Raw genomic sequence first — 288,358 nt, 5'->3', positions numbered from 1 at the left:
GTCAAGGAGTTGAACTTGGACTTTTTTTTTTATGACTAATGTATAATTTTGTTGGTGCTTAAGAGAGCAGAGAGGTGGTGAATATAAAATAACAAGTTACTCATGTTTTAGAGGATAATCCAGAATATATTGTTGATGAAACTTGTGAAGGAAAATGTGTTGAAAGAAAAGACAAAGAAGCAGAAGTATCATATTACAACCCAGCAATTCCACTCCTACACAGTTACCAACAATAATGGGCACATCCATTCACAAAAGACATCTACAGGAATGTTCATAATACATGAAAGCCAAAAATGGAAGCAACCCCAAAGCTGATCAACAATAAATGAATAAATGGATTGTGGTTTCTTCATTCAAGGGAATATTATACACCAATGAGCATTAACAGACAATAACCATAACCAGCATGGCTGAATCTCACAAGCAAAATGCTGAGTAGAAGTGGCCAAATTCAAAGGAGGACATATGCTGTGATTACATCTATATGAAGTTCAAAAAATAGGCAATGTTGTCTTTGCTTTTAGAAGTCAGGAGAGTAGTTACCTTCAAGAGGGGAGAACAAGTGTCTTCTGGGATTCTGGATTTTTTTTTTTTTTCTGATCTGGAAGCTTTTTATACAAGTGTGTTCATTTAAAAAAATTTTAGAGTGAACACTTATGACTTGCATCTGTATATATTTTATACTGTGATAACATGTGCAAAAAGAAAAAAAATATCACAGGGCATATCTTTGGGGAAAGCTCTCTTTTAGAAGTGAAGTACAGAAAGATAAATTAGAAAAGAAGTCATTAGAAAAGTAGCAGAATTGCTTTATTCAATTCTACAGTTGTTAAGAGGAAGTCTTGAGAAATTGCAGGGAATTACATAAAAATGTTTAACTTGCTATGTCAAAACAAAGAAGTAATAATATCGAAAGTCAGGCAACAACTTGAAAGATACATTTACAGCAATAAGGAACTGGTTCACTCAATTATGGAGGCCAAGTTCAGCCCCAGGAGAACTGATGGCATATTCCAGTCCGAGTCTGAAGGCCCAAGAACCAGGAAGGCCGGTGGTGGTAAGTTCCAGTCTGAGTCCAAGTCCAAAGGCAGGAGAAGACTGAGGTCCCAGCCCAAAGAATTCTATCTTACTCAGCCTTTTATTCTGTTTGGGCCTTCAAGGGACTGGCTGAGGCTCACCCACACACTGGTGGGGGGGGCAATCTGTTTTACTCTCTCTACTGATTCAATCTCATCCAGAAGCACCCTCACAGACATACCCAGAAGTAATGTTTAACCAAATACCTGGGCACTCCATGGCCCAGTCAAGCCGACAACTATGACTAAATATAAATGAGCAAAAGGCATGGATGGAGGATATGAATAGTTGATAATGGCAGAAGCCATCACAAGTCCCACAAAATATACTCATATACACTATCATTTATTTTAGTTCATCACAATTTAGAGGTTTTCATGTAATAACCAATGAAGTTTCTAGAGGAACATGTAAAAAACACTAAATGAAAATGAGCTTTAGGAAACTGAACTCACTTGGTCAAAGCTTTTACCTCTCTGTGCCATAACTCTACTGGATTGCAAGGCGTTTAAGCCAAGGGCTGTGTCTTTTGCATTTCTGCATCTCAGCACCTAATGCAATCCCTGAGCTCATGAATAAGCCCCTCATAACACAGTTACGTTGTAAGTTCGGTGGGCTCGGTGCGTTATGGTCCAGTGGGCTCACCGTCATGCCAGGCTTCCCTAGAGGGGAGATGCACAACTGTCACTGGAAATGGCTGCATTGATTCCTCTGGAAAAGTCAGAGATGACTTTTGACACGTCAGTAAACTCACTGCTCATTGGCCCCTTCCTAACCAGGTCTTCTGACGTGCAAATTTGTCTTAGAGTCTACGGATGATCTAAATCTCATTAAAACTTAGATAGAAAATGTTATGCCTTTAGCTGAAAATCCCTAGTTCATTTTAAGACTCAGAGTTGTTACAGATAAGACAGAATATATCATTTTCATAGAATAACAGGTAGATATTAATATCAATAATTTAAAACTATCGCTAGGAGGAATTTCAAGAGAAAAGAAATCACAGTGGTTTGTAGGGCATTGATATACATGACATACACCTATATTTTCTAGGTATCTATGCATATCATTTGTGTGGTAATTACATTGTCTATTGCAACTAAGTGCCACAGGTATTTAGTTTGTGATACTTTTACACTTTTTCCTCTTGGGAGAACTAATTACAAACAATTTAATTAAGCTCTCTTACTCATTAATGTTCTAGTAGCTTAGCAAGTTTGGGTAAGCTCAGCAGGTTACAAAGGTTTAATTTGATCAGTTATCCTCCCATTAACTCATATACCATCAGTACTATGGTTTTTTTTTTATCCTTCTCTGCCTGGGGTACTGACAGAATTTAAAATATCATTAAAACTAAGAATTCAGGAAAGACTCTGTTAGTTGCCACCTGTCCTGATGAGGCTTGGATATCCATTTTGAATCTCTAGAATACAAGAGCAAGGATGTCAATAATGTTCTCTTCAATAAGACCAAACAAACAAAAACCATATTTTATTTTTGATTGGAGTTACAGCAATAACATATGGTTTTCATTAGCTTTGTGAGAAACATAGATTTCAGAGAAAAAAACCTGTTCTATAATTCATTAGAAGCTCAAACACTAAAAATATAAGTTTTGGCTAAAAGAGTACCAATAAGGAATATATTTAACACAGGGGCGAGGGGGAGGAACACAAATCAGGTCTTAAGCAAATATTTTTCTATTTATTCTTTCCGAGAACATTATATAGAGGCACAATTTATACTTTGATCTCAGGTATCACTAATACAGACTGCCCAGAATTGAATATATGAGCTTGTGAAGTTCCAGCTTGTTAATAGTTAATGCAGTTTTTTGGTATTATTTTTTAGCTGACTGACATTTTTTTCAGGTGTAAATGGTTAAGTAAACAAGGAGCAATTAGCTTCCTGATTTAAATAGTAAATAAGGAACAGTTCATGTTGTACCAAGCTGTTTTTCTCCAACACTCTGGCCATGAACCTTATGTTCTCTTATTAACCATGATGTTTACTAATAATTATTGGGCTCGAAATCTCCTTTCTGTACTTGGCCATACAGGAGGATGGAGGCCACGCCTTGTAATGCTGTGTTTACTTAAGGAAAAATGGTTATGAAAGGAAAGACACTTTGGGTTTATTTCTTTCTTTGTTTTCAATTCTACAAGCCTTGAAGTAACTTGGTAATTTTTTTATTTTTGAACTGGATAAATTCTATGCTCTGAGAATGTATCCAGAAATAATTACATATTCAAAGGGAATAGGATAAATTCGAAACACCTTTGTAAAATTAACGGGAAAATAGAAATACTATTCCTTTAATAACTTAATGTACAGATTAGTTAAATTCAGGCTAACAAAAATATTTCTTGAAAATTGAAAAAGGAAAAGCAAGAGCTGAGAAAGGGACAATGGGCCTCCGAAGATGAGACCCAGGACAAGTTGCAAGATTGAGCAAATCAAAATATAGAACTCTCAATTAACTTTGAATTTCAGATAAGCAAAAAAATAATATTTGGGGATCAGTTTGTCCAGTACAATATTTGGGATACTTTTATCCTGAAAAAGTAGTTATCATTTATCTGAAATTCAAATTCAACTGAGCATCCTGTATTCTATCTGGCAACCCTAGAAGCAGGGAACTTGGGTAATGGGTACAAGGTCAGGAGCTACTTTGTGGCACATCCACCCTTGGAACTTGGGTCTCATAAAATCATATTATTTCCATTCTATGGCATGTTGCTCTACATAATTCTCCTATGGACAAATATCTTTAATCAGTGGTTTTTAAAAATAAAAACATTTTGGTCTCATTTTTCAGATGTTTCACGTCCAAAGACATTTTCTATTCCATAAAATGACACTATTAAAAACCTTAATGTAAAAGCCACACTCGGCTCTCCTGATTATTCCGTAAAATGGTTATTTTAACATAGAATATCAAAATTGTTCTTCACTCTGTGGCTTTATAGCCAAGTAATTTGACCGTGTATTAAAACTTAAGGAGAATTATGAACAGGGAAATTACAAATAGGGATCGGACTTGCAACGTAAAATTTTGAACACTCACAAAGCCCATAGTTTTCCTCCTTGTTACTATTTTACCACCAAAAATGAAAGTGGAGCGTGGCTACTTACGGATGAAATGTACAGACACTGAAAAGACAATGATTTTTGCAGCTGAGAAATCTAGGTGGAAACGGGCAGCAGCTTATTTCAGTGGCTGTGATTTTATAGCCTAAAGCTGTGTTTTCTGGCAGGAAAATTCAGTGCCTGGATCAGAAGTGTGAAGACATGAGGTCCTCTGCAGGATGCTGAGAAACGAGGCTGGTGATTCCCATAGCCTTTGAGAACAGGCACTGACAGTAGCTAGTTTAAAATTAAAAAAAAAAAAAAGAAAGAAAGAAACCAAAACCAAACCAAACCAAAACAAACAAACAAAACCCCTTAAAATCCAGAGTCTAAAAACCACGCTCACACCATCTCGATGGTTTATCTGAAAGGGGAATAACAAAGGGAATGACTTGTTTCCCTCTGTGCCTCTGTGAGTTAGGGGCTGGGAGGGTGATCAGTGATGGGTGGAAGGGGCGCTGACCTATTGAATACAGTGCAATTCGGTGAGCTTCTATTTGCTAGGCTAGGCTCTCAGGCTTCCATGATCTTACCCTCTAGCAAGGAAGACAATCTGGAAACAGATGGGCTACCAAGTTTGTTCTAGTGGTGAGCATGCAAAGCGTCACGGAAATACAAAGGAGGGACCCTTTGTGGAGGGCTCAGAGGTTTCTTGCAGGTGATACTTCGTTTCCTTCCAGAGATCTATATCAAACTATTTGCAAATGATGTGTTAGGCTATCTGAGATTTGCATCACAATGATATCACAGTGAGCGAGGGAAAATGAATGAAATACGTTAGCCGTGAGTTGATATTAGGTGGAAGCTGGGTTTGAGAGCACGGAGGTTAATTATACATTCTTCCTATTTGCTATATTTGAAATTGTCCGTAATAAACAGGAAGGAAGTTATGTGTGTGTGTGTGTCTGTGGAGACTGAGATAGAGATAGAAAGACAGCGAGAGATTAAGATTATAAAACAAGGTAAAGGTGCCTGGGGAAAGTGGAACAGCTCAGAGAGAACAGCTTGTTTCAGGGCACCAATCTGCAAACGGAAGATCAGTTTTTGCTCAGTGACCCCAGGAATGTGAAGGAGGCAGAGGCACCAACAGGGAAAGCTCCCAGCATTACTTCTGGCAACTAGTGAAAGGTCTTTCAAGGCTGGAATACGGGGAGTTCAACTAGTTTACTCACCAAGTCCACCAGACCTGCCCACTCTGGCTCACCTGTAAAGCCTCTTATACCTTGATGGTCAAGTTCTCAGAGACCTACTTCCTAGGGTCTGGCAAGGGCAACTTGGACAACCACTGCCAGACAGACCAGACGAATTATCCAGACTGTCCAGAGTGTTAGAGAGGGATGCGGTCATCCTGGTCTCCCTCCGAGAAAAGTTCAGGTCCATGGGCTCTTGGGCCAACACACATTTGTTCTCTGCGGTTCTAGCACCCTTGGTTCAACATGGCCAGTACTGGTCAATCCCAGCTGTCTGCCGAGCACCAGGCTGGGTGGGCAGAGGACAACCGGCTCACTGTTCCCGTCTCTGGGGAAGTTTCAGGGTTTGTTGATTACTTCACAATCTTGCAGGGAGTGAGCAAGGGAGCCAGCAGAGAATAACCTCTCAGGAAGAGAATCGAGTGTACCTTTTTTAAACGTAGCCATTTAGTCACAAAAGCAAGCTGAGTTGGAAACCAGTCCCTCCCTGTCCTTCCTTGGCTGGGTAATCTAATTTGAATGCAAGGCAGTCTGGCAGTTGCAAATGCTAGCTGGCAATAGAAGCGCATTTTCATTGACTTCCTGGGATTCTTTGCCTCCCTCAAATATTTTGGATACAGAGAACATGGCACAGATTCTTCTGCCGGTGCTAATGATGAGAAGAGCTGCATAATGGGGAGTGAGCCTCATCCAGACCGAGAGAAGCAGGGCCGATGCACGCAGCTCGCCCGAAAGGGAGGCTGCTTCCAAGGCTGCCAGGCTGGCGACCAAGAGCCGCAGAGACTGTGACATCCAAGTGTCGCGGCTCCAGAGTCGGTGGAGTCTGCCAGTTGAACACAATCAGCAAGCGCGACTTCTCAATTGTGTTGACAGATGAGGGAGAAAAAAATCAAATAGATGTGAGAGCTCTGTTGATCCTGCTGCAGTGTTTTGCAATATTATGTCTATTGATTTGCTTTTTGTTCCTGAGTTCTTGCGTGGAGCGTGTTCTGCGTTGCCTGTCAACTCGGCAAGCCTGCTCTCACAGCTGCTTGTCAAGGGAGAATTTCTACACAAATCACCCTAACCCGTCCCCCAGGGGACATTAGGCCAAAGATACTCTGTTGTGCTTTAATGGAAAGGGGGGAAAAAAAACCTGTAGCATGTGGCTCAATTGTCTTTTTATGACAACTGGTTATGGCTTTTGAATTCTGTGACGTGGTGCAGCCCGTTGTCACTGGTTTTGTGAGTTCTTCTACCATCCGGGAAGGTAGGCCGGGTTTTTTGCAGTGGTTATTTGTTGTCATGGCTGACCCTCCTGCTAAAATGTGTTATAAATTCCCATGGCCTTGTAATACATTGCAACATCTCTCAAATTAAGATACAGCAGAGAGTCATCTTAAGGGTGTATTGTTATTTCAAAAGAATGTGACATCTCCAAGCCCACCACAATCGTTAAAGACATAGAATTGATCTTTGCTATTTTGACTTTCTCCCTCTGGCTGTACCTGCTCCATTCCTGGGAACATGCTTCCCAGAATGGAATACCGTCCCCACCTGGATCAGTCTTCTTTAGCTGGCCCACTCATCCCAGGCCATTTTAAATTCTAAAGTTTAATGTTAAAATGGACTAGTCTCAAAAAGTCTTATGTCTAATGTAAGGGAAAGAGATTCGGGATAATTCAGGACTGTGTGATAAGCGATTTATACTCAGTCCTTTGTATCACTTTGACTTTGGAGAGAGGGCCTTATCTAAAAAAATGACATTACTCAATATTCTGTGATAACCTATATGAGAAAGGAATCTGAAAAAGAATGGATATGTGTATATGTATAACTGAATCACTTTGCTGTGCACCTGAAACTAAGACAACATTGTAAATCAACTAGACCCCAATAAAATTTTAAAAAACTAAAAAATTTTTAAAATGACAATCATAGCAAGAAAGTTGAAAGCCACGGCAAGAGAGTAGGTGAAGAATTCGGGGCCCCAGGACTTGGGAGCCTCCCTCAAATCAAATGTCCTACTCAGCTTTCTTTTTCTTCTACATGTAGCTCCAGTCTTGCAATATATCAGAATTATTAAACACATCCCTACTCCCCAGCTCCGTGTTTATTAATTTGCTTTTAAGTCTTCCACGAATGGGAACAGTTGAGGAGTCTCTTGGTTCAGCATCCCTACATGTGGGCTTCAAGGAACCTTCTCTATGGAATGGGTGTCAAGCTGAGCTGAGAAGCTCCAGAAGACAAAATCACATACATCTTGGCTATTAAAAAAACAAAAAAAACTGCATTGTCAGCACGTGTTCATGTGCACAAATTTCTTCTTGGTATTACACATCGAGGCCCCTGTGTCCAGCTCATTGGCTGGTAGAGAGTTAGATGCATTTAGGGAGATGCATTACTTTTCTGCAAACAACACAGGGACCGTTAAACAGCAGGAAGACAGCTCAATTTTAAACAAAATCTACGGGCCCTGGATGAACGCCCCTCCCTCAATAACTAACTTACAACCAGGGAATTTCTTAGGCACTGGGAATTAGAAAGGCTGATTTTAAAGTTAATTACAATACATAAACATGTACTTAAAAAGATAATTATTTGACATTCTTTTGGAACCTGACTGAAAATTGCTTTCTAAGGACAGAAGCTCCTTCCAGAGGATCTCATATGACTTAGTACACGATGAAAAGGCATGTATCACACCCCAAGTGGGACTCTTTTGTAGCCACGCATCCTTTAAAAAAAAAAAAAATCAGCGTTTGCAACTCTTTATTCTATCTCCTGTTCTGTTATTTCCTCTCTCCAGAGTCTCCTGCTACCTAAAATGTCATAAATATCATTATGGGAGAGAATGTGGTCTAGTGCAGTTTTATTAAAAAGTCTCACGCTTTTTGCAGCCAAATCATCACCAACATATGCTGTTCCCAGCCTGTCCTCTGTTCCAACAGGTTCACAGGGAATAACATCAGTAGCATTGAAGCTTCACAAGTTTTCAAATGCGGTTTTATTCATTTAGACAAATATCCATTCAGCGCCCGTTATGTGCACAGGATGCTATAAATACAGGATAGGATTTTTAACAATAAATCTCTGTCCTCAAAATGCTGACCATCTAGGTGTGATTGGACATTCACAGGAAAACATTTCTAACCATGATCTAACGAAAGGCAGGCATTTCAAGGAGCTGCCATGAGACCAAGGCTGATTCCTGACAAGGAGGATGCCTCCCATCTTTCCAGGTTTGGGAGGTTGTGAAGTCTGGCCACATTTAATCCTGCCGGCACGTCTGTGATATAGGTGTTTGCATCTCTATTCTACAGAAGCAGAAACTGAAATCCAGGCAAATTAAACGGCTTGCCTAAGACTCCAAAACCGTTGAGTGACTGAGCCCAAGCCCTGTAGGGGCCACATGGGGTAATAAAAAGGCAAGAGTGTGGGGTCTGACCTGACTTAACCTTAGCCTCCGCTCTAATTCTTTCTAGCTGAGCAGTCTCTGCTGTATCTGCAAGCTGAGAATGATGAGATCTACTTCGTAGGGTTATTGTGAGGATAAAATGAGGTGCATTGTGCTTCCCCGAGTTTAAGATACCACCTACCGTAAGTGGCCTCATTATTTTGTTTCACAAAGAGAAAAATGCCAGTTAATTTCCAAATACAATCTTTCTCATTACTTAGAATTTATTATTTATTCAAAGAGCTCTTTTAGGCTTGTTTAGACATAGGTCTTTTAAAAATCAAATCTGACCTTGGTCGTACCTAAAAGGGGAAATACAAGAGAAATGAACAAGCCAAGGATTCCTAGACTTCTCATCTGATCTTTCATACCAGTTTTTGGACTCAGAGTTCTTGATGTCTCTGCTTTTTCTACAGCTTCACCCTCTGGGCTTGCACGATCGATGGTGATGCAGTGTTTCCTAAAAGAATGTTCTGTTCTTACATCTGGGATTTCTCCCAGGATGCTCTCGCTCACAGTACACGTTTTGATTTGGGGGTGTCAATCGATAGAGGTTTTCAAATACTAACCAGCACTTGCATTCCTTCTTCAAATGGTCCTTCAGTGTTTTGTTGACTGAAATGCCAAGGGGTTGGAGTTGTCCAGTCATTTTACCAAGAATAATAACTGGACAATGAGAATTATGTCATGTCTGCTGGCTGGTCAGTAGTGATGGCCAGATCCAGTAGATTGTGAGGGGTATCCTGGTTCCAGAGGCATTAAGATGTAAAAAATACTGTATCTTTTAGAATCCATGAGATACAGATCTACAACAGTACAGCACCATACGTACTCCATACTTAGTAGATGGCTTTAAAAGAATGGTTCTTTCCCCTTCTTTTCTGCATACACAATAGCTGTCAAATTGGAGGCATTGCCAAAAAAAGACTGAATGTTCAGAGGAGGAGTAAGTATCTTGAAATCGATCAAAATTGCTACATGGAAGAGAAGCCCACAGCTGGACAGAAAGGATAAGCAAAGAGATGCTGGAATTACAGTGGCACCTAGAGATTGCTTCAGTGGTACCAACCTCCTCCCCACAACTACCATCAGCCCCACTAAGTCCAGCGGGCTTGCTCTGCAAATCAACTCTAAGAAAAATTCTTCACATCCTTCTTCCAACTATATTGCCAACTCTGACTCTGGAGATTCTATTAAAATTTACAGAAATAAGAATATATATGGCAAAAATGTAGATGACATTTTGAGTTGAGGGGGTAGTCATTGGGAGAACTGAGAAATCGATTTGAATTGTAGGGTTGGGAATCAGGCTGACTTTGGTCCTTACTAAGGACCTTGGCTTCAGTCCTTAATAACTATGTGATCTTGGGAACGTTTCTTTATCTTTCTGCACCTCAGTTTCCTTTTTCATTCAATATTTACCTACTGAATGGGAGTATTACATTTAAAGAAAACATGAAATAATGTATACAAAATGTTTAAAACAGTTCTTGGTTCCTGTAAGCCCTCATCAGGATTTATCCTACAATGTAATCCTAATCAAGGTTCTAGTGGCAAGTGATGAGTCAATGCAAGACCTTAGAATCCACCTGCCTTCAAGTAGCAGCTTCAAGAAGTACTAGTTGTAGGACCTTACTTAATCTCTCTGCGCTTCAGTTTTTCTCATCTGGAAAATAGGGTTGCTCAAAGAACCTGTTTCACAGTGAGGATTAAATGGGTACATTATTTTTAATAATTTAGACATGGGATGAATTAGTAAGTGCCAAATAAATGTTAGCCATTATTATCTATCCTAGAGGTGTACACCGTTTGCAGAAGATTTCTGGAAAAGGCAGTAGCTTGACGCAATCACTTAATATTTACAACATGCCCAGAGAATTATGCAACACAGTAAAATGCCAGGCCATGCAGAGGACATTGGGACAAGTCTTCTGGGGCATTGCTTGGGAGAAGAGGGTTATGTAAATGATTACTTGCTCTACCCATGGGTCAAAGTAGCCATGAACCCTAACTAGCTTTTATAGCCAGTTTAATGAGTCTCTCCAGAGCCAAATAGAAGTGTTAGAGCTAACATTTGACTTCTAACCTGAGTTGGAATAAAATTTGCTACAGGACCTGACTTCTAAGTCCCAACAAGAGTTCTGGATGCAAGAACCCCCTCCCCACTCTCTCCATGCCCAGGGCACACATTTTCCCTACAGTAGAGAAAACAAGAAAACAGAATCTTCCCCAAAAATCTCCACTCCTCTTCTGCTCCGGGAAGCTCCTCAGATCTCCATAATACAATGTTAAACCTTTATTAGCTCTTCTAAAATTCCAAACTGATGACCAGGGAATTGTATTGCCCTCTGCTGTGGTTCAAAATTAAAATATGGCTCAGTAGAGTTGCCATGCCACCTTTACCGAAATGTTGCATGCTCAGTCATTTTCAATGAGTCATTTATTTCGTTCATCAATATTTTTTTGGCTAATCAGTGATGTGGCTCAGATGTTCTGATCCTCCAATATATTATGTTGGTGGCTCTCCAGAGTCACATTTGAATTTAAAAAAAGAAAAGAAAAAAACAGAGCAAGTCAATTCTTTCTTAATACTGTTTGTTCTCTTTTGCATTCAGTTTGATTCTTTTAGCAAGTACAAATCTAAGCATTTAATTTTACCATCTTCAACTCCCTAGGAAGATGAATGAAAATAGTATATTTCTCTAAAAAATTGTTCCAGGAGATGGAGAAAAGATAACCTTTGAGTCAAATTGTAATTTTTCTATCCGAATGGGTCTTCCCATGTGGCTGCTAACTACTTTCGTGTATGAAGCCTCCTGGAACTACTGGCCCTTTAGTCAATAACTCATTATCTTTGGCACCTTGGGCCTTTGCATGCTTGGCACCCTCAAAAGAGGCCTCCTGTCTTTCTGGAAACCTTCCAGTCCTCCTTCAAGATGCAAATAAGATGTCACCTTCTCTGCAGGATATTTTTCATCCTCACCTTCCTCTCGTCTAAGGCAGACTTAGTTTCTTCTCCCCTGGGGTTCATGGGCTTTGGGTATTTACCCCTCTGGCAGAGTACCCAGCCCATCATATCCAACTGCTGATATCCGTTTACCTCTCCTACTCAAGTGTACAAAATGGCCTGGATTACAAAGTTTCATCTTTTACTCCTGACTTTGAGAACATTCTAGACTTACCAAGGGCACTCAACAGATACATATTGAATGAATGGTTACCAAGAGCCTTCCAGGTATTATATGGAAAGATGGACAATTGTGGAATTCTCAGCAGTGTGAAGATCTACAGCATATTGAAGACATACTTATGAAAGCCAAGTGTGACAGTTATTGATTTATTACCCCTTAGCTCAAAATATACCCTTCTTTGTCTGCTGCTCTGTAATAATGGAGGTGGGATTTGTAAATATTTCTCCTCTGCCAGCTGGAAAAGCATTAAGAGTTGTCATTAAAGAGGGTGCTGGCAGGATAAGGAAAAAGGGGTTTCTCTTCCATGTTCCGGTGTGCTTGGCCCACCAGATTTTTACAGGGCACAGTTTCCCCCATACCTGGCTCCTTTTGTGGAAGGCTATTCTAGATCCCAGTTCCTGAAGCTTAATGTGACCCACAGCAGCCAGAAGCTTCCACAGAATCTCCTGTGATGGCTTCAGCATGGAGTGCTGCTGGCGAGGCAGAGACTCATGAACATCCTCTCTCACCACTTTCTTGGGTGACTTTATAGTGATTTCTGAGGCTTGGCACCAGCATGAGGATTGCTTTCCCCAGCACCTCCAGAGGACAGATTTCTAGCAAGTCCTGCCAGCGTGGCACCTCAGCTACTTCTTGTTATCCCTTGAGCTATAGCCAGGCCCCCTTCAATGAGGTCTGTATCTCAGCCCTGTTTGGGGAAGGGTCTTTCCTGCACTCTATCTCAGTCCTAGGCATAGTGGCTGCTCCTCATATGTGTTATTCCTGCATTCTTTGTTGTTTTCTTTAACTCCTACTAACTAAGCCCTTGTTACTCCAACTCGCCGTTAATTGTTCTTTATGTTACACTGTCCACGTTCAAATGACCATGTGGTTTTTGTCTCCTGGTTGGGCTTTGACCGATACATCAAGTGCCAAATAAATAAAGGTATGAAGACTTTTTTTTTTTAAATTTTGGAACTTCGGAACCAATGTCAAGGTATAGTGAAGTCTATGGATGTATCTATCTCTACATAAGATGTTTAATGTTTATTATACTAAGTTTTAAATGCTGAATTTGGAAATAGTCTCTGACCATAAGACAGGACTGGAAACTACAGAGAAAAAATATGAATTTGGACACTATCAATTTTGAATTTTTAATAATTCAAAAACTCCTTACAAAAATTTTCTTCTAATTATTGTATGTGAACAGTATGATCACATCTGCAAAGGTAAGATTTAAAAATTGCCATCCTACATTCAGATATACCCAATGTATTCTATGTGGCAGGTCCTTCATACATGCCGATAATGCTATAACTGATGGGGTGAATACAACCAAATCTTTCAGTTTATTAAAGGAGTTTCTCTAGGATCTTCTTCTAAGATACGCCTAGCCTCCCTAGCTGGATTTACTGCATTTACACGAAAGTCACATTCCTAATATTTCTAAAAATAATCCCAACCCTAGTTAAGTCAAATTAGTGGAGTATTGGCGTCTGTTACTTATGTTGCTGCAGTTGTTCTTTATGGCTTTTAGGTGGTGATTTTAAGAATATATTGAGTGATTGACATAGAAATTTTCCTGAAATAACAGATAGAAGAAAAAAAGAGTGAGGGTTAACCTACACACTATAGCCTCTTCTGGGAAATCAGAGTCACATTAGAAAACTAAATATCACTTAGATTGCATTACTGAGCTTGGGTTTCATATCTGAATCAATTAGTTGCATTAGTGAAGACATCCACCATTATTAAAGCCTGCTTAAGGATCTCATTCACTGTTAGCTGCTACTCTGAGACTTCCAGGGGAAATACCCCTGTGACTGGGAACAATTTACCCTCATCTTGGCTGGGATGATAGCATGTGTTTGTAATGGCTCATTCTCTGACTAAAGCATTATTCGTGGGCTTTTCTTCTTCATATATAATTATCTTGTCTATAAAATTTAGCATGGGCCTGCTTATTTATATGTAGTCCTCATTTTAGTCTTTGATACAGTGATAGCATGCTTTTTGTCCATTTTTATTCTCTTCACCTTTCCAAATCTTTTCCAGCTAAGTAGCACGTTTTAGGCTGCCCAGCCCAACCTAAAGTACTGTCTCTTTCTCTGATCTACTTATGCAACTTTATAATTTCTAGAATAGGAGTCAGCAAAGTTTTCTCTAAAGGTCCAGATGGTGAATATGTTAGGCTTTGAGCACTATTCAGTCTCTGTTATAACTACTCAGCCATGCTGTCATGGTGTAAATGCAGCTAGAGACAATATGTAAGACAATGAACAAGGCAGTATTCCAATAAAGTTTTATTTACAAAAGCAGGCAGCAGGTCAGATTTGGCCCATAGGCTACAGTTTGCTGATCCCTTATCTAAACAAGAGTCTTCAACGTGGGGCATAAGAAAGGCTTTCCAGAGGGTGTCTGGGCATGGATAGCTTTCAGGGAATCACTCTTCTGGTTATGAACTTCAATCACATTATCCCCTGCAGTTAATCTGCCTGAGGTCTGTGGTAGGTCAATGCTCCTTTCCTGCCTGCTCTTTAGAAATTGCTCCACTTTACCAAAGAAATGCAAATCTCATCCATTCTGAATCTTCTTACTCCACTGTGTGAAAGCCTCTGGGGCACAAAAATCATTGCAAAAGGTGTAAACACAATTGTAACATAAAACAAACGTGTTCCTTGTGGATGACTCACTCCTAAGGGACTGTCCTTTAAGATCCAAGCAAAAAGCTACTATAAGAAATCTTGAAGGATGCTGTACCTTATTTCATCAAGGTGGAAAACTCAGGGAAAGCATCGTGCCTACTCTATCATCTATCTATCTATCTATCTATCTATCTATCTATCTATCATCTATCTATCTATCACAGATATAATTAAAGATAGAATTCAGAAAAAAAAAGATAGAATTCAGAAATAAAAAGATTGCTACAGGGGACTTCCCTGGTGGCACAGTGGTTAAAAACCCACCTGCCAATGCAGGGGACACAGGTTCGAGCCCTGGTCTGGGAAGATTCCACGTGCCTTGGAGCAATAAGCCCACGTGCCACAACTGCTGAAGCCCATGTGCCTAGAGCCAGTGCTCAACAGCATAGAGAAGCCACTGCAATGAGAAGCCCACGCACCACAACGAAGAGTAGCCCCCGCTTGATGCAACTAGAGAAAGCCCACACGCAGCAATGAAGACCCAACGCAGCCAAAAATAAATAAATTAATAATAAATAAATTTTTAAAAAAAGATTGCCATGGGGACATTCATTAGCATTTTATTTGAATTAGAAAAATAAAGTCAGATTTTATTTTTCCAGCATAAAGTAAGTCTGATTGGCTGATTTTTTTGAGAATGAGGACTAACAGACTATTTGAGTGAGCTAAATCTGAAATTAAACATATATTCATAGTTCAAAATATATTGATAAAAATACATCAAAAGCACTTAGAGATTATGTAACACATTGCAAGACACATTTTTTTGGAATTATAAATATACAATAAAATTTATATATGTACATTTAAAGTGTTTAAGGGAATACAAAATTTAAAAAATTTTAGAGGATACATAAACAAAATATTTGAATTTTCTGGTGTAGAAAAACCTTTGACAATCATTCACTCCCTCATTGTGCCCACATTTTTGTCTTGAAGCTTATTGAAATCTTTTATTGTTATGTAATTTTTCCTGTGTTTTGGGTATTATCTCCTAAATGGATGAAAAGCTTATCTACACTACCATTTCCTGGACCTGTGATCTCATTTCTTTTCTTTCTTTCTTTTTTTTTTCCCCAGCCTTACCTCGCGCTTGCGGGATCTAAGTTCCTCACCAGGGATTGAACCCTGGTCACCGCAGTGAAAGCACCAGTCCTAACCAGTGGACCACCAGGGAATTCCTTGTGATCTCATTTCTTAGTTTCCATCTAGTAACAAATATCTGTAATTCGCCATCACCACCAAGATCAATGTGGTATCTGGCCTCAAACTTCACTAAAATGGATTCTAAAGTTCCTCCGTGTTCTCCTGACCCATAAATCTCTCTCTCTTCCAATTGCCCATGCAATAGAGGAGATTGGATGTTAGTGAGTGCTAGTAATGTGTACCACAAGATAGTTTCCTAATCATGGATGTGTGAAAAGTTTATTTAAAATATTCAAGTATTACTTTAAATATTCACAGAGAATGAATGATAAAAGTATTCAACAATGAGAATTGGTTAACTTCAGTTACATTGTATCCACATGATGGAATTCTATGCAGTCATTAAAAACGCTCCAGAAGAATTTTATTTAACAACATGGGAATATGTTCATGTTAAAACATTAAGTGGAAAAGAAGGCTACAAAACAGTAAGCTTAGTATAATCATAATTTAGGGAGAAAAATACAGGCAGATAAGTGTAGGAAGCTAAGCATCAATATGTCAGTAATAGTTATTTTTGAATTATGGGATTATAGGTAATTTAGTTTTTTCTTGGTCCTTTCCTATATTTTCTAAATCTTTTATAATTAATATGTATTTATTACCAGCAAAAATTATTTTGAAAAAGTGTTTTCTTTATGTGTATTTGTACGCAATACACTGTACAATATTTTACTTTTTCACTTACCTCTTGTATTCTTCATTCTTCAAACATGACTGCAGTTAAATCTTTTGTTTCTTTTTGTACCATCCTGCCTAGGGATCCCAGGGCAAAACCAGCCACATAATCAACTATCAACAGTGACTGGCAATAGAAGGATTTTTAATCCAGATTAGAAACAAAACCCCCAAAACAGCAACAATGACAAAATAAAAAATTCAAAACGTCTTGAGGAAGCTCAGACTATTCTCTATTTTCAATTTATCATAAAATATTTAAATAAACATAAGTCAGAGTCTAAGCTCGTCATTCTTCTGAAAATAACCACAACATTTTTTAAAGTTTATTTTCTCCACTCAAGTAATCTACTGCTATTCCTTGAAGTTCCAGTCTCCTTTGGAAGAATTGTGAGGCAGAGATGGGAAAGAGATATAAAAATCTCAGGCGTCAGTGTGCTTAGTTTGGGACAGATGATTTATTTCATTCTGAGATCAAGATAGATATTATAATATGGTGCAAATTAGAATGAAGATACTAAATAATTTACGCTAATGTTCTCAGTTATAAAGATAACTGCCTCACTTTGCAACTGATATAAATTAAGGGAATATATTTAAATGTATATTTTAATCAATCAAGAAGGCTCGTCTGCCAGCCGTGTCAGATGCTAATGCATGCTCTCCATGAAACGGTCTGTTTATTAACTAATTAAATGCCAACTGACTGAGTCACTGAATTCAGACACAGAAAAGGTGACAGTGTACTGTTCTGGTCATTGGGTATTGCTTCATGATACAAAGTTCTGCCTCTACCCAGCTGTGAAACTTAGTTTATTGCTAAATGACCTAGGCTGCCGTTTATGTGAGGTGTGTGATGGAATTAAGAGAAATGAGACATCAGAAGTAAGAAAACACTGCAGGAAGCAACATTAAGAAGAACTTGCATGTACATTGAGACTAACGGGTCCCTACTCTTGCTGCCCAGCTGCCTAGCACATAGTAGGTTGCTCAGTGAAGCTCTGTGAAATTGAATTGAATGAAGCTGAATGGGCTATTACGTATCCTGCTGAGCTGGAAGAAAGACTTCTTTTCAGTGTATCTTGGGGACTTGATAAAAAGCGTACCTAAATAACTGTCAGCATCAAAAGATGTAGTGTAATAAAGGAGACGGAGAAGCACAGGTACAGGTACTGAATGCCTGAGTTGAAAGCAGAACCAACAAATCAGGGTACATTAACAGCCCGGGAGCATAAAACATGAAAGAAAAGTCTTTTGAAAGGAAAGCCAGAAGAATGAGACAAACTAGAAATTCACAATCAGGACCATTTCCTTACTAATCAAAATGCATTTTTTCAGCTTTTTATTTTTTCTGTGCTGGCATTCTTCTCCCACAACATGGGCATAGAAAATAAAATCAGCCAGAAAAGTGGCAGCTTCTCCACATTGCCAACGAGTTGCTATCAAACTTACTTTTATTTTCAGGTTTCTTCTTGTTCCTAAATTTGCCTGCTTTATTTCTGAAATTAAACAGGAAAACCTGAAGATGATTCCTATTGAGTCTAGCCTGCTCAAATAATGTATTTATGAAGTGAAATTCTCCTATCCAGATTTCACCCTCAAATGAATTGCCCTTTTCATGATATGTTAATTTTTTCGCATCTTAAGGACTCACAAAACACTTAAAAAAAGACTAGTGTGCTGACTAGAATGCAATTATGTGAAATGTGGTAGTTATTGAACTTAAAGCAAATGTAAATACAATTTTGGATTGAAAGCAATTAATATCTTTTTGACCATTAATTTGAAAGCCGACTTGAAGCAGAAAACCCTAAGTGGCAGATACTCTACAGAATTCTTAATATCTATAATTTTTGAAGATTTAATTTTTGTCCTTTTATCTAGCTATGTTTGATTCTCTATACATCTTGAAAAAGCTTCCACAAAAGGATCGCACCAAATTGGGAAGCATATGCAGATTCCTTTTTCATGGAATCTGGGTGTTGGGGAACAATTTAACTGTGTTCTTATCATTTGGTCATTTGCCCCACTTTAATTACGGAGGCTGGCTTGAATAATACTCATCTCTAGGGCTTCCCTGGTGGCACAGTGGTTGAGAGTCCGCCTGCCGATGCAGGGGACACGGGTTCGTGCCCCGGTCCGGGAAGATCCCACATGCCGTGGAGTGGCTGGGTCCGTGAGCCATGGCCACTGAGCCTGCGCATCCGGAGCCTGTGCTCCGCAGCAGGAGAGGCCACAACAGTGAGAGGCCTGCGTACTGTAAAAAAAAATATATATATATTACAGTGCTTTTTTAAAAGAATTTTTATTTAGTAAGAACCATAAGAAAGAGGACAAGTGAACAATGCCTAAGACTAGTTCCTTAATTCTTCTAACCTTCAATAAATACCCACCATGAATTTGGATTTGTGTTTCTAGTAGCTTTACCTGGAGTTATTTCCTATGTGAATGACCAGGTCCTGGATTCCTGAAAGTCTAAGTGAATTACGTAATGGTCGAAATTCAGTCGGGATGCTTTGCACCCAAATTTACTTCTCTACGTAAATGGTGATAAAACTTCTCTTTCCAAACCTGTTTTTCAGCTTAGGAAAACCATGGACTTTCCAGGGGCTATTCATACTTCCTTTGTGTCTTGTTGATATCAGCAGGGATGATAATGTTTAAGTTGACCAGAAGAGGAATTCTAACAATGCATAATCAGACATGGCCAGATCAAGATCAACTACATTTTCTTTTGCAGTTCAAGGATTTCTGTGGCCAGTCACACCAGCCGGAACCACGCTAACCTTGCTTCTGGACTTGAGTCCCAGGGCATTGCCATTAGAGTTACTCAACTTTTCTTTATTCCATTCCAGCACTAAAACTGCTAATATCTCTTTGCAAGTTATAGATTGCACAAAGGATGGCCAGTTACTTCTACTGATGAAGTGCCAGCTAATAAGGAGCTGGATTCCAATGACTTTGGATGCTTTTATCTTTTTTCCATCTATCCCAAGTCCTATTTCCCAAGGATAAAATTGTGTGCAGTTGAAAAGGGGGGTTTGGTAGGAGTTAGGAAGGAAGGACCATTTTAATTTTATTTGTATGACATCAAAACTTTATGCCAAATCTATCTTATTTACTTTCCCATTTTAACCTTGTTGACTCTTTCTATTGCCCATTGAACAAGTCAGTATAACATTGTATCATTGGCGTATAGAATAAAATATTGAATAAATATTTTGGGTACCCAGAGCGGCATTAGATGCTTTATATCCAAATGTTTCCTTTTGAAAGTAATAAATATTGCCTTTCATTTTGAATTGTAGGAAGAGGGAAATATATCTAGCAGATTGTTTCTGTTTATAAAATTAAGTGCTATGTATCATAGAGCTAGTGGTGTTGAGAAAAACTGCAGCTGAAAGTTGGAAGTGGCTTAGAAATTAGATCTCTAATCTTATTTTATAGATGAAGAAACTGAGACCCAGGGAGGGCAAGTAATTTGTTAAAGGTTACCCCATCTAATTAGAGGTAGGGCAGGAATTTGGTCCTAGGTCTCCTGAGTCCTTGGCCAGTATATGTCGCCTTTGTCTCATTGCCTCTTATAATAGTTATTTGAGGATGTGTGGGATCCTTTGTTACTTTAGTCCCATGATATGAAAAAATATTCAAATGAACGAGGTCTGCTTTGAGCCGTAGTTCTTTCTATAGTTGTATTTAAGATCAGCACTTTATTTTGCCCTGAAATGAAAAGAACAAATGCACAATATTACATGCTAACATTTCTAAAGCTTCATGAATCACTGGAAATGATATAGACGCGACAACATCGATATAGTCTATGCCAATTATCGCGCCTCTCTTATGGGATAATTAGGAGATGTTCACTGAAATATGCTTTTCATTTCCATTCACTGGTAATGACCATGCACTCCTTCAGAGAAGATTTATTTTCCCTCCACCTCTGCATCTACCAAGCTAAGCACTTCTTCTGAACTCATGCAAATGAAAGGTGTATATTCGATGCAAGAGAGTGTGTGTGTTTGTGTAATTAAGACATACATATTAACTTTTTAGCTGACACAAGGAGCTACAGCTTCAACATATTGGAAATTTGCTCTGGATAGAACACATCTTCATGTCCTCTATTCTATATAAAACAAGCGATATTTACAGGAATAATTCTCTATGTAATTACACAATTATTAAAAACATAGTAGTGAAGTAGGAGCTTTTATCAAGTCATTCAAATTAGTGCTATTTCATACTAATCACTATGTACTTGAATGTGTATTGCTTGGATGTGACTGTAGGAAGCTCATTAAATAAATTTTCTTTAAAATTTAATTACTGGGAACTTCTTCAGATAATAATGATTATGGGTATAATTAGGATCTTTGTTCCTCTTTGTTGTTAGACTAAAAGGTACAAAGACTCAGAGAAAAAGATCGAAATTGCATCTCCAACACTTGGAGAAGTAGTTGTCACAGGCGTTGTAGAATATTAAAGAGCCCCATCCCGCAGTGGAGAAGCAAGATCGAAGTATGGAAATTGTAATTTGGCATTTAGTGATTTGTCTTTCATTTTCTTCCTAAATTGCCTGGGTTGTATTCGTGAACTATAAGGGAGAAACAATGAAAGCCCGTTTCCTTTACTGTCAGTCTGTACAAGATGCCAGAAATTTATAATGTCTTCACTTATAACCACTGTAGGACCCAGACCCTGTACTTTGGGAGTTCAATAAACTCACATGAGAGGTGCTGTGTGTTGCCTTCACCGTGCCAAACAAAACTAGCATATATGCTCGCTGGAGTTAATGTCTTTGATCCTTGTAATTCAGAAAGAGGCACAAACACTCTGACTAGTGAAGTTTTAAGACCCTCTTTTTAGAATGGTGATTGAACTTTTCTATGAACTGAAAGTTATAACAAAATGTTTCCTAAGATTACTTCATTTAGAAATGATAAACACTTTGATAAGAACTACTGCATATAATTTCTGGATTTAAATACTGTAACGACCTCCCAGTCAAAGACGGTCCCAAACAGTACACACACTCTCTGCTATGAAGCTCTGAGCTAAGAAATGAATTGTGACTATTTTGTCAAAGACTTCTGATGAATGTCAAAAGTAAGTATGTGTTAGTCATCTAAACCTGACACAAATTATGTTTGTAAAGTATTCAACATAAGAAGTTTGACAATAGTTTAGCTAAATAAGGGAGCCTCTTATAAGAGTGAAGAGGGAGGCTAGATTCTTGTTCCTACATTAGTGCTAAAGCACAGGATGAAGGGGGTTCTGTAGATATTAGCAAAAATAATGACTTTAGGTAGCAACCTTCTGACCTAGAGCCTCTACATCACCTGTCAGCTAGGACCTTTGTGTGTAGGCTGCTGTGCTGGGCGTCCCATAAGGCATTCCAACTCTCCTTGTCATCGGAAGTGTACAGAGGACCAAAGCGTCACCAAGCAGATCAAAGCAAATCCAGAAAAATATAATTGGCTGTGTGAGACAGAAACTAATCGATATTTGCATGGTGTCTGAGCTGCTCTTAGCCGTGAGAGTTACACAGTCTACTTAGGGTCCCTGGAATCAGGTAGGATGAATAAGAGCTATTGTTTTCAATTAGATGAGAGAGTCATATAGAGGCACAGAAGGAGGAAGGGGGAGAGGCAGCAACACCATCACTACCATCAAAACAATAACATTCACCACAACTCAAAAGTTTTGAGTTTTATCTTCCTGTCACTGAAAAAGCCATTTTTCTGTCAAGAAAGCTGGAATATCCTTGACAGGAAATAAAAGATGTGGGTGTGACTCTTTCTTCTCTTGGGCTTCTACAGGTTTCTACATTGTTTCCACAAGGATGGAAATCTTCTGTTCCATCCCAACGCTCAGTATTAAATGTAGGACTGCTGCCTTTGTTGATTAAACTCTAGGTTAGAATGTTTTTAGGCTACATTCAGCAAAGGACAGAAATCAGGGGCCCTTTTGTCAAAAAGGAAGAAATGGGATTATGGAAACGCCCACCCAGAAGTTGCTCTGTTCATTTTAATGGCCAGGATATGTGCCTGGTTTATTGATGTATCAAGGACTATGATTCTGTAACTGCCTTTCATTTCTCATACATGATCGCTTCAGCATGAAGATATGTGTAAGATATGGTCTTGATAGGCAGTTCAAGTGTGAGGTCTATGGGAGACATAAGTGACCATTTACATCTCTGGGCATCTTAAAAACATTAGGACAAGTGACACCATCATTAGTCTAAATTTTAGGGGTTACAATTTAGCATGATGAAGGTATCACCCTTCCTCACACTCAGAGAGATTCGCATACAAATAAAATGTCATTTTATTTAGATGTCTGCTGCTTGTGTTTCTTTAAATCATTAAGCAATGTTTAGGCAGATTATTAAATCTACAGTGAGATTTTTGCACCTCTAGTTCCCAGATGCGAGGTCATTTTGGATAGTTTATATGTTAATCGATGGTAGATTATCAAAATAATATTTTTGAAGCAATAGTGTTGTAAGTGGAGGAGAATGAGTGAGATGATCCCTAAAACCCCTTCTGAATCCAACATTGCTTGATTTGATAATCTTGAGTCTGCTGCCACAGATTGGCACCTCCTAGGGGCAGTAGATTATGCTGGGGGTGGCTATGTAAGAATAGTGAATAAGAGGAAATAGCTAGGACAAAGGAAGCCTTAGGCAAAAATTAAGTGAGCATCCAATGTCTAATAGATACGCCAGTAGGAAATATGTCCCTTCAGGCTTCCTTCCTTCTCTTGATTCAGATTCTCAGCACCAGTCTCCATCTCTAAGTCTGACCTTCGTGGTGAGCCCCAGACGAATACAGCCAGCTGCTTCCTGGTTGCGTCAAAGCTTCATGTCTCTAACTGAACTCATCATGGTTTTGCCCTCAAACCTTTTATTCTCCTGTTTCCAATCCTGGTTCTTATAACAGTGAACTAACAGGTTTCCCCTTCTCTAGTCTTGTTCTCATCAGATCAACCCTCCCCTCTAAGTCTGCATGATCTTCAGAGAACGAACCTGATCACGTTATTCTTCTTTTAACATTCTTCATGGATCCCTCTTGCCTCCAGAATAAAGCTTGAGCACCTTGGGATGGTATCCAAGACTCTTCATAGTCTGGTCTTCGTTGACATTTATGGGTTTTTGAATCAAGGGCACCCTCTAGAATGAGTTCCCTCTGCACAATGGAAGCTTTATAAGGTCAAGAACTTCACCTGTTTTGTCCTGATGTCGCCTGGTCCATAGAAACCACTTAATAAATATTTGTTGAATAACAAACTGAGTGGATGAATACATGAGTGTCACTCCTTACCTCATTTTTATTATCCACCAATGTCAACTGCTTTGATTTCTCGGAAGGCACCATACTGTCCACACCTTCAAATCTTTGCTCAGATGTATCCTTCTTCTTGGGCACTGACTCCGCCTTTCTTTTCCTGGCTAATAATTCTCAACTACAAGACCTAGCTCAGGAAGTGTTTTTTATGAAGCCTTCCCAGAATCTCTAAGTGAAGCTAATCCACCTTCCTTTGTGCTTTCAGAACATTGCGTGCAAACTTCTATCCAGCTCTAACTCCAAATTACCTTGAAATGCAGTATTTATAGCTCTGTCTCTCCCATTAAGCAATAAGCTCCTTAGAACCACACCTGGCACATAGTAGGTTCTCAAAAACTATTTAATGAACTGATCTGCATGAACTAAGATTTCCTCATTCATTCAGGACAATGCCAGGTGTCATTTCCTCTGGGAAACGTTTCCAATCGACCATGTGGTATATTGATCCTGTTAGAATTCCTACAATTCATCATCCCCAAACCTTCTTCCAACTTCATCACATACTGCTTTTTTGTTTGTTTTTGGTTTAACAGGTTTAATAAGGTATAATTGACATACAATAAGCTACACACATTTAAAGTGTATAATTTGATACGGTTTGACATATCTATACACCCATGAAACAACCACCACGATTACGCAAATTAACACATCATCTATAACTCCTAAATATTTCCTTGTGCTCCTTAACCTCTCTTTGTATTACCCTCCCCAAATAATCACTGATTGACTTTTTGTCACTACAGATTCATTTGTATTTTTTAGAACTTTATATAAATGGAATCATAAGTATGTACTCATTTTTTTTGTCTGCCTTATTTCACTAAGCGTAATTTGAGTCCATCCATGTTGTTGGGTTATCAGTAATTCAATCCTTTTTGCTGCTGAATAGTATTCCATTGTACAGATATACCACAGTTTGTTTAGTCATTCAACTATTGATAGACATTGGGTTGGCTATTACAAATAAAGCTACTACGAGCAGTCATATACAAGTCTTTGTATGGACGAGTTTTCATTTCTCTTGTGTAACTGCATAGGAATTGAATGGTTGAATAATATCATTGTAGGTGTACCTTTAACTTTTTAAGAAATGACCAAGTTGTTTCCAAAATGGTTGGATAATTTTATATTCATATCAGCAGTATATGCGAGTTTCAGTTCTTCCACATCTTTATTAACACTTGGGGTGGTAAGTTTTTAAAAATTTTAGCCATTAAATTAGGTGTGTAATGGTATTTCATTGTGATTTTAATCTGCATTTCCTAATGATGAATGATATCAAGTATATTTTTAATATGCTTATTTGCTACCTGTATATCTTTGGAGAAGTCAGTATAAGTGTTTTTCCCATTTTAAAAAAAGGTTGTTTGTTTTCTGATTATTGAGTTTTGAGAATTCTTTATATATTTTGGATACAAGTCTTTTAGCCAGTATATGATTTGCAAATACTTTTTCCCACTTGGTGATTTGTCTTTTCATTTTCTTAACAGTGATTTTAAGAACAGAAATTTTAAATTTTGACAAAGTCTTATTCATCAGTTTATTCTTTCATGGATCATGCTTTTGGTGTTGAATCTGAGGTATCTTTGCCCATCCCAAGGTCACAAAGACTTATTCCTATGTTTTCTTTTAAAGTTTTAAACTATTAGGTTTTACATTTAGGTCTATGATGCATTTTGAATCAATTTTTGTATTGGTATAAATCAAAGTAAGTTGTATTTTGCATCTGAAATTTCAATTGTTAGGCACCATTTTTTGAAAAGACTATCCTTTTTCCAACTAACACTTCTGCATCTTTGTTGAAATTCATTGATCCACATATCATATATGTATGAGTCTATTTCTGGACTCTACTCTCTTCCATTTTTCTATGCATTTATCTTTGTACCGGTTGCCACACTTTCTCGGTTACTATGGCTTTCTAATAAGTCTTGAAATCAGATAGTGTTAATCCTCCAATTTTGTGCTTTCTCAAAGTTATTTTGGTTACTATTTTTTTCAATGTATTGTTTTGCGTCAATGTATTGTTTTTACACTAGAACTGTAAGCTAAAAAGAGTTGGCAATGGGGCTTCCTGGTGGCGCAGTGGTTGAGAGTCCACCTGCAGATGCAGGGGACACGGGTTCGTGCCCGGGTCAGGGAAGATCCCACATGCCGCGGAGCGCCTAGGCCCGTGAGCCATGGCTGCTGAGCCTGCGCGTCCGGAGCCTGTGCTCCGCAACGGGAGAGGCCACAGCAGTGAGAGGCCCGCGTACCGCAAGAAAAAAAAAAAAAAAAAAAAGAGTTGCCAATGTTTTATTCTATCTTGACCACTCCTTTTTTTTTTGGTCTTGCAATTTTATCTGATTTGTGCTTTTTCAATAAACTTAGAAATACGGCCGTCTTTCCCAGTCTCTTTGGAACTTGTTCTTGCCATTTGCCAGAATTCTTTGAGAATTTTTGAAACGTGACAGTTTCCTCCAACTTTAGTTAATCACACAAAGCGCTCACATACTGAAAAAACAGTCATTCTATATGTCGGGAGGCGGGCTTTCCCCATAGAAGGAGAAGAAAGATCAAGAAAAAAATCCACACGTTAGTGACAATGCTGCAGAAGGTGTTTTCTTGAACTCTAGACAATGAACGCTAATGGATCATTTATGCTGTATGCTGAAGCCTTTTGAATTCACGACAAGAGAAATCATCTCTGATGATGATTTGCTCAGCCAAGTTCTCCAATCAACCAAATTACAAAAACTGAAACTTCAAGGAATGAGACCATCTTTGGAAGGACAAAAAGTCTGCTTGGCAGTTTGACTACTGAATAGCATGTGGAACAAGCTGGGCAATTTTCTAGAAAGGTACGAATGTGTACAGGGTTCATCATTCTGTGTGTTAACATTGTCTAGTCCTTTCTTTATTCTTCAATACCGCTCCCTTTGTAATACAGGGATAGTAGGTTTCTGCAATACATCCATCCCGACCCATTGGTCCAGATTCTAGTTATGGGATATGACATGTGAAGTTTTCCAGAAGCTTGCAGGTGTTAAAGTATATTTACATTGTCCTAGTCAGTCCCTCCTGCCACTGAATTGAAATCACTGTAACCAATTCAAGTGGTTTAGGAGCAGAAAATTCTCCTTCTCATTAAAACCCAAATGGAAATATAAAATCTAAAATACCAGCTTTGTTTCAGAACCAAGGTAAGGATTGGGTCTTGACTTAATTAAGCCACCCCACAGATGATGGTAAACACTTCTGAAAGGTTCTTTGAAGGGTCTATCTTGCAGATGGCTGGTAGGGTGGAAAGGCCTGTCCTGTTCTGATTCCTTTGCTCATCTATAAAATGAGTCTTCCTTGATACCACATATTGTAGGAGGTTGGAGCAATCATATCACAGATGTCATTTTATTGTGGTATGAAAAATTGCTCTATGGAATCTCCTCTTGCCCTAAACGCTTTAAATACTTTTAAAACGAGGACTTCTCATCAAAATATAAACTAAATTCTACAACATTTCCTTGTACCTAATACTAAACTATGGCCACTGAAAAATTAACCTATTTTTTTAAAAACTGTTTTTTCTTCAGTGTAAACTATCTCAGTGCTCTATTAAGAACATTTAATATCAATGGAAAAATCTATATTGAGAGGCTTGTTTGATATTGTTTGCGTTTTCTGTAATGGATAATTCATCCATTCAACAAATATTAAGTAAACACCTATTATGAGCCACTGTTTGGCCACTAGGAATGCAATAATGGACAAAACTTCATGAACAAGCATTTGTGCTCTTGTTCAAGATGGGGGAAAACTGAGGAAGTTAGAGTTAGTTTGTTGGTATTCTGGCCATGAAGCTACGGCACAGTTTTAAAGTTTTAATGGTCTGAATGACAGCAAAAGGTTTACTATTGCCTTTGTGGTTTTAAATTCTAAGCCCTGCAAGGGCAGGCTCATAAGGTTTCCCCACAACTGGACATCCAGTGTTTTACATGGTCCTTATCGTATATTAAGGTGCTCAGTAAGTATTGAACCATATGAGTAAAATTCAGAAAATATAAATATTTCCTGAGGTCATGAAATATAAGAGAAGAAGCTGAGGGTTCATAGAAGTTCAATGTTTTGGTCTTTGTAGGCTAAGCAAATGTCAGATAGTGTTTAGTTTAACCTTACAATATGCTTTTAATTTTTTAATTTGTTGGTGAAAATCTGTGACATAAAACCAACACTTGGGAAATGAGGGTCTATGTTTGAGTCCACAGTAGTAAAAGGATGACCTTTTATTCTTGAGCACCTTCCTTAATAATACATCTTTATTAAAGTACCTTTTATTATGGATGAATTTGATCATCATTATCGTTGTTGCTCAGGCTAATGGCATTTGTAAAATCCAATGGTACAAAACTCAGACCTTATTTTAGATGGTGTATTGGGAGAGAAAAAGCCAAAGCTCTTACTTGAGCATTTTTCATCTGGAGATGAATCATAGGCAGTTAACAGGAACAATTCTAATTAACTGACATAATTTAAAAACTAATAATGTTTAACATTATTGTTTTATACAATGACGTTAGCCTTAACCGTCTAGCAACACATCAAGGCCTCATTTCCATAGTCACAGAGTATATTATTTACCCTAGATTTCTCTGGTAGCCAGTTTGACAATAGTAACGGTAATATGGGTTCCTAAATTGTTTTGCCATACAGCTTCATAATTTATGCCGTTGGCAGTAATTGTAATGTCTGTATAATTTCCTTTTAATTATCAACTAATGAAATTTACATTCATTGGGGTAAAACAAATATTCACATTCAACTTCCAATCACCTGTCCATGCTTTCATTTAATTTTCTTAAGTTTGGTGCCTTTTATTTATATTTTTAATATCAAACTGTGAGAGGAATATTAACATTTATTTTCTGATTGGTGCTTAGGGAAATATTGATTATGTGGTTCTTTTCTCTTCTTTGCCTTTAAATTTCAGTGTGTGAATTTTTTAATTCAAGAAGATACATACTTCCTGGTTTTTTCACATTAAACTCCAAGGAGTTTAAGTGGAATTAATTTAGTAAACTTTAATTGCAGAATAATGTCTGCCTGTTCCCTTATCTCTTGATTTATTACAGGCATTTATTTCTACTTTGAAAAATTCTCATCAGTTTCCCAGGGAATTAATTTAGATTTCTAAAAAGAAAAAATAAATTGCATCTAAATTCAAATTAAGACGCTAATTACAATAATTATTTCATCACATTATATAGAAACTTTGTATATATGAGCATAGCAATTTTGAGGCAAAAAATATTATTTTTTCACAATCCTAATTCTAGCAACTTTGAACAGATGAGCTTCTTAGTTTAATTAGTTGTATACAAAGACACTGTCCCTCAAAAGAAGTTATGCTGAATGCCAATCAACTGCTGATTTGAAAAACTGATAATAAATCGTCTTTGTAAGTGAGCTGAGTGTCAATATGAACCCACCAAAGTGAGATGAGCTTATGACTAGTAAACTATGGGGGTCGATCATTAACAGGCATAAACAGTACACTTTGGAGCAGAGAGATCCACACTCATGGACTGTGCTTTTCCAAATGGGAAAAAACTTATTGCAAAAGTGATTATAACTTTACTGTTATTATTAAGAAGGGGAAACACTTTAGGAAGAACATTTGTTTACTCTGCACCTGGCCCGGATCATTCGGGACCATTCCCCTGTGTACCCAGTCATTGGATGGCCACAGACTCCACACCCAGTGTTTAGTTCTGTGAAACAAACTACTGGGAGAGCTGACGAAAGAGCATGTGCACCTCAGTATTGGGGGAAGGAAGATTTTAGCAGTTCTGTCTTGTTCTTTTGATTGGGGGAAAAATCAAGGATTTTTGACTCTGGTTTTGTTGAGGTGGGGAGGAATTAATTCAAATTATTTCTCCTTGTACCTACTGAGATAAATGTAGACTTGGTGCCTAAGTGTAGATAATATACATGCATTGAGAGTAGAGTTAATGGATCTGTTCTTAGGGATTTTAAAATGCTTTCACTAGACTGGGGACAAATGTATTTTAACTTAGCATACTCATGCAAGGTACCGATTATAGTAATTTTTCATTCACTTTCCTTGGAAAGCTTGCTAAAAATCAGATTTTTGGACTTGAGTTTGTTACTGACCTATGCTAAAATTTTGAAGCATGTTGTGTTAGGAAGATTGCAGGATTTGGACCTAAAATAAATAGGTCAGCTACTTACTATGTAAAGACAGTAAGAGACTTTACTTCTCTTATCATTGATCCTTGGCTTCCCATTTTGTAAAATGGAGATGGGTAATAATACCTGCTACCTCTGAATTCATATGAGAATTAAATGAGATAGTAGAGGCCAAAATGATTTATGAACTGTAGTCCTAAACAAATAAGACACTGTTACAATTATTCTCTTTTGGTCTTCAGTTAAAAATGGAACTAATTTCAATGCAACTTCCATTTTGTAGAATGTTTACATCTATTAATAGACACTCAAAGTACATATTTTCCAGAGTAAATCTATGATTTATCTTTGAGTAGTGAAGGCTATTTTATAACTATAAATTATGACCTCCTAACATAACTGTTCTCTAATTTTGGATTTTTCATATTGATAACTTTACTTCTAAAATTACACACATTTTTAGTAGTAAGTCTCTGATAGATTGTAACAGTCACATTATTAAATATTTTTCCACTCAGTTGATTTTACTAGAGGCTGAGACTACACTATGGCCATTTTTAACAGTGATGAATAAGTAGTTACGTAGTTTTGGGACTCCCTGAGGTCATCTAGGGAGTCCCAAAATAATTCTTAGGTAAATCTCCTATGGATCAGATTGGGAATTTGACTGCTTGATCCTTCAATTTAAGCAATTTCCTTCTAATTTTGATAAGCCAAAAATAATAAATTCACTTAATGTACAAAATGAACCACTACTTGTTAAAACAGAAACCTAGGCAGTGAATGTCTTGATGATCATGTGAATAATTATTTTAATGTTTAGAATGTCCATGGCAAATCGCCTTGGTCAATGTAGGTTTGTAGGATTTATATTTGGGCCCTGTATTACTTGTGCCACTTTCCTCTTATCATAAAAAGGCTTGGAATATGGTAAAAGAAAAAAACCAAACACTATTAGAATTGATGCCCCTTTTTGTTACCCATAATTTGCAATGCTCTCCAACCTGAAAAAGTCATCAGTATAAACACTATCTGTTGACTGCTTGAAAAGTGTTTAGATGACAAAGGTATACTATATTTGTATTATTTTTAATTTTTATTCAGTTTTGGAAAGCATCCTAACAAGGTAAAAACAAAAGTTACAAGGTAGCTTATAGCCAGTGTAAAATGAATGGTAGACGTAATAGGTTTACGGTAGACTTTTAGTTGGTTTGGGGCAGAAATATCAGTATTGCTTTTGTCACATCTTCAGGGACGCAGTACTTGTTGAAAACACAGGATGCCAGCCTGTGCATCCTGCTGGCACCCTTTACTAATTCTGTGACCTTGAGCAATTTATGTTCTCCGTGTCTCAGTTTATTCATCTGTAAACAAGATTAATTATAGCACCAACTTGCTAAATTAGTACTTTCTACTATCATTTTTATCTATGTTATTATCATCTATTATTTTCATCTTCCAGATGAGAAAACTGAGGAACAAGGAGAGTAAATAACTCACCTAGTAATATATCTGGGATTGAAACCAAGCTCTTAAACCCCATGCTGCTTTCCTTTTCAGTAACTCTGCATATACAAATGCACAGACAACTTCTGAAAGAAAGTGCATTTCCAATTTTAACACGGGTGGTAAATGTATCCCTAAGTTATCACTGAAACTTGAAAATCTGGAATTCATGAGTGAACTCAATAATGGAAGAAATTCCCAATTTAGTTGATAAAAACAGGTGTAATGCATGGAAATATACAACAAGTTGAATTATAATTAATGCTTTAAATGTGAGTTTAAAACAATGACAACAAAAATGTCAAAAGATAGTCTTGATAAATTGCAAATTAAGTATTCTAGCTAATAATTATTGCACTAGCCACTATTTAGAGAAATCAGGAGAAAGATACTCTTTTTCCCCCTGATTGAGGAGCACACTACAAAACCCAAGAGGTTGTTCCAGTCTCTCCTAGGTTCAGCTATGAGTAATAGAATAACCCCAAGAAAGAGTGACTTAAACAAGATAGAAGTTTATTTCTTTGTCACTTCAAGAAATCATGAAGTCTAGAGCTGGTATGGCAGGACGTTGTATTAGGGTTCATTCTCTCTTGTTCTGTCTGTGGGTTTCCTTTGCATTGATCCTTATGGTTCAAAGTGGCTGCTGGAGCTCCAGCTATTAAGCTTATATTCCAGCCGTTTGGATGGAGAAGAAGGGGAGAGGGAGAAGGATCTTCCGCTTATCTTTAAGGATGCTTCCTGGAAGCTGTACAATCAAATTCTGCCTCTATTGTACTGGCCAGAAGTTAGTTGCCTGACTCAACTGATTGCAAAAGGCTAGGAAATACAGTTGTTTTTTTCTTCTGGGTAGCTAAATGATCGGATAAAAGTATTTCTGTTACTGAGGGAGGTGGAGAAGACAATTGTCAGTTTCTGCCGTACTGCCTCATAAATCACCATTTATGGGCACCAGCTCAAATACTTTTTGACAGGCTAGTCCACACCCTGACAAGATTCAGAAATAAAAAAGTGGATGGAGACTCTGGTCATTTTCACACCCTACCATAATTTCTTTCTTGTCCTGGCTGAGTGACTAAATGGCTTGGTAAAGCTAAGTTATCATCACCATGTCTTTACTTCTCTCCAAATTGGTAAGCATCAATCACTTGCACTAGGGTTACAGATGAGAAGAGCCAATGAAATAACCCCAGATAAACTTTTTAAAGCAATATACTGTGATCCCCGGGTTTGCCAAGAAAAATGTGGAAAAATGAATTCTCCACATCGTTCTCAAAAATTGAACATGTTCCCACAGTCTTCCTGAGAAAGCTCTATATGTGCAAAAAGGAAAAGAAAAGATGTGCATGGATTTGCAAAGTATTTGCAAAGCAAATAATAATAGCACACATCATAAGCCATGCTCAGGCCTGTGTTTAAATAAGAGACTGATTATGTGAACAGACCGTGGACTGAAACAGAGTCCCAGATCTCAATTTGTAGTTGTTGTTTTTGTTTTATTGGTGTTCTACATGATCTTGAAAGATTTATTTAAGCTCTATGAATGTCGTTTTCCTCTTCTGCAAATGAGAGACCAAAATTAGTACCCTATTCCTTTCCTCTCAAGGGAGAAAGCAAATTAGTATAAAGCTGGGGCAGTTATTTGAGTTCCATAGAGAAAGGTATAAGCAATTTCTTATAAATTCCTACAGGGAAGACCATTATTATTAATCTATATATTTTTCTCTACCTAGAAAGCTCTTCCAGTCCATCTCTGCCATCTCATCTTTCAGGATGACTTCACTGATATCCCCTGGTTAAATGTAGATGTGCTTCTTCTTCCTTCTCTAACACTCATGTGGTCCCTGACCCTTGCAGGATGTATTTGTATCTGTAATGTGACTTTTATGATCCTATCATGCTTTTTCCCTATGATCTATTGGATGGTATAAGAGGTTAAGCACTCAGGCTTTGTGAGCAGAAAACAACTGGGTTCAAACTCCCAATCTACAAAGTTTACTTTGTAAACTTCAGTAATTTAACTTCCTAAGCCCCAATTTCCTCAACTGTAAAGTAGATGTAGTTAACACCTGTTTCATAGGACTGTTCGAAGAATTAATGATGGTGATGTGTGTAAGGCACCTTAATCGATCCAGCTCTAGAACAAGAGCCTGATAAATGAATGCTGTCATCATTTTAGTGAAATTATCAAAGATAGTGATTTTTTGTATTGCTGTGTCCACTGAAACTTAAATACCTGTTGGATAAGTAGTTAATGAAAATATTTATCTCTTTTTATGTACAGTGAGTGGTAATCATAAGATCATACAGTTTGCAAATGGCAGGACTGTAATTTTAATCCAGGTTGTCTGATTCCAGACTTCCTGTGAGTAGTTTTACGTCTTTCCTCCAGACCACCGAGGCTCTTATAAAGTAGCACACAGGTACCTACAAGGACTCTCAAGAGTTCTGTCTGTGGATGATTGTGGGGCTCCACTGGGAATGGCAAGTCATCTGTGATATCTCCTGAACATCTCTATGGTGCTGATGGATTTCAAACACTGGACTCTGTCACTTAAACTTGACTCAACCTTTGGCGCCTGGAACTGGAAGGTAGTGCTGGGCATCCCCAGTGCAGGGCTGTGTTTTCCCCAACACACTGGGACAACTCAGCCCTCCAGCACATGGTGCCCTGCACTGCTGCAACTCACAATTCCTGCCCTGGCCCTGGCTCTGTAAAACGCTCTCTCAATAGAGACCATGTGGCAATGCCTGCCCTGATCCCCACGATGGGGACAGACTGTTCTATCATTATTCCCCCCATGGATAGGGACCTCAAATGCAGCACTATCAATATTATTTCTCAAATATCCATGCTATTAAGGGGAGCACACATATTCACTGAAAATATTACAACTGACTTGGGTGTGCAGGAAAAATAGACTCAGAGTGATGTGATAGGGTTATGAATGCGCATTTAGAAACACGGCTACACACACATACGCACACAGACACATACATACGCACACAGCCTTATGCACATACTAGATCCCACTGTGACATCTCACTCCCTCTATTTCTGGTTTACTCTCTAGGGGGCTAGGGCAGAGGAGTTGGGGGTAAGGGCCTTGAGAGATGGAGAAATCTTTCAAGAGTTTACTAGTTGTATAATTCACATATACGTAATTAGATGGCTATTATATGTGATGAGACATGCCAGTAGAGTGAATTGAATGATATCTGCAAACACCTACCAGAATGCCTACAGACATCCCTGAGTTTGTTGGACTATAATACTCCTTGTGGTCTACAAATACTCTTTGAACATTTTATCTTCATCTGAGTAATTTCTGTCTTCACAAAGAGAAAATGGGGGAGTTGGTGCTGCCATCATTTTGCTGTTGCCCCAAACTGCTTTAGAATTCTTTTTTTTTTTTGCGGTATGCCGGCCTGTCACTGTTGTGGCCTCTCCCATTGCGGAGCACAGGCTCCGGACGCGCAGGCTCAGCGGCCATGGCTCACGGGCCTAGCCGCTCTGCTGCATGTGGGATCTTCCCGGACTGGGGCACGAACCCATGTCCCCTGCATCGGCAGGTGGACTCTCAACCACTGCGCCACCAGGGAAGCCCTAGAATTCTTTTTATTTTTTTAAATAAATAAATTTATTTATTTATTTTTGGCTTTGTTGGGTCTTCATTGCTGCACGTGGGCTTTCTCTCGTTGCGGTGAGCGGGGGCTACTCTTCGTTGCGGTGCACAGGCTTCTCATTATGGTGGCTTGTCTTGCTGCAGAGCACGGGCTCTAGGCGTGTGGGCTTCAGTAGTTGTGGCTTGTAGGCTCAGTAGTTGTGGCTCGAGGGCTCTAGAGCGCAGGTTCAGTAGTTGTGGCGCACAGGCTTAGTTGCTCCGCAGCATGTGGAATCTTCCTGGACCAGGGCTCTAACATGTGTCCCCTGCATTGGCAGGCAGATTCTTAACGACTGCGCCACCAGGGAAGTCCTAGAATTCTTTTTTGGAATAACAAAACTGGGACACAAACTTTTAATTAATCAAAGAGTGCAAGATATATTTTAGAGTTAATTTCTGAATTTTAGAGAAATTTTTCGAGATCCCTGGGAGGTAACTTTGGGAGATAAGGTGGCAGACCAGGCTGGATAGAAACATCTAAAATTAACCAGTGAGGACAAAATCATATCATTTTTCTGTGATGCTCACTAGATTACTTTGAGGTCAGTCTTCAAAGATGAGTTAGAAGAATATGCTTCTGGTGATGGCAACACCTTGGGAATGAAAGTATAGGAGCCTCCTAGAGCAGGGGTACCAGGAACCGGGCCGCACAGCAGGAGGGGAGTGGCAGGCTGGTGAGCAGAGCTTCACCTGTGGCTCCCCATCACTCACATCACCGCCTGACCCATCTCCCCCTCCCCGCCGTGGAAAAATTGTCTTCCATGAAACCGGTCCCTGGTGCCAAAAAGGTTGGGGACTGCTGTCCTAGAGTGTTTAATTTGAAGGAGATCAAACAAACCTGAATATACAAAATCTGGAGTTTGTTAAAAATTGACAGCTTTCCCTTAGGGTTGTGCTTTGTCCCGTTTAGCTCTTTTCTTTTTCAGATCAGTGGATGACTCTCTTTCCTGGGCTAGACCTAATTTCGGGACTTTTTAAAATTAGCAGCAAAGCAGAAATAGCACACCGAGAGATGGAGACCAGGGCACTTTTCTACCCTGCTGTTTTGCTCTATCTCAAGTGTGTTAAGTACCACTCTGGTTCAAGTCCTTGGCTTAAAATAATCTTTTTCCAAAAATCCAAGGCACTTAGTGGGGAAGATGATACAAGGCAAACTGCTTTAAATGGAGGTGTTTTGCTGACCTTTTTTATTACCTCCCCAAGGCAAAAATGATCAACTTTTGTGAAAGCCAATCATAAACCCGTTACCTTATATGACATGAGACTAACAGGCCCCCCTATAACTTAGCGGCAACATTACAGTTAATAAGCAAAATTTTGGTTAGGAAAGATTTCTTAAAGGAACTTTGAGATCTTTACACACCCTGCTTGTTGCAACATCTGATTTTTATCTTTGGGAAAACTACCGAATCTTTTAGTATCACTTTGTAATATACCACGATTTGTTAATTACATTTTATTTCTGTAAGAGAGGAAAGAAATCGTTAGCCATACGATGAGTGTGGGTGAGGTTTAAATCTAGAAAAGGGAAATTTGACCAAATCTCTCCCAGATTTCAGTGCTTCTCAAATTTAATGTGTGCAGGGATCACCTGAGGTTCTTGTTCAATCGGAGATTTGGATTCAGCTGGTTTGACTGCAGCCTTAGTTTTTAATTTCTAACAAGATCCCACAAGATGCCAACGCTGTTGGCCTGAGGGCTGCTCTTTGGGTAGCAAAGATCTCAGAAAATATTCCTTTCTGAGGAATTCTTATTAAAAATATATAACAAAAAATATATAACACAACCTCCCAGTTAAAACTTCGACACACGCTCTGCTGTGATTCATGACATCCTGGGATCTGGAAGCCATTAGAGGACTCAGTACAGCAATGTGCATTTCTGTGTGTATTGCGCATGGGATCAATTAGCGGTGGACTAGACCAGGTGTCGTCTGATTGGTGAACGGTCAGAGGAGTGAACCTTTGTAGTTATTTCAGGTGTGGGTGTATTCCATTTTTAAAACAATAAAGATCAGGGCTGGTGGTTTTGAGGATCCAGAAACTCAGGGGCATATGGTACCTTTGGGTGAGCACATAAATCTTCAATGTGAGAAAAAAAAGGAACTCTTGGGTCTAATTAAAAAATTTGTTAGACACAAAAACCCTGTCAGATATTTTGCTTTGATGTGAATTCTTCCGCAAAAATAAGGCCTGAGTCATGATGAAGGTCAAGGCGGTTACGAAAGCAATAGAAACCATGAAAACAAAGAACTCTCCCTAGGGAGGCCATCAGGATTTTCTCTACATTTGCTGTTATTACTTATTCTGCAATATACTGTGTTTGAGGATATGCAAGGCCTAGACCTTAGTGTCCAAATGTGCTCTTTCGTATCAGGGAAATTAATCTAACTAATTCTTGACCGTTATCTCAAGAATGGCATATACAGGCTACCATGGCTAGATACTCCGGAAGTATAGATGCAAGAAAGCGTGCTATTCGCACACTGCTGTAGAATCAGGTCAGAATGATCGTCTAAGAGTATGTTTAGAGAAGAGCAATGTCACATGTCAGTTTGTAATAAGAATAAGATATTTTAATCAATGTAGAGCTGAAAGTTATAGCAAGTTTCTACTTATACATATTTTCTAAATATGTTCAGATTGACAAAGAACTTGAGTCATGCTCTGCATATTCTCTGAAGGTTGGATCCAGTGTCCTACAAACCTCATAGACTGGCCAATTTATGTTCCATTGGAACCCCAGTCCTACGAGGTATTTTGAAAACACGAGTCCCATTTTCGCGTGTATGTTGGAAATGTTGCAGAATATATGTTCCTTATCAAGTGAAGACTCTGAGACACCCTGTGAGGTAACCATTCTTATTTACCCTTATTTCTCTCTCTGGTAAACTATTAACACCCTGCACAACACTTTTGAAAAAGGAGCTTCTGATCAAGCTTTTATATATCAGTGGTGATTTTTTTTTTTTTTTTCGGTACGCGGCCCTCTCACTGTTGTGGCCCCTCCCGTTGCAGAGCACAGGCTCCGGACGCGCAAGCTCAGTGGCCATGGCTCATGGGCCCAGCCGCTCCGCGGCATGTGGGATCTTCCCGGACCGGGGCACGAACCCGTGTCCCCTGCATCGGCAGGCGGACTCCCAACCACTGCACCACCAGGGAAGCCCAGTGGTGATTTTTATATTATCAAATATCTGTGGCTTCTGTTTATTGTTTGACTGCAGCCATATTATGTTCATTGTGTTAGAGTCCAGATAATTTTAGTGAGATGGAAAGACTCGTAGAAAGTTCTGGGAAATTCCTAGCTAATTCCATATACATACAGGGGTAATTTCTAATTTCCAGAATATGGTTATGAAACTTTGATCTCTTGTGAATATCACATTTGCTCCTTTAGATGGGAACTCTTAAGATGAAGTTCTAAAGTGAAGAGTCAGGAGACTAATATAATCCTTCCTATAAAGGTGCAATTAATATTCTTTTATTGATTGATTGACCAAAACTATCTATAGAGTAGCAATTACTATAGGCCTTGAATTTTACTGGGTGCTTTGGAAAGCACAAAGGGCAAAATTTCTGGCTTTTAAGAGTTGACAACATAATTGGAGAGATAAGACAGCCTCTCTTGAAAAGTTAAATAAAAATAAAGACCATATATATTTAAATGTCACATGCATGATACAGATATTTTCGACAATGGATATTTAGCAAAGAGGGATGTTGCATCCTCCTGGGGGATGAGACAATTTCTCATTCCTCAGAACCTACTATAGAGTTTTGTTGAGCTGCATTGGATTCTATTGGTTGGCTTGAGTAGTCGAAGAGAGCTTCAAGGAACACAGTGGACTTGAGAACTTTCTCACCTGCTGGCTATGTAAGCTCAAAAGGCTTTCCTCTATTTAAATGGTGCAAGCAGCCTCACCGCAAAAAAAGTTGGCACAAGAGCAAGCAAGAAAGTTAGAAGAAATTATGTAAGAGGATCTTCAAACTCTACTTGGTGAGGCCACAGCATTCGACAGACAAGCTTAAACCAGAGCTAGAATCCAACAAATAAATCCCTTCGTGCAGAAAGGTGGAAAAACTCACACACAGCTATTTTTTCTCTCTCCCTCAAATAAATATTACTCAGCGTCCACTTCTATAACCGTCAGTCTTGTCAATCTTAAAGCTCACCCTGTGTCCCAAAAAAGATACTATAGGTCCTACAGACCCTCATGTATCCTCCACAGATGTATCTGCCTTGCAGGATATTTTCATTTTCTCTGAAAGGTAACAGGAACATCTTTCCTTGGTTTCTGTGGATTTAAAGTTATTTTTAATTTTTACTTCTACTATGACTGTTTCTCTAACTTGGGACTCATTATACAAAAAAATCTCTGACGGGGCGAGTAAGGAAGAAGAATCATCGGGGTCCAAATGAAAAATATCTAGTCACCTATACACTGATTTAAATAATCTGTTACTTGGGGGATAATTTGTTTTTGTCAGTTTTCTTTTGTCTATTAATTATCCCCATGCAGGTGTTCAAATTCCACTGTGTCCATATATCCATGGTGATGTCTTTGACTATATTTGCTCAACTCGTTGAAAGCTAAATGGACCATACAGAAAAATCTGATGAATGGGCGAGATGGGAATGCAAGAGAGAAGAGGACCACAGTGTCAGTGGGATTGCTATGGTGCAAGGGACTTGGGGGAAAATGGTGCTTCAGGGATGAATTCCGTTGACTCCTGTACTCTTGTAGCTTCACTGTTCCCTGTGATTGGCCATGGGGTCTTTGCAAGCCATTTAACCTCTCTGAGCTTCCTTTTCGTAACGGTGAGCTTGAAACGATGCTGTTTACTAGTTTGTAACAGGCTTTGGGATCCCTGTATGCTGTCAATTCCTTGATATTAACAATAATTGCCTACAGAGTTTTCTAAACCATTTACACGAAGAATCTCTGAACTATGATGTTCAGTTACAATATGCTAATAGTCAACCAATGTGGAAGAGGATACTTTCCTACGCTGAGCTGACACACTTTGCCTGCTCAAAGCAAGGGCATTCCATTTCAGACTTGCATTTTTTTTCTGTTTCAAGCTTACAACTGTCTTGGCATTAGAGAATGAAAATCTTTTTTACGTCAGCTTTCCTCTACACTTCCATTGTCCCACTGTGCTTGGGAAACCATGCATGTATCTCCCTTCCTGAAGCAGTGGTGGAAACATTTCTGCATAGGTTGTGTGTAGCTGTGGTGAGAGACTCTCAGAATTCCTGTGAACAAAGAAAGCTTTGTGCTGAAACATAGCTTAAAGGAATGGCATGAAGCATGAGGAAATTTGCAGGAACCTACCCAAAGGAGAAATTGTAGGAACTAAATTTCAACCAAGAACAATGTAAATAAACCTAACTTGCACAGACTATATAAGCCAGAGAGACAGCAGAGAGGAACAGAAATGTCAGTGACCTGGTCCAGGTTTCTAACCTGCCTGGAAGGACATGTGGCAGATGAAAAGGGAGGTAGAGGCTGCTGGAAAGGTATTTTTGGCAAAATTTAAAATTTCTCCCCTTTGGCCAAGAAATGAGTCAACCAACAGGACTTTATGATAAAATATCAAGTGGAAAAAAATAAAGGCATAAAAGAAGCACAAATCACAGTCTCTCACCTTGAGAATCCTACAGTTTAGTTAAGCTCCTCTTTATGTTGGGAATCAGTGGATTTCACAAAAACATGCATCTTGAATGAAGAATAGGATTATTTGGAAGAGTGTCTTGCGGCAGAGTCTGAGTTTCCAGGAGTTGGAATATCATTCCCAGTTGTTCAGGTACTTGATCTAGTTTATCACTGTATTACCAGCATCTGGAAGAGTTCCTGCCATATAACATTCAATATTTGTTGAATGAATGGATTACTGAATAAAAGTGAAACTGAGCAGTGTGAGTATAGTAAATATGAATTGGGGTTCAGATGACAAGGATTCCCTTTGTCATCCATTGGAATGGGTTGAGCCATCAAAACAGCAAGTATAACAGCAAGAGAAAACATACAGGGATTTTTCTGTTTAAAGAAGTACAGGGCAGTCCAGTGCCATCGAAAACCTAGATCATTCTATGTTTCTGTTTTGCCATCCTTACCATGTAGGCTTTGTCCTCACCGCTGTCACCTCATGGTCACAAGATGGTTGCTGTTATAAGTATCACATATGTGGTTTGGGAAGGGAAAAGGGGAAAGGGGCGCTAGAACGAGGGGGAAAAGCTGAGCTTCTCCTACGGAGGTTTTGCCCTTTATGTTTGTCAGTTTCTCCTTCTCCAAGGATTCTTGCAGGCATTTTCTTGTCCAGAACCATGATAGGAGGCTATTTCTAACTGCAAGGGAGTCTGAGACCTGAAGAGTCTGACAGCTTTCAACTTTGTCTCTCACAAGGCATTACCAAGTAAAGAATCCAAGTAGATTTCTGGAGAGATAGACCATGAGGGGAGAGAGGGAGAGGTTAGGTGAAATCTCAATGTCAGATGGCTAGTCAATGGTGGGATTAGGACCCACTTCCATCTGTCTCTGAGGCTCGTACACTTAACCTTTCCTTTTCTAGCTCTGTGGTGATGTGCAGTTGTTTAACCCCTTGTAAGATTTAGTTTCCCCTTTTTATATAATGGGATAGTTATAAATTCAGAGGCTTTTAAAAAAAATTAAAAATAATGTTTATAAAATATTCAGCCATATACACACACACATACGAAATGCACACAAAACTGAATGACCGCCCTATTGACATATGAAAATCAGAGATTTTACACACCAAAACCAGGTCAGACAATCCCTTGTGTAAATGACACGGTTATTTTATTATAGTAGCAAATTGATACAGAACTTCACTGGAGTCAAGATTCATGGTAAAAGATAGTTACTTTCTCCATTATTGACAGCGTACCGTTTGTTTGCTGGTCCCCAAAGCATTAAGGTTTGGATGAGTGAGGGCCATATCAGACTTTCTGGAAACACGTCAGGCTCTCTCTGAGTCCATCCTCCTACACATAGGAGCTTTCTGCATTTGTTAGCCTGCGTCCTGCCAGGCCAGCTCATCTGGGCCAGGCGCAACCCCTCAACCTTGAAGTTACACAGTGGACTGTAGATTGCAGGGTTCTATAAAATGCAGGCATAAGCAAAGACCCCGCTTAAACTACACTTGGACTCTGCAGTGAAGTGCAACCAGTGCCCAGGACGTCACTAACCTCAGAGCCAGAAAACTAAAAACAAAACCACTTTACAAAATGCAGTGAATTTTCTGAAAAAGTAGACTGACAGCGGTTGTACAATAAGATGTGCTAGTGATTTCTTTTTAAACAGAAACCTCTGCCAGGAGAAAACTGAAAGCTAGGATTGACAGCATTACATATAATTACAGAGTAGTGAGCTGATGGGCCACCTGTGGTTCCCACTCTCCGTAGCTCACATAGACTTGCCTTCCCGCTACCAGAAAGTCTTTCTTGACTATGCACTGGTTAAATCTAAGGGAGTTTGTAAAACTGTTCAAAGAACGAGATGCTAAAAGTCCTTAGCAAGAAAATTATTAGGTAGGTATTTTTTAAAAGACATGTATACAATGTTTTTAATTTCTTTTACCTAACATAAAAAAAGATGACATTTTAGAAAATATAGGAAAGCAAAAATAAAATGGCACCCAAAAGTCTATAATTTAAACATAACCACTAATATTTTGATCTATTATTTTCTAGTCTTTTTCTTACAAATTTATTGATTAGTACTATATATATATATATATATATATATTTAGCAACTATGTTATATATTTTTAAGTGCCGGCATGACTAACATAATAAAGTGAACATTTTAACATATTATTAAATACTTTTTACCACTTGCATCAATCAACATACAGCCTAAATAAACTGACTTCTAAAGCAAGAGAACCAAACTATAGTTCCACTCGTGTTGAAGAATATTCATCATCTTTAAACCTACAAGCACTAAATATTTCATTTGATTCATTTTAAACAAATAACAATTGGTATGTCTTCAATTTTTAGAAAACATTTATTTGATTACTGCAGATTTAAAATTTTTCCATGTGCTTTTTGACCAACCATATATTATCATTTGCAAATTACCTGGTCTTTTCCTTTATATAGTTTGGTGGGAAGTGGGAACGGAAGGTTTTATTTGTTCCTTATTGGTTAGTAAGAACTATTTGTGTAAAAGAATAATAAACCTTTGTCATTTATTGTAAATATTTTTCTCGGTTCGATATTTGGCTTTCTTATGGTCATTTTCAGTCGCAGAAATGTAATATTCTCATATGTTCAAATCTCAGGGACTTGGAAAGAATTACAAATGTAAATGCATACGTAAATAAATCTTTCTAATCAGGACATTCCTAAAATAGTTTGTAAATGGGAATGGGTATATTTGTGTATGCAGGTGGCTGCTGGCTGGTGATCGTCCAGCCTCACTCCTCTGCCTCTATCAGGGTGGCCAGGTTAAAAATGCATTTGCTGCAATTGCTTTACGGAAAGGTACGGGTTAGGTGCTCTTTCTGCTGCTAAGAGGTGGATAACCTTGCGAAGAACCCAGTCAGAGAGTGAGTTACTTAAAATAAAATGGGAGGAAGACTTTTAAGAGATGGAACATCTGTGATAAACTCATTTTCTGTGTGAGCACCGATGGAGATTCCTGTCTAGGTCAGCTGAACGGCATTTCTATAGCAGTTGAAAATTCATTTCATTTCATTATCGGAACTGTTCAAGCACCACAGTTTGGATCAGGGAACAGCTTCTTAAACCTACAGGAAGCTCATTTACCCCTGCTGAGGCTCCAGCTCCCTTTCTTATGGGAAGGTAGAGGTGGCTCGCTTACAAATCCTGGCAGATACAAATATATAGATATATATCTCCCTATATATATCTTCCCTGATCATATATATATAGATATGATTTGTATTGAAGGAATGTGAACATTTCCATCTCAAGCAGCCTTAGTACTATCCTTTTTCTGTTTGATTTTGGTCTGCTTCAAGGCTACTTTCCCAACCCCTTCATCTGTTAAAAATACTGCTCTCGGGGCATTAGTAAACAGAGAAGCACAGTGGAACAAAGGACAGAGCGTCAGTTCTCTCAACAGCCAGCAATGAAGCAAGTTGGAGTATTTTTCAAACAACAAACACTGATTGAGAAAACTTTTAAAGAATCCCAGATGGCATTTACAGAATCAGAGCGAAATTAATGGAGGGGAAAAACAATCCACATTACTTGAAGCCTTTACAATGAGAGTCACAAGATTTCTACCTGTTCTTCAGTTGTGGCTCTCCAGGGCTCAAAAGCTGTAACCGAAAGTGCGTTCTTGTATCCTCCACGTCAGAGAAGGAGCCAGAAGCCAGTAGACGCTGGGAAGAGGCAGACTGAGTGACTGAGACCAGGGAAGGGGGCACGCTGGTAGAGACAGGGGCATGGTGATTGGGGTGACACACACATGCTGATGACAAAAGACATGCAGCCAGTTACAGCAATTCTGTGTCCAGAGAGTGGAGTGGCAAGGAGAGGGTGGCAGCATCCCAGGGATCAGGGAGCGGGCGCTGCAGGGGGATTCCAGACGGGTGGGCCTGGCATCAGGGTGAGAGAGTTTAGAAAGTGAGTTACGGTAAAGGAGAGTTTCTGAGGGGAACTAAGTGCAGGCCTCCATCCCTGGGTACTGGCAGGAATAAGCCATAGGCCTCCCCACCTCCTTCTGAAGGAGACCTGGAAAGGTCACTGAAGCATGGACCTGGGCTCAGGGAAACAAGGCAGATTCCCATGAGAGATGGTTCCCAAAGATGGTAGCAGCCCCACTGCTGAGCATGGACAGGGCAGCTCCTCAGAGGGGTCCACGTGAGGCCCCCCTCTGCCTGTCTGGGGTTCTGACTCCTTCTCTTCATCCTTCTAAAGATAGGATTGGTCTTCTAACTCCAGAGTGCTATGTCTGCAGGGGAGAGAGACAGACAGACAGAGAGAGACAGAGAGACAGAGAAAGGAGAGTGTCCAGCTGGGCTAAGGGCAAATACATGTAATAATAATATGGTCAAGTTCTGCTACTTTTAAGGAGTTAAAATTGAAAATTTTACTAATTTTACTAATATTTTACTAATTTCAATGCCTGGTAGTATGTGTGTGTGTGTGTTTTTAAAATTGGACTCTATGAGTGGGTCGTAGAATGATGGAGGGCAGTGCCAACGGTAAAACTGCAGCAGATGACCTTGCTTGAGTACTTACTACAGGACACACATTACGTGAAATGTTTCACAAGCATTGTTTCATTTACAGGAGCCCTTTGAGATGGGTGCTCTTTACCAGTGTAAGTGGTAGAACTTGCACACAGATTTCTCTGACTTGGAAGCTTACAGTACTAGATGCTGTAGAATATCTCCTTGGTCTGGTAATGTTTGTTACATGTAGGATCAGGCTCAGCCTGACGGATTCACTGCTGTACTGAAAGTACAGGATCACATATCTTGTCAACACAGGATATTTGATCTGAATTCCCGACCTTCAACTGATTCACCTTTTGCGCGCGTGAAATTAGTAAAATGACTACGTTAGCATTTCTTTTAATGCTCTTTCTTAAAGAGTACATTTTTAAGCACGGAAATAATGCATTTAAATGTGCTCTACAAAATGCACGTTTGTTTATAATAGACCAAGAAAATTGCGAACGCAAAAGTACAAATTGTTTTAGACATGAGCAATTTTTGTACTTAGAGTTCTTATAACAGCTTAAAATACACATTTTAGTCTATATGTGCTGAGAAATGTCTTTTTAAATGTTGACTTGTGATTTAGACATATCAAACATTCTCATTAATTGCAAATATAACTCAGTTACTCTCTATTTCTTGAATTAGAATAATACCTACCTCATTTTAATGACCAATATAGAGCAATTCACACATACGTAATTTATAAGTAGGAAGCAAGATGGAAGATAAATGTACAAAATGCTAAGTCCGTTACCTCAAAAGACAAACACCTTTATTTTATGTATTTGAACAATTCGGCTTGCTGCTAGATCTGAACAATAAAGGTGGAAATAGAGAGAAAGAAAAATAGAGAGGAAGAAAACAGAAATAGAATAATGGTGGGAGTTCGGGGAAATAATAGTTATTTAGTCACATGACGAATAAAAATGAATGATTTTTTGGCAGAAATATGTCATTAAGGTAGGGCTGTGCCTTTTTTACTCATTTATATTAGGCTTAAATGCCAGAAAAACGTAATTATTTTGCCGACTCTCATTTATTAAAATCATTTTAAAAGTGTAGTTCCCAGACACCCATCTGTCATATCAGGAAATAGGCTAATTTTCTCTTTCTTTCTTTTTCAAATACGCTAGAAAAAATTAGATAAACTAACGTAATGTAATTTGTTATATATTTTCTCCACGGTCTAAGAATAATATACTTGTTAGAAAGCTTTGAAATAAAGAAAAATAGAGGGGAAAAATCATTATTTTTAACCACCCAAAGAAAACAAATCTTAACATTTTAGTGAATTTCCTTCCTTCCAGTCTTTTTTTTTCCCCTATAACCACTTAACGGGTTTAAAGCAACATTTTTGCAAACCACTAAAATATTTAATAATTACTGATACATTCTTATTATTTTGTCCCAGATTGAAAAGAAGGAACAAAATGCTTCAGGAACCTTTAGTTCATGCGTCTTGCTCTGAGTCCCGCAGAAACGATGTTTCAGTCTACGCTGAGTTAATTTCAACCTTGCATCCCTCACTGCTTTTGATGTGTTCAACCATATGTGCCACAGAGCAGAGCCTCCATATACTGTTCCCAAGTCTCTCTCCCAAGCGCATCATAATGATGATGGAACCATGAAAGCAGCATCAATGAAGAAATCGCACCATTCAGAGTGTCAGTGTAGAATAAATCTAATGAACTTAATGTCTCAGGAGGTATCCATTGGTTCCAAAATTGGAACATAATACATGGTAAGAATTTTTTTTTCCCTGAAGACATTAGCCAGTAATAGGTCTGTTTTGATTCCATTAGCTTAAAGCGTAAGTTGCTCCCTGCACTGCTTAGTCTTTTACCAAAGATTGATGAGAAAACAGTCGACATAGTCCAAGTGAAGGGAAATGTTGATCGTTCTGTGGGAAATTCAGGTTCTGTAGGAGTGGACTTTGCATCTGACTGTGCATGTCCATGCTTACCCCACTTGAACTGCTGTGTGGCTGCTTGAATGAAGACTCAGGAGACCTTGGAAGTTCAGCTGCGACAATCAGTCACTCAGCAGGCTGACCCTTACTCTCTTGTCTCCAGTGGAAGCACAAGAGAAGTTATTCTAAATCTGAGAATGGAGATTTGATTTAATTATCACTGATGTGGCTTACAGACCTAAACATTACAGACTCAAATTACGTATGTTTGAGTATTAGCATTTGGTGCCTTCATGCATGAGGGGTCAGCTCTGTGTGAGAGGAATGATGGGAGGTTTTCTAGCTTTGGCTACTTTATCCCAGAGTCAGTGCTTTCTTCCTCAGGAAAGTAGTTCTGGTCTGATGTTTTCTATGACTTATAGTCTCGGGAAGGCGCTGTTGCCTTAATCTTTCCAAAGACTATGTAACTCAACGCAGAACATCATCCAATTGTTATTTTTGGATAGGCTGGGCGCTCTTGTGTTATCCTCACATATTTCCCAAGAGGTTGACACCTACTTTCAGCGAATCAGAGAACTGGATTTGGCAGAATTCTCTAAGATCTATTTTCTCTGCCTTAGTCGTGCTATAGTTAGTGTCAATGTTGTTGACGTGCACACACATACGTTTTTAGGAATTGTATACATCCCTGATTCATTTCTGTGTTTTATTATTGCCTTGGTATACAGAGCTATTCGGCATGAAGATGGTATTCCTTGTTCTCCTTCATCGATAACACGAAACTTTATTTTATTTATTTTTTTTTAATTATTATTATTTTTTTTTGCGGTACGCAGGCCTCTCACCGCTGTGGCCTCTCCCGTTGCGGAGCACAGGCTCCGGACGCGCAGGCTCAGCGGCCATGGCTCACGGGCTCAGCCGCTCCGCGGCACGTGGGATCTTCCCGGACCGGGGCACGAACCCGTGTCCCCTGCATTGGCAGGCGGACTCAACCACTGCGCCACCAGGGAAGCCCACGAAACTTTATTTTACTCCCTCTTCCTCATCCAGTCCCTCTCCCTTCAAGGGGATCTTTACTGTTGTCCTCAAATAAGCCAACTTCTATTTATTCCTTGATGCTGCTCTGCTCACGTCATCACTTGCTTCTACCATGGTTACTATTATTGTTTTACTTGCTAATTAGTGAACCAGGGTCATTCTTGGAGTCTCTTCCTTTGGTATTTCTCTAAGCGTTGGATTTCCTTTAGCTCCAAAATATTCTTCCCAGATTTCTTGTATTCACTTTTTGGTCTGATTAGGGAGATGGCAAACTTTTTCTGTCGAGGGCCAGATAGTAAATATTTTAGGCTTTGCTGACTATGCTGTCTCCGTAGCAACTACCCAGCTCTGCCGCTGCAGCACAAAAGCACCACAGACGATATTTAAACAAATGGCTGTAACCGTGGTCCAATAATATTTTATTTATAAAAAGAGGCAGAAGGCTGGATTTGGCCTCTGGGTCACAGTTTGCCCACCTCTGTTCTGGACTATCACCTGCCAGGTCAGACTTGCTGGTATCCTATCACGTTTTTGGCACATTAAGAATTTATAAATATTTACGGGCACAGTTATGTTCATTGTTAACCATTAAAAAGCTAATAATAATAAGAACAACAACAACATTTCTTGAACGCTTAATGTGTCCTAGGCACTGTGTTAAGCATGGTACATGAATTATCTCATTTAATTTGCTCCATGGCCTTATGAGGTCGATTCTAATATGAGTCTTATTTTAAAGATGAGGATATTGACGCACAGAGAGGTTGAGTATCTTGCTCAACATTGGTTGAAAGATATCCAAGTGGTCAACCTCCAGAGCCCACACTAGTTACCACTGTTCAGGTGATTCTAGGTGTGAGGATTATAAGCCCAATGGTACCACGGTGAAAATGGCTCGTTGAGTGTGCTTTAACCAGCTGCAACCAAAGAAATAACAACAGTGCCATTGGTGATCGCCCATTCCTCAATGATATTAAAGGTTGAGTACCGTTACCTCAGAAACCACTCTAAAGCATTTTAGCCATGGTAACTTCCTTCTTTTTCTTGCTGCCTTTTGATTATCCAAGAGAATGGAAGGGGAGATTTAACTGTTGGTGGAGAACATTTTATTCTATGATGCACTGACATCGTTGCTTATATTTCCATTCACACGATTAATGGCAGCAGCAAGTCAGACAACTTTTAGCTTTTGGCAAAAATTTGGGGCTGGAGTAGCACATCCTTAAGGGTTTATGCTGACTGAAGCCTGTAAACAGCATATCCTTACTTTGCTTCGTAGAGCGTGGGTACAAGGTGAGGGATTACCCATATTATAACTTCTGGTTATATCACTTAGTCTCTGTAATAAATGAGTGCATATTTTTTTTTAAAAAATCTTAGTCTATATAAGAAAGCTAAAAAAATCTTTCTCTTACATGAAATAGTTCGAGAGCAGCTTGTGCATGGAAATGCCCTCAGAATTTTTGTGAGAGTGTCTTTATGTAAAAATGAATAAATGAATGTTCTCTGAGCATCTATTACATAAAATATGTGTTCATTACTTAGTATGTTATAGGCACTGTTGAGGGGGGGTGAATAGTGTACCTGTCATACAATTCAAAAAACGTTAAGAGCATCAAGAAACAACGTTAAGAACAACATTAAGAAAGGAAGTTCCAACTTCCCAACAACGTTAAGAAAACCTGATTATAAAAAACCGTTCAGTGTTGAAAATCTGAAGAATAAAAACAAGAATGAGGAAAAAAATTAAAATCCTCTTTAATTGCCCAAAGAGAACCATGTACCAATTTGTGGTGTTTCCTATCTTCCTGCCCATATTCTACACGTAGATCATTTTTTAAAAGTAGATCAAAAGATCTACCTTTCCCTGTACATACTCTATCTGTAGCTCATTATTGAGATAATACAGAATATAGCTTTACTTCCTTTTTTGCCATTCAACTTTATAGAGGGTTTTTTTTCCGTATCATTAAATATCATGCAAAAGTATCTTTTAACTTATACATTGTATTCTAATTCCTCTTCACCAGGTAACAGGATTTCCTTCTCACAGTTATCTGGTACTCAGTTGGAATCCTCATCAGAATGGTTTATCTAAGAAATAAGGATGGGAATTCCCTGGCAGTCCAGTCAGTGGTTAAGACTCAGAGCTTTCACTGCCATGGCTTAGGTTCAATCCCTGGTTGGGGAGCTAAGATCCTGCAGGCCACGCAGCCAAAAAAAAAAAAAAAAAAAACAAGGAAAGTTAAGACGTTTCTATTAAAATGGTTAAAATAAAAACTTTGTGGGTTTAATGTTGGTTATCTGGAAAATTCACTTATGCCAAACTTATAATGGTAAATAAATGAGCTGTTAATGAATTCACATCATGTCTGGTCCAAAAATGTCTATCTACGTGACAGAATATAATCACTATTCCTTTAAATCAATGCAGAGTGGTAGAAGCTATTTATCAATACAGGTGCATTTTTAAATGAAAACCCAGAGAACTATAGATATATAAGCCAAACAAAAAATAAATTGACTGCTTGGCAAAATTAATTAATATGAATCATTACTGTGATTTACATATTCAAGAACTTTTATTTTCAAATTAACATTTTTAATCTTGCCACTCCTTCCCCCTTCAAAATACATACACTCACCCAACATGTACAACACATAACACATAAGACACAAGCACACACAACAAACACACACACTTGCTCACAAACACACATCCATATTCCTGGATTAGTCAACCAATTCTCCATTTTGCTGTCGAGTTTAATCATAAGATTTAGTGACAGATATTTTTCAAATCTTGTCATATCTAACTTGTAGAATCACGTACATATGGTGAATTTTGGTACAGAATCATGACCAGATTTTTTTCTAAAGCACAAATCAAAACATTTTGATCTTTCATTTAATATAAGCAATAACCCCCCTTGCTTGACCTTGTTTTATAACTTTGTAAAACATGTGATTTGGGTGGGGGGCTGTAGGGGTGAGTTTCACTGTGTCAAAAAACATCTTGAATCCCTCTGCCTTTTTTCCCCTCCTCCTCGAAGCTTCTTCAAAGTTGGAATTCAGCTCAAAATCTGAGTCTAACTAAAATTCAATTCAGTTGTTAATCCCATAAGGGGATACAATAGCTGTTACACATGCTGGCAGACTCAAAAATCTACAAATTTTTGCTTTTAATAATGTTTTCCCAGTCTCTAATTTCTTGTGTAAGAAAACATTCTCTTGGACAATTATTCCCGTAATGGCCTTGCCAGAATCAATTTCAACTTTAGCTGTCTCAGAGAGTTCAGTAGCAGTCTGAGAGCTTTTTCCTACAATTTTCATTTTGTTGCACAAGAAAACTAAGTTTCCGTTTTCAATGCCTTCTCAAATGCTCTCACATATTGTTCAACACACATAAGACATACATGTTCAGACTGTCTCCAATTTACAAATGGGTTAAGTTCTAAAAACCTTTTTATCAACCATTTAAAGCATGTTACACATCTCCCTAGAGAAACAGTGGTAGCATTAAAGGGTAGAGTCCAAGAAAAACAAAAAATAATTTAAACCATAATGCATCAGTATAAAGCACTTTCGGCAATATTTTAATGGCACGTAGCCACCAGTGATGATAAGAAATTCATTCTGAATTCCAGTAACACATACCAGAAACACATCTCTCCCCATTCGGTGGTTTCTCTGCAGGGGACAGAAGAACTGGCATGTGAGGTTAGGGTGGATTGCGTGACACAGGCGAAAATAATCCCTATGCCAATATCTTGTTAACACTCCACAGCTTCAACAGGAAACACATTTCTCCAGATAACTCACACCCCAGGCGGATCCAAACGGAGGGAAAAAAGGATAAATTTATCCAGAAGAAATGGGAGCTCTAGTCTTCAATATACTCATTGGCCTGGTGTTTGTCTATCAGATTCTTTCTTTTTTTTTTCCCTCTGAGAAGAGGGTAAATATTTTTTTTGAATACCTTGAAAATGTAATGACATTCAACCTCCACAATACTGGGGTCTCAGAAGCTACCTTCCGATCACCGTAGCATTTGGATCTAAGCATTTCATCAGCGGAAGTGACCAGCAAGCTGCCTGCAAGGAGACAGGTGAAAGCATCACTTAGTGAATACGCCACCATTGAGGGACGAAATGGCGACTTCACGTCACGGGAGCAGCTATCCACTTCCTGTACTCAGATCAGGCATCACTCGTCAATTGCCCTATTGTTTCCTGCTGAGCCTGAATGAGGTTTCAGAATCTTTTCCTATAATGCTGCCACATTTTTTCATAAAAAAATACATAAAAAGCCAATCACAGTAATCAACCATATTATCAGACCAAACAAGAAAAACCATATGATCATAATAAGAGATACATATGTAAATCTAACTCTAAATGGATCATGGACTTAAATACAAAACCCAGAACTATACAACTAGTAGAAAAAAATTATAGGAGAAAACCTCTGTGAAATTGGGGAAGGCAAAAATGTATATATATATGTCCACAAGCATGATCCATAAAGGAACAAGTTGATAAATTGGGCATCATCAAATTTTAAAACTTCTGCTCTGGGAAGACATTGTTAAGAGAATGAAAACCAAGCTAGAGCCTGTGATAAAATATTTGTATATCCGATGTTTTATAAGGGGTTTTTATCCCAAATTATATAAAGAACTCTTAAAACTTAATTATAGGAAACAAAAACCCTCAGTTAAAAAATGGGCAAAAGATTTGAACACACTTTTTACCAAATAAGACATACGACTGGAAAATAAACTCATAGAAAGATGCTGAACATCCTAAGTCATTAAGGAAATTCAAATTGAAACCGTAATAAGATACCACTACACATCAAATGGAGTGGCTAAAATGAAAACGTCTCACCATACCAAGAGTACGGGGAAACCAGACGTGACTTCCTGGTGGGAATATAAGATGGTGCAACTATTTGGTAGCTTCTTAAATAGTTAAACATACAGCCGTCATATGATTCAGCCATTTGGCTCCTAGGTATTTACCTAAGAGAAATAAAAGTGAATATCCATACCAAGCCTTGTACATGTAAAGCAGCTTTATTTACCAGGCCAAATACTGAAAACAACCAAAATGTCCATAAAAAAGTGAATGGATAAACATTCACTTATTGTGTATCCACACAGTGGAATACTAGTTAGTAACAAAAAGAAATGAACTACATGATGAACATGAAGGAATTTTAAAATGATTTTTCTGAGTGAAAGAAACAAGGCAAGGAGAGTATATAACGTACGATTCCATTTACATAAAATTCTAGAAAATGCAAACCAACCTAGAGTGACAGAAGCAGATCCGTGGTTCCCTGGGGACCATGGGGCAGGAATAAGAGAAAGAGATTACAAAAAATGACAAGGAAATTTTGGTGTTTCCCAGGTGTGTTCGTATGTCAAGATGTAGCAAGTTGTACATTTTAAATATTTGCAGCTTATTGGATATTAGTTATACCTCCATAAGGTTGTTACAATACCAAAAAAAAAAAAAATCATCAACTTTACAGAATGATTCAATCCTCTGGAGAGAATCCAACTGGATGGATAGTTCAGTTTCATGCAAGGAAAGAGTATTAGTGTTCAAGAACGGTTTCTAAACTGAGAGGAGGTTAAAGATGAACTATGGTAATCTTGTCTAACTCAGCTAACACATCGAACTATATTGATCATTTTTTAAGAAAAAATTAAAATGGGCTATTTATTGGCAATAGTGGAGAAAAAGGCAAATGTACAATGATCTATCTGAGCTTTTCCCCACTTCTGCTATCAGGGCTGAAGACACTGAGCTTCCAGGCGTCTTCAGCACAAGAATGGATGGGACTGGTGATGGCTAGCCACCTTGGACCATTCAAGGCTCTGGCTGGAAAGAAAGCATCTCTCATTTTAGGTCTTTGAAGAGAAAGCACAGCCCTCCCACTTCCAGACCCAGACTCAGCTGGTTACAATGCTCCCTTTCTGTCTCTGGTCCTACCAACCTAGGCCAGTTTTTTTTGTTTTTTTTTTTCTTGCGGTACGCGGGCCTCTCACTGTTGTGGCCCCTCCCGTTGCAGAGCACAGGCTCTGGACACGCAGGCCCAGCGGCCATGGCTTACGGGCCCAGCCGCTCCGCTGACATGTGGGATCCTCCCAGACCGGGGCACGAACCCGCGTCCCCTGCATCTGCAGGCGGACTCTCAACCACTGCGCCACCAGGGAAGCCCCTAGGCCAGTTTTAACTGCTCCTTCTTACCCATAGTCAGGGCTTAGCTCATCAGCTGACTCACTTATAGAAACGCTATATGTTCCAGTTCCTTACGCTGCATGGGGAGAAAGAATTTAAGCAGTGTGTAGAATCCCATCATTGCTACACTCAGGTCTTGCACAGAGTGATAGCTAATCGAGATTCTTAAAAAAGAAAAAATCTACAGCCTAAACTCTCTATCTACTTCTTAAGGTGACAAAATCCTAAACAAAACATTATACTATGTAACAAAGCCCCTGGAAAAATCTTCACCCACTTTTCTTTCCTAACCCATCAAAGGAAGAGAAAACAAACAGAATTTTAAGGAGTCTTCTAAACACGAAGGGGCTGTATGAGCTTGGGCCAGTCACAACTTGTTAGTCCTTGATTTTCCCTGCCATAGAAATGAAAAGATTATACAGAAAGATCTCGAAGGTCTCATTCAATTCTATGCAGACACATATGTTCCCAGGCCTTAGTGGGTTTGCAATCTGGTAGGAGTTGAAGACTAAGCATCCTGAAAAAACAGTAAGCATTACTAGAAAAAAATACAATTAGATGTTCAGTTATGCGGTACAGATTCTGAGTCTTCTAAGATTTGGGTGCGCAGTCATTTCTGAGGTTGCAGAAGCAAGTTCATGGAGAAATGGTCGTTTCATCTGGGTCTTAGACATGACTTATTAGCATTGTAATTCCAAAATCCATTGGGGCAGTGGCTAATTTCCCAGGCAGGAGCTGTGTCTTCCTAATGGTTGTACTTTTTCTCCTGAGAGCTTCTTGTCTACACCATTGGATTTAGCTCTAAATCCATTCTATCTTGTCCTGTTTACTGTGGACTCATGCATGCTAGTCCAACTCTCTTGTAAGGCTTTTGAAAGCCAGGCCTCTGCTCTACATTTCTGTATCCAGATTCATGGATTCCTTGGTTCAACACCAGAGTAAATCCTATGCTCTTGAAGTCACAACCCTTTCTAAACTCTTTTTTATAGAATTGAAATAATTTAAAGTGTGTAATAAAGACAGGCTTCAAAGGAAAAGAAATTATTAAAGAAAAAACGAGGAGCCTGCAGAGGAGTGGATGGTGATGGCAGAAACTTGTGTGGTACATACATACCACAAAAGTACATATATATGCCTATATACCCATCATTCCTTTGTGGTCATGGGCTGAAGCCTCAAGTTGTTTTGGTTATTTGGTGTATCTTGCTTGTGTTTAGCTCTACTCTCTTCTACCCTGTTTGTTGTCTTTTAAAATCCTTCCTCCACTCTATGTAAATTGGTACCCCACGCTCAGGTCATTAGAGAATTGTAGTCTAGTGATAACCGTGTCTGTATCCCTCTCCCAGACGCCAGTATGGAGCTGGGCATAGAGTGATGCTTTATAAGACGTCAGTTTCTTCATCTGTGTATTTATCCCTTATATTTAATTTTCCTTAGATAATCGGAATGTCCTCTGCTTTACTAAATTAGAGTCAAATTTCAGGGCATGGTTAATTCTGGTGTAACAATTGGCCGAGGCTAGAGGCTCCACTGAACAGGCTCCTGCCTGAACAGTATAGAAATTTGGGACATGATGGCTTAGGGGGACCTGAGCTAGACTATGGCTTATGTTTAGGCTCTGTGTAGAATATGGGTCAGGAGGGGTATAGTAGACTGAGTCAATGGTCTCATTCCTTCCTGAACTTGTGCCCTCGGCCATGTGATTTTGCAATTTTAGTCAAGAGGTGAACTCTATTCCCCTCCCCTTGAGTTTTGGCCTGACTACTTGTAACTTGCTTTGGTCAATTAAATACAGCAGAAATCACAGTGTGACAGTTCCAAGTCCAGGCCTCGGGGGCCCAGGCATGTTCACGCTTGCTCTCCTCTTGCTCCTCTGTGGTGGCCATGAGAACACACCTGGGGGAGGCTGCTGGAAGCTGTGATGTAGGAGCAGAGCCCCACCATCCCAGCCAAAGCTAAACTAAACGTAAAACCCCAAACGCATGTGTAAACCCAGTCAAGATCACCTGAACCCAGCCTGTGTTGACTGAACCTTGAAAACATGTGAGCCCCCAAAATGTTTATTGTTATCTGCCACTAAGGTTTTGAAGTTGTATGTTCTGCAGCTTTACTGTGGCGATAGATAACTGATACAGAGGGCAGCCACAGAAGTGGGGCTGGTGTCCAGTTGCAGCTCTAGTGACGGAGGAGCTGTTGGACTTTACATTCCTGACTTGTTGGCCCTGTCTGTTATTTGGAAGCAGAACTGGCCTCTTCTGGACACAGTCAGAGATGTTCTTGGGCAATTGGAGGGCACAAAAGTCCTCCAGGTGGTGATGCTGTATTTTCTGCTAAAAAGGGGGCTTCTTTTGGAGGCTCAAATGATATAAAAGAGATATGAGCGTCTTTTGTAAGAAGGACATGCCAGTTAGACTATATTTCCAGGTAACTTAGGAGAAATAGAACAAAAGGAAAACAACTAAATGTAGTACAATTCCTATCCGAGATATGGTGACATTTGGATCTATTAAAATGTCCAGAATGGGTAGACTGATCTATCCATTCATGCAACAAATATTTATTCAGCAACTTGCATATGCCAGACACGATTTTGGATATTGGAGCTACATCGGTGAACAAATCATAAAAACTTCCTCTACTTGGGGAGCTTCTGTTCTAGTGAAGGGAGAGAGAGAATAATCAATAAACATAGTAAGTAAATCATATAATATGCTGAAAGGCGAGACAGGCTATTGGAAAGAGAAAAAAAATAAAGTAAGAGGCATTGGGAGTGCCACAGGGGAGGGTGCAGGGCAGTTACAATTTAAAGGTGACACTTAAGCAAAGACTCGAGGGGAGAAAAGTGAGGTGTGTGGAGGTCTGAGGAAGAGGCTCCAGAAAGAAGGAGCTGGTGGAGTAAAGGCCCTGAAGCAGAATCTGGCCTCACGGTTAAAGCAAAGCAGGAAGCTGGTGAGGCTGAATAACAAACGGGAATGGAGGAGTAATAAGAAAGCTCAGAGAGGGAGCAGGAAACAACATGGTCTAAAACCTCGAAGACGGTTAAGAGAATTTACTTTGTACTCGGAGAGAAAATGGGAGCCCGTGGAGGGTTTTAAGCACGGAGATGGTCATAATCTGACTCAGCTGCCTGCTGGGTGAGGCTACACTGCCCTGGGGTATGGTGGAGATCAGTTAAGAGGCCATTACAGAAATCCAGGTGACATGCAGTGGCTTGACACAGTGCTGGCAGAGAATGTGGTGAGAAGGGGGCGGATTCTTGGTATATATTCAAGGTAGAGGGAAAAAGAATTTGTTGATGGATGGGATGAAGGGTATGAGAAAAAGAGAGAAGTCAAGGATGACTACAGGCTTTGAGAAACTAGAAGAATGGGGCTGCCCTTCACTGAGATGGGAAGACAGTGGGAGGAAAAGGGTTTAGAGGAGAGACTAGGATTTCTGTCTTAGACACGTTAACGGTGAGCTATTTGCTAGACATTTAAATAGAGACATCCTATAGGAGGTGAAACTAGGATATCACTTTCTGGATTCATTGGAAAAACTACATTTTCCTTTTAAAATCATACAAGCAAAACCAGAAAGCCATAAATTCCTGATTTTCTAGCAGGGTGGTGACTATTAATACCTGTTTGCTTTAGTTTCCCTTCTAAATAACTTGACCTAAACCTTTGCACACACAATTTAATTATTCCTTATCAGGATACACCCAGTTATGTTATTTCCAAATTATGAATTTTGTTTGATGATGTAAATTACCAATCAATATCACAAAAATCTCTCAAATCATCCCTTACATGATTTCCAGTGCAAACAGAGCTGAGAAAACCAGCATACCATCCAATTGCATATTTAGTGTTTTAATTTTAGATATACCTAAATTTATTTTATTCACACAAAAAAACAGTTATTAACTAAATACCAAAAGTCTGGCATTGTGCTAGATACCAGGGGGTGCAGAGATTTTTTTAATTCCTTTTTTTTTTTTTTTTTTGCAATTAGGATTCCGTATGAGGCAGAGGTGCCGGTGATGGAGGTGTTAAGGAGTCAATGAGTAGACTGAAATATTCATTATAACAGAACCAAGTGCTGTAAAGAAAAAGTTTGAACAAATTGTGTGGGTGCACTAGAGGAAAATACTGTCTCTCCATTCCACATGCAAATTCCATCCCTAGTATGCGGACAATTCCTTGACTTTTTAGTTCTTAGATTCAACCCTTCCTCCCTTCTACCCCAGCAAGAGGGGCTGGTCGAGTTCAGAAACAACAGGCAAAACTGAGTTAATTCGATCAAATATTCAGAGATTCTGGGTTACCTTCCCAGATAACAATCTTTTATCCCCTAAAAAGTGACCACTCAAGGGACTTCCATGGTGGCACAATGGTTAAGAATCCCTCTGCTAATGCGTGGGACACGGGTTTGAGTCCTAGTTTGGGAAGATCCCAGATGCCACAGAGCAACTAAGCCCGTGCGTCACAACTACTGAGGCTGCGCTCTAGAGCCTGCAAGCCACAACTACTGAGCCCTTGTGCCACAACTACTGAAACCTGTGCTCCTAGAGGCCCATGCACCGCAATGAAGAGTGCACGCTGCAACTAGAGAAAGCCCACGTGCACCAAAGACCCAATGCAGCCAAAAATAAATAAATTAATTAATTAATTAAAAAAAAAAGAAATTGGCCACTCAAGTTTGAATTCTGGAGATGCTTTGTCATGTAGGAGTAAGGAGGATGTACCTACTGCAATCCTACTCTAGTGGCACTGCCTACTCTATTTCAGCCCAGGGGACACATTACTTGAGGTCCTCTTGCTTTCTTTCTTGGAAGCCTAGAGCTACTCCAAGTATCAAGTATCGTATACACTCAACAAAAAAACATGAAGTCACCAGCCTCCCCACCCAATGCCATATTTTATAAGATGATGTCCATTCTTGATCTTTTGCACAAGATAAACTGAGGGAGTGAGTGATGTCTGTTCACTTAAGAGCCTGGACTCTGCATTCAAACCTCAGCTGCACAGCTTGGGACCAAGTGACTTGGGTGAGTCACTTAATTGTCCTATGCCATGGTTTCTTGATCTGTAAAATAGGGAGATATATACATCAGAGATATATCAATCATATAAGATTATCTAGGTAAACCTTGGCACAAAGTAGATGCTCAATAAATGTTAGGCATTTCTCATTTCCGTCTTCTGGTCTTGATACTTGATTTTACAATGCAGATGTTGATGATTCTAGAGCCTATGATGACCATGTGAAACAAGAGGGCTGTATAGGGCGGTGTGGAAGCTACCCCAAAGTCCTGGGTTTTATGATCCTAAGTATAAACACAGTATCAGGAAACTGGATTTCTAGACATATTCTGAAATGTCCGCTAGGTGGCAACATGTTGTCATATTTACTGTCCTCACTGTCTAAATTTGCAGCAAGAATCCTGAGAGACTACATTCCCCTCAACTGATAATTAAGAATTTTGTTATCTCAAACAAAAATGCGCTGGCTACATTCATCATTTGAAGAAAGGAAACGTTTCAACTAGTGGCTTCTTGTTTAAAAAATAACATTTTTTATTCACATGTTTGAATTGGTTATCCTTGTATCGTAAGAGCAATGTAATGCTAACTATTACACTCTAGGATTCGTCTATTTCCTATTCTTGGGCTCTTCTTTATTTGAATTTTGAATGTTCTAACTTGTTGGTTTCCTGACGAAGGATGAATAATTTAGGAGATGTTCATATCCATGATTCAAAAAATTTCATTGCCTGCCCTTCTTTTCATTTGCCGTGATATTAACAACTTAGAGAGACAAAGGATAAAGAAGTTTTCTCTTCTCGTGGATTTTGTGTTCTTTGATCAAAGTATTGACACAGATGAAAACAGTAAGGAACAGCACATGGGACTGACTGTGTGATAAAACAAGGGTGGCATTTTTTCACAAATATCAAAGTAATCTCTCCAAAGTGAACTTCTAATTTACGTTCTTGTGCTACTCCCTTTATAGCGTGTTTATTTGGAGAGGCATAGAAAAGGCACAAGGGAGAAGAAGTTGATGAATCTGACATGAAGCTTTGGGAAACAGCTATCAACGAGAGAACAAGGAGTAAATAAAAAAATTTGTGGATGAGGTAGAAAACATTCCTAATGATTCCAATTGACATTAAAGATTTACATCCTGAGGAAGGGTTTAGGTTTATAGGGAAAGCGCAATTATATAACAAAACCATTATAAGGAGATGAATTGGAAAATATTTGTATGATGAAACTTTGTTACTTTACATAATACATATTTGAGTACATTATTGAGAGTGCTTTGAAAGTGCCATGACACAATTGATTGCTTACTTACTTTTACTGTAAAGCATTAAATGGATGGGGAATAGTTGATATTGATGAATGAAGTTCCAGAACAAGGGCTGTCTATAGGCATTGCTTCTGAAATCCCACTGCCTAGAATAAAACAATAATATATTCTTGATCAATACACATGCTAAGCCTTTACTTTTTAATTAAAAGTCATTCATGATCAAATTATCACTTGAAAATGAACCTGTTGGCCTATTATAAAATTCTCATTCTCACACTCAGATTTTTAAGCAACATTTTAAAATTACTTTTGCTGTTATTGGTGACGGTACTGGGGCCCATAGTGGAAAAGGAGGCTTATTGATTATAATATGTATTATTGAGGAAGGGTCATCCAGCATAAACTTCCAATTATATTGAAAGTCACCTTGTGGTAATATATAAATAGTTGCAAATGTTGTATAGTAGGGTTTTATCTGTTTGTTTTGTAAAGAATGCCCTGTCAGTATCTGAACGGTTTAGAATTATTGAGAGTTGTAGGTGCTGAGCGCTGGAAACTTAGCCTTAGCAAGGAGTATATCATTGTTCCTTAAACAAATATTTACTGACTTCTTGATTTAGACCTCAGGAATTCAGTGGTGATCCAGATAGACATAGTCTCTGCCCTCACAATTACTCATAGGTTTCAATAGGAAAACAGACAATAAGTAAACATTTGTATTACATATAGCAATGATGGGAAAGCAGGCTAGTGGAAATTTGAACTAAAAGAAGAAAGTTTGCCTAGACTGCATATTGGAACTTAACTCTACTAAATCAGTGATTTGTACATGTAAAACAAAAAAAACGCACAAAACCCCATGTTATTTAATGTAACTAATTAATGATCTTTCAAATAATCAGTAGACATGTTACACTACCACTTTGTTGGTACCCTGCGATCCTTCAAGCTAGCACAGAATCTACAAAACTCTATCTGATCCCCACCTCACTGACTCACTGGATGTAACTTCCAGTGTCCATTCCATTGATAAAATCTGTGAGTGATACTCACTATCCCTGAATATGGGCAGCTGGTAAGGTATGTCTCTAGAGCCCCCAGATACTTCTGCTCACCCCAGTGAACTGTATGCTTATTAAGTATCAATTACATTTTTCCCCAGACCTGTTTATGCCAGTTTTACTCTACATTTTAGTTTTTTAATTTACTTAAATATTATGTAAACTGATAAAATAGTGTGAAAAGGAGTAGCTGTTTTTATGAAAACAAGTTGAATGCTTTGAAGGCTTAAAGACAGATTGCTAAAAAATTTTTTTGCTTTTGAAATAGGTATAGGTAAGAAGATTAACGGATTAGGAGAAACAGTAAAAATCTAGAAGGGGCGTACCCTTAGATGGCTTCATAAGTGTGTTTAAGTCTCTGCTTTTTTAAAGAAACTGAATTTGGACATTGTAGTACGTGCCCTTTTGGGTGTATGCATTTAGAATCAAGATGCTCAAAGATGACTCAACAGACATCAGCCACTTACTCAAAGACTTGGGCCCTGCCTCAAAATATTGATGAATAAAGGTACACTTACGTTTGAAGTTAAAGTGAAATGTTTAAAGTATTTACATGCCATTTTTTATGATTCTACCACTTTAACCAACTATTTGGATCCCACTGCAATTTTTTTTTTTTAACCAAAAAACTCTTTAAAGTGTAGTTAGACAGCCCCTGCTTCCATTTCTGTACCTTTCTTCCCCCTTAAACCCTTGAATCAAGTTTTCAGTGATCTTAAATGGGTCCCCTGACAGCCCAACACCAGAGCCAGGGACCTGTGCCTTTCATTTCCTTTCCATTCTCTCTCCATTCCCTGTTCATTCCACATTCAGATGCTCAGATATTGTAGAAGACTCCCAGTTAGCTCACTCCCTCCAGCCGGCACTCTACATGGATGCCAGATTAATCTTCCTAAAATACAGCTCTGTTCAGGTTACCCAAGTCCTACCTGAAAGGTCTGTGGGGCTGGGCAGGAATAGGTCTGATAAAGTGGGGTGGGCATGGGAGAGGGGGAGGGGAATGAGGATGCATGCAGGGGTTCCAGAGGCAAGTTGAATGAACCACATAGAACAAATCAGCAGAGTTCACAGAAAAAAATCCAAACTGTGGTTGAGGGAGAGCCAGGAAAACCGTGTCAAATGTGAGGGCTGAAGGGTTACACTGAAGGGGGAAACCACAAAGGGAAATAGGGTTGGAGAACTGGAATGTGGAATATATATTGAACGTGGTCTGAGTAACAAGAAGGCCTTGAAGTAAGAAGGAGTGTGGGGTTGGCTTTCTCTGAGCTACCTGATATTTGAGCTGTTGAGCAATCTCAGGTTTGGGATTGAGTTTAAGAGTTGTGATGCCTTTTTTTTTTTTTTTTTTTTTTTTTGCGGTACGCGGGCGTCTCACTGTTGTGGCCTTTCCCATTGCGGAGCACAGGCTCCGGACGCGCAGGCTCAGCGGCCATGGCTCACGGGCCCAGCCGCTCCGCGGCATGTGGGATCTTCCCGGACCGGGGCACGAACCCGTGTCCCCTGCATTGGCAGGCGGACTCTCAACCACTGCGCCACCAGGGAAGCCCTGTGATGCCTTTTTAGTTATATACCTATCCTTAGAAATTCCTTGGAAAACTATCTGTCTCCACTGCCTGCATTCTTGTCGGGATTGTTGACCAAGATTCTCTTCCTAACTTTGGCCAAATAATGAGCAATGACTCATAGAGACCAATAAGATTCTCTGTCTTGGAAATTTGAATCTTGGGTGGACAGAATTTTGGGCGTTGACTCACTCTAACAGAAGTGTCTTGGAAGGACTTCCTACTGGGTCCTGCCCCTTGAATCCTGGCCTAGTAGAGCTATCTGGGTTTCTCTTTTTCCTGAGACTTGGTTGTTCAGCTTTTCCCTTGATTCTGTGACCTCCTTCCAATTAAATAATTTAATCAGGGTCCCAATTTCTGTTGCAGGCTGCCGAAGGCACTGACATTCTTCAACTTAGAGGACTGTCCTGGCCTATGCCTATGGGGCTTTTCTGTCCAAACATTCAATGGTTCCCAAGGACCTGGCATATTAAGTGTTCATTCCTCTCCATGAAGTTTCAGGCCTCCCAAAATAAAATAATGGTCTACTTCTCAAGTTTTATTTCCTATTATTTTTCCTATTTACATTCTGCTCTCTAGTCAATAAAGTACCTGACATTAGCTTAGCCATCTGGGATAACTGTCATAATAAAGATTGACAGTGAATCACACCCCCAGGTATCCATGCCTTTGCAGAGTCCCTCCTGCATTGACACTGGACTGGTCATGTGACTGGCTTTGGCCAATGGGACATTAGTAAATGCACAGAAGCAGAGGCTTTCAAGGAAAGCCCTTGTGCATTGGGGTTTGTCCTCTTACAACATTGCTGCCACCAGGTGACAAAATCCAGTCTAGCCTTTTTGAGGGTGAAAGAGCAGGCAGTTCCAGCCCCAGCATCCTCCTGCTGAAGACTCATGAGTGAGCAACCCACAGAATCCAGTTGTGAGTTTTGATAAATGACGGTTATTTTAAACTACTAAATGTTAGGCTAGCTTGTTACAGAGCAATAGAAAACTGAGACAAAAATGTTCCCATCTCCTTAATCAGAGCCATAAGTTCATTAGATATATTTTTTTATTTTCTAAGTATTAATTTTTTATATTCCACCAACGATCCCCTTACTGCTGCTCCAGTCTCTGCCTGCTGCCTGGACATAAAGTCAAAGTCAACGTATTTTCGTTTACTTTTGTGGCAGCGTCTGCATGACCAGTTTCCATCTCTTGCAAAATTGCAAGTCATATTTTTTAATGTATTACAACATTTTAAAAATGCCACTTCTTCCATGAAGCCTTTCTTCCTGTACCAGGTGTGGTTTCTCCCTTTTTGAAACTCTCACCGTACTGGAACTTTGAACTTCTCTCATGGTACTAAGAATTTGCATCGTATTCTTTCCTGCCTTGTGTTTGTCTTCCAGGTGGCCTCCTGCGTGGCATTTACCAGATGTTAGAGCACTTGTCTCCGCACGCCCTCGGTTCTGCTTCTCAAAATGTGGTCCCCAGACCAGGAGCAATGACATCACTTGGGAGTTTGTCAGAAACGCTAAATCTCATGCCCCACCCCAGAAATACTGTATCAGAATCTGTGTTTTACCAAGATCTCTAGATAACTTGAATGCATATTAAAGTTTGAAGAGCTTTACTTTAATGCAAAAGTATGCAGCTGTGCATTAGAGTACCTTGGGGATTAAAAATTAAAAATCTATCCCAATGCTTGGGGACCACACCAGATGAATTAATTTACAGTCTGGGTTGACACCCACCATTCTAAAATAGAATTGCCAGATTTAGCAAATAAAAATACAGAAACACAGTTGCATTAGAATTTTAGAACAAAAGTAAAGATTTCTTTTAGTATAAGTCTGTCTCAAGTATTGCATGGGACATACTTACACTAAAAAATTCTTTGCTCTTGATTTGAAATTCAAATTTAATGAAGCATCGTAAATTTTCTCTGGCAGCCCTACTCTAATGTTTATTCCAGAGCAGCAAGTGATTTTCAAACATGAGAGTGCAACAGAATCACTTGGAGAGATTTATCGAGTCCTAGGCCCCCATCCTCAGAGTTTCAGATTCAGTGGATTTGGGATGAGGAAGAAGAATTTGTGTTTCTAACAAGTTTCCTGGGACAAACTGTTGATCTGGGAACCGCATTTAAGAACCATTGATCTAGCATTAGATTTGTCTGAATGGATGCCTTATGTGTATAAAAATCGGTGACTGGAAGAAAACCTCTGGGTAGATACCATGGTTTTCTTCATCAGCAATGCTGAACATGAAAAAACCTTATAATGGAGATGAGGATTATATAAAGGTCAGGTGTGTGGGTAAGAAAATCCGTTCCCTATTGGACTCTTTAAGTTCCACCAGGGTCCCTATGTGTGCCCCTCCCTCCAGGGCAATGGGAAGCTTGACTTATCTCTAAGAAGATGGCTCTAAACCAGAGCTATCCCATAGAAATATAATGTGAGCCACAGATACACTTTTTAAAATTTTAGTAGTTACATGTAAATAATTAAAAGAACATATGAAACTAATTTTAATAATAGATTTTATTTAACCCAGTATTTCCTTCATCTTAATCTGTAATCATTATCAACAATTAATAAGATCATTGACATTCTTCTTTTTCATAGTAAGTCTTTGAAATCTGGTGTATATGCTTAAATTGCATCTCAGTTACGACCAGCGGCCACATCCCAAATGCTCAATGGCCATATGTGGCTCGTGGCTGCCTTATTGAAGAGTGCTGCTTGAAGCTACTGCCTGACTCTGAACTTGGGGACACAACCTGACCTTGGACTGATCACCTGGTCCAACCACCGCATTCTTCTCTGACCACAGACTTGGGCTGGTTTCCAGGCTAGTTGTATTCTGTGATTTTTCCTTTTTCCAAATTCCTACCCTTGCCCTTCCCCTCCTCACTCCTGAGACTTTGCTTGAGAGGAAACCACATGAATGAAAATTCCAATGTCAAAAATAACTAACGGGGCTTAAAGGGACCTTGTTGCCCATCCAGTGTCACGTTAAGTGGCTGAAATGTTGCGTGAGACCATTGCTTCTTTGCTTTGGAAAGGTTTACCATTACCCAGGAGGCTTAACCAGAGTCTCAGTCCAAGAAGCCCTTGTTAATCTGGTTTTAAAATCATAAGTGCCAGAGAGACTAACATTTCCCTGGGATAGCTTGACTCCTATAGCTTTCCTGTTCAAGGAAGTTGGCTCCATATAAATAACACAAGTGAAAGAGAAGAAAAATCATGAGAAGGAGATAGGCCAAAAGTCTTAAGTTCCTGACTAAAACATAAAGAGTGTTATAACTGAGACTATTATTTATATTTTTTTCACAGATCAGTGGCATATTGATCTCATATTTGAAACTCTTTAAGTTGCAAAGTTGTCAAAGAGTTTAGTCATTTTATAGTTATAATTCGAAAAGAAATTATTTATCAAACTATTTCTCTATGAGACAGAACAGACAGATGCACAGATTTTCTGTATATTAGTTCTAGTTTCATAGCCTTGGAAGGTTCAGATAAGTTTCAGACCGAGGTTCTGTGAGATTTGGAACTTGGCTACTTTCATGGAGAAGCAAAGTGGCAGACAGCGGATTCAAAAGCTAGGATCACTGCTGTGATCTAGAATTATGTGTGAGGTCCTGAGACATGGGTTAAATTTAACTTAGATGATTAACTAGATGAATTTTCGGCTACGATTTCAGCTGTAAACAATCTGACAGGGTGATTGGCAGCCTCTCATTATAGAGGCGTAGTGATTAATTAACACAGATCTTAATTAATTTTGTAAGGCAAGGAACAGTATTTCCTCGCAGTGAAAATCAATATTTGAATACTTGGGGCCCCTTCTCTGAGTTAATTTCACTCAGATATTTAGCTCACTTTAAATTCCCAGTTCCTAGTAAATGTTATGTGCTTCCAACTATTAAGGTAATTGGGAATATTTATGATATTCTATCTCAAGCTATTTTTGGAAAGATGTGAAGTGTAAATAAATATATTTTAAAATTCTAGTTTCAATTTCAAAAGCATATTTCTATTTTTGTACTTGTCAGGATGTTAAACTACATTGCTAAAAGCAAAGAGGTATATAGAAATGGTGGGAAAATATCTCCCCTGCCCCAGCCCTGCCTTTGGTAGGAATTATCTCAGTGTTGTGCTCAGTGCACATTTAAATCATTTTGCCACTGTGAAAGGCTCGAGAATTATTTCCTTAAATATTGGAGTGAGTCTCAGGGACTCCACAGAAAGGAGATCATTCCCTTGGCACATGACTTAGCAGTAATCTCCATTCTGCAAATAAAACAGGAATGGGAGATTTTCTTCATCCTAGAAAAGTAATGTGCTGGGAGAAGCCAAAGATTGCTCAGAGGTTGGAAAGTGGAAGGGCTGAGATTCTCCCTCTAGCTGGGAAAGAGGGGCAATGCCTGCCAAGTGGCTTAAGATGAGCACTGAACTGCGAGGTGGTCACTTGGACCACGCAAAGTTGGTGTCAGAACAAATAAAGATGCTCGCTTCCCTGAGGAAGACAGCAGTGAATGTGGCATTGACCAGCGATGCAGGGCAGAGATGCAGAGGGAGATGGCACAAGAGGGGGGGGCTGGCCCTCTGGAGGAAAAGGTGCTCCAGAACATTCCTGTAGAGGGAATGTGGAACCTACTAGAAGCCCAGAAGCCCAGGAAGGACTCAGGGGTGAGGGGATGGGGATCTTCTTTTTCCTTTTGCTAAACCAAGGGCTAGAGCAAAGCTTGAGGGCTAGGAAGCGATGGTCAGGAAACAGGCTCCAGCCTGAACACTGTTGGTGGGAATGTAAAGTGATACAACTGCTGTGCAAAACAGTATGGTGAGATTCTTCAAAAAAATTAAGAATAGAATTATCATATGATACAGAAACTCCACTTCTGGACATATACTCAAAAGAATTGAAAGCAGGATTTCAAAGAGGCATTTGTAATGTTTTGTAGCAACATTATTCACAATAGTTAAAACATAGAAAGGGACCCAAATGTCCATCAGCAGATGAAAGGATAAGCAAAATGTGGTCTATCCATTGCAATGGAATATTATTCAGCCTTAAAAAAGGAAGAAATTCTGACACCTGCTACAACATGGATGACCCTTGAGGACATTATGCTGAGTGAAATAAGCCAGTCACAAAAAGACAGATACTGGGGGCTTCCCTGGTGGCGCAGTGGTTGAGAGTCCGCCTGCCGATGCAGGGGACACGGGTTCGTGCCCCGGTCCGGGAAGATCCCACATGCCGCGGAGCGGCTAGGCCCGTGAGCCATGGCCGCTGAGCCTGCGCGTCCGGAGCCTGTGCTCCGCAATGGGAGAGGCCACAGCGGTGAGAAGTAAGCGTACCGCAAAAAAAAAAAAAAAAAAAAAAAAAGACAGATACTGTATGATTCCACTTATATGAGGTACTTAGGGCAATCACAATCATAGAGACAGAAATTCGAATGGTAGTTTTCAGGGGCTGGGAGTGGGGAGAGAATGGGGTGTTGCTGTTTAATGGGTACAGAACTTCAGTTGTGCAAGTTGAAAAGAGTTCTGAAGATGGAGGGTGGTGACGTTTCTACCACAGTGTGAATGTACTCAACTGTATCCTTAAAAGCGGTTAAGATACGTAAGTTTTCTGTATGTTTTACCACAAGAAAAAAAACTTAAACAAACAAACAAAAAGAAACAGTTTCTAGGACTAACGGAACCTACTGTCACACCTAAAACCCATGATGCTGGCACTTCACGTCTGCAGGAGCAGTATTTTACTTTAGTTTGCAGGGTAGTTCTCTCCAAGCAGTATATTGGCTTGGTCAAAAAGTTAGTACATCAAATAGTAGTTATTTGGTTTAGCTACATTTTTAAGTAAATATCACTCCTTTAAGGTCTCTTTAAGGTCATAGAATGGGGAACAGTGTCTTCTTAGGACTGACATGTGGGAGTGTCTGAGTCTAACAGCCCAGGGAGAATCAGTGATGTGGGCAGGGGGAGATGAGGTACCAGAGGGAGAATTTCAGGATCATCTGTGGACACTTGGGGCCCAAATGCCTGCTTGTTACTAAAGCCATGCTCCTCCCCAGGTGTCTGTGACTGCTTCACACCATATGTACAAATCGTGTGCACACAGAGGGGACATTTATTTGCTAGTAAAGATATGCTGTGACCTTTGGCAACTCTCTGCTTTCAGGAATAAGATGCAAATTAGACTTCTTTCCAGATTTTAAACTGATTCACCTGTTTGAGCAGTCCTAAATAGCTTCCTTTATTATTTTTAATAAAATTTAAATTTCCCAGTTCGTCATCGTGATAACATACACACATAAGTTTCAATGGTTACATACTAGTCATTTTGATTCGTTAATTGGACTTGTGATCGAATCCTTCTATTTTCATGGCATCATGAAATTTACAAAGAAATCTGAGACTTCAAAGCTACGTAAATCCAGTTTTTCTCCCAATTCATTGGCTGTTTTTCCTCAGTTTTTGCTACATCCTCCTCCTATTCCTGTCATCTCAATATTTACTCTCTGTTCTCAGTTCCTTCATCCAGTTCTATATTTTTCCCATGGCTATAATAATTCATATATATTTATATCCAATTTTGAATTCCAGACTCATATATTCAACTACTTCAGCGTTATCTGTCCTCACTGGGTATCTAATGGGCATTTTAGTCATGAAAGTTTGAACAAAACACTCCATTTTCTCTAAGACTTGTTCTTTCTTCTATTACTCCAATCTCACAAATTAGTTATTCAACAAGTATTATTGAGTACGTCTTATATGCCAGACATTGCTCAAGACTCATCAGGGAACAAAAAACGGAAGGGGTAGAAAATAAGCAGCAAATAAAACACCTAAATAAATTACCTAGTGTGTCAGAGGGAAATAGGTGCTTTGTAAAAAAAGAAAAAAGAAAATTAGATTGGGGTGCAGTGGAAAGAGGCCAGCATCATTAAATAAGGTGGTGAGGGAAATGTCACCAAGAAGGTGGCATCTGAGCAAAGACTTGAAACTGGTGAGGGAGTTCAGCATTGGGAATCGGTTTAAGAGATTAGAAAAGAGACACTGGAGAGAATATCTCTTTTTAAGAGTTCTTCTATGTGTTGGTCCAAAGGCATGGAAATCTAACAGGCAGAGGAAATGGAATCAAGACAATGTTTTTCTTAAATATTTCAATTGAAGTACAAAAACACATAGAATGTGCAAAAATTCTAAGCGTAGATTGTGAATTATTTTCGTAAGGTGAACACTATCTAAACCAGAAAATATAATAATGCCAGCACCCCAGAAGCTGCCCTTGTACCCCAATCCAGGTACTAGGCACCCAAGAGTAACGATTTCATTGACTTCTGATTCCACAAATTTATTTTTCCAGTTTTTGAATTTTATATAAGTGGAATCATTTAGTGTGTACACTTTTGTGATGGGCTTCCTTCTTTCTGTCTGTGAGGTTTATTCATGCAGGAGGAGGGCATTTATTCTCACTTCTGTACAGTATTTAATTGTGTATCATATCACTCTGTGATTTGCTTTTCACTCTCTTAATGACGTGATTTGATGAAAATAATTTATTAATTTTAATGTAGCGATATTTATTAATCTTATTCTTTAGGGTGTGTGATTTTGTGTTCTGTGTAAGAAAGTTTGCCCATGCCAAAGTTATAAAGATATTCTCCTGTGTTAAATTCTAGAGCTTTGCTTACTTTGTCTTTTAAATTTCGATCTAAAATCCACCTGGATTAATTTTATGTGAGGTGTGAGGTAGAGTACAAGATTCATCACTGATTATTGTTATTAAAAAACATCTTTTCCAATTTTTTCATTTCATAAATTATGTGACTGGATATATGTGACGTGTCTCTGGACTTTCTAATCTATTCAATTTGTGTTACTGTTTATCTTTGGGCCACTTGCAAAGCTAATTACTATAGCTTTTTACCCAGTCTTGATATCTGATTGTGTAAGTCCTCCAACACAGTTCATTTTGTTCAAGTTTATCTTTACTATTTTTGGACGTTTACATTTCTGTATAAATTTATAAATAACTTGTCAACTTAAATTTAAAAATATCATTTTGATTGTGATTTCTTTAAAACTAGAAAGATCAATATGAGGACAGCTAACATCTTTCTAGTATATTTTCCACTTTACTAATTAGGTTCCCAAACTATGACCATATTATGGCTCTCCTTTTCCTACAATCTTTCTTCAGTTTGGCTTAGTCTGTTTTGTAGTTTTCTGTGTAGAGAGCTTGCATTTTTGTTTTATTTATTTTATGTTCACTGGTGCTACTGTAAATGGTATCTTTCTAAAAATCATCATTTTCTATGATGATTGTTGCTTTTATGTAGAAATAGAATTGATTGATTTTCTTCATGTATTAACCATGTATCTAGCAACATTGATGAATTCACTTCTTAGTTCTAATAGTTTATGTGTAGATTCTTGTGGGCATTCCTCATATACAATCACATTATCTGTAAATAAGGACATAATTTTTCCTTTTCAAACTTCGTATAATTTATTTCCTTTTTTTGCCTTAGTTCACTGTCTAGTATCTCCAATATGATATTGCATAAAAACTGTGATGAAAGCATCCTTACCTCATTCCTGATCTCAGATCAGATGCTTTCAATTTCTCACCAAAAGTATGACATTTTCTATAAATTTTGTGGATATTCTTTGATCAAATTAAGGAAGATTCCTTCTTAGTTTTCTATGAGTTTTGTTTGTTTTTAAATCATGAACAGGTGCTGAACTTAAATTATTTTTCTCCATTTTTTAAAATTATCAGATATTTTTCTGCTTTCTTAACGTGGAGAATTATGTTGACTGATTTTAACAATGAAGCCAATCTTGCAACCCTGGAATAAGCCCGACTTGGTTAGGGTAGAGAACACTTTTTGTACTTTGCTGGATTCAATTTGATAATATTTGTTTGAGCACTTTACATATGTGGTCATGAAGGACATTGGCTTTCATCTTCCTTTCTTGTAGTGGTCTTGTTATACTGTCGATGGTCTAGTTGTGAGCGCCAGATCAATGCCTAGCAATATCAAGGCCAGTTGATAGTACCATGCTGTCTCTTGGCTGACAGGGTCTGAATTTCTCTTTTAGTCTCCTCTTTTAGCCAAAAGTAAATAATGTTAGGCCACAGGGTACTGATGTAGGATATGTAGCTCTTTACCACTGCCATGATTTTACTGATCGGGAGCTTGTCCAGAGTGTGTTGGGTGTCGTTGAGGGAGGGTTACCGTTTCCTGCTCTTTTTGTTGCAGAATGAGTTATTCAAACCCATGATATCACAATGGCTGTGGAGTAGCATTTAGATATCTGGGAAAGATACATCAGCCAACTGCAGCCCCAGTGATTACCGAAAACAAACTGGCCATCTGTTCTTGTACTAGACTCTGAAGCAGGGGCCTAGATTATCATCCCAGCTTATGAAAACATGTCCTGAAGTTCAATTGGTCTCTTCTAGATACCTGGGTGTTCTTCTTGTCCTTACGATACAGAGGGAAGTGACATTGATTATTTCAGCTACTGCTAAGGCCGAGTGAACCATGCTCATCATGGAAAGAAAGATTATAAAAATCACAGCTTGTTAAGTCCAAAAGAATATACCCAACTGTGTACTTTGAAAGAAAATGAAAGAACACCTAGTCTTGCTAAGCGAGCAGCAGTAGTTTTAAGTAGTGATGTCTAGGGCTGACCTCCAGCTGGTCCACATTTGTTCATCTGTACCAGTTCATCATGGCCGGCAGCTTTTCTGATTGGTTGGTGCCATCGTTCAACCAGTAGGCACATATTTGGAATGTCAAGCTTGGTTATGTCATGGTTTTTGTATCCTTTATATGAAAGGAGTCTTAGAAAAAGATCTACCTGTTTAGACAGACATGTAGATACAAGTAGCCACTCGTATATTGTTCATAAATATTTGCTAAGTGTTTTACTAATGAACTCAAAGCAACCAGAGTTTCATTTCCTACAGTGACTTTTTCTTTCCTCTCCTAGCAGGAATGAACAAGAAAAATCTATTACCTGGAGCTTTTGTTTGTTACGCACAATGTGTTTCCACCTCTCTGATTTATCTCCCATAGTCTCCCATGGTCCAGCTGGACTGGTCTACTGGATAGCTCCCAAATCTGCCTGAACATTGACTTGCTTTTGTGCCTCCGCCTTTGTCTGATTTCAAAAGACTCCTCCTCTCTCCAGTATAACAAGGTACTTACACTCAAGACCCAGATCCAATCCTGCCTCCCCTTGAGTGTTTCCCTGGATTGCTCACTGAAGTCAATTTTCTCTCTTAGTCTTCTAGTACTTTTTAGCTCTCTTACTACTCAGTGATGATTTGTTTGGGACACTTTTAATTTATTATGTAATTGTATTTAGAGTTATTTTCCATGTGCATGGGTGACTTATCCACCTATAGTACAAACTCATTAAAATTTAAAATTATAAAAATTGACCCCAACACTCAGCACAGCAGGTTGCATGGAGTAGAAGGATTGTTTTCCCAAGCTGGAGAGAGACATGTAAATACTCATTTTCCCAAGCTCAGAGTTCAGTCTGCAAGACTCAGGGAGGACCCACAGAGTTTGATTTTGTCAACATCAAATGCCTTCATTGCCATGTTTGCATTCCTTTCTCCATCCAACAAGTCCCAGAAAGCCCAGGAAGACTGTAGGTATGGGGTAGGAGGAAAAGCTTAGAAAATCTGCCAACACCAGGCCCTCCTTAGGGTGGTATGGTGAGAGGGCTGTGCGAAAGGTAGTGGAAAGAAGAGAAGGGCAAGCAGAGGCATCACTAAAAAGGAGATGGGAGCATGCCTCCTTCATAATCTTGCCAAGCCTTCTTGATCTTATGCCTTTAAAAAATGAAATATTTAATAACAAAATCTAATTGATGTTTGAATTATAAAGTGATTTAGGAGCACAGGTGTGGTTGGTAGAATCATGACCTCAAAAAAATGTCCACATCCTAATCTCAGGGACTTGTAAACATGTTATCTTACTTTGTAGGTGTGATTAAGTTAAGGATCTTAAAACGGGGAGATTATCCTAAAATACCCCATTGGGCCGAATGTAGGTGAAAGAGGGAGATTCAGACTGAGAGAAAGAGATGGGGCTGGTTTTGAAGATGGAGAAAGGGACCACTAGCCAAGAAATGCAGGCAGCCTTTAGAAAAGGATGGAAAAGTCCAAGGAACAGATTGTCCCCAAGAACTTCCAGAAAGGAACACAGCCCTGTTGATACATTGATTTTAGCCCAGTGAGGACCATGTCAGACTTCTAATTTACAGAACTAGAAGATAATAAATATGTATTTTTTAAGCAATCAAGTGTGTGGTAATTTGTTACAGCAGCCAAAGAAACTGATACAATAACAAATGCAACATATCAAGCATTTTATGGGAAGACCTAAGTGGGATGCCCCATGTAAGCTGGAAAGTTCAGGGAAGGTTTCCCTGTATGCAGCAAATAAAGGGAGAAGGAATTTTCAGGGCAAAGAGGAGGGGAAAGGGCATTATAGTGTGTGGGGTCAGGATGTGTGTGGAAAAAACATGAGCAAAAAGGAACAAGGTGAGAAATGAGAGTGAGTTTGGATCACTACAAGCCATCCCACCTTGCTAGCAAGCAACATGGCAAGAGATGAAGCAGGAGGGATGGGGTGAGAGTGTGGAGAGGACTTCTCTGCCCTGGGGAGGGGCTTAGGCTTTAAACAGGGGGCCTGAGGAGGCAATGAAGTCTTTTAATGAATGGTGGTGTGTATGTGTGTATGTATGTGTAATGGGGGGTTGGAATGACATGGTAAAGATGTGCACTAAAAAATATATCTTACATATATCTTACACATAATGTATATATACATACACATACATATATACATATATGTGCACATATATGCATATATAATATATAGTATATACATACAATGTATATGTAATTCTTCCTTTTAGCAAATAACTTCCAAACAGAAATAAACAACTGTTATTTCAAATATAAACCCCAGTGGCTGTGTCACAGGGCACAGGCTCTGAATGTGGGCACCTGATTTGCAGTCAGACCCTTCTTCCCACCTGGGCAACAACGTGCACTGTGCTCCAGGAGGGGAGACTGCACGAGGCACTTTCTTCTGCCCCTAAATCCCTCCTCTTTAGTGGTCCCCCTTCACAGCGGCATTGTCAGAGGATTTATTCAGTGAGGGTGCTGATGGTGGTTTGGGGATGCTTTAGTCCCTACACGATCTCCATCGGACCAACCCAAGCTATTCCAAAAAACTACATAATACTAGTACTTTTATAAGCATATAGATAATCTTATAAAGCAGATAGGTTTGAAGCTGCTCTGCTTGGAGTGGGTGTGGAGGCCATACTGTCTTCTGCTCAGCTTTCTCCCCCTGTCCACGGCACCCTCATCAAGCCCCTAAGGATTCTTCGACCATCGTCAGTAAAGTACCACTCATTGCCCTCATTCATTCCACAGTTACTGTGCAACTACCATGTGTCTGGAGCAGCTTCAGGCAATGGAGGTACAAAAGTGAAAAAGACAAATGTCTCTCTCTCTCTCTCTCTCTCTTTCTCTTTCTCTCTCTCTTGTTAACTAATGTGCAGATGGTAACTAGTGTGATGGAGAAAAACAAATCCGGAAAGAAACTTAGAATTTTGGAGTTGGAGGAATGAACTCCAAATGGGTTAGAGCAGATAAAGTTTATCTTCAGATTCATTGATCTTAACAGGTACGCAGAGAACAAGGTCATCAGCTGAGCTTGCTGGAGAGGAGTTGTTGCTGGAAATCTGGAAGGAGAGGAGGAAACTTGAAACAGTCATGTAGGGGAATAGGAGAGAAACAGGTCTGGGGCTGTATCATATGATCACTGGGCAGCATTAAGGCCCATTTGAAGTTAATGATAATAAATTTAAAGTGAAGCCAGTTGACACCCCTCCCCCTCCCCCCAAAAAAGAAAAATAAATAATCTCAGGTAAGGTGTGAAGAAAAGAAGCTTTAGAATATTTGGCTATTTAAAATTATTTGTACATATTCTGTCATCAAAATAGCAATCAACTGCTATAACCATAAAAGAAATCCATAAATATCTATCCCTTCTTTCCCAATTTCCAACCTCTAAGACACACCACTGGCATTTTATATTTATGGGTGTTTTATAGATCCTCCTGAGCTGCATTATGTAGGTTGCCGATATTTTCTAATTCCACATTCTTGTTAATGAGTGGCTCCCCGTTGCCCTCCACACAAGATTTATTAAAATTACCCAGGGAATAGTACATTTGCAGAACTATGAAATACAGTCAGTGTTTCATACTGATTAGAACTGGTACTTTCAGTTGAAGTCTCCTCCCAGAAAAGTGCACAAAAATCTCATCTTCTCCTCCAATTTTGTCAGTTTCTTCTGGGATATAGTGGGCCTTAAATACAAAATATTTTCCCTTAACTGTTATTATTTCTAGTAACTTTGTCAAAAATACATGAAAGACAGAAAATCACTTAGCTCTGTTGTGCCAGGCACTGGGCCAGCCATCCTGTGTTTAGCAGGCAAAACTTGGACCAATGGAGTAGATTTTGTTCTCCAAGGAGAGTTAAGGAAAGGAAGAGAGGTGAGAGGCTCTCAAAAAGCAGGACAGGGCTTCCCTGGTGGCGCAGTGGTTGAGAGTCCGCCTGCCGATGCAGGGGACACGGGTTCGTGCCCCGGTCCGGGAAGATCCCACATGCTGCGGAGCGGCTGCGCCCGTGAGCCATGGCCGCCGAGCCTGCGCGTCCGGAGCCTGTGCCCCACAACGGGAGAGGCCACAACAGTGAGAGGCCCGCGTATTGAAAAAAAAAAAAAAAAAAAGCAGGACAGCCTCAAATGCTGAGCCAGACGCAAGCTCAGAAGGAGGAAATGTGATGTTTATGGGACCAACTTGCAAATGCAAACATGAGTCAGCCAAAGCAACATAACAAAGGATCCTCAACAGCTGGATTTCTTTGATGTTTAAAGTAGTAATAAACATCCATGACTATCTTTGGAACATGATTTATCTCTACATACACATATATCTATTTAATAGAACCACAAGGATTAGTTAACCAAAACTTACCTAAGAACTATCAACTTTCACTTCCCTAATTGGGTCCCAACGCACAAGTTTATCTGTTGGGAAAAAAAATTTCTTTTTTTACTTCCTATTACTGAAGTGGGAATCAGTAATTGTAGTGTTCCCAGGAAGACACTGAAAAATCCTCGGATTAGGGGGGATTTGGGCTGCAGTTCTCCAAATCTGTTACATGGGAGGGGGTAGAGCAAATCATTAGTGAGTTTTCTTGTCTCCCCAGGTCTAAAAGTTTATGAACTTTCAAAGCGATACAGGAGCCAACCTGAAAGAGTTCCAGCCAAAGCTGTAAAAATTTGAGCAACAAAATAAATAATGTAGTATTGAATTATAGCTCAAATTATAAACTAAATACGTATGAGTCCACACTGCTATAAATAAATGATTGAATAGATAAATATTGAAGAGGGAAGGAACACATCTACCTTACAGAATAAATCCAAACAATGAAGTAGATACTCCCCGCTCCAGGAGGTGGAGTTGCATTTCCCCAACCCTCCTCTCTGGAGTGTGGGCTGAATTTGGTGACACTCATCCAAAGAAAAAAGTATGGAAAGAGAAATAGCAACTGCCGGGCAGACACTACTTTAAGCGATTTAGGTCAACATCACCAGTAACAAGTCCTGTTGCTATCGTGTAGCCCCTGATAGGATGTGATAACGAGAAGGACATTTTACCTGTGTGGTCTTCCTCCCCCAAACCCATAACCACAGCCTAATCATAAGGAAAACGTCAGAAAAAAACAAATGATAGATATCCACAAAATAGCTTAGCAGAATTTTTCAAAACACTCAAAGTTAAGAAAAACAAGGGAAGACCAAGAAACTGTCACAGACAAGAGGAGATTAAAGAGACATAACACTAAATGGAGCGTTGGGTCCTGAACGTGATCCTGGAACAGAAAGATCTTAGCGGAAATCTAGTGAAATCTACGTGAAGTCTAGTTTAGGCAATAGTAACGGATCAGTGTTCATTTCTTATTTTTGACAACTGTACCATGGTGATGTAAGATGTGAATATTAGGGGACACCGGCAGAGCGGGTTTAAGCAACTCTGTACTATCTCTGCAACTTTTTTGTAAATCTAAAATTACTCCAAAATAAAAAGGCTTATTATCAACAACAAAAGCAAAAATTTATGAACCTGGAGTGCAAACAGAACCTTTTTGAAAAAGCAGCAGCAACTATTCCCCTTTACATAACTCAGTTACTGAGGGGTGTGCAGTGCTGGGAACTCGGGTGTTGGGATGCAGAGAAGGCAGCCCGGGGCCGGGCGTGCGCGTCCAGGCGCTGCGGGGGCCCAGGCTCCTCCCCGGAGCCGCTGGGGCGCCGGACTCTGCCCTGGGCGCGCCCTGCGGGGCGGAGCCACCAAGCCCGGCCTGGCCGACCCGGCCCGAGGTCCAAGCAGAGCGGAAGAGCAGCGCCTGGACGCTGCGCTCGCTGAGCGCCCTCCAAGGTAGGCGAGCCCCTGCGATCTGCGGGCAGGTCAACCCTCCCGCCCCCCAGGTGAGTGGGTGTCCAGGTGCCCTTGGAGCTGCCCCCCCCCCCCCCCAGCGCCGCCCAGTGTACCAAGGACATTTTCCTGTAAACGGATCCTTGGTAAGGAGCATATTCTCCCTGTAAACCTCTTTTCTGGGCTCGGATTCCCTGGGCGAGAAGTTTGTGCTCCTCCAGGAACAGAGTTGCCTTCCCCGAGAAAGCTTACCCCCGCCATAGCCCTGTGCACACCTGATTATTTATTTAGATTGGTGTTACGCAGTCCCTTGGTCAGGGGTCCCCGCGATTCACAGGCGGTGGAGAAAGCCCTCTGGAAAACTTGCTGTCACCTGTGAACCCCCGCGTGGCAACTTTGACGGCTTACTGTGCCCGAAATTTTTAAGAGCATAAACAAATGAACGAGTGAAGGTGGTTGTCTTACCCTCCATTCATTCGTGCTGGCTTCTGTAGCTGTAGGTGTAGCGAAAAGAGAACAGCCTACTGGCTGACAGTTTTCTACTGTCATGGGATTTTAGAGCTGAAAGTTACTCAGCCCCAGGCAATTTTGCAAAGGGGCAGTGTCATCTTACGGAAAGAACAGTACAGGACAGTGCAAAACTGGATGATGACATGGCTGTAACTTTTCAACCTTCTTCGAAAGGGAAAATAAATTTATATATACATATATATAGACACACATATATATACATATATATATGTGTGTGTGTGTGTATATATATATAAGCAGAAGAAGCCGTTAGCTCCAAATGTAGCTGAAGCTGTGTCTGTTTACCATTTTCACTATAGTTGTTTGATTTAAGAATCAAAACCTTTTTTACTTCTTGGTATATATAGACTAGATGAAGTGTCCAAAAGGGAATTACTTCTCATTTGCAATTGGGAAAATATAATCTGTCTTTTTAACCTAATGCTATTAAATATTCAGTTCTGCAGAAGTCTGGCTTTTCAGAAATATGATCTGAGCTGGAGTTTCAGGTACCCTAGCACACACAATTGGTGCTGTTGTTTCTTCCTGCTGGGCTCTCCCCCCTCGCTCTCGCCCTACACTGATAATTTGAGAGTGAAGGGCCCTGACACAGAGGAATTTGCACCTAAGCAGAGACTTCTCAACCACTTACAGAAAGAATGAAAATGGCTTACACTTCCTGTGACCTAGGCAAACTTCCCAAGGTTTTTACCTTTGTGATTTGCTAAATAAATTTAGTAACTAAACCTGCACTAACTAAAAAGAGATTTTTGAAATAAAGACAGACACTATTTCAGTTGTATTATTCACCTTTATGATTCTGAGAATTAATGACAGGCATGTTATTTGTTAGCGTATTGATTTATAATGTGCTGGACAGTGGGCTTGAGTTGTAATCCCAAATCTGGACAAAGCCGGAAGAGCTAAGCTAGATTTGGCCAAAACTGAAAAGTGAGGTGTACATTTATTTGTTTAGAATAATGGCTGTAAAAGGGAACAACTGAAGATTTCTGAAGGGAATGTCATTTAAAGTAGTGGCTTTGACTCTCTGAGACATTTACATCAAAATTAAATGGCCATTTATTGATAGAAAAGCATTTCAAAATGGCAACATGTTACTATCAATTTAATAGCATGTTTAAGTAAATTTACATTTTACTAAGTGTGAAAACAGCCACCCACTGAATTTGGAAAACAAAAGCATAGTGTGTGTATGTGTGTGTGTGTGTGTGTGTGTGTGTACACTCGGTTTTAGAAAATATTTGGTGCATCTGTGGATTTTCGGGCCTAGTCATATATTCACTGAACGAATATTTATTTTGTAGGGCACTATGTTCTTTCTAGGAGACACAGGGGGATACAGCTTTGTGTAAATAAGACACATTCCTGTCCTCATGGAATTTACACAACTTTGGACTCCTCCGGGACACCCCGAGGCCATAGATTAGGAACCACAGCAATCACCATTCATCACTTTTTGACAGTGACCAAAACTAGAAACTAGATTAGTTTCAAATCACAGACTCTTTTACACTGATTGAAATAGATTAAAAAATTGTAAAGGAACTTATACGTTATTCAAGTCAGTTTTCTCTTCTGCTTAGGCTGGGAAAGAATTTAGGGATCCTGTGTTCTGGGCTTAATATTATGAAATATTGAGATCTTAAACCTGAAATAGTTAAATATCAATTTCATGCAAATTCAATAAAAACTAAACTTGTAGTAGCAGATGCAATCATTTAGGGGGTGAAAAATTCAAATCGAGAAAATCCTATCCATCAAGTTATTTTTTTCCTGTAAATTAGAAAAACATGACTATAATTATTTTTTAACCTCAGAGGAAAAGAGTGACTTTATGTAAGGCATTCTTGCTTTTTTTTTTCATTTTGCTATTTTTAAAAACAGCTCTATTGGAGGTATAATTTACATACCATAAAATACATCCAGGTGTCCAATTCAGTGATTTTTAGTAAATTTATGGAATTGTACAACCATTATCACAATCCAATTTTAGAATATTTTCATCATCCCCATCCTTCCCAAATCTCAAGGGCCTGTTTTCAGTCACTCACCATTCTCACCCCCAGCCCCAGGCAACCACTGATCTACTTTCTGTTTCTTTAGATTTGACTTTTCTGGACACTTCATACAATGAGATCATACAATATATGGTGTTTAACATCTGACTTCTTTCACCTAGAATAATGTTTCCAAGGTGCATTCAGGTTGTGGCATGTGTCACTGGTGGTTCCTTTTTATTGCTAACTAATGTTCATTCCATTGGATGGCTATGCCACATTTTGCTTACCAGGTGATGGGCATTTCTGCAGTCACATTGAAGGGGTAAGACAGATATTTTGGTCCAGCTTCCATGGTAGCATAATTTGAAAATAACTGATAGGAGGCAAACTTGTATTTATATTTATGAAAAATATATTCCTGATATGGATTACTGATATTTACCAAATGTCATCACTGTGATCTTTCTGTGATACTCCATGAAAATAGTAAATCGTAAATCCTGTGCCAGTGGCAGGAAGCATCGGTCATTTCATATTCTAGGTTGGACTTAGAAGACGTTTAAATCTTTTTTTTTTTTTTAATGTGAGAATTTATTTTGCCTTTATTTTATTATTATTATTTTTTTTGCGGTACGCGGGCCTCTCACTGTTGTGGCCTCTCCTGTTGCGGAGCACAGGCTCCGGATGCGCAGGCTCAGCGGCCATGGCTCATGGACCCAGCCGCTCCGCGGCATGTGGGATCTTCCTGGACCGGGGCACAAACCCGTGTCCCCTGAATCAGCAGGCGGGCTTTCAACCACTGCGCCACCAGGGAAGCCCTTGCCTTTATTTTTGATAGATAATTTTGTTGGATATAAAATTCTTAGTTGACATTTTTTTCCCCTTCAGCACATGTAATGTCACTATCTCCTGACCTCCATTGTTTCTTTGAGAGGTCTGCCTTCAATTTTATTTTATTTTATTTTTTTAATTTTTTTTATTGGAGTATAGTTGCTTTACAATATTGTGTTACTTTCTACTGTACAGCAAAGTGAATCAGCTATACATATACATATATCCCCTCTTTTTTTGGGTTTCGTTCTCATTTAGGTCATCACAGAACATTGAGTAGGGTTCCCTGTGCTATACAGTAGGTTCTCATTAGTTATCTATTTTATACATAGTATCAATAGTGTATATATGTCAATCCCAATCTCCCAGTTCATCCCACCACCCCCCTTCCCCTTGGTATCCATACTGTGTCTCTATTTCTGCTTTGTAAATGAGATCGTCTATACCAATTTTTTCAGATTCCACATCTATGCGTTAATATACAATATTTGTTTTTCTCTTTCTGACTTACTTCACTTTGTATGACAGTCTCTAAGTCCATCCATGTCTCTACAAATGACCCAATTTCGTTCCTTTCTATGGCTGAGTAATATTCCATTGTATATATCTACCACATCTTTATCCATTCCTCTGTTGATGGACATCCAGGATGCTTCCATGTCCTGGCTATTGTAAATTGTGCTGCAATGAACATTTTGGTACATGACTCTTTTTGAATTATGGTTTTCTCTGGGTATATGCCCAGTAGTGAGGTTGCTGGGTCATATGGTGGTTCTATCTTTAGTTTTTTACGGGATCTCCATACTGTTCTCCATAGTGGCTGTATCAACTTACATTCCCACCAACAATGCATGAGGGTTCCCTTTTCTCTCCAGCATTTATTGTTTGTAGATTTTTTGATAATGGCCACTCTGACCGGTGTGGGGTGATACCTCATTGTAGTTTTGATTTGCATTTCTGTAATAATTAGTGACGTTGAGCATCTTTTCATGTGTTTCTTGCCCATCTGTATGGAAAGATGTTTAACTCTTGACGTTAACTTCCGTAGAGAGCCTATGTCTCCTTTGCTACGTTTTCTTCACAAATGATATGCATTTAAATTTGGGGGATTTTGATGAGTGTTTGGTCCAACAGTGATAACTGAACTACTCTTAAAGATATGAGCACTTCTTAATAACATATTTTAGTGGCACACTTAACATAAAGCATGAGTCATCTATAGCCTTAAGCCAAAAAGTAGAAGGGAGTGCATCTGGATTTACATGCTTTTCATTTTATTATTCTGTAGTTTCTATGACTGTGCTAAAGGATGAACCTGATACAGCTGTTTGTTGATTTACCAAATCAAGCACTAGTTTGAGCTCTTAAAATCTAAAAGAGAAGAAATGCCACTCCTTGTTCCTCCAGGACCTTTAGAGGAGCTAGACCAAAGTAATAAATTATTCCAGGTTCCTATTACGTGGTGGTGTTTCTTCTATGAGTAGTCTACAGAACAAATGAAATAAGAACTCTCTAACACTACAAAAACATTGGCTTTTGGTTATACGTCTCTTAGGAAGCCGGGACCTTGAACAGCAGTTCAGTCAGAGCTGTTTTCTTAATTACCCCCATTCACCCTGCTTTGTGCTAACTCTTAAGACAAATGCATTTTTAGTGGGTTACATTTGACAACTTATGCTCTAACATAGATTTCTCTAGTTGAGTGGAAACTTCTGTAAAATGTTGGCAGATTCTGTGAAACTAAAGAGAAGACACTATGTCTCTGAATGCCTGTAAGTTACTGCAAAATTGCAAGATCCTATGGGGAAAAAAAGAGCATTCAGATAACTTGAAGGTCTTTTTTATGGACAACTTGGAATGCAAGGATTTTAATTTTATGCTCCTAAAGTTTGAAAATAAGGTAGCCTAGGTTAAATAGTATAGTTTTCAGAAGCTGGATGTGCTCAATTGGAGCTCAGTTTGTCTGCTGGTAATATCAAAACAACTTGCTGAGCTCGTGGCTCATAACACTAATGTTTTGCTGATCTGTGGTTAGATGAATTAAGTCTCTGTTGGCAACGTCTCTCTCCCTCTCTTTCTCTCTCTCTCAACTTGGTAAGAATTTAAAAATTGCTATAACAAATGTATTTTTCTAGTCTTACACTGACAATGTCATTCCAATTGTCTCTTGAGAGTCAAATGTCAATTACAGGAATCCATCTTCATCCTTCTCACCTTTTGGAAATTGGAGTGGACATGCTCCCCCTGTTGTGCCTGTTCACCAACAGCAAGAAGGCTCGCTCAAGCATTGAGCTGTAAACTTCTTCTAGTTATTTTGGTGAGTTCACTCACGCATCACTAACGGTCATGTGATCTGGTATAAGGAACTTGGTTTCACCCAGAGCCAGAAGCTGCTTCTCAGCCTTGTATCTTTCTATTAGCCCCTGGACTTTGGTAGGATGCCGCACTGGGATCGGTCTGACCTCTTCCTGATATAGGAGGATGGGCAGAGGGGGCAGTGAAGCACAGGGTCCGGGCTGCTTCAGGGGGTGGTCAGTCTTAATAGACTTTGTAGTCACTGCCTCAATGGTCTATGTGTTTATGCTCTACTGTGAAGAATGAAAACATGCATCTAGACGATGATCAGAGAAGGAATGCGTAGATGAGATAAGGAGTTCTAGGTTCATGAATTAGATTTAAATCTTGTTGCAAATATCCTTGTATACTTCTTATATATTTTTATATATTTCCTCCTACTTTTCCACCTTAGTAAATAATAATGATTAACTTTCTTAAGATGTTTAAGATTTCCCTTGTTTTTGTCACAATATTGAATGTCATACTTCATGGACTATTCTTCTAGGGGCAACGGCACTAACTACCTGTCAGCAACTCAGTTACTTGCTTTTTTTTTTTTTTTTTTCGGTACTCGGGCCTCTCACTGCTGTGGCCTCTCCCGTTGCGGAGTACAGGCTCCGGACGCACAGGCTCAGCGGCCATGGCTCATGGGCCCAGCCGCTCCACGGCATGTGGGATCTTCCCGGACCGGGGCACGAACCCGTGTCCCCTGCATCGGCAGGCGGACTCTCAACCACTGTGCCACCAGGGGAGCCCCAGTTACTTGCTTTTTAACAATTCTGATTCCGTCACTTTTTTTTTTTTTTGCCATTTACACTTCTGGAGGGGTTAACAATTTGAATTAAGGAAAACAAATTCAGCTAATTGTGCCTTCCAGTTAGTTCTGGTATAATCAGTGAAGTTCCTTGGATTTTGAAATCTCCATTGCACTTTGCATTTTCTAGGGTGCTGTTGAATTACTGTTTAAAAAATAAAAGCATATAAATCCATCTTTTTTAGTGTAGAGTTCTGTAAGTTTTGACGAATGGTTACAATCATGGAACCTACATCACCTTCAAGATTTAGAACAGTTCCATTACCACTCTCCAACCCCCCAAAGTATTCCCCAATGTCTCTTTTGTAGTCAATCCCTCCCCCACTCTTAATCCCCAGTTCAGTTTTCTGGCCCTATAGCTTCAGATTTTCTAGAATGTCATATAAATGGGAGTATGGAATATGCATCCTTTTGGATTTGGCTGTTCTCAGTCAGCATAAGGCATTTGAGATTCATCTACATCGCTGTGGGTATCAGTAGGTCATTCTTTTGTGTTGATGAGTAGGATTCACCTGTTGATGAACATTTGAATTTTTTCCAGTGTTTGGCAATTATAAACATTTGTGTTTTACGGAACATAAAAATCCCCTAGGAGGGAGGTTGCTGGGTTGCACCGTCTGTGCTTAATTTTATAGGAAACTGCCTAAGTGCTGCCGTCCTGCGTGGCTGCACATTTTGCTTTCCCACCAGCAACGTACAGGAGTTTCGGCTACTCTCCATCCTCACCCACATGTTGTATCATCTGTTTTTCCCTCCTTCGCTGGATAATTTTTAAAGTGAAGTAGATGATGTTGAAGCTCAGATATCCCAAGACCAGCTTAGGAAGCTACAGATATTTTGTAAATGCCTCAGCCTTTTGCTCTTAAAATATTTAATAAAGCCACAAAAATTTTCCAAAAGGGCACCTTCCTTATAAATGTTACAAATGACTGAGATATATGTCAGTGACAACTGCTTCTCATGTTTTTTTCACTGACGAGTCATAAGTGGCTTTTAAGTGGATTGTTAACTGAGAAGGTCAAAGCAAGAGGAGTAATTGACCAATGGGGGTGGGGGGATGAGAAGAGGGGAGACAACTGGGCTTAGGTGTTGACACTTTCAAATGATGCCCTGTAAGTAAATATCTACAATAAGTTGTGAACATAAAGATAATTACTTAATATTCTCTGAATGTGTATTATGGTCAGATACGCCATAAGCACTTTTGATGCTGTATCCCATTTAGTTGTCATGTAACTCTATGAGGAAGTTAACATTTTCATCTGGATTTTTCAGTTGAGGGAACTAAAGCCTAAGGGAGTTTAAAAACTTTTCCAAGGAGGAGTTTGGGATTAACAGATACACACTACTATATATAACATAGATAATCAACAAGGACCTACTGTACAGCACAAGGAATGCTACTCAATACTCTGTCAGAACCTGTATGGAAAAAGAATCTGAAAAAGGATAGATCTATATGCATAACTGAATCACTTTGCTGTACACCTGAAACTAACACAACATTGGAAATCAACTATATTCCAATATAAAATAAACATTAAATATAAAAAAAGATGAAAAAAAAAGAACAGACATATACCGAAATAGATTAGAAGAGAATCCAGAAATTTACCCAAAAACAGTCAGTTGATTTTTGATAAAGATAAAATTTAATTCAATGTGTAAAAATTAATAATTTCAATAAATGGTGATAAAAGAATTGAAAAAAAAAAACTTTTCCAAGCCTGCTCAGCTAGTGGGGAAGTAAAATAGTCCTGTGGGCAGTACCGAGTCCGAAGCCCTCATCTTTAAGCCATGGAGTCACACTGCCTCTGTTTGTGGAATAAATCTATTGTGACAACATCTGCTTAGGCTCCTGAAGGACGCACCTGGGGGCTCATGGCAGGAGTCACCTGACTGTTACTTAGTCACTTACTTTGGAAAACCCCCGTTACTAAATGAGCTTGGACCCAAGAAACTAGGCTTGGAAGTCCATTCAGAATGCAGCAGGAGACAAAGTGGAAATTTGGAAAGAGCCCAAGCCCCGTGGGTTGGGGTCCATGACCATCACTAACGAGCTGTCTTTGCTTGACCTTGGGGAGCTCATTCTCTCATCTGTAAAATGGGAACAATAACACTTAACCGCCTCAGGTGTTCATGAGGATTATTAAAGGCAGCATACCCCAGCCTGCATGTGGTGGGCTGTCATCAGATCCCGGACCCCTCACTCTTCCCCAAATGGGAAGGGATTCATGTGATTTGCACCACTCTGCAGTTGAGCTGCTATACTGGTCATTGGGTGAAACCTTCAGCTGTTTTCAAAGTTTCAAATTATACCAGTGAACTATGAAGATAGATTTTCTCATTACAAAGACACTTGGATTTGGGGTTCAGTCTATCTGGGTTCAGGTGATAAGATTAACTTATGATCTTGAAAAACATGTCACTTTTCTGTGACTTGGTTGCCTTATACCTACATATAGACAGATATAGATATATAGGTAATAATTATAGCACAGTGTGTTGGGGTGATTAATTCTGACAATATATGGAAAATAATTTTTGGTAAATGGCACAGTGCTTTGTCAATAGTATATATTTTACATTGTGTTTGTACTAGGATTTCAATCCTTTTTTCCCCCCCAAACTAAATAGTTTTTATTTCATATCTAAGAGCTTGCTATAGCACTGGCTATGATATAAATATATTTGTGTATACAAATGAGTAGCATTTAGAAATGAATAAAAATTAATTCTACTTTAAAAATCTTAGATTATTTCTTGCAAACAGCATTGCAGTTACTTGGGCTCCATGTTAACGTGCATGCCTTTTGATATACTGTACATCATTTTCAGGTAAACTGCACAGTCACCTGAGATTTAGCCAGCTGACACTGGATGTCACCATTGTGCCGTGTAATGTCGCTGCAGAACAGGTGCTATTCAGCATTCAGTACGTGACCAGTCTCTTCAAGTGTCTGGAGATATATTAGCTTTTCTCCCCCCTCACATAACCTAATTACCCTTGTAGCACTTTTATTGTAAATTACTCTTTCAGTTTCTAATATCAAAGCTCTCTATCATAGTGACCAAGAATGATGAGACAATTGTCAATACTGTTAGCTCAGAACTGAGGAGGTGAAAACTCAGAAACTGTGCGAAAACAGGGCTCTCGGTCACTAAGCAGAGTCACTGACTCTGGCTAACCTAAGTAGGAAAGGAATTTACTGGAAGTAAATTCAGCTTCCAGAATCGATGGGAAAACTAGGTATGGAAATGGGAGAATCCAGTCCCGGTACCTCAGCAAAGATCAGTCTGTAACAAGAGGGGGATAGACTTCTTCTGGCATTGCCACTGGTCACTAGATACCACGCTGGTGTCCCTGCCGCTGGACGCAACGCACTCTCTGTGCCAGACTCCTTCCTGCCCAGAATAATGATGGGATTTTCACTGCCTCCAGCTTAACAAACCCGAGGGACAATCCTTTGCTGGCCTTTCCCCGAGGGAGCGCTCAGTTGGCTGAGTCTAGGAGTTGTTCCTGTGCTCCAGCCCCAGGGAGTGAAGGAGAAGTAAGGGATCTTTCCTGCAAAGACTCATGCAGATGGTGACCCTACATACCTGGAAGGGAGATTCAAGCCAGTCGTCCACCACGGTGCTTTTCAATCAGTACCCACAGAAGTGAGTTGAGAATGCTGCCGTGTGGTCAGCTGCCCTTCGCTACTCCTTCCATGGACCTGGACTCAGTTGCATGCGCCCTGTGGCACCTGACAGCATCCCAGACTTTGCTGTGCCTGTCTTTCCTTCAACCCTGAGGGGGGCCTTACCAGCCAGGGCTAGACCTGTTTTAAGTGGCCAAGGAGAAAACTCCTTAGGCAAATTGAAAGTCTTAAGTTTCGGTTTATTAAAAGAAAAATTCCTGCCCATTAAAAGAAAAAAAAAAAAAAAAGGTAGGCCACACTGCATACCTTGTTCTTAGAACATGACTTCAAGCAAGTTCCAGCCTCAGCTCTTGCTCTGCCCTTTGCCTGGAATCCTCTTCTCCCAGATGGCCACACGGCTTCACCTCCTTCATTCACGTCTTTTGCTTAAATGCCACCTCTTCAGATCGGCCTTCTCTCAGCACCCATCCAAAACAGTACCGCTTTTTATTCTGTTACCCTGCCTCCGCTTTTCTTCATGACACCACCTCTGATTATGTTCCCTATATATTTATTGTTTTGTTTCATGTCTGTTTCCCCCCTGTACTGAAAGTCCCGTGAAAGTGGGGTCTCTGACTCATTTCTGTAGCCACAGCTCCTAACACAGCTGTATTCAATAAATGTTTAATACATGAATGAATGAATCAAGGGTTAAATAAAGGAAGGGAATTCCTTTGTTAAAATCTCTAGACTATAAGTACCACAAACTGAATGGCTTAAACGTAGTACTTTCTTGTCTCACAGTTCAGGAGGCTGAAAGTTCAAGATCAAGGTGTTGGCAGGGTTGGTTCCTTCTGAAAACTGTAAGGAAGAATTTGTTCCAGGCTCTCCTTCACCTTCTGGTGGTTTCCTGAAAATTTCTGGCATTCCTTGGTGTGTAGAATCATCACCTTGATCTCTGCCTTCAACTTTACATGGAGTTTTCCTTGTGTGCGAATTTTCCCTATTTATAAAGACATCAGTCATATTGGATTAGGGTCCACCATACTCCAGTGTAACCTCATCTTAACTAATTACGTCTGCAACAACCCTGTTTCCATATAAGGTCACATTCTGAGGTACTGGGGGTTAGGGCTTCAACATGTGAATGGAAGGGGGGACAAAATTCAACCCACAACAGGCACCTTCTTTGTGTTTATTGTATAATGGTTGAGCCATGCTTATGTCATTAATCAGAAAAGTAGGTTTGGTTACATAATCCTGGGTGCCCAGTGCTGTGCTGGTTTAGCACATGGATAATAATTCACAATAATGTGTATGAATTGTTTGGAAATGGTAAACTATTCATTGGATGTTAGTATAATCATCTGGGGAAGTTGACAAATTATTGATGCATTATCAAGAAAGAATCAATACTATGGATTTGCTAGTCTTAAAATACCCCCAAATGGATTTTCCTTTACAGCCCAGCTCAATCTGCAGACTGTTCAAAGTATTACTGGACTTTTTTCTACCAGTCAGACTGCTTGTCAGCAGTAATTGTGGATAATGGCTTTATGTTTTATTTACTTATTTGACAAACATGTACTAATCATTTATTATGTGCTAAGCACTATTATAAGTGCTTGACAAATGTTAACTCACAAACAACCACATGTTTATTATTTATATTATTATTATTAATAATAATATTATCTGAATTTTACCGATAAAGAAACTGAGGCACAGAGAAGTTAAGGAATTGCTTAAGGTCACACAGCTCCTGAGTGGCAGAGTCAGGCCATGAAACTAGGCAGTCTGCCTCCAAGCCTTTTAGCTGTAGAACATTCTTTGTTCACAGAAAGTCTCATGGAAAAATTCAGTGTGTGACAGAACAAAGCAGAGCTGCTTTGGTTCAAGTCCAGACGGCAAAGCCCTGTCTGGGCAGCGCCTCCCCTTCCCTGGGGAGCCCTGTTTGAAAAGGCCTGATCTAGGAAATAATACCTCTTGGCTTGATGCCACTTGTAAGCTGTCTTCGATCCACTCTAGCATAAAACAAATAAAATTCTTTTCTCACTTTAATTAACTGATTGTGTTTTATTTTGAAAATTTTATCTGCTTAAACTACTTCTGGCAGAAATAAATGTTAAGATAGATTTTCCCCCGGACGGTAACGCCATATGGCAATTTGGACTTTCCTGGCTTAAGTTCCCCTTTGGTTTCTTTATACAAATGAAGGACTGTGATCGTGAAAGTTTCCTGAACCAAAAGAGAAATGGGATTTGATTTCCTATAAATAGAGTTGCATATAAACTTTGCAACCAGATAGGCATGATCTACCCTCTCTGTTATGGACTGCTTATTTTCTGTGGTTATTCATAATATAGAATAATCGGAGCAAGAATTTTAAGAGTTACTGTCCATTGAGTGCCTTCTGCAACCAGGGATTTAAAAAACTCTTCATTTTTTACAACTCTAGGTGTTATCACCCCTATTTTACAGATATGTAAGTCGGGGCTCAGGTTTTATGTAACTTGTTTAAGTTGGCCCAACCAGTGAGGGGAGGAGGGAGGATGTTTTGAGAAACATCATTGGTTAAGGAGCAGAATTTTTTTTTTAATTGAAGTATAGTTAATTTACAATGTTGTGTTAGTTTCAAGTGTACAGAAAAGTGATTCAGTTATACATATAGATATAGATATTCTTTTTCAGATTCTTTTCTGAAAAGAAAAGGTTATTGCAAAATGTTGAGTGTAGTTCCCCCCTGGGCTATACAGTAGGTCCTTGTTGTTGATCTATTTTATATACAGTAGTGTGTATATGTTAATCCCAAACTCCTAATTTATCTCCCCCTACTCTTACCACTATCCCCTAACCATAAGTTTATTTTCTATGTCTGTGAGTCTATTTCTGTTCCATAAATAGGTTCATTTGTGGAGCAGAATTTTTTGATATTAAGAATAAAAGTCACGTAAGAGAATATATTTTAGGATGTATAATGTGAGGCCTGATGCAATTTTCAAATTATGAAAGACTGAGAATGCAGTGGGATCCATTCTAAAGAGTGATTAACTCCTGTGATGAAATGCCCCTTATCATTCGGTAATGTACACAATTATATAACACACTAAAAAGAAAAGAGAAGGTAAATCAAACAAATGTGACTATAGATCAAGGGCGATTGAATTGAAGAACAAGAAAACAACTCGGACCAAGTCAATTGCTTTGCTTGCCTCTATTTTCCCCCTGCTTTTGCTCCCACCTGCTGCCATACTCTACCCCAGGGGAGGGCAGACTTTTTCTGTAAAGGACCTGTTAGATAGAAAATATTTTAGACATTGTTTGCCATGTATTTTCTGTGTTGAATCTACTCAACTGAGCTGTTATAGTGCAAAAGCAGCATAAACAATACGTAAGTGCACGGCCATGGTTATTTTAGAGTAAAACTTCATCTGTGAACATTAAATTTGAACTTCATATAATTTTCATGTGTCCCGAAATGTTATTCTTCTTTTGATTTTTTTTTTTTTTTTGAACCATTAAAAGATGTAAGAACCATTCATAAGCTGTCCTAACAAGCTGGAAGCCAGACTGGGCTCCCCGCCGTGGTTTGATGACCACCACTCCAGCCTTTCCACCCCTCTCTCATTTCCAAACACATCGTTTCTTGTCTCTGTGGGCATTTCTTTTACTTCCAGCATTTAAATGTTGTTTTGGACTAAGAACTTAATCCCGGAAGAGACTTCAGAGGACCAAGTAACAGAAGTAGTTCCGCTCACATTCTGCAAAAAACAGACATGAGAGCTGCTACGGCCAAATCAAGTTCCCCTGAAACAAATAGAAGCCACGGTGGCTGTCTAAGAGGATTTAACATAAAATGGAAAATTCTTGGCATACTTTGTCAATTTCATTGAAGATTAAAGGATAAATGCAGGACTTTGAGTCATCCCCAGAAGCTGTTTAGTTTTAAAGTGATGCTAGCAAATATGAAAATTCTTTGTGTGTTTTAACAGCATAGGTCATTGCTAAATTTTAGTTTTTTTCCCACCAGGGAATCTGACCTTAATGTGATAGAAACAGTCTTTATCTTGGTGTCCAAAAGACGAAGGTTTGAGTTTCAGCTCTGTTAGTTTTACTGTGATCTTGGGTAAATGAATAGCACCTACTAGATTCTTGGCTTCCTTATCAGTAAAATGAGATTAATAATCCTACCTTACAGGACTTTTATTTTCTCTTATTTTTTTAGTCCTTTACTATTTATTATGAAAATTTCAAAGAGAAACAAAATAGTAGAGGACTGTAGGGATCCCATGTGCCCTCACCCAGCTTCTACAATTCCGTGCATTTTATCAAACTTCTTTCATTTTTACCTCACCCCATTTTTTCCTCTCTTTAAATACTAGAGTAAAATACTCTCTTTAAAATTTCAAATGTAATATTATCTCACCTGCAAATATTTCAGTATGTATAACTAACAGAGAAGATCTTTCTAAGGAATATCAATTCCATTATCACACCTAAAATTACAATAATTACAAATAATGCTTTGCAAAACTGCAATAATTCTTTAACATCATCTGTTATCCAGTCAGTGGTAAAATTCCCCTACTTGTTTCAAAAATGTCTTTATATAGCTGGTTTATTTGAATCAGGAGCCAAAGAAAATTCATATATTGTATGTGGTCATATGTTTCTTAAGTCTCATAATTTCTGGCAACTTCTCTTCTCCCCATCTTTCTTCATATAATTAATTTGTGGAAACAATAATTATTTGCCCTGTAAAATTTTACATAATCTGGATTTGGCTGTTTGCAACCTTCACCTTTGTAGAGTCATTGAACCGTTTCCTCTTTCTCAGATGTTTACCGTCAGTGGATAGAGGGACTGCATACTTCATAGGTGATGCTTTCTACTTGTGCTTGTACCACATCTAGAGAACATAGTGTCTGGTTGTCTCTAGTTTTCTGTTAAGGTTGATTAGTGGGGTCCCTCGAGTTGATGCATTGTTCATCAACCTCTCACCTAATGTTTTTAGAGCTGGTTGATGACTGTGGCTTAGATCCATTACTTCACAAGGGGTTGCAAAATGTAGGTTTTCTAATTCTATCAGTCCTTTTGGGTTTATTAGCAGAAATTCTGTAGCAAAATTTTCCTAATCAACTGTTTGGTTACCAAGAAATACATGGTAAATTCATATCATAAAGGCAAGACCAATGCTTGTTGGTATCCCCCTCACCCCTTTTTCTGGGCTAATTTTTAGTATAATCGTGGCCCGTTTCCATTGAGTTTGAGGATGGGTGGTGGTGGTGGTGGTTTTTCTCTTGTCAACATAATTTCAGGAATTAAAAAAGTTTTGATATGTTTTAATCCATCACAGTCATTCCTCTTCAGGTTGGTTTTTGTGTCTTATTCAAGTAGTATTTGGTTACTTTTTTGCTTTCTGGTATGACAAGATATCTTAGGCTCACCTTGTATACTTCTTGCTCCAGGTCTAAATCACTCAAGAAGCCCTGGTTGCATTTTAGTAGAAAATAGTGTACTGAGACCATAGTCTGGGCACTGGGAGTGTTAATTGCTTCTGTTTCTAAATTTTCAGTGGATAGACTTGGAATGTACATTTTTAAAGGAAAATAAATCATTATTTTCTACTCATGGCTCCAGTTTGGATTGTAAGGTTTTTACGTAACATTTTTGGTTCTGATTTGGATTTCTTCTTCTCTTATGCTAAAAATCTTGGTTCTTAAGACATTAAGACAATGACTTCTTGACTTCATTCTACATCATGCATTTAAGTGAGTGAGTCATGTGAATGTGTGCACACACATATAATAGTTTCAAAATAGCAATACCAATATTTCCACTAAAAGTATTATTAGTGAATACGGTTTAAGATTGTTTTGGGGATTCTTTTTGTTCTTAGGACATATCACATCTGGGAAAAATAGTCCCTGGTGCATGTTTTAAAGTCACTTCAAGTGATTCATGAGCATATGCCACCAAGTTTGTATGCAGATATATTCATTTGTTTTATTAGTTTTTTATTTTTGAGGATTTTATTTTTTCTTTTTAACTTAGTTTTATTTTATAATTAGGTAAAATAATTATGTTTTTCAGTGTCAAAACTGTAAATTACAGATTTTCCCCTTCTATCCTACTCTCTCTTCTTAGAGAAATTATATGTATCCTTTTCTGCACCATGCTTTTTCACTGAATAAATATATCCTAGAGAAAACTCTATAGAAGTAGGTAGTTCATTCAGTCAGTCCCTTTTCTGTGGGCATTTGGGCTTTTCCAAATCTTTTACTATTACAAATAGCTCTTGAGTAAATGGCCTTTACAGGCTACTGAGAGTTAAATAAAATGCAGTACATTAGAGGTCTCTGTTAAGTATAAAGTGATATACATACATGTATGTAAGTTTTATATATATATATGATTTTGTTATATTATTAGCCCCACAGACATTTATTAAGCACTTACAGTGTGCTAGAATATGAATATGAATAAGGTATAGTCTCTACTCTTGAGGTTTTATAGTCTAATTGATACTGAATGAAAAGAAAATTTCCCCATTTTTCATTCTCAGTTTAATTTTTAAGTTTCTAATCAATGACTGTTTCAACTGGTGTTGTTTTAATATTAAATTAATTCCTGGAGTTTGGATATATACAGATTTCCATAATTTATAATATTTTCTACTATATTTGATTACAGTGCTAATACAGAACTCCTTTCAGTTTACAAACCACATAATTATAACATCAAGGAGGTTAGTTTTGTCCAACTGATTTGGGCTGGGCTTCACAATGACAGCAGTAACAGTGACCACGACAGTTCCCCTGAAGGGGAAGATAGAAGATAATTCTGCCTCGTATGAGTCCACATCAGCTCACATTATTGAAGAAACCGAATATGTGAAAAAGGTATGTGGGCGCTGGAAATCATGTTACCATGGTATGATTTTTTACAATAAAGTCTGATATGAATTAGTGGGCTTTGTCTCTCCCTCCCTAGAACATGTGAGGAAGAACAAACCTAGCTTGGCAAAGGACAACCTTGATAGCTGAAATTTAAACACATGCATTGTCATTTCTCTTGAGGGTATGAACCTCTGTTCCTACACTTGGACTAAAACTGAATAAAGGGCCAGGAGGGTTCAGAACACCTATCAGCACTTAATTTGTCCCACACTATTCACCACTGCATCCTACTGTTTTACATCATTTCTCAGTTCTTTCATAAGTATTGATACTTTGTTGCCAAGTAGATATTTATGATGCCTGCTGAGTTTCTGTCTCTCCTTACCTTGTTCCTTCTCAAGCGGTTCAGAGCGACTATCGCCAATGACTTGTACATGTTGGCATGTTACTTCATTAAAAATGTGAAATCTTATGAGAATCCAATGATAATGTCTGACAAAGGTATATATTCTCATGAACTACTTTTTAGAACAGATGGAAAAATTTGGACATAGCTAGTTTGTGACTTAGAGCGATTAATTTATCTTTGAGTGTCTTGCAATTCCATAGGTCACCAAGACACGGGGCTTGTATTTCATGCATAAATTTGTATGATCTCCTCTGAGTAATTATTCTCTAGTAATTATTAAATAGTAGTTATTCTCTAGTAATTACTAGAGAGTAATTATTTTGCAGTAATTATTGGATAGTAATTATTTTGTAGTGATTACCAAATAGTAATTGTTTTATAGTAATTACCAAATAGCAAATTAGTACTAAATTACTATATAGAAAAAAACAGAACTAACTAGTATTAAATACTAATTACTAAATTGTAATTATTTTGTGGTATAATATTCATTTGGGTTATATTTTAGGTTTGCCTAAGAAACAGTTGTAAAGACCAAATGCTCATTTTCTGCAATCTAAACAATATTAGCCTAAATGCAATTTAGGTTGATGACAGTTATTTAAATCTGAGATTGACATATATGTAATACTTCCTAGATAAATTTGGTACCCTGTAACTCGTATAGAAAAAAAAAAGTATTTGGTGTTAAATGCCTTTGAAAAAAATATTTTTCTTTTCTTTTAGATTCGAACTACTCTGGAAAAGATCCGAAATCAAATATTTAAAGATGAAGTAAGACATAATAGTACAAATCACAAACAAGATGCAAAGGTAATGAATTCATCAAAATGTACCACTTTTATTCCTTCAGTAAATGAACGTAAAGCCATATAGACTTCCTTTAAATAACTTTTTGATATTATTAAATTATTCTTTGAATGATGAGTATTAAATATTTTGTTGGTATCTAAAGATGTTAATGGGCATATGTATATTTAACTACAGATGTCATTAGTAGGATCAGATTGGAATGGCCAGGTCTTACTTGAATATTTTAAACTTGGCTTACTTATCTAAATTGTATGGGAAGATATTGGCTCAGCCGGGGTACATATAGGTCCACCTGGGCCACACCAATGGACACCCAGTTGAAGCCATTACACTGCGTGATCAGTCAATAAGCTTAAATGCACCCCTTCCCCTGTGACCAGCCTTTTATTCTTAAGGTCAAACAATGTGCACTTAGCCTTGTCTGGATTATGCCAGCTTAGACCTCACCTGAGCCACATGCACCTCATCAATGTCAGCGTTATCCACTCTGCAGGATGGCCACAGAGAACACTAGAACATAGCGTAAGATGTATAAACAGAGTCTTCTTTATCATCCTCAGCTCCTAAACTAACACAACTCACTCCAATTATTTTCTTAAGTGCTCTGAAACTGAAAAAAAGATTAATGTTTGTGAATGATAGGAAAGATCAAACATTCAGTTCTGACTATGTTGAGTTGCCTATCAGAGTGGAGGTTTCTGATGGAAGTTGGATTATCTGATTCTAGAGTTGAGGGTAGAAGTCTGGTATAGAAGGTCCAGGCTATGGGGTAGAGATTTTGGGAGTAAGGATGGTATTTAAAGTTCTGAAACTGGAGGAGATCACCGAACGTATCAGTGTGGATAGAAAGGAGAGAAAATCTAAGCATTTAGTCCTGAGATTTATGATATTTAGATGTTGGGAAGAAGAAGAATCCATCACAGGAGGCTGAGAAGTGAGGCTAGTAATTAGGGGGATAAACAGGAGAGAATGGAGCTACTGAAGACAAGGAAAAAAATGGGTTTTAGGAAGTGAGGAGGGACCGCTGTGTCAAATGGCGTCCGTGGGTTAAGTAACTTGAGGACTAGTTATTGACCATTGGCCATAACAATGGGGACACCTTAATAGGAATAGCTTCCTGGGAATGCAGATGAATTGTGTTGCCAGTATGTCTGCCTCGGCCATCTCAAACCACAGAAGGTCAGCAGACAAGTTAGATTAAAAAACAACAACAACTGGCTTTGTGGATATCATTTATCTCCTTAAAAGGTCTTAATAGTATATTTTAAACTGTAGGGAATATAAAAGGCATGAAAGATGTACTTCTACCTTCCTTTTAATATAAGAATCTATTCAAATTTGAGCAAATATAGAGGCCAGCTGGGTTTCATCTGGAACTTCCCATTGATATTTGAGATTCAAAAGATTTATTTGTGTTGATCTGAATCTTCCTTGACATATGTAATACTGAGGGATAATTATTGTTATCAAAGTTAGTAGAGAAAAGGAAAAGTCAGGTGAATGATTTTCTTGTTTGTTCTTTTCAGCACTGTCGACACGTTCAAAATGGCTTTGACTCTGAAGTGGATCCCTCTTGTTGCAGTTTGGATCTGCTCCTGGAAAGGATAAAAGGAAAAGACCTACAGCTCTTAGAAATGAACAAAGAGAATGAAGTGTTGAAAATCAAGGTATGAGCAATAGGAGAAATTTCTAATTTTGTACTTTGTGCCAGTAGGATAGATTTGTGGATCTGTGAAATTAGATAGACATCCACATACATCCATAAATCCACACGTGTGCTCACATACTTAGAGAAGCACTTTTACAGTTGATCAATTAAATCTCACTGTTTTATTTTGAAGGCGATTTTTATTATTAAAATAATTTTACAAAAGTTCAATGGGCATAGTTTCAGTTGTACAAGATGAATAAGTTCTAGAGAGTCCCTGTACAGTATTGGGCCTATATTTAATACTGTACTGTACACTTAAAAATCTGTTAATGGGGCAGGTCTCATGTTAAGTGTTTTTACTACAGTAAAATTTAAAAGTCTTTCTATATGTAATAATTAGGTATTAAAAATTACATATTAATTAGAGCACTCAGTCAAATGTCTCATTGTTTTATTTAGCTAATCTATTGTTGGGTGCCTTATATTTTCCTTTTTTGGCTTATTTTATATACAGTCCTACAGTGATTTAGTAGGTAGATCTTTGCAGCCATCCTTGATTATTTATTTAGGTTAAATCTTTGAAAGATTCGTGACACTTTGTCGATATTGCCCCTAATACTTCAATCTTGTCCTCCTTCTATTTCAGGAAATATGTCTTTTAGTACTGTTGTGGCCAATGATACGAAAACGCTTGCAAATACGTGTATAAGCTGATGCGGCACTGGGGAACACTTTGCAGGGGTGTGGTCTATATATGCAGGGCACTGATATTCATAGAGCTCGCTTTGGCCTGGCCAGCGCAAATCACCTGCATGACAGCCCCAATAAATAGGGTGTTCTCATTTTATGTTTTCTTCTTACCAGATAACAGCATCTTTCCTCTTGCCCATTGTCTATGAAGGTGCAAATGGTACAGTTACAGCCTCTGTGTTTCTGGTTGCCCATCAAACAGTTCTGTCTTTAACCCTTTTTATTGTAAAAGTCAAAACATGCACAGTGACCTTTTGTTTCTAGCTCGAAGCCTCCAGAGAAGCAGGAGCAGTGGCTCTGAGAAATGTGGCCCAGAGATTATTTGAAAACTATCAAACACAGTCTAAAGAAGTTAGAAAGAAGCATGAGGACAGTAGACACTTACTCCAGGTACCGAGCTAGCAGCTTGCATACTGGCGGACTAACCTCCAAGCTGTTCAAGTCTCTCTTCTGGGGAGGAGTTAGATGTGAAACAAGCAATGGCCACGTGACTTGGCAAGACCTTGGAAGGGCAGGCTGCCCGTCTTCTGCCCTGATCTCCCCCCCACCCCTGTTTAGCCTGGTACCCGGATATTATGCCCCCCTTGCCCAGAGCCCTGCCACCCAGCCTAGAAATCAGGGCTGGCCTCATGACACTGGCCAGTGGCTTCTCTTCTGGTCCTGCCTTTGACTAACTAGGTGACCCAGTTTGAATCACTCTGTCTCTCTGACTTGACTCTAAAATGAAAAAGTTGGGCTACATAAATCGCTTCAAAATTTTTTTGGTCCTGGAATACATTCTTCAGAGTAAACGAACAAAAACATGTATGTGTATGTACGTATATATATATATCATATAAAATTATGTATTTTATATTTAATATATAAATTAAAATTTAAAATCATACAAATATATATGTGTGTGTATATGGGTGTCTCTATATCATAGACACACACCTACACTTTGTTTGTTTTTGAATCTGAAATATGTGTCCTAGGGCCAGTAAAACTTTATCTGGAGAATGTATTCTAGGACTGGAAGAGGGAAACGTGTGTATGGGTGTGTTTGCCAAAACTCAAAACAGGGAAGCTCATTCAGGCACGGGTAGGGCACCTGGGTCTCTGCCAGCTCAGGCCCTAGGAGGGTCCCCAGGGAAGCACAGTAGGAATCCACTGCATAGGTGACACGCCCTCAAGCTTCAGGTTGGGGTGATGACGGTCACAAACTCCTAGGCACGCAGGGTGCAGGTAAAGTACCTATGTGAAAGAGTGAGCAGGTGTGTGTGGACGGGAGTGCCCATGTCCCAGCAAAGGGAGTGTCTGGGCAGGAATGCCCACCTGGTATATTCAAGGGAAGTCAGACACTTTTTTTTTCTAACCGTAAAATCTTGAGTTCTATTAAACACACAAGCAGATGTGGGTGTGCATGTCAGTTACAATCAGTTGGAACACTCCCAAGTGTGGCCTATGGGCTGCCCGCTGAAGACTTCTCTCCTGTGTCGTTTAGTATAACTCCTGCTATACGCCTAGGAGATAACCCCCTGACACAGTGGGGATAATTATTCTGCTTTTATGACACTTTCTGGTTAAAAAGAAAACACTTTTTACTTGAACGTATAAGATTTTATTTTTGTTCTAGATAAGTTTTGTTGAGAAAAAGTCAAAAGTTTTGCTTTTCTTAAATTTTTGTCTCTCTTTCTTATACCAGTTCACAGAGTATGCTTTATGGTAGCAAATGTCAACATTCTAGAAATAATATTTATATGTTATTAATTCTCCATTGATTTAGTGTTGCTGTAGTCCATCAGGTTTATTTTGAAGAAAGACTGAATTCAAGGAAGTAATTCTAAACAAGTGTGAATTATTAAATTTTTTTGGCGACTCAGAAAATTTTAGAGGGAGATAATAGCTGTATAGGTTTAATGAAAACAATAGTCTGATAACTGTTTTTCTGACAAAAGGTTAACACACTTGAAAAAGAACAGAAATTGAAGGAACATGTTGAAAATCTGAATCAAATTGCTGAAAAGCTTGAAGAAAGACATAATCAAATCACAGAACTGGAGAATCTTGTACAGAGAATGGAACAGGTAGGCCTCTGGAGAATTAAAGGGATTTCTTCCTGACAGGGTTAGGGTGAGAATTAAAGAAGATAATATGAAAATAAATAACATTAAGTGAAAGTGTTCTTTGCAACTCCTAAGATCTTAGGATGTACTCAATAATGTTCATTTCTTCCCTTACACATTTAATATGATGTGTATTGCAGTTACTGATTTACCTCTTTACAAATACTGCACTCGAATCATTATCTGTCACTTTTTTTTTCTCGTAAATGTATGGCTTAGAAAGGGGAAACATGTGAGGCTATGAATAGAAATGATGGAAAAAATCACAAAGTCTACCTACTGCTAGTAATAATATAGCGAATCCCTGTAATTGCAGCATTTTTATGTATTGGAGTCAGTGAAGTGTTTATTTTTGGCCACCCAAGTCCCCTTTAGATTTATAAAAACCTATGACTGCCCTAGGACAGGTATAGTTCACAATTAAGAAAAGACTTTCTTGGGACTTCCCTGGCAGTCCAGTGGTTAAGACTCCACGTTCCCAGTGCAGCGGGCACGGCGCACAGCTTGGCCAAATTTAGGGAAGAGTAATAATAGAACAAAAGTTATTAAAAGTTTCATGCAGTGTTCCTTTAAGTAGCTGCCCCTCCAAATACACACAAAAGGTTAGCACATAAATTTCGTTTTGCATGCCTTAGAATTTAGATAAACCAAGCAATATTTTTTAATAGTAAAACAAACCAGTAGAAAACTGGCATCTTTGAAACTGAGTTGGAGTAGATAAGAATACAGACTTTAACTTTAGTAAATATTGCCCAGTACATTTTTATATTTATTACATGAATTCCCTGATTTTCCTCCACTCTGCTCAGCCTTAGTTTTTTTTATGAGTCTCCTTGAATTGAGGCTATTTCAGAAATATCACTTCAAAACCATCACATTTCAACATTCAGGACATTTGCCTGAGAAACCTTGAGCAATTTTTTACATATTTCCCAAGGATTTAATTTATAACACTGTGAGTTTGGCTGAATTTGTGATCTTAATGAAGGTCCTATGAAGAAATCATGAAAATTAAATAAGCCCAAGCTTAACTGAATCTAATAATAATAATATACAGCTACATCTGTGTTGTACGGTGGGTGATGCTGAGTGTTTTACTTTAGCCAAAATCACAGGGCTAGAATGTCCTCAAGTAGCTGGTTTGCCCTCGTGTAACAGTTTATAATTATGATGTTTTGGACAAACTGTAACATTTGGATGAATACTTTGCAATGTTAGAATATTTATCCTGTAATAAATAGTTTAGCAAACTAAGACAGCACAAGGAACGTTTGCATTTCGGAAAGGAAGACAATTCTGGAATGCAAATAGGGTTGTTTAATCAAACTACTTGATTAACCAGCTTGACATTTAAATGTAGATTTGCGATCACCTCAAACCCAGTAACACTGGGTCATGTTTACTGGTCAGCTGTCAGTCCCTGAAAGTTAACAAAAAAAATAGTGCAATGTAATTTCTATCTTCTAGAAACCCCAGGAAATCTGTACTGGATGTGAATTCATCTCAGAATTCCGGAGTATAGTCACTGGACTATTTATTCAACAAATATTTGAGCTCCTACCGCCTACCAGGCAGAGCTCCAAGCTAGATATCTATTTGTGAATGAACCAGATACAGTCTCTTTGTGGAGACTGCAATGTAATATATCTGGGTTGTGTGAGACTCAAGGAACTGCCCAGATCTCCTTTCATTCATTCTCCCAGGGGTCCTTAGGGAAGCTGACATCCAACTGAAGGTAGGTATGGACCCCAGAATGAGGTTAAGTGGCTTAGAGACTGGCAGAGATTATTGAGAAGTGATGGCCTAGCATTTGTCTTGATATTGACCCATAATGGAGAGCTGTCTCTAGGAGCTCTGTGACATAGTAAGTGGACAGAATGCCCATCGTTCAGCAAGGCCATGCAGGAACCTTCCAGAACATTCTAGTTCAGTGACTTCTTAGAGTGGAGTCTTTTGGAATATCTGGGAGGTGGAGGTAGTAGGGATGCAGTGGAAGGAAAATGTGCAGGAGTTTTATCTTTATTTTTTAAACATATTTAGTTTAATGTAAAATGATCACGCAAATAAATAAAACTATAAGAAGCAAAGCTTGGTAACATCTTGGTCTAAGGAGATACTGAGGATAAAGGCTGTGATGAAGGGTTTCTCAGGAGGGAAGTGTGTATCGGAATGAGAGGAGGGGGTACTGAGACCCTTTGTATTAATAAGAAAAGGCCATGAGTTCAAAAAGGAAATGAAAATTAAAAATAAACATCCACAACAAAGATTGATAAATACTGCCCTGGTTGTGGGCACCCCCTGGAGAAGGATTCATTTTCTACTCACTTGCACGAGCCACTGCTCCAGTAAATAGCCATTAGTGGTATGAGGTCTGGTAATGAACGCATTACTTAAAACCTTCACCATCTGTCCCACTTTAATCAGGAATGCAGTGAGAATGAATTCCATAAACACAGTGATAAGCCGGCAAAACCGCCCAGTAAGAGCATTTTAATACGGCATATGTCCCTTTGGCTGGCAGCGCACTTCTGTTGCATCATATTTGCTTTCCAGTGTCATTGATTTAGCTCTATTAGCATTTTAGAGCTCAAAGGCTCTTTTGAGACCACCTAATTCCTCCTCATCATTTTATAAACGAGGACAGTGCGAATGAGGGACTATTCCACCGTCCTCCACTTAGCAGTTCACAATCCTTTCCATTATGCCCACATCTTCTCTGATGTGGGATAAAAGGGATGCCATTGGTTCCTAAATCATTTAGATGTTAACATATGGCAGTGATTTAAGTTGGTGTCCACTCCACCTTGATCAATAAGGTGCGGGAGCTCTTACGCTCTTCAGAGGTGTGGTTTTGGCAAGAGTGGATTGCCCACTGGGTGGTGCTGTGAACGCCTTTCCCTTCCCAGAAGACACTGTCCCTGAGAAGTGCTAGCTGATGTAGTGTGATTTTCCGTGTTGTCAGAGAGGCAGCATTAAGAGTCCAAGCTACAAGGACCTACTGTATAGCACAGGGAACTCTACTCCATATTCTGCAATAACCTATATAGGAAAGAACATGAAAAAGAACGGATATACATGTATGTATAAATGAACCACTTTGCTGTACACCTGAAACTAACACAACATTGTAAATCAACTATACTCCAATATAAAATAAAAATTAAATTAAAAAAAGAGTCCAAGCTAAATACTGGAGGCTTGACCAAGGCAGAACATTTATTTGTCCAGCTGTCTGGTCTCCTTGAACCCTGGTGATAAAGATTCATGAATTGAGAGTAAGTCCATTAGAAAGAATGTTTGTTAAACACCATTTTTCCTCCGATAAATTCAAAATATATTATCAGTGATGTGTTTCTTTGATGACCCAAGTGTCATAATAAGCTTGCAAAGAGTATCTTGATCCCTCAGATCAACTAAGGCTACACCAGAACAGTATCTAATATATGTGACAAGAATGCTACAGGAAATTTTTGAAAAAGTATAAATTTTAAAAATAACAGAGCACATAAGATATGAAGTATTTGGCACCTTCAAATTATTATATATTGAGGTCCTAATATGTTTCAGAGAAGCATGTAGACCTTTCACATACATCTCCAATCATCCCAACATTTCAATATAGATAGTATTATCCCCATCTTAGGGATGTTCAAAAATTCAAAAACATGACTCAAACAAATGTAGAATGAATACATGTCAGATGTTTTAGTCAACTCATTAATTAATGAGGGAACCAGTAAGATTGTAAAGCTGGTTTAAATAAAATATTTTTTGAAATTGGCTATTTACATGCATTTTGAGAAAAGGAATGTAGAATAGGATTACTAGGTTAGATACAAAGGTAGTTAATATTCTTTAAGGCAATAAACCATAACCTTTGGGATTACCTTTTCTACCAGGCAGAAACCCACAAATTAACATGCAACTTCACAAAGTCAGGGCTCTAATCAAATAATAAAGTCACATGCAAAGAAATTCTCCAAGAGAATTAAAAAAATCCTTGTGTCAGGTTATTAAACAATGACCCAATATGACATTAAAATTATATATTTTGATTTACAAGTTTTGGTTAATTTTTCTTAACAGTGATAAGGTCTAGAAGGGTTAAAACCTTGGCAAAACTTAACACAGTCACCAAGTTTCAGAACCAGTTCTGTCCATGTCCAAAGACATTCTGAGATTTTTGCTATAATGGCACTGTCTTGTATTTTACCCATATAAATACTACAGAAGGAATGATTTTAAACAGCATTGTAAATACTGTCAAAACATCTATTTCCATCAGATATAAAAAAACACAATCCTCCCAGCTTCGTTTTTCATGGACTCGTCTATTTTCCTGTTGGATGTAGAGAGTTTGGTTTAATGGTGACAATCAGACATTTCTTTAGGGATTCTTTCACATGTCAACATTTCTGTTATATCCTAATTAGGAAGTGACTTTATCACTTATGACTTTGATCTTTCACTAAATATACATTTACTACTTTTCTACCTCTGACAGATGCCATGTAAGCAGGTAGGTATCAAGACAAGTGCAATAATATCCTTGGATACCAACAACTCAAGATTACCGGAGAAGCAGGTGGAATGATGGGAGAGCCAGTGTCTAGAGAGAGATGGGCAGGCAGTTAGCATTTAGGGCGGGATGGAGAGACAGAAGAGAAGTTTGACTGAGCAGTGGACTGGGGGAGGGGCCAAAGCAAAGCTCTCCAGAAAAACGTGGGCAGTGAAGACAACTAGTCTTGATCTGTCCTTGAGCGGCTTACGTTACCGAGTCCAAAACCGCTCTGCTCGCCGCACGACAGGCTAATAAATCGGAGACGAGGTGTTGAGGCAAGGAACACGACTTTATTTGGAAAGCCGGCAGACGGAGAAGACGGCGGACTAAAGTCTCAAAATAACCATCTTATCGGGGTTTGGATGCCAGTTTCTTTTATAGCACAGAGGGGGAGATGAGGAAGTAAAGTAAAAAGGCGTAAGTTGTGCAAATATCACCTGGAATGGCCAGCCTCGGGGAGGGGATGTGTTAATTTCTTCTTTTTTGCAGCCATCCACGGCTGGAACAGGGTCTGGATGTTTCCCTGATCAAAGGCAGTTTGGTTTAACATTCAGACAGAGGGGCAGGGTTCCCCGAGGCAGGCCGTTATGTATAGACAGTATCCTTTTAGTGAACAAAAGCAGTGGAAAGCAAAGGTTAAAGTAAAAGAAACAGATTCAACATGTAGTCAGACCTGGCTCTTCCCTGTTACACTTGTAAACCATGCTGGAGAATGCCTGCCCCGGACTTCACTGGGGTGGGTTGTAACAGCTCTGTATGAAATGAGCTCTTTAGCTCAAAACATATTTCTAGTATTACAAGAAGCATCTTTTGCGAACAGTTTGCAAGAATTCCTTGCTGAATACACAGGCACATAGAGAGAAAGAGAACGAGAGAGAGAAAGACAGAGAGAGAGAGAGAGAAATAAAGGAAAAGAAGTGAGCAAAAATTGTATTTTATTTTCTCCTAGGAAAAGAGAACACTGCTAGAAAAAAAACTGTCTTTGGAAAACAAGCTGCTGCATCTCAAATCCAGCGCTACCTATGCTAAAAGGTTTGCAAATCTCCTAAGTAAAAGCAGTTCCTGATATCTTTCCTCTCTTCAGGTCCACTGACCAGTGGATAGAAGGCAACTATCCCCCAAGGGAAAGGAAGCCTGAAAGTGCAGGAGGAAGGGAGATTTCTTAGCATTAACAGCCCGTGTGCCTCTCCCTCCCTACCCACTGGGGAATCTGGATGGGGCAGAGGTCACTGGGGGTACAGGGAAACAGGTGTGTGTGGTGGCTCGTTAATCCTTTTGAAGAGTGAATGAGCCTGTCCCCTCCCTGTTTACCCTTGGTGCTGAAGAGGATCCTGTTAAGGTCTCCATTCCCCGGATGCTTCTGATTTTGTTAATGGATCTCCGCTACAGCCGGCCTTAAATTAGCTAGCCCGCAAGTGGAATTGTAAGATAGTTTTGTCGTGCTCCCAACTTTGTAGAGAATGAAGGAAATACTGTGAAAAGCATCCTTAGTTCTTGGGACTTACTTACAAATACTCGTAATTCACAAGCAGTCCTGGTCCTTGTGTGCTGGGGTAGGGATGGATTTATGGGTTGATGGATATCGAATGGCTTGACTACTCGGCTGCTGTTAGAAAAATTCTCTGGAATAACATAGAATAACTCATATCATATGAAATTTCCCGAACTTTTTCATTTCTTTTTCTTTCCTTTCTTTTTTTTCTTTTAATTCTAAGCCTACCACAATCATTATATATTCTGATATAACATTCAAAGTCAAATCTATTTCAAAATCTTAGTTTATCCATCTAGAGCTCTTGCTCTAGGCACTATTATGAATCTCAAAATGTACACATTCTTATTCTCATTTATTCAATAACATCTGCTCAGACATCACTTTCTCTTGGTCCTCTGGTTTTTTCCTATCTCCTTTTCCTTTCCCATTATCTCTCTTTCTCATCATTGGACCTCATAAGCCAAAGTCCAGAACTGGGCTGACCCTGGCAATTGTACCTACATATTTGAAACACACTGGGATACCACTGATATTAATTTCCTCATACACTTCCCTGTGAACACGCATATAGCCCCAGAAGGTGGATTTCTGAGTTTCATAGCACTGTACTCTCTGTAGAGAATAAAGGAAATATTATGGAAAATATCCATAAGTCTTTGGAATTACTTGTATATACTCATAATTTTAAGTAAATTTTTGGCTTACCTCTTTTTTTTTTTTTTCCCCTAAAGAGAGCTTTTCCATGCAGCAGAACTACAGCTGGTACACTGTGCCTTCCATTAAGAGTCCAGACAATGAGTTTGATTTATTCTTTAAAACATGATTTTTTAGTGATAATAGAGGTTTTGTCAGTCTTTGAGCCAAAAATGTAATGGTTTTAAAAACCAAACTGAGCTATTCTTTCAGTTCTATTATATATGAGCAGTCAGGATAAAGAATTCTCAAAAAGCTCTTGAGGAGGTTTTAGAAATATCTTGAGGGAAATGGAGCTTCTGTGTTTCCAGAAAGGTGTTTGAACATCCTGGCTTGTGCAGTTTTCATAAATTGTAGGTGTCACAAATATTTATTTTACTTGTTATTTTGAGCCGTGCGTAGAGGTATTCACTTTGCTAAGTGACAGGAAAATGAAATCAGTATGAGTCAGATTCTTTTAGTTAAAGCAACAGAGACTTGGTTAAGCTACCATAAATAGGATTTCTGTTAGGTTAAGACTGAATAGATATGGCCATAAAGAAGATGTACTCGTGGGCAGACAGGAGGACAACCCTTTAGCACCTAATGTGATTTGAAAAACCAGATTATTTTGCTGATCCCACTTAGTGATGTGTGTTTATGCAGTTTCACTCTTTTCTTGTTCTTCCTGGATGATACATTACCTTTTCCCACCATTTTTCACCAGCTGGTTTGTATTCTCTGTATTTTCCTTTCAGATTCCAGAGGAAAGAGTCTGACTGGCCTAATACTACTTCCCGTATTGGACAGATAGATCATCTTGACCAACCCCTGCATTGACATCCAACCAATAGCCTTTGGCAGGCGTCCCCTCCCATCCTTGTGGGTGGCCTCCCCTTACTCAAAGAATAGCCTAGGGCTTCTTCCCTGAGCAGGGGGCTATGGGTCATTTAATTTCCCTTAAACATAGATAGTTTGATAGGTGCCATGACTTTCTTGAATTGCAGTGAGTTTCATTCTACAATTTTGATAAAGAGATAAAAAAATTCAATATGTTTTAACTTGGCATTTCTAATATTAGAAAGCATCTCTGAGGATGATAACTTTTAAGCTTTTATAATTCAGAAGAAAAAGAGTTTCTTCTTGCATGTGGATATGTATGTACCATTATATTAAGCTAATCCTCACAATTACTTTTTTTTTAACATCTTTATTGGAGTATAATTGCTTTACAATGGTGTGTATGTATATGTATAGCTGATTCACTTTGTTATACAGCAGAAACTCACAATTACTGTTAACGAGAGTAAAAAGGTTTGGCAGAAGCATCTTTTTTAAAAACAAGGTTCACCCCATATTTCTACTACCATCGGTACTGACACATGCACAGTGCCTTTCGGTTTATAAAGTAACCTGAGGTACCTTATTTAATTTAGTCTTTCCATGGACCTTTCAGGGAGGAAACAGAGTTTCTAATTGGTTACACGACCTGTCAAGATCACTCAGCTTTCCAGAAGTTGTAGGGCTGGGAGTTTGTGCTCTAGTATTGCCGTAGCAAAGCCTGTGCTTGTTCTTCTATAGAGGAGACTTGACTTTTTTTCTCTTATTTCTGGAAACTCCAGAGACCTTTTCTCTGACTGGTTTCCTCAGTCCCCTGTGAGGCTACGAGCAGAAGGCAGTTTTCCAACTTTTCTCTCTGCCCTGTGATGTCACAGACAAACACACAGGCCCATTTTAGAGTTATCCCTTGGGGAACACATTTGGGCTTTGTAAAGACTAGTAGTGCGTTGGCTTCAACATACCTGTAGAAGCTGCTTAGGGATGGTACATTCCTTAGAGGAAGAAACAGGGTATCTTGAAGATGTGGTTGCATGTCGAAGCATACTGTTGTTACTTACATTTATCTCTGGTAGTTTTGAGGGCTGTCTTAAGCACCCCCATCCCCCGCCCATTTAGTGCTACCACTGAAAACAACAATGGGGAAGATTTTGACTGGCAATAGTAATACGTATTCCTGAGCTCTGGTTGAAATGTGAACAGAGCTATACCTACGTCTTGTTTATTCTTTCACCTTGGTCTGGCCTGGGAAAGGTAAGGACCTGGCGCCTCCTATTCTTATGGTTGTGATTCAGTTTCCCTCTCTTCCACTGGGGACTCACATTTAGTAATGGCCACCATAAAGGTCCAAAGAAACATCAAATCCTAAATAGCAGGAAACCTGAGTCCCTGTAGACTCTAGTATGATTTTTTCATGGCTTCAGAGAAGCTCCAGGATGCCACCAATCTCACTATCTCCCCTCCCAAGTGGGAATTCCATATGGGGTTATTCATATGCCCAACGCTATGAGTAGTGTGCCCAGAAGCAGCAGCATCTGGTACATGCAACATAGTTTCAGCTGCCACTTTTATTGCATTCATTTTGTCTCTCAGTATCTAGCTCTTTTTATTTCTTCTGGAATTTTCATTCCTATAAACAGCATAATGCATTAATCCCTGATAATAAGTACAATTTATAAAGACTTAAAAGGGTTATGTTCTGGGGCTCTGCAAATATGGCCATCCTCATGTTCTCATACCCTTTGCAATTATGTATTTATGTACCCTGAGTTCTAAGAAAATGTAAGATCATTTACAAAAACCACATAAAGTAACATAATCCTTTAACTGGAAATAGATTAGATGAGAAGGCCAAGGAGATACAAGAACAGGTAATATAATGAGGTTGGCCCACAAAATGGAAACACGTGCTCACAGTGGACCACTGACTCAAGTTTAAATTTTCTAGCAGCCAACCCAACGAGAAAATTATGATTAGTTTTGTGATTCACAATGTCCAAATGACTAAACCCAACCGGTTCTTTAGGAAACGTCCAGTTCTTTTTAATGTATCTATAAGGCCAGAGAGAAAAATTTCCAGGATATATTCATAAAAAGTACCATGAACGATGTCTTCAACAAAATCATTATAGTAAACACAGAAGCTGTCCCTCAGAGAATACTTTTAAAAAGGTTACCATGCCTCCAAAGAACAATTCAATCAAAGCCATTTGAACAGCGAGCAGCAGAGGGAGTGTGGCAGGACTCAATAATGCTGCTTCGGGTGTGGACGTTAACCCCAAAATAGATTTTAAAGTATCCTGACAAATGGATGGAGAGACAGTCCTCCATGATCTTGATTTCCTTTGACCAAGTCTTTCGCAGACATTGGCCAGCAGAGAGATTGAGGATGTGCTTCTCGCCTAGTACTTATTCTACCGTTATCCTGTGTTACTAAAGACAAACCATTTGTTTTCACATTTCTGCAAGTTAAAGGTAAGATTGACTTCCTCTCTTGAACACTAGGGAATCTAACATGAAGAAGGCCAGAAATGGTACTCTGTTCACTCTCCATCCGTAGTGATTTGAGAGAGCATCTTCAGTTCCCTTTCTCAAAAGGGTGGAGCCAGGGGTTTACCTTTCTTTTTGTTTGGGCTTTTTCTATGCTCCCGTTGCCATTTCTAGGCTGTGGACTTTCTCAGCTCCAAGCCTAGCATCTATAAAGCAAAAAGAAAACCCAGGGAAGTCACCATTGTGTTGTTCCCTGGATCCCAAGGTCCCGAGCTGGTGTTCCTTCTTCTTTCCACCTCTCAGAGTCTTCTTGTGTTTGTTGATGTATAATGTTCAGGTTTGGGGTTGACTTAACGGGAAGAATAGGGGAAAACACATCTTCTACATCTTTCTGGAAGCAGCAATTTTCAATTCTATTTTAATTTCAACATTGACTTTGTATTTATATTGAGGCATTGGGAAGCAGAGCATAAATCCTAGATACAGACGTTTGGCCTCCTTTCCTAGGCCTGGCCTTCATTATGTTTCTTCTTACTGTTTTGCTTTAGTACATTAAGACTGAGTGCTTCAACTGAAAGATAAATAACAGAGATTAACGGGAGCTCAAATGCAGCTTATTTAGCTATATTCTCACATTCAAAGACCTTAAATGGATGACTAGGTTTTCTGTTTATTGAACAAACCTAAGAGATTTTTTTTTTTGCAACTTCCTTAAATCACTGTTCCAGTGTATAATGCAGATATGTCTGAAACCCCTACGCTTTCCAGAGTGCTTCCAGAAATACTTTTCTTCCATCTTAAGACCTGTTTCAGATTTTTATTTATTTACGGTGAGCTTGATGGTAATATTCTCATGAAATACATGGGGAAATTTCCTGAGTTTTCTATTTTGGAGAACATATCTACCCACTCCCATCCTTCTAAAGACTTTTTTTTCCTTTCAGTCCCCGAATTCTGGGTCATCATAAGACACGATGAGACCATTTTGAATACTCACCTTTAATAATATACAGTATTTTCATATTTTATGAATTTTCAAAGCCGACCTGGCTCCGCAAAGCATCCCGAGTTCTTTCTCATTACTCCCCAGGAAAGTCCTGAGTCTGGCTCCTCTTTCCTCCTTTTCTTTTCTCTTTTTCTCCCTTCTCTCTGGAGCAATTTTGAATCTTAGCACCAGCTGTGGGCCAGATTTCCGTTTGCCTCCGTGTCACTTTGATCCTTATGTCCACAACTCATCTGTTTTTGTGAAGTGCCTTTTTGAGTCACTTTCTAATTTTTATGCTGAGTTCCTGTCCCATTGATTTGTAGATGTTCCTTATATATTCTGGATACTATGCCTTTATTAGTCATTTATGTTACCGAGATTTTGAGGCTATCCTACTCACTCTGATTTGATGACTAGAAGTTTAAAATTTTTGTCTAGTCAAACTTATCTTTTACTTTGCTGTTAATACTGTTCTAAGCTCTATTTGAACAATCTTTCTCTATTCCAAATTCATGAAGATGCTCTTCTGTATTATCTTTTGAAAGTTTTTTGGGTCTCCAGTTTTATCTACATGGAATTTATTTTTTTGATGAAGTGAGGTTAGGATTAATTTTCTTTTTCATTTTTTCCTATGAGTATCCAGTTGTCACAATATCATTTGTTGAAAAGACCATCCTTTTATAATATTCTGTAACATCACCTTTGGTATAAATTGTCTGTTGGTCTATCTCTGTTATATATATGTATATGTAAAATGAAAGTAGCATGGATATAGCATAATTTGTTTTATCAGTCTCCTATTGATGAGCATTTAGATTGTTTCCATTTTTTAATGCTATGAACAATAATGAACTACATTTCACATACATTTTGTGACATACGTTGTGTAATTGTACGGTATTTTATAATATAAATTATTTCATTCCATAGGATAAATAAATAGTAATGGCTATCATTATACATCATTTGTACTTGTGCAAACATTTCTATAGTTTTATAGAGATTAATCTTTTCTACAGTAAAACAAACTCTTTTTAAAGCTCTCTCATACAAAGCTGAACAAGGGGAAAAATCAAGACTGTCTTAAATATTGCAAATTGCCTGAGAGTTACTCGGCTTTGAGTGACTTTACTGTATATTAAACATTATTGAGACAACTGTAGTGGCTTAGTGCTGTGCTACTCAAAGCACTCAAAGCCTGGCTCATGGACCAGCAAAATCACTGGAACACCTGGGGGCATGTTGGAGCTGCAGACTCGCAAGCCCTTCCCCAGCCTATTGGATTAGAATGTGCATCTTAACAAGATCCCTGACAATTTAACGAGATCCTCCAATGCATATTAAGTTTGAGAAGCAATGTTTTAGTACATGATGTAAAACAAAATGGAGACTCTTTTTAAAAAAAATGAGAACAAGTTCCGCCGCAGTGTCCCATGAATTTCTATGACCTTTGTAATATTTGCAGAGACTGTGAAAATCAGAATTGCGATTGAATTGGATGTTGGCTACTAATTGTGAAACCTTAATAAGCTAAAATAATATATTACTTTATAAAACGCTCGTTTTCAGAAAGCACATTCACTTTATCTCTTTAGGTGTACAGTATAATCTTTCAATGCTGTAAAGGTAGGGATTGTTATACCTGTTATACTGAGGCTTAGAAAGGTTATGTGACTCCAAAATTACAATGCTCCCAAGCTTAGTGGTCTTGTCTCAAGGCATTTTGCCTCAAACTCTAATAATATTGGCAAGAAGAGAAATAGTCAAAAGCCATGTAACCAATACTTAAATGGAGCTTTGGGAAAGGATGAATAATCTAAATTCAAACTTCACTCATCTTTCTTCACCATGGTTAATGTGGAATCAAAATATGAGCTGGAATTTAATTTTTCTTTCCTTGCCTTATTTACATGTAGTAGAATTAACAAAAATAGGAAGCCAAAAAAAAAGACAAAACAGGCAATTCACAACCTATACTAACCCCTGTATCCTTGGAAGTTGGCTTCTGATATATGTGTTAAGTCTCCATTCCTGGCCCCACGTTCTAACCCTACTATCCCATATGTGTGTGCTCTGATGGATGCTAGGTCTGTGGATGCTCTTAGGTGAGACGGATTAGATATATAAGTGCTTCACCTGGTTCGATGCAGCTTGACTCAACTACCTGCTGGAGGGAGGGAGTCACAGGTGGCCAGAGAGGAGCTTTTGACATGAATTGATCCTCTCATTCAAGTTCATGTCTGAGCTAATCAGAGCATGCTTCATGACTGTTTATCTTCAGTGTGTCTTGTTTGGCATAAGGGACCCTGGGCATCTTACCCACATGTTGCCCAGTAGTAGAGTCAGTGAGGAGATCCTGGTAGCACAGCTGTAAAGATAGCTGTATAATGCTTTAGCAAATCATTCTCTCTTTTTTTCCTTTGCATTTCCAGTTGCCAGGATCTTCAAAAGGAGATTTCCCTCCTCCAGGAGCAGATCTCTCATCTGCAGTTTGTGATTCACTCCCAGCATCAGAGCCTGCGCAGTGTCATCCAGGAGGTCAGATTAATCAAGTGTGTTTCTGTGGTAGCTAGTATGTTTACAGTGAGAAGACCAAACACGTGTGGCTTGCCTGGACTCTACGAGCACTGAGATTCTTCTCCCCATTGACATTTCCTTTTTATCCCCATGTGACAAGGCTCTGTTTTCAGTGTCCTCTTTTGTCTCTATGCCGACACCTGTGATGTTCTCAACGAAGGTATGTGGGAAATTGTGTTTGCTCTTTAGATGTTTTGGTGGTTTTTTTTTTTAAGTGTTCTGAGCCAGATAATGCACGCTGTTCTTTAGCAGATTTTGTAGATTAGGAGATTCAGCCCTTTCTTGAAGAAGAAATGATCTGTTTTCATAACCTCATAAGTGGTTAATTTACGTAGAGGGTGTGTTAGCACAGGGCTGTAACCTGGCCCTTCTTCGCTGGGAACATCTTGGCAGGTGAAAGAGAAGAGGTCATCGTGATGGCAGCCAGATGGATGGTGAATTGCGTATTCATACAGTTTACATCAAGATTTGTATTGATCTGGTTTGGGAATCTGCTTTAGACTTAAAACCAGAACTTCATCCATTCGCTTTTTTTAAAACTACCTAATATTTTTTTCTAAAAGGAGTCCTTCCAAATAACTCAAATGCCTTCTTGACATAAATGTAACATTCATGCTTGCTGCGGTAGGACCTCACCAAACAGCCAGAGAATTGAGTCATAGCCCTTGAGAGTCAGGGAGGACAGAGGGGGCATCCCATGTCCTCATTTTACAGATAAGAAAACTGAGGCCCACAGTAGTTAAATGATAGAGCTAGCCTTGGAATCCACGTGTTTCTTCTCTTCTGGCGCCGTCCTGGATCCCCACATCCCCCAGTTCCACGTTGCCGCTTAACAGATGCTTTTCTTCCAAAGCAAAGTGGGCTCACCTTAATATGCTGCTGGTTGACCAGATCTCTGCCGCAGGGAGCTTCCCCATGCCAGACCACGGCCTTGCGTCATGTCCCCTGGCCTCTGCCCGTGCAGGATGAAAATGTTAGGTGGCTGAGACACAGAACAAGGACCGCTGTTGCTTCCACAGGATGCACTCCTGCTGAGTTTGGTTTAAACAGGTTTTCTAAAGATTAAAGTGTTTAATTGCACTGTCTGTGTGCTCTCGTCCCCAGGTGCCAATTTGTCCTGTTATTTTCTGTAGCCTGCTGAGTCTGCTAATGCTTGGGATTTAATCTTGTTGATTTGATAAACATTACTTGACCACAGAAACCTGTACAATTTCTGACTTAAGGAACTATTCTCCGTTGCCTGACAAGATTTTTGCATTTGTGTTTCTTAAATCTTAGATGGAAGGCTTAAAAAATAATTTAAAAGAACAAGATAAAAGAATTGAAGATCTGAAAGAAAAAGTTAACATACTTGAAGCCCAGGTAAGGAGGGAACCTGTTCTATATTTCAGTATGAAGTGAGTATGTGTGTGTTCAGTATATCTGTGAGCCTGCGTACGAATGTGTCCTGTGTATTTGTGAGTGCTTGTGTGCTATGGTGTGCCAGTGTGACACTGTGTCCAAGTATGTCTGTATGTGAATGTGTGTGTCTGTGTGATTGTGTGTGACTGTGTCTATGTGTGAGGACATGCATGTGTCTCTATGTGGGTATGAATGCCTTTTTGTGAGTGTGTGTGTGCATCTTCTATGTATAAGAATTATAGCTTTGTGGGGGAGGTACTCTTAATCATTATTAAAATATTAAGTATTAAACATAATTTTATATTATTAAATTATTAATATTAAATATTACTAAAGAATTGTTGAAAGTTTATTCAAATGTTCCAGAATACTTTCTCTACTGGGGAGACCAGTGATACTATCTTTCGATGTGGACTTGAGTTAGAAGCTTGGTCAAGGCCTCTCTTGCGTGAACTCAGCTCTAGCCAGATAGCCGGGTCTGCTGTCTCCTGTCTTTGTTTCTTTCCCCTGTCCTGAGACGTACTATTCCTCCTCTTTCTCCATCCGTATCCATCAGGGCATCCAAGCTTTGCCTCAGGGCTCACCTACTTCAAGAAGCCAATTGAAATTTTCTTATGTTTCAGTGTTTTAAAACTTATCATAAACCTTTATACTACGCTGTGATAAGATGTGCTTTACTTCTGCCCACTCACCCCCACCTTGACTGGGGAAGCCCTTTTCAGGCGTTGAGCTGCAGTCCTAGGCTGGTGGTACCCCTACCTCACAGGAAGTACAGAGAAGCCCCGTGATTATTGGAGCACCTGACGACCCCCAGGTGTCTCCAGCCCAGCTCTGCTTTGTGCTCAGTGTCACCCCTTCTGCCTCTGTTGAATAGCTCATCACGGACCGCCTAGGCCTGGTCACCTTTTCTACTTCATCCCTCAGCATTGTGACTTCTCTGTGTGTCACGTTGTCCTGTCCAGAGATGCTCTGTCTTCCATGGAAACCTGCTTATCTTTTGGAGCTGTTCTCTTCCCCAGGACAGACCAGAGAGGAGCTCCATGATCGGACTCCCAGCACATGCCTCACCATTCTTTCCACCACCACATTCTTTCTGCTTTCCTCAAACAGAAGAAAAAAATCATAGTAATATAAAGAGGTTGTAAATATTTTGCAACTTAAGTTTTGGAACCATCCCCCTGTTTTGCCATTTCTACCTTCCTGGGACCACTGTTTTCTTTATTTTAGAGGGTAAGCTCATCGCATCTTGGGTTTTCCTTAGATTCTCACCTAGGTAAGATGTAAATTGGTTAGTTTACATCAGGTGATGTGATTTATGTCGCATTAGAGCCCCCTCCTCCTAAGAAATGTCTTTAAAGGCATTTCCTCCCAACTTTTCTTATGTAGTGGCCTTTTGACAAAATATTTTTTCTTATGTTTTTCTTATAATATTTTAATAACTATTTTTTATTTTTTTACATAACTAACATATGGTCATTCATCCCATACAAATTAGGAAATATGGATGAGCAAATATAACAAGAAAACCACTCAAACATACCATCCAAGGGCAATTATTCAGCACAATTGTGTATATCTCTATTTCTGTGGGAATTTTGTGCCTGTTACATACTTGTGTGTATATATTAGAGATACAGACTATATATGGCATCATTTTATTGTGTTTTTAAACTTTTATTTGTTTCAACAATTTTTTCATATCACTAGTTACATAAGTCTATAAATACTTTTTTTTTTTTTTTTTTTTTGCGGTACGTGGGCCTCTCACTGTTGTGGCCTCTCCCGTTGCGGAGCACAGGCTCCGGACGCGCAGGCTCAGCAGCCATGGCTCATGGGCCCAGCCGCTCCGCGGCATGTGGGATCTTCCTGGACCGGGGCACGAACCCGTGTCCCCTGCATCAGCAGGCGGATTCTCAACCACTGCGCCACCAGGGAAGCCCCTACAAATACTTATTGAGTGGCTACTATGGTGTAGGCACTACGTTTGGATAAACAATGTTGAACAAAATAGACATGAGCCCTGCTGTCTGGAATTTACTAACTGATGAGGGAGATAGATACAAATAAATTAATGTGTAACTAATAATATCTTGGAAAAGTTCTGCAGGAAAAGGACAAAATACTCTGGGCAATAATACCTGGATGGAGGAATGTATATGGACCATTTAGATTGGTGGGTGGGAACAATCTCTCTAAGAAAATGAATTTCAATATGACCTTTGTGGAAAACTGGGTGGTAGGGCATGTCAGGTAGCCAGACAGGAGGCCATTGTGGGTGCTTCTAATCTAAAAGCTGTAAATACCGTAGGATGACATTGGAAAGGTAGGAAGGTGCTAGATCATAAAAAGCCTTTAGGCCATGCTAAGGGCTCTTTTTCTCTATAGAACAGTATAACAAGAAAGTCTTTGCTTACCAGGCAAATTAAATTTACATTATCTTTTTAAAGAGCCACCAAGGTTTCCACTGTATTGCTATGAAATAACTTAGTTAACTTAATCCCTGCTGTTGGATTGTTTTCCAGTACAGCTTTTGTAAACAGCAATGAATTCAACAGACTTCTACAAACGTTACCAATTATTTGTATAATTACTTCCTCCCTTAAGATACATTTTTAGAAGTTGAATTGGTAACTCGAAGACTATCCATTTTTAAGATTGTTGATCTGTGTTCTCTGAATTTCCATGTCTGCTGGATCAGACATCTCCCTCAGCTGCCTCTGCTCTTGCAGTTAACTCTTTACTCACTTTCAGTCTTTCAGTTCTGACATTTCTGATCTGCTAATAGCCTTCTTTTTTCCTCTTTATTACTAAGGGATTTCAATATTTAAAAATCCTTTGGTATCGTTCTAATGAAATCTAAGAAAGTAGAGATGAAAAACACATGTACTTAGGGCTTCCCTGGTGGTGCAGTGGTTGAGAGTCGGCCTGCCGATGCAGGGGACACGGGTTCGTGCCCCGGTCCGGGAAGATCCCACATGCCGCGGAGCGGCTGGGCCCGTGAGCCATGGCTGCTGAGCCTGCGCGTCCGGAGCCTGTGCTCCGCAACGGGAGAGGCCACAACAGTGAGAGGCCCGCGTAAAGCAAAAAAAACACAAACAAACAAACAAAATAAACATGTGCTCAGATTCCTATTTTGAGCTGGAATTCTCATTTAGATCCAAGTTTATCTGTAATTCAAGGCAGTCCGGTGTAAGGTAGGGATCTAATTTTTTAGTTGTCTCACTTTATTGAGCAGTCTGGCCTTCCTTCATGATTTTGAAATGCTGATATATCCTAGACTAAATTTTTATGCTGGAAATCTGTTCCAATGGTGTATCTGCCTATTTGGCTCCAATGCCCTACTGCTTTAATTATCATACATCTGTAATACATTTTAATTGGAGAGATTGTTGTCTTTTTCTGATCTTTCATTATGGTCTTAGGCTCTGGTCATGTCTAATTAAGTGTTAGCCCTCATCACAGAGTCAGGGCATCAATGGTGCTACTGCTTCTAATTCAGTCTTATATTTTTAGTTGTGTCTCTATTTATATCATCCCCAAAGCTAATTTTATTGTCCTAAGTAAACTGGCAACTTAACCTGTACACTACATTATCCAATTGGCCTTTTGGTATAATAGTTAGACCAGAATAACGTATTGCTTCCATTGCACTGCTTCTATATCCCCAAATTTAGCAAATAATTGCAGACTAGCCACTCATTGTGATAGGAGGAAGCAATAGATTGTGTTCCCCTCATGGAAACTTCTTGGTTGGATGCAGTCTGCCCACATTGATGGGACAGCATCTCTCAGTACTGCCTAAGATTCTCTGTATGAAGTTGATTCAAACTACTATTTTCTAACATTCTCTTTTATTTAAAAAAGTCTTCAGATAATAGCAGTATGGTTGAATGTCTTTTATGACCTCAAAATTTATTGTCTTCAGTAGATAAATCATTTCCTTCACTGTAGGGAATGTTACAACACCCTTTTCAGCTTTAAAAAGCCCGGCCAAGCCACATTAGTTTATTTATTCAGCAAATAGTTTTGTGTGTTTATGATGTACCAGGAAATGTTCTAAGTAGTAGGTACATGGTAGGAACAGGACACACTGTCCTGACTTCATCTAGCTTTATTTTAATTGAAGATACATACAGTAAATACATAAACAAGTAAGTACACAACTTAATTAGGGACGGGTAACTGCTCCGAGAAGAGTAAAACAATGTGACAGTTACAAAGTGATGGGAGTCAGGAAGAGCATCCCTGAGCCTGTGATCTTGGACCAGGTACCTGAATTTAGTAAGTGCTTGAGCTGGAGTGAACCTGTTTCTAGTCTAGCCCTAGTCGATGCTTCGTTATGAAGATCTTAAACTGGGAGGGCGTGCAGGGGTGTACTATCTTGCACACAAACTTAGGACTATCCTATTTTGAAATAACAGTGTGAGCCGATTCAGTTTGTGAAAAATTGGTCACCAGAGCTGAACAACCCTTTTAAAGACATCAACTTTCTAAACCGTACAGACAACAGTTTTCTCATCCATAATAAACAACTCATCTCTTTTAAGGCATGCTACGTACTTCATTTTGTTTAATCTTCAAGGCTACTCTGGGAGAAAGCTATTATTTATTCCCTCAGGGATTAAACTGAGATTCAGAGAAGTTAAGACACTTGTTCAAAATCACTCGGCTGCATTTGAGTCTAAATGAACAGATATAATGTTAAATTTGCAGAATCATTTGTATGTATTTTAGCCATTGTCACAGTTACTACATTAAATGTTTTTCTGTTTTCCAGTTTTTTGACTCATGGAAACTAATACTTTTTTCTGTGTATTCTTTTCTATCCTACCAAGGACTTCCCACCCTCCCCCCACCACAAGGGGATAAAATTCACTCATCTAACTCTGTCCTTTTTTTTTCTTTTCAATCTTTCAGGATTTTAAACCTCTTTTAAGTATCACCAGAAAATTTCTGCTTAACTCTGCCAAAATTATTTACTTTTCTTTCTACTTTGGCATATCTTTCATCATCTTAATTTACAGCTCTGAAATTCATCTCACATTTCACACATTTCTAACTTCTTCACTAATGACATGCTCATATGAAAATGCATCTTCAGAAATTACTCCATTTTCTAGACTTTGAAGAGTATCCTACTTTATGTAATCACCATCATCCCTAAAATTTAATTTACTTCCAAGAGCATGTTGCTAGAAGTTTAGGTATGCAAAAATTAGGTTCTTTTGGAAAACTGTGTCAGTGAACTATCCTTGGATAGAGTCATAATAATGGTGGACTTACTCTGGTCATTGATTTGTAATTTTGTAAACTAATGATGAAAACTCATGCATTTGGTTGTTCTAGTTAAAGAAAAGCATATGAAAGCCCATGAATCAAAAATAAAGACCTAGGGCTTCCCTGGTGGCGCAGTGGTTGAGAGTCCGCCTGCCGATGCAGGGGACACAGGTTCGTGCCCCGGTCCAGGAAGATCCCACATGCCGTGGAACAACTGGGCCCGTGAGCCATGGCCATTGAGCCTGCGCGTCCGGAGCCTGTGCTCCACAATGGGAGAGGCCAGAACAGTGAGAGGCCTGCGTACCACAAAAAAAAATAATAAAATAAAAAAAATAAAGACCTAAATCCTGTAGATGAAATAAATCATCACAGAAGTTGAAATATATGAAAATAAAGACAGTCTAAGCTGATAACTCTTATGCTTCTGCAATGTTTGGAAGGCAACAACTTCAGAAAGTAGGAGTTTATTTTGGAAAAACTCCAAATAGCTTCTACATACTTGTCCAGCCACAAAAATATTTTTATTCCAGTGCTTGTTGTCATCATGATATTGTGTTTCAAGTTGTGCTTCATAACTTGTAAAGTACTGTACAGAGAGGAGTTTTTCTTAGCCACGTACTTGGCCCTGATATATGCCTGCACTTGTTTGGAGTGTATATTCGATATATCTCCATTATACAAGGAACATCTATATCATCAATTTGTCAAATCTGAAGTACATTTCCTGAGTGAGACTTAAGTGCTTAACTCTTGAAATATCACAGTGAAATGATTCATGTGTGAAGATTTTTGCTCCATCTTTTAGTTATTATTCCGTGTAGATGCCGAGGGGTAAGAAGGTACAAAATTCACATCTTGTCTCTGCTTTCCTTAGTTCAGTAGTTCTTCATCTTAACTGTACATTAGTATCACCTGTGGAGTTTTGAAAACTCCTGAACCTAGATTACAACCAAATTAAATGGAAACTTTGGGGGTAGGACCCAGGCATCACTAGATTGTAAATCTCCCAGGTAATTCCAATATACAACCAACATTTAAAACTACGCTGGTCCAGTGGCTCTCCGATGTGAGCAGACATCAGACTCATCTGATGAACATCTTAAAACACATCACCTGGCCACCCCGGGTTTCTGGTCCAATGGCTTGGTTGGGAATTTGTAGTTCTAATAAGTTCCCAGGGGATGTTCTGATTGTTGATTCCAGGGCTACACTTTAAGAACTGTGTCTTCATCTTTTTTCTCTCCCTTTTTTCCACCTAACCCATTTCACCTTGTCTTCAAGGTCCAGGTTAAACGTCCTTGTGTAGGAAAATTATTCTAGTCACACTGATTTCTGTTTATACCTTTGAATTACTGGCTGCCTTATGGCATCTCTTGAATCGCATTTAATTTATTTATTTTTAATTTTTGAATGGTCACATGTTTATCACCTCCACCATACGGTGCATCCTGTGTACTAAAAGGGAAGATACCATCCTTTCTTGTGCTGTGTCACATTCCCTCTGCTCCTGGTATGGTGCTGCAGACATGGCAGGGACCGAGTAACTGGGTGTATTGCGGGGGGCTCGATGTTTGGGGTAGATTCATTGTTGATTAATTCCCTGACAGTTTGCTGTCTTCTCTTTCCTATATATCATACCTGGAACCCTTTCAGAAATCACTGAGTCTCTTTATCTCCTGGGTTCCACCAATTGCTTATTTGTAATATAAGGAGGCTGGGCGAATTCCTCTGGTCACAGAAAAATAACATCTTGCAGGGAAAAGAGCATGAGCTTTGGAGTCAGACAGGCCTGCATAAAGCCTGCACATTTGCAGACCCATGCTGCATATACTACCTGTGGGTCATTGGAAGCAAAGTTCCTCGTCAATTTGAGTTTTGCCAGCTTTATTTCTTTCACATACATAACAATGAAAGTTACTCCTCAGAGATGAGTTTATATCGAAGAAAAGAATGTCTGGAAAACACCAGGCAAAAGTCTTGACATTTGCTAGGTACTCAGAATTATTAACTCTTCTGCTTCCATCAAAATTCTGGTGCCTATTTCCCAAAACCATGCATTCTGGTGCTGGCTTACTCCAAACCAGCAGATGGAGTCTTACAAAATAACTTTTATTCAGTCCTTCGTTTCCTACACGGGAAGGGAGCTGGTGTGTTGCTGTTCTTTGAAAGCCATGGCGCCTCTCCTGCCTTCCTCCCATGGTTACCTTTCAGGCCCAGAACTTTCTGTACAGATGTATCCTTGAAGGACTTCTGGCCTGCCCATGCAGCCAGCTGGCAAGTCAACCTTGGGCATGAGTCTTCACTGGAAAGTCTCACTTTCCAGATCTGTAAAAAGAAATTGTTTGGCTTGGCTGCATTGTAGAGAAAGTATTGTCTCTGAACTGGGAGGCCCTGACTTTGTGGGGGGGTTTTCTTTCACTTTTTCTTTTTATTAATTTTTATTGGAGTATAGTTGCTTTACAATGTTGTGTTAGTTTCTACTGTACAGCAAAGTCAATCAGCTATACTTATACATATATCCCCTCTTTTTTGGATTTCCTTCCCATTTATCAGAGGACCTGACTTTGAATCTTCAGTTCTGCCCTGAACAAGATGTTGGGCACTTAAACTCTTTGGACCTCAGTTTTTATATATAATATATAATAATGGGCCTTGGACTAGAAAGTCATAACCAACTGCCTTTCAGTCTTAAAATCTGTGCCAGACACTGAGCTGAGTAGTTTACGTACTTTTATTTCATTTCAGAACCTGTGAAGAAGGGACTATGATATCTGTTAATACAGATGAGGAAATCAGGCACAGAGAGGATAAGTAAACTAAATGAGGTCACACAGCTAGCAAGTGGTTGTGCTAGGATTTGTACCTGAAAACTTGAACACTTTCCCTTCCTGTTATTAGCCATTGCATTATCTCCCAGAATTCCAAGGTGCTTCCAGATTTAAAATATTATGGTCGTATGATATCTGTTTCTTCCACCTTATATGTGGTAGTCAGGACCACTACTACTAGAGATGAAGAAACTGAGGCTTCGATGAGAAAATTGAGGCTAAGGATGCCGTGAACCAAAAGAACAGATGGTGCCTATTTTCATGGAGTTTCTAATCAAGAGATTGCACAAGAAAGACAAATGTGTAATAAATATTGTGCGTGTCTTTCAAAAGGTTCTTTAATAGAGTTCTTTCATGAAGTTCTTCGCATCTGTCCATATAAAAGAAACTGTAAATTGAAACAGAGAGTTCAGCTGTTGAATTTCAGAGGCTAAGTCAGAATACTAAGTTTGAATCCCTTGGTAAATTATGCATTTTTCAAGGAGTGTTTGTATTTTCAGAAGTAATATTTGGGGACTCACAACTGGCTATGTTCTGTGTTCTAATACAGTGACTGGAACAACAGACTTACTGCTAAAGAGGGATGTAGATGGTGGGTCATTCAGAAACACTAAGCACTGGCTAGTAAATGTGCTAACACACATGTGATCTCTGCACAATTTTTGTTTTCTATTTCAGAACAAAGAACTAAAAACCAAGGTGGCACTTTGGTCTGAAATTCCTAGGCCAAAGGTATCCAAGGCCGTCTCTACAAGGTAAGGCCTCTCTTCCGCCCCCACCATCTGCCTTCACGACTCCTGTTGAACACGGTTGACATTTATACCACTTGAGAAATTATCCATTCAGTTAACACTTACATAATCACCTGTTTACGGTCTGTCTCCCGGTTCTTTGAGAGTGGGAACTCTATTAATCTTGTTAACCACTGAATCCTTGAAGCCTGATATACGAATACTTACTTTATGAGTAAATGAATGAACAAATTTAGATATCGTTTTTCCTCTTCTTTGGCATAAAACAAGCCCAGTCTTGGCTTCAACACTTAATCCAAACAGTACAGATTATCTCCTCCACCATCCTTGTTCCTCCATTGCTCATATTTTCTGTGTCACCGATGGGCATTTTCATCATAAATCATGTGTATTTATTTAGGTTTCCATGTCTGTCTCTCAAGTCGATTGTAAGTGTCAAGAGGGCAGGAATAGTTCCTTGTTTTTCCCTTTATTTCCTGCATTGTTAAAGGCAAGTGTCTTCAACAACTACCTAATAACGAATGAATGAAGCAATGATAATGACCCCTAAAGCAATGGAAATAATAGTTGAAACCATCAAATCACTTTCTAATGTTGACAGAATCAGAAGTGACAGGTTTGTTAAAAAAAAAAAAAAAAGACTTCTGGGCTCAAGTCTCATTTTCATAAAATTCCATGAAATTATCACTTAAAAGAAAACATAGTCTGTAATTACATGAATCATTTAGAAAGTGACTAAAAACTTCCTGTTCTAGCAACTTTTGAATTTCCAGCCTAGTCTCTCTAGGGCCGAAACCCATTTTCTGAAACTCTCTTCTGCACAGTGCCTGACGTGGAGAATCAGGTCCCCTATGATTAGCCCCAGTCTAGGGATTCAAGTAGATCTTTCTCCCTCTTCAAGACACCCTGCAACCATGCTTCACTTTGCTAATGATGTATGTAATTAGAGACTAGAGATTAAGCATTATGCATCAAGTTTTCTAAAATCTTTGGGCCCTCAGAGGCTAAGTCATTAACTTCTTGGCCAATAGCCCTGCAACGTCTAATAAAGAAAAACTAAGCCCGAGAAGTATTGAAAGAGGAAGTGAAATGCCCACATTTCAGAAGCAGTAAGAGAAGCAGACATTTCAGAGCAGGAAGAGATGAAGAGTTTAGAATAGAAAGGGAAGCATGACTTTCCAAGGAAAGGGAGGATGGTCGATTTTAGCTCCTTTACCAGATACATCCTCTTGGGGTAGTGAGGTATCATGGCCAACCTCAGCTGTTTTGACCCTGGAGGGAATGGAGCCAGAGTGGAGCAGAGGAAGGAGCAACACGTGGTCTCCATATTGTACTGACTCCAGTACTGTGTGATGAGACTCAGGCTGGTACAGAGGGGATGAGTTTGAGAGAATGACTTCTATGGCCAGTTCTTTAGCTGCAGTTCATTAATAAAGGTAGTTTTAAAGACTTTTTTTCTCCCTATGACTTAGGAAAGGTCAAATGGGAAATTTTCCTAATTGAAATAGGGAAACTGGAATGAATATGCCCTTTGTTTTATAATTTTGGTAGAAATTCCAATAGTAATGATATATCTATAATGGTAGGTCTCACGTTTGCCAAATGAAATCTGACCAATTGGCCATTTGAGAATGTAAGTGGTAGTATGGTTTGGTAAGTCTAGATTCACCAACGTAGAATGGAATTATAACTCTCGGGAGGAATTAGAATGTAAAAGTAGCCGTTAATGCAAAAAAAACAAGCATCACATATATTTAAAAATTAATCTTGGCAAATCTCTTAAATCACTCATAAAATAGCATTCTCTCAGTCAGTGCAAGAAAAAAAAAAAAGTTTTTTTTTTCCCCCAAGCATTAGAACGTATAGATGTTTCTTAAGTTGAACACCAAAGAAATGGTTTGCTGGGTATTAAGGATCAGGTTGTTAGAAAACAGCAAAACAGCAACAATAAAACACACATATATACATATATGTGTGCACACACATATTGATGTGTGCGTGTGTATATTTGTGTGTGTGTGTGTGTGTGTGTATACATATTTTTTAAACTAGACTCACACAGTGAGGAGAGAAGTTTAGGCTATGAGAAACCCACAGAACTAAAACGTCCTGACAGAACAGACGATTTGTGTGTCCCATCTCCGAGTCACTCTGGTGCACGTCTTCACTGAGTAGCAGGGCACACACACCCTCACTCTTCCTCACTCCTGTCCTCTTACAACCAGATGCATTTACCTAAGGTTAATGCATCCATAACATGCTTCTACTGTGCCTCATGGGGAATTAGAATCAATTAACCATCATCAATTCGGTTAAAGCAATTCGTTCAGACTTGGTAGCACAGCAGTAGTGGAGATGGTAATGAAGGTGGTACAGCAGTTATGTCAGTAAAGCTTTATGTGCTCAATTTTGATAATTGTGTGGTCTTTTCTACAGTGAATTGAAGACTGAAAGCATGACCCCATATTTGATGTTGGTTAGGCTACGGAAATGAGCCGCCTGGCTGAAGATCTGAATGAGAAAGATCACTACCTGCGTCTTACTTACTCCTTGAAACACAGTCTAAATTTACATATTAAAACTGCTCAATGACAGTATTTAATGGAATGTATTGTATTATATTTAATATATACATCAATAACTTTGCAGGAAGATGACATTTCAGAAAATCAAACCAATATGTATTCAAAGAAAGGACCTCTTTCTTCAAAACTTACTAATGGATGAAGAAACTAGATGCTTTCCCACGATGGAAGATGAATTTTGCTTTAAAGTTAAAAAAAAAAACCGACTAAATTTATTTTTTTTTGGCAGATTTTTGCTGAAGAGACTGGTTAAGGTTGTCAACTTTGACCTTTTGATAGTGGTTTTTATGTACAGTCATCCCTAGGTATCCACAGGAGATTGGTTCCAAGAGCCCCCTCGGGTACCAAAGCCCATTCGGATGTTCAGTCCCATATATAAAATGGCAGAGTGCAGCTGGCCCTCTGTATCCATGGTTTCCACATCCATGGATTCAATCAATCGTCAGTGTGGAACCTGCAGGTACAGAGGGCTGACTGTACATAAATATAAGGAAGAATATACAGGCATGCTTCCTTTTACTGTGCTTCACAGACTCTGTGTTTTTTTTTTTTTTTTACAAATTGAAGGTTTGTGGCAACCTTGCATCGTCAGATGACGGTTAGCAATTTTCGGCAATAAAGTGTTTTTAAATTAAGGTATGTATATATATATTTTTAGATATAATGCTATTGCACACTTAACAGGCTACAACATAGTGTAAACATGACTTTTAGATTCACTGGGAAACCAGAAATTTCATGTGACTCGCTTTATTGTGATATTCTGTTTAGATTGGTGCTCTGGTACTGAACCTGCGATATCTGTGCGTGTGTTTGTGTGTGAATAAATGATATATTTTAAAGTTGACTTTTGGATAATAAGAAATATCTTACCATGATATAAATTCATCTCCTAACCCATGGTTAGTGGGAGAGTTATTCTCTACTGAATTAAAGGCAGAAAAAGGAGTAGATTCTTTTTAGCTAATTCCCCAAACCAAACAACCCTCCAAATTCAAGAATTCTGCCGCTTCACAACACCTTAGGAGGCTGCTGTTCTTCAGCTGGGATTAAACTTTGGTTGCTAGAGGCAACCCGCACATCAGCACAAAGAAATACACCTTGTGATTCTGCCTTTGTGACTGGTTTTCTTTTCGATCTTTGTTAATATTATCTAAGTAAAATGTTTAGAGGAAAGAATAGAACACAGTGCTGTTAGCTCATACCTCCATCAAAAGGTATTCATTATGGGTTCAAAGGAACAGTGGCTGCTGTCTGCAGCCGGGAGGAATCTGAATTCATGAACTTGGAATTATATGTCTAGTGATTTTATGAAAGCGACTTACGTTTTGATACATGCATTCGTTACAGGTGGAATTTGAAATTGCTATAAGTAAAAGAAAACTCTAACTTGTAGAAATACAAACATACTGACACTCAGGAAAGCAGAACACACTTCAGCTAAAGGCATAATGGGAGACCTTTGTCATCCTAAAAGGTGAATTACCTGTAGGTTTTTTCATCATTCTCTTTGGTGTATAACTCTAAACATTTTCTCAGGAAAGATGCTTCCTGCCTTTCAAGGTAGAATGTGAAACATCTGTATGATCTATGAAATATTTAAAGGTATTTACAAATGAGATGAAGTAATATCTTTCTAAATTCAGCAAAGTACTGTAATCCTTGCAATGTTGTGTAACTATGTATGTTTCATACTTCTTGTTTTTATTGCTTTGTAGTTTTTAAGGTGTAGTTATCTAATAACATTTAGGACACTGTCACCCTATGCCAGGAACAATTCTAAGTACTTCACCTGTATTAATTTCTTTAATCCTCCCAGCAACCCTCAGAAATAGGTCATATTATTATCCCTGTTCGCAGCTTCAGAAGCCTAAAAAGATCTGAACTCTTCAAATACAAAAGTATTGTTTTACTAACATCAGTAGATCATTTATATGTCACGTATGGATTATTTCCTATCTCCTCATCGTTTCGGCTTCATCATTTGAACTCTTTCTTTAAATAAACATTTCTGAGTGATAAAAAATCATTACAATGGAGAATGAAATTTATTAGTCTAAAACTAGTACCACACAGAAAATACAAAAACAAAAACCTCAATTGTAGTCAAAGTATTTGTACTTATAATTATATTAATCAAAGTATTGGATAAGAGGGTCAGAGGTGGGCTATGAAGTAACTACATGGAGGTGGGAAATGAAAAGAAACTCAGTTTCACTTTGATTACATATATTGTTACAAATTATCATTAAGAAATGTTTAAACAATTGGTTTAATATATACCATTTTAATAATTGCTTATGATATGCCTTAAAATAAAGAAAATTGATGCCATATTTTGTGGGTTTTGTTTTTCTTTTTACATTAAAATTATTATGCATAAATGAATTAAGTAGCTGTTATTTGACTGTTGATGACAATATAACCCATAATAAACAGTTTTTGTCAGTGAGCAGATATTCAGATAGCTCCTTGAATTTTTCTCCTAATTTTCTGTGAATCCAAATTAACAGCAAAAGTAATCTATTATGTTTTTATTCTAAATTTGAAAAACATGGTAGCATTATAAAATTAAGAACACACAAACACTTTATCGAATTCTTTCATACTGCTTCACTTTGAAAATTCTTACCTGGCCTGAAATCTTCTGATCTGAAAATAATTATAGAATCTTTATCAATGTCAGAGTAGGGATCCAATCTATCAATAACTAAAAATTCTTTAAACAAATATCATAAACGTTATGATTCCTTTCCTACATCTCTTCCTTCCTTCCTTCATATTGAAATATAACTCAACAATAAAAACAAACCACAAATATTACAACAATAGATAAATATCAAATTATTACACTTGAAAACATCCAGTAGAAAAACAGAGGATATACCATATTATTTTATGGGGACAGAGAGCAAATCAGTGTTTGGGGACAAGAGTAGAGGGAGAGAGTGTGAAGGAGTACAGGGAAACATTGGGAAGTTAATAGCATGTTCAGTGTGTTGATAATGGTCATATTTTCGTGGGTATGTTTTATGACAAAAAATCAATAAATTGTACAAGTTAAACATTTACTTCAATAAAGTAGTAAAAAAAAATTAAGTTAACACTATGTTATTCTACAATCCCCCCAGTTCGTTTCTCACACTAGATTCATTCATTTCTTCTTTCACCAAATATTTATTGGGGCTCTCTATTTGCCAGGCGTTGTTCTAGATGCCAAGGCGACAGCAGTGGGGAGAGGGAAGAGGTGCATCTGGCAGGGAAGAAAGAAAAGGAGAAAATCTCTACCTTCGTGGAAATATCTTCCAATGATGAGGAACAGATAAACTCAGGGAAGTGCTATGGACTCTGAAGAAAAGTGGAGCAGAACATAGGGAAAGGGAGGTACCGGTGGGGAAAGGCTGTGGCGGCAATTTTTATCTGACCGATAATTGAAACTAAACTGTGTATAGATTGGTCAGTTAAATAGGGTACTGATTTTAAATAAGACCTCTCTCTTTGAAGGTAATATTTAAACAGAGATAGGAAGAATGCTAGGGAAGTGATTGGAAGGAGATGCTTTTTGGTGGAAGAGGGGTCCAGGCAGAGGCAAGAACAAGTGCATGAGTCCCTAGGGGCAGGTAGGCCAGGTGTATTCCGGAATAGCCAGGAGGACATCAGCTGGACGGGCATGTAAAGAATAAGCCCCAGGGGGGCTTCCCTGCTGGTGCAATGGTTGAGAGTCCGCCTGCCGATGCAGGGGACACGGGTTCGTGCCCCGGTCCGGGAAGATCCCACATGCCGTGGAGCGGCTGGGCCCGTGAGCCATGGCCACTGAGCCTGTGTGTCCGGAGCCTGTGCTCCGCGATGGGAGAGGCCACAACAGTGAGAGGCCCGCGTACCGCAAAAAAAAAAAAAAAAAAAAAGAAATGAAATTTTCCTTGGTGTAGAGAACTGTGATCATACAAATACCTTACATCCAGTTTTAAAAAGAGAAATCCTACCATTACAAGATGGCCTTATTTTTTCCTCAATAGGGGGCATGTTATGACTATTTTTACACCCTATAAACCATTAGGAAAAGCAAGTCTCTACTGACTTGTCTTGAATTATTTAAGATGAATCCAGGAGGCAAAAGATTCTGCCTGTGTGAAACAGCATTACTGCTACCATAGAGTAAAGTTGAGAGAATGGTGCCAAGGATTTATTTGCTTGCAGTGGGAGAGTTGTTTATCTTTAAATTAAAAACTCATCATTATCTTGGCAAAGCCTATCTAAGTAACATATGGAGGGAGAACAACTCTGGGAACAAGGCAGCCTTTGCAAATGAACATTTAAGAGGAAGCTGTATGGTTGTGGTCTTGAATTGGCCTTGAACATTGGTCCTGTCACCAGTCTGTAACTAAAGGAGATATTACCACCCACCTCAGCATTTTATTATGGTGAAGAAATAGGTTATAATACATTGAGGTGTTGACATACCATGGAATACTGTAAATACTGTAACATGCTAACTGCTAACTTTATAAATGTATCATTTAAAATTATTAGAAAAGATCCCTTGAAAATTCCAGCCTTTAAACAAATAATAAATTAGAAAGTTTAGAGAGATGGATAAAAGCCACTTGGCCATTTTTTTCTTAAATTCCATATATATGTGTTAGCATACGGTATTTGTCTTTCTCTTTCTGACTTACTTCACTCTGTATGACAGACTCTGAAGAACCTAGGGGTAAGACAGGAATAAATACACAGACCTACTAGAGAAAGGACTTGAGGATATGGGGAGGGGGAAGGGTAAGCTGTGACAAAGCGAGAGAGAGGCATGGACATTTATATACTACCAAACGTAAGGTAGATAGCTAGTGGGAAGCAGCCGCATAGCACAGGGAGATAAGCTTGGTGCTTTGTGACCGCCTGCAGGGGTGGGATAGGGAGGGTGGGAGGGAGGGAGACGCAAGAGGGAAGAGATATGGGAACATATGTATATGTATAACTGATTCACTTTGTTATAAAGCAGAAACTAACACACCATTGTAAGGCAATTATACTCCAATAAACATGTAAAAAAAAAAAAACCACTTGGCCAAATCCAAATCACTTCTTTCCTAGTTCTTAATGGATATCACTTTTAATGGAATACAATTCCCATACTGATACTGATTTAATGTTCCCCATTCACCATTCATTCAACTTCAGCACAGAAATAAGATTGCTTTGAATATACAAAATAATTGATAAAAATGCATTTTTATTTGAAAAGTGTGCAGAAACAATCACTGAATACAGTTCTCAACCATAGTTTTGAAACCCACACACCACAAAATCATTGGATGCTCTGATTTCTGAAGCTACTAGAACTTTGGTACAACAAAATCCTGACCTAACAGTGTCTGTCAGGCACCACAGTCTATTCAGGGTCACAGAGAATAAAAACTCCATGTTTAAGGTTTTAATTTACATTCATGGCACTAGACAAAACAGAGATCTGAGTAAATGACAGACAAAACAATCGAACGTGCTTAGCCTAAAACTGAGGATAATATCACTTAAAAGTAGACCATTGGGGTACAGTGCAGCACTTCAGTATTATGCCAGAACGTTGTCTACTTTTAACACATTAAGTGGGATAACTTATTTTCCTCAAATAATTTCAGATACAGTCAGTATCTTTTATAAGGCTGTGGACACAGAAGCCCTATTTATACAAGGAGGATTTTGGCCAGATTGTGATATACTATCTAGAATGTAATTGGATTCCTTGAGAGAAATACAAGATGACCTACAAAATGAAATAGAACTCATATTTTTTCAATAACTTGAGACATATTAAACATTTTCAATCAAATACAATGACAGTAAGCCGACTACCCATTTCAGGTTTCCAATATCTCTACTAAAATTAGTGTTTTGTCCCTGCTATAACACTTGTGAAAGTACGGTTGTGAAAGTATGGCTGTGATATTTTATTATTCTTAGCTTGGGATAATAGTGTCAGTTTATGAAATGGAACATAATTTACAAACCAGTTTCTATATATGTTCTCCTTTGGGCCAGACATGAACCCTGTGAGGCATGTAGGATTTATAAGCCTCCTACTCGGAGAAGCCATATTTAATGACATACCCATGGCCCCCAAATTGTTCTTTTTGGCCACTTTCCTTTCTATAATACTAGGCTTCCTCTCAAAGAACATTTGAAAAAAATAACCTGGAGAAGAGTAAGGATAAGCATATGTTATTACTTTGCTAGGGACAGATACTATTTTGATGTGCCAGCAGACATAAGGACAACAGCCATTGGTTAAATAAGGGATCCATTAGGTTAAGAACAGACATGCGGCTCCTACAGAACTTGCTAATGACTAAGTCGACTGAGGGATAATAGCCATGACTCCCACGACCAGTTGGAAAGAACATGAACTCGGAAACAGATTTAAATAACTCAATTCAAAGACAATTACTTTGTACTCTTTTTCTTCAAAAGAGAACACCTTTTTAAATAACCCCATTATTCTGGTACTCATGGTTTTTTATGTTTGCTTGTTATTCTCTCTAAATGTGAATTTAGAAAATATCTCAATCATAGGCTGTTGGCAAAAAGAGCTCTGCAGAAAGGCATCTTTGTGATGCTACTTCTTAAAAAATTAAAGTGCAATTTATGAGAAAATTTGATTCAGATAGAGTAAATGTTTCTAATTTTCCCAAATTTTGATGCCAATCATGAAATATTTAGTGTTTCAATATTTTTATTAGCTTAGTTCTAAGGGCATAAACCTCTAGTTGGTAGATAAAAATAATGGCTAAATATTTGCCATAGATCTGGTTACAAACAACTTTGTCAGTCTTTTTTTTTTTCCTGCCTCTGCCTAAAAATCAACCTTGTAAGTATGGTCTTCTCCATGTTCTGCCATAGTTAGAAACTCTATTTAGACAACTTTAATCTCTAATCTCTATAGTTCTTGCTCAACAATGTCAATGTGGTTGAGTCTCTACCCAAGAACTCCAAGGCAATAAGTTTGTAAAATTCCCTATTCAGCTAACAATGTTTTATTTTTATCAGTTCTACTTTATGAGACAAGTATCTCCATAGATTTATAAAGCATTGAGACAACACTCATCTCAGAGAATACTCTCTATCTACTTTCCATATTTAAGAGCTCAGCACTCTCCCCAGAAATAAACTTATACCACTTTGGTCAAAGATCAAGAAGAAAATACAGCTTTTGGTGAATTCTTAGACAAGCTTTTCAAACATAGACAGTATCTTGGAATCTTTAAAAATGATAAAGCTTTCCCTAAAATATTCAAATACACTAGACTTCTTTTAATGCTTTCAAGCTTGGGAGTAGAAGGTGAAAGACAACTTTTCTACCACTTTGGCTAATGTAGCTCCCAGATCTTCCTTTTAAAGAGTTATTAAGTATCTTAGGACACCAGAAACTTCAATATTATCTCTTTACAATTAGAATTTTAATCTCAAAGATTCTTTATGGATGAGGATTCTCCCTCAAATTTTTAGTTCCAGGTTATATGCTACATCTAGTTATACACTGTATCTCTTTACTCATATTGCTTCTCCTTCTAACCGATGCACCCACTCCATTGGTGAGAATGTATATGAGCTTCATCAAATTTGTTGATTCCCAGTGGACAAAATTTACACTTTAAAGAATATTTCAGCTGTTAGTAAACTATCTTTTAATGTAGTGAGTCCTCCTCTATGGTCAAGTTTCTCTCTCTTATAAAGAAGACAAGAAACGCCTGATAAAAACTCTTGCCCTGTTCCTCCTATCTGTACAGATTGGCAGAGAATAACATACTAGAAGCATAACAAAGACACCCACTGATACATAGAATGTCCCATCTGGTTAAACACAACAGGTAAAATATTTACTTTAGAAAACGCTGGTTTCAAATTTGTTGCAGCGTGCTAGCTGATAATATGGAAATGACAGCAACTTGGCTGGAGTGGGACTGGCCAGAGTTTTGAAATTCTTATGTAGAGACCCACAAGCTCAATTCTCAGCATTCAGCATTTTTTTTCCTGCCAATTTGTGACTTGTTACCCTCATCACACCAAGACAAACATGTTCTCTCAACTATATTTGATACATTTTTCACAGGACTTTTTTTTTTTTTTTTACATTAAAAGGTAACCTTGTACCTAATCACAGAGTCTCAAATAATGCCCACTCCCCAAAAAGTGACCAGGAGATGGTGGTAATAATCTCCAGATTTGAATAAGATTCTTATACCCTTTGCTGAAAACCTCAGAATACCTTTAGCTGCACTAGAGTCTCTGTGAGGCCTTCCTACAACATGGTATTATAGGAAATAAGCTATGGGGCTGGAGACAAATCTGGTCAAGGAGGTCTCCGAGGCACTGTATTAGAGCAATGTAAACATTAAACCAGTGTAAACACTTCCAAAATGGTTTCTATATCAGAAAGGAACTTCATGTACACTTTAAATAATTCTCCAAAATATGATATGGTTAACTAAAGCATTTGGGACGAAATAAGTAATACATATTGCTGTGCATTAAAGGGTGTATGCAATTGTTTAAAAGCAGTCTGTATGCTTCGTGACCCCAAGTCAATCTGAAATTGTAAAATGAATTATACAGAATAATTAATTCTGAAATAATGAAAGAGTAATGGTTACTAGTAATGGTTACATAGACTTCAGGGTCTTACATCAAACTTGACAGAGAAAACATTGTTTTTAGATTAAGTGTTTATTTATAAGTAGAATACTATTTTAAATTAATTTTCTTGTCTGTTTTAAATTTCATTCCTCTTGAGATTACCCAATAATTGTTATTTTTATAGGAATAGTTCTTTAATTATAAGCATCATCACCTTCTGCTTCACGCTATGGCTACCAAATAATGATCCTAAAATAGACCCTGAATAAAGGCTTGTTAAATAACTGACAGCGACAGAATCTTGGATAAGTCAATCAATCACGTAACTGGAAAATACATAGAAACAAAAAGGCATATCCAAAATAAAATGCTTTTTGGATTTTAGAAAGGCTAAGTGTTTCCTGTTGTGGAAATGCAGGGGGCATTATAATTTGAATCCAAAGGAGAAATCGACCTAATGACCGAAAAGTTCACCAAATTTTGCCACACCAATGGTTACATTGTTTTTGCTCATATTCGTTTCAGAAGAAACATCTTTGACGATAGCTAATAGCTTTCCATCCTCCTGGCACAGGCACTGAGGTCATGAATAGCATCACAGAGAAAAGCATCCTGGGAGTGAACACCCACTCATGACCAACCTTAGAAGTTGGCATCGTGCTGCAGAAATCAGAGGACCTGGGCAGCTGACAGTGAGAACTTGTTAATCTGTTAAGGACTAACTCCATTAAAGCTTCCAAATTACCTGGATTCATGGCACATTTCTGGGTCTTGTAACTAGACAGTCCCTTGGATCTGTGTTCCTAAAACTGATTGACACCCAGTGGAGGTTGGCAGATGGAGGTTAAAGGTGGGGGACTGGGATTTAGAGTTTCCTATGTTTGTAACTTAACAAAAAATATACAGAGAGTCTAGAAAAGTGAAGTTTAATTGGAAAATTTTTCTACAAAGAGGAACTATCCTGTAGAAAAATCATATAGTCACAATAAAAAGAGAAAACCTAAAGTATGATGACTTTGTTATTGACAAAATCGACTGAAATACATAAATAATAGTAATAGGAGTGGCTTACGTTTACCAGAAACTAAATCAAAAGCCAATGTTTAGATGCAATAATAATAGGCCAATGGAAAATAACTTTGTGATCATTTTTAGAAAGAAAAGACGGCATTATGTGAAAAATAAAGCCATTAACAAAAGTTTTGCTTAGATAAGATACAGCTCCATCTCTGCCAACCCCCCGATATAGCTCAAGCATAGGTGTTTTGCCTTAGGCAAAATAAAAACAGATGCTAAATACACTGTAATATGGCATGATGTATCATCAATTTTTATGTGATAAATGACATGAAAATTCAGAGTGACCATAAAATCGATCCATCATTATTCTAAGTTGTTGATCTACAAAGTGACATCCCTCTATTTTTACAATTGATTCAAAGCCAGGGGTGCCTGTGGGTTGGAGGAGAGTAATGTGATTTAGAGTTTCCAGTACTTTGTAAATCAGAAAGAAACCTAGAATTAATAGTCACTTTTTATTTCATATCACCAACATATTTTATCTAAAAAAATTAAGGCTAAATAGTTTTTCTTGAGTGCATAAAGAGACAGTTAATAAACAGCAATCTTTAATATCTCTTTGTGACTTTTTATCATGATTGCTAAGAAATATGAAATGTGAAGCTGAACACTACACCAATTTCTAAAATTTTGTTGGAAATGCAAACCTCTGGAGACTCTTTTAATCCCAACTGATAATGTCAGCTTCTAATTGGCTTGAGTGAAATTTGGCTAAGTATCTCTCCCAGACATCTGTAACAGATACGTTTAATTTCAGTTGCCCAAATGCCATGTTCCCATACCTTCATTTTTCTCCCTGGGCATTTCTCTTGTCCTCTGTCATTCACAGTCCTATTCTTGTCTATCTGCCATTTATTAAGAATATACAAATGGCATTATTACACAGTCTCCTACATTTTCTCAGAAGTCTGACATTCATCGTCTCGTAAGGTAGTCATTCTAGCACAGCTTATAGGATGTACATGGTAATGTCACTCTTAATGAACCACTTAGAATTCTTTTTTGTGTATATGCATTTTTAGCTAATGTTTCCCCCAATGCAAACCTATAAAAGTACAAGTCAGATTCTATATAAGAAGTAAATCCAGCCATTTAAGAAAGTCATCTTTCTATGTTATCCCTTTAGAAGCTTATTCTTGTCCCCAGTGTGACAAGGTACCTTTGGTTCTTTTGGTTTGAAAACTCCCTGATATTTCTTCTTGTATACTCTCTTATATACTCATCTTCTTTATAAGGAAAACAAATTGAGCATCCATGATGGTATGATGACGATGGAAAATCTTTGATCTTGTTTGGATGGGCCTCAGGGACAACTGGTCAACTCTTTTGAACACTGTTGACTACTGTGACTTCTTAAAATAGATTTTCTGGCAGAAAAAGAAAGACATGCCATTATGCATGGTCTACTCAACAACAATTGTGTGGTTTGTCACTCTTTTTGGAAGTGATGCTTGCGTGGGGTTCTGGATGATCAGTTCATATGGTAAAGTTTAGCAGGCACACTTCTTTTTTTTTTTTTTTAGCAGGCACACTTCTCTGCTGGTTTGTCCCCATCCAGCTTCCCAGAACTACCACCATTGACAGTGTCGGGGACTTGGGTCTTCTCTACACACTGTTCCATTCGTTTCATTATTAAGTCCAGAAGGGTTTCCACAGCCTTTTCCACATTCTGGCCAGTCGCTGCACTTGTTTCAAAATATGGTATGCTAGCATGGAAGAGATGACAAATATTTTTGAGAGGAAGGAACCAGAAAAGATACAACAAGATGTGCCAATGAGTCACACATGCAACAACATGGCTGGCTGAGAGATTGTGAAATAATCACGATTTTGCTGGCTGAGTTGGAAAACATCCTTGTTTTTCCTCAGTGAGTGAAAGCTGGTGGGTTTCTTTTTAGTATGGGTGTAACAAGTTTTATGGGCAAGGAAACTGATACAGGAGGTAATCAGGGACTTGAAGCCAAAGCATCATCACTGATTCTTAAAAATTAAGAGGGTAAAAATGCCTAAACTAGTGATCAATATTACCATTTAAACTATTACTTCCCTCCAATCAATTATCTAGAGGTCTGATTTAGAATTTAAGCAGGCACTGTATAGGATATTTATGTGAATACAGTCTATATTTATTTGGAATCCAAAGTTCCAAAAAGACATGTACATTTATAAAGCTCTCAAGGAGAATCCTTCAGTAAAAAATGGACAGATTTGGCAAAGATGCTTACATTTGAAAAAGAATGACAATTTCTGCCTTGGGAGTCAATTTACAATTACATGGAATATTTAAAAAATTTTAAAAGCTGCCATTTAAGCTCAGCTAGGATAATGATTGCAATATTATGTCCAGGTCAGGTATCATTCCTTAGAGTTTTGTAGTTATTGATTGAGAGGCAGTAGAATACAGCGTTGAAAAGCATGGACTCTGATCTCAGTCTGCCTGGGTTGAATTCTAGCTCTACTTACTATCTATGTGGCCTTCCATTAGTTACTCAATCCCCCTGTGTCTCAATTACTCATATATAAAGTGGAATAACTCTAGATCTCCTATATATGATTATGAGGGGTTAGATGAGTTAAAGCCTAGGAACAGTTGCTAGCACATAATAAGCATTCGGTAAATGTTAGCTGCTATTATTATGAAATAGTTCATTAAAAACATCACATATATTCCTCTGGAAGATCTTTTTCATTCATGCGACATTCCTGAATCAAAGGTATCCCTTCTAACATCAATCTCCTGACCCTACCCCATCACTAAGCAGCAGTGTGCAAGCTTAGAGGACATCTCCACGCGACTGACTTACCTGTATTTGTCAGCCAGGTCCCGGGCTTGCCGTTCGTTGACTTCTCTCTGGTCTGGCAGGTCTGCCTTGTTGCCAATTAATACTATATCTGGATTTTCACAATAAGCATTTGCTTGCAGTTGGCCTTGGAAAGAAAACAGATGGAACCAGCAAGTTAGCTATAAACAAGTGATGTCAAATGACTGCTCATACTTCAGAGTCCTAATCTAATTGTTCGTCTGCAGCTTAGCTGCTTACGAGTTACATTATATTAGCCAAGTTGCTTAACTCTTCCCAGCCACAGTTTCCTCATCTAGAAAATGGAGCTAATTCCTCACAGGTTGCGGGTTGTGAAGATTAATAAGAGTGTATATGAAGCACTTGTATGAATACCTATCAGTGCTCCTCTATATCTGGGGAAATGCCCTTTGAGATGAACATACTGTTTTTCATTCCATTTATTCTTCAAATATAAGTGGAGATAATAGAATGTGATCTTAAAGTACATAAGTTTGCTCTTTCCTTTAGGAGGCTGCTACATTTCCCTTTCCTGAAGTTCAAGGTGATGATCCATAAGAGCAGAACATTTTTGAACCACCACAAATTCATGTAGAAACAATATTAAGACAGGTCACTTGTTTTTCTCTTTTCTCCAGGAGACACTGTTTAAAAGAGAAGGGGGGTGGGGGGAGGAGGAGGAGAGAAGAAGAAGGAGGAGAAGAAGAAGGAAGGGAGGCAGGGAGGGAGGGAGGAAGGAAGGAAACGATAAAAAAACTTGTCAATCTATGTTTTCAAGGTTACGGGACTATTTTACGGTCTACTTCAAGGCAAGCTATTTGCAACCTTGCTGAGGTCAGAGAAAGAAGACAAATGCTTACTCTATAACACCAATTATTTGGATGTTAGAAATTAAAGCCTTATTAGATACGGCAATTAATTATCTTAAATCCCAACTGTATCTTTCTGGAAATTTTAGTAATAAGGGAGCATCTCATCTACCTTGAAAAATGATGAACGAATCAGTCTCTGAAAGAATTGAATAATCTTATTATCTCCTTATCTCCCCAGAATCTAATAATAACACCAAAATTTGGATAAAGAAATGTAATAGCAGAAGAAAATGGACACAGATCCTAGGATAAACACTCATTTGGAGAAGCAATTAAGTCAGAATTTGTTGGTATTTTTCCCCACTGTTAGTGAACTTACATTTAAAGCATTTACATATATTATTAATTATATATAATATGTAATAATAAGATATGTATATATTTGAGAATCTACACAGCCAGACACTCAGCCAGGTGATCTGGGGTATCGCAATGGAACAAAGCAGACCAAGTCTGCACCTTTATAGAGCTTACATTCTAGTGGTAGAAAGAACCAAAACCACAAGTAAACAAAGAAATAATATAATATAATAAATATAATATAATATAATAAATATAATATGTGTCAGGTGGTGGCAGTGACCAAATGAAATAGAAAGTGTATTGAGGGCATACAGAGTGATGAAGAGCACTGTTTTAGATGGGGCTGTCAGGGAAAGCCTCTCCCAAGAGATAAATAAGGTTTGAACAAGAACTTGGAGGAGATGAAAGAACTAACACACGCTACAAATCGGAAAAGAGAAATCAATGCAGAGGCGAACAGAAATCAAAGTCTCCAAGGCAGGACTGTGCTTCTCAGGGGAGAGACCTTTAGCTGGAGGCCAGTTAGCTGGGGCAGAGTAAAAGTGAATTAAAGAGGAATTCCAAGTGAGATGGGAAATCCCAAAAGGACTTCGAGCAGAGGAATACTATGATCTAGTCTTTTAAAAAATATCACTCTGGCCACAGACAGCCCTGACAAATCTAGAAACGACAAGTAGCACCAGCCCCATGCGACTGCTGGTATGTCCCACTAGGATTAAAACTGGTATTTGTAATTTAAAACATGCAAATGAAATATTGTCTTTAGTGCTACATCAGTTAAAAAAATAAAGGAAAAATCAAACACCACGCTTCTGTGCTGACGTATCAATCTGGCTTTAATAACTGACCAGGCTACTTTGAAACTTTATATTATGTTTAAATTGCCATGAAGGCTGGAGATTTTTCTGTACCAGTCTTCCTCACATTTGAACACTTTTCTAAAAAGAAGTAAATTTCAACGTGAGCCTGTTGACTGACACGCTACCATATTTTCACGTGGCTGCTCTGCTCTGAAACAATTTCCCACCTAATTAACCCATTAGTTCATTAACACCTTAGGTAACCCACGTGCAAGGGCACACACTGTAGGTACCAGTTGCCCCCTCAGAAAACGCTGCTGTTTTTCTGTGTCCCCACCAGGCTAGATGGAGTAGATGTGACCACTCATTTAGTTTTAAGACGTCCTTCAAGACTTACTGGATACGTGGAATTAATGGCCTGTCAATTGCAACAATAAAGTCCTTACGTATAGGTGGTGATTCTTCTAAGGCGTCAAAGGAAAACACAATTTTAAGCCACTTTGGACGAGCCACATAAAAGCCACCGCTTTGAAGGTGACACAGGAAACACTAAACCTGTGACATTTTAGAGTTAATCTGTGGTCCCCAATCTGGTTTCATCTTGTGAGGCAGAGAAGCAACGTGGCCAACGGAAGTTACTCGGTCCCACTTACTCATCCAGTTTCTGACATTTAAGAAGCTCTGTTGACTGGTGAGGTCAAACATTAATAAGAAACCCATGGCGTCTCTGAAAAACGCAGTGGTGAGGCTCCGGAATCTGCCAAAAAAGCACAGTGGGTAGTTCTGAAAGTCAGTCCACATGCAAATTCTGATGACAATGCAAACAACACTATTTCCCTTTCAGATACGAACTCTCCGTGGCATCCCTCGGGATTATTCTGCCGAATGGGCAAAAAGACTGCTGAAGGGTCGGGCAGAACACCTGGTTGTGGATTTGTTTAAGATCGCGTCCCGGCTTTATGTTCCATAGCAGGTATGCGTGCAAGAGTTTGTAAACTTCAACCACACGCTCGCGTACACAGCCCCTTGGAATCTTTCTCTCATTGGCTCACGGGCATCTCGTGGCCCACAATTAAAATAGAAGCCACTTTAGAGTTGGGACTTTAACTTATACTTTTCAAATTTCTTGTCTGTGCCCAGAAGGAAGCTTGGCACATGGTAGCCTGAAAATGAATGCCTGTGATTACATGCAGAAAATCACAACTTGTTAGCAGCTGGAACTAGGGTTCTTTTGTAAGGAAGAACATTGGTGAGAAAACTCTTTTATAAGCACTCCTTAGGGATAAAACTGAGCTTTAGGCTGGCATGCATGTCTCTTAAGGAGAAGGACGACAGTGAAGAAAGGAAAAAGAGGATGTTGATTAGGGGAATGAGGGAAGGGCAGAGAGACTTGGTAGTTGAGGAGAGAAAGCAAGAAGTCTCATCTCTAATGGAGGATTTTGAAGAACGCACTCCTTCATGTGCGATGTAAAGACTTTCTCTTGTTCCAACCCCTTCTACCCCAACATCCTCAGGGAAGTTGAAGATGCTTTGAGATCCACTTCAATGTCAGCAATGGGCGAAACAAGAGATCACAGTAAGGTCCAGAGAAGGTTTGGGTTATACTGATAAAGAAGTGAATTTGGCAATTGAGTTTTAGAAAGGCACATGACTTTGAAACAGAGAAGCGTATCACTTCTTATCCTAAATGTCCTCCTAATTTTGGATCTCCTATTTTGGCCTATTTGTAGATTCTTGGGTTTCCTCTGGGTTCTATTCTTGACCCCTTCTTCCTCTACATATATTCACTGGTTAATCTCATTCACTTCCCTGGCTCAATTATCACCTATATGTTGAACCCCAAATTTATAGGTCTAAATTTTTCCTGCCTTCCACACCATATGCCCAATTACTTGTTTGATATTTCCACTTGGAGGAAACTAAGGTACCCTCAGCTTCATGTGTTTAAAACCAAACTGGCCCCTCCTCCTGATTTTCTGTCAATGACATCACCATCCTCCTTGGTCACCACAGCCTTTCTACCTCACCTGCTATATACAAGCAATCAACAAATATCTCCTGACTTTCTCATTTCTGTCCACGTACCCTGCCACTACTCTAGTTTTGGACCCATTATCTTCCACCTGGATAATTTCAACAGCCTTCTCAACAGGCTTCCTGTCTCCAGTGTCATATGGGATCCTCCCCTTCCCTGATTTCTTCCCACTGATTATATAAATCCTCTGCTAAAAACATTTAAATGATGGTACTTTGCTTAAGATAATGACTGAACTTTTCAACAGTCCGTCAAGGCTCTGCATGAACTAACCCTTGCTCATCTATCCAGCTTCATCTGTTGACTACCCACAGGCAAGCTGATCTTCTTTTAGTTCTTAGAAAGTTCACTCTCTCCCCTGGGCTTTCACACACACTGTTATTCCTGTGGGTAGCCTCACCTTCATGCTTCCTTTACCTTCTGTCCTTTTAGCCTGGATAAGATTCACTCATACATTGTGTATGAGTATGTATATTTACATATAACAGTATCACCTCCCCACGCTGACTTCCCAACACCCTCATGTAGCTTATGGGCTCCTCTTGGTGCACCTGACAACCACTCTTTGTTTTCCTGTTAGTGCCCTAAAGCTATTATTGCAATTGTTTATTTGTCCAAATTCTACCCCGGTAGCTCCAAGAAAAAAGGAGCTGTGTTTCTAACTTGCTATCCATTGCGTTTCTATGGCCCTGAGCACATTTTTGGCTCGCTAAATGCCTGTCAAGTATAGATAAAGAAATAAAGAAAGAAAATAGCAAAGGATATAAATTATTAAAGTGTTAAATAACTTCAATAGAGAACAATACTTTCAATACCAAATCAGGGAGAAGAGATATTTTAATGACTTTTTATTTCCAAAATAAGATTCCTTTGGTAGGACATACTCATGATGATTACGAAATACCAAAAGTTTTACTCAGTTTTCTTCCTGTGGATTTGTTCCTACGAGTCACTAGAAGCTCAGAGATTACAGGGCTTTTATTGAAGGGTTCTTTCTCTGTCTTTGGGAACTAGCTGTACTCCCAAAACTGTCTCCTGCTCCAACCACAAGAGTGTGGCTAACTCAGCCACAATAGTCTCCTCTCTGTCCTCTCCTTAAGAGTGTGTGTGTGTGTGTGTGTCTCATTTGAGGATAAGACTGTGCCTTATCCCCCTCTCATTGCCCACAGCACAGGACAGTTACTTTAAAACATACTTGCTCGATAAGATCTCACTGGAGCAAACACTTCTGCATCCACAGCAACATGGGTAAAATACTCTTGCTCTGGACCAGCTTCATACCCTGGACCACTCAGCCCAGTACCCTTGTTAACCCCCTTACTTTCCAGGGTTTACTCCAGGGGAAAGCTTATTGATTTCTAGCTTCACCCACCAACCTCATTGTGTCCCCGGGGCGGGGGAAAGCTAGGACCCCATGAGAAAACAGATCCTAGGGCACATTATAGCTCCTTCTCCCTCACTGAGAACTAAGTCTGTGCCCTGCATCCTTTAGGTTTACATAAGGGGTATGATTTTCGTCCTCCTTCCCATAATGTGCCTTTTATCAATAATCATTATGTTACATGGCTTATACTGCCAGTCGTCCTCAGGCACAGGGCTGAGGTGTGAGGCATTGTTCATCCTGCTGCTTAGCTGCACCTTTTGTATACAGAATGCAAAATTCTCAAGGAATGAATAACCTTGATGTACTAAGACTGTCCTTAGTGTTTCCTATTTCACTCCTGGAGCAGCTGTCTTAAGGGGACAGATGAGAGAAGCCTGCCATCACGCTAGGCTGACATATCGTGTGCGAAGACATATGGGAACCACATTTTCTCATATTCCTTCTTCAAAAATGAATTAAATCGGTCTATAAAACATACATCTTTGTGACAACAAAACTGACATATGAACAGAGATTCTTGTAAGGAGTGACTTCAGAAGAACCAGCCGTGTTGAAGGATGTGTGTAAATGGAATTCACAGTCAAAAAAGCTCACAGAGAGGGCCCAGCACCTCTCCTGGCGTTTACACTCACTGAAAGCGAGAATGTTTTGGATTCATTTCAAAGACTGAAGTGTTTACCAGCATAAACATTGTAAGACATGTGATGTAGAATTGGGAGGTATGTGCCTTCTAAATATCTTCTCTGACAATCTATTGCCAATTTTTGTTTAATCTAATATTGAAAAGCTTCACTAGCTTGGGGTCTTTTGCACTCTGGAAGTTTGAATCTCAAAGAAATATATTTTCATCAAATAATGGCATAGCACCTCCAGCTCTAAACAATCCACACTACTGTCTACTGAGTGTCTCTTGACTTGGACGTTGTACCAGAGACGAGGCTGAAAAACCAAGTATGGCCTCTGTCCTTATAAGGCTCACAATTGTGTTGGGGTGAGAAGGTCACAAGTGAATCAGAGACCAGCAGTTACAGATAAAAATAAAAGATTCACCTTACTGCAAGGTGGTATATAATTAATTGAGTAATTTAAGGAATGGAAGAATAGATGTAGGAGTTCAAGAAAGAGGGAGTTTGTTTCACTTGGGGTGTTCAGAAGAGCCCCGACAAGCAGGTGTAATGTGAGCCAGGCCTGGTGAAAGGAGAGGCTCAGGGAAGGTGGAAAGGGAGTAAAACATTCCAGCTGGAGGTTGATGGTGAGACCAAAATCTCAGAGAGTTAAGCCAGTCAAAAGGCACAGGACGAGAGTCTGTGTGTAAGGGCGGAAAGAGATGAGAAAGATATTAACACCCTTTTCTTCAACTCCCTCTTCAAGTAGTACTTGTAACAATGTCAATTTCCCACCTCAGTTTAATTAAATTCTGGAGAAGTTTTTTCCTTTTTTCCCCTATTAAAGTACAAAGACAATGCATAAGAATTTTCACAGAGATTTCTGAAAATCTGATTTTTGAAATCTGTACCAAATACACAGTGCTAGTTATGGTCGATTAACTACAAATAATTTATTTTTATTTTTTGATACAAATGTTTATTTTGAAACCAGAAGGAGAGTTGCATATCCTTACAAGTCCACATACCACATACAGCATTCACATTAAAATAAGTTTTCCTAAGATATTTGTAGCTAGAAACAAAGTAATTCACTGTTACCTCTCTTGTCCTGCTGTGTCCCAAAGCTGGAGATGCACCTTAACTGCTTTCCCTGTTGACCCATTTGGTCCCTGTGTGTTATAAACCTGAAAAATACAAATGTCATCCGTTGATACTGCTTTGGATTTTGTCAGCATTCAAATTCTCTGGGTTCACTCAGCATATTTTTTCTTCATTACTATAATCAAAGTTCATAGTGCAAAATAAATATTTGCTCTGTTTTGTTTCCCCAGAAGTATCACATATACTCTCACTTTTAAATGTCAAGTATAAGTATGGTTTTCAAAACAATTTAGGCATCCTGCAAACTTAAATTAGACACCTTCTGTCATTTCCTCATGGAGGCAGCAAACATTAGATTTAGGACCCAACTTCTACGTTCAAATATAGACTCTTCATTTAACTTCATAGAATCTTATTTTCCTTTAGCAAATTTAGACCCATCATTTCCTCCTACTTTACAGAGTTACTGCTAACTTGAATGACATAGCAGATGTGAAGGCATTTTTAAAACAGTAAAATGCTTTACAAATACCTGAATATCCTCTACTGTGAACTGGACTTTCAAAATGAAAAACACATGGAATTTCTCAATAAGTTTACACAGGATATTTCAAGCCTTTCCTTACTAGTCGTTCCTTCAAAGGCTCTTTTTAGAAAAGTTTAAATTTTTTAAATGATGGCATTTTGACTTCTTATTTAAACAAAGCATAGAAATTTTAGTATTTATCCAGTTCTTTTACTTATGGCTTAGTGAAGACGTTTTAAAGGAAAAACTTTGCAAAGATTTATACCTAGATTGGGGTTGGGGGTGGGGAATTGGGAGGGGAGAAGGCACAGAAAAACCCTGGAAGGGTTGGGAGCAAGTTTGCTAAGACTATAGTACTGGACTTTCAGATAAGGTACAGGACATTATAAGGAACCATGATTTAACTTCTCAACATCATTTTCTTTGTTTGTTTTTTTGGATTTGTGATATCAACTGGAAGCCGCCGCCATCTTGGCAATCAAGAATACCTTGGGTGGCAGTAAATCTGGCTAAGCTCCTGTGCCTATGTTACACGTCTCACATGTCACAATATCCTTGTCATTAGCGTCTAGCATAGGAGAAGGAAGTGGTTGTGATTCTCACTTAAAATCCCTTATCTTGAAAAATAGCATGGATTGGTCTCACATTCTGTTCATAAGAAGCTAGTGATTGATGGCTGAGTCTACACATAAATAAAAATGCAGCAAGAACTCACAAAGCTCATGTTCCAGCTATTTACCAATCATTCTTTTAACTTTTTTTGTAAGCATAGGGAAATGAACACTTGTTTTTACTGAGGAACTCAGATCAAGAGTTAATGATTTTAGATACTAATTCATGTTTTGAAAGTTGCCTTAAGAATTCATAGAAAACACACTATACAAACCCATAAATGATTTTTGTGTACTTCTGGAGACCAGTGATAGTGCCCCTCAACTTTTTCTAAGCAAAATGTTATTTATAATTCAGACAGTAAAAAATAATATTTAAATTGGATTAAAGTGACAGGTTATGAATTTCATGTGATAAAAGACGGTCACCTTGCAATGCAATAAACATAGCTTCTTAATCCTTATCTTTTTTTCTTTTTTTTTTTTTTTTATGTGGTACGTGGGCCTCTCACTGTTGTGGCCTCTCCCATTGTGGAGCACAGGCTCTGGATGAGCAGGCTCAGCGGCCATGGCTCATGGGCCCAGCCGCTCCGCGGCATGTGGGATCTTCCCGGACCGGGGCACGAACCCGTGTGCGCCACCAGGGAAGCCCTTAATCCTTATCTTATATAGTAGGATCAGCAACCAGTTAACAGTATGGTTAAAAACTCACCACACGTTTTTCCCGAAAGTCTATCCCTACTGTCGTGATGAACTTGGGATTGAATTTATTGTCTGTGTAGCGATAAAGAAATGTCGTCTTCCCCACCCCCGAATCTCCAAGGGCCAGGAATTTGATCAGATAATCATAGTCCCCATCGGTCATAGTGATGGTCTTGGTGGGCCTGTGTAGGAGGAAAAATAAGTACTTATGATTAAAATTGGTTTTCCTTTGCCTTCCTGCAAAGCAACGTAAATTTAGCTTTCAAGGGTAAAAAATTGGAATGCCTCTATTCTGTGACTCGGTGAGTTAACTAGTTCAGAGCAGCTTCAGGAGTTAAGGACTCTTCTATGATTTCACTTAGTACCTATCTTTTTATATCATGTCAGGTAATATGGAACAAAAAGCTATGTGATACCCACCATGGCTATTGCCACAGCAATAGTAGAACTTAAAGACTTATAGCTTTGTCTCTTGGAATCAGGAGTGTGGTGCTAGGAAAAAGAGTCATAGGGAATAGAAAAAACTGTCTAAGATGATGCAGGTGTGCTAGAGGGAGACTGAAATTATATATGAGTAATGGAAGAGAAAAACCTAGGGGGATATTCTGCATGTAATCCTGCAGGATGAGTTTTCTATTATATGCATACAAAAGATTCCTTTTTAATTTAAAAAATTTCACAGCTGAAATGACAACCTTTAAAAACACTGATTTGAAAATCATTTCAAAAGCAATGTTTTAAAATCTTACGTTCTGAAATACTGAACCCTCTGTTCTCCAATGGCAAATCTGCTGTATTTGGCAAATCTGCTGAATATTTTCTAGGCCTTGAAAAAAGGGAAGAGCTATTCAGAGGCATACCTATGGTAATTCTTCTAATATTTCTCCTGAAGGAACACCACTTGCCATTTCACCCACTGCCCTAACCTCTCCTGCCTTGGTTTTAATTTCTTCTGTTGTTACAACGGTTATGGGTGATGCCAAGGGCCAAATCCAAAAACAGTGGTGACATGAAAACTACCACCACATACCTTTGAATTACACCATCACCCACTAAACACTTGATGTACTTTCCACTCTTGAGGTTAGCAAAATGATTTGCCATTTGGTACAACTTTCTGATTTGTGGGTTATACAGATGGATAGAGGAAGGCTTATGAAGACATCCCTAGAATAGAAACATTTCTCTCCTATTAGGTAAGAAGGAGGAATATTTCCTCACCTCTACAATACAGAAAACGCTGTGCTCTTCAGGAGTTCTGAGGTGATCAAGATCAAATGTCAACAACAGGCTGCTCCACGGACATATCTGAAAACTGCTACATAATTCTAATCATTTTTCTACATGTAAGAAAATGATGCACATATTCATCAATTTAAACAAAACTTTATTTTTTACATTGTCATTTTGGTACGGGGTCAAAACTAAAAGGTTCCATGTCTTTGGATAAATAATGATAAAGATGACGATTAGGTAGTTAGCCAGCCAGTATTATTGCATCATTTGGAAGATTTACAAGGTTTTTACATTCGAATTTTCAAAAATTTGAACCCTATTGATGCTACATCCTCCTAAATGTATTATGGTTGATGGATGTATATTTCTTTAATTAATGAATAGTTTTTGAGGTCAGGTGTTTTGAGAGCTGCCGATATATATTTTTGCACTAAAGTTTTCCTCTCTTATAACATCCTTTCTTCACTGAGTAGGGCTCTCAGGGTAGATATTTGCTGACTGTGAATGTACTCTTTTTCTTTTTTAAGATCTATACAAAGTATAACCATTGCTCAGGAAGAGGTGCATAGCAACCATCAACAACCAGCCTTCCTTGATGTAGGGATACAGACATCTCCACTACTGACGTGAAATTCTTCTTGGAAAATGTCTGCATTGATCAACACCCTGGCGGTGAGTAGTTCTGCGTTTGGGTTGGTGCCAAATATCTTACCAGGACTTTTTGGTTGAAGATGTTGCTGTTTCTAGTCTTTGAGCCAAATGGGTTGCTAGAGGAGATTGCTGTCAAAGTCGTAAGGTTTCCCGCATCTAAGGTCTATCATCCTCACCATCACTCTACCTTTGTCTCTCTTTCCCTTCCAAACTTGCTCATGTGAAACTCCTCTGAAGGGTGATAAAGTCTGTTATTTCACCAGTAAAATCGGATAAAACTGTTAATTCTCTTGTGAAAAAAAACAGATGAAATTTAAATATTCTAAGATAGTTAAGTAATTAAAGCAAAATTCGTCCCTGGGCACAATCCTTGATAATCAGAGGGAAGAAACTGAAGCTACTGGTTACCTAAATACACGATAAAGTTGGAGGATACTGTGGTTTCCTGGAAAAATGAATAGAATCAAGAAGATACATCAGCACATTTTAAAACTTTGCTCACAGTTAACTATGCTTTTTGCAATATTTTTGGTGACAGTGTCACAAAAGGCTAAGTCTTGAGCAAATCTAGTTAAATACCTCCAATATACAGTATCAGGCCCAAAGATGAAAATTCCAAAAATGTAATCCATAATCTAGTTTCTGTCAAGGCATGCATACACTGAATAAGGATGAAAGAAAATACAATATAATTTTACAAGATGGAACATGATTAGTTGATAAATGAGTCAAATCGTTGTGCTTTTAGTTCAAACAAAACAATAATCTTCATGGACTGCAATGGTCAGAGCAGATTTTGTAGAGGAAGATGAACTTGCATTTAACCTTATAGCATAAGGAGGAATTAGGTACGAGAGGAGATTCAGGACCATCGCATGGGAGATTAATTGTCACTTACAGAATGAAACTATCACTACTTGCCAACTACATGCCCTACCATGTATTTCTGACCTACAGCCAATCTGCAGTCCATAAACTGCCTGGGGTTGCCTCCCAATCAGGCTCTAATCCAGAGTCAACAATCCTGGCTAACACAGATCAATTCTACTGCAGCCCACACAGGGTCTTTTCTTTAACTGAAAGATGGTGGAGAATTTGTGGCATTGAACATAAATTCCACCTGAAATGAATGCAAGCTTGGCACTGTGGAAACCATTTATTTAGTGTCTTCAATAGACTATTTAAAGAAATTGACATATTAAGCTGGGTATGAGATAGTTTGCCTCCAAGTTTCTTTTAAAAATGGATTATTTTATATATACAATTCTTTTGCATTTAGTTTGTAATTTTTAAAGAAATTTCTTTTGTATTTAGCTTTGTTCCTCTTTTATTACTATGTGATTTTCTGAGTCCTAAAATCATGTGACCTCGATAGTCTATACTTGGCACAGCAAATACACCACCACAAAGAAAAATAAAAGCCTTGGTAAAAAAGGCTGTTTTCCAAGAACTGGGCTAAAAGAAAAGATCTGGTAAGGATCAAAAAGCTGACAAGTTTAGCAGTATTGTTTATTCCCGCGCAATGATTGATGGGATTGTTAGTTCTTGGTTCTATGAATCTAAAAGGGAAGAAAAAGCCAGAGGATTGCCATGTTTCAGGAAATGCGTCTGACTCTCTGCCATTATCACTGTGTCACAAACTATACCACAAGAGCCAGAAGGTCTTTTAGATACAGAAACCACAGCATCGACCTCAGAGCCTTTCGTGGGAAGGTTAAGAGGCTGGAAGGAGTAGGGAAAAGAATTCACAACGTCCATGAGGCTCTGTTTAATGAAGAATCTTAAAGGTAGAAGGAAATCTAAGTAATCATGTGGTCTAGCCCTTAGTTAACAGATGAGAAATCACATGCAGGGAAGTTACCTAATTTACGGGGTGACATTTCTAATAGAGGAAACCCCAAGACTGGTGTTCATTATGATTTGAAATGGAAACTGGGTTAGATAGGTAGAAAGTAGAAATATATTCATTCTATGAGGGAAGGGAATTTTCTCTGGGAACATGATTTTCATAGTTAGAATATCTCAAATGAGGTTGCCCATACTGTCTCTCTCTCTTTTTTTTACCCTGCTTTGTTTCATTCTTGTTCAACATAAATTCCATTAGCTCAGGAATTTAATTTCCTTGTCCACTGCTGGATCCACAGAGCCCAGTATAGTGGTTGGCATACAGGAGGAGCTCAATACATATGTGTTAGTGTATATTTAATATTTAAGATTCTCAGAGCCATGCAAATGTCATGATTAATGAAATGTGTCTTTGGGCAGTTGGTGGAAGTGGAGTCTCTCCAAGTTCAGAGCTTGGATTCTCCTTCCTTCCTCATCTGTAAAGTGAACGTTTAGATTAAATAATGACCTTGGTACTTTCCAGATCTGGCTTCCTGAGCTCATTTTTCTATTTTAAGTTGCACAAGAGTATAAAAACTTCCTCAAAGTAGAATATTTATATCTTCAGAAGAGCAATTTCAAATAACCTGGGAAAAGAGAAAGTACAGAGGGACTATAATTTTTGAAAGTGAGATTTGTGCCGGCAGACAGCATATTAACTTGTCAGTTGAATAGGTCAGAGCTCAGAGAACTGGGCTCCCCTATGAGAGCAACCATTTGTTCATCTAACACTCATTGGCACCTTCTGTTTTGCATGATATTTTGCATGGCTCTGAGGATACACTCCAATTTTTCTAGTGGGGAGCTTAACAAATGCTACAGATATGTGTGGACGACTACTACCCAGATGGACTAACCCATGCAAACTTTGCTAGTTCTCCAAGTAACAATCTTAAGGATGCCATGACAAGTTATGACCTTGTGACGTGAACTTATTAAATTCATAAAACCATTCTTAAGGTACTTCAGAAAGCTTAAAATAGCAGACAAATAAAATATCACTGATACTACTTTGCATTCAGTGTAGATGGTTTCGATAAAATAAAACTATCGAGCATAAAATGGACAGATGTTTAATATTTCCTCATTTATCTTTATTTGATTGGTTTGTGTTGGGCTCCAGTAAGAGCATTTGGGGTCTGGGAATCTCACAGCAAGCGCTTCATTATCTGAACGATAGCCTAAAGGTGGTTCTCGTTAACTGACCTTGAAATACGGCTTCCTACCACCACATTCATGTCCAGGAGGTTACAGTTACATTATGGACGGCTGAAGTACTCTAGAGGCCCGTAGCCTGTGCATCAGAACAGAAGGCATTTTCTGGAAGGAGGGAAGTTGTGCGGGAGGGTGTAAATTAAAAAATTTTTAAAAAAACCTCTTCAGTGTATTCCATAGCATTTTGTTCGGTTAGCAAAGGTTATCAAAGATAACCTTTATTTCGATACTTCCTAAATGCTATTTAGAATGAATGGATGTGAGCCTATATGGAACATTCAAACTAAACTGCAAATATAAATCAACATCATCTTAACTGAACTTTTATTTGTTGACAGTGGTCAATGTGTCTACTGGAGCAATCAAATCTACTTTTAAATGTGTTCATTTTGTTTCAATTTATGGTCAAGGGATATAATATAATAGAGATAGACTAAGAATTCATTGAGCTTACTCACCCCGAAAATAAAGGGTAAAAATTCCAACACAAGTCAGCTTTAAATTGGTTTTTCTCCACTGATATATCATTATTCTCACATATTAAGTGCACTTCTAAGCCAATGTATAATTTTATTTCTCTAAAATTCTTTTCTCTATAAGGTAAAAATTTCCCTTTAGCTTAATTTTGTGGTATCCTTTGAAACTGTATGAATTTTTCCCTTCCCTTTACTTTTTATGATGAGCACTTTCAAACATATACAAAATTTGAGGGAATAGTAGTGTACACCCACATACTGATGGCCCAGCTTCTAAACTACCAATACATGGCCAACTTTGTTTCATGTATCCAAAACTCTCCCTTTACCAGACTATTTTGAAGCAAATACCAGGCATCATAACATTTTTTTCATGAATAATTCAATATATATCTCTGAAGATTTCTCAACTTTCCATTTATATTGTGCTTACCTATAGAGAAGATTGTCAAACATCTGGCTTTCTATTTGATAGGTCTGAAGCCATATCTTAATACTGTTTTAGCCTGTGTTTCTTTTCCAATGATCAAGGTCAAGCATATTTTCATACGTTTAAGGGTTATTTGTATTCCTTTTTTGTGTGACTGGAAGGCTCATATCTCTTGTTCAGTTTTTAAAAATGGTTTATCTCTCCTATTTTTAGAAGTTCTTTGTGTATTAGGGACATTAAAACCTTGTTATTTAAGTTGCAAATACTTTTTCCCATTTGTCTCTTTGCTTGTGATATTTATGCCACCCAAACGGCTTTTATTGTTATTGTTGATGTCTGGGGGAGGAGAAATCAAATTTTGAATCACAAGAAGGTTTTCCCATGCCAGATAATAAAGTAATTCACTTATGTGTTCTTCTGCTACTTACATGGTTTCAACTTACATTTAAAAATCTAACTCACCTGGAATTTACCATAAATATGTTATGAAGAATTGATCCAAACTTATCTCATGATAGCTGTCCAAATACAACTTACATACAAATTCATCTTTTCATCACTGATTTAAGATACTACCTCTATCATATAGTAAAATTTCATACACAGTTGTGTCTATTCCTGGATTCTGCTCTTCTGTTCCCCTGGTCTAGCTGTCTCTTCATGAAGCACCAGTTAAGTATACAATGTTTAATATCTGAAAAGTTATCCCCTCCTCATTGTTCTTTTCTTAACATCTTTACAATATTGAGTCTTCTAATCCAAAATCATATGTCTTCCATGTGTTCAAGTCATCTATTGTGACTTCCAGGATTAATTTATGGTTTTCCTCATACAGATTTTGGATATTTTTGTTAAGTTCACAACTAAGTATATGATTTTCCTTATTTGCTTTTGTAACTTGGGGTTCATCTGTCAACTTTGGCCTATTATTGTTTTGTTGTTTATGTGAAGATTATTGACTTCTGTATATTGGTTTTATTACTCAGTGCTTTGCCAAATTTTCTTATTTTTTTAGTGGTTTTTCAATTTATTATTTTGAATTTTCCAGATGTACAATTATATCCTTGATTAATAGGTATACTTTATTTCTTCCTTTCAAATTTTTATGCTTCTACTTGTTTTTTCTTGTCTACTTTCAATGGCTGATGCCTCTACTATAAAATTAAAGAGTAGTAGAGACAGTGGACATCCTTGTTTCTGATTTTAGTTGGAAATTCTCTAGTGTTTTTCCATTAAGGAAGATGCTGGCTGCTTTTAACATGAGTGGATATTAAATTTGTCAATTACTCTTTCTTCTTCTATTGAGATGATCTCCTGGTTTTTCTCCTTAGCTTAATTTTATGAATAGATTTCCTTATATAGCAACACCTTTATATTTCTGAAATAAATTTCACTTGTTCATGATGTAGTATCTTTTAATGTGCCATCGGTTATGTTACTTACATTTTATTTAACTTTTTCATCAGTATTAATAAGTAAGATTTGTCTTGCTTTTGCAACAATCTTTGGTTTTGAGCTTTACATTACAATCACTTCACTGAAAGGATATGAAAAGTTTCCTTCTTTTTCTGTGCGCTAGAGTAGTTTAAGTGTTATGGAGGTTATCTGATCTTTAAATGTTCGAAAGAATTTCTATATGAAACCATCTTGTCCAGGTGATATGTGTGTGTTGTTGGGGGGGATTAAATTGCTCTCTATTTCTTCTCTGGTAATTGGTCCCTTTAATCCTGTCTCCAGTAGGATCAGTTTTGCAAAGTTGTAGTGTTGTAGGACATTAATCATCTCATCTAGAAATTCAAATGTACTTTATAGAGTTGTACAAACTACTCTCATATGATTTTTTAAATCCCGTTTTGATACTTATTTTTCCACCTGACATTTCTAATTCTGTATAATTGTATTGTACTTATTTGTGGAAGGCTTTAGAAAATCAATGAAAGTACCAGTCTCATTATCTCAAGAGTTTATTTTAATTTTTATATTATAGCCCATAGTCCAGTAATCCTATTTTCTACTATCATTAATTTTTCCCTTAGAATGTCCTCTCTACCCCTACTCTTTACCTTCTAAACTCAAATCATATCCACACTTTCCTTGTTCGTGAGTTCTTACACTTCTCCAATTTTATTCCAGTTTTTTTGTATCCATAAGGGGCATAGTTCTCTGGGGTCAAGGTCTAGCAGACCTTGAAATTCTGGACTTGAAATTGCTAAAACCCAAATCTGCTCAATGAGTATTCTTACTGAGAACACTGCAGCTTGCCAATAATTCTCACAATCAGGGTCAGGATAAGGCTGCTCCCTGATCTGAGAAATTTTTACCTGAATTGAAAGAGCTTCTAAATCATTTGGTTCACTAATATAGATCCATTCAGAATCAGTGCTTTTCATGTGTTTCCCTAACATTGGATCATTATGACTCTGTAGGAGGCAGCAAAACACAAAGCTATTTTGTTCCCAGTTGCAGCATGATATTGACAGATGTTCTAAATGGAATCATTCTGAAAAGGACATGAGAGCAATGGTCTAGCATTATCTCTGAAGCTCACATGTACCCCTGGATAGAAAGCAAACCCCTAATGGATGTGTGCTTGAAAACACTGTTTAGCAGACATGACTCAAATCTCAGCAATTCAGGCTTTTGGCTTCAGATGAGTAAATTATCAACAGGAACAAAATAGTACTTTACAAAGTTGCTGTTTCAGATTCAGAGAAACCTCTGAAGGCTTGTACTTATATTTATAAATGCTGATAAACTGAAATACCTCTTAAAAAAGAAAACTTCACAGTCTTCTTAGAAACTTAAATGTGTGCAGTCCCAAAGTGTGTCCAGGGTCATACTGAGGGCACAGGCCTTGACGCTCACGTAATTTGTCACTGATCTGTCACCTCACCTTGTTGGCACAGGGAAGAACTGGGCGTTCAGTTTCTCTAGCTCTGACAAGATCTCCTTGTTTGGCTTCTCGGAATCCTAGGCTGGGTGTGTGTGCAGCTCCATAGAGAAGGCACAGACTCTTTGGCAGGTCATCTGCACCACTGAGGTTAGAGGTGGTGAGAGATGCAGGCAAGTTCTAGGCATCCTCCTGGATTCCAGTTTGTCCTCATGGACTTTCCTGTTTGACCTTGCTCTGACTTTATGTCCATCTTTCTCTCCTGACCCTGGTTCGGATGACTTCACAACACAGAAAAGCAATAGGCTTACATAGACTGCCAAGGCAGCTCCCACAACTGTGAAAAATCCAATCGGATTAATAAATCGCATGTTCTGTATCACTTACAGTGATTCTGCTTTTTTTGATAGAACCCTCACTGATACCAAATTCTAGAATCTTGAGAATCTCACTTCACTTTATTTTTTAAGGTTTAGAAAATTAAATGGACACTGTTATAACCAAGATAGTGGCAGGGAAAGTATACCTATTTCATATCAGATCTCCTGTATAACTTACTTCAAACTCATAAATTCTAGTTTTGAAAGAGAGCCATAAAATTACCACATTAAGCATTGCTTAGATATCCTGATAAACAGCTGAGAGGGTCTTTCAGTGCACTGTCCTGCAGTATTTCTATATCCACCGCAAAATAGTTTTAAGCTTTAACATTAACTTACTCAACTCTAAGACATGGTTTTGGCATTTCCCACCAAAATCTCCAAGAGAAGCTCAGTGGATGCTGACATGTCTGTAATCAATAAGCAAGTGAATCAAAGACAAACTTCACTTTAAATGTACACGTTAGCCTTCAGCTCACATTGGTGATTTAAAGGAATAAGTTGGCTTCTAGCCAAAGCAATCTTTAGAAAAAAAAACGGAGCTGGAGGAATCAGGCTCCCTGACTTCAGACTACGCTACAAAGTTATATTCATCAAAACAGTATGTTACTGGCACAGAAACAGAAATATAGATCAATGGCACGGGATAGAAAGCCCAGAAATAAACCCACACACCTATGGTCAATTAATCTATGACAAAGGAGGCAAGACTACACAATGGTGGAAAGACAGTCTCTTCAACAAATGGTGCTGGGAAACCTGGACAGCTACATGTAAAAAAAAAAAAGAAAAAGAAAAAAGAAATTAGGTTATTCTTTAACACCATACACAAAAATAAGCTCAGGGCTTCCCTGGTGGCGCAGTGGTTGAGAGTCCACCTGCCGATGCAGGGGACAGGGGTTCGTGCCCCGGTCCGGGAGGATCCCACATGCCGCGGAGCGGCTGGGCCCGTGAGCCATGGCCGCTGAGCCTGCGCGCCCAGAGCCTGTGCTCCACAACAGGAGAGGTCACAACAGTGAGAGGCCCGCGTACTGCAAAACAAAAACAAAAACAAAAATACAAAACAAAAAAATAAGCTCAAAATGGATTAAAGACCTAAATGTGAGACCAGACACTATAAAACTCCTCGAGGAAAACATAGGCAGAAGTTGGCTTCTAGCCCAAGTTACAGAGTATTAAGCCAATGGGAAAATAATTATTTTATGGATTGGAATAAGAGCATTTGTAGATATTCTTCTTAAGTTTAAGACTTCATGAAATTCAGAAATAGTAATGAGAAACTTCACAGATGCTTCTCTACAATGTTACAATGTGGGATTTTATGACTGCTTCTCCAGACAGGTAAGAATTACACTCAGGCAATTCTAATAGATTTTACCAATTAACATAATTTTCATATAAATATAATAATTTTTACCAAGGAAAGCAATTTGTGACTATGAAAAGAAAAATGCCACACAGAAGACAACTGCAGTATAAAATACAGAAGTATCAAACAGAAAAGATTACTTGAGACAATTCAAATGATAACACAGTGATATCTAACAAGTTATATTGCCTTCTTATATATCAGGCACTTATTCTAAGGACTAAGTACTAAGGATTAACACAGTTAATCTTTAACATAACCCAATAACACACAGATTCAACTCAATCTCTATCAAAATCTAGCTGCCTTTTGGCAGAAAATACAAGCTAACCCTAAATTTCATAGAATAGCCAAAAAAGTTGTGATCAAAGAAGAACAAAGTTGGAAGATTCATACTTCTCAATTTCAAAACTAACTACAAAGTTATAGTAATCAATACAGTGTGGCACTGGCCTCAGAGTAGCCATATAGATCAATGGAATAAAATTGAGAGTCTAGAAATAAACTTATACATTTATGGCTGTTTGTGATAAGGGAACCAAGACAATTCAACGGGGAAGGAATAATTTTTTCAACAAATGGTGCTGTGGCAACTAGACAGCCACATTCGAAAGAACGAATTTGGACTGCTGCCTTATACCATATATAAAAATTAACAGAAAATGGATCATAGCCCTAAATGTAAGAGCTAAAACTATGAAACTCCTAGAACAAAACATAGGAGTACATATTCATAACCTTAAATTGGACAGTGATTAGATATAACACCAAAAGTACCAGTAACAAAACATAGATAAATGGATTTCATCACAATTTCAAACCTTTTTCTTCAAAAGACACCATGAGACAAGTGAAATTACAACCCCCAGTTGGGGTGAAAATAGTTGCAAGTCATATTTGAGACTTGAATCCAAACTATATAAAGAATTCTTACAACTCAATAATAAAAGACTAGTAACCCAATTTTTAAAAATGGACAGAGGATTTGAATAGATATATTTCTCCAAAGATTTTATACACATGGCCAATAAGCATATGAAAAGATGCTAAGATAGCATCAATCATTAGAAAAGTACAAGTCAAAACCACAATGAAATACCACTTCCTAACCACTAGGTGGCTATAATAAAAATAGAGACACCATCAAGTGCTAGTGGAGATGTGGAGAAATGGAGCCCTCCCATATTACTGGTGGGGATGTGAAATGGTGCAGCCGCACTGAAAAACAGGTTAGCACTTTCTCAAATAGTTAAACGTACAGTGATCCTAAGACCCATCAATTCTACTCCTAGCTCTATATCCAAAAGAAATGAAAACATTCATCCACACAAAAAATTGAAAACAACCCAAATGTCCACCTGTGGATGAATGTATCCAGACAACGGAGTATTACTCAGCTATAAAGAGGAATGAAGTACAAATACATGCTACAACACAGGTGGACCTTGAAAACATTATTCTAAGTGAAAGAAGCCAGGAGCGAAAGGCTATATACTTTATGATTTTATGTATATGAAGTGTCCAGAATAGGCAAACCTGTAGAGACAGAATGTAAATTAGCATGTGCCAGGGGATGCAGAGAGGAAGAATGGGGAGTGACTGCTAACGGGCATGAGGTTTATTCGAAGAAATGATGAAAATGTTCTGGATTTAGATATTAATGGTGACACAACTTTGTGAATATATCAAAACCCACTGAATTATACATTTTAAAAGGGTGGATTTTATGGTATATGTATTATATCTCAATAAAGCTACTATTTAAAAAATCCAACAGTGTAAGAATACTATATTTTATATTAAAAATAATTGATTGGGCCTAGCTCCTCTAGCTAGGTGTTAATTACTACTTGTTTACAATGGAGCCACTTCCTAGTAAGTGTCTTGTGTATTCAAACAATACCTTCTTACAACCTAACGGAAAGGGCCTGTAGTATATACTCAAGGAAGTATATTCCTGAGACTCTGTAACCCCTTTCAGCAACTGATTCTAGTATAGAAAAACTCAATGGTCAGGAAAGGAGTCAGTTTATCTAATTTGATCCTGTTACAGTTTAGAGCAATTTCCTCTTGCTGATTATCAACAGCAAAGCTCGGCATACAGTGGATTCCTTCCTTTGCTGAAACCCATTATGACAATGCCCTTAATATGCTTTCCCAGCTACATACTTTTGTTCCCTCACATATCCTAAATTTTGCTTCCCTACACATTAGTAGCCCCAAATCAATACTTTACTTGCTCTAAACACATACACTATATCACTGAGATGTTACGTAAATATTTGGATTAAATAAATTAAGCTTCAAGAATTTTTTGCAAGATTTAACATTTGACCCGGAAAGCTTTTCCATTTGGCTTCATAAATGGACTGCATGACTTACTTTTTTTAAGGGAGTCGTACTTTTTTTTAAAATGCTTTCCTAGGTCCTTTTCTCCAGAACTTCAGCCAGGAGCAAGAAAAAAAAAGTAAATCCCTGAAATTCTGCAAAGCCTTATATTGAAAGAATCTTTGACATATTATTGATATATCTCTTCCAGGCTGGAAAATCTTGTGATGCAATAAATCAGATTAGTAAGTATACACAAAGAGGTCAATGCCTTCCTGAAATCTATCAGCAAGACCAGAAAATAGGTTTTTCCAACTTAGTGGTTCTCAAACTTGGCTGCATTTAAAATTCCCTGATGCCTAGGCCACATCCCAAACCAAGTAAATCTGAATCCTGATGGTGAGACAAAAGTGTTAGTAGTTTTTGATGCTCTCCAGATGGTTCCAATATGCAGCCACCTTTGAGAACCACTGCCCTACCTCCTAGCCCAGAGACTCCTCACTGCCAATGAGTGATTTCTAATCTGGAAGTAACGTCAGCCCCATCCTATAGCTAACAGAAGAGCAGAGTGGACCACATTCACAAAGACATCTCTTTTCCTAAGATAGTGGCTTGTTGGAAAGATGGTCCTTTCCCACTATAGGCCGCTGCTCAATGCTATAGGCCAACCAGCACCAGTCACAGGAGCGCTCCTTTCCCTTATCACGACAAGGACACGTCATCCTCTATGTTAGCGGTCCATCTGTAGAGTTACGTGATATATGAAAGGACATTAAGTGTATATATGTAACTTGAACCCTCTACTCTTAAACCATGTCTTCACATTAAAAAAGACATGATTTTAAGTTAAAGAGATGTTTGTTGAATAAGATGTTTTACTAAGTTTTCCGACTTTGGCCTAATAATCTTGCAGATCAGGTTCATTTTCCAGCTTGCTGCTGCTTTGAGAAAGTCATGCCACACTTCTACTGCTTTGCTTCAATATCTGAGAAAGGACATACTAATCAAAATATCTGCCCACAACGTCTGCCTCTCTGACATGTGAGGAAGCCAAATTAGATAGCATCTAGGAGTCCACAGGCAAATATCTATGAAAATAAGATGAGGGTCATATTATTACAATTTTCTCACTTAAACATAATTCTAGATAACTCCCAGAGCCATACAATTCCAAGAAGAAGGCAGATAAAAAGTCCAAGGCCTCTTTAGGAAAAGAATTTTGGCTGGTCATTATTTTAGCCAATATTTAACAAGATGCATTTTATTAGCTTAATTAAATGCGGGGAAAAGAGAGAGTGTATCTACAAAGAATGGAGTTAGTCCAAAGAAAGTGCTTGTCTCACAAGGGCTCTTTCCACATTATGTAGATGCGTATGTTAATTGAAATTTCTAAATCGGAATTTTATTTCTGCAATAGATGTGATCGGAGGCTGAATAGAAAATTTTTAAAAAGCTATTCCACGTGGTTCTTAAACCTTATGTGGTTGGGGAGAAAAATGAACGAATGTTCAGTCCTTTCCTCTGATAAGTTATTTGAGATGAGGTCTACATCAGAAAATCTAGGGCTCGAAGTCTGATAGGTGTTCAGAGGAGAGAGAAAAACTCATAAAGAGGGATATGCAGGTGGGGCCGGAATTAATCAGGCGGGCTTCATAGAAGAGGTGGGATGAGAGCTGGAGTTTGACGGGGAAAGGGGAGAGAGAGGGATTGGGATGAAGAGAACACGCACTGGTCCTGGAAGCAGCACGTGCACCGTGGAGCCCTGGCTACAGGAAACGTGGCTCAGGTGGAAGCAGAAGCAGCTTCCTGGGGGCCTTGGCTGATGCGGTGGGATGTGCAGAATCAAGTGTTGGCTGTAAGAGGTGTAACCGTAAGCGCTGGAGTCCACAGTCCTTGTTTACAAGTTCAGTTTTAGCTATTTGCCAACGATGTGGCCACGGGCAAATTACTTAACTCCTTATTCTTAGGGTCTTTATCTGCAGCTGTAAGTAGGTAAAAATACCTGGCTTGATGCATTCAGTCACCATGAATTCCCCTTCACTCTGGGCTTGCCAAGAAGCAGAGAACCTTAAAAAATGTTTTGATTGATGACACAATGTAACAAAACACAAAATGATTAATCAACTAACACGGGTCACTTTATAGCCTAACATGAAGTCACCAAATTTCTCAGAACAAAGGTGGTGTAGAAACCCCAAGGAAAAGCCGGTCTTACTTCTCTTTAACAAAGCACTAGATTATTTCAGCCACTTTATCCCTTGATGGAGCTCTGATTAAAAATACAATATGTCAACAGTGACTAATTACAACTTTAATGAGTCTATTGTTTACTTCTTGGCGGTAACCTAATCAACTAACCATGTCTTAAACTCACCTAGCATTTTCCAATATCAAATATTTATAATTTTGAATTGGATAACTTTCACCCCCAGCTGTTACTGGTGTGAAAAGAAAAGTCATCATTGGCACAAAGACATTTATAGCAATGCCCTCCTTTTCCTGCTGTTTGGTGCATTTTAAAGACTAATCCGAACAGAGCAGACAGCAGCTTGTTTAGTGCCCTGCTCAGAGCCCGCTAAGGTTCTGACAACAGAGAGAGTCCTAACAGGGCCGTGTGCTTCTCCTTTCTACAACATTCTTTAACTTTACAGTAGGTGAACATTTTTTGGTTAATAACAATTTGGGGCTGAGAAAAGGTATGAAATGTTCCAAAGTGTGAATGGTTTGCTGAAAGGGCACTTATGAAGAGGTTGCTCCTCAGAATTTTGCATTATGCTTTGGTTAACTTTTCCTTAAACTGAAAAAGGGACTTTCGTGTGGAAACTTACTCTCTCCATAGCTCCTAGCCATAGTAAGTCTTCTCACTGTAAAAGGATCACGGTTTTAGCAAAGAAATAAGGGCGGGGAGTTGGACTTTTAATAACCTAGCATTTGTGATAAGACAGCTCTTATGAAATTAGCTTGGTCTGTATTTTCCAGATTTGACCTAAAATGAGAGGAAAGCTCATGGGAGGCTGGGAGAACACAGACTGGCTTATATTGTATCTCATTTCTGCAAATGCAAAATCACCTTCCTGATATCCACTCCTGTCCAAGGAAAAACATGATTACATTTTCCATTAAAGATTTACATTTTACTTTCTGGTATTTTTGGCCAAAAGGACAAATATCATAATCTACTATAGTAAGTCAAAATACTGAAAGATAAATGTTAGCATTTTAGTGGAAAAAAATCACAGTAAGCTATCTGACATGAAGAATACATTTGCTATATCCGACACTTTCTAGTGTATAGAAGGTCTGTGTCTTGAAGAAATCGTTAGCAATCAGTCAATTTCTGCAACATCAAAGAATGTTCTTCCTATATCATTTCCATCAAGTTTTTAAAAAGGAAAATTCAAATATCTTGCTTTCACTGTCTTGTTTCTTACGGTTCCAGTAACTTTAACTGCAAGCGGGGGCTTCTGTTATAGTTAAACTAAAGGTTTTCCTGCTGAAATCTGTGCCCATTTTGGTAGGTTCTATTATTCCAATAAGAGGCAAAATTATGAAAGTTAAATGCTTGCATATTAAATTTCAGGAGTATAATTTCTAGTTACATAGAATAGCAAAAGAGAGAAGTTCCACATCTGTTCCTTCTAAATATTTCTGTTGAATATATTAAGGTGAATATGCACACCAACATGGATGACTATTTGGGGGTTTATATTTTAGGATAAAGTTGGCTCTGCTCTACTCTGATAATGTTACGCAGCAGCTAACCTTCTAGTTCATATTTACATAATGACAAACAGAGGTTAATACTAAGTTCCTTGTCTTTCCCCTAATTGAGCAAAGGGTGGGACTATGATAGTATACACCTTGAACTCTTCCAACGTCATCTGAAGGAGTTGAATTTCCCTAGGATCTGAAACAGAAACTAGTTTTATAAATCCAGCTAGAGGTAAGGTGTCATCATTGAATAATCACAAATGTCAGCAAATGATATAGTCTACGTCAAATACGTAGGGTAAAATATGAGGAATGAGTATAAGAATACAAGCTGGAATATGTTTTCTCCAGCAAAACAGCACTGACTGGGTTACATGAGGTATTGATTACAAAGGACTGGCAGGGTTGTAATGAGCGCATATGCACACAGATGCTCAAGCACACACACACACACACACACACACACACGCATGCGGGCACATCACGCATGGAATCATTACGACTGTGTATACACTCTCTAAAGTCTTCTATTTAACTTGACCTTGTCAGAAGATATGTCTGCTTTGAATATTAATGGAGTAAGCCAGAAATACATACAATTTATAATACAAATTTTATAAAATAAAACAGTTTGAATTTTTTCTACGTCCATAAATCAAAGTACGAGAGGAAGATAATATTTCATGTTGAGAATTTGGTGCAAGTTATACAGCATGCAAAAGTGTCTCTACCTGCCAAGAGTGGGAGGTGGTCTTATGGACATGATTCCTAGGTTTCTTTACCCAGGAAAAAGGTGGTACTCATTTCCTGGAGGAGCAGAAGGGGATGGAGGAGGGGGGTCCCCTGTCAAAGGAATGAGTGCAATGTTAGGGCACCACGTACCATCAGCCCTAGTAAACCAACCCTGACGGACTGCCCAGGTGGAGGCCTTCTGAGATTGGGCATTAAAAATGGCACAGGATGCTTCAAAGAAAAGATCAAAAAGTTGCCTGGAGATACTTAGACTGTCAATGCCTTTCAGATTCCTGCCTTTGATAAAACTACTGCAGCAGATACATTTACAGAACCTCTGTATGTAGGACACTAAACCCAGGAGAGAGGAGGAGATGAAGGAAGAAAATGGAAGTATGTGTGAGATGGTTTGGAAACATTTAAAGAGCAGCAACAGTGAGGTATTATGTAAAAAAATTGAAAAAAGAGTGTGGTTTTTATAATCAAAATTAGACTTCACAATATACTTATAGCACAGCAACATTTATAAGGAAAGGATACTAATCTCTCCCAGATTCGGTCATTTACTCACTCAACAGACATTTCTTGGGCACTTACTGTGTGCTGGGCACAGAGAGTTTTCTGTGGGGATCAAATGAGGTTACCTAACAGGTTCTGCTACTCTCACCCTCCGAGGACAACTGTAAGAGCTACAGCAACCACAGGTCCTGGTATGCTCAGCAGGGCCCAGTTTTTCCCCCCGCTATTCTATTAACAGTCTCCCCTTTCACTCTCAGAAGGATATTAATCTGAACAAACTGTATGATCACTGAAACTAATAAGAGCCTCCAGACTTGTGTTCATGCCTCCAGTTCTGCCTTGCCCCCATCCATCCTCCACATAACAGGCAGAGTTATCTTTTAAACATGTAATACAGGCCATGTCACTGTTCCGCTTAATATTTGCCAATGGCATTGCATCAAACCGAATCTAAACATCCAAAGTCCTTCTTCTGCCTTACAAAGTGCCACGTGACCTGCCTCTGACTCTTCTCTACCAATTTCCTTTTCCTTGAAGGAGCCAAGTTTCATCCTGTCTTAGGACCTTTGCACTGGCTATTCCCCCTGCTGGTTTTCACAAGCTGTCTCCTTACTATCATTCAGTTCTCAGTTTAACTGTTTCTTTGTCAGAGAGATCTTGCAGGGCCCCCAGATGTAGAATGCTCCCATTCACCTTCTATGGCATCACCCCATTTTAATTTGTTGAATAGTGTTTCTGCCCCACAGATATCTGTCTTCCTGTTTATTATCACTCACTTTCCCCTCTAGAATGTAAGCTCTTGCAGGGTGGTGGGGGGGCGGAATTCTTACAGGCCTTGTGCACTTTGAGGTCTAGGTAAAAATGGGCGTCAACAAATGTTTGCTGTTAGACCCTGTTAGACCTAATTTAGTGTAGCTCTGTTATAAAGCCTGCTGGTCTTGGAGAGCTTCAGGTTGTGTACTAAAAAACTTGAATACTCTGTATAAGAAAATGTATCTTTATTAACAAAGTTACCTTGTATCTTAAGAAGAAACCAATCTAAAACTTACAAGTTGAGTATAAAGCTACAGAACTAAAGACTCTGATGGGTGAATGTATAGTTTCCAACTCTATTAATACCTATTTTTAAGAGGGTAAAAGGCGTAATACCTACCTCGGCTTCCTTGATTCTTAAAACCATGTCCAGGAAAAATAAGTGATGGGGGATTTTGATGAGGTGCGGGGAAGGGTCTTATTTAAGTGCTCCAAGGGTAGATTACTGAAGAGGGAATCTCCTTTGGGTTCCTGGACCTAATTCCAACGTGTGTGTCTATGTGCGTGAAGCCTTCCCCCACACCAACAAGCAATTCTCAGACACGAGCAGGTGTCTGAGAAATCAACTCAACTGAACTCAATTCGGACACTGTCTACCCATCAGATTCCACAGGTAAAGGGCTGAGTCCCACAAGGCTGCCCTCCACTTCAGATGCCAATCACAAGCCCTTTGCTTCTGACCAACCAGCTACAAATCGGAGGTTCCAGCGACCCCCTCCTACTCAGGATGCCAATCCCACAGCCAGGTTGTTACCTGAACTTCTGACCAACTGGCAGTAAATCAGAGGTTCCCACAGTCCCCTCTTGGAGTTCAGTTGACTTGCTAGAGTAGCTCGAAGAATGCAAGAAACCCACTTATTCACTAGATTAGTGATTTATTACAAAGGATATTAAAGGATACGAAATCAACAACCAGACTAAGAGATACATATGGTGAGGTCCTGAACAAAGGAGCTTCTGTCTTCATGGAGCTTGGGGCCAGGCATGGTGGCATGTGGGCTCATTATGATTCCCTATCCTGGAAGCTCTCCAAACCTCCTCCTTTTGGGTTTTTAAGGAGGCTGCATTACTTGGACATGATTGACTAACACATTGGCCATTGGTGATTGATTCAACCTCCAGCCCTTACCCCTTCCCCCCAAATCAAGGGAGAGACTGAAAGTTCTAACCCCCTATTCATGGTTGGTCCCCTTGGTAACTAGCACCATCCTTAGGTGCTTTCCAAAAGTCACCTCATTCACCTAAACTCAGTTGTGGTGGAAAGGAGTTTGTTATGAATAACAAGACACCCATTTTGCCCTTATGGCTCTGAAGCACAGGAACTGAGGACAAGAGACCAAATATTAAAATAAAAGATGTCCCATTGTTCTTATCACTTAGGAAGTTTCAAGGGTCTGGGGAGTTGTGGGCCAGGAACTGTGGATGAACATCAAATATATATGAGAAATATATTTTGATCATCTGAATGACCAAATATATATATTTCTTACAAATCACAATATCACAGGATCTCATGCAAGAGAATCATTGGCTCAAGCCCTCATTTCTACCATCCCATATGCAAGGTTCTTAATGGAGCAACACACTATCTTGGATACCCACTTTTGAGGATATATGATAAAAGTAGTCTGTACTTCAAGTAAAAGCAAGACCATGTTTTAAATGTATAAAAATGGCTAGTATTTCAGGAAAATTCAAGAAAACATTATCACCATAGCAGGCAAATAACTCATATTATATGTAAACTGAAGAATGAAGTTTGCTACTGAGCCACTGTTTTTACTTTGGACTTGATTCTTGGAAAGAGAATAAATTAATTGCTCAGTAAGGGACTAGACTCTGGAGGCCGGTCTGCCTGTGGACAAATTTCAGCTACACTGAAACCTTCAGAACCTGTATTATAGACATCTTATGGACGATTAGGAAACTTTTTACTTAATTTATCTGTTTTATTTTTCAACCTCCACATATTTTTAAAATAAGGTTTACGGTTGATCTTCTCTTGTGCGATGCAAATGCAAACTGTATCTTGTGCGTTCCCATATCTTTTTTCCATAGTTGTTCTCTACAAGTGGCCTCTGTGGACAGTTCTTTTGTTTTTGTTTTTTCTTTTTTTTGGGGGGGGGTGGGTACGCGGGCCTCTCACTGTTGTGGCGTCCACCGTTGCGGGCGGAGCACAGGCTCCGGACGCGCAGGCTCAGCGGCCATGGCTCACGGGCGCAGCCGCTCTGCGGCATGTGGGATCTTCCCAGACCGGGGCACGAACCCGTGTCCCCTGCATCGGCAGGCAGACCCTCAACAACTGCACCACCAGGGAAGCCCTGTTTTTGTTTTTTGAGGTATACTGAGACTGTCCTGGACCCCAGCATCCGCCCAGCCACAGTGACTGAAATCCTCATGAAATCAGGGTGAAACAGACATTCATAATGAGTCTAGTAAAAGAAGTAATGTTAACTGTATTAGGGCAAGAAGTCACCAAGGAAGTAATATATTAACTAGCTCCCTTCTTAGTGTTGACTAAGTTAACTCATTAAACTCATTACCTCCCACTGTCACCAATGCAAGTTTTCATTAGCAGTGTACTGGTAAAAAGAGATGTAACATACTTTGTTGAATGGATAATGAAAAGGTGGACAAGATCAGAACAGGACATATTTGTATTAATGAAATTCCTGAATGGGAAAGTAGAGAAGAAACTTAGTAGAATAAGGTCCATGGGCAGATGGAGGGACACTAAAAACGATGGGGGACGGGGGACAAAGCCAAGGCCCCATCACTCCCCACTTGGAATTTTGCTCCTAGTTGGCCGTAAAGATGTCATAACACATCCTAAATGTCTGTATTGTAAATGGTCTCAGCCCACATTTGTTGAGCTCTTCAGATTCTAAAAGCTATTGTAAATAATTAACTTGGGAAAACCACTCTGCCCTTTACTGGTGGCATTTAATTAAATCTATAACAATCTGAACTTTTACTAATATACTAAGTCTAAAGCTGTGTGTTGACAAAAGATGCAGTAAAATGGCGAGGAGTCAAAGGGAGACACCAAATCGTTCACAGCTAGAATTTATAAAGACATACTCGTGTTATGTGATTCCAGAAGCAAAAGAAGCCACAGGCAAAAGGCTACCAAAAATTCAAATGCAAGTGGCCTGAAGAAAGAGAGGTGAGAACGTTAGATGTGAGATAATGATAGGCCTGGCCTGGACAAAAGAGATTTTATAAACTTCCAGCAAGAGCTATATATCATTCTGAGCTTATAAAGGCTAGTCCCTCAACGACAAGAAGGTGCACCAACAGTAATACACATGAAGAGAACCCACTGTGTGGCAAAGCACCCATTGTGATACTTCTGAAAAAGAGTCAAGAAACTTCAGGCTGCTTCATAAAATTAACAAAACACTAAGAGAGGGGCTTCCCTGGTGGCGCAGTGGTTGAGAATCCGCCTGCCAATGCAGGGGACACGGGTTCGATCCCTGGTTGGGGAAGATCCCACATGCTGCAGAGCAACTAAGCCCGTGCGCTACAACTACTGAAGCCCACGTGCCTAGAACCCGTGCTCTGCAGCAAGAGAAGCCACCGCAATGAGAAACCCGCGCACCTCAACAAAGAGTAACAACTAGAGAAAGCCCACGCACAGCAACGAAGACCCAACACAGCCAAAATAAATAAATAAAATTTTAAAAAAATAATGTAATTTAAAAAAAACACTACGAGAATTAATAAAAATTAAGAAGTTGCTCTGGTTTCCATTTTTTTTCTTCTTTCATAGTCTTTAGAGAAAACTACTTACAATTTCTTTTGATGCTGTCACAGCATTATCCTTTGGATTCTGGGCTGAGACCCAATTCCAAACTACTGGAATAACTCAAACTGTGGTTTCATGGATGTCTTTTTTTTTTTTTTTTTTTTTAAAGCAAATCCACACTTGCTACAGACTGCCAAGCATCAAGTTTTCTCTGAAATTCACTGGGCCTTAAAGAGTTCTTTCTCATCTACTCTTTGCTGAATGTTAAGGTTTCAAGTTTAGTTGAACTTCTAAAGATGCTTCTAGGTGAATTGAAGTTGTCAAAATTAAAAGAATTTAAGATCCCATTGCAGTTTTATGGTCTCTGATTCCATGATAACTATGCTTTCAGATTCCGCCCCACTGTTGTCTCCACATTGTCAAAATACCCGGAACATAGTATACCTTCAGTTTTAAAAAAGAACATCAAGACAGTTCAGCAAACATTTACTGAACATCAGCTACATGCAAGAGACTTTCAAAAGTGTCTGTATTGTCCTGTGTGTTTTTTGCGTGTCTTCAGAACTGTATTTAAAGTTTCTCCTCCTCTCCTCCTGATGTAGGTATTTACATCCCCTCAAGAGATAATGAACAAGAGTTAATACAGAAGCCCTTGTGCTAGCCCACAAATAAACTGTATCCATACTGGAAACAATAAAAGTCCACCAATACTGAAGTACATATAGACATTGTAGAGTATTCATGTAATGGAAACTAAAACACTAGGGAGGAGAAAAACCTACTATTACAGGCAACAAAATGGGTGAATCTTCATGAATGCGCATGAGGAGAGGGGGCGTGTCACAGAACCCTTCTATCATTTACGTTATGTGAAGGTTAAGATCAGGCAACACTCATCTGTAGTGATGGAGATCAGAACGGTTGTACAAGACAGGGGAGTACGAAGGAAATGAGAGTGGGGCAGTGGTGGTGGTACAGTATACATGAGGGGACCTTCTGGGGAATTAGGATTTTTCTATCTTGATTTGGACGTTGCTTACATTTTTATATATTGAAATAGTCATTAATCTGTGTATATTCATGATCTCTTCACATTATAGTGTGCAAGATTTGCTTCAATTAAAATGGAAAGAATAGGGACTTCCTTGGTGGCCCAGTGGTTAAGAATCCGCCTGCCAATGCAGGGGACACGGGTTTGATCCCTGGTCCGGGAAGATCCCACATGCTGCAAAGCAACTAAGCCCGTGCGCCACAACCACTGAGCCTGTGCTCTAGAGCCCGTGAGCCACAACTACTGAGCCCGCGCGCCACAACTACTGAAGCCTGTGCACCTAGAGCCTGTGCTCCACAACAAGAGAAGCCACTGCAAGGAGAGAAGCCCGTGCACTGCAACGAAGAGTAGCCGCACCCCCTTTGCTGCAACTAGAGAAAGCCCACGTGCAGCAACGAAGACCCAACGCAGCCAAAAATAAATAATTTTAAAAAATGAAGGAATAAATGAAGAAAATTAAGTGCCAAAATCTGTACTGTGATGGAATTTCCCACCATCAATCTCCAATGAAGAGACTGGTGGTGTGATGTGACCTAACTGTTCATTGTATAATCAGTTCCATATGAGTCTTATTTGGCGTGTTTTCCTCATCTTTTAACTCCTCCGTCTCACAACACTGTTATAACCTTTGAAATAAATAGATTCATTCCCCCCCTCCCACAAAAAAGTGCCGTAAATATGGAGACAGATGAAAGCAGCTAAGCCAGGAATAGAATTCACTCGCCATGTGCAGGACAAGATATACACTGCCAGTGTTTTAATTCAATTCCTTCATTTAGTCACACATCCAGACATGGATATGACATACGCCCAATTTGAACAGAAAGATAAGGTTCATTAGCAAAAGACACTGCTTCCTTTCCCCCTAATTCACAACTTGTCATTATGTCTGTTCAACTCTTTTTTCACAAGTCCATCATGCTCAGGTGATACAAGGCAGGTGAACCAGACACCACAAAATCCAGAACGACCTTAAAGGATTTAATAGCCATGAAAGAGCCTTGAGCCTGAAGGAATTTTCCTGTTTGGTTTCTCTCCGGCTGGTTCTCTCAAGAAGGTATGTTAGCTGAGATAGTCATCCACTGAGAAACAGAAACTGCTGCTCTAGATCTTTTTCCAAATTAAAAATAGGAGTTTTTGAAGAGTGTTAAGAGAGCTGGAATCTCAAAATTAGGCCAGATTGGGATGTGACCTGAGCAAGACTTTGAGGTCAGACATGGTTCAAATCCCAGCTCCTCTAATTACTAGCTACCTGGTTTCTATTTTATTTAACCTGGGTCTCAGATCCCGCCGGTGTAAGGGGGGGGCGGGGCGGGGGGCGCCGTCATACAGTACATATAAAGCCCCTGTCTCACCACTTAGGCAATGGGGAGACAGCAAGCAGGTGGAGTTGATCTCTTTGTATAAAGCACTGCGGGGAAACTATTTCTTTGCAATTTCTGTGTGTCTTTGTAATTAGCGTTGCAAACACTCATTAATAACATTTCTCATTTTGTGCATTAAACCTAAATAATGATTGCAATAAAGGACTTTGTGGCTAATCAACCTGCATTTATCTGAAACACGTATGAGTGCTCAAGTGCTAAGGAAGAAAAGTAGCATAAAATACAATGCTTGCTCTAAAGCATTTACACTTTAAGAAATCATTTTTGGGTGATTGCCAAAATATATTTTTAAGTAAAAACAGGTGTGTGTATTTGTCAACGCTCATTGAACTGTACACTTAAAATGGGTGCATTTTTTGGGGTGTAAATTATTCCTCAATTAAAGACAATGACTGAAAGAAATTCTGTTGCCCAAGTACAACCATTAGCGAATCTGACGAAATTGGTCTGAAGTGTATGACTTGGATACAGGAAGTTTTAAAATCATTCCAGATGATTCTAACATGAAAAAAATAAAAAACCAAAAGTAGACAAACAAGATGCCAAACAATGTGAATAGTGATTTAGGGATGCCAGAGTTAGCAAATAAAATTCAGGACACTCTGTTAAATTTGAATTTCAGATACAACACCAGTTAACTTTTTAGTGTAAGTGTGTCTCAAATATTGCACATTTAACTGGATGTCATGTATTTCATTTGGCAAAGCTAAATAGTATGTTAATTTTGTGCAAAAAAAAGAGAGAAAAAAGAATATGTGAATCCAATTGTTTAATTAGATATGCATAAAATGGATTTGGAAGATTTGCTTCTGGGGAGGAAACCCAGACAGGAGGCAAGGAAGGGAAAGATACTTCTCACTGTTTAGTTTTTGCGCCTTTGTAATTTTGAAACATATGAATGTATTACATATTTTTAAAACAAATAAAATTATAAAATTTAAAATAAGTTCTAAAAGGAGTAAAGATTCATTATAGGGAGACAAACCTAATACACATGATACACTTAGAAAATAAAACTGACTGAAATTGGCCCCAATATTTTATTCTATTATACTCTGGTAGTTAGATGTAAGTAGAATATTAACAACCACTTGCTGAGTTGCCAGGCTATAACGGTAATTAATATTAGCAACCTCCTGTTCTGTTGCTATTATGTTAATTTAATTTAATCCTCACAATAATCTTTGGGGGTTTTCCAAATGAAAATGCTGAAAAACAGAAACATTAGTGGACTTGCCCAGAACCACACATTTAATGATTGGCAGGTCTGGGGTTTGAATCCAGGTTTTTCAGTATCCATAGCCTGTTGCTTTTAAACACAAGACATCACTGTACTGCCTTCAAGAATATGAGTTCCTAAAGTCAGGACATTTGTACTTGGGCATGAAAATTGATGCAAAAAGGAAGAGCAATGAATGAGCACTCTCATATGCTAACATCAGTTACTGAGCTATGAAAAAGGACACACGGGCAAGTATCATGTTTGTTTCTAAGTAAATATGCAGGTATATTTCACTTTATGTGGTCCTCCTGTTCCAAGACAGCCGTTTTTATAAATGACATTTATGCAAATGTAACCATATTTAGAGTGCAATTGGGAGTCTACTTTTTAGATAAACTGTTAAATTCTTTTTTAGAAGGGAAGCTATTTCTGTAATATGGCTGACCCAGATTCAGTTGGTTTTGGACAAGGTACAAAATGGGATATTCTCGGAGTTTGATAATTGTCCTTTGGAGTTAGGGGTCTTAATACAAAACATGACGGATGGTCTATGTATGGAGAGGGTACTTTGCTACATGACAAAGGATTTAACTAGTTAAATTAAGTTTCTAACTGGAGCCTACCTTTAGCAGATTTAATGTCTAAAAAGTATGAGTAAATATTTGCCAGGGAGAAGCAGAACATCACTTCATTTATCAAACCGGTACTATCTTCGCAGCTTATCAGACACAGGAATATTTCGTTTTCTAACACGAATGACTAGAAAGTCTTCTAAAAGACTTCTCCAAAATGTTCTGATCTACACCTTCTGTACATTTCCCAATGATCTGTCCTCTTTATATTGCAGGGTGTGGTGAGTGGGATGAAGGGGTCTATCTGTTGGATATGACAATTGAAAGCTAATATTTAGTCTTTAAAGAATTAGTTTTAAAAACAGTTGACCAAAAACTATCATTCCATTGAGAGGAGAGCCACAGACTCCTTAAATAGTTGTCAGGATTTTTGTCAGGTATTGGGATGGGAGTGGTGGTGAGGCAGGTAGTCGTCTTCTCCAGTCCAAGTGCAACCAGAGCAGGGCAGCTGAGGTTTAGGCAAGATTTGACTTCCCCATGTTCAAACTTTGTGCTTTCTCCCATCACACATTTACTCTTCTGAGCAGCCAGTATTACAATTCCAAATTCAGGCTTTTAAAAACTCAACTCTGGACTGAACATTTAAGACTATGCCCCAGAGGTGCTGTTGGCTGGGCAATGGTTCCATTTGTCAGTGTTGGTCGCCATATTTGCAGAGCAATGTTTGTGCCATCATCTGAATATTCTATTTATTTTCTTCTTTATTCCTTAAAAAGTGAGCATTTTCTTTGAAAGAAAAAAATTACAGGATATGTATAAAATGCTAGATCTACACCATCAAAGATTGTGTCTCAAAGGCCATGAATAATTGAGAATTTTACACATGGAAACAGATACCCCTCCATCTCCCTATTTTTCACCACCCCACCCAGCACCATGAAATTTATTTACTTTTTAACATATTTACACATATTTGATTTAGTGGATATTTTTCAGAATGTATGACATTCTGGAAAGGCATTACCAAGAATTAATCTGCATAAAAATTCATTTAGTTTCCAACAAATCAAATCGCATCTCCATTTAATTCTAGTTTTACATCTAATTGAATCAAGTTTTTTGTTTACTCTTCTTAATTTTAAAAATAGGGAAATTGAATGGTTTACATCTTTTATAAATCATAATGGTTAAAAAATGTTTTTCCCTCAGTTTTCTGAAGGTCTTTTTTTTTTTTTTTTTTTTTCCCTGTAGGTCAGTAGCCTGTTCCTCCTTAAATGTCTCCTCATCTAGAGTCTGGGGCAATATTTGTACATTTATTTATGAATAAGTTCCATGAGTTTTCCCCATTTAATATTTTAATAATATGAAGGCCAACACTCAATAAAAAGCTTTATATAAAAATTTCTGATAATATAGGGTTATGAAACAGACATAAACACCTATTTTTATAAATTCTGACAAGAATTGGGTTAATATTCAAATCAGGACAAATCAAGCCCAAGATTTTGGACATCAACAATCATGAAATATGTGTTGGGAGGTTTAAATGAGTTTATAAGCTTTCGCTGAATTTTTTTCTTAACATTTCTTTACTCACTACTTGAGCCTATAATTTATACCTTCCTCCAAATCTTACCAGAAAATTCTTAGCACCAGTGGTAGTATTAATTAATAAATAAAAATGATCATTGCTATTTAAAAGAGTCAAAGCTTGGAGGGGACAGTTTCAGGTATATTTATGCTCATAATCAACATGATACTTCTAGTTAACATCATGTTCCTAATTGGAGTTGTCTGGCGTGGGTTGGAGGCCATAGCCTTCCTCATTCTTCTGGCCTCCCCCTGTTGACTCTCTAATCCATAGGCAAATGCAGATATCCTTGTTCTACAGTGATTTTAGAGGCACCAAAACAGCCACCTGCTCAAAGATATCTCTTCCTCCAATTTACCAGAGAACTGGGTAACTCCACTATTACAATCATTTCATCTGAAGCTCTTTAGAATGTAAATGTCAGCATAATACCTGTGATAGTACTGCATTACATGTCAGTGTCCCAGCAATATACAGAACATTCAGATCCCTTTAGAAATCCTTCCTAGGACAATGAAATAGTATTTGTGCCTTGGGCTTTGTTTTCAATATGAAAGCAATCACATAAGGTCCTTTTCTACATCACTTATAAAACTACCATTAGAAACATTATCTAGTCTGTGCTTGTGCCATACAGTTACTCTTAGAACATAATAATAGAAAAAAAAAGTCTCTCTCAATAAATTGATGTACTTTCTTTAATCTGATAAGAAAAGCTGTGGTACTCATTATCTTTTTTGCCTGGAAGATCAGAGTTCAGGGTTTATTTTGCTTAAATACAATAAGCATCAAGTTTCTCTTTTTTTAAGCTACTTTACTTCTCTTTAATTCTGAACTACATGACTCAGTTTTTGCTTGTTTTTTATTCTTCCTTTAGCTACTTGACTGCATTTTTATCACTAGCCCTTAACTACTGCAAATCCTTTTACGGGAAGAAGTAAACATAGTCAATTCTTGTTATTTATGGTAGTTTTATTCTATAAAGTCACTGCCAACACTGAATTAGCAAACACTGAAGAATTACTTCTAGGGAAAATACAGGGTGAGGCTCCCGTGAGCCTCTGGTCACAATACTTTCACCAAGTGATCAACACATCACCTTGTTTTATGTGTCTTTCTGTTTAAAGAGACCTTATTTAATATAGATTGCTGATTCAAAAACATTGAACTCAGCTAATAGCGCAATAACTCATGCCTGAATGAAGTTCATCTAACACACATACATTCTTCATAGGACACATCACAGTTTTTTGAGCTTAGGAACGTTAGCCCTTCGGCAATATCCTTGGGAGCCATTTTAAACAGAAAAACTACCATTGAAAAGCACAAAAATGCAAAAAATGTGGCTCTAAAAAAACCACGAAAAGGATACTTGTTTACTGTATGAGAGTTGAAATAAGAAGGGAGAGTGTCAACTTGTTTGACCTCGGCTGGGAACTTGCACGAAATTCTCCCCACTCCATGCGCGTCTGTGGCCTGCAAAACCACCATGAGTATTGATTTGGGGGTTACAAAGGAATTTCAGCCAGTAGGCAAATTCACAAATACACAATCAGTAAATCATGAGGATGGACTGTATGCTTTCCCAAGGTGAACATCTTATTATATTTTGGCCAATTAGCACATTAGTAACAATTAGAATACTAAATGATTGAGTGGAAAGGAGGGCCCTCAGGGAATGCAACCAGGGACAGGTACTTTTTGTTGATCCTGTGGAAACGTGAGAAGGGTAAAGACAAGAGGAGTGGACGCAAACGGAGCAACCGGAGAGTCCCACAAGGGACTCAGGTCTCTGGGAAAAGTATAGGAGAAACAAGATGAGGCTAAAAAGATTGCATTAACCTATTTCACAATTTTACTTTTTTCCTATTGCAGTGATCCTTTTTTTATATCCGTTATTGCCTACCTCGGGGAATTCAGGGGAACTTCTTGCTTACCTAGGGGAGTTCAGGGGAACCTCTTTTCTTCCCCAATAGATTCCTACCCTAAAGTTAGAAACATGTATCAGACTATATGACCAAGTATTGCAATGCTAAAATGTCTGAGGGAAAAGCAGCTTCATATGTACTTAGTAAAAGTTGTTAGTAAAAGTTAGTAATTGTTAGTAAAAGTTGTAATACCAGATTCAGAGGGAAGATCCCTCTTTCTAGTGTTGATGATGAGAAACAGAATTAAACCTGGAACAGCCACTCCCCTCCCCAAAACCTCCACTTTCCCAGTGACACCAACATAAAGACACATACTAGGCAAAAACTGGCAGGAAGGCTGACTGGGAAAGATTCTTATGCATTTTGTAGGGCTAGTAGTAAAGCAGATCAGTCCATTCAATTAGGATGTTGCACCTAGTGAAATCCTCCAGGGATCAACTATGCAAGAAGTAGCTCTGAATTAAAACTTATTAGCTCATGAAGTGAAAATTCAGCCTGGTTTTCTGCCTGTACTTGGCTTATCGTCAACACTAATTAACTCTCTTGGATCTTTCATTCAGCGAAAATTATTGCGATTATTAGCACCACAGGGCTCTGTAGATACTTTAACTCATGGCTATTTGTCATGGTTGATGGCTAATTCAATGCCTTTTTCACAAAGTTATTGTCTGTAGAAGATACTGATGTATAGATAAACCATAATTGTACACTGTGCTTTATTCATGAACTTGGCTTGGTTCTTCAAGTCACGCCCTTGTTATTTCAGACCCCACCCTGATTACTGTGATACTCTTCTCTGCTCACTAAAGCCATCTCAGGGTAACGACTTTTCTAGTTCTGGGACACTTGTACTTCCTGGGCTTCATTTGGACTATGGTCCTAAATCTATTTGGATGAGCAACTGGCATACAGATTCCAGTATATGAGGAATGGTTTCTCTAATATTCATGGTTTTTAAAATTAGTTTAATCTTGATTATCTGAAAGGGGAGAAAAATGTATAGCTAGAGTTTGGCCAAACTTTATAGAGTTTCAAGAAACCTTTCAAGGAAGACTTTATCATTCACATTTTATATTTCATAAGAATAGAAGTAATCATCTTGTTATCATAGAATATTTTAAAGCATTAGAATCAAGTGGATTGAGCTAAAAGTTTGAATGTGTTTTATTTCCAAATAAGCCAGTTTGCTCTGCTTTATTTTATAATAGTTTGACATTGGTCCCCCGGCTCAGATGATATGCACCAGGTACATAGCAGTGTGGCTTAAATGTTTCTATTGTTATTCTTATTGGTCAGCAGGTGCCATGGCAGTTGTTTAATGTGTTTAATATCAAACCCCTAGCCCCTTGGGACATCAGGAGAGGAAACAGGAAAGAAGAGTGCAAATACATCCCTGACGCTATTTCTAAAACCACAAGTGCAAGTTCTCCTGTCAGAAACATCTTCTTAATATAGGGCAGTTTACCACTGCTAAAACAAAATAATGAATTTTTATTGAAAATGTAAAATTATAGGTACACTATTACCACAAAGCTTTAACAAACAACAACGGTACGAGGTGCTAATTTTTTTAATGCCTTCCTGAACCTCAATCACCAGAAAAAGTTTAACCACAAACTCTCATCGGGTTATATTACTTGCTGACACAATGCCCAGTGACAAGGGTACAAGTAAATTTGAAGGACAGTGACTGACCTTATAGAAGTCTACAGTTTCAGCTCATGAAAAAATAATATAAGTGCATGAATTCAAGATACGTTTGCCTGAAACTAGAAAATCTAAGGTGAAATTTTTGGTTGCAGCAGCCCTCCGAACGAAGAATATTTTTAAATAGGCTTTTTGCTCTTAGAAGTAGAGACAGATAAAACCTAATGGTAATTGGTGTTTTAACATATATTGCAGCCAGTGTTTTGAATTCTGCTTTGACCCACAGTAAAAAGGAATTCTACCTAGCCTATTGATATGTTCTCAATGGATATTATCTTTGGTTTTTTGATATTATCATCTAAGCTTTGATGGAGTTGATAATGTCCCGATAAACTGTGTTATGCTTAAAAATTATTTGAAAATATCTATAAATTTCCTTTCAAACATAAAGCTTTACAGAACTCTCTTTCTGAAAAATAGCTCACAAACCTCAAGTCCTTGAAAAGATACTAGAAAGTATTTCAGTGTTGTTTACATGTTCTAGTAGTTCTGCAAAGAAAAATCCATAAAAAATTTCAGTAGTTATCCGACATAGGTTTTCCATATAGTGGAATAAATGAGAAACTGCTTACATATCACTTCTTTCAAACAAGAGGGTCAACCACTTTCATGACAGTGTTCTAAATTTCACTGACTTAAAATTAATTATTGTTTGGAAATAAGTCAAGTACAGACAGAAAACCAGGGCTAAATTTTCCCATGATGAACTAAGTAATTTTACTTTAGGGCTATTTCTTCCATAGCGGTCTTCTGCCATGTGACATTTGACATTTCTTGTTACTTGACAATGATTCCAAATATTTTTATGTGGCAAATACGGGACTCCATTTTGCTTACAATGATCCATAAGGTATGTTTCTGTCTCTAAGGAAAATGAAACTGTTATCTCTTTGTGGTTCCTGTGAATTGTTGAAATCCTCAGTTTTGAACCATTTTATTCTATGTAATAAGTCTGTTTTTCTAGGCTGGCAGGCTAGAAAATGAACTGAACAGTAGAGGGGTATCCATTTCTGAAGGCAGCAACTCAGAGGGCATTGATGGTGTTAAGGATTACTCTAAAATTACCAAGATGCAAACAACTGTATGTATGCATGTGGCTGATTCGCTTTGTTGTACAAAAGAAACTAACACAGTATTGTGAAGCAATTTTACTCCAATAGAGATCTATTAAAAAAAAAGAGAGAGATCTTTTGTGTCTATAAGTTTGGCTGTTTAGTTTGCCATTGTGGATCTGAATCTATTTAGAGAAACTACAGTTTTTTATGAGCCCACCTCTTATATTAGCAGTTGGCTGAGGTTACCTAAGAAAAATGCCACTATTCCTGATGGAAAAATACTCAGGCAGTTACTATTAATTTAACCTGCAGACTAACCAGAATGTCTGCCAGTTTATCAACTGAGTTTATTTACATATACTTATCATGTTCACCCAGAAGACAAGAAACTAAGAACTTACTGTCAAGGATACACAGTTAAGTGTGTTTCGAACAGTTTTGGTGATCAAGTCTCAAACTCTGTGAAAGAACCTTTCCGAGGATGGACTTAAGAGGCTCTACCGAAAGGACTTCCTTTCTACAAAGGGACCATATTTTCAGAACTAGGGATTTGAATATCTATCTAACCCAGATTCTGCCCTGGTAATGGAAGATTTTAAATGGTGGCTGCTCCAGAAATTCTCAGCCAGGGCATCACCGTCCACATAGGCTACATTAGCTTTTACTGATAAAGTTCTTTGTGCACCAAATTGTTCCCCTACAACTCTATTCTTAAATCTGGAACTTCTAACATTAGGCATACCTTTGGATTTTTGCTACATGTTTTAAAGCAAACATGCTTACCAGGAAGAGTGATTCATTAGCTGTTTTCAGCTACAACAAATTGGTAGCAACAAATTGGTACTAGCACTGTAGAAAAGTATCAAAAGAGATAAAAGGGGGCTCTGAGATAAAGCTGTGACTTGTACTAAAAAGAAAATTCCTTGCTCCACCTTCAATTAATGTCAAAGAAAAAAGACTCAAGGAGACAGTCTTCCCTCCATGATATAACAGACATGTAATAAAATTATTCACCTAGACAGGAGTTTAGGGTCTGTAGGGAATATTTGGCCTTATAAAAAGCTTCATTATTTCCAATTACATAGGAGAAGCTGAGGATATATCATGTTTACAAAAAGTCTGCAAAAAAGCAGCTTTTGTTTCTTCCTTAATAAAGCTTCATGGTAAAACCTACTACTGTTAAGAATGTTATAGATTTACTCATAGACACCATGGCTACAGTATAAATGTAGTTCTGGAAACTCACTCCTGGAATGGATATCATAAAAATATTCACTCTATTTAATTCTAAAATAAATTCATTTCAGATCCAGTTAAACAGGAATATTTTTTAAGTAATCAGAATTAAGTGATATTTGCTGTAACAAACAAAAAATATTATTCAAGATCTAGTCTGCTCCTTAGGCTTTTCTTAATTAGTAATGGGTTTTACATATGCTCTCAGTATCAGGACAAGAGAAAGGCCCTAAATAGATAAAAACTTCTATTTCTGCCTATATATACCCCTTTCATTGGGACTCTGTGATTTGGAGAAGACGTCCCTGTTGCTTGGGTCACTCAGTTCAATTTTACCTTTAAATGTGCCTGGGGCCAATTTTGTCAATCATATTAAAAGAAACTAGACTCATAAAGATTATGGATAGAATGGGAAAAACGTTTCTTTAACCTTCTTTCATCTCTTTCATACTTTGGCATGTAGCCTGTATTAGTGCCCTGAAATCTCAACAAGTTACATGCAAAAAATTATTCCAAACAGGAAGCAGTTGTAAGAGAAAGTAGAATTTGTAAAGCTGTACCCATTAAAATAAAAAGTACCAAACTTTTGATTTTCTTTCACAATGGCCTAGACTTGAAAATTGGTGCATTCAATGAATGCATTCTTCGGGTGATGATATTTCAAAGCTGAAAATGAGGATGCTTGCTGTCAGCCTTTAATCCAAGGTTAAACATCAGTGCAAATTTTCACCCTTGACAACCGTGTCAAACAGTCATAATTTATAGTGATATACAAATGTTCATCATAAGTTATACAAAGGATTTTTTTGCAGTAATGATATTTGTCTTTTCTTCATATTTATTATTATACTCCCACACAAGTAGGAGTGCCAAAAACAAGAGATTTGTGTTCCTAATGTTAGCTTACCTATATTCAAACCTCATACAAGAAAAAAAACACACTGATATTTCCCAAGAGACTATGAAATATTGATAAATTTACAGAATGGGATAATCTAGATTCTAGAAGATTCACAATCACAGTTGGATAATAGCTTAGTAAATAATGTAAGTAGGGCTTCCCTGGTGGCACAGTGGTTAAGTATCCGCCTGCCAATGCAGGGGACACAGGTTCGAGCCCTGGTCCGGGAAGATCCCACATGCCACGGAGCAACTAAGCCGGTGCACCACAACTACTGAGCCTGTGCTCTAGAGCCCGTGAGCCACAACTACTGAGCCCATGAGCTGCAACTACTGAAGCCTGCACACCTAGAGCCTGTGCTCCACAACAAGAGAAGCCACCACAGTGAGGAGCCCGTGCACTGCAACGAAGAGTAGTCCCGCTCGCCGCAACTAGAGAAAGCCCGCGTGCAGCAATGAAGACCCAACGCAGCCAAAAATAAAAATAAATAGATAAATAAAATAAATTATTAAAAAAATTGTTAAAAAAAATAATGTAAGTAACCAAATGTTGGAGAACAAAAAGCACTAAAGTCAACATGGATTTAATTAGAAATCTTGACTGGGATATTTGTAGACATGGATTATGTGTCTAACTCATAGATGAGTCATTAAAATGTTGTTTAGAATTTTTCCTTCTCCATCTATAATAATCAGAACACAAATAACTGAGCTATTGGCATATTACAAGAAGCTTTTATGGAAAAACACATTTGTTCAGGACTAGATGTCTGAAATGATGCATCCATAACAAAGAAGACTTTAAACACCTGAATCCAGAAGGAACAGAGAGAAACGTCTCAATTGGACAAGTACTCATGCGGAATATTCTCATGTTGATAATCTAATAATCAGAGATACTTTGATGGAGAGTGAGAGGCAGCCAGATGGTTGTATAAGGAATGTTCTTAAATGTAATAAAATATTTCCCAAACTTTTTCAAACAATGAACTAGAAAGAGTATTAACATGGGGATGGAGATGGGGTGGGGAAGAGGAGGTGGGAGAGAGAAAATAACTTTCCGTAAACTTGGTCAGTTAGACATATACTTACAAGTCAATTACTTAACAATATTTTATATAGGTTGGAAATTTAAAAAGTAAACATTACTAGATAATTACTCTTTAATTCTTTTAGAACATAGAGATACATTTTGTTGAGATTTCGTAATCAGATCTTGAGGTTAAAAGTGTCATAAATTCAGACACAGCAGAGCTAGAAAAAAGCTATTGAGTAAAATAAAGAGAATGGCAGTTAATTTGTTCTTAAATTAATACTGGTTGGGCATCAGTTATTAAAGCATGATATTAATGAGCCAAAATCAATAAATTCAATCACTTTAGTAATCTATTAGGTTTTTTGTTCTATGGTACTAGAACACATTCCTAATGGAGCTATGACTTCTCATTTTTCACAAGGGGTGCTGGGAGAAAATATAGGTGAATAGAATTCTAGGTAAAGGAAATGCTTAAAGTGGTTGTCCCACAGAAAGGGATAAATGGCATCTGTAACTAAGAGTTACAGGTATATTTAATACATCCGCCCAATTTAATAATAATAATAATAAACATAATTATATATAACATTACATTTCCCCAAAGTCCTTCCAGAGCTTAAATGTCATTATTAGCCAAAGCGAATCAGTGCTGACAGAATAGGAAGAAAATCATTACTCCTATCTTATGGCTACTACTCCTCCCTCTTTCCAGGGTCTCCTTAAGAGATGGCACTAGGTCTTGTGGATTTTCATGTTCACTTGCAGGCCAGTACTTCCCAGTTACTATTACCAGCCTGACCTCTCCTAGGAGATTTAGATTCCAGAAGCCATTTTCCTGAACAAATCCAATTGAATCACTAAAGGTACACAAATGCAGTATGTCTTCCTCCTTCAATGCGCTTCACCTTTTCTACACCTAATTTCAATTTGGGGGACCACTGTTCATTCATCTAATGCCTCCTTAAAACCAGCAGTTGCAACTATAAAAATCTCTCTTTTCTCCCAATATCTAGTCAACGTCACTAGTTAATTATTTCCCTATTCTGGCTTCTCCAACCTTACAATCGTTGAGCTAATTTCAGACCATTTGTATTTCCCACTTCTAACTGATCTCTCTACAGTTTTAACCCCCTTAGATTTATCTTCCTCTTTATTACCACAATACTGCATTCAAACCACTAACTTAAACTTTACCAGGTTACACTCAAATTATCTGCTCATGTATCTACTGCACCAGATTCTAAGTTCTTCAAGGGCACAAGCTATGTCTTATCCAGCTTTACAACCAAAGTACCAAATATGCTGCTGACACAAAAAAAGCACTTAAGGAATATTTCTAGTAAAAAATTCAGGTATGTAAAAATTATACCAGAAATTAAGTTGCCATTATTAGTTTTAACATGGTGAGCAGATCTTTTTATTGTAAGTAATAATGTTGTCAAATTTAACATAACTAACTTGACATCTTCTCTAAAGTTTATACGATACAGGTAGAATTTGTGCTCTCCAAAGGATGTCAATAATTCTGGAAAAAAAATAGTTTTTATTTTCATGCTTTGCGTCAAGTGATGATGCACAATAACATGGTTATGGTAGAAAAGACTAAAAGTAGTTTAGAGCTAGTTCTTTAACCTTCCAATTTCAATTTCTACACACTTTTAAAAACATGATTCCTGAGAAATAAGACAAAAAAAAGCGTTTCTACTGGTTATAACATATTGTGATGAAATAGACATCTTTCTTTGAATATATAGCCAACATTTACGAATTTGAATTTTTCTTTTTCTCTTTTGAATTAGTTTTCTGTTCTCAAGGTGCCAAGCTTATCCCCATAGGTGTCTGCATTTTTACTATGTTGATTTTAAGAGTCAACACTACGCTACAAAAACCGCACTGTACCTCAGGCTTTATTTCACTAAAATCACCCTAATCCAGCACCTTCCAAGAATTAAAAGATAAGAAATGAGTTTCCGGTTCCCTGGGCCTCACACATGGGTTGAGGACTTTGAAAGAATGAAAACTGTAATGAGTCAGAACCATGAAAACCACACTTGATTAGCAAAGCTGTTGGGAACCAGAAAGAAGAACATTACAATTCAAAGGAAATCCATCTTCATAGCAACTCAGTTATTGTCAGATAGTTGTTTTACAGAGAAAACCACACCATAGAACTCAAAGACCTCCTCCCCAACTTGCGCCAGAAACAGACACATGCCAGGCTTCCTTCAAGTCTGCTGAGCAAAGCAAGCCCACAGCTGGTGAAACTACCCCGGTTAGAGGACAAAACACATGTGGGACATGGGTCCATACCTTCCATTTCTCACCTCATTCTCACCTTTATCTAAGTATACTCTTTGTGATCTTAAACGGAATGACTTCTCACCAAATGTGCAAACTCCTGGTGTGGGGAGAGGGCACCTCAATTAAGAAGCTATCCAGGATAGCCTCATCCACCAGAGGGCAGACAGCAGAAGCAAGAAAAACTACAACCCTGCAGCCTGTGGAACAAAAACCACATTCACAGAAAGATAGACAAGATGAAAAGGCAGAGGGCTATGTACCAGATGAAAGAACAAGATAAAACCCCAGAAAAACAACTAAATGAAATGGAGATAGGCAACCTTCCAGAAAAAGAATTCAGAATAATGATACTGAAGATGATCCAGGATCTCAGAAAAAGAATGGAGGCAGAGATCGAGACGATGCAAGGAACGTTTAACAAGGATCTAGAAGAATTAAAGAACAAACAAACAGAGATGGGGGCTTCCCTGGTGGCGCAGTGGTTGAGAGTCCACCTGCCGATGCAAGGGACACGGGTTCATGCCCCGGTCTGGGAAGACCCCACATGCCGTGGAGCGGCTGGGCCCGTGAGCCATGGCCGCTGAGCCTGCGCATCCGGAGCCTGTGCTCCGCAACGGGAGAGGCCACAAGAGTGAGAGACCCACGTACCGCAAAAAAAGAAAAACAAAACCAAACAAACAGAGATGAACAACACAATAAATGAAATGAAAAATACACTAGAAGGAATCAATAGCAGAATAACTGAGGCAGAAGAACAGATAAGTCACCTGGAAGACAGAATGGTGGAATTCACTGCTGTGGAACATAATAAAGAAAAAAGAATGAAAAGAAATGACGACAGCCTACGAGACCTGTGGGACAACATTAAACGCAACAACATTCACATTATAGGGGTCCCAGAAGGAGAAGACAGAGAGAAAGGACCGAGAAAATATTTGAAGAGATTATAGTTGAAAACTTCCCTAACATGGGAAAGGAAATAGCCACCCAAATCCAGGAAGCGCAGAGAGTCCCATACAGGATAAACCCAAGGAGAAATGCACTGAGACACACAGTAATCAAATTGGCATATGTTAAAGACAAAGAAAAATTATTGAAAGCAGCAAGGGAAAAATGACAAATAACATACAAGGGAACTCCCAGAAGGTTAACAGCTGATTTCTCAGTAGAAATTCTACAAGCCAGAAGGGAGTGGCATGGTATACTTAAAGTGATGAAAGGGAAGAACGTACAAACAAGATTACTCTACCAGGCAAGGATCTCATTCAGATTCAATGGAGAAATCAAAAGCTTTACAGACAAGCAAAACCTAAGAAAATTCAGCACCACCAAACCAGCCTTACAACAAATGCTAAAGGAACTTCTCTAACTGGGAAACACTAGAGAAGAAAAGGACCTACAAAAACAAACCCAAAACAATTAAGAAAATGGTAATAGGAACATGCATATCGATAATTACCTTAAACATGAATGGATTAAATGCTCCAACCAAAAGACACAGGCTTGCTGAATGGATACAAAAACAAGACCCATATATATGCTGTCTACAAGACACCCACATCAGACCTAGGGACACATTCAGACTGAAAGTGAGGGGATGGAAAAAGATATTCCATGCAAATGGAAATCAAAAGAAAGCTGGAGTAGCAATACTCATATCAGATAAAATAGACTTTAAAATAAAGAATGTGACAAGAGACAAGGAAGGACACTACATAATGATCAAGGGATCAATCCAAGAAGAAGATATAAAAATTGTAAATATATATGCACCCAACATAGGAGCACCTCAATACATAAGGCAACTGCTAACAGCTGTAAAAGAGGAAATCAACAGTAAAACAAGAATAGTGGGGGACTTTAACACCTCACTTACATCAATGGACAGATCATCCAAACTGAAAATTAATAAGGAAACACAAGCCTTAAATGACACAATAGACCAGGTAGATTTAATTGATATTCATAGGATATTCCATCCAAAAACAGCAGATTGCACTTTCTTCTCAATGCACACGGAACATTCTCCAGGATAGATCACATCTGGGGTCACAAATCATGCCTCAGTAAATTTAAGAAAATTGAAATCATATCAAGTATTTTTTCTGACCACAATGCTATGAGATTAGAAATCAATTACAGGGGAAAAAAAAACGTAAATAAAAGAAACACATGGAGGGTAAACAATACATTACTAATTAACCAAGATATCACTGAAGAAATCAAAGAGGAAATAAATGAATACCTAGAGACAAATGACGAAGAAAATACGATAATCCAAAATCTATTCAATGCAGCAAAAGCAGTTGTAACAGGGAAGTTTATAGCCATACAAGTCTACCATAAGAAACAAGAAAAATCTCAAATAAATAATCTAACCTTATGCCTAAAGGAACTAGAGAAAGAACAAACAAACCCCAAAGTTTGCAGAAGGAAAGAAATCATAAAGATCAGAGCAGAAATAAATGAAATAGAAACAAAGAAAACAATAGCAAAGATCAATAAAACTAAAAGCTGGTTCTTTGAGAAGATAAACAAAATTGATAAACCATTAGCCAGACTCATCAAGAAAAAGAGGAAGAGGACTCAAATCAATAAAATTAGAAATGAAAAAGGAGAAGTTACAACAGACACCACAGAAATACAAAGCATCCTAAGAGACTACTACAAGCAACTCTATGCCAATAAAATGGACTACCTGGAAGAAATGGACAAATTCTTAGAAAGGTATAACCTTCCAAGACTGGACCAGGAAGAAATAGAAAATATGAACAGACCAAATCACAAGTAATGAAACTGAAACCATGATTAAAAATCTCCCAACAAACAAAACTCCAGGACCAGATTGCTTCACAGGTGAATTCTATCAAACATTTAGAGAAGAGCTAACACCCATCCTTCTCAAACTCTTCCAAAAAATTGCAGAGGAAGGAACACTCCCAAACTCATTTTATGAGGCCACCATCACCCTAATACCAAACCAGACAAAGATACTACAAAAAAAGAAAATTACAGACCAATATCACTGATGAATATAGATGCAAAAATCCTCAACAAAATACTAGCAAACAGAATCCAACAACACATTAAAAGGATCATACATCATGATCAAGTGGGATTTACCCCAAGGATGCAAGGATTCTTCAATATATGCAAATCAAACACTGTAATACACCATATTAACAAATTGAAGAATAAAAGCCATATGATCCTCTCAATAGATACAGAAAAAGCTTTTGACAAAATTCAACACCCATTTATGATAAAAACTCTCCAGAAAGTGGGCATAGAGGGAACCTACCTCAACATAATAAAGGCCATATACGACAAACCCACAGGAAACATCATTCTCAATGGTGAAAAACTCAAAGCATTTCCTTTAAGATCAGGAACAAGACAAGGATGTCCACTCTCGCCACTATTATTCAACATAGTTTTGGAAGTCCTAGCCATGGCAGAGAAGAAAAAGAAATAAACCGAATACAAATTGGAAAAGAAGAAGTAAAACTGTCACTGTTGCAGATCACATGATACTATACATAGAGAACCCTAAAGATGCCGCCAGAAAACTACTACAGCTAATCAATGAATTTGGTAAATTTGCAGGATATGAAATTAATACACAGAAATCTCTTGCATTCCTATACACTAATGATGAAAAATCTGATAGAGAAATTAAGGAAACACTCCCATTTACCACTGCAACAAAAAGAATAAAATACCTAGGAATAAGCCTACCTAGGGAGACAAAAGACCTGTATGCAGAAAACTATAAGACACTGTTGAAAGAAATTAAAGATGATACCAACAGATGGAGAGATATACCATGTTCTTGTATTGGAAGAATCAATATTGTGAAAATGACTCTACTACCCAAAGCAAGCTATAGATTCAATGCAATCCCTATCAAACTACCAATGGCATTTTTTACAGAACTAGAACAAAAAATCTTAAAATCTGTATGGAGACCCAAAAGACCCCAAATAGCCAAAGCAGTCTTGAGGGGAAAAAGAAATGGAGCTGGAGGAATCAGACTCCCTAACTTCAGACTATACTACAAAGCTACAGTAATCAAGACAATATGGTACTGGCACAAAAACAGACATATAGATCAATGGAACAGGATAGAAAGCCCAGAGATAAACCCACACACCTCTGGTCAACTAATCTATGACAAAGGAGGCAAGGTTATCAATGGAGAAAAGACAATCTCTTCAATAAGTGGTGCTGGGAAAACTGGACAGCTACATGTAAAAGAATGAAATTAGAACACTCCCTAACACCATACACAAAAATAAACTCAAAATGGTTTAGAGACCTAAATGTAAGACCGGACACCATAAAACTCTTAGAGGAAAACACATGAAGAACACTCTTTGACATAAATCACAGCAAGATCTTTTTTGACCCATCTCCTAGAGTAATGGAAATAAAAACAAAATGAACAAATGGGACCTAATGAAACTTAAAAGCTTCTGCAAAGCAAAGGAAACTACGAAGAAGACAAAAAGACAAACCTCAGAATGGGAGAAAATATTTGCAAACGAATCAATGGACAAAGGATTAATCTCCAAAATATATAAACAGCTCATGCAGCTCAATATTAAAAAAACAAACAACCCAATCCAAAAATGGGCAGAAGACCTAAATAGACATTTCTCCAAAGAGGATATACAGATGGCCAAGAAGCACATGAAAAGCTGCTCAACATCACTAATTATTAGAGAAATGCAAATCAAAACTACAATGAGGTATCACCTCACACCAGTTAGAATGGGCATCATCAGAAAATCTACAAACAACAAATGCTGGAGAGGGTGTGTAGAAAAGGGAACCCTCTTGCACCGTTGGTGGGAATGTAAATTGATACAGCCACTATGGAGAACAGTATGGAGGTTCCTTAAAAAACTAAAAATAGAATTACCATATGACCCAGCAATACCACTACTGGGCTTATACTCAGAGAAAACCATAATTCAAAAAGACACATGCACCCCAATGTTCACTGCAGCACTATTTACAATAGCCACGTCATGGACGCAACCTAAATGCCCATCGACAGATGAATGGATAAAGAAGAAGTGCTACATATATACAATGGAATATTACTCAGCCATAAAAAGGAACGAAATTGGGTCATTTGTAGAGACGTGGATGAATCTAGAAATTGTCATTCACAGAGTGAAGTAAGTCAGAAAGAGAAAAACAAATATCGCATATTAACACATATATGTGGAACCTAGAAAAATGGTACAGATGAACCGGTTTGCAGGGCAGAAGTTGAGACACAGATGTAGAGAACAAACGTATGGACACCAAGGGGGGAAAACGGTGGGGGTGTGGGGATGGGTGTGATGAATTGGGCGATTGGGATTGACATGTATACAGTGATGTGTATAAAATGGATGACTAATAAGAACCTGCTGTATAAAAAAAAATTCAAACAAAAATACACACTACTATATATAAAATAGATAACCAACAAGGACCTACTGTATAGCACAGGCAGCTTTACTCAGTATCTTGTAATAACCTATAACGAAAAAGAATCTAAAAAAGAGTATCTATCTATCTATCATCTATCTATATATATATATCACTTTGCTGTACACCTTAAACTAACAGAACACTGTAAATCAACAATATTTTAATAAAAATTGGAAAAAAAATGCCAAAAAATAAATAAAGAGAGAAGCAATCCAGGAGCCTACTAATGAGTTATACATTCTAGTTTTGTTTCGTTGGGTTTTCTAGTAGCTAAGTGCAAAATTATCACCTAACAAGGGGTATTTGGGGAAATTAGATAGGTCAATTTCACAATGACTAGAACCTGATGATGGCCTAGTGTGGTCCTGAGAAAAAAGCAAACCCAAAGTTGTTCATTACACTTTATTGCTACCATGTAGTCTTCATCAACTAGCATCCCGTTTCTTTTTTTTTTTTAATTTTTATACAATTTTTAAAGGTTTATTTCCATTTACAGTTGTTACAAAATACTGGCTATACTCCCCATATTATACAATACATCCTTGAGCCTATCTTACACCTAATAGTTTGTACCTCCCACTGCCCCACCCTACCTTGCCCCCCCCACTGGTAACCACTAGTTTGTTCTCTATATCTGTGAGTCTGCTTCTTTTTGTTATATTCACTAGTTTGTTGTACTTTTTAGATTCCACGTATAAGTGATATCATACAGTATTTACCTTTTTCTGACTTAGTTCAGCTGACTTAGTTCATGACTTAGCGTAATGCCCTCCAAGTCCATCCATGTTGCTGCAAATGGCAAAATTTCATTCTTTTTTATGGCTGAGTAGCATTCCATTGTATGTGTGTGTGTGTATATATATATATACATTTATAATATATATATTTTATATTATATACCACATCTTCTTAGCATCCCATTTCTAACTTAAGATTAAAGAATAGGTCTTTGTCATATCATGTCCTATTCATTTAAACCTGTTTCAGTATGTTTTTACCCCTCAGTTATAAATACAAGGATATTTTCACTAAAGTGACTTTTTCCTAAGATATGTTTTGCAGTGTTTGTTTTCTATATTGTTTCTAATAGAAGCTTTCACTTCCAAACCCTGAGAAGCAGTCTTTGATAACTGGCATTGCCAACCTTGGAATGATTAGGATCAAAGGTTGAATTGGGGAGGGATAGGGGCAGACACTGGGAGTAATAGTTTCCACGTATTTACTTGTGGTATTCATCTTTAGTTCACACAAGAAATTAAGAAATTAGCAAATGAGGTGCATTGCTCCTGTACTTCCCAGCATTTGGAAGAAAATTTCAGAAAATCGGAAGCCTAAGTCAGTCCAAGAAGGTGCCTTGGGTCAATATAAGGCAGCTCTTGATCTTGGAAAAGGTTTCTACTTTTTTTAAGCACTAAGAGATGCTTCATTTTTTGTTCCCTCTTTGAAAAATCTACTTTCGTTCTATATTTTTTACCATTTTGACATATCCAGAAACACTTATCAACAGTACATTTTGTTTATGAAAACAGTATATTTTGAATAACAGTCCATGAGAACTGAGTAACTCTTTTAAAGAACTTCTCAGGCTCTGAGGACCTTGCCTAAGTTAGATTGGACAAATATCATACAAACCCATTTTGCTTTTTCTAATTATTTTTGTTCTGGTGTATCCCTCAGGTCAGACTTAACACACAGTTTCCTTTTTCTGAGAAAGTTAAGAAGAGAGCAACAAGAAAACAGATCGGGTTGACCCCAAGTTCACTATAATTGAAAATAAATTTATGGGCTACAGAAAGAAAACTAAAATAAAATCTTGTATTTTTTTCCTAAGCCTCTTAAAATGAAAATTTTCCTCTTTTATAGAGTTTATGTATTTCTCTTTTTTCTTTCTCTCTCTGTGTATGTGTGTGTATATACTTACACATATATACCTCTATTATCTATGAATATTGATACTCACACACATAAAAACATCTATAACTATGAATATCTAACTAACTAAATGGGTAATAGGTACATAAATGAAAGAGAGGAAAGAAACAAGGAAAAAAAGGAAGGTAAGGAACTAAACATGAAGTAAGATTTGTAGGCTACCTAGGCCTAGAGCTAGACAACAGGGATATTAAAATGATCAATCTATTGCTTTTATTTTACACAGGAGAAAATTATGCCTTAAGGAGGCTGAATGCCATACCCATAGCTAAACTATTCAGCACTAGTAGAATTTGATTAATGATGGGCTTCTTAAAGGTTTGATTTAAATCCCACCAATTTATGATATCTATATCTGCCTTCTCTAAAATTTCTCCCAGATTATGTGAGTGAGTCTTGATGTCCTTTTTACCTACTAAAAACATGTTGTTCCTGCATTTCTGGATATTAGGCATTTGGTTTGTATCACAGCTACAACTTACTTTGATATTATTTTTTACAACTGTATTAACTAAACTTTCACTATTATCTCTTAATTTGTGATCTAGAATATCTATCACATACCAAACAAATTGTGTCCTTTCTTGTGTTTGTAGGATCACAGTTTTGGAAGAGGGGTTGAAGGTGACTTAGTTCCTGTTCTTGGTACAAACCATCTCTACAATGAATAAGTCATGGAGTGGACTTAGTTTTCTCACATCCTATCGAGCCTTTGCAATGGCTTCCCACTTCTCTCCAGCCTCACCTTGTGCCCCTCTCCAGCCCCTGCTTTCTACTCTCTAAGCTCTTCTTTTCAATAGACAATATCTAAATGCTAGTCTTCTTCTTCTACTCCGAATAGAAATCAAAAGCCAACATGTTTACTTTCAAAAGCCTTCTGTGACCTGCCCCATTATCGCCCCACCCCAGACATACAGACAGGCTTCTTTGCTGCTCCTGAAAGATGCCAGGCAAACCTCTGCTTGTCGTTCCTTCAGTCTAGACAGCTCTTCCTCCCCGTAACCACAAGGTACACTGCCTGGCTTCCTTCAGAGCAACCTTCAAATGTCACTTTCTCAGTGAGACTTTCCCTGGGCACTTGATCTAAAATTTCAACACTGCCTGGGCCGTGCCACTGCCACTTTCTGTGTGCTTCCTCTGCTTTATATTCTCTCCTTAGCTCTTATCTCTGATGTAGCATGGATCCAACTTGCTCATCTCGTTTATTCTCTAAAGTAAAAGGCAAGCTCTCTGGGGTCTGGCATTTTGGTCCATTTGGTCTACCTCTGTCCACACACAGCCCAGAATAGGGCTTGACACTATTAATAAATATTTGTTGAATAAATGAACAAGAAACTTAAGTTCTTTTTCTCACTGCATTCAGCGGTTGTCTAGTTAGAAAATACAACTTACTGAAGATTTTTTGGCTACGTGTTAAACAGCATTTCATTCTCATTACTGATAATCCAGACAAGTTTCCTTCATTTAAGGAGGGCCTATAAGAGAAGGTTAATATTTAAAGAATATGAATAATGCAAAGGGTGTGAAACAAATTAAGTAATACTCTGAACTCCATTTATGGGGTTTACAATAGGTTTTTATTATGCTTTGTGGTGTTGCTACTTCCTACTACTATATAACAAATGTCAGCTCCATACTACATCTAATAATGAGTGAAAAATCGCTCCCTTTTAGCCACCAGCTCCAGAAAGTGGCATACCCTTCATGGGAAACCCCTGGTTTGTCCTGTCTGTTTTTACTGTAATTGTTTTCCTGTCTCTCAACACTGCAAAAGCTTGCTTAAGAGCTGAACTGTTGGTTAACCTACCTCTATGAATCAACTCAGGCAACTGGATTAATCGTGAGCTGAGCTTTATGGGAATAGTTGGTCTATGTTTCATGCTCTCCTGACCTGAAAGACCTGAAAAACTAACCAGAAATGTCCCAGGCTGAGGGTGGGAAAAGAGCAGATTTCTGTTCTGAACCACCTGGGGCTTTGGATGACTTCCACCTTCCCAGAAGTACAGCTAAATAAATGAAAAGCAATTCAGAAACCAGTAGATAATTTTAGTATAAGATGGTGCACCAAGGAGCTGAGCAAATCAATTATATTAGGGTTACCTTTCCTGTAAGGTCGTCAAAGATTCCTGTTCCAGAAACGGCCTAGGAGAGAGTTGAGGTTTGCTTACATTTGAGATTCCCTTTATTCCTTCTTGGCATCTTTGAGAACAGGCTAATCCAGTTTCATCTGCAATGTTTTGTTCTCCTTTCTAAAGCAAAGATGGTAACATTTTATGGGAGGCCATTGTCGGTTCTTAAGCAGAAAAGGCTCATTAATATTAAACTATCTGCCAAGATTACCTTGTTTTGGTCATTCCTGAGAATCCCTTCTTGCCTTCAAGAAGGACTGATTCCCTCTGGGTAGAGGATTATGATAGGAAACTGTGAAAAATAAGTATTTAGGGGGAACAGCACAAGGCAAGTATGGCTCTCACTTCATACTACAATTTGGACTTTATAGTAGCTTAAAAATTCAATAAACTTAAATTCCTGAGGCTATAATGCTGAAGTTAACTTTTCTGTTAACTTTCCAGATTTAAAACTCTATACCCATGCATATAAAAAAATATATATTTATAATATTACCGTGAATGTAACTCAATTTTAAGAACAGTACACATTTTTCTTTGAAACAGACTAAATCAAAATTCATAGCTATTATTACGTTCAATAATAATTTTGTTGCTAAGAGCTCTGAAACTACATGTTATTAACTTGGGCTTAATTTAATAATGTGCCATATACACAACAGGAATCTTATATACTCTTCATTTTAGGTCTTGAAATAAAAAGCAGTATCCATATTACAAGCGTGATGACTTTAACCAAACTCAGCCTTTTCCTAGGAACACAGCCTCTAGCTTTTGTTTAGGGACATTTCACCTGCTTTAATAGTTTTCAGATAATGAGATAACGTATTGAGTGGAAAACTCTTGGAAGCTAATTTATTGTGACCAGTTGAACAAACACACATGTACACACCCTCTAGGACTGCAACACCCGGATCACAATTCAGAAGGAACACAGGGGAAAAAAAAAAATTGGCAGACATTACTCTTGAGTTCTCTGAGGCTATTTCACCTACGGACGGACATAGAAATGTCCTATCGCTTACCTGGCTTGCCTCACGAAATGACTTCTCCTTAAACGAAACTCTAAACACATTATGATGATGAATTGTTTCTGGTTTTTTGTTTGTTTGGGGTTTTTTTTGAGATACAGATGGAAGGAAATTGACATTGCTGTGCTAGGTTCTTCTGTAATCCGAACCAGCTGTTTGATAGGCAAAAGCCAAAGTAAAGAAAGACAACCAGCTAGTTTTTGGATGACGTTCGCGTACCCATCACGTCTGCACCTGGATCTCGGTGGAAGCCGCCCCCCTACTGCGCTCACACCCAAAACCAGGCTCCAGACCCGGCTCCCTCGCCGCGAGCCTGCGGCCCCTCATCCATGTCTCACTTCCTTTTCGCAGGCGAGCCGCCCAGCAAACCCCGAATTGGTGGGAACACATTCCAGCAATAACAGCCCGGCTTCCCCCAACTCACCAGCCTGCGAAGTTTCGTCGGCGGCAAGAGGTGTCAGGTTTCAGAGGTTTCCTGCCCCCTTCCCAAGCCTTTGGACTCCTGGGGTCCGACTCCAGCAACGATCTGCCTTCCGGGGCGACAGTCCTGGGGACAGCTCCTATTTTTCCAACCTGTGGCGCTGGATCGGTGCAACGCCGGCCGGTTCCCAGCCCCTGCCAGTCAGGACTGCAAGTGGCCGGACTTGTAGCACCACCCCTGAGTCCGCGGAGACCGGGGATCTGGAAGGTTTGTGTGAGAAGAAGGCGTGTCTCCCAGTCCTAACGAGGACGTGCGGAGCGCACCTCAGGCTAATCTTGGTGGCGACTCAAAGGCGCTCGGCTTCTGGTTCACTTCTCTTCACTGCAGGGCTCCAAGCCCTAGCAGGCAGCTCATTTTTAGTCCTTTATTTTTGCGTGTTTTCTTTGATTTCTCTTTTTCATAGAGCCCTGGGCACTGGGAGAACTGCTTCCAACGCACTGCATTTCTCTCCTCCGGGGAGATGTCTCATTAACTAGAGAGAAAGCAAGGAACTGCTAGTGGAGAGCAAACAAAGACTTCCGTAAATAAAAGGGCTTAGAAGGAAATCCGTGTTTTAAAAGTTTGGATCTGTTAATATGAATACATTAATCAGTATGCACCGCCCTAATCTTTGCCTCCTAAAGTCATTTCAGAGATAACGTAGGTTAGTAAATAGGTGTCATGTTTATGACATCAGAAGAAACCGGGAGCACATACATTCACTGAACAAATCTTTGTTAAGTACCTACTATGTGGCCGACCCTGTTCTAGACACTTCGGATTCATCTGTCCACAACCAAGATCCTGGCTGGCTCTCTTGAGGTCACATTTCAGACAGACTCTGACATCCCTGATGTACAGACTGACGGTAACAGTAAGAATCCAAGGCTGAAGACATATAATAGCAATTGAGTTCTTCCACTGTGAAGAAAATCAAGAAGTTCCAAATATGTTGCTTGCATTCATGTTGGTAAACGATGAGGTGACTGCTAAAATGTTAATTGTTTGACCCAGTTCTGACAAGGTGCCTTAGAGACAATCTGAGAGGCACTGACATCAGCTATGGAACATCTCCTGGAGAAGTGCTGTGGGAGGCATGTGAAAAGAAAGAACCTAAAGCCCAAACCACATGCAAATAAACAAACAATAGCAAAGCAGTGGAGAAGAGGAGTGTTGGAGAAAACATTTGGTTTCACAGGAATCTGTCTATTCTACTAGGAAAATATGGGAGAAGTTCTATTTTCTGTGCCTCAATGTTCTTATCTTGAAAATGGGGATAATAAAATGTCTTTCTTCATAGGGTTATTGTGAGTAAATGAGTTCATGTCAGCAAAGTGCACAGAACAGCACCTGGCACAGTAAAGTATATATGTTGGCTATACCTATTATTTTGGTAGCACGTATCTACTCCATTCCTCCAAAGTAAGGTCCGATTCATAAAAATTATTCTGATCTACTGTGAAAAATTACTGGAGGTTTGGGTTGTAGATTTTCAAAATACATATGCTGGGAATATATATTTATAGTAAATCTATTTTGCACCATCAGCAATATTTTTATTGCTGTGTGTATCTATGGGGCCTGAGAGAGATAAAAGAAATACATAAACAACTTTGACTTTATTCCTCTTTTTATAGCACATTAATTTAAAACGATTCTCTGGACATGATATAAAATGGTAATGTGTATTCTTCACCTAGTTTATGTGTTCACTTACATTAATCCTAATAGATATTATTTCCCATACTCCACAGCTTTTATAATGCCATTGTCCATAGATCATCTCATTTGATTTTCACAATATTGCTTTGAAAGGGGCAAGGCCTCTATTATTTTTTATTGTCCCCATTTTTAAGAATGAAGAAACTGAGGTTGAGGAAGTCCCAGCAATGTGCCGAGAATCACAAAAGTCCATGAATGTAGAACTCAGGTCTGCTGATCTGGAAGACAGAGCTCACAGTGGTCAGGACACCGTGCTGCCTCCCTTCTGTTTATGGACAAAGTTCCTGTCGGGAGAAAGTCTAACACACACGTTTATCGTCTGCTCTCTTTGTCACCCTTCCCTTCCCCAGATAAGTAAGTGTGTCAGCTGCCTCGTAAGGTTAACTCTTGCAGGGACAACTCTCCTGGAGTCACCTGCCACAGAAATCCTGTGTTTCTGGTTCCGAGGCTCAGAGGTACTAGTGTTACATTGTGATGTTATTCAGCTACTGGAGAGGGTGGAACTTTTCCTTCCCTGTGGGCAGAGGGTTCCAAAGATGAGACGGCAGTGGGAGAATATGAGCAGAATGATTCTTGGCCACTTCATGAAGGCCACTGTGACCAGAGATAGAGCAGAATAAAAGACCCTGGAAAACCATGAAAACAAGGTGACAGCATCCTGTGTTGTAATAAAAAATAAATGTCTTTCTGCACCTGGAGTTTACATAGCACAAATTTGACAGACGTAATTTCTGTCAATAGTTTTATCACTGAATAAACACAGCACTGAGGTAAACGGATATATAAATGTACATGGGTGACTTCTAGTTAAAAATGGTAAATTGATCACATGTGTTTCATTTTTCCTTCCCCAAACTCCTCTGACACAAGAATAAATACATTTTTATATGTTATGAAACCATAAAGACAAATAAAAGGGAGAAGAGAAATCAAGAGACAAAATAAACTGCATTGGATGATGTGGAAAAACCTAAGTCAGATGGAGGCTGGGTAACTGATCTGGAAGAGGATGAGTTGGACACTGCATGCCTGTAGGAGGGCTGATGGATGAGAAGCATTAACTCCCTGTGTAACCTGGGAGGCTCATGCCTAGGAGGCGGAAATACCACCAGAGAAGGAGGCCAGCTGGTGGGGTGAACACAGGGGCTTGGTTAGACGTCTGTATTCAGAATGCTTGGACCCAATGTTCCCTTCCGCACTGTCGTGCAATCAACCAACCATAAGTCCCTCCATCTGCTCACCCCAGCCTCCAGGAGACTGGAGGTTTATTTTCTGGAGAAAGTAAACTAGAGTAAATTGTCGTTTAGCAAGAGGAACTGAACACATGCATTTTTACTCTGCTCCTATAGAAAATGAATTAAAAAGAAATGTACCTTCAAGACAGTAAAAAAAAAAACCTGTTGAAATTGAAAATACTCAAAATTTTACAAATTTTAAAGATGGGTTATAAGATGAAATGTTCAGGAAAATAAATTTTTTAATTAAGTAATTAAACACACCAAGACATATCATTCTGAAATAATAGAAGCCCAGGAATAAAGAGAAGAGCAAAAAACATCTTCCAGAAACATAAAGCCGATCACATACAAAGGAAAAGAATAAAAATTTCATTGCATATCTTGATACTATGTATAAAATAGATAACTAATGAGAACCTACTGTATAGCACAGGGAACTCTACTCAATGCTCTAAATGAAAATGAAATCCAAAAAAGAGGGGATATATGTATATGTATAGCTGATTCACTTTGCTGTACAGTATAAACTAATGCAATATTGTAAAGCAACTATACTCCAATAATAAAAAAAAAGTGACAGTGGCAAAAATAAAAATAAATAAAAAATAAACCAAAAAAAAAGAGCAATAATGCATCCAGAAGATTCTTTAAATGCCTTCACAATTTATAAATGAAATTGTTTTGAAATGAGGATCGTGTACCTGTACAAAATGTCAGCCAAGTGTGATTAAAGATATTTTTAGACATATAAGGATTCAAAAATGTATTTCCTTTACTGTTTCTAAGGAAAGGTCCCCCCAACAAGCTTATAAATCAAGAAAGAGGGAGAGATGGGACCCAGGAAATGAAGGTCCAACACAGGAGACAGTGAAGTGAATTCTCCAGAACAACAGCACTAGAGAGAAGCAGAAGTCTGGATCGCAGAGGGAAAGTCTCCAGGAAAAAAAAAAGAAAAAGAAAATAATTACTTAATGTACATGTACATTTGAAAAAAATTTTTTTTTTTTTTTTTTGGTACGCGGGCCTCTCACTGTTGTGGTCTCTCCCGTTGCGGAGCACAGGCTCCGGATGCGCAGGCTCAGCGGCCATGGCTCACGGGACCCGCCGCTCCGCGGCATGTGGGATCTTCCCGGACCGGGGCACGAACCTGTGTCCCCTGCATCGGCAGGTGCACTCTCAACCACTGCGCCACCAGGGAAGCCCTGAAAAATTTTTGATAACGTCCATGTAGTGGAGACTGTAAGTGCTCATCCGATTCCAGGTTCTCTTTTTCCTGTGCACCCCACTGGATTTCAGTCCTTAGCCCTTTGCCAGTAAGCAGACATGTAACTGAGTTCCAACCAATGGTATGGGCACAGCAGTGACATACACCACTTCCAGGCCATTCCCATAAAATGACCGATGACATCCTCCATGCTTTCCTTCTTTCCTTATTAGTATCCAGACACAAAGACTAAGTGAAGAGCTCTGAGGCACTAGAAGACACTAAAGTTCTGAGATGAAAGGTATTTGTGGCTCTGAATGATTGTGTGGCATAGAAACCCTAACTGCCACACATCGGGCTGTGATACGAGCAAGAAATAAACTTACACTGAGATAAGCCACTGAGATTTTTAGGAGTTGTTTGTTAACGCAGTCAGACTATTCTTTTTTTTCTTTTTGGCTGTGCTGCGCGGCATGTAGGATCTTAGTTCCCAGACCATGGATGAAACCATGCCCCCTGCAGTGGAAGCATGGAGTCTTAACCACTGGACAACCAGAGAAGTCCCGCAGTTAGACTATTCAGATTGTTTCAGTTTGAAAGATCATTTGGGAGCATTTGTGAATAATTTACAGTAGGTACAAAGTATACTAAACAAATTGAAAAAATGATATTAATAACTTCAGGAAAAACAAAAGGTTATGAGAAAAGAAACAATAATAATATAGCACTCCATTCAAATGTGAATATAATCAGAATAATGGTAACACTGACAAGAGAGTAACCATAAACTACAATATAGCTGCATATGGAGGGTGGGCATAGGGAAAGACGGTGCATGTATGTGCAAGACAACTAAATTCTCAACTATTAGAACATAGTTAATAAACAATGTATGAAATTGCTAAATAAAGAAATAGGATAAGCAAACCATTTAGAAATACACATGTAAGTATTACAATAAAAATCCAATAAAAGAGTCAAGTGTTTTCCTGTGGGGATTGAAACTGGGACTTAAGAGGAAATCTGTGCTAGTTTTTAAGAATTTGAACACCCTTTTTTTGAACACTATGAGATTTTTTTACCTTAATAAAAATAAAAATAATCTTAGTTTTAAAATATACATAGGGCACTTCCCTGGTGGCACAGTGGTTGAGAGTCCGCCTGCCGATGCAGGGGACACGGGTTCGTGACCCCGTCCGGGAAGATCCCACATGCCGCGGAGCGGCTGCGCCCGTGAGCCATGGCCACTGAGCCTGCGCTCCGCAACGGGAGGGGCCACAGCGGTGAGAGGCCCGCGTACCGCAAAAAAAAAAAAAAATATATATATATATATACATAGGAAAACAGAAGATATGTGTTCAATAGAGAAAACACTACAATTTATTATTAAAGTATTTGCATATTTTTTGCATAATAACCTATGAGCAATGGAGAAAGTGAATTTAGGGTGCAGACTGAAGATAGATTTGAGAGGTTTGCACAGTCATTTATTCACTCAACAAACATTTATTAAGCAACATGTGTCTGATACTTAGGGATATCAGGCACGGGGGGGATAAAGTGGAGAACATGAAGAAAAAACATAAGGTACTCTGAGAAAATGAGCATGTTAAAGCTTTAAAGAACAAATATATTTGGTTTCTTCTCTCTTGTCCTAGGTGACATGAGCCACTGACTTAACTTTTAGGGTAAGATATTGCCTTTCATCCTTCAAAATACTCTTAAAAATTTCCATCTTGTCTTTTGAGTTGAACCCCACGCTGATGAGATCAAAGGTTTCCTAACTCACCCCATTCTTGGGATTGCAGTGAAAGCTTTGCCAGGTAGTCACACACGGGTTTGCCTCCACCCTCTGCTGATTTGCAGTTCATATGATGTCGTCTAATCACAAATAAAAATCAACCCCTCCCCAGTTTGAGGAAACCCCACAGCATGGCTCAAAATCACAAGCCTGGACTCCCAGGTCATGCTAGTTTTCCTAACTACTTTTAAAGATATAACGTCAAGGAATATATATGCTTAAGTGAAGTTTTACTGGCAAATTACTTTAAATGTGTAGCACATCAAGACCTATTTTAGGCATCGAGGTGGACCTGTTCACATAATTGTATGTACAGCATCTATTCTATGGTGAGGTCTTAACTTCCCCACTTCTAATTTCATTTTGACTCAGTTTCTTAAAACGTGAAAGGGACATACACTGGAACCTTATATGGAAATCATGTAACTTAATCTAATTCTCTCTTTTTATGTTAAAGGAACATTCTGTGGGAAAGGAACAAGTGGTTTCATGAGTAATGCTTGCATATAGACAAAAAACAAAAAATGCTATAATTATGGACAAAATTACAATTATAAACTTAAATCAATTTATCAAATTAAGGAGAAATAAATTCATATTAATAAAATTAATAATTGTATTAATTATAAATAATGATTAATTCATATTAATAAATTCATATTCATAAAAACTAAGCCTTCTTTTCTATATATGTAGAAAAGACTGTAATGACAATATATATACATACACAGTCATATATCTACATATATAATTGCATGTGTGAACATAAGTACAGTCCTTTACAAGCACATGTAAAGTATATACGTATATATGCTTAATGCTAGCTTTATAGTGAGCTACAAAATAAAATGTCATATGAGCCTACCATATAAGTGTAAACAGCTGTATGGTGATTCCTTCACTTTCCCAAAATATGTTATCAAAAGAAAGTGTTCTTCTTCACAACTTTTGCTACTTTTTAACTGCAAACACTTCAGATTGTAATGCCACACACTTAGGAATAATTAAATCTGTCTTAAATTCTTTTGCCTGCCTTTTAACAAATTATCAGGTAATTTGTCCACACATCCAAACTAACATTGATTGATGTAATTTCAGGCAAATATGTCTTTTTCCCAAAATACTTTTTTGATCAAATTAAAGTTTTTTCATGAATGTTCCATTATAAGAGATCTATAATGATATCAATATAAGATAAACATCTTTTTAAGGTATAATTTGGGAAATGATGTTCCTTATGTTTGATCATATATAGTAAAAGATAATTTGCGAAAATAACAATTAGCAAATGAAGATTTGGTGATAGCCAAGAATCCCATGCTAACTGATTACTTTTTTTTTTTTTTTTTGCGGTACTCGGGCCTCTCACTGTTGTGGCCTCTCCCGTTGCGGAGCACAGGCTCCGGATGCGCAGGCCCAACAGCCATGGCTCACGGGCCCAGCCGCTCCGCAGCATGCGGGATATTCCCGGACCGGGGCACGAACCCCTGTCCCCTGCATCAGCAGGCGGACTCTCAACCACTGCGCCACCCGGGAAGCCCTAACTGATTACTTTTTAAAACTGTATTTTTAAGAAATAGTAAGACTGTCTTTAAATTAAACAATCTTACATTATAATTACATGAAATATCATCTAATTTATTTTTGTAATCAGTATGGTAAAAGTTTATATATCCATAATAATTTTTATTATATTTCTAAGATATATTTAAATGTCCTATCTCCAAAATAACATGAAAATTTTAAGTACCATAGCCATATATTACTTCCTGAAATATGCATCGCTGCCATAACCACTAAGTAGGTTCCCATGCTGTGGAATTTTTAGCTACATATTTTATTAACTACTGTAGATTGAAGGAATGGAAGAAAATCTCTGTGTACTTCATATAAAATATATATTTCATTAGAACTATTCAACTTATTTTAAATAAATTATAAATAATTTATTTTTATAGTCATATATTTAGTGTGAGTCTCGGGAGAGAAGATGTTTTAAAAGAACTGGTAAAAGAACACATGATCAGAATGAAGATACAACAGCTAATAAGAACTTCTCACTTTCTTGCATTTCTCCACCTGTAAAATGTGGTAAATATTAGTCATCTTCTTGGTATATGGCATTCAAACCCCTTTTTTGTTTGTGAGGTCTTCTCCAATTCATGTCTTGGTGAGAGTCCCCTATAAAAGCCAAAGGGGTCGGATACTCATGACAGGGGTGGGAGTATGCAGGGTCTGGATGCAATAGCATTGAATGGTTCCCATGGTGGTGCTCTAATTACATGATTGAATGCTTTTAGGCTTATAACTCTAGTTCTATGCCAGCATGCCCTGGAGCGGGGACAATAAAATATCAAACCTGGGAAGAGCAATCTTACTTTCAGAACAAGAACTCTAAATCAAAAAGCTTGACATTCACTCCATAGTTAGCCAAAAGACATTTGTGATGATTCTTCTTTGATCTTACATGTTAGAAACAGGGATTTAAAATAATTTGTTCTGTTCATAAAAATTTCACGTCTGACAACAGTATAGGTGTCCAAAGAATGAATGTTTGTTGAATGAGTCAATAAATAAATGAATCTGTTCACTACCTTGACATCCTTAGCTAGGAAGTTTTCAACAACAAAAAAAAGCCAGTGGAGGGGAGTGGGGCAGAGAAGAGTCTCTTGTCCATTCTGTCCTTTATATTTCATCAAATCTTACTTTTCATAACTGAAATATTAAGAGTTGGAAAAATAGATTTGTGAAAATGATTCAAGGAACTGTATATCGGACTCTCAAAGTAAACGTGATTTGAAATAAAAGGGTTCATAGCAAATTAAGGAAACTCCTTGAGGCATCACGATACAAATGTGCATATTTTTTTCAATGAAAATTAGAAAGACAGACTTTGACTCTCTCATTTCAGTTATTATGACCTTATGTCACAACTAAAGGTAAACATACTGGCAACCCCCTCTCCTACTATTTAACGTAAGATAAATAAATCACAGAAATGCCTTGGCTACTGCTGGGCACCCTCAGCCTTGACTCATCCCATCAGTGACAAAACTGGATCTGTAACAATCAGAAATGCACGGCCCAACTTGCATTTAATGATCTAAGATCTTTTAACATTGGTCATCACAATTTGGAATCTGCTTTCTCCAACTAATGGCAAGTGATTGCAAGTTTTCTAATCTCTTCTTCCTCCTTGAGACTCTCACTGTAAAGACAAAAATATTATCCTTCAAGCTTCTCTGTTTTAAAGTTAGGAATTAAATTAAAATGAAATGTTTGCTTAAATAATTCATTCAATTATTAATAACCACCCAATAAGTTAGAGAAAAAATTTAGTATATAGCTCCACACATGGCCATTCCTCAGTTGTTTGGGGATAACTATATTTATAGATTGAAAAATAGCACAAATAAAGCCTTTTGATAACACTGGAAATTTGTAAAGTATCTCAAAGTTGAATACAGTTCCTGACCCCATAACTCCATGACCTCATGATTCACGTAGTTGCAACTATTATTGTATGTAAGTTATTTTTGATTTGACATTGGCTTTTTGCTTTCAATTTGGTCCTAGGGGACCATAAACCATTTGTAGTCCCTTAATACCCTCTTAGGACTCTTGCTGGCACAAATGACGATTTTTAGCTAAGACATGTAACTACCAACTCTGTTTCTCCACAGTAACTCTAAAAGGGCTTGCTACTTACACCTCTGCATGTTATAATAGTGCTTTACACTATTAATAGAAACCATAAATAGTTTCATTTATACTGCTGAATTTGTGTTTTCACAAAAACAATTAAATTATAGTCAATAAACCAGTTGAAGAAAGCAAAGGATTATATACTCAAATTTAATAAATACAAACACTGAGACAAAAATTTGTTTATATTTAAAAAGACAAGATTTACTTAGCTGATAAATTAAAAATACTAAGTAGAATATCAAATTCCCTGATGATGTCCGGGAAGTCAAACATTTATGTGCTTTAACCTTGAAAATTGAAATTCATAATTTTGGATTCCATTGGCTAGAATAATTATCTCATCTATTTATTTACTGATCCTCAAAATAAAACCCTTTAGTCTTCATTTTGTCTTTTTAGGGGTCCCTGTTTAATGCACGTTTCTTCATTCAATTAATATCTACCTATAATTTTTAAATTACATTGTTTGACTGAATAGCTCTCGATTATTGTGCTACTGGTAAGAGGGAAAGGTCTGAGTTGTAACAAATACTTTTGTTCAACAGTTCTTATTAAATTTCTTTCTTTGAAATGTTGTAACTTTTTAACAACTTGGTAGGTGGTATTAAATTAAGTATAATATGGTTTGTTCTAGGACCCATGTAATAATCATGACTATTTTCTTGAGTCCTCAGTGTTGTTTTTGACCATTAAAAAAAGTTTTCATATTTCCTGAAAATATGAAGCATTCTATTGTATACCTTACCTTAACTGATTTATCCATTAAATCAAAACTATAATGCCCTTTTATAACTAAAGAGTTCCTAGTTCTAGGTTGATTAATTTTCCTAAAGCCATAGCTTAGCACAGATTTTATACATTGTGACTAATCTATAGTTGAAAATTTAGACTATAAAGTTATCATTTTAACCCCAAAAAGGTAACTGCTGCTGATTTATCCTTTAGCACATAAATATTTTTAAATGAATAGTAATTTACACAATGCAATTCTACAGTATACTGGGCATAAGAATGCTGTTACTAACTGTACCTCTCATATGTGACTGCCCAATTCCAATGGTTCTTAACTTATTCAGAAGAAGTGTCATGAAGTTCTTCAGTGACTAAACCTTGATCAGCACAAAGGATCACTGAGGATTGACAATAACATCAGACTGAGGATGGATATGCTATGTCCTTTCTGCATAAAAGTGATGCTATTAACCCTTCAAGCCTCCTCTACAGTTTATTAGAACTAAACTGTCAAGTCCTATGCCCCAAATGCTTTGCTTATTGTTAGTTTGGATTTGACACCTACTTTATTTTTTTCACTTATTTGTGTCTGTTTATACCCAAATTTGTTTTAGAAAGATGATAGTTTTTTTATAACTGCATTGAATCCAGTAAGAAAAATAAAATTGAAATCAATAACCTAATAGAAAAATGGGCAATAAAGTTGAATAGGCACTTTACAAAAAGAGAAAATCCAAATATCCAGTAAGCATGAAAAGTTGCTCACCCTCATTAGTCATCAGAGAAATGCAAATTAAACCATAATGAGATACAACTATGCATCTACCAGGATGAATAAAACAAAATACCAGGTGTTGGTGAGGGCATGAAGTAAATGAAATGTTTATTTACTGCTAGTGGGAGTGTAAATTGGTTTGACTATTTTGGAAAACTGAACTTGGGCAGAGATATGGCCCATTTTAAATATATGATTTGTAGAACTTTGTAGTATGTTCACCAGAAGTCTTTCACAAGAGCTACTTGTAGTAGCTGCACACTGAAAACAACCTAAATGTCCATTAATAATAAGATAAAAATTAAACTTAGGTGTATTCATAAAATGGAATATTACACATCAATGGGGATAAAGTATTTCTACTTGTGACATTAGCGAATTGCACAGGCATAATACTGAATGAGAAAATCCAGACACTAAACCTTATGCTCTATAGGATTTCATATATATAAGCTTCAAAGTCAGGCAAAATTAATCAGTAGTGTTAGCAGTCAAGACAGTGATTATCTTGTCGGGTTTGGGGGCACTGACTGAGAAGACACAGGAGAGGGATTCTGGTGATGTTCTATTTCTTCATTTGTGTGCTGGTTACATCTCATTTGTTCTGTGAAGTTTACTCAGGCTCATATGTACAATTTGTACACATTTCTGCATGCATTTTGCTCAGCCATAAAATTATCTTAAAATACAAATTAACAACAAATGAAAATTGAAGTCAGATTAAGGTGAAAAAGAGAATATGGACGGAAGAAGTCGGAAGTTAGACTAGGATGGAAAAATATCTTCTCTAACATTTGTTCTATTTGTTAGAGACCATGAAGTTAATATCATTCGTTATGTCCATAAAAAAACAAATGTGTTGCTCAAGAGACACCCGTCCATTCATAGAATGAAGAGCTCTGCTCCCATGTTTGTAAAGAGGAGTCATCCTATGTAATGAGCTATGACTTCTGGAACTTTATGACAGTAAAATACCATAATGAATTGTGTGGGATGGTTTCTTAAAATGGCCATTAGTGTAGAAGCATGGTATTAATAGTAGATTTTAATTCAGTAAAAGTAAGTAAGTAGTTCTTTGGACAAATTATGGGCTCACAAAATGGCATTCTTTACAGGTTTAATCTAATTGAAGAACTGATTTTGAGAGTACGGAATTGACAGACTGTATCCTCAGTACATAGATTTTGGTAAGTCCTGAGGCAAGTGGATTTCAGACTATATCTCCTCAAGAGTACATAGACAGCAACCATTATATTGCTGGTTAAATGAGAATCCATGGGCTTTAGCCAATGAGGGAAAGAGTGACATCTTGTTATGAAAGCTGAGAAGCTTGGCATGGGTGTGTGTATGACAGAAGAGTTCCCAATTTCTGCTCAAGGCTAAACCAAAGGAGGCTCCTCAGAAGCAGTTTGGGGTCTTTGCTACTAAACAGTCATCACATCCCTGAAGTTCTACTTCATGGAGCATCAGTCCAATTCTTGGAAAAGAATTGAAGTAGGTTTAATCCATGCATTTTCAAAGGGAACAATATTACCCGTAAGTGGATGAAATTCATTCTTGGAGAGTGAAATGATTTTACTCTTTTTATGTATAAAACATAGATATACATACAGCACATAAACAGATATACAGTATAACAGTGGTATTAATATTTCATGGTGGGGGGGGCAATTAGGGGAAAAAATAACTGAAAATGCTCCCTGGGTGGGGGGATGTATGTGAAATAAAGGTTAATAAATACTGATGAAATCAAATGTAAACACAAAATAATAACAGCTACATTTCTCCAGCCCCAACTCACAGACATTTAAACATTTAAACTGGATCACTATAACCTCATTCAGTAACCTTCAATATAAATAATTTGTATTGTATATCCTCAGGTAAAGGAATAAGTTAACTCAGTTAAATGTTGGAATATGTCTAGTAAAAAGATGAATTTGGTTTCAGAATATTACTATTTTGGCTTGGTTGTTGTTCTATTAATGTCAATCCTATGTTGGGAAAATAAAAAATTGCATTACATTGCTTAACAATCCCTGTTTTTTTATGGTATGCAGTAGGAGGGAGTAGATGTAGCTCACCCAAGAAGTGTATCTTGTGATTGTTAAAAATAAAAAGTAGCCAGAGGGTAATATGCTCTGGATCACTGAAGTGAATCACTGTTTGAAATTTAATTTTTTTAAAAATGGAATTTCCTCATTGTAACTGGTGAAACAATGTAAAAACACATAAAGAAAAGCCATAAATTCCCTTATTCCATTTCGTCCTACGCCCTGGAGTTAACCAAAGGTACTTCCATGAGCTTCTTTTCTTCTAGCTTTATTGAGATGTAATTAACATATAACGTTGTATAAGTTTAAGGTTACGATGTAATGATTTTATACATGCATATGTTACAAACTGATTACAACAATAAGGTTAGTTAATACAGCAATTACTTCACATAGTTACAATTTTGTGTGTGTTTGTGAGAACTTTTAAAATCTCTCTTAGACAACTTTCAAATATACAATACAGTATTGTTAACTATATTCACGTACAGTACATTACCTTACATTACATCCCCAGAAACTGATTCATCTTATAACTGGAAATTTGTACCCTTTGGCTACCTTTACCATTTTCTCCCCCTCCACCTCCTGTCCCTGAAAATCTGCTCTCTGTTTCTATGAGTTCAGTTTTTATAGATTCCACATTATGTGGGATCATAAGTGTCTTTCTCTGTCTGACTTATTTCACTAAGCATAATGCCCTCAAGTTTCATCCGTGTTGTTGCAAATGGGAATTGCCTTCTTTTATGGCTGAATGATATTCCATTGTGTGTGTGTGTGTATCACATTTTCTTTATCCATGATGGATACTTGGATAGTTTCCATGCCTTGGCTACTGTAAATAGTGTTGCAATGAACACGGAGGTGCAGATATCTCTTCACGATAGTGATTTCGTTTCCTTTGGTTATATACACAGAAGTGGAATTGCTGGATCATATGGTAGTTCTATTTTTAATTTATTGAGGAACTCTCTGTTTTCCATAGTGACTGCACCAGCTTGCATTCTCACCAACAGAGCACAAGGCTTCCCTTTTCTCCACATTCTCACCAACTCCTGCTATCTCTTGGCTTTTTGATAATAGCCATTCTAATGGGTGTAAGATGATATCTCATGGTTTTGATTTGCATTTCCCTGAGGATTAGTGATATTGAGCACTTTTTCATGTACTTGTTGGCCATTTGAATATCTTCTTTGGAAAAATGTCTATTCAGGTCCTTTGCCCATTTATAAATTGAATTATTTGGTTTTCTTGCTATTGAGTTGTATAAGTTCTTTATATATTTTGGATATTAATCCCTTATCAGATATGTGGTTTGCAAATATTTTCTCCCATTCTGTAGGTTGCCTTTTCATTTTATTGATCACTTTCCTTTTAGCTTGATGTAGTCCTACCTGTTTATTTTGCTTTGGAGGCTTGTGCTTCGGATGTCATATCCATAAAATCATTGCCAAGACCAATGTCAAAGAGCTTTTTCCCTGTTTTCTTCTAGGAGTTTTACGGTTTCAGGTCTTACATTTAAGTCTTTAATCCATTTTGAGTAAATTTTTGTGAGTGGAGAAAGGTAGGAGTCCAGATTCTTTTGCATGTGAATATCTAGTTTTCCCAACACCATTTATTGAAAAGACTGTCTTTTCTCTATTGAGTATTCTTGACTTTCTTTTCAAATATTAATTGACCACTATATGTATGCACAAGCTTCTTAATGTTCATATACAGGATTTTTTCAAGAAGAGTACTTATAGTAAATAAATCTGGATCATAAATCTGGGTTTATAACTGCTTTTCCGTTACAATGTCAAAGTTGATTAGTTGCTGTGACATAGTAGTTGCCAAGTAACCCATGAGCCTAAAACACTTAACATCTGACCCTTTACAAAGAAAGTTTGCTGTCCCCAACAGTAGACTATAATAAATTATTGTTTATCCATTTGATGAAAGACTGAATCCATTAAAATGTTACTGTAAAAGAATGTGTAATTAGATGAAAATAGATTCACAATGCATATGAATCAAGCAATTGAAAACAATATACACGGTAGAGGTCAATTTTTGTTAAAATCATGGGTGCACTATGTGGGGTGCTTAGAATTGAAGGAGCCCAACTGTCAGAGTCTGACAGGCCCAAATTCCATTTCTGACCCAACCAATCACCAATTGTGTTGAAACAGATGAGTTACCTTACCTTATTGTTCCATTTCTTTTTTTATACACTGGAGATATTCAAATATGGATATTTCTCCCCCCCTTCCAAAAATTGATTTGAGGTGAATTAACATAACAATATCTACCCTTTATGGTGATTTTAATTAAGAAATAAAATGTATAAAAGTTTTAATGTGATGTCCAGCACATAGCAAGGCATACTACATTTAAAATTTTTCCTCTTACCTCTGCTTCTAATAGACAGGAGAAGAGACAAGAAACTCCTGTCTTATTATTTCTTTTTCAATAAGCAGATGGAATAGAGAAAGGAGTAAAGAAAACCCTTTCAAGGGCTGGGGCATTCCTCACCACAGTGATGGACAAGGACCACAGAGCCCCAGAGAAAAAAGCCACCACTGACAGCAACATGAGAAAAGGGTAATAATATATTTCTGTGCCACCCATGACATCCGGTTTCTTCTCTGAATTATGTCAATTAAGGCCGTAATTGCAGAGGATGACAAAGGAATTATGCTTCTTTATCCATTCTATTCCCCGTGCTGAGGCTTAGAATTATCATTTGCATCAAGAAGTGGTTAAAAAAAAAAGCCTTAAGTTATTAGTTTTATTTGCCATTATTTTGTATATTTATATATGTATGTATACATATACATATGTGTATATGTGTGTCTACTTGTGTATATATACACACATATTTGTATGTATTTTTTCCTTACACAAAATCCTTCTTCATTTTATCTCTAAATCATTGGAAATAAGAAAGTTATTAACAAATGTAATTCCTAAAATGTTCTTGTTACTTAATTTGGAGTCACAGAAACTCAAAATTTGGAAGCAATCCTCTAGGTCAGAATTTTCTAAACTCTCTTCCAAGGAACACTATATAGGAGAGGTATTAATTGTGTGCATGTGTAAGAAGCGTTCCTTAGTCAGACTACTTTGGGAAATACTGCTTCTGCTACTGCCTCTTTAAATTCACGAGTGCAAACACATTGAAGTGTCTGCAGCAAAAAAATTCTTCAATCTTATTAAGCCTGTCTTATCCTAAGTAATTTGGCAATAAACTTTCTTTACTCATAAACTCCTATTTCACATCTCCTGGAAGTATTCTTCCCAGAACATCTGTAAGTCTTCATCTAGTTTAATTCACTCATTCTATAGATAATGAAATATCATCATGTATAGCAAAAAAGTGAACACTGCAACTCATGTCTTCAGTTCATTTATGTCTGCCAACCATTAATCTAAATGTTTTCTAGATCCCGAAGTCCTGTTGAATACATGTTTATCTTCTCTCCATCCCAAAACTCCAAAAAATGGCAATGAAGGAATTAGAAAGGTATTAATGCAAAAGGACAAGAACAAGAGAAAGGGGCAACAGATATTTTGACGTTAGCAAGCAGATGGAAGTGTGCTAACTGCCTTAGCAGAGTGGCGGGAACCCTCTAAGTCCCTGCACGGGGGACACAGGGGAGGGTGAAGGATTCATTGGAGACACGTGGTATGAAGCTGATCTATAAGGATTGAATGAACATCACTATACAGAGAATCTCCTCTCCCACCCAAAGCTTAGGAAACAGCTATTTCTGAGTGACTCAGGTGGGTGATGAAACACAGAAGGCTAACTGAAAAGTAATAAATCAATCTATGTTCTTATATGAATACTGAATAATTATATGAATTATTCTTATATGAATAATTATTCATTGTTTCATAGGAAATGCATTAGTTGCAGGTCACCATCGTTGAGCACTGACTATATAAAAACAATGGACTAGACGCTGGGGATACAAAGATTCCTTAACAGTAAAATTTATATGACAGGGCTTCCCTGGTGGCACAGTGGTTGAGAGTCCGCCTGCCAATGCAGGGGACACGGGTTCGTGCCCCGGTCCGGGAAGATCCCACATGCCGCGGAGCGGCTGGGCCTGTGAGCCATGGCCACTGAGCCTGCGCGTCCAGAGCCTGTGCTCCGCAACGGGAGAGGCCACAACAGTGAGAGGCCCGCGTACAGAAAAAAAAAAAAAGAAAAAAAAATTTATATGACAGCTATATTCCTGGTCTTAAGAAATTTACAACTGCAGGGGTTCAGGGGGCTCACATAGTTTTGCAGACTTTTAAAGATATTTATTCAACAGGTGTTTAGTGAGCATCTACAAATTTTGTGAGGTTCTGAGTCTGAATTTCAAAACTATATTAGTTCGAATAAGTTGCATAACTTCTCTAATCCTTTGTTTCCCCTTTTATATAAAGGAATAAGAATAATAACAATAACTATTTCATAGAGTTGCATGCCTGAAAATACTTTGATAGATATTTCTGATAATAAAAATGAGAAAGCACAGTATTTCCTAGAATAAAGTTTTGTTCAACCAGATTTATTGGGAGCCTACTAAGTAAGAGGCCTTATAATGGAACCCCAAAGTTTAACCTTACTGAAAGTGAGTGGGGAATGAGGAAGGGATTACAGATGGGCAGGAGGACACATTAAACATGGTGGATCTATTCAGTGTCCTGACTGTGGTGATGGTTCATTAGTACATATACTCGTGTGTCAAATGATCAACTTGTATACTTTAATTATGTACAGTTTATTTTATGTCAGTGAAACATCAATAAAGCTGTCTAAAAAAGGAACATAAACATAAAACTAGGCTTAAATAGCAACCCCTTAAAAGAGACACCATCATCTTTTTATTTAACTCCTCTCCTCTGACTCCCTCAGTGTGGGGTGCCTTATAAGCACTGGTTCTTCTATTTTATATTTTGAAGATGTTTATTTGTTCTCACATGGTATATTTTCAATAATACTTTCAGATCAATATTCTTAAAACTTCAACTGACACAAATGTTGAAAATCTGGACACTGAGAAAAATAAAATTACGATTATTTAGATTCTTAATGAATAGGAAAACCTAACTTTTTAAGCTTTTTCAAAATCAGTGTCATCCAAAGTAGGATTATCTGTACATAAATGGGCATGAGTGTACTCTATAAAGCAATTAAAGAAAGCCCAATTTTCCAAAAAAATTAATCTTAATGTGGGATCTATTTAATAATATTTATACTTAATTTTTAGTAATGTCTTATGTGGCATGTAGGCAGATGCTCAATGTGGTGTTGTACTGAAGTGAATAATTATTTTATATAATCAACTGCTGTCTATTTAACAAAAGTGTTTCTAAGCATGTTTGACTCCAAACACTTGGTTTTGACTTCCGTACTGGTTAAGCTTTTACTGCAATAATGCAATACAATAAATCACTCCAAACAGCAGTGCCTTAAACCAATGTTTATTGTCTAATTGGGAAAATTTCATTCAGAAGACTTGATCATGTATTAATTTCTCTAATAACTATCTTTCCTTAGGAAAAGTTTTTTCTGTGGACCCTGGGTCACATCTTTTCACAGTGGCCTCCTTTTCGCATCGTGGCCTTTCTTTTGATTTCTCTTAGCAATTTGTTATAGTTCCTGGTCTAGTAAACACTCATTTCGTTTTTGAGCACAGCTAGATATTAAGTGATTACTTATCATATTTTTTTCTGTTATTTTAATTAATATTTCATATTCATTGGGTTACTTCAGTGAAGCGGGAGTATTTAACTGGGTATTCTAATTGAAAGTTGGAAGTTTTTAAAGTTATGTACATGTGTTTATGTACACATGATAATCATTTACATTTTTGACCACAGATTGGAAAAAATAAATTGGTTTGGTTTATTCAGTAAAGAACTGCATGATCAATCATAAATTAATACATTTTTAAAACACATTCCCTAGTATACTGGCTTTGTTTGAATAGGTTGATTTGTGGCATCTTTACTTGTTGATGACTGGTAGAAATTTCTGATGTTTCCCACTAGCTAGTTCTTCTCTACTTCAGTGTTGGTGAAGAGTTGCACTTTCTTGCCCTTTGAGGTCTGCTTTGGCTATGTGATTAGTTTTGGTCAGGGAAATATGGACAGAGGTGATGTGATGTGTGCCACTTCCAGGAGGAAACATTTCTGAGCTGGTGCCCGCTCTTCCTCAGGGACCACAGAAGCATGGGTTGAGTTGGAGATGCCATGAGACCACAGCAGCCTGGGATGCTGGAAAAACACACAGAGGACAGCTGCCCAGAAGGGTCGCCGAGACCATATGTGAATAAGGAATAAACTGCTCAGAGATGGGGACTTGTTTGTTACCACAGCATTACTGAACTTATCCAGATGAGTATAAGGAATGTATAGTACCTTAAGTAGTAAACAATAAACAAATTTTAAATATTCATAATGGCATGATAGGTAACCAATTTTGTTTATTCTTACAGGATACCTTACTTTCATTATAATGGAAGCTCCTCTGGCTTTTTACTAGTTTTATCAATGTTTAACATGTAGATAGTGCCAAATTAACTCCTATTTTTAAAGATACAAACAGACTGGGGACAAGAAAAAGATCTAAAAGACCAAGGCTTAGTACCATGTATGTCTATATTGAGAGAGAGATGATATCCCATGAGGTGATGAAATAATAAGATGAATTTTAAGTTCTCATTTATTTTCTGAACTCTTTTTTTCCCTTAGTTCAGACATGGGTGGTTTTCACAGTGTGTACCCTGCAGTGCTGCATGGAGTTATCCCATTTTCAGAACTTATCTGGGAATGCAAGTGTAGATGAAGGGCTTGGGAAACTTGGTCTGTTCCCCACTGAGTGTTCAAGAACAAAACCAGTACATCACTAACAAGACATTGCAGGTGGTACTTAAATCCCACAAAGGTATCATTACTGACACACATTCACCAGGAATAAGGTGAGCTTGTTTCCATAGCTGGCTGTCAAATGGTATGAATATTGACAGAGTCAAGAAATTAGCTGGTTTTGTCAAAGGCTGGGGGTTAGTGGTATGAGTCAAGTTATTGTGGTCACCCCTGTAAAGCCACAAATTTCTGGGGAGGTTATCTTCTTAGGGCAAAAAGCTGAGGGCTTATACAAAGCCTGCCCAACTCTTCTGTTGCCACTCCTACATGATAAGTTTAATCCTCACACAAGAAGATTATCCTCAAAGTCAGTGCCCATCAATGTTTGGAAACTTTTTTTTTTTTCCTGAATGCTGACACTGCACATGATGGACTATATCTCAAAGCAGGACAAGTGCAGTTAAATAAAAACTAAATTCCAGTTAATTTAACTAAACCTCAGAAAGTGGTTCAGCCATTTCAGAATTAACCATCTTCTAGTCAATTCAAATTTGCTCAGACCTACTCTTGTTTGTTTATAAGAGACCTAGAATGCTTATTTCTGATATTGAGCAGGTCAGTATTGATGTGATCCTTTAATTTTTTGAATGTTATTTTTTTCTAGTCCGTAACAGATTAAACATGGTGTTAGAGACTCATGTTTCCTATTCACTTAACCATCCCAGCTTGAAAGCAACTAACAAAACATCCTGAAAGCTAATGTCATTATACATCTGAAAGGTTTTATAAAATTACATGTATATAGTCCTCAGACATGTATTTATATTCCACGTATGTTATCTTCTTTCATAGGTTTGAAAATTTCAAAGTTTTTGATTAATATATTGTCATTAATTTTAACAATTCTTTCTTCTATTTGCTCCTGTCAACATTCATTATCATTTTCAACCCACATTTGTCCTTAAATTGTCCTTAAATAAGGACAACTATATTTGTCCTATATTTTAAGAGTATAATATAGAGACAGTAAAATTCACCATTTTGGGTGTGTAATTCTGCAAGCTTTGTTAAATGTATTTGGTAAACGTCATTTAGTCACCACCACTGTCAGACAGAACAGTACCATCTTTTCAAAAAAACCCTCCACGTTACCTGACCTCAACATCAGAGCAATTACTGATTTGGTTTTTGTCCCTATAGTTTTGCCTTTTCAAGAATGTCAAATAAATGGAATCATACAGTATATAACCTTTTTAGTATGGTTTCTTTCAGTTAGCTTAATGTGTAAGTGTGGGTTTTTTAATCATGTCCTGCCATTTCTCAAAATTTGGTTTGTTAATTCTTACAGCATTAAACATACATTTCTGCCTCACTTTCATAATCTGATATTTCTTATCTAGTAATTTCTCATGTAAATTCTTCACATAAATGGGATAAATTTCCTCACAGTTTGTTAGAGCAAATTCCTTTCCACTTCAATTTCTTTGTTTAGGTCTCCTTCCCCTCATGGATACCAAACCCATCACCTTGACTAGTTCAAATCCTTCATGTATTATTCCTACAGCATCAGATCAGGTCCCACCTTCTCAAATAGTTTTCTCTGAAAAATACAGCTGATAACAAAACCTATGTTGAATTGATTGATCATGTAACACCCGAATTGTTTCATATTCATTTGTGTATTCTCCCCTACCAGATTGTAAGGTCCCTGAAAGCAAGATAAGCTTCTAGCATGAGAAGGATTACATGTCGCATATTAAGACCTATTATAAAGACACTCAAGAGAATTTCCTGGCGGTCCAGTGGTTAGGACTCTGCACTTTCACTGCCGAGGGCCGAGGTTCAATCCCTAGTCGGGGGAACTAAGATCCCACAGACTGCATGGCGCAGCCAAATCAAAGAAAAAAGGACACTCAGAAGGGTAACTTGAGAATTCCTACAAAGAGGTGTTGAAGGAGAGTAGGGGAATAGTATGCCTTCATAAACTTGATCAATTTGTGTTCAGGGAGAGTGAGATATTATACAAATTCTCCAATGAGTGTGCAAAATGAGAAGGCTAGTTTTTTTTTTGTAGATGATAGGTTTAATTGGTATGGCTTTGAGGAACTGATGAAGATTGGATTTACCACCGCTCATTGATTCATTGGTTGCAGAAACAATCCTGGCGACTTCTTGTTTTCCCTAGATTTAACAAGTAGAAGGAGAATGGCAAGTTCCTAACAGGAGCAGATGACTGCAGAAAAGTTGTTAAATGAAGACTATTTCTTGATGTAAGGATTGCAAAATGGAACTTGAAATTTTCTATGAGATCCATGAGAGGCAATAACTTCAAATAATCAACCCAAAGAGAAGTCACAGGTCAGTATTAGCTGTCAATTGTTCCCTCAGATTCCAGGGAAATTAATCTTTGCTTCATAGCACCTAACAGCAAAGGGTATCCAAAATGAAGTACGTAGGTATGGCTATATGAAAGTCACATGCCTTTTATTGTAAGAATTTACAATCTGCAGATACTTTGTGTTGGTATTAGCAGTCATACATCTAATGCCTTTATTACAGAAGAAAATGTATTTCCTACAAGTAGAGGCAACCAGCAGCTCTTTACACTATTTTACGAAGCAAGCAATTTTAGAAACATTTAGGTCAACAAACTTTAAATATTTTTGAAAATACACAGACTAACCAGAGACTGCCTGGTAGTGATAAAAGCATGCCCCATCTGCCACTGCTTCAGTCCCTGGTAACTTCTCCCCTCTTTGATAGGAGTCTTAGAAACGTGTTTATTTTTCTGCAGATCCATGCAGGTAAATGCGATCTTATTCCTAACACATTCTCCATGTGTAGGTCACCTTGGAAGTGAGAAACATTTCAAGTGACTGATGAGAAGAAAACATGCTTTTTTAACACCTAACAGACCTAACAGAAAAGAAACAGCCTGAACTAGAGAATCATTATTATGATAATTTTCATTGTGATAATTCCTGTAATAATAACTTTTGAATTAGGCATACATTTAAGCACTTAAAATATGAATGAGAAAGAAATAACAGTGCCCAAGAGTGTTAGGTAGGCTGTATTTTTTCATTTGTTATTTGGATCCTCAATGCTTGTATACACTTGAAATCAAAGTGACTACCTAAACAAGGAGATAAAAAGAGAGATGGCTCCTCTAAGCAAAGTCTTACATGCCCCCCACAAGGTAACGCAATAGTTTCCGTGTCACAACTGGCTTCATCTCTTTAATAAGAGGTGAGTTCTTAGTTAAGCAGATGACTCAGATACCAGCACGCTTTCTGGTTCTCGACCTAAGGCTGAGTACATTGCTTATCTGTACTGGCTGTCAACACTGTCTCAAAAGACGTGACTCTCCTCTGAGCACAGGATGTGGGCATCGGAAACAAATAAGGAAGCAGCAGCGAAGTGTTTCATATCTCTGAAGGAAATCCCACAGCTTGCAAGAAAATCCAGTGGACTGAATACATCATTCACTTTTATCCTGAAGAAGAAGCTAAATCAGATGCTCTGCAACAGAGCCACAAAAACAAATGAGAACACAATTTCATATGTAACTGCTTTGTCTCAACCTATGAGAAAGAAATGCATGCTTTTAATGGAGCAGTGTTTACTTATTCAATCCATGCATTTGGGGACCTAAATTTTATTTTCCAATGGAGTAAAAAATACATGGTTTCTGAAGCATTTTTATTACTCAACATGAAACCCAATCTCTTGAAACTGATCTTCAGTTTAGAAACTTATGTTGCAAACAACAACTAAAGGTACCTGTTTAGTGAATGGTGAGTGAACCTTGAGATTACATTCAACTCTATTAATATTTTCTAAGAATTATCTGCCCTTCATTTTCAGGGCATGATACACATGATCTCTAAACTCACAATCTCATGCTAGGGTTTTCAAGGCATCACTACTGGAATGTAGTCTTTTCAGAGAGGGACATCTTCAACCACATCGGGTAAAGACAAACCTACTCATGGATTCTCCAAGTATATGGAGCAAATCATTACCATTTAAGGTTGAGAAAATTGTTTTGTGCTTTGGAGATATACCTAGGGTAGTACCTTGACAATTTTAAATAGAAAGACATAACTTTCTACAAGTGGAGAAAAAGGCAAATAGAACGTTTTACCATTATGCATTGATGGGGAAAAAAAATGAACCCGAAGGAAAAGGGATTCGGAATTAAAAATGTTTCTATGGTGCTTTCTTGTAGAGCCTTTTCTGGGAATGAATGCCATAGTTTCCCCCTTGTCTACCCAAGTTTTTCCTCTTGCTACCTCTCTGACACTTGATGAGAATTCCCCTTTCCTTCCTATAACACCACTCAAAATAACAGTCATATTTTAAGGTACATAGGAATCTCACAGAGATCATGTTAAAATGCAGATTCTGACTAATAAGACTATGGTGAGATTCTTGGTTCTGCATTTATTTATTTATTTATTTATTTTTATTGAAGTATAGTTGATGTACAATGTTATGCTAGTTTCAGGTATATAGCAAAGTGATTCATATATATATATATATATATATATATATATTCTTTTTCAGATTCTTTTCCATTATAAGTTATCACAAGACATTGAATATAGTTCCCTCTGCTATACAGTTATACAGTAGGTCCTCGTTGTTTATCTGGCTCTGCATTTCTAACAAGCCCCCAGGCCATTGATGGTGTTGACCACACTTTGATTAAAAAGAGCCCATAAGACACCCAGTCAAGAAAAGGAAGCTATAATTAGGGCTGATTACCCACATCCCCCCTCATCAGGACTAACCCCACCATTCTCCATGTTTGTTTAATGCTGTCATACCCAGAAGCTCAAACCTTCCAAAATTATTGGTTTCACCACCAGAAATCCCAGCCTTCTAGAGCCATTGATTTCCTCCATCCCAAAATGAACTCCCAGACTTGTCCTGACCATCATTTTAGTGAATAATTCCAACATCCACCCAGTTGTTTAAATTCAAAACCAAGAAGTCATCGTTAATTCTTCTCTCATGTTCTGCTCCCACAGCCAATCTGGCAACACTAATTCCAAAACACCCCAAATCTGTTCACTTCTATTTGTCTCTGCTGCTCTTAATGCATTGCATATCACCACTACCTCCTGCACGACTGAAATTATTTCCCATCTGGTCTCACTGCTCCCACTCTTGTCCCCCTCTCCACAGCCACCAGAGAGATCTTTTTGAAAGAGCATACCAGGTTCTTGGCTACTTATTACATTTAGGCAAAAAAAAAAAAAAAATCCAAGCTCCTTCCTTTTTCACAAGGACGTGTGTGACTTCTCTCATCTCATCCTTGCCTGTACTGTAAACTGGCCAGTTTGTTTTTTCTCTGACCAGCCAAGCTTCAAGCTGCTTCTGCCTTGGATAAGCTTCCTCCTGAACTTTGCATAGCTTGCTACTCCATATTATTCAGACCTCTGCTCAAAAACCAACCCCTCCAAGGACCTCCTGATTGCCTTATCTGTAATGGCCCCGTCCTCCAATTTTTTTACTTCTCTACTCACTACCTTTATTTTCATGGTAAGCATCATCACTCTGTTAAACTAAGTTATTTACTTATTTGTAGGCGAAGAAACATTGTATTTTTTTCATTGATGTATTTAAGTTCCAATGCCAGATATAAAATAAGCACTCAATAAATATCAACTGGAAAAAAATGAATGAAAGAGGGAATAAATGAGTGCTAGCCTAAGTCAAAATGTTTTGGTAAGCAAAAGATTGCCAATGAGGAATTGGTAAGGTATGACTTCTCACATGATTGCTCACCACCAGCGTATCCTTTCCAATCTGTGCATGCTCCATCAACATAGATTTTAGACTGGAATGACATTGATGTGAAGCCCTTGGACCATTCCTCTTGCTATGTCCAGGAGGCTACTTAAAGTTCTGCAGAATGATACCAGTCCATTTAGACCTTATACTCTTTGGCAGCCCAACGTCCCTCATTTCTGCTGGCCATGAATCATTAGGGCATCATGGGGATGGTGGTGAGCTGGGATACAGCAATATGGGCACAGTGATGACAATTTACAAAGAGAGGAAAGGAATCTGGGTTTTTAATGGGTGATTTATATTGTTGCAAACCAGTTTTATAATGGTTTTTATAAATTTTGGAAATCAATTTTATAATGTTGAAAACCAATCCAAATTAAAATGCAGAAACAAAACATTAAAAAACATAATGCCACACCATGAGCCAAAAAAAAATATGTCAGTGGTCTGGATCTGGCCCATGGATTGCTGGTTTGCCACTGCAGATTTAGTACTTTATTTATTATACATGAGATGACTATAATCACACAATTAAGTCTGAGCACGTAGGAAGACAGACAGCAGTTTAAAAATGGGCATTAGTCTGAACAATAACTAGAGAAAATGCCTACCAGCAAAAAAAAATGTTAATATAAACAAGAACTAAATTTAGAGGGGAAAGTGGGGAGGGGTGGTGGTGGGATGAATTGGGAGATTGGAATTGACATATATACACTAATATGTATAAAATATATAACTAATAAGAACCCGCTGTATAAAAAATAAATAAAATTAAATTTAAAAATATAAATTCTATTTAAAAAATAAAGAACAAAATTTAAACAATATCATGTACTTGATAAGATTACAGAAGACCCTAAGGAGGTAAGCAGGGGTGAGAGTCTTAAAATCTGTGATCTATAACACTGTTTCAGATAGATGATGCAAAGAATAAACAGTAGGAGAGTGGAAAAAAAATACAAACAGGTGAATCTCAAAAAAAGAACCGCAAACAGTTGCAAAAGATGCTCAGTTTCCATGATAATCAAATCTATGCAAATTAAAATGAGACAGTTTTCCTTGTTGAAATTAAAAAGGAAGTACTGCCCAGTGTGGCCTGGCAATGAGGAGAGAGAGAGGCACACTAGTGCACTCTTGGCAAATATAAACTTTTTTTTTGCTATCTAGACTCGCTCTCAAAAGAGACTTCCCTGGTGGCACAGTGGTTGGGAGTTTGCTGGCCAATGCAGGGGAGACTGGTTCGATCGATCTCTGGTCTGGGAGGATCCCACATGCCGCATAGCAACTAGGTCCGTGAGCCACAGCTGCTGAGCCTGCACTCTGGAGCCCGCGAGCCACAACTACTGAACTCGCATGCTGTAACTACTGAGGCCTGCGTTCCTGGAGCCCGTGCCCTGCAGCAAGAGAGGCGACCGCAATGAGAAGCCTGCGCACCGCCGTGAAGAGTGGCCCCCACTCGCTGCAGTGAGGACCCAACACAGCCAAAAATAAATGAATAAATAAATTTATATTTTAAAAAACCTATAAAAAATAAAATAAAATTGCTCTCAAATTGAAAATGTACACGTTCTTTCATGCACAAGTCCACATCTAGGAAATATCTTAAGGAAACAATTGAATCAGTGGATACAGATGTACATAGAATTCTGTTCTTTGTAACATAGTTTATAATAGCAAATAATTAGAAATAACTCACATGTCCATTCATAAAATAAATGATATTAACAATCACCCAGTGGGGTGTTAAACGGCAGTCAAAGAGAATGAGATGTCCATATGTATGGAGAAGATAGTTTATGACCTTTTTTAAGTAAAATAAATATTCAAAATACTATAAATGCACAAAATAGATGGGAGGGCATGAGAGAAAGTGAATGAAAGGAGGCACTGAAAGAAATGTTCTCAATAGTTCATGTTTCTGTTGACTGATGTTTTTACTGCTTGTTTCTGGGTGCTGAGATAGTAATTATTTATTCTGCTTAAAAATTATTGTCTATATTTTCTGGGGTTTTTTCCTATATATATTGCAAATATATCTTCCTCCTATAATAAGAAAAAAGGAATAAAATAAAATAAAAAAGCAAAAAATATTACTACTTTCATGCATAAATCAATCTGAAATATAATATATATTTAAAGGTAGACTATCCATACCCTCGGGGAAAATTTAGTGTAGCATTTTTTTATATGAAGTTGTATGGCATGACCTAAAAGATCACTAACACAGACTTTACTTGTTCTGTTAGCAATCAAGAAAATTCCAGTAGATTTATTTGTGTCTCTAAAAGTTTGAGCAAGGCATAGTTAGAGAAAGCAAAAGTGCCATTAAGTTAGAAAAGGAGACATTTTTTGTCGTTAATGATGAATTAAGTGGGCCAAATAAAACACGTAAACATTATATTTTCTCCCAAATTCTAGCTTCATCAACTAACACCAATTTGGAAGTGAATCACAATTTTGGTTTTAAAAAATAAGTATTAGTCTACCATTATAGAGCCTTTAAATTGTTATAACTAGTGCTGAACATAACCTTAAATAAGAAATCACTTGCGGGTAGAAACCAACTGGAGATGGCTATTTTATTTTACTTTTACATGAAAACTGCCAGAGAAATTGAACAAAAGATGCTTCCTTATGCAACTAAGCCTAGAGGAAGTAAATGTAACTTTGAAAAAAAATGTACATTTTGGCCCGGAGATGGAAACAACCTAAGTGTCCATCATCGGATGAATGGATAAAGAAGATGTGGCACATATATACAATGGAATATTACTCAGCCATAAAAAGAAACAAAATTGAGCTATCTGTAATGAGGTGGATGGACCTAGAGTCTGGCATACAGAGTGAAGTAAGAAAGAGAGAGACAAATACCGTATGCTAACACATATACATGGAATTTAAGAAAAAAAAAAGGTCATGAAGAACCTAGGGGTAAAACAGGAATAAAGACACAGACCTACTAGAGAATGGACTTGAGGATATGGGGAGGGGGAAGGGTAAGCTGTGACAAAGCGAGAGAGAGGCATGGACATATACACACTACCAAACGTATGGTAGATAGCTAGTGGGAAGCAGCCGCATAGCACAGGGAGATCAGCTCGGTGCTCTGTGACCGCCTGGAGGGGTGGAATAGGGAGGGTGGGAGGGAGAGAGACGCAAGAGGGAAGAGATATGGGAACATATGTATATATATAACTGATTCATTTTGTTGTAAAGCAGAAACTAACACACCATTGTAAAGCAATTATACTCCAATAAAGATGTTAAAAAAAAATGTACATTTTGATCTTCATCTTCATCTCCACTCCTCTTGATTTCAATGTTTTTGTAATCTCTTGAATGTCAATAATACACTTCAAAAAAGAATATTTTAAAAAATGTTTTTAATTTACAAGACTTGTGTGATATACTACATTAATATCTAATACCATGAGTGAAAACAAGAGCTTCATAAATAAATAAAAGTATTTGGTATTCAAACAACTAGGAACTCTTTGATATTAAAGTTTGGATCATAGAATATAATCTAACTTAGAATGTTAGCAACTTAGAAGTTCTAAAACCTACAACATCTATCTCTTCATAGTAAGTAGTACTTTGAAATGTTGCCATGCTGACAATATTTTTCCTACTTTCTTTGAGGGCTTAACACACAGAGAAACTTCACAAGTGTAGTTTGGCTTGGACAGACGGGGACTTTTCTCTGCCTTGATACTTCTCTGAAGGGACTCATCTGCTCTTTTATAACAGGGGTGGCTTTGGGATGGAGCGGAGTCAGAGTAAGCCTGCTTGCCCCATGACCTTGGTTCTCATCTGGGCTCTGCCATCACTAGCTCTTTGATCTCTACATCTTCACGCTTCTGTTTCACCATCTGCAAAATAAAAGACTTCTGCAACCTAATAGATAAGGTCCCTTCAAGCCCCAAACCTCTCTGATTCTATGACCAGATTGGGAAATATGCTTTAATCCTGGATTCCTTGGAGCTTTCTTTTAGCATCTCTCAGCTTTGAGGAGGGTTGCCTGTATGTTCCACTTGCTCTGAGCTGGAAAGTTGTCTCGTGAGCGTCTAACGTTCTTAGGAAATAGGAAATGAATTGTTAAACAATAAGAGAGGGGAGATAAACTCTCAATATGAAATACTAACGGGAAAGACAAGCAGAAAGAACAGAGAAATGGGAAGAGAATTCAGTTGTTAGATTATAGAATAGACCAGTGATTCACACATTAGAATTAGAGCCTCCTAGGGAGTTTTAAACAAAATGCTCAGCTTTATCTTAATCAATTAAATCAGAATCTTCCAGGATAGGGATGACATTGATATTGAAACAAGAATGAAAATAATGACTCTCAGGCACCTCTTTTGCACAGCCAGGACTGAGAATCACAAGACAAGATGATGGTGAGAGAATTATTTGAGAAAGAGAGAAAATAAGTCAATGCAGAAATACTCTTATGCAAATGGAGATTTTTTTCTTTTAATATCTACAAACCTAAAAATCTTAACTCTTAACTACAAGTCACTCCTTTAATGAGTCTGTTGAGCAGCCAGGGTTGAGGCTCTCTAGAGCGTAAGGAAGTGAGCAGTATTTTAAAATTTGCTTCCTATTAGATTCCAGTCTTCAGTCATTGGAAAATAGAGACAGATAGCTGTTTCTTTAGTCTGTTACCATAAATGAGGAAAGTAAGTTAGACTCGAATATTCTGAATAAAGAAGGAATGAATTAGTGTTTTGCATTTTTAAAAAGCTGTGGATGCTGATAAACAATTCCAAATTCTTAAAGGCCTGTACACACACTTGCACATTCAAGTGCCTACGCGTGTTTATATAATTACTGTGCACATACTTTTATAGGGCTAGAAATATATTTTCTTGCTGTTGACAGAGTTAGATATTAGTCACATCAGAAATGAAACAGAAGGATAAAACTCTATATCCCTGTTTCTGAAATGGGGTAAGGATTGCAATGAGTCATCTTAGACTCTGATATCTTGGAAAATTCTCTGCCTCTACACCCTGCTCAGGACCAAGTACCACGTGATACAGCTGTTAATACAACTGTCACATGGCTACTGTCTTAATTTCAGATCTGCTAGAATGACTGTTTCCTGACTATAGTTTTCCCAACTGTAAATATAAACTGGGAAAGTATGAGGAGAACATATTTTCACAGAGCACTAGTCTCTGATTGTTTAAAACATCTGGGAAAGAAGATCATTCCTCAGACTTACTGTTTCATCTATCAATTGTTTGATCAGTCAATATCTATATTTTTCCCATTAGGAGTTGATATGACTAGATTTGGATGGTGACGATAAGAACAGTAATAACGGCAAAAATTTAATTAATAATGTCGAACTTAAAACCAGATTTTGAGGTGTTAGTCCCAGAATGAGGGGTCTTGAGGCTATACGTCCAAGTTATCAACTCAGGCATGTGACAAGGGAGTGACATCATGGTAGCATCACAAATTCTGTAACATTAACCTGAAGTGGAAAATAAAAAACTTTAAAAATCACGCTGAAGCTCAACTTCTACTCTGATGTAAGGATGGGACATTTGCGAAGCTGGTGGCAGGAGACAGGTCAGCCTGCTGTTGTGCTGCAGTGAGAAACGGAGGGCCTCATTTTGAAAAATATGGCTCGTAGTCTCTGCAATAAAGTGGAATAGCCAAGAAAGCAACAAACGTGCAGAGTAGCCAGCCATGTGATTCAAAGGAAATCATCATTTGTGTGTTATGTGACCGGATTGCGGGTCGTTTGTTTCCATTTATATTTTTCATTATTTTACACTAAAAGAAGGAAGCACGAACACAAACATATTTGGAGGGACAGTCTAGACACTGTATGAAAAACAAAGGGAATGAGGGAATGCTGGGGACCTGCATTCTGGAAACTGCTCCTCTACACCAAAGGGGGCTACATCTGCTCAACTCAGCTGGTAATTATCATGGCACATATTGCCAGGTTTATGATTCTTTCAAAAGAAGTGGGAAATCAAGAAATTTATGTGAACTCTCATTAAAAAATAGTAAGTAATTCCAATATTTTTTCAACAGTGTATGGATCAGACACATTGATTTGTGACCTTTGTTGTAAAACAACTTTGGTATTTCCAGACTGAGGACTCTCCTACATATAAGGCTCAGATCTCATTTCCTAGAAAAGTGTAAAGATGTTTCACTCTATCAGAGCTCACGTCAGAGTTGAACGGCATTTCACCATTCCAGTTTAACTAAGAGAAAAAAGCGTGCCTTTTGATACAGCCACTGGAGCTCATTTTGATTATTCTCAACTTTTTATTTAATGAAAATTCAGTCCTATTTAAATGTCACTGATAAGGGCACTCAGAAGAATATGCCGAAGTGTTCATCCGGCACTCAGAGTTTATAGAGAGTTCTTAGAAGGTTAGCGTGTGCAATGATGACAAACACTTATATAGTGTTTCCTGGGTCCCACGCTCTATGCTGAGTACTCTGTGTGTATTAATTCATTTAATTCGCATAACAGCTACCTGATGTAGGTATTATTTTTATCATCTCCCTACAGATAGAGAAACTGAAGCACAGAGATTTAAGTATCTTGTCTAATTTCTTACCCAGCTAGCAAGTGGTATAACCAGGGTTTGAACCCAAGCACTTTGGCTCCAGAGTCCAACAGCAATCCCTCTGCCAGCTTTTCAAATCAAAAAGTTAATAGATATCAAAATGATTGTCCATCTTTATGTGAACCATGAAAACTACAGCAGAATCTCAGATTGGTACATTCCTGTGATGCAGTATATAGGAGGTAACTATTCTGTAACTGAATGGACCGTTCCAGTGCGCCATCTTCTGAATCCATTATGAACCACTGACAGTGTTTTCGGTTCAATATGCAACACAAGGAAGACTTTATTACTTTATGGCAACACTTGATTTGCTCACTTGCTGTTGTCATTTCAAATATTTCACAAAATGCTAAGGAACAAAAATTAGAAGGAACAGATCATGGAGATCATCTGGTCCAAATTACCCTTAATTGAGAACTTGGGAAAACTAAATGAGATGACAACCAAAATTCAGTCAGAATATAGGGGAGTCCTTTTCCTCTATCGCTAATTTATGTTCCTTTCTCTTTATGCTGCACACCACCTGAAAAAGGACGTCATTTCCTGATGGTGGAGAATTCTCCAGGGAGGAAAATGAGGAGGAATCAGGTCAACTGGCTTCTCTCAAAGTCTGTTAAGTAGTGGAGTTGAAATATTTTAAATCCAAAGTATTCTGCTATTTTTTCTGCTGAGTTTTTGCTCAAAGACCCAAGGATATTTCAATGTCCATTAATTTACCAAGTATTTACATCAGGGATTGAGACAGTCTTGATTTTCACATAATATCAGAAATTTACTGTTATGTTGCTATTAAAAAAGACAACTATTATGCTATTGACACTGATGACAGTTTTACAAACCCCACATATCCAAATATTTTACCTTTTATGACTCTTACCAGAACCTAAGAAAACCTACTTTTTCTTAGAAATTTGTAGAGCAAATTTTCTTCTGGTAGTAATCTAGCAGAGGGTTTCATGAATTCCTTATTATTAGAGAGTGTTATCTATTGGAGCATGGAAGGAAAAATTATTTCCTGCTTTGAATATAAATGAATATAGTAATATCTATTACAGTAATAACTAGAGGAAACAAATGAAGGATTATTTAGAAAACTAGGATATATTCCATTTATCCACTATCTTACAAACATAAATATATTTTTTGCTCATTAACACAAGTGTTCATCTAAGTTCCTATCTCTTGCCTTTGCTCAGTTTTCACAATTGAATCAAGGGGCTTCGATTGTTATTTATTGGCCTTACTTCTGCATCTTTGATGACATAAATAGCCATGTACAGGAATCAATCTGTAGGGAGAACAAGCAAAGTTAGTTTGTGAATCTGATGTTCTTTGGTCCATATAGAGTTGAGGTTTCTTTTTTTTTTTTTTTTTGATGATTTAGATCCCCCTTTATTATGAGATAAGGCTATAAAATAATGAGAGGGATTAAAAAAAACTTATATAGAATTCTAAAATCCAAATGACAAATGATTAGTCACCTAAGACCATATTCTTATTGCAATGTCCCTGTTCAAAATGTTTTTCAAATCCCACTTTTTAAACTGTATTAAGTATCTTTGAAACAAATCTTAGCACTCAAAAATCTTGGTACTTTGATGCTGAATTTGATATTTATAAAGAGCCAGAAACCATTCTGAATCAAGTGTAGTAAAGAGAGGAGTTCAAGAAGTTGAGTCATGTCCTGCTCTGCATGGTTCAAAATTAAGCCTTGAAGATAATTCTACAAGTGCTAAAATTTTTTATTGAAATTTTGGCATTTTTAAAGTGTTGTGACTTTCTAGACAATTTTTTAGGGACAACACTCATTTGAGTTTCTAAATTCTTATATGCTTCCTTCAAAAAAAAAATACTACATATAGCCATTCTGCCATAATAAATGTTGGAGTCATCTCTAGATAATGTTTTAAGACTGTGGACATATTACATAAAAAACATCTTCAAGAAAAATTGAAATTATTTTTCTTTGTTGAAAATTACATCTGTTAAGAATATATACTAATTATCTGGCTCTTTGAAAACATCTAGGTGTTTATTGAATTTTTTATTTTTACCTCTGTATTTTAATATACAAGACAATCTTAACATGCTTGTCTTCTGGCACCATGCAAGATTAAATTACTGATGGTCTTTATGTAGTCAACATCCAAAATAAATTCAGGTATGGTCATGGCAGGGGTTCAGATCACTCAGAGTATTTGGAAGGAATAATTTTTCACAAATGTGAAAATTCACTCTTTTAGAAAATGTTATAAATGTTTCTTGGATTCTGTTTTTAAACACTGTACCTAAGTTTCACTTTTACAACTGTCTGGTTTATATACCTAATGTCTTTTTTTTCTTTTTAAAATATGCCATACTTCATCCATTAATATAGTTCATCTACAGAAATAAGCATTTAGAGAATACTTTATAATATCAACAAATAGCATGTGTTTCTTTAACAAAGTTATCTTTAAATACTATTTTTCCTTTTCTGACAAACACAGAATGTCAATAGTTCATTCCTCTACTTCATTAATTTTCCATCAATAAGTTTGCCTCATGCTAAGCTATGTCAAAAAAGACCTAAGAAATCTGCCACTTCGAACGAACTGATGGTCAATTAAAACTAGACAATTTAATTTTAAGAACTTACAGCAACTGAGCTCAAATTTAATCAAAATAGTCCATTGTTCAAATGTAAAAGCAAAATCGTTGTAAATGTAGAATAGACCAGGGCGGTTGGAGTGTTAATATAAAAATATCCTAGTAACAGACTGTTTCATTGTGTTTCATTTTAATTCTGCTAATGAAATAGGAAGCAAACAGAAGTTAATTTCAATTTGAACATGGCCAGTTCTTCTGATATGATAATTACATCACAGAGATGTTTGATCTAAAAATCCATCTGAAAGATATGAAAGGCCCCTTGTAGTGTGTTTTTTCTAACACTACTCATTTACAACAACTTATTTAGTTCACATGTAAAACATTACTGCTACAGCTACTTAGTTCAAACATGAAACATTACTTGCTGTTGGAAAACAGGAAAAAAAATTTCAAGATAGGACATCTGAAAACTATATTTGGGTAATAAGATGATCAAATGAATATGTATACATACATATTTATGAAGCACCATGGAATTTTTATTACTTTTCAAATATCTATCATTTATAAACTATTGGGGCAATAATAACTAGACAGTGTTCCAGTAGTTTGTTTGCTTATAATTTAAAAAGAATTGTTATTTAAACAGTATTTATATACTGATTTAGAAAAATATTGATCGGTTTGAATGAAAGCATCCCATAATATACCTAAATTTATAATTTTGATACTTAAAAAATTAACAGGGTAAATTAATGTCCTTGGTATGAACATAAAAATAAAACATTTCAATGTTGATGTGCTCTTTTAGTTCATAATAGTATTTTAAGGATGTTATGGATATCACCATAAATAAGAATTGAAAATTTTCTTATAGCTCTGACCCAGATGATCTACTTTTCTTCAGCCTCAAATTTGGAATTAAAATTAACCTTTTCTGCTAAGTGGCTAAGATCTCCATTATTGGAAAGTCAATCAGACCCAATATCTAGAATAAATAATGCTAGGAAAAATGTCACAATTACTGAGAACCATGAGTTAACCAGAGTTTGTGGAATTCATAGTTTGCAGTTTCAGTGACCTCTCTTATGCACTGTGAAAAATCAGCACACGCTCTATTCAAAGGACCTTTCAGTTACTGAGTTCCTTGGGATGTAAGTCTCTGGCAAAGGGACTAGATGCTGGCCAACTCTATATGTTTTATTTCCTGATGCATAGTTGGGGGATAGAACAAACATTCCGACTCAAAAGTAGCTCCTTTGCAGATGCCACCATTGGGAGAGCTCATCGAGTTAACTGAACTCTGAAATGCAAATTCTCTTGTGAAGTTTATTCCTTTTGCTTATTTCCCATTTGATGTTGATTCTAAGGAAATAAGAAACTAGTTGGGATAGGGTTTTGCTTTTATTGACAAGGATACTAAAGGTCAAAACTGGAAGAAGAAGAAACTGGGGACAGCCTCAGAGTGGTAAGAAACAGCTGGGAATTAGGGTAAGAGGTCAGAAGAAGAGATCATTTGTTTTTTCTTTTCTTTTTTTTTCCTTCCTAATTTTGTTTTAAGGCTGAGGAAGACTGCCAACGGTAGAATTATCAGATTTCCAAGAGCCATGGCTGTAGTCTCAGTGCTTTTAATAATCAACGGAATCACCACACTTCAGCACCATGTGCAATCAGCCATGATGCGTACAAACACTGAAATATTTGGAGAGTTCAGAAGTCTCTAAATCGGTACTTCTTCCAATCAAATCTCTCTATTAGAGCTTGTTTAGTTTAACCATTTTAATTCTGTCTGGGCTAATTCTTGCCACTCTAGTATTTTTCTAGTCTCACCGAGAAAATGGGAGGAACACAGGAAGAAATATACCTAAAATATAGATATGCACAACGGGCGCTAGCAATATACTCAAAGTCGATCTCTTCATGAATCCCAGAAGAGTGACTTCTGAGTGACAACTGGGACTCTGTAGGTTCAATATTTTTGGTTTAATATTGCTTGAATGGAATCTTTTACTGAAATTTTAGACCACTTAGATTGACTTTTAAAGAATTCATATGAAAAAATTATATAGTGCAAGTTATGAACATTTAACTTGGGCATATACATATAAAGCTAAAGTCATTATTTAGCCATAAATCTAACTTTAATCATCTCGCTAGGGATTCGCAAGCTTTTAGCAGTTTTCTAGCCAGTTAATATGTTCTTTTGGAATCTTACACTGATCTTTACAAATTTTCTCCACATTTTATTATATTTCTTGAAGTTTGATGCCATTACTATTTCTTAGATTTTAGATTCTTTTTTTTTTTTATCCTCTCTCTACCTCTGTGTGTGTGTAGGTGAGTGTGCTGAGAAGTCAAAATTTCTGTCTGCTTAGCAAGAGATAAGGCCTTCTCTCTGAGCAGGAAGAAAGGTGATCCTCTCCATCTCTCCCCATCACAGAGTTACAGGTAGTAAGGCAGAGGTCTATTGTTTTTGCTGACTCAGAGCTCCTTCCCCTTTTGAAGATAACAACACTGCAGTTGTACTCAGCTCACTCTCAGACCACGTGGTTCTTGTGGGAAAGAGAACCTGCCCACGTATCAAGAGTGGGCACATGACCTAACGCAAAAGGCTCAAAGGCAATGAGACACAATTCTAGAATATTTTTGTGTTAGTAGGTGATAAACTTGGAACAGCTGGCCACTATCTTGCCCCTACAGATGAGAACTGCCTATCAACAGAGTCAACCCAGGACAACTGAGCCTAGATATGGGGGGAGATGGAATGACCCTAATGACAGTTTCAGATGGTAACTCTATCCCTATTTGCAGCTCACTCTGCTCCTAAACCTTCCAGGACTCCTGCTTTTGTGAGAAACACTAAACATTCAAAACAATATTTGATGCCATCTAAAGAAGGCAACTCTTGCTTTCACTTTCACAGTGTGAAACGAAAGGGAAGGCTTTTCTGAACTGGACTAACACAGGGGACTAGGGGAAAGCTTTAACTCTTTTCTGTTCATTCTTCTATTAAATATTTCTTTTACATAGCTACTACTCTCTCTTCGAGAGTGGGACCGAGTTTTTGAGCCGCACTATTCAGCATCTTTACTGCATCCTGAAATATGAAATTGCTCTGGGCATGATGAATTAAGCAACGCAAATCAACCTGAGTCAGTTTCTAATTAATCGGTGCATATGAGCACAACAGAACTTTATTGATCTCTGTTGATGCAAAGAGACGAGTTAAAATACTTATTCAACATATAACACCTTAACGATATAAATCGTTAAGACCACTTTATCAGAGCTGAAGTGCTTTAATTTAATTTACTTATGAACATACCTCCTCCAGTTGTAGTTGTCAAACCTCAAATACATCATTTTCAAATAAATATATTTCAGGAATGTTAAAAAATAATTAACTGAAAATCAGGTTCTATAGTGGTTTTCAAACTCTCAAACTTTTATTAACACTTCAAATGGCATCAGTCTGTCAAATAATTTAAAGACTATTCTCTTATACTTCCACTGCATGTGTTATAGATGCAATATGTATGTCTAGATGTGTTTCTAAATGTTATTACTCAGCCATAAAAAGAATGAAATTTTGCCATCTGCAGCAACAAATGGAGGGTATTATGTAAGTGAAATAAGGTAGATAGAGAAAGATAAATACCAGATAATATCAGTTATAAGTGGAGTTTAAATTACAACCAACTAGTGAATATAACAAAAAAGAAGCAGACTCACAGATTAGAGAACAAACTAGTGGTTACCAATGAGGAGAAGGAAGGGGGGAGGGGCAATATAGGGGTAGGGGATTAAGAGGTACAAACTATTACGTATAAAATAAGCTACAAGGATATATTGTACAACATAGGGAATATAGCCGATATTTTGTAATAACTCTAAATGGAATATATATATTAAAAATTGTGAATAACTATGTCATACACCTGTAACTTATATAATATTGTACATCAACTATAAACTTTTTTTTTTAAGTTTTAGAAAAAAGAAAGATATTATCTAATCTAACCTGGTATTTCAGATGGTACATTCTTCCTTCAGACAGCTGTATTATCTTGCTGATTTGTGAATGAAACAAAGTAATGAGTTAGTGTGTCACCAGGCAATTAGGCAGAAAGGAAGGTTGGGTTCTGGTTGCTCCCAGTGAATTTCCACTTCAACTAGACTAAGATTTGCACATAGAGAGACAAGTGAGAACAGGTCTGGGGAGGCAGGAAATGTCAAAGGCACGTTTTTGTTGCTGTTACTTTTTTCCAACAACTTAGAATTAGTTGGAGTAATTCTGAAAAGACGCAAGGGAAGGAACTTTGGCTTTTTCATAAAGTTGAAAGCAAACACCACATTGTCTGAGGGAGGAGGAAGTATTTTGCAGAAAACAAAAATGATGGAAAAGTAGAGGGAAAAGAGGAGCAGAAAATATAAAGGAAGAAGAGAAAGCAAAGGAAGAGGAGAAGGAAGAGGCAGATTAGCCACAAAAAGTATGGAAAAAAAACGTGTTTTTGGAAAATGCCAGTCAAACTGGCGCAGGTTTACACCCATTTCTGACACCTCGCTTGGACATGCTACTTCATGTTAGGGGCCTCTATAGTCACATATATAGGGTGGGAAAAATCCCTTATTCATTGATTTGATCTCAGATTTCTCTTAAGGCATTAGAAGCATGTGCTATAGTAGCTGGCCCACAGCTGTTCAAAAACATGCATTCTCTTTTTTGTCCTTATTATTAGACAGTGTCTATAAAATATGCATTAATGCATTTGAACAACAAATATGTACTGAATACCTCCCATGCTCCTGTAGCTGAGCAGACAGCAGGGAAGAAAGCAAAACCGAAAACCCTCGTGGAGCTTATATCCTGATGGGAGAAGATAACCATAAACAAAATAAATAAGTAGACTATAAACTTCATTATCTAAGATGGTGTTACCAAGGGAAATACAGGAAGGTTAGTCCTGGGAATCAGTTTTTGAAAGAATGGTTAGGCAAGGTCTCACTGATAGAGTGGCATTTTACGAAATGATCTGAGAAAGTTGAGGGTAAAGAACATTCCAGTCAAATGCAAAAGCCAGGGCAAAGGTCCTGAGATAGAGGTGTGTCTGTTGATTGATCGGGCAGGCACTTGTTTTAATTTTAAACTTGGAAATGGCTGGAGGGATGAACCAAGGGGATGGGGAAAGGTATACGGTCGGGAAGGGGGTTGTGAGCAAGACCATAGAGGCTTCCACTCTGAGTGAGAGGAGAAACCATTTGAGCATTTTAAGTGGAGGAGTGACATGATTTGACATATGTTTTAAGAGAATCAATCACTCTGGCTGCTGTATTGAAAATGAGATGCAAAGAGGTAAGGCCAACATCGATAGAAATGTGAAATTTGGAAATTATTTGATTCCTTGGCTGTCTGGCAGAACCAGATGAGACGTCTCTCCCTTAATCCCCCTCACTCCAACTTCTGCCTTGTCGTCTCAATTAATCATATCACTCTTCAGACACAGCTTAGCAATTATTTTCTGGAATATGACCAGATGGGCATACCATGGTAGACTCGTTATGGATAACCCTCCCGGTCCACTTGTTTCTGTGAACTGTCCCCCCTCCTTTCTTTCTCATATTTTCATGGGGGCAAATACATTTGGATAATGTGACTCTGTCTTTGTTGCACTGATTGGTTCACGGTCAGGCGCAAGACCCACGCTAGCCCAGTGGGCTGCTTCCCAAGGGTATCTGTAGTTCTGAGAGCCCATAGTCTGGCTGTTTTCCTGAGGAGTGGAGGTGTAAGCTTGGAACATGTGGTTGGCATCAGTTTCCACCATGGAGACTTTCCACCATGAAAAGGAAGAATTTGGTTTTGAGAGGAAGGAAAGAATAAAGCCCATACCTAAAGAGTAGCAAAGAGACAAGAGAGGGAGAGAGCAGCTTCCAGGACATCTGTGTGGTGCCTTCCTTGGTTTCCATTAGAAACCTTTGTATCCTCACAATCAATTGCCTAGAATTAGTTACATCTATACGTAATCAGAAAACTTTACCATAAGACCCTGGTGTGACGACTAAAGATCTAAAAGTACAATGATTACTGTGCATACATATACATAAATATATAAATATAAAAATATGCATCTCCACAGGCTCCATGATTAACATTCTAAAGCTGGAAGCAAATTATTTACTAATTCAGCTACCACATTCGAAATGCTTTTTAGAAATGGATATCAGAGTTGCAAAATCACAGTAGGGGAGGTGATAAAACACTCTTCAAACTCTGAAAGAATTGTGCTAGTGATAGGCATCAGTTTGGTGTGTTCCCAAAAGCATCTTAAAATATTGCAAAATCTTATCATTATTATCCTGAGAAATCCATAATGACCCTGTCATTGTGTCAGCTGCACATTTAGTTCTGGTTTTCATACAGGATTCTGATACTGTATACTTATCTCATCAATGGAACTGAGGGGAGTACTGCAAGGTGTATTTCCAGTTTAAAAAACATGATGCCCTAGCTATTATTGACTGATTTGTTACTATGGTTTTCTGAAGTTACAGAAGAGTCAACATCACTACTGCTCAGAAAATGGAACATGTATGAACTGTATGTTTTACAATCAAATTTAAAGGATCACTGGATTTAATGACAATTTTGAAAATCACTGTAGAGGTTTTCTTGGAATTTATGTGACAATCAATGATGAAAATATATAAGAATAGCCATAAGGTTGTATCTTAGTGTTGTTTAACACAAGAAGAGAAATAGAAAGGGAAGAGGGTAGGAAGAAAAGTCTCCTAGATTATTTAAAACACACTACATTGTTGTTGAAAAAAGCATCTTCTTACATCTTTTAGTATGGAGGGCAAAGAAAGGCTGTACATGGTTGCTTGAGTTGCTTGAGAGTCCATTTAGACCAAATTTATGTTTGCATTGTATAGCAAATGAGTGAAAAATGTTAATACACTATTGGATTTTTCATTTCTTTTTTTGATTCTGCTTGTACCAGGGCTAAAAACCTCAATTTATGATCATGACAGTGGAGATTTTAAAACTGTCTATATTCCTTCTAAGACACTGTTGGAAGACTTTAAAAAGAAAAGAAAAAGAAAGAAAAGAAACACAGGGAGATGGTGACCATCTGCAAGCTAAGGAGAAAGGCTTCAGAAGAAACAAACCCTGCTGACACCTTGATCTGGACTTCTAGCCTCCAGCACTGTTAGAAAATAAATTTCTGTTATTTAAGTTACCCAGGCTGTGATATGTTCTATGGCAGCCCTCGCAAACTAATAGAGTAGGTCTGAGATAGGACTCGATAATGCGCATTTCTAACAAATTCCTAGTGATGCTGCTGCTGCTGACCTGAAGAACCACACCTTGATGGTCACTGATTAGGTCCTTTCAGCTGATGGAATGGCTTCCCAGTTCTGGACCCTTGTACTTTGCCATGTGTACTCTTCCCTGGCTGTGCTGAACTTGATTTTGACTGCACCCTCATAACATGAGACCTCAATCTTGGGATTCTATCTGTGTTGTGCCCCACTGAGCAGTCCTGGTTGATGGGACCAGCTTCCCTCAAGTCCCAGAACCTGGAATTCTTAATAGGAAAATGTTTTGTCATGGATGTTACTTTGTATGTTTCCAAAGCCTATACTTTCTATTTCAATACTATGCAGTGTGGAGTATAACACAGTGTGTAAGAACTGCACTGTTAACATCTTTGGGTGTTTTGTATCTTACTCAATGGTGACAACCAATGCTACAAAATTTTAGAGGAGGAAGAAAGAATTGCTATCTAAAATAACCTAGAATGACTTCAAAAGAGCCAGCTAATCCTTGAAGGGTGAAAAAGGTTTATATGTATAGAAAATAATGAGAAAGACCTCAGAGGTTAGTAGAAGCCATGGTGAATAAAGCACAGAGGAAAGAAAGCACAAGTTGTATCCAGGGACCATACACAAATCATCTTTATTCGAAGGAGAATGGAGAGGAGAGAAATAAGGGCCGAAAGCTGAGCTAACCCAGAATGAGATAGCCTTGAATATAAGATAATGATCATTTATGGCTAATAGCTTCTATATATTGAACATTTACTAAAAGCTAGACTATAAACTCTAGGACAGAGTCTTTTATCCCTAGAACCAAGCACACTGCAAAGTAAGTGCTCAGTAAAAATAGGTTGAATGAAGGAATGTAAAGCTCTATGTTACTTAGTTGGTTTACATCAATGATGTGCTCAAGTGTTTCACCTTCTTTTATAGATTCACAGAGGTTAATCAGTTTGTCCAAGTGTCACAGGCAGATTTGTAACCAGGATTTGTGAGTAAAAGACCAGTTGCTTTCATACATGCAGTGCTCTCTGAGTTCAGGAGTTACATTCTGATGCTGCAGGAAAAGGGGAAGCAGGAGAGGATTCTGAGCAGGAGTAATTGTGGGGTCATCCTAAGTAGTGATTTGGGGGAAGAAAAAAAGATGAATATGGCTTTAAGTGTGTTCAGATGGAGGTGATAGCAGGATGCTCAAATGCAAATTCTGGAAGTACCCAGGGTAAGGAATGGCAATTACGGCATTTGTGAGATATTCAGAGAAAGAGCATATGGACTATTGGCCAGAGGTAACTTGCCAGGCCTTGCAACATGAGAAGAAGATTTTTGAGATAAAAACTACACATAAATGAATAATTCGAAAAAGTTGTGGAGGGCAGACAGCAGAAGCAAGAAGAACTACAACCCTGCAGCCTGTGGAACAAAAACCACATTCACAAAAAGATAGACAAGATGAAAAGGCAGAAGGCTATGCACCAGGTGAAGGAACAAGATAAAACCCCAGAAAAACAACTAAATGAAGTGGAGATAGGCAACCTTCCAGAAAAAGAATTCAGAATAATGATAGTGAAGATGATCCAGGATCTCAGAAAAAGAATGGAGGCAAAGATCGAGAAGATGCAAGAAATGTTTAACAAACATCTAGAAGAATTAAAGAACAAACAAAGAGAGATGAACGATACAATAACTGAAATGAAAAATACACTAGAAGGAAACAATAGCAGAATAACTGAGGCAGAAGAACAGATAAGTGACCTGGGAGACAGAATGGTGGAATTTACTGCTGCAGAACAGAATAAAGAAAAATGAATGAAAATAAATGAAGACAGCCTAAGAGACCACTGAGACAACATTAAATGCAAGAACATTCACATTATAGGGGTCCCAGAAGGAGAAGAGAGAGAGAAAGGACCTGATAAAATATTTGAAGAGATTACAGTCGAAAACTTCCCTAACATGGGAAGGGAAATAGCCACCCAAGTCCAGGAAGTGCAGAGAGTCCCATACAGGATATGCCCAAGGAGAAACACGCCAAGACACATAGTAATCAAACTGGCAAACATTAAAGACAAAGAAAAATTACTGAAAGCAGCAAGGGAAAAATGACAAATAACATACAAGGGAACTCCCATAAGGTTAACAGCTGATTTCTCAGCAGAAACTCTACAACCCAGAAGGGAGTGGCATGATATACTTAAAGTGATGAAAGGGAAGAACCTACAACCAAGATTACTCAACCCGGCAAGGATCTCATTCAGATTTGATGAGAAATCAAAAGCTTTACAGAAAAGCAAAAGCTAAGAGAATTCAGCACCACCAAACCAGCTCTACAACAAATGCGAAAGGAATTTCTTTAAGTGGGAAACAGAAGAAAAGAAAAGGACCTACAAAACCAAACCCAAAACAATTAGGAAAATGGTAATAGGAACATACATATCGATAATTACTTTAAACATGAATGGATTAAATGCTCCAAACAAAAGACACAGGCTTGCTGAATGGATACAAAAACAAGACCCATTGGGGCTTCCCTGGTGGCACAGTGGTTGGGAATCTGCCTGCCAATGCAGCAGACATGGGTTCGAGCCGTGGTCGGGGAGGATCCCACATGCCGCAGAGCAGCTGGGCCCGTGTGCCACAACTGCGGAGCCTGTGCTCTAGAGCCTGTGAGCCACGACTGTTGAGCCCGCATGCCACAACTGCTGAAGCCCGCATGCCTGGAGCCCATGCTCTGCAGTGGGGGAGGCCACCACAGTGGGAGGCCCGCGCACCATGGCGGGGAGAGGTCCCAGCTCGTCACAACTGGAGAGAGCTGGCGTGCAGCAACGGAGACCCAACGCAGCCAAAAATAAATTAATTAATTAATTAAAAAAAAACCAACAACAAGACCCATATATATGCTGTTTACAAGAGACCCACTTCAGACCTAGGGACACATACAGACTGAAAGTGAGGGGATGGAAAAAGATATTCCATGCAAATGGAAATCAAAAGAAAGCTGGAGTAGCAATACTCATATCAGATAAAATAGACTTTAAAATAAAGAATGTGACAAGAGACAAGGAAGGACACTACATAATGATCAAGGGATCAATCCAAGAAGAAGATATAAAAATTGTAAATATATATGCACCCAACATACGAGCACCTCAATACATACGGCAACTGCTAACAGCTATAAAAGAGGAAATCAACAGTAACAAAATAATAGTGTGGGACTTTAACACCTCACTTACACCAACGGACAGATCATCCAAAATGAAAATAAAGAAGAAATAGACACAATAGACCAGATAGATTTAATTGATATTTATAGGACATTCCACCCAAAAAGAGCAGATTACACTTTCTTCTCAAGTGCACACAGAACATTCTCCAGGATAGATCACATCTTGGGTCATAAATCAAGCCTCAGTAAATTTAAGAAAATTGAAATCATATCAAGCATCTTTTCTGACCACAACACTATGACATTAGAAGTCAATTACAGGGGAAAAAAACGTAAAAAACAGAAACACATGGAGGCTAAACAATACATTACTAATTAACCAAGATATCACTGAAGAAATCAAAGAGGAAATCAGAAAATACCTAGACACAAATGACAATGAAAACACGACAATCCAAAACCTATGGGATGCAGCAAAAGCAGTTCTAAGAGGGGAGTTTATAGCTATACAAGCCTACCTCAAGAAATAAGAAAAAAAGCTCAAAGAAACAATCTAACCTTACACCTAAAGGAACTAGAGAAAGAAGAACAAAAAAAACCCAAATTTAGCAGAAGGAGAGAAATAATAAACATCACAGCAGAAATAAATAAAATAGAAATAAAGAAAACAATAGCAAAGATCAATAAAACTAAAAGCTGGTTCTTTGAGAAGATAAACAAAATTGATAAACCATTAGCCAGACTCATCAAGAGGAAGAGGACTCAAATCAATAAAATTAGAAATGAAAAAGGAGAAGTTACAACAGACACTGCAGAAATACAAAGCATCCTAAGAGACTACTACAAGAAACTCTATGCCAATAAAATGGACAACCTGGAAGAAATGGACAAATTCTTAGAGAGGTATAACCTTCCAAGACTGAAGCAGGAAGAAATAGAAAACATGAACAGACCAATCACAAGTAATGAAATTGAAACTGTGACTAAAAATCTCCCAACAAACAAAAGTCCAGGACCAGATGGCTTCACAGGTGAATTCTATCAAATATTTAGAGAAGAGCTAACACCCATCCTTCTCAAACTCTTCCAAAAAATTGCAGAGGAAGGAACACTCCCAAACTCATTCTATGAGGCCACCATCACCCTGATACCAGAACCAGACAAAGATACTACAAAAAAAGAAAATTACAGACCAATATCACTGATGAATATAGATGCAAAAATCCTCAACAAAATACTAGCAAACAGAATCCAACAGCCCATTAAAAGGATCATACACCATGATCAAGTGGGATTTATCCCAGGGATGCAAGGATTCTTCAATATACACAAATCAATCAATGTGATACACCATGTTAACAAACTGAAGAATTAAAACCATATGATCATCTCAATATATGCAGAAAAAGCTTTTGACAAAATTCAACACCCATTTATGATAAAAACTCTCCAGAAAGTGGGCACAGAGGGAACCTACCTCAACATAATAAAGACCATATATGACAAGCCCACAGCAAACATCATTCTCAATGGTCAAAAACTGAAAGCGTTTCCTCTAAGATCAGGCAGAAGGCAAGAATGTCCACTCTCACCACTATTATTCAACACAGTTTTGGAAGTCCTAACCAAAGCAATCAGAGAAGAAAGAGAAATAAAAGGAATACTGATTGGAAAAGAAGAAGTGAAACTGTCACTGTTTGCAGATGACATGATACTATACATAGAGAATCCGAAAGATGTCACCAGGAAACTACTAGAGGTAATCAATGAATTTAGTAAAGTTGCAGGATAGAAAATTAATGCACAGAAATCTCTTGCATTCCTATACACTAATGATGAAAAATCTGAAAGAGAAATTAAGGAAGCACTCCCATTTACCACTGCAACAAAAATAATAAAACACCTAGCAATAAACTTACCTACGGAAGACAAAAAACCTGTATGTAGAAAACTATAAGACACTGATGAAAGAAATTAAAGATGATACCAACAGATGGAGAGATATACCATGTTCTTGGATTGGATGAATCAATATTGTGAAAATGACTATAGTACCCAAAGCAATCTACAGATTCAATGCGATCCCTATCAAATTACCAATGGCATTTTTTACAGAACTAGATCAAAAAATCTTAAAATTTGTATGGAGACACAAAAGACCCCAAATGGCCAAAGCAGTCTTGAGGGAAAAAAACAGAGCGGGAGGAATCAGACTCCCTGACTTCAGACTTCACTACAAAGCTACAGTAATCAAGACAGTATGGTATTGGCACAAGAACAGAAATACAGATCAATGGAACAAGATAGAAAGCCCAGAGATAAATCCATGCACCTATGGTCAACTAATCTAAGACAGAGGAAGCAAGGATATACAATGGAGAAAAGACAGTCTCTTCAATAAGTGGTGCTGGGAAAACTGGACGGCTACATGTAAAAGAATAAAATTAGAACACTACCTAACACCATACACAAAAAGAAACTCAAAATGGATTAGAGACCTAAATGTAAGACCGGACACTATAAAACTCTTAGAGGAAAACATAGGAAGAACACTCTGACATAAATCACAGCAGGGTATTTTTTGATCCACCTCCTAGAGTAATGGAAATAAAAACAAAAATAAACAAATGGGACCTAATGAAACCTCAAAGTTTCTGCACAGCAAAGGATACCATAAACAAGACGAAAAGACAACCCCCAGAATGGGAGAAAATATTTGCAAACAAATCAATGGACAAAGGATTAATCTCCAAAGTATATAAACAGCTCATGAAGCTCAGTGTTAAAAAAACAAACAACCCAATCCAAAAATGGGCGGAAGACCTAAACAGACTTTTCTCCAAAGAAAAGCCATCCATACAGATGGCCAAGAAGCATATGAAAAGCTGCTCAACATCATTAATCATTAAAGAAATGCAAATCAAAACTACAATGAGGTATCACCTCACACCAGTCAGAATGGGCATCAGCAGAAAATCTACTAACACCAAATATTGGAGAGGGTGTGGAGAAAAGGGAATCCTCTTGCACTGTTGGTGGGAATGTAAATTGATACAGCCACTATGGAGAATAGTATGGAGGTTCCTTAAAAACTAAAAATAGAATTACCATATGACCTAGCAATCCCACTAGTGGGCAAATAACCAGAGAAAACCAAAATTCAAAAAGACACATGCACCCCAATGTTCACTGCAGCACTATTTACAATAGCCACATCATGGAAGCAATCTAAATGCCCATCGACAGACGAATAGATAAAGAAGGTGTGGTACATATATACAATGGAATATTACGAAGCCATAAAAAAGAATGAAATTGGGTCATTTGTAGAGATGTAGATGGATCTAGAGACTGTCATACAAAGTGAAGTAAGTCAGAAAGGAAAAGACAAATATCATATGCATATATGTGGAACCTAGAAAAATGGTACAGATGAACCGGTTTGCAGGGCAGAAATTGAGACACAGATGTATAGAACAAATGTATGGACACCAAGGGGAGAAAGTGGCGGGGGATGGAGGTGGTGGTGTGATGAATTGGGCGATTGGGATTGACATGTATACACTAATATGTATAAAATGGATGACTAATAAGAACCTGCTGTATAAAAAAATAAATAAAAGAAAAAAATTTTTTTAAAAAGTTGTGAAGTGTTATAGCAAATTAGCAGGGGTGGGGCTTCTTCTTTTGTACACTGACCTCTATAGCAAGTTTTTCTTGTCTTGTTATTTTATGTTTTTACCAGAATCAGTAAGTGAAAGTGAAAGCTAGACTGAGAGAAAAAATGCCACTCATTATATCCAAAGAAGTACTTAAAAACCAGTAGCCAATTCCTAATGAAATTTGTGAGGAACCTTGTTTTTGATTATATCATGAAGGAAATATGGAAATACAGTTTGCAATTTAAATCTATTTTTAAGGAGGTAAAAAGGAAAACTAAGACAAATATCAAAGTTAATACCTCACGTTAAATACAGACACCTTAAAGAACTACAGCCAAGAACACAGACAACATACTTCTTGACACACAAGCTAATTACTTAAACAAAAGGTATGTTATCTCCATGCTGCTTACTAAATTTCTCCTAAATCCTTCCAGTTTTTATTGGAGAACTTTCCACCAAATTTAAGTGCAGCCAGAGCACAGACCATGCAGTCATGCTGGGCTGCAAAAATACTGACCTTGGGGCTTCCCTGGTGGTGCAGTGGTTGAGAGTCCGCCTGCCGGTGCAGGGGACACGGGTTCGTGCCCCGGTCCGGGAGGATCCCACCTGCCGCGGAGCGGCTGGGCCTGTGAGCCATGGCCGCTGGGCCTGCGTGTCCGGAGCCTGTGCTCCGCAACGGGAGAGGCCACAACAGTGAGAGGCCCGTGTACCGCAAAAAAAAAAAAAAAATACTGACCTTGTTTCCAACTCTGTAAAAATGTTTTCACATCAGTGCATTTCTAGTATCATTTTCTCATTCGCCCCCTGCTCCCATCTCCTGCACTAAGAGATTGCAGTTCTGTGTTTTGAATGGTCTCTCTCTTCTCCTTTCTCACCATTCACCACTTATCCTTTTTTTAAAAAAACTGTTAATTTATTTTTATTTATTTATTTTTGGCTGTGTTGGGTCTTCGTTGCTGTGTGTGGGCTTTCTCTAGTTGCAGCGAGCGGGGACTACTCTTCTTTGCAGTGCGCAGGCTTCTCCTTGCAGTGGCTTCTCTTGTTGCGGAGCACCAGCTCTAGAGCACAGGCTCAGTAGTTGTGGCACGTAGGCTCAGTAGTTGTGGCACGTGGGCTCAGTAGTTGTGGCTCACGGGCTCTAGAGCGCAGGCTCAGTAGTTGCGGCACATGGACTTGGTTGCTCTGCGGCAAGCGGGATCTTCCTGGACCAGGGCTTGAACCCATGTCCCCTGCATTGGCTGGTGGATTCTTAACCATTGCACCACCAGGGAAGTCCCCATTTATCCTTTTTGACTACTTTACTTTAACAGGCCAGAGTTCATATTCTTCAAAGCTGTAACAATTAATTCACCTTATAAAAGTTATTGTACACTTAAGAATTCCTCTTTTTCCTAAGTATATATGAGAGTACTTCTAAGCACCCTATTCTTATCTATGATTATGTTATTGTGATCAGATTCATTTATTCACCAAATGTTCCCCATGTGACTAATTAGGAGCTGGAGTTATTTTAGGCACTGTGGACATCAACATGAAAAGACTCCAAAAATTTCCACAGTCCAAGAGACAGGCACATAAACTGATGTAGAACAGTGTTGAAGGGGCCCACATACAAATCTGCAGAGGGCATCATGGCAACACCCTCTAGAATCTATCCTCCAGGAAGATAAGGAAGTCGTCTGTTTTGTTCACTGCTGGTTTTGCAATCTCCCCAAAGCAGCGATAGCACCTCTCTTCAGGGTTGTCCTTGCTATGAGTCACTCAACCACAGAAGGTGGAGATTTCAGGAAACCAAGGGATAGAGACCAGACACATGAGCTTTACTGGCCCCTGTTGCCTACAAAATGCAGGGCCCAGCAATGCTCACATACAACGGGCTGCTCCTTGAAGGTGATTTCATCAAGCCTGATTTCATGAGTGGTTGAGGCCTCAGCGAGGGATCAGGTCACTTGATTTTGGGGTGGAATGCAAAGGTGTGTGAAGAGTAGTGGGTGGGGTCTCTGCCTGCAGTCAGGCCTTGCGTGTCTGAGCAGGAAACCCTTCCTAGGAGGGGTGGTGCTCTAGCTCGCAGGTGCGAAAACGGGCAACTTCCTTTCCTCACTGGAAACACTGAAGGACCAGTTTCTCTCTGTTTTCTGAAAACATTGCAGTCAAACAAATTCAATTTGCAAACAAATGGGATTTATACCAAGGGATCTGCAAATACTACATGTCTGCTCTTTGTGTCCCATCTGACATATTTTCTGAATAAGCAGCACATAAATCTTGGAGTAACATACCTAACAGCTATGATCACAGTATAGTAACTCCATATCTTTTCCATGAGAAATCATTTGTGGAAATGCCAGAGGGTCTCAGCATTTTCCTATGGTTGCCTTATAGCATCACTGTGCTTCTCAGAATCCGGCACACTGCAAGGCACCTGGATGCTCAATATGTATATGATGGTGAGTAATGGCACCAAGGCCGATCATACACTCATATGAGTGGTGGAGGTATCAGGGAGAAAGTTGGAGAAGACTAGAAATTGGCTAGGTCACAAAGAGGAGGGGTGATATTCAGGCATTCAAGAAGAGGCGACAGCATGAGCAAAAACTCTGAGTGCAGGCAGCATGGCTGACATGGGGGACATCACAAGTAGTTCTATCAGGGGGTGGTAGGAGATGAAGATGAAATAGACAAGGGCTAGATTTCAGAGGACTATTAGATTCAGTTCACTAGAACAGTTATTCTGGGGTCAGACTCCATGTGGTCCACATACACTAGTGTTATCCTAAAGGCTAAGATTCAAAGCTTGGCAGTTGCAAAAGATGGGAAAAGTTTATGGATGCTGCAAGGACCACATTATTGGCTGGGGCAGCAGGTTTGGGCAGACAAATCCCTAGATATGTTTTCCTGGCAATATGATGCCAAGAGGATAAAAATTAGGCCAAGAAATTCAACCTGTTCTCTGGAAGTGTAATGGATAGAATATTGTCAAATTGGCATCAGTTCCAGCCTCGAGAAAAAGGTCTAAAGTGCAACTGCTACATTCCATTATTTAGCTAATGGGAGCTTGAGAATGTACCAGACATCATTTCTGGGCTTTACGTGATTTCAAAGCTGCTTCATGTTGACACTGTGATCACGGCCTCCTCCAGGTGGGGGCCATCCAAAAGGAGAATGGCAGACACACTCCTAATTTGAGCCTGGGTGAAGCTGAACTGCCCACTACAGGGCCAGGCCCTCTGAAGACGCAGTGGAAAGGACAGGGGCCAAGTTCCTCCTAGGATGCAAGAGCAGTGACTGACAGCCCCCCAAAAGCACACAGACCCTTTTGTATTTATTCATTCAACCTCTCAGCAGATATTTGTTATGCGCATGGCGTTTCTAAGACACAGATCTAGCCTCTGGGGATGCAGCAGTGAACAAAACACAAGAAGACTTTGATGGAGTGAGGGGAGACTGACAATATACAAATGAATACAAAACTGTCAGATGGAAGTAAGTTCTATGAAAATAAAATAATAAAGCAGGATATGAGGATAAAGAATGGCAGGAAGAAGATGCTATTTTAGGATCTGGAGCAATTATTAAACAGTGTTTCTTCACTGGAAAATGAAAATGAAAATAGAAATGAATAGTCTCAATTTCTCCAAGTTGTAACAAGAAATGAATCCAACAGAGTTATGAAGGGCTTTGCCATCTCTCTGGAATATAGCAAGCAGTGAATAATGGGTAGTTTACATAATTATTGAGGGTGAGACCATTGGAGTAGTTAAATTCTCTTAGAACTTAGAAGTCTGCCAAACTTCCTGCATTCAGTTTTGGTTCCATGCCTTAAAATCCACATAGCCTTAGTCAGTGAACCCAATTTACCCCTCTAGGTCTCTGCTTTCCTGTCTGTAAAATGAAGTAATAATGGTACCTTCCTTGTGGAGTTATTGGAAGGATTAATGAGGTAATATTACAAACAAAGTGCTTAGCTCTGAGCTGGTCACACAGAATAGATGCTCAATATAAGTGATCTATTAATACAGTAACCTTTCCAGGAAAATGTTCCCAGCATGAAAATCAACCTTACAGGGTTATAATTATTTCTGAATGATAATCTATGACTTTCTTTCTGATAGCACTCACTTCTTTTTGAGGGGGGAGAGTATAGAGTGTCAGTTGAGAGTATAATAGGCAGAGATACCTACTCTGTGTTTTAGTTATTCATTCATACAGTTTCTTTAAAGACTTTTCTGGCTACCATTTGAAGAAAATGAATATGTTAGAAAAAATAGAAGGTATATTTCCTACTAGTCAAAAGTTAAATAACTGACACTTTCTGGCCTTAGGAAGTAGCATATATCCTGCTTTATGTATCTGTATCCTCTGCCAGAGTGTGTGCATCCTTGTGTAAGAAAACTTCCGTATTCATGTGTATCTGCAACACCTAAGACAGTGTCTGGCAGAGTTAAGTGCTTAGACGATAAGGTCAATTTGACCTGATAGCCTGATGGAAAGGAATAATAAATAATAGCCAAGTAACAGAGAAGAGGCCATCGTATTGAGCCACGCTTGTATAAAATGGAACTGGGGCTCACCACCATGGCAATACCCCTTTCCCTTTCCCCTGTAGAGCCCCACGGGCTGTTTCCTTTGGGGAGAATCAGGCCAGTGACGTTGGTGCTGAGCTTCTGTTTAGAAGATCCACCCAGGAGCATCCTTAAAGAGGATAAACATTACTACATTGGATCCTGGCCTAAGGAGCAAGAAATATTGATCCCTCTAACTGTTTGCCTGACTCATTTTCTTTTGTGTTTTAGAAAATTAAATTTCAAAGCCAATAACTGCTCAGATCAATTAAATGCAGGACAAAATATGAGATGATCGTTGCCAAGTGAACCAAAAATGATTGGTGAAGAAAGAAGGATATACAGGCTTGACAACTGGTCTACCCGCTTTTTAAAAGATTCTGAAAATACATTGGATTTGAAATTGCATATAAATCATCAAGTACAAAATGCATGAAAAGATCATGGAATTAAATTATGAAAGAAACTGGTATTATTCTTCCAGATGGCAAAGGTAAGTTGTATGAAGAAATGAACAAACAAATGAAAGCAGGAAGAATCACACGTAATAAAGCATATGGGATGGGACAACATGCAGCCTAGTGACTATACACAGTACATCTTTAATAAAAATTTGTTAAATAAGTGAATGAATAAGAAGCATTGCTTACTAAGTATGCAACAAATTGAGTATAAAATATAATATCTTAAGATACTTAATATCTTAAGTATTACTTTGCAGTAATTAATAAAGGAGAACTGGGTTTAGAGTAAGAATTTTAACTGTCCTAGTTCAGTGCAAAGCATCTCTTATTTTCAGAGTATATGTCTATTTGAAGTTTGGACGCATACAACTTTTAAAATGAAAGATTTCACATTTTGATTCAAATTGCTGCATGGAAATGTGGGAACAATCAATAAGGACAAGCCTAGAGGCCAATGCAGAATTAAGGATGAGCCACCAAAGCATTCTCTTTTCTCCAGCAAAGGAAGGACAGTTCTAATTCCCAGGCTTCATTTGCATATGCTGTTATTCACAGATGAATAAAGTGTGCCACTTTGTTAGTCACCCCCTGGGTCCATAGCACGTAAGCACGGAGAGGAAATGGTCCAAGAACCACTGGCATCCAACCCATGATACATTATGTTACTAAATATCTGGCATGGCAATTGGCTAAACCTCGTCAGCCAGCTGCCAAATGTCATCTAACAAAGCAGTCCCCATCCAGGACCTCTATGCGACTATACTGATAATATTATCACTGGAGGTAAAGAGACACATTCTCTAAAGAAACTCATCATTAGAAATAAACATGGCAGCTCATCCATAAGCAAACATAACATGAAGAAATCGAAGAGGAACATTTAAATAAATCAGTGTGTTTTTGTGGGTTTGCATGTGTGTCAATAAATGTACACAAATGAGAAAGTCTTTACTCCATCAAGTAATATGGATGATTTTTACTGACTAAATTAGTGACTAGACTTCCTCAACACCATAAATAAAGCAAATATTTATTCTTGCCAGAGTCTTCAGATCACAGTGTCCAAGGCTGCTTGGGTTTTAGTCCATCCTTCTAACTATTTTAGGAAAACTGAGTGAAGATTTATCCTCAGTCTGGCTTCTTTACAAGTAGAAATATCCTTTGTCACTTTGCCAAACATGAATCAGATGTGATGTTTTAAAGAGAGAGTGGAAGAGTTCCTTTAATGAACTTTTATCTTCTTATTTTGCATGGTCTTTTTGGGCAATCTCATCCTCTACACACACACACACACACACCACGCACGCGCCTCAACTATAACCTTCACCCTATGATAGTCCCTTTATAGTTCTAACCCAGATCTCTCACTTCAACTCCAAATTCTTATTTTTTTCTAGGCACTTTAAAATGAAATACATCAAATATTGAGCTCACTGTCTCTCTACTCTTGGAAATGTTGATCTTATTCTGATGCCTCGTTATAAATGGCACACATGTGAATCCAATCACAATCCAGCCAAGATCCTAGGTCATTAAATACTCCTACATCTCCTTCAACTTCTAAATCAGTTCCATTAAAAATTTATGTTTATCTTTACCTGTAAAATAACTCTCTTTCCAGTCCCCTCTTGGCTCACCTGACTGTCACTGCCTTAGCCTGGACTCAGCATCTTTTGGATGGTGACAATAACCACATAATGATCTTCCTTGTGCAGTCTTACTGCAGTCTAATCCTTCCTCCATTCTGATGCTGCACTGAACCTTTAAAATACACATCTGGTCATGCCTAGCCATTTTAACAAAAAAGACAACGTAAATAAGGAAAACTATAATGCCTTTGCTCCCCAAATTAATGTATAAATTTAATTCAATTCTAATTAGAGCCAAAACAAGATTTTTTGAATTGGATCAAATGATGCTAACATTTATATGGAATAACAAGAGCAGGAGAAAATTTTGAAAAAGAATGTTAAGGAAGGGATAAGCCTTGCCCTTTTTACAGATAGTAGAAAGTACTATAAGGCTGCTCTTCAAACACATAGTATTGGTATAGGAACGGAGAAACAGATCAGTGAAACAGAATTGAGAATGCAGAAATAGATCCCAGAATACAGAAGAATTTAACACATGATAAAGGTAGTATTTCAATGCTGTGGGGGAAAAGGTAGTTTACTTAATAAATAGTAGGGTACTTAATTAGAAGGAAAAGAAATTGGACCCCTGACATACATTATATACAAAAATAAATGTCACATGAATTAGATAATTAATTGTAACAAATAAAACCACAAAATCATGAAAGACTATCTCAGCAAATACATGTGCAATGTAGGAGAAAGGAAGTTCCTCTTAACCACAACCAGAAACCCCAATGTTAGAAATGAAAAGATACCATATAAAAATTAAACCTTTTGCATGGCAAAATATACTATTATTAAAACTCACGGGGCTTCCCTGGTGGCGCAGCGGTTGAGAGTCCGCCTGCCGATGCAGGGGACACGGGTTCGTGCCCCGGTCCGGGAGGATCCCACATGCCGCGGAGCTGCTGGGCCCGTGAGCCATGGCCACTGAGCCTAAGTGTCCGGAGCCTGTGCTCCGCAACGGGAGAGACCACAACAGTGAGAGGCCCGCGTACCGCAAAAAAAAAAAAACTCACTAGACAAAATAAATTTTGAATATGTATTACTATCTCAGAGCATAGATAAAGAGCTCTCAAAAAATTAACAAGAAAAAAATAATAAAACAACAAAACTGGGCAAAGAATAGAAAGCTATTCCCCAAAGATCAAATCCTAGTGGTGAAGAAATATAAGAAAAGGTGCTCTAATGAGGTGGCATAATGTAATAATTTCATACACAATGGACCATCCAAAACAAAAAAGAATTATATCATCCAGTGCTAACGAGGTTCTGTAATAAGAGGTATTCTCACATGCTGCTGGCAGAGATGTGTGTCGTTATAGCCTCCTGAGAATATAATGTGGCAATTGATTAAAATTAAGTGTTCACCCTAGAAACAGAAACACCAGTTTGTAAGAATATATGTGTAATGTGTATGTGTATACATAAACTGGAGGCAAAGAAAAAGCATATCAATAGATGAACAGGTGGATTATTAAATAAACATGGAAAATATGATACGTTCACATTTTACGAAGCCTGGAAAATGTAAGCTAACTTGGAGGAGTTCCAAAGAGGCATTAAGTGAGAAAACCAAGATGCAGAAAAGTATAGACATGAGTAAATTCTTATTAAACAATGATAACTCCATCTATGTGTGCTTTTACATATTTGTATATGATTAGACAAACCGTGAGAAAGCATGAAGGTTAAATCAGAGTGTTAACATCGATTATCCCAAGTGGGTAGTTTGCTGATGAGAATACAGAAGACAAGAGGCTAAGGTGAAATCAAATATAGAAAGCCTGTATGTGTTCACTTTTAGCCTATATGAAAAGAATATATACTTTGAGTGAAGGAAAGAGGATTTAAAGTTTCTCCATGGTTCTTTATTAGCTTCAGGCAATAATTTTTTTAATTTAAAGATTGTTTGCCTTGCCCTTCAAGCCTCTTCACCATCTGACCATCGCCTGTTATTCCATCATCACAGCTCTCCATTTTCACAAACACCTTCGTGCTTTATCCATAGGGCACGTTTTTCCATTCCTAGAACATGCTCCACTCTCTCACCCTACCTTTTCTTTGGATTTACCATTATAACGATTTCCTCTTTAACTACCTGATGAATTTCTACTCATCCCTCAATGGGAGTTCAAGTTTCACCTCCTCCAGGGTATCCATCCGGTTCCTACACACCTTCCTTGTCTTTACTCTGCAATGGCTCCTACCAGGCAGTGCTGTGATTGTTCCTTGCCTGTCTTTCTTCTCCATGTCTTTATTGGCCTGCAATTCTTGGAAGAAAGGATGGTCTCTTATCTGTCATATGTCCCTGCTCATCTTTTATTCTCCTCACTAGCTTCCTCAATACAGGCATTCCCTGAGATGACTCCAGGTTACTTCTATGGAGCAAACCATTCCCTTACAACCTGATCTCTTTATTGGAGGTAAGGCTGAGCTTGCTGTGTCCACACAGTAGGTCAAAGCTCAATCATACAACAATAGCAACATTCAATGTGCAGAGGGTGGCACTTGTGGGTATTTTGTGTGCTCTTTGGTGAATTGTGGGAAACAGGCAAAAGAACCAACTGACTTCAGCTGGTTGAGGACTGACCAGATGGAATGAAATGAGTGTACATTAAACAAGATAAAAATGGAAGATAAACAACATTCGCTGACTTCATAGTATTCAGTGTCATTATCTAAACTAAAACGAAAATGATTGCCTCATTGTGTTTGTGAACACCTTGATACAAACTGTTCCTACCTAGATTATTTTTAGCTGTATCTTGTTTTAAAGAAAGACCATTAATCAGTCACCATCTACTGGTGGTTCTCTCGAAAATACAGGGAGTTAAAATAGCTATTGCAGTCAAATGCCCTCACAGCCATTATCTCACCAGAGCACTGTCCTGTGACCTCTAACCTCGTAGTTAGAACAGCTGGGCGACTCCTGAAAAGTCAGTACTGCCTACCGCACGTCAGTGTGAGCCACTGGGTAAACCTTGGTTGTGTGTAGAGTTATTTGCCCTTCCAGATTATTTACCCATGTGAAAACCTGCTTGTGGAGTATTAGAGCAAACATTTCAGAGGGAAAATGGAGAAAGTAGTTTAGTGTTTCATTTCCTTTAGGTAGTATGTTAAAAGTCTTAGATAAAAGAAAGGAAAACCTTTGTGATAAAGTTTCCCCACCTTCCCTGTTTGAGTCTACAGTCCAAATTTGTATTCATTCACAAATTAAGTGAATTGGATAGTCATCAAAAGTTCCTCGTCAGCTGTGGCCAAATGCCTACATTCTTGTCATTTGGCACAATTAAAGGAAGAGCCAAAAGCAGACCAGCAGCAACCTTCTAAAGAAGCCATTAGGAAAGTCACATTACGATGCAGTAGTGATGATTTAGCTCCTTGATTCACATTAAAAATTCCCTAGGCAGGCATCGCTTCTTCACTTTAGAATGAGTAACTGAAATGACATTTCAAAACCAACAAGCTGAGTTTATTATCTCTGGGGAACCAGTACACAAACTACCGGAGGGGATATGAAACAAAAGCCAGTCACCTGCACATCCCTTATCAGAGATTTCTAGCATTTCATGCACTACGTCCATGTCCTGAGGCATATTTCATGGATTTGTATGCAGAGGTAAGACACAACTAAAATGAAAAGAACCTCAGTACAGAAACATAGACACTTAGACCCAAAATATATTTTAGCACTCATTTAACCTAACCCCTTCACTTTATAAATGGAAAAAGCTGACGACTGGACACATTAAATTACCTGGTCAAATCCTAGGGCAATTGAGGGCAAAGGCAAGAATGGAACCCAGTTCTCCTGAATCCTAGTCTGTTGCTCACTGCATAAGTCTGCCCCGGCTTTTACTCTACCTGCTATGCAACCTCCATAAGCTAAATTTATAGGGTCCTCAGTGCCCTTTCGTTCTCCAATATTGACCCCATTTTTAATGTTCCAATGTTGCTTTGCTTTATATTTGTTTGTATTGTTTGCTGCTTTTGCTAATCTCTGGAGGGTTTACCATGAAGATGATCAAATGGTGAGATGGAATAAAGCCATGTGTTACTGCCTGCAACAATTACAAATCTGGAACTAAACTCGAGGAACTAGTGGGTTTACCGAGTCTAAAACTGGCAATTCCAGAGGTGGGACTGTTGTGCACTAATACTAAAAATGTGCCACAACAAAAACATTTGTGTTTTGTAGTTAAATAAATTTGAGAAACTATAGTTCCTGCTGGAAGAAGTCAATGTTTATCAGCATATTAAAAGCTCTGAGGAGTCCTGCTATAAATAAACTAGTTTAGTTTTATTTAACCCATTATTTCTCAAACATATTTGAATATGGAAGTCTTTGTGTGTGTGTGTGTGTGTGTGTGCACCTAATACCACTTTCTGACAGAACTAACCTTCTACAGAACAAACATTAGTAAGTTGCTTTATCACAGTGAGCAGTGGGGTGTGGCCCAGTATCTCCTCCTTCAATACTTCATTTTATTAAAAAGTATTTGCAAAATGTTTTCTGTAGGCAGCTCATCGTATGGTGGAGGTGGGGAGAGGGAGAGGGGAGGGAGAAGGAAATGTAGGAAGTTAACAAGACTCTAGACCTCTTGAGTTTATAATCTCGACAAACACACAAGTAAGCAAAATCATAAGGCAGTGAATAATTCAGCATCCAGTATCCCCATAAGGCACAGATGAAGCCATTAGAATTTTCGACTTGAGCTCAACTGGGACAAAGTACATTCTAAATTAGACCCACAAGTATATGCAGAAAGGATTTTGCCTTGCACAAAGTGCCTTGATCGATACATATTTGCTTAACAAATGAAGGGCATTCTGGGTTGTACAGCAGCATGAACAGTATCTTGAAATCAGATTCACTGCAACGTTTTAGTCACTGAAAAGTGAAGAATCTAGGTTGCCTGGAGTGGGGTTAGGGTTGAGCATTGAGCTTGAGGGGAAAGGAAATTATGATTGGAGGGGCAGGGTACATGCAGAATTTAAATGTCTTTATTCTAATGAGAATTCAAGAGTCTTCCTGAAGTTGTGGGTCTTTTCTTCTTCATCCTTAGCACCTTCTACATAGCCTGGGCATGAAAAATAGGCATTGAAAAGAACAAATGAATGAATAAAAGACGTACAATGGAGAACAGCTGGAGGATTTCTGATTGGAAAGTAAGATGACCCAGCAGCGTTTTTTGAAAATAAATCTGGTTGGTGATGTTTGAGGTGGGCTGGGGTTGTGAGATATCACAAAGAGTAGCCATCAGTTAGAAGACAAAGCTAGGAGTTTAGGACAAACCTACCCTGGAGTGCACAAGTCTGAAATGCATTTTGAAGAAAGAATCAATACACCTGCAGAGCAACTCAATAAAGAAAACAAAGAAAAGGTACGGTAAAAAAAAGATAGTAATCAACTTTTAACCTAAGAGAGTGGTAGTGTCATTAACAGAGTGTTGAGGATATGATGGCAAATACCCACGGAGAGATGTTCCATCACCATAATGGTGACTGAGGAAAGCACAACTACTTGCAAAGCACACTCACCCATCTTAGCTCATTTTCCAAATGAGATATAGATATGATCACTATCACCTCTACTTTTCGGGTAAGAAAATTGTATAGCAGAAATATCGGGTTTTGCTCTAAACACACGTACTCAGCAGGGAGTAGAGCCAAAACTTTAATCCCAATCTCATGATGTTATATTCAACGTTCTTTTACAATATTACATTTCAGGAGGTATAGGATTGTAAGAAAATGCCTGGTCAGAGATACAGACTTGAAGTTTACCCACATAGATATGCAAGTTGGAGTAGGGACACTGTATTTATTCCAAGAGAACTGAGTTCAGTTAGATGAGCTTTAATGAGGTACCTGGTATGTGCTCAGTTCTGTGACCTCCATGATGAATGTAGATCAAGGACTTACATCTAGGGAAGGCTGAGAGGAAGAGAGAGCAATCAATAAACAAGCCAAGTTAAATATAAATCAAGGTTAACTACTGTTTCATGAGTACCTACTACATGCGAGACAGCGCATGATTGACTGAAGAAGAATGTTCAATATTTAAGATGTCAAGGCTGCCAAAGACGGATGGCTGGATTAGAGGTGACAAATGCCCAAACTAGGGAGTGAGAACTTTGAAACTTTTCCCTTCTCAATACTGGTCCTTTTCAGGCAAACCAAGAATGTAAAACAGGTTCAATTAATACCTCTCATTCATCCAATTTGCCAGTTTCTACTAGGACCAGACTCCTGCTGCAGTCCTGGATTGAGTATGGGGCTTTAGTACTTAAAGGGGATGGGGCCAAGAGAAAAGAAACAAATGATGCATAGGAGTTTCAGGGGGAAAGCCTGAGTCATAACTTTTTTTTCAAATGTATTTGAATGACAGAGACTCCTCCTATCCCTGTTTCTTTCTCCATCAAACAGAAGTAGAGGAATCAAATCATGTAGAGGATATTTCAGTCTATCACCTAACCTTCCCGGGCATCTCTCCCACTAAAACTGGAGGCGCTGCACATTTGTCAGATGTATTACCATACAGTATACTGTAGTATTATTTGCTATCCTTGGAGTACATTCTGATAATCTCTACCAACCAAAATCATGCCAACCTTCATAGCTTTGCTCAAATACCTTCTCCCCCAGGATGCCTTCCCTGAATGCCTCTGCCTGAAATGAACTCTCCCTTCCTGGGCTCTTTAGCACTTTGTGCTTTTGAAAGGACTTTGTGTTTTTGTGTCACTCACTGGTCTGTACTGTGACTTTTCAAAAAGCATGATCTACAAAACTAGGAAGTTAATATTTTAAATGCTCAAAATAATGTCAGATGCAGTATATGAACCATGGTACTCTCACTTCAGAGACTTTACAATACCCTGACTTACTTTTTTTGTATATATAATTTACCCTTTTAAGTTTTAAGTTTCTTGAGGGCAAGGACCAAGTTTTATGGATTAAAGTATTCATCAAATCATTGAGCTTAGAGACTCAACAAATATTTGATGGATGGATGAGTTAACTAATTAGAAAAATAAATGTGAAGTGTCGACTGACAACTGAAAAAAAATGCAGTTAATTTTTATTGGGGGCAAAATGAGGACTATAGCCCGGGAGACAGCATTTCAGATGGCTCTGAGAAACTGCTCCGGAGAGGCAGGGGGAGAGGCAGTATATATGTGACTTTAGTGAAGGGGGGACGTGCAGTCAAGCACACATTTTGGCAGAGGCTGGCTGCTAGTCACGAGGAGCAGATGTCACTGTTAATGATTTTAGTGCTTTTCAGATATAAGATGCAAGAATTGGGCTCATAAAATCTTATCTTGAAAATATCTATCTAAAGGCTTGTTCTGCCAGTTTTTCCCAGAGCACAGAGTGCTTCACCCCTGATCTCCACCCTGAACTCCTTTCAGGGGGTGTTGAGGGTCAGTGGCTGCAGTGGCTAGTGACCTCATCCTTGCAGAGGCAGACGGCAAGTGCCAATTTTTCGCTGGAAGAAGTAAAGTAACCTTCTTTAGTTTAAGCATTTCTTCCTCTCTGCCTGGGTATGCTATGACACATACTGTTACAGGTGTTGGGGACACGAGTGTGATAGAAACAGTAGAGATCCACACCCACACAGCCTACAGACTAGAGGAAGCAGCCATACAATATGCAAATAAAGGAGTAAAATATTCGCCAAAGAGTGATACATGCTAGGAAGAGTAATAAAGCAGGGAGAAGGAGTGGGTGGGGAGACGAAGGAGGTGAGCAATTTTAAGTAAAATGATCAGGGAAGCCCTCAAGGAAGAAGTAATCTTTGCACAAAGCATCTAAGAAGTTGACTGGGCAAGTCAAGCACATATCTGGGTGAAGACTATTCCCAAGAGAGGGAATAGCAAGTGTAAAGGCTCAAAACAGGAGTATATTTTGGTGGTTTGAGGAGCAAAGAGGCCACTGTGGCTGAAGCAGAGTGTGCAAGAGGAGAGTAGAAGGAAATAAAGTTAGACTGGAAGGGAGTGATTTGTTTTCTAGGGCAGCCATAATCAATTATCACCAACTGGGTGGCTTAGAACAACAGAAATTTATCACAAGTCCAAAATCAAGGTGTTGGCGTGGTAGGTTCCTTTTGGAGACTTTGAGGGAGAAACCGTCTTATGCCTCTCTCCTAGCTTCTGGTGGTGGCTGGCGATCCTTGGCACTCATTGGCTTGTAAATGCATTGTTTCAATATCTACCTCCATCTTCACATTTCCTTCCTTTCTGTGTTTCCGCATCTTCTTTTCCGTCGCTTACAAGAGCACTCTCTTTGGATTTAGGACCCACCCTAATCCAGTAGGGTCTCATCTAGATCGCTACCTTAATTACATCTGCAAAGACCTTATTCCAAATAAGACCACATTCTAAGGTTCTGGGCGGGCATGAATCTCGGGCTGGTAGGGGTGGAAGCACTATTCAGTCCACCACAGGGAGCAAGGGTGAAGCATCCAGGGCAGTTAGGAAAGGATTCAGATGTCATTAATCCATCTGTGGGATCATGTGGCTTGAGCTGGTAACAGGAGACATGTGGTGAGAAGTGGTCCTATTAGATCTATTTTTAATTAAGCCAGTAGGATTTATTGACACATAGGGTTTTGGACTTACTGGGTTTTTCTTCTTCACTGCTTTGTAAATAAGAGAAGCATTGGTATTAGGAAAAGAAAAAGTTATGTGGCAGCCCAGTAGCTGTTATTGCCTGATTGAGTCTGCTGTGAATAAGGGATAAACCTGAATGATGGTTTACAAACAGTTGTATGTAGGCAGGGGACACTGGGTCCCTTTTCCAGTTTTAATATTTGGTGTTTCTTATTAAGTATGTCTATGATGTAATGCATTTTGTTGCAATTCAAACAGAGCAAAACTTTAAAGGTAAATAAATTGTTCTGAGGGAGGAAAATACATTCACATGACAGGGATGGATAAATGTACTACATTTCTTATGCAAACCCTAGAACAAAAACAACTCTATATTCTGATTCACTGAATCTATTTGAATGGAAATATTTCTCTTTAGGGAAGGAAACTGATCTCATCCATCTGAGAAGAAAGTCAAGACCTGCATCTTAAAGAACCTCAGAAGTTAAGCTCAGCCGGAAAAATAATAATGAGAATCAATATGAACTTCTGAGTGCTTTGGTAACAGTTTCAGCTGAAATCTTGATTCACTTCCCAAGTTATAACCTCAGGGGGACAGGACATGCAGGGAGAATGAAGGAAATGAAATACCGTAAATTATCCCCATTGTCATGTCAGGTCCTCAAGCACATTTCTTGATATTCAGTACGAAATAAAGACCAAGTATGCCCCTTATTTAACAATTGCCTTTCCATGGACCTTTCCCATTGATTTGACAATGGTCTCTTTGTTATGCATTCTCTAAGGAACATTCTTCCATTTTCTAAGATTGGTATTCAGTCTAACTCTCATACTTTCTCCTCCTTCCATAAGAGAGTCAGGGCTCCAGTTAAAGCCATCTCCTCTAAACATGGCGTCCTCGTGATCGCCTTCAGGCTCTGCCTGCCCTGCCTGAAGAGGACACCATCTCTCTCACTCAGAATTCTCCAGGTTTTCTTTCTTTCTTTTTTTTTTCTTAGTTAGAAACAGTTCTATTAAAATTATTGTTAAACATTTCACTACATTCATTACAGTATGGGTATCACTTCCTTTCACTGAAAAAATACTGAGCTGAAAGCAATTTGCAAGTAACTAGTTAGAAACATCTTTAAGGCTTTTTTAAAATATATTGAGGTATAATTGACATATAAGGTCATATTAGTTTCAGGTGTACAACATAATGATTCAATACTTGTATACACTAGGAAATGATCACCACAATAAGTCTAGTTACTGTCCAGTCACAGTACAAAGTTACAATTTTATTTTTTTAATATGTGTGATGAGAATGTTTAACATTTATTCTCTTGGCAACTTTCACGCATTTTACCCATCCTGAAGCCCCCTCCCCTCTGGAAAAAACCACCATTCTGTCCTCTGTATCTGTGATTTTTGCTTTGTTTTGTTTTGCTTGTTCATGTGTTTTGGCTTTAGATTCCACAATCAAGCATACCTGTATTATTGCTCTTCCCAGATACTGCGTTTTTCATAAATTGAAGGTTTGAGGCAACCCTGCAACAAGTTTAAGTCATCATCTCTTGCCTGGACTAATGCAATTGCCTCCTGACTAATTCATCTAGTCTATTTTCCACACTGCAGCCAAAATGGTATTTTCAAAACGTAAGTTAACTTATGTGATTTATTGCTTAAAATCCTTTGGATAGCTTTCCATTTCACATAGAGTAAAATTCCAGGTTCTCTCTCTAAGCTACAGCCCCATCTTTACCTGCTACACAAGTTACTCACTCTTGGCCCGATCTTCTGTGTGCACATTCCCACCTACCTCATCTGACCTGAAATAATAATTCTCTTTCCTAGCTTCACTCTCTTCATCCTTTAGATCTAAGCTCAAGCATCCCATCCTCGAAAATACTTTTCCAATCCATCATACTAGATCAGGTACCCTGCTTTTTTGTGCTCATTGCATCTTACATTTTTTATAGCACTTATCATGCCTGAAATATATGCTTGGGTGATTATGAGTTCGGTTTATATCTGAGTTAGTCAAGATTGTCTCTAGGTGTCCTGGCGGTCACCCTGAACAGAGACGTAGCTAATTAAATGTTTATTTAATAAATGAATAACACATTTTCTCTACCACTTTTTTGATATGTATTATGTTTTACCCAGGATTCCTAGTTCTCTTTGTATTTACACCCCTCTGAACATACAGCATCTTGCAAAGCAGCACATCTACACTCGGCGCCACTTAGGGACTTGCCACATTTCCTGACACTAGTGGTGATTCAATATGTACTTATTGACCAACTGCTGTGTGCAAAGATCAGGGTTATAGATGGAACAGCATACTCACAATTTAAAAAAATGAAAAGGAAACATACTGTTACCTCTGGTAAGAATATGATAATAGAAGTTGGTGCTGGGTTTCTGTTTAATTGTATAATTCTCCAGAGAGAATTCTGAAGTCTCCTGACTCCCTCAAACTCATTTTAAAAGGAGGTATCAAGGTCTGAACAGGTTAGTTACACAAAGCTAATTAGTGACCACTCATTAACTCCTATTTGCTATACTGATGTCTGTTCCTGCTTCAACGCACTACAGAGCACACTGGAATCAGGAGTCCAACATCTTGGTTCATCTAGAGTGACATGGAGTGGACTGAGGGCAAAGATTAATGTTAGAATCCAGCAGGATCTCTTGGCTCCAACCTCTTCCTCTGTTTTTGTTTGTTTCTGGTCACTTGCAAGCTGGGCAGAGGCACCTTGGTCTACTGATCACTCCATCCCCAACCTTTGAGACCCATCTCAGATGGTCCTCAATTCATGAAGTCTTTCCTAATTCCTCCCAAATCTGATATATTTTCCCCTCTCTAACTCTTAATACTTTGTTTATAACACATTTTAGGTATTTCTATTATTGAATTTTGTACTATATTTATTTGGATGCTTGTTTAATTTTCTTCATTGCATTGTCAGTTTCTCGAAGGTAAAACCTCTATCTGTTCTATTTTCATATCACCTGCAGTTACTAACACAGTACTGTACACATAATGGCTTTCATGAGTATTTGGTAAATTGAATGGAATCAATGAGAAATTACCACATATTGTACCTGTTCTGTAAATTACAGTGAAGGTAGTTTCTCAATCAAATAGCCAGGGAATTAACAATCTTAATTGTCATGCCTCCAACTAGAAACTGCTTTAAGAACACTTGATTATTAACTAATAGAGGACAAAGAACTGCCTGGAAAACACAGGAAAAAACCTAGGCTACAAAACACAGCATTAATCTTATACCTAGCATTCATCAGATTCTTCAAAAATAGTTTTTTTTCCCCAATGAAAGACCCTTCTAATTCCTCAGATAAAGAAAAGATACCACACTCACTGAATCACAACCCATTTCACAAAGGAATTCTCCCAGCTCTAAAGGAATGTCAAGATTAGTGACAGAAAACTACAATTCTTGATTATCTGGTTTCCTACAGTATGCTATCCTTTCTGAAGAAAACTGTGTTGGTATTTCTTTGTTTGGTGGTTGTGGGTGGTGGTGGTAGGAGAATCTGTTAAATAATACAAATGAATACCTTAAAAAGAGCTTTCAAGGAAGCCTACTTGGTAAGTTAGGGAAAGATACAAATCAAAAATAAAGAGAAGGGCTTTCCTGGTGGCGCAGTGGTTGAGAGTCCACCTGCCGATGCAGGGGACACGGGTTCATGCCCCGGTCCGGGAAGATCCCGCATGCCGCGGAGCGGCTGGGCCCGTGAGCCATGGCCGCTGTGCCTCCACATCCGGAGCCTGTGCTCCGCAATGGGAGAGGCCACAACAGTGAGAGGCCCGCGTACCGCAAAAAAAAAAAAAAAAGAGAAAAATTTTAAAGGATCATACATGTTTGACACATTAAAATTATTGGAGCTTTTAGAAACCAAATTATGTTTTGGGTCCAATTATTCAAACAAGTGGGCTACATTTAAAAATTCAGAACCTTTGCATTTACTGGGGGAACAATTTGAGTTAACACAAAATCTGACCTTATTTCTGGCAGGTACAGTAAATACAGCTCTTAATTACTGAATATTATGAAAAAAATCAATTCTTGGTTCAGATGTGCTTTGCATTTTACATGATATTAGTAACCACTGCTATTGATTTCACATAACGTGAGACAATGCTATTCAGTTAGAAGATGTGGAGAAAGAGCCAGGCCAGAACTCTTGAGAGTTTAGTGGTAGGGCTCAAATTTATATATACAAGCTTTGGACAAACTAAGATTCTAAGAGTCAGATTCCTAAACAGTAAGACACTAGCTGCACTTAAAAATAGGTAATAGGGCTTCCCTGGTGGCGCAGTGGTTGAGAATCTGCCTGCTAATGCAGGGGACACGGGTTCGAGCCCTGGTCTGGGAGGATCCCACATGCTGCGGAGCAACTAGGCCCGTGAGCCACAACTACTGAGCCTGCGCGTCTGGAGCCTGTGCTCCGCAACAAGAGAGGCCGCGATAGTCAGAGGCCCACGCACCGCGATGAAGACTGGCCCCCGCTCGCCGCAACTAGAGAAAGCCCTCGCATAGAAACGAAGACCCAACACAGCAAAAATAAATAAATTACTAAACTCCTACCCCAACATCTTCTTAAAAAAAAAAAAACTAGGTAATAGCACCTGACTAAAGTAATAATTCACTTAAAATCAGCATGTTTATTGAGATTCTGCTCTGCTAAGGTATAATCTGGATCACTATTTACCAGCGACAGAGCTTAAGGAAGAATCATACGTTCTTTCTGACTCGTTATCTAAATTAGAGCGGACCTTCCTGGGTATAATATGGCGAGCGTGACTGGCAAGATTTAGGGAAATACTGAATTCGGGGTTTAGAGACATCAAATTATGGTTGGCTGGTGTTTCATCAGATCTCAAAGCAGGTCACACTGTTAGTATTTGCAAGCAGTCTGTGTCATTCTGTGAGTACATGTGTGTGGTGTATATAACTTTTATTTCACTGGTTTTTAAGTATGTTACTGTTTTCCCCTATTTCCTAGGTCGAGGAAATTTACAAATACTAATACAGATGTTGCTTGCAAAAAAACTTTTGGATCACATCTTTCTTAACTGAAAATTATGATCTTTTTGTGCAAGACCTAGTGTCATGCAGATTATATTGTGAATGATTGGGTCATATTTTATTCTTTTATATGCAGACAAATTATACATGCATATGTTAGGGGTCATCCATAACTGTTAGGGGTCATCCATAAAAAGATTTGCCATAAAGCCAATGAAGCATAAATTTCAGGTCCCCTGACTTGCATGGGGTAATCAAAAGGTCATATATTTTTTGCTAAATTTACAAAAATAAGATATTTTAACTACCTTGGATAAGAACACTGTCCATTTCCATTCTGACTTTTCCTCTGTCACATTTCCTCTCACATCAGACATATATCAGTGGCCATGAGTATTTTGGGGACTTGGCTAAGGGAATGTTGAGTTGAAAATCTCCCTTTTAACAATTTAGACAGTCCGAGTATTTACAAACTCCTGATTTAACATACATGAAAAGTAGCTGCTTTTATCTCTTTAACATCATTCATTAAAGATTTGAGAGAAAATTCAGATAAAAAATTAACTGAAAGTTAATGAAATCTATCTGGTATCAAGAGGATTATAACAAAAACATCAGATAAAAATTATCTTCCAAAAGCAACAATTTATTAAGAGGAGGAAATATATTTTAAAGAAAAGTAATGAATCAACACTCTTTCATAGTCTGACAATTTAATTAATGAAGAGGAGTAAATCTATGGACACTGGAAAAGGATTTAAATTTCTGGCTGGGCTTCCCTGGTGGCTCAGTGGTTGAGAGTCCGCCTGCCGATGCAGGGGACACGGGTTCATGCCCCGGTCTGGGAGGATCCCACATGCCACGGAGCGGCTGGGCCCGTGAGCCATGGCCGCTGAGCCTGCGTGTCCGGAGCCTGTGCTCCGCAACGGGAGAGACCACAAAAAAAAAAAAAAAAAAAAATTTCTTGCTGATTTCCCACAAAATATGGAAGACAAGAATAACACAAAATGTAAAATACATCATTACAACAAGACAGTGATGACAGGCTGGTAAATAAGCATCATCAACCTAAATGGCACTTAAGATTAGACACTGCATAAGAAAACCTGAAATGTTTTAAAAACCTACAGCTCATATATGACAGAAACCTGACAGAGGTTTACCAAATTTGTCTACAATTCTATAAATGTATATGATGCTACTAAAAATGGTGTGAAACTGAAAAAAATCTTTTCTACATAATCAGTAAGTTAAACATGCATATATACACATGCAAGGCTGCAAACACATGTTCTGATCAATTATGCTAACAGAGAGACTGAATTATCTCTCCATTCTATGTACAAAAAATGATCCTACAAATCTTTAACATATGAAGAACATGTAACCAAAAAATCCATAGAAAAATAAGGTATTACAGAAGTGCATCAGACAATTCATTAATACAAATATTTCTAGATTTTATGGTGTTTCTTATATTTTTCAGTTTGTAGACAATTTGTAATTTATTTTGTTTTTGTCACTTCAATTATTTGCTTCCATATGTAATTTTGTATTCATAATTAATTTATTTATGATCAAATCAAAGACGCTCCCCCCAAATACTACAAGCTTCAGGCCCCATAAAACCTATTATTTTCCATTTTCACTGTGATAATTTCAACTAGAATTATTTTGTCCTTAAATATTTACCAAAAAAATAAATAACCCTTTTCGGTCTCTATTCTGACAAAACACTCTTCCTTGGGATAAATTACATTGTCTCTGCAACAATTTACACTAATTTATTAATATTCAGTTATTGGCAAATACATATAGGGATTCATTTTATACATAACAAAATATATTTTAAATGACAAAATCAGATAATCAACTTTCTCAGGAAACAGTAGACTGAATTTCATATTCTCTGTTGACCACTATGCCATCCATCACTGTGTCTCAAATTAAGATGAAAAATGAAGGTCAAAAGTTATGACTAATTGCAAACGTTAAGGAAATAGTTTTTTAATTGATATCCAACAGACATGTAATAGTGGTTAGAACCCCCTCAGATGCTGTTAGAGCCTTAGCTCCTTTCTTCCTCCCCCCAGAGTTCTAATTTTATCTCCCAATTTTGGTTCTGACTTCCCCTGATAATGGCTTGGATATCCAAGGGTTTCCAGGATCCCTGTTCTGTTCTGTTCTGACTTTTGGTGTCCTTTTAATACTTGTGACCTGTCTGCTTCCTACTCTGCTCATGCTTCCTGTATTAATATTTGTGTATGGCTCCTAACTGAGATTTTGGCCACTCCTGCTCTAAAACCAGGACTTCTGGCTGGGCCTGGTCTTCCCATTAAGTTGGCCGCTTTGAGTGTAATGGCCCTCTGCCCATCTGGTTCCCAGCTCTATCCTGACCTCTAGCGACCATTGCAGGGACCACCCTATCTGAAGCCCTTACCACTTGGGTGAGATAGATCTGGATGAACTGTCTCAATGAGGGTTACTCTAAAAGTTGTTTACTTATATGCAGCATGAAAGCTTAGTTGGAAATAAAGAACTTGCTGAAGATTAAGGTGGTAGGTATAGGAAATTCATTTTCTTGTAAGCAAAATACAGCTTTTCAACTGACCTTAGTAGTTCATTCCTTTACCTATCACCTTCATTCTTCATCCATTCATCTATGCATGCATCCATTCATTCATCCATTCATTTAACATGAGTATCTGCCATAGTGCTAAGGTAAACTAGAGAAATGTACATCGCAGTTTGGCCTGGGACTAGCTTTGTCCAGACACATAAATACATCCAGCCCAGGACAGAGCAGAGAAGGTTTCCACTGAACAACACCAATTCTAGAGTGAACAGTCCCTTACCTGCCACACTGAATAGGTAGTTCTGAGCAAAGTGTGTTGTTCCCAGGGGCAAGAAGAGGGGGCCGGGACAAAATCATGCTAGTAAAGCAGTATTTTATAATCTGGAAAAAGTGAACTAGCATTCGGGGTTCTCAGTGAATGTGTCAATGTGGAGAGACTTAAAACAACCTGGGAGAATGAATCAGTTAGACGCAATGTGTAATAGAAAGGAGGGGCTTCCAGTTGAAAGAAGAGCAAGTTGTACACATCAAGAAAAGGCAGAAATGGTGGCAATGATTCCAGGGAAGTGTAAAATGGTGCTTTCATATGGTCGTTCTGTTACTTAAGGAAAATATCACTGTGTGGGGGGGGATAGGCAAGGTTTTTGGTCATTCCTGGATCATTCCTATTGATTTTTGTGTACAGGCATACCTTGTTTTATTATGCTTCACTTTATCGTGCTTTTGTACAAATTGAAGGTTTCTGGCAACCCTGCATCAAGCAAGTCTATTGCCATTTTTCCAATAGCATTTGCTCGCTTCCTGTCTCTGTCACATTTTGGTAATTCTCACAATATTTCAAACTCTTTCACTATTACTATATTTGTTATGGTGATCTGTGATCAGTGATCTTTGATGTTACGACTCCAACTCACTGAAGGCTCAGATGATGGTTAGCATTTTTTAGCAATGAGGTATTTTTTAATTAAGGTACTACATTGCTTTTCAGACATAATGCTATTGTACACTTAATAGACTATAGTGTAAATATAACTTTTATATGCACTGGGAAACAAAAAACTCCTGTGACTCACTTTATTGTGATATTTGCTTTGTTGCGGTGGTGTGGAACCAAACCCACAATATCTCTGAGGTACGCCTATAGTAGAGGTCAAGTTCAATAGAATTACCTGGCTGACAGATCAATGATCATTTCACACTTTTTTCAATAGTTTGATAACATTATTCAGTTATCATTCTTCATTACTCAGTGATAGATGTTTTCACTTTTGTATAGAGACATAAACTGCAAAAAGATAGTATTACTCAGATCTCTATTGAAATAGCCAATCAAAGTGGAGTCACTATTAACAGACAGAGGTCTCCATGGGTTAACTGCTTTTGATTTCATGCAGGCCTCTGGACCAAAACCGCATTGTGGAAACACTGTTATATGCTCTCAGCGTAATATTCAGCATCGTCTTGTGCAATGTTTCTACATGATCATTGCTCACTGACATCTAGGTTACTTTCTGATAGATTCATTTGGCTGATGGAACTCTGATGGCTGTGATGGAACAGGGGCATTTGCTATCATCAACTTTTCCTATCAGGAATTCAAACTGAATGTTAATAATCATGGGGATCTGGGGTCAGACCAGGTGTTTGCACTATAAAGCTACAGCTAAGTGACGATCCCATGCAGTCCATACTGTTGGCCCATGTTATTGGGGCTCTCTTTAGTTATGAGGAGGTTAAATGCCAAAGTGCCTTGAAAGGGACGCTGCCCACTTGTCATTTAATGTGATCTGCAGTTGTGAGAATTACATTGTCCCATAGGGGAGGAATCCTAGAAAATCTCTCAGGAACCAATCATAGTGTGTTACTATGGAGAAACTATTTCTGGATCCAAAAACTCTCCTTTAGGTGAAAGTTTTAAGTGATTTTTTAAACTACAAGTAAACAAACATTTCCAAGTGTCAACAGAGCAATATGCCCTATAAAGGAAATGTCCCATTTCCAACATTTTTCTTTCCTTTCACAGGAAAGTCAATACTTTATAATAATTTCAGCAGTAACAATAACCTATATTTATATAGCTAACACAACTTACATAACAAAGGTGCACATCCAAAGAAAACAGTCTCAATCAGCTCTCTCTCTGTAAACAGGTCTAACCTCTCTAAGTATCGGTAGAAAATCTACAAAAACTGTAGGATCTACTAACATGAATATTTCTTCTAAACACCATTTGTATGAATGAGTGTGTATGACACTGGGGGTCTGGGAATTAACTTAGTCCTTTATAAAATAGCAAAACTATCGGATGTGACTAAGTGAAATAAATTATGCAATGAAATAAACTATGTACAAATTACCAATTAACTTACACAGGTGTATTATCTTTCTAAATCTTTTGTTGTTCATTACATTGAATGTATCTGTGAATGCTCACAGAAATATTTTGTTTTAGGGGAACATCTGGGCTATGCAGAGGATAAATAAACAATAAAATAAAGTAAAACTAATGTATAGCACTGTAGAGCCCTGTGGTTTACCCATTTTGGGGAGCTTACAATCCATCTAGCACTGCGCTAAGCACTTTAGATGTATTACCTGATTTAACTTTCACAACAAACTTGAGTACAGATGAAGAAATGGATGGGAAAGGAATTCAAATAACTTGCCCAAGGCCAAACAATTATTAAGTGGCCAAGCCTACAAGACAGAATACAAGTCTTGGAATGTGTTGCCTGGAGACATGTACAGAAAGTGGAGAGGCAAGTGGATAGCTTAGAAAACTGGAAAAAGGCACAGAAATCCCAAGGTAAGCAATTATAAACATACAGCTAGCACAGCTATTCCATCGGAGTGGGTGGGGCTGTGTAAAATGCCCGCTCAGACAGGAGGGCTTTCATGGTCCTCCTGGCTGTTGGGAGGAACACAGAAACTTCTAACTGTCTACTGCCTGAGTCAATTGCTCGCCCTTGCACAGGTATTTTTTAAGGTTAAAAACCACAAACAAACAAAACAAAAACAAACGCCTTTTAGTGTTTTTGCTATTTCATTCCTCAATACCCTCTTACAATAGGATTATACTTTCACACACCTTAGTTATCTCATTGGATTTCTTCCCGCTGAGCTGATTTGGCAAGGCAGGTGTTCCCTTACTTGACAGCAGTGATTCTCAAGCTTGTCTGCACATGAGAATCACTTGGGGAGCTTTTAAAACATATGAATGCCTGGGTCCCACCCCACGGCAATTAAATCATAATCTCTGGGGGCAGGGAGGTCAAGGCATCCTGTTTAATAAAAACTCCCAGATGATTCCAGTGGGCAGCCAGGGCTGAGAGTTGCCGTTAATTAAGCCTGAATGAACTGAGCTCGTGGCTTAAGGTTACAGAGTTAGTGTCAGAAGCAGACCAGCTACCCACTGTGTTCCCCTGCCTCAACTTACATGTGAATCAAGCACAGAAAAATATACAGTGGTGTGTTATGAAGTGCTAAATTGAATGGTTGCAATAATAACTTCTTTGACTGGAAGACCCATGTCCTCATCTTAACTCACAATTTGGGTCCTAGAATGTGAACCAGATGGGGCCACTGAAGATTAAAAAAAACCCAACTAGTATGAACTGTTACACTGCAGTCCCACAAAAGTGACAACCAGAGAAATTATCATTTCAGCAACTATTTTCCCAGCTCAGCATTTTCGCTAATGGCTGTCATTTCGCCAATTACTTTTCTCACAACCTAATAGCTGTGATGCTCAATTTTTATGGATCTTCTTTATTCTGTGCTTCATTAATTTCCCTTCATCTTTTACATCTTCCCTCCAGCATCTGGGCAGATTCAACCACCTAGTTTATCATATTTTGTGTGAGCTGAGAGAAATGCGGCCCACATATATGCTACTGGTTTCAAAATCCTTCTCCCTCAACCTCACTTCTGAGTTTGGGACGGGCATGGCCACATTCCAATGGCGCCTGGAATTCACTGTGCCCAAAGCTGAACTCAGATTTTTTCAACTACCCCGATAGTCTTTGGAGCCCCAAATCTATACCCCCTGCCCAGATTCCCTTTCACATTCAAATAATTATCTGTGATGGCTCCCCCAAGAGTGACACAGGCACTTCAAACCCAATGTGCCCAAAACCATATTGTTTATCTTCCTCTTCATGAATATTTCTCCCCCCCGCCAGATTCTCAGTCGGTGGCATCACTCAATCCAAACTCGAACTCTGGGGGTCGGTCTTGATTTTTTCCTTCATTGTTACTTCTCATATCAATCAACTGCTATATGTTGCTCATTTGACTTCCTCTGCAGTTCTCTGCTACCATCCTCTTCCACGCTGGGCTGCCCTAGTTAAGACTATCATGTCTCACAAGCACTACCAATTCAATGCTCAAGCTTCTAGTACTGTCTGTCTTAAACCCATCAGCTATGCAGCTGCGGGAGTATAAAATTAAACCTGTTTCATTACCCTCTTAACTTTTAGTGTCTCTCGGGGACAGGATAAAGTCCCATCTCTTCAGCAGGCCAAGCGTCCCTACATCTCCTAGTCCCTGGCTTCTTCTTTACTCACAACTCCCGTCAGCCTCTGTCTAGGACTCAGTTCTCCAAAGATAATAGATGTTTGCACTGCCCCTCCAACCTGCTTTGAAACCTGTGCCTCTGGCCCTCTGCCTTTTGTTCGGCTAACTCCTGCCCATCACCTAAGACTCATTTCTATTACGCCTCTTCCGGGAAACTGTACCTTGTCCGCCACTGCCTCCCAGGTTCTACTTTCTTTCATAATATTCCGTGCAATTCTCTATCATTAAAATTAATCACTATACTTCTCTACAATGTGAATTTCTTGAATTCAGTGAAGATATTCTGTATCCTCAACAACTAGACAGAGTCTGGTACTCAGTGAAACACTGTGAATGACAGATACCTCCACGGCGCTCTGTATATGCTTCTTCTACAGTGCTCATTATCTTCTATAGCATTTACTGCATCTTTCCTCTCTTTCTCTAACCACACTGCTAACTCCAGGACTGCTCTCAAAGACTGTACTGTATTCATCTTTGTTTCTTCAGTGTTAACTATATTGCCTGACCGTAAACAGGTGCTCTACCGGTGACAACTAAAAAAAGGAAGTAAGTAAGGTCCAATCTCCATATAATGGTTCACACAATTTGAAAATGGTAAACGTTAAAAATGCCAGTAAAATTGTAATATTATCCTTCACTTCTCTACACACAAACAAATGAAACAAAGATTCCTAGAGCTTTAAGAGATAGTTACTAAAAAAAAAAAAGAAAACAAGAGATAGTAACTACCTTCAAGAATATACAATGGAGAAAAAACGGTCTCTTCAATAAGTGGTGCTGGGAAAACTGGACAACTACATGTAAAAGAATGAAATTAGAACATTCTCTAATACCATATACAAAAATAAACTCAAAATGGATTAAATACCTAAATATAAGGCCAGATACTATAAAACTCCTAGAGGAAAACACAGACAAAACTCTGACATAAATCGCAGCAATATTTCTTTGGATCTGTCCCCTAAAGTAAAGGAAGCAAAACTAAATAAATGGGACCTAATTAAACTTAAAAGCTTTTGCACAACAAAGGAAACCATTGACAAAATGAGAAAACAACCTACTTAATGGATGAAAATATTTGCAAATGATATGACGGATAAGGAATTAATCTCCAACATATATAAACAGCTCATAGAACTCAACATCAAAAAGGCAAATAACTCGATTAAAAAATAGGCAGAAGGGGGCTTCCCTGGTGGCACAGGGGTTGAGAGTCCGCCTGCCAAGGCAGGGGACACAGGTTCGTGCCCCGGTCCGGGAAGATCCCACATGCCGCGGAGTGGCTGGGCCCATGAGCCATGGCCGCTGAGCCTGCACGTCTGGAGCCTGTGCTCCGCAACGGGAGAGGCCACAACAGTGAGAGGCCCGCATACCACACACACAAAAAAAGGCAGAAGAACTGAATAGACACTTCTCCAAAGAGGAAATGCAGATGGTCAACAGGCACATGAAAAAATGTTCAACATTGCTAATCATCAGGGAAATGCAAATCAAAACCATAATGTGGTATCACCTCACCTGTCAGAATGGCTATCATCAAAAAGAACACAAATAAAAAATATTGGTGAGGATGTGGTGCAAAAGGGAACCCTCCTACACTGTTGGTGGGAATGTAAATTGATGCAGCCACTATGGAAAAGAGTATAGAGGTTTCTCAAAACACTAAAAGTAGAACTATCATATGACCCAGCAATTCCACCCCTGGATATGTAACCGAAAAAACCAAAAACACTAATTTGAAAAGGTACATGCACCCCAAAGTTCATAGCAGCATTATTTACAATTGCCAAGATATGGAAGTAACCCACGTCTCCATCAACAGATGAATGCATAAAGAAGATGTGGTATATACATACAATGGAATACTACTCAGCCATAAAAAAGAATGAAATTTTGCCATTTGCAGCAACATGGATGGACTTGGAGGGCATTATGCTAAGTGAAATAAGTCAAACAGAGAAAGACAAATACTGTATGATATCACTTATATGTGGAATCTAAAAAATACAACAAACTAGTGAATATAACAAAAAAGAAGCAGACTCACAGATATAGAGTACAAACTAGTGGTTACAAGTGGGGAGAGGGAAGGGTGGAGGGGCAATATAGGAGTAGGGGTGTAAGAGGTACAAGCAATTAGGTACAAAATAAGCTACAAGGATATATTGTACAACATGGGGAATATAGCTAATATTTCACAATAACTAAATGAAGTATAACCTTTAAAAATTGTGAATCACTATATTGTACTCCTGTAAGTAATACTGTACATCAACTATACTTCAATTTTTTTAACAAAAGGAGCTACTTACTGCCTTTACATATCTGACTGTAAGTAGAATATTTGCCTTATTCCAGAATTGAATAATTATAAGATTCTGAAAGAGATCATCAATTGCATTGATAGAAAGTCAAAAGAAATAGTTTCCTTACAAGTGTGAATGGACAGAGACATGAAAGAATGGCTAGTAAGGAAACATGGACCTTCCATTGTATACAAATGAAGCATGAGTCATCTATCTTTTTGGCTCTGGTACAATGTTGTTGAAAGCATGACACTAATTGATGCAAAAATCTCAAACATCAATGATTAGGGATTCAAGAACAGTCAGTATTTTAAAAGAACTTGTCTGTAGGTATTTTAAAACAGCAGAAAAAATTTAAAAGCCCAAAGCAAAGAGCATAATTAATAAGAAGTTTAATTTATAATAAAATATAGCTCACATTGTTATAGCTTGCAGACAAAAAGCAAAACCAAAAGCACTGTAATATTGTCTGTAGCACTGCTGGGGAAAGCTATGAATATTTAGAAAAGTTTTGCTCCTTTTCTCCCTTCCTATCATCTCTCCTCATATGAGATAAGTCACTCATAATGTTAGCCTTTTTGGACTCTCTTATCCCACCCATTTAGTAGGTTTTTTCATGTAATATGTTCTTTTTAGAAATGAAAAAAATTGTTTTTCCATTTTCTGTGCTGTTATTTGTAGGTGGCAGTGACATCTGATTTAGAAAAGTCCTCTACAATCTCCGCTAGTGCAAGTGAGGAGGAGAGTGACTCACATTAGGAACTGACAGCTGTCAGCACCTGCCGTAAGAAATTAAGGTCTGTGAGCCAACCCGCTTTTGACTGAGAACATACCAGCAAGTCTTAGACTGGGAGCTAGGACAAGGCAGTCTGGCTGGAAGGAAGTCGTGAGGTCTGTTAGAGACCGGTTGCCTTTTGTGAAGTCCAGTGGCTGTTTGTGAAAATATGATCTTTACCCACCTGGGTCAGAGTCACCTGGGTTGCTTGTTAAAGATGCACATTTGCACCTCAACCCAGATGTACAAGATCAGACTTCTTGGAGGTAGGGCCCAGGAATCTGAATGTTATCAATCTCCCCAGAGGATTCAGAGGTACGCTAGAGTTTGGGGACATCTGTTTTAAGCCATATACAAAATGTCCGTGACTACAGCTCCTTTCTCTCCCACCCCAGAGAACCACATAATTTTAGGGACAGCCTTCAATCCACTTGCATTTAGGTATTTCATTTAGAAACATTTGCATTTTACTTACAAGAAAAATACTTGTGACATACCTTACAGTGAATCCCCATATGTGTAAGGCTCAGAGGTGAGAATGGCTGCGAGGTTCTGAAATAATCTAGCTCATTGAACTCCCACATCGGTCATTCTGGCTTTTCTCTAGAAAAGGCTTCCTAAAGGCTTATCCTCCAGCGCGATCCTCACAGGAAGTATGTTAATCCTTATGAGAACTCAGATGATCTTGTGAATGTAATACAACATTATAATTGTAAACAGGATAGGATCAACCACTGAAAAAGTCTTAATAAAGAGAATATAAAATACCCAAGCTAGAAATTCTAATTTCACAATCTAATAACTAACATTGGCTCAGAAATCCATGCCTCTTTTGGAATGTCATAATTATATGCAGGCCAAGAACGGGAAGCAAAAAGAGAATTTAAATGTGTGCACGCGAGCACACATAACACACACCTGGAAATGCCAAGAACTAGTGTTCAGATTTTAAAAATCCTCCCACATTCTACAGACTGAATCACCCACTGTGGTCATTTGTACACCACCACTAGCTCATAATTCACATCCATGGCAAATTTGTCTTATCAGGTTTTTTAAAATCTATATTTAAAATTAAAACAAAGATCTATGTATTAAAAGTTGTTAGTTTTAACCTTGTCACCAGGAAGGAGTAACCCATAGATATTAACAACCACTATTATATTATTAATCTGTATTTATTTATAAGGTAATGTGAAGAGAGAAAGTGAGACACTGGGCTGGCAAATTTTGATTATCACAAGAGGGAGAAAAAATTCTACAGGATAGAGTCCCTGGTTATAAGTAAAAGTAGAGGCAATTCAGGAGTAGCTTGAAGCTAGAGAGGATTTAAGATTGTAGGGAGGAGGGCGCTATTAGACGGAGAGTAGGTTGGGGAACACTGAAGCCGAACATGAAAGTCTGTCTCGGCCTGGCCCGGTGGAATGTTATAAGATAATTTGCAGCAGATGTACATTTCCTCTCGGCTACACAGAGATCTGAGAAGTAGGCAGGTCAAGAGGAGACTGATTTTATTTCACTTGTAGGTAAACGTTAAATCTCTGTACTGTTTCTCTTTGTTATTAGGAAGCTTTCCTTCTCAGGTTCCCCAAGCCAAGATTCTTTGATAAAGCTTGATTTATAAAATTTTGAATAAGTTACTTGAAGCAAAACCATTGTGGAAATGCAAGTGTACAAAAAGTGAATCGGGGTTTGAGTATAATAACTATTAAGCACTTAATCTGTGCCAGCCATTTTGCTATGTGTTTTATTTATACTAATTTCACTTTCAACTGTGGTGAAAGATACTATTATTCTCCCAGTTTTTCAGATGATGAAACAAAGACTAATTAAACAAGGATAGCAGGTAGGAGATAAAGCCAAGGTTTACACTCGAGTCTGATTTATTCTAGTCCCCTCTGTCTTAACTGCAAGCTTGAATGCCTTCAAAAACTGAAAGAGTGTTAACTACATAAAAAGCCTTAAATTTAAGATTCCTATACCTACAATCTCCTTTGACATGTATAAAAGAAATACAACTTTATTTTTAAACCTCCTTGCAAAATTTCAGGGATGTTTTCACAGGTTAAAATTATGACCCAGGTGGAAATACTTCAAAATAGGTCTTTAAAAATTAACATCACTGAGGGTTCAGGTCTTACTATAGATCCTCCCAATAGCACCTATATCTAATAATATCCTTGCCATCCAGAAACCAAAGTCAACCTCCTGATTTTTATACCATCTAGTTGGCAATTAGGAGTCTTACCTCATACCCGGGACCTAAGCAAAGGATAGCCTTGCCGTGTAGTAACACTGGCATAATCTTTATTCAGTTTTTCCCCAGCTGGGGACTTCTATTTTTAGAATAAGCACCTACTAATTTCATTCTTCTCAGACAAGTTCAAAAACTAGTCAATGGATTTCCTTGTCTACCTAGCAACCTCCTAGCTTCATCTCATCCATCAACATCTTCTGACAGTCCTCTCCCACTTACAGTGAGATACCTCCCTCCCTATACTCTCACAGCATTCTGAACATATGTCTCCTGTGGTCTGTACATCATGCTTCTATATAACTGTAGATTATGTGCTATTTCACCAACCAGACTCTGTATCTATCTTGGCCAACATGGTGGCCAACTCACTGCCATGGTTCAATAAATATTTGTAAACTGACTGACTGGATGAATGTTTCCAATAACTTCTTTTGAAGTATTATTCTTCCCCAGATGGCATTGCTCCTGATATCTCTATTCACCCTCCTATAAAACGAAACAAGCTAATAGGTCTAGATCGTGGGTGATGAGATACAGGGTCACATACGATCTGGGCCTCACAGCTCTAGTATTATCAATTTAGCCCAAATCTTAAAGGAAAAAAATAGCTTTCATCTTCTCTTAAGAGATTTGTTTATCACATTTTGGAATACAAACAGATAACTAAAAATCTTGTCCTGAAACGAGTTAGGAATATTAAAAGGAATATTAAAAATCTGTATCCGGTAATCTTCCTGTAGGAGTCCAATGAGAGCTGCCTAAGAGATGTAGCCATGGCTTGAAAACCTTCAAATGAATGAAATCAATCTATTTTATTAATATAATACTCATTATTAACTGTTTTATTTTACAAGAAGCACTGCAGTGGTTAAGAGCACAGAGTCAGGCACACTGCTTGGCCCAAATTCTCTTGAGAGATTTCACTGGATAACAATTATGTCTGAATTAGTCCTCTAGCCACCGGCTGTAAGCACCATTATTCTTGTCTAGAGTATTGTGACAGCCTTGGAAATGGTTTCCCTGCTTCTATCCCTGCTCCCTTGCCCTCAGAGTGAGACATTCACTCGACAGCTCCTGTCTCTCCTTTGCTCAGCCTCCTCCAATGACTTCCCATCTCACTCACCATAAAGCCCCCAGTTCCATAAAATTATTCACGCTACCCACTAATCCTCTCCCTTGTGTATCTGGTCTCCTCTCCTATTACTCTCCTCTCTTTCACATTTTTCTATCCATAGGTACCCCCTTGCTCTTTCTTGAACATGGCAAACACACGCCCAATGCAAAGCCCAAGATATCTGCCATATGCCATTCCCTCTGTCATAGGTGCTCTTCCTGCATTTGTTATCTGTGTGGCTCCTTCACTCACTGAACTTAGGTCACTGCCTAAGGACCGCATGGTCAGAGTTTCCTTCCCTTACCGTTCAATCTAAATCAGTCACACTCTCTCAACTCTTTCTCTCCTTTAATTATCCCCATCTAACAAACTATAGATGTATTAGTGTATTTAGTATACTATCCAGAGGTCCAGGATAAAGGGGATTCTATCACTGGATCTGGTACATAGTAGGCACTCAATATTTACTGAATGAATAATGGAATACTTGTGCTAAAAAAAACTCATAATTCAGTTATAGTAAGAGGATGTAAAATGTTGAAAACTACAGCATATAAAAGCTAAATAGCATTATACTTGATTGATATTCTACAATCTAGTAGAGAATTAAGGGCCAGATATGACATACTTGGTATAGACAAGTATGCATGCTTGAATGCTGTTATACAGGACCAGGAAGGAAAATGATTCTCTCTGTTTCTAAAAATCCTGTCCCAAAACGAAAGACACACTTTTGAGGATAGCCAGCTTCTGCAGGCTTCCAAAATTAGAACAGGGTCTGATTACTATAAATAGTTGTCCCTACAGTATGAGTTGACATGGATGCAAAATTTACAAGGTTTTCTTGCATGCTCGAGGAGATGAGATCTCCCATCGATGTCCTGGGATATGGCCACTATCCGCAGGGGAACCAGAGTGCTACACAACCGAGAACACTTGGTCAGCGGTCACTACTTGTGGCTTGGCTGTGTCTACTCTCACAATCTGGAAACCCAGAAACTGTGGACACCACACTGGTCTACACCTACCACTCAGCTGTCTTCAGGGCACCTGTGCTTTTTTTAAAATTTTTTATTTTATACTGGAGTATAGTTGATTAACAATGTTGTGTTAGTTTCAGGTGTAGAGCAAAGTGCTTCAGTTATACATATACATGTATCTCTTCTTTTTCTTTTGATGACTTGCTATGTACTCAGTAAATGCAAATAAACTTGATTATTGGCAGAAGGAAAACACAGAAATAAAGGTAAATCTATTGCAGAAATAGCAAATGAATTCTTTTTTTAATTATTATTTTTTATTGAAGTATAGTTGATTTACAATATTCTATTAGTTTCAGATGTACAGCAAAGTAATTCAGTTATACATACATGTATATATCTATTCTTTTTCAGATTCTTTTTCATTATAGGTTATTAAAAATATTGCATATAGTTCCCTGTGCTATACAGAAGGTCCTTGTTGTTTATCTATTTTATATACAGTAGTCGTGTATCTGTTAATCCCAAACTCCTAATTTATCCCTTCCCCTCTTTCCCCTTTGGTAACCATAAGTTTGTTTTCTATGTCTGTTGAGTCTATTTCTGTTTTGTAAATAAGTTCATTTGTATCACTTTTTTAGACTCCACATATAAACGGTATTATATGATATATGCAAATTAATTCTTAGGAAATAAATTGTGAGTGACTTAAGCAGCCTTATACTTTTTAATATTTGTATATCTGACACTAACTTCTTCCTGCCTTCCATAATTATGAGTTAAAATAATTGTATACACGTGCTTTTAGGTTTTTAAAAACAAGCTGGGGGCTTCCCTGGTGGTGCAGTGGTTGAGAGTCCACCTGCCGATGCAGGGGACACAGGTTCATGCCCCGGTCCGGGAAGATCCCACGTGCTGCAGAGCGGCTGTGCCCGTGAGCCATGGCCGCTGAGCCTGCGCGTCCGGAGCCTGTGCTCCGCAACGGGAGAGGCCACAACAGGGAGAGGCCCGCGTACCGCAAAAAAATAAAAAAAAAATAAAAAAAAAACAAAACAAAAAAAACAAGCTGGGATGCTTATAAGCTCAGAAAGATGAAACTGAATGCAGAAATTTTAGCTGCAAAATAAACTGCAGTTGTAACAGTGTCTCCAACACCACGTTGCACTGCACCCACCTTTATGACTCAGAGAAAAGCCTTTCTTGGGAGACAGTGCTCCAAGAAGCTTATAGCTTCCTCCAGGGTGACAATTAAGTCACCTCTACAAGCAATAGCCTTAGAAGGATTTCCTTCCAGTCATTTGTTCTAATCAGGAGATAAGACTACATTAGACTCCTTTTCCCTTGCAAGTTTTACACATGAAAACCTTCACTCTTCAATGAAAAGCTGTATTAACTTCTATGCTGAAACATACATTAATTTGTAGCACAAGCCTTCAGGCTAAAACCAACCCCTCAAGACTGATTTTGCCAGAAGGAAGAATGTCAGAATTCCCAGAGCCTCTTTTCCTGAGTAGTTAAACTCTAGAATATGTCTTCAAAAATTACAGAGGTCTCAAGTTCTTACCTACTGCCACCTTCTGCCTCTAGGCAAGAGGAGAACCAATCCATCAAGGCTGAGAGGTAGGTCACTTTTTTATTTAGCAAAGGACTTGCAGGGTTTTTACTTCAGCAGCACATTCAATAATGTTGGAATGCTACATAGAAGCTTAGCATGGCCATTCTGTAGGTGTGACATGCTAATTTCTATACATATATTTTTTATTTGTTTTTTTTGGCGGTACACGGGCCTCTCTCTGTTGTGGCCTCTCCCATTGCAGAGCACAGGCTCCGGACACGCAGGCTCAGCGGCCATGGCTCACAGGCCCAGCTGCTCCGCAGCATGTGGGATCTTCCCGGACCGGGGCACGAACCCGTGTCCCCTGCATCGGCAGGCGGACTCTCAACCACTGCGCCACCAGGGAAGCCCTATACATATATTTTTTAAAAGCTCGATGTACAACAGAGTATGTAGTGCATTAACTTTTGTATAACAAAAGGGGAGGAAAGACTATATATTCATATTTGTCTGTACTGGCATAAAAAACACAGAGTAGGTAATAAAACTGATAGCTTAGGGAACAGAGGTTTGGAGAACTTGATGGGTGGGGAGAAGAATGGAGGTGAGTCTACTTGGTGTAGCCTTATTGCTTGGGTTTTGAATCGGGGCAATTTATTACTGATTCAAAACTTTAAAAGGTCCCATAGGAAGACATGGTCTTTCTTAATAATATTTAATTTTGTTTTACCTTTGAAAATAATTGTGATACCACTTCGTTCTTTGGTTGTGCATACCAAAGATATAATGCAATATCCATCACTTCTAAGACATGCTTCTTGTGAAAATAGACCACAATTAGATTATGATCATGAATAAAAACCCAGGTAGGCCTTATTGAAAATAAAGTCCAAATTTTTCATCTTGACATTTTTGTCCTGCTGAATTTCTTAGCTGTCTTTCTTCTAATAATAAAAATGCACCAGAAATAAAATAAAATTTCTCTCTATTTCATTATTTATATCACCAATCAGTAAAAAAAAAAAAAAAAAAAAAGCTGTCTAGTGAGGGCCTACTGTATTTTGGTGTATATATCCTAACCTTTACATTTTACAGATGAGGGAAACTGTGGCTCAGGACATTTCAGTTACTTGCTCACTTTGCTAGCCCAGCATACATGCCCAGCTTTGTCTGATTAGAAAGCCCTCACTCTGCCCAGAGAACCACTGCAGCCTCTCCCAAGGCATGATTCTTCTTGAAAGCAAGTGATACGTTGACCAGAAATGTTCCGCTGCTAAGCTGTGGAAACTCAGGCAGGCATCTTATAAATGAAAAATCAGAGAGAAGTTTCTTATTTCTTTTCCTGCTCTAACATCCAGATGAGTTATGCTACATTGCTGCCTATAATGAAAATAGGTTCTGGAAAGTGCATTAGAAAAATGATGACTGCTAAAATGTTTATCCAATGGATGGAAAGAATGTCTTATCATTTCCTTCCTAACCCTGACGCTCTATAACTCTTTCTATTTAGACCTCTGAGGAGTTAGGTAGACAGTGCCTATGAATTATTTCATTATCCAGAGCACTGGTTAATAAATGTATAAGATAAAGCCACTCTTCTATGATGATCCTCAATACTACTGCCTTATGTAGAGTCAGTCAAGTAACTGAACTTTAATAATGTTAAGCATGGGATGAATTCTTCCTCTAGTCATGTGAAACTGCCCCCAGACTGTGCCCAAACCATAAACGACCAAACAAAAACAAAACGTAAATGGGACTATATCAAAATTAAAACCTATTGCTCTTAGGAAAAAAAAACTGTTATGGAAATAGAAAAACAAACAAAACTGAACACACTTTCACCATACAACTGAGCAATCATGCTCCTTGGTATTCACTCAAATGAACTGAAAACTTATGTCCACACAAAATCTGCACATGGCTGTTTACAGCAGCTTTACTCATAACTGCCCAAACCTGGAGGCAACCAAGACACCCTCCAGTAGGTAAATGGATAAATAAACTGTGGTACATCTTGACAATGGAATATTATTCAGCACAAAAAAGAAACGAGCTATCAAGCTATGAAAAGACATGGAGGAGACAACCGCGTATGACTAAGTGAAAGAAGCCAATCTGATAAGGCTACATACTGTATGATTCCAACTATATGACATTCTGGAAAAGGCAAAACTATGGAGACAATAAAAAGATCAGTGGTTGCCAAGGGTTGGAAGGCATGGATGAATAGGCAGAGCACAGAGGATTTTTAGGGCAGTGAAAATACTATACACGATACTATAATGATGGATATAAGTCATTATACATTTTTTCAAACCCATAGAATGTACACCAAGGGTGAACCCTAAGGTAAACTATGGACTTTGAATGATAATGGTGTGTCAGTGCAGGTTCATCAGTTGTAACAAATGTACTACTTGGATGGGGGATGTTGATAATGGAGGCGGTTACGCAGGTGGTTGAGGGGGAGGTGTGTGGGAACTCTCTGTACCTTCCTCTCAATTTTGGTGTGAACCTAAAACTGCTCTAAAAAAAATAAAGTCTTGTTTAAAAAAAAAGCATAGAATGAGAGAAGATATTTGTAACACATATATCTTACAAAGGATTTGCAACCAGAAAATATAGAAATCTCTTACAACTCTGTTACAAGCAGCTCAACACAAAAGTGGGCAAAAGATTTGAACAGATACTTCTCAAAAGAAGATAAATGTCTAATGAACCCAAGTAAAGATGCTCAGCTCCATTCGTCTATCAGAGACTGATTTAATTTGACATGCAAATTAAAATTACAGTGAGCTACCACTACACACCCACAGGGAAGGTTTACTTAAAGACATTAATAATATCAGGTGCTGGTGAAGATAAGGAGAAACTAGAACTCTCAACCATTTCTGCTGGGAAACCAAACTACAACAGACACAACACTAAATGTAAACTTATCATACAGCAAAGCAATTCCACTCTTAGGTGCTCACCAGGAGAAATAAAAACACAATTCTACAAGAAGTCTTGAAAATCAAGGTTCATACCAATTTTATTCATGGCAGCCCAAAAATGAAAACTACCTAAATGTCCATCAATAGGAGAATGGATAAACAAATTGTAGTATATTCATAAGATGGAATACTAAGAAATTTTTAAAAAAATCTTGAACTACTTAGATATGCAAGGACATGGGTGAAACTCAAAAACATTACATATGAAAGAAGCCATACACAAAAGGATACATACTGCATGATTTCATTTATATGTAATTCTTGCTAAGGCAAATGAATTTATAGTGATAAATAGCATATCAGAGGTAGCCTAAGGCCAAGATTGATTGCAAAAAGACATCAGGGAATTTTGGGGGGGTGACGATAATATTCTCTATCTTGAATATGTAT

General features: G+C 38.2%; 2 protein-coding genes and 1 non-coding gene across 17 annotated transcripts; 2 read left to right on the top strand and 1 right to left on the bottom strand.

Annotated features, from left to right (window-relative positions):
- Positions 1–78,523: 78,523 nt before the first annotated feature.
- CCDC68 (coiled-coil domain containing 68) lies at positions 78,524–132,335 on the top strand. 5 transcript variants are annotated; one of them, XM_022584449.3, is made up of 11 exons: positions 78,524–79,206; positions 96,030–96,238; positions 97,371–97,457; positions 98,984–99,124; positions 100,123–100,248; positions 101,799–101,927; positions 107,477–107,559; positions 115,439–115,544; positions 116,862–116,945; positions 125,768–125,844; positions 128,278–132,335. In XM_022584449.3, exons 2-11 carry the CDS (start codon positions 96,122–96,124, stop codon positions 128,333–128,335), a joined length of 1,008 nt encoding a protein of 335 aa, XP_022440157.1. In that variant the 5' UTR covers positions 78,524–79,206; positions 96,030–96,121; the 3' UTR covers positions 128,336–132,335. The 5 variants fall into 5 exon arrangements, 4 of the variants coding, with proteins under 4 accessions (XP_022440157.1, XP_089751335.1, XP_022440159.1 ...); XM_089895209.1 differs by having other exon boundaries at positions 78,524–79,256; XR_016387642.1 differs by lacking the exon at positions 78,524–79,206 and adding an exon at positions 79,269–84,882 and having other exon boundaries at positions 125,007–125,844; positions 128,278–128,324.
- Positions 132,336–133,639: 1,304 nt separating this feature from the next.
- Positions 133,640–199,530, bottom strand: RAB27B (RAB27B, member RAS oncogene family). 11 transcript variants are annotated; one of them, XM_089895214.1, is made up of 10 exons: positions 199,247–199,336; positions 198,003–198,083; positions 197,055–197,911; positions 151,826–151,995; positions 151,099–151,135; positions 149,888–150,059; positions 148,036–148,121; positions 143,564–143,667; positions 140,939–141,062; positions 133,640–139,840 (listed from the first exon to the last, which is right to left on the bottom strand). In XM_089895214.1, exons 6-10 carry the CDS (start codon positions 150,038–150,040, stop codon positions 139,654–139,656), a joined length of 654 nt encoding a protein of 217 aa, XP_089751340.1. In that variant the 5' UTR covers positions 150,041–150,059; positions 151,099–151,135; positions 151,826–151,995; positions 197,055–197,911; positions 198,003–198,083; positions 199,247–199,336; the 3' UTR covers positions 133,640–139,653. The 11 variants fall into 11 exon arrangements, with proteins under 11 accessions (XP_089751340.1, XP_089751338.1, XP_030617900.2 ...); XM_089895212.1 differs by lacking the exon at positions 151,099–151,135; XM_030762040.2 differs by lacking the exon at positions 151,099–151,135 and having other exon boundaries at positions 197,763–197,911.
- An 85,540-nt stretch (positions 199,531–285,070) lies between these two features.
- On the top strand, positions 285,071–285,178 carry LOC149747646 (U6 spliceosomal RNA). The gene has a single exon (XR_016387687.1). It is a non-coding gene; the product is annotated as a U6 spliceosomal RNA (small nuclear RNA).
- The last annotated feature ends 3,180 nt before the right edge of the window (positions 285,179–288,358 follow it).

The sequence above is a fragment of the Delphinapterus leucas genome, chromosome 14 (genome assembly GCF_059928025.1).
Source record: "Delphinapterus leucas isolate spDelLeu-1000000601 "Yukka" chromosome 14, BTC_Dleu_Yukka2, whole genome shotgun sequence".
In the NCBI taxonomy this organism is placed as follows: domain Eukaryota; kingdom Metazoa; phylum Chordata; class Mammalia; order Artiodactyla; family Monodontidae; genus Delphinapterus; species Delphinapterus leucas.
This window is presented reverse-complemented; position numbering and strand designations above follow the sequence as displayed.

Bases quoted from the DNA above. Each gene is read 5' to 3' on its own strand.
- CCDC68 (XM_022584449.3), top strand. From the start codon at position 96,122: ATGACAGCAGTAACAGTGACCACGACAGTTCCCCTGAAGGGGAAGATA. The intron at 99,125-100,122 runs GTATGAGCAATA...TTTTGTTTCTAG, and splicing joins ATGAAGTGTTGAAAATCAAG to CTCGAAGCCTCCAGAGAAGC. The intron at 125,845-128,277 runs GTAAGGCCTCTC...TCTTTTCTACAG, and splicing joins TCCAAGGCCGTCTCTACAAG to TGAATTGAAGACTGAAAGCA.
- RAB27B (XM_089895210.1), bottom strand. The intron at 148,122-149,887 runs GTGAGTTTTTAA...TGTATTTTTCAG, and splicing joins ACTTTCGGGAAAAACGTGTG to GTTTATAACACACAGGGACC. The intron at 143,668-148,035 runs GTAACAGTGAAT...CTTTTTTGGCAG, and splicing joins GACACAGCAGGACAAGAGAG to ATTCCGGAGCCTCACCACTG.